The sequence below is a fragment of the Saccopteryx leptura genome, chromosome 5 (genome assembly GCF_036850995.1).
Source record: "Saccopteryx leptura isolate mSacLep1 chromosome 5, mSacLep1_pri_phased_curated, whole genome shotgun sequence".
In the NCBI taxonomy this organism is placed as follows: Eukaryota; Metazoa; Chordata; class Mammalia; order Chiroptera; family Emballonuridae; genus Saccopteryx; species Saccopteryx leptura.
Genome location: NC_089507.1, coordinates 17,967,088 through 18,222,288, shown reverse-complemented (window position 1 = coordinate 18,222,288; position 255,201 = coordinate 17,967,088). Strand labels below are relative to the sequence as shown.

The 255,201-nt window shown below is 41.4% G+C and overlaps 1 protein-coding gene, 1 long non-coding RNA gene and 1 pseudogene across 4 annotated transcripts; 1 reads left to right on the top strand and 2 right to left on the bottom strand.

Annotated features, from left to right (window-relative positions):
• Window positions 1–56,188: 56,188 nt before the first annotated feature.
• Window positions 56,189–197,420, bottom strand: TBC1D19 (TBC1 domain family member 19). Of its 3 annotated transcripts, none has more exons than XM_066385012.1 (21): window positions 197,205–197,420; window positions 179,429–179,501; window positions 178,008–178,053; window positions 176,312–176,387; window positions 158,120–158,194; window positions 156,614–156,677; window positions 155,614–155,660; window positions 152,046–152,156; window positions 144,370–144,442; window positions 135,540–135,578; window positions 133,445–133,557; window positions 121,842–121,916; window positions 118,156–118,218; window positions 94,975–95,059; window positions 93,008–93,052; window positions 74,057–74,089; window positions 71,693–71,802; window positions 69,417–69,508; window positions 63,353–63,468; window positions 57,604–57,674; window positions 56,189–56,596 (listed from the first exon to the last, which is right to left on the bottom strand). In XM_066385012.1, exons 1-21 carry the CDS (start codon window positions 197,301–197,303, stop codon window positions 56,522–56,524), a joined length of 1,581 nt encoding a protein of 526 aa, XP_066241109.1. In that variant the 5' UTR covers window positions 197,304–197,420; the 3' UTR covers window positions 56,189–56,521. The 3 variants fall into 3 exon arrangements, with proteins under 3 accessions (XP_066241109.1, XP_066241110.1, XP_066241111.1); XM_066385013.1 differs by having other exon boundaries at window positions 144,370–144,438; window positions 152,046–152,106; XM_066385014.1 differs by lacking the exon at window positions 144,370–144,442 and having other exon boundaries at window positions 152,046–152,106.
• Window positions 197,421–207,150: 9,730 nt separating this feature from the next.
• Window positions 207,151–207,864, top strand: LOC136406979 (uncharacterized). The gene is made up of 4 exons (XR_010751751.1): window positions 207,151–207,434; window positions 207,575–207,601; window positions 207,645–207,707; window positions 207,760–207,864. It is a non-coding gene; the product is annotated as an uncharacterized lncRNA (long non-coding RNA).
• A 28,776-nt stretch (window positions 207,865–236,640) lies between these two features.
• LOC136405960 (small ribosomal subunit protein eS1-like) lies at window positions 236,641–237,413 on the bottom strand (annotated as a pseudogene).
• Window positions 237,414–255,201: the final 17,788 nt, after the last annotated feature.

Below are 255,201 nucleotides of genomic sequence, written 5' to 3'. Positions count from 1 at the left end.
AGTGCCTGAGGCAGAGGCCAAGGAGCCATCCCCAGCGCCCGGGCCATCTTTGTTCCAATGGAGCCTTGGCTGCAGGAGAGGAAGAGAGAGACAGAGAGGAAGGAGGGGGGGGTGGAGAAGCAAATGGGCGCGTCTCCTATGTGCTCTGGCCAGGAATCGAACTCGGGTCCCCTGCACGCCAGGCCGCTCTACCGCTGAGCCAACCGGCCAGGGCCGAAATTATTTTTTTCCATCAGGGCCCAGGAGATGATGAAAGTGGGGAGGAGGGTTTCATGGATGGAAGCCGCCCACCTGGCCACCAGTGGTCTGCCACACGTAGAGAATGGCGACCCAACTGGCTTGTGCAGGACAGCACACTGGGGCAGAGACTCCAGCACAACCACGGTGACCCTGCCATAGCTTCCTGGCTCCCCTCCATGCTCACAGAGCACCACCCGCTGATCGAGGGCCACATCATCAGGCGGTAACGGGAGACCTCCGTTTTCAAATTTCTGATTCTTGCCATGACTATTTCACCCATTGGAGGTTCTTGGTCTAAGACCTATGTTCTAAGAGATTCCAAGGGCCCATAAACATGGCTGAGACTCCAAAGACACACCAGCTCTAACGTGCACAGGGAGCATGGCAAGACCGGAATTAACTAGGGTTTCCATAAAGAAAGACCCTCAAATTTCCCTAATGGCCAAATTGATTATTCATAAAAATATCATGACATTTGAAAATCATTTCAGGGTGGCATTTGATTTCACTTCAGAAGAACTCCCAGGTGTGCATGATGACTGCCGAAAGTCAGAGCCAATCACAAATGAACAATGTCACTCATTGCCAAATGATTCCAAAAGCAAAATTGTAATAGTCCTCTTCCAGCCAAAATCAGGGCAAAAGTGCATGTTAGTGTATTTAAATATATTGCTAAGATGAAAGGTGGAACCTTCGAGAGAAAGGTTGTCTAGGACTCAAAGTCCTTTCAAACAGTCTGGAAACTACCAAGTGTTTGTTCACATGCTTAAGGTCCCAAGGTCCTCTCTTCCCAGGCCTCCCATTAAAACCCACGTGTCCTTACACCAAATGCAGCACAGAGCTTAAGGCCTGCAGAGAGCTAGCAGAGGGATTCCTGTTCTTGCAGTAGCTGGTCGACAGATACTTATGTGCCTACCTTTTTTCCAGAAGATGTTTGGGGCCCCGAGTACAACCATAAAAACAAATAACACCGTGCACATTGGAGCTTTCTGCCTAATGGGACCAGAGACTAGCACCAAGTAAGTTCAATGTCTAATAAGTTAGGTGGTAGTGAGTGTAAAGGAGTAGCGTAAAGCTGAGAGGGCATGTTGAAGGTTGCAGTTTTAGACACAGTGGCCAGAGAAGGCCTTTTCAAGAAGGGATTATTTGAGCAAAGAACTAAGGAAGAAAGAAAGCCAGGCAGATATCTGACAGCAAAGCCTTCCAAGCGGATGGAAGGGCAAGTACAGCTGCCCAGAGGCATGACACATTTGGGGAGTTTGAGGGAGAACAAGAGGCCAGGGCGTGACCGAGGAGTCATCAAGGCCGGGACTAGTATTTGATAATGTCAGAGAGGTGACTGAGAATCAGAGTGAGTAGGGCCTCAGGAGACATCGTAATTAGTTTGGACTTTATCCTGGCTGAGAGAGGAAGCCACTGGAAGCTACAGTGTGACGTGATCTGATTCATATATTAGCAAGATGACGATGGTGGCGGCAGCGAACACAGACTGAGAGAGACTAGAGCAGAAGCAGGATGGTGTAGCCTCTGCTATGGCTAGGGCCACGTCGCTGGCTCCGGCAGTCATGCAGGTGAGAGCTGTGGGCAGCTGGACCAGCGTGCGTGGGATGGGCATGATGAGAACTGATCAGATGCTGGATCCATTTAGATTTTAAATTCTCACTCTTTTCTGTGTGGACGCGTCCTACCTCTCCCCGCTATTCCCCACTCCGTTCGGAGACAGAAAGGAAACAGAGCAAGAATGGTTTTCTAGGACTCCAGAAGGATCAACACACCTGTCAATATACCCCCCGCCCCCCTGCAAAGATTCAGCCCTAGCCACCTTGATCTCCATGCATCATGGGAGTACCCAGAACCCCAACGGGCCACTGTCCCGTGAGAGGAAACGGACACCCAAGGTGACAGCAAGCTGCTCACAAACATTAAAGGGAAAAATCCAGCTATGCTTTCCTCTGAGAGACCGGCTGGTCTTCTCCCAGCAGGTGCCTGGGGAAGGCACACCCTGAGTGTTGGGAGCCCTAGAGTCCGTCCAAATGCCACAGGCATTGTCTCCAGAAATTCAGATGATTTTCCACTGAGTGAAGCCCTGGGCTTTGTCTTGAGCCTGACATCAGCAAGGATGCTTTTTGACAGGACGGCCTTCCAGTGCCCAGCTTCCCCGGGGCCCAGGCCTCAGCTGCAGCTGCGGGCTTGTCTTGGGTCCAGTAGCTGTCAGAGGCTGTGGGTTTGTGGTAAGAGGTCTGGTATCATGGCAGAGGTTAAAAATAAAGTTTAATATGTAGTATAAAAATGGAACGTGCCTGCTTAAAAATAGTCACACAATACAGAATGTTTTCAGTGAAAAGTAAAGATTCCCCCTCTCCAGGTGAAACCTTTGGTAATAGCTTGATTTACGGAGTTCCAGATTCTAAGTGCTTGTTGGAAATGCAGACTCATGGGCCGCCTGCCAAACTACCTCCTTACTGGGAGCAGAGTGTTATATTAATATGCATTTAATTAAGATCACCAGGTTTCTCTTATGGACTCCTAAATTTGAGAAATCTGTTGTCCTTGACCTTTCTATTAACACAAAATAACATACAGTTTTACACACAGAGAGAGATTAAACACATACTTATATGTACAAAGCGATTCATACAACATAAAATTAATTCATACAGCAAAGTGAAAGTAGCTAGGCTAATTTGACTCGACAATAATTCGGTAACCTTCCATGTCGATAGTATGTACAGCAATATCTCATATTTTTAAACAATCTCTCCTATTCCCCAGGAGGGATGGACACGTTATTTGGAGCTGGTTTGGGATCCTTCTGTGGCCACTTTGTAGCTGTGTAACCTTGATCAAGTATCGAACTCTTTTATGACTCGCTTTTTTCTTTCATCTGTAAAACAAAGTTATTAACAGTCTTCCCAGGGTGGTTGTGAGGTTGGAAAGAGCTTATCTGAAGGAAAGCATGTGACAATGTGCCCAACATAGAACCAGTGGGGAAGTACCTGAGTTTCAGTCATTTCTGCTTGGCCTCCCACTCCTGGATCTAAACGTATGGGATCTAAGGTAGGCTTTCTGTGAGCCAGGCAGGGAGGGCTGTGGCTTGAAGCCGGGAGGGCTGCTCTCTGAGCACCGCTCCACAACGCAGACACTCAGACTTGTGTGCTTTCTCCGCCGAGCCGCTGTACTGACTGCCACGACACTAAGGTGACCAATCGCCCTCCTTTAGGGAGGACAGTCCTTCTTTTGTAAGTTCTGTCCTCCCTCCAAAAGTGTTCTCCTATGTGTCCTCCTTTTTGATATTGGAAGACTCATCTGTAAATGTCCGTATTCGATCGATGCAGAGTTGGTCCATTGCGTGTGATGTGACGTATTTATCTAAATGAGTACTTTTTTCTTACAATTATTATTAAAAATTAATAGGCATGTAAGCATAATTACAATATGAAATATTACAAATGTGTTTTTTTTCTCAGAGACAGACAGAGGGATAGACAGGGACACACAGACAAGAATGGAGAGATGAGAAGCATCAATCATTAATTTTTCATTGCGCGTTGCAACACCTTAGTTGTTCATTGATTGCTTTCTCATTTGTGCCTTGACCGCGGGCCTTCAGCAGACTGAGTAACCCCTTGCTCAAGCCAGAAACCTTGGGTCCAAGCTGGTGAGCTTTTGCTCAAACCAGATGAGCCCGCACTCAAGCTGGCAACCTCGGGGTCTCGAACCTGGGTCCTCTGCATCCCAGTCGAACGCTCTATCCACTGCGCCACCGCCTGGTCTACAAATGTTTTTATTATGCATTTATCATATTATAGTGCATATTATTGTTGCAATGAATAAATGTTTCTTTTATTAACGATATTGTTTTCTTCTATTTATTTTTGTCCTCCTTTTCATTGTAAAAAAGCTGGCCACCTTAACGACAAAGGAAAACACAACTGAATCTTCTCTGGAGCACATTTCTTCAAACGGTGCTGGATTATTTCTTCCTTTCAATTTATGATTTTGCTATAATTTCAGACACAGAAAAGTTGCAAGAATAGTACAAAGATTCATCCCTTGTATGCCCCCAAATGTTGACATTTATCACATTTGTTTCACACACACACATACATGCGCACACATTTTCATCCTGAACTTTGTAGTCAGTTGCAGTGCAACTGAGAGCCTTCTCTCTGTTTGATTGGGACGTTCCTGATTTTAAAATGAAAAATGCTGCATCTGGGAACTACTTTAGTCCCAAGCAAACCGGGATGACTGGTCACCTCAGTTGCAGCTGAGACGCCCATTGACCTATAAATACTTTAATATGTATGCACTAAAAACAAAGACATGACCACTGTACAATTATCAAAATCTAGAAGTGAGACCTCTGGTATACAATACTCAGACCTTCATTCAGATTTTGTCAATCTGCCCAATAATGTGTTTTGGAAAAAGAAAACCCCACAGCATGCATTGCATTCCCTTGCCTTGCTTCTTCTCTCTTCTGTAATCTAGACCGGCTCCTCGGTCCTTCTCTTGCGTCGCTGATATCTGTGAACAGCGCGGGCCGAATATTTTGTGGAATGTCTCTCAATAGGGGTTCATTTGATGTTTTCACAGGATTGGGTTCAGGTTGTTTTTTTGCAGGAATCCCACAAAAGTAAGGCACCTGGTATTGATTTATCCCAAGACCAGGTATATTATCTTTGATCTAGATTGAGGGGGTTTCTGCCAGCTTTCTCCAAGGTCAAGTTACTGTTTTCTCCTTTGCAATTAACAAGTATATGGTGGAGAGATATTTGGAGACTATGTAAATATCTTGTCTCTTACTAGACTCTCCCACTTTAGTATCCATTGATGACTCTCACTTGAATCAGTGGTTTTTAAGGTGGTTGCCAATGATTGGATTTTACTTTTGAAAATGTGCCTGACCTGTGGTGGTGCAGTGGATTAAGCATCGACCTGGAAAGCCAAGGTAGCCAGTTCAAAACCCCGGGCTTGCCTGCTCAAGGCACGTACGAGAGGCAACTACTGTGAGTTGATGCTTCTTGCTCCTTCCCCCACCCCTTTCCCTCTCTCTCTCTCTCTCTCCTCTCTCTCTAAAAGAATAATGTTCAGCAGTGAAGAATCTTCATGAGAAGAAGTGCATAGGTTTATAGAGGAGACAAGTGAGGGATAATGACAGCACAATGGAACAATTGCTCTGTAATAAAGTAAAACAAGGGGTAGAAAGCCCCGGTCACATCTAACCCAACGCCTATTTTTGTAAGTAAAGTTTGATTGGAACACAGCCATGCTTGTCCGGTAACCTACTGTTTATGACTGCTTTCAAACTACAATGTCGGAATTGAGACATTGCAAAAGAGACTATGGCCCACGAAGCCTTACATACTGACCTCCTAGTCCTTAGAAAAGTACAATAGTTTGTGATTGCTGACGGGCCCTGCTGAACTGAAATGCAGTTCTGCTTCGGTCACACACAGGGAGCATCTTATCTGTCAATCTGCTCTGTAGGCCCTGAGGGGTACAGCAAGGCAGGGGAGCGCTGCAGCAAGTCAGCGTGTTTCTGCCCTAGAACACAGCAGTGTGTCGGGCTTCCCCACTTAGGTTACTGCACACATTACAGAAGGGCCCTGCCATGTGTTGCTCAGAATAGACTAACTCTGCTTTCTACTTTTATTTTTTAAAGATGTTATTTATTGATTTGAGAGAGAGAGAGAGAGAAAGGTGGTAGGGGAGGAGCAGGTAGCATCAACTGATAGTAGTTTGTTGGGCAGATAAGTTTGTAAACTAATTTTATGCTCACTTTATTAAAGGTGGCCGCTGCCCACGGTGGGTGACTGATTATTTTCATGCTTGGGAAGGGGCTTGGTTATGCTGATGTGTGTTGGGAGAAGGGTTTCACGCTGAACAGTTTTAAAAGGAGGAGCTAGAAGGCCATTTTGGATTGAGAGACCCCGTGGTTCCAGGGGAGAGAGGCCACGTGGTTGGAGGGGAGGAGGCAGCCAAAATGGAGGCGAACAGAGGTGGGAGCCTTTGATTCTAGGAAAAAACCGGAAACAATGGGTTTTGGTGCCCATGTGTTTGTTTTTTACTTGTTGGCCCGTATGAGTCTAGAATATAGGAAAATGGCCCACCAGTTCTTGGCTCTGTTGTTTCTCTACAATCGACCCAAACTAAATGCGAGCCTAAAGCTGTACGGGCCAGGCAGCTGTGATGGTGGCCGCGGCTGCTGGCCATACATGGTTGCTTCCCATATGTGCATGTGCCTTGACCAGGCAAGCCCAGGGCTTCAAACTGGTGACCTTAGTGTTCCAGGTTTACACTTTATCCACTGTATCACCATAGGTTAGGCATAGATATGCTCCATTTTTGTATTTTTTTGTATTTTATTTTTTTGTATTTTTTCTGAAGTTGGAAACAGCGAGACAGTCAGACAGACTCCCGCATGCGCCCGACCGGGATCCACCTGGCATGCCCACCAGGGGGTGATGCTCTGCCCATCTGGGGCATCGCTCTGTTGCAACCAGAGCCATTCTAGCACCTGAGGCAGAGGCCATGGAGCCATCCTCAGCGCCCGGGCCAACTTTGCTCCAATGGAGCCTTGGCTGCAGGAGGGGAAGAGAGAGACAGAGAGGAAGGAGAGAGGGAGGGGTGGAGAAGCAGATGGGCGCTTCTCCTGTGTGCCCTGGCCGGGAATCGAACCCGGGACTCTTGCACGCCAGGCCAACGCTCTACCACTGAGCCAACCGGCCAGGGCTATTGTTGGGCAGATAAAATATATTATGCTCACTTTGTTAAAGATGATGCTGCCCACGTGAGGCCATCGCCCAGGTGATATGAATGTGTGTTGGGGATCGTTGTAGCCTGGGGCTTGGTTTTGGGATGATTAGCATGAGAGAGCAGAAGGAGGCCACGTGGAGTAGGCCAGGAGAAGCAGCCAAGATGGCGGAATGCTGAGTGAGATGCCAGTCTGTGCAGAGTTTGTATCTGGGATAAGGAAGGAGATGGGGAACTGAGGAGAATAAGGCTGGTGAGCTAGAAACCTTTGATTCTAGGAAACTCGGATAAGTCAGTGGCTTTGTGAGCACTGAATGTGAGTGGGTTTTGGAGCCCAGTGTATGTTTTTATTTGCCCGCCGGGTGCAAGCTAGGATTAAAGACTATGGCCCACCAGTTTTTGGCTCCATTGTTTCTTTACCGACTGTCCGAATCCAATGCGAACCTGCATGTGAATGGCCATGATGGTGGCTTCTGGCTTTACAGCTATTTTTTTAAAAAGTATAATTATAAACTATCCAAAAGAAGAAAAATCATACCAAGTCATAGTAATTAACCTGACCAAATCTTTGCACTTCAAAGTATTCCCCAATCCTGCAAGAATGTCCTCTTTACTCCTAGTAAATATTTGGTACCACAAAACTCCAGGGATCAGAAGAATTTGAATGACTCTCAGAATGTGTAACACAAAGCCAGACTCTGTTTTGGCACCAGATTTGGTAAAGATAAATAATACAGGTTATTGGGAGGGTAAAAGTATCAATTAGTCATTTATATGTGAAATCAGTTTTATTCCCAGAATGTGCCTTGTTCACTAAAGCTCTGGGCAGGATGAGGCTAAATCAAATGTGTTGCTCAGAGAGCTACATTTTGTGATAGGAAGAGGAAGTTCTGTTAAGTCAATTAAGAACTCAAAGGAACTTAATCTTGTCGATTGTTCTCTGTTGTGGGGAACACCCATGTATCGCTGGAATGACCAGCTCCAGGAAAAGATCAGATTTTTAGGCGCAGCCAATATGATTAAGGTTGAGAGTTAAATATCTTTCTGGTAAACTTTGGCCACACATACACACACACACACACACACACACACACACACACACACACACACATCATTCTAAATTTTTCCAAAGCCCAAGCAACCCATTCTTATTGATAATAACTATACATAGGAGAGTCCTGTTTGATATAGTGTTGCTATGAGGAGGTGAAGAGAATTTTAGTGCGTGATAAGATTTGTACTACTAAAAATGGTTACTTGTCACTCTAGGGAAATATGTGGCTTTTAAAACAAGTAAAAGCAACCTGAAACGAGATAGAATGTTGAAGATCTGAAAGAACATAGAAAGGAAACCCCAAATGATTACAGAGTGGCAGGAGATGGAAAAGAGCAAGCAGATGGATTAGCGTCAGACTAATAGCACAGAAGCTTGTGCCCCGTGCCTCACTGGAGGCGGATGACGGACGTTAGGCTCAGGCAGCGGAACAGCAGAAATGGACATCTAGGAGGGAGAGAGGGCACGCCGCGGGCTTTCCTGTTCCTATCACCCTGGGCTCAGCACAGGGCAGAGTAGACCTTGCTTCAAACAAAGTGTTTTGAACCGAATGTTTGCATCCCCCACCCCAGTCCCAAAATCATATGGTGAAACCCTAACCTCCGATGGGATGGTAGCAGGTGGTGGGGCCATTAGGAAGTACTTATGATTAGATGAGGTCATGAGGGTGGGGCTCTCATGATGGGAGTAAAGCCTTTATAAAATTTTTTAAAATTAATTTTTAGAGACAGAGAGAGAAAGAGAGAGAGAGAGAGAGAGATACATGGATTTGTTGTTCCATTTATTTGTACATTCATTGGTTGATTCTTGTATGTGCCCTGACTGGGGATTGAACCCTCAACCTTGGCATGTTGGGATGATGCTTTAAACAACTAAGCAACCGAGCTACCCAGCCGGGCCAAGAATAAAGCCTTTATAAAAAGAGGAAGAAACACAGGACCTCTCCCTGCTCTCTGCTGTGTGAGGATGCGAGGAGAAGGCAGCCATCTGCAAACAAGGGAGGAGGTTCTCACCAGATATAGGACCGACCAGAGATGTGATCTCGGATTTCCCAGGCTCCAAAATTGTGAGAAATAAATGTTTGCTGTTTAAGCCATTTAGTCTTTGATATTTCTGTTATAGTGGCCCTCACAGACTAAGACACAGAGCAAATATTCTTTTTATCAAAAAACATTGAGAGGTTAAGGATTTAGAATAATTGAATATTCTAGTTTCCTAAGGGATTTTAAATTCTTTTGCATTTCTTTAATGTTTCCTAGACATTTTCACACACATTAATGTGTTTTATTATCACAGCACACTCTGAAATAGGCATCATCAAACCCTGGATTTTCTCTTTGTAAATTCCAGGGATCAAAACCGTGAAGTGGTTTGCCCAAGGTTAGCCAATCCTCACACACAGGCCACCTAATTTAAAGTCTGCGCACCTTACAGGGCACGCAGGGACTCTGATTTGTCAACGTATTGGTCCGTGTGTGGCAGGAAACAGTGCTCACTCCAGGTGGTTCAGATGGAGGGACTCTCATTAGGGGCTGCTCACAGGTGCAGGCAGGGCACACAGAACAAATACAGAGGTGAGTGCACCCACCTGCCGCAATCAAGGGGAACAGTTACTACCTCAAGAGCTGAAGGAAGAAGTGGCTCCCAGCTCCCAGGGCTGCCCAGCAGGCCCTGGCATGGGGAGCAAGGCAGGCAGTGCCGGTGCTGGGTGCTGATGTATAGAAGAAGCACCCCAACCTCCCTCTCCACTGGCCCCAGTGGTCCAGCCAGGCCCTGCCACTGGCCATCAAGGGGGTCAGCTAGAACGAGGCCATGCACGTGTGTGGCTTCCCTGGCAAAGAGGGATCAGGAGGGCATGGGAGAGACATAAGAAATCAAGAGAATAATAGGTAGCACTCCAATCTCACAAAGTTAGAACACCCTAAAAAAACCACCTAATACTAAAATAATGTTAAACATCATTTATAGAAACTCCGGTCCATAATCCCTTATCTGAAGCCCTTTGGACAAGATGCAGTCTGTAAGTCAGAATATTTCGCATTGTAGAAAGATAATAGTGTGCATAAACTACACTGCTCACAAAAGTTAGGGGATCAGGGGACATGCAGACACTCCAGTACTTTCAGCCTTCTGTCTAGTGCCTTTTCACCAATGAAATAAAGGTTGGTTTTGCATCTCATTTGCATAATCAAACAATTTTCTTTGACTTGTTGTTTGCTTTTCTAATGTCCTTGTTTAATAGGAAAAAAATCAAATGCTTCTTTTTTTTAATCGCTTCACATTCATTCTGAAATATCCCCTGATTTTTGTGAGCAGTATATATAGTTTATATATACCAGGGTCTAGGGTGGCACCTTGTATTAAAACACATTCATATCTACAGCAAAAGGTGTGACTGTTTACTCTATGTGAGATAAATAAACATAGATCACTTCTCATAAGTTCACATTTTTTTTTCTCTAGCAAATGAATTTTGGAATTTACAATAGGGGATTATTGACCAGTAGTTCAATTTGCAGAAGGCACCCTAGGGTTCGGTGGCCTTTTCTTGTCATTATGAATGCTGCTTGTCCTTGCACAGTCTTTTTTTTGCTAGCTAGTTATTTGTATGTATTTTTCTGGATTCTGGAAAAATAGAAATTACTCTATATAGGTTTTCAAAAGAATATTAACTAAAAAATAAAAGATCATGCCTATGTAGTTTGCAGAAGTGTCTGTGTTCTGGAAATGATTCACAGGATTCAACTCTAAATAGCAAGCATTCTGGTAGTTACAATTTGGCTTTGTTCACAAAAAAGCAGAGGGACACACGACTCTTCCTGAGTGGAGGTGAGTGCTAGGTCAAGGATGTGGTCCCTGGAAGTGAAGTACAGGCACCAGGCCTCTCCTCTCTCCCCCGAGGGCCCCCCCCCCGCCCCCCTCCGGGGCTGACGCTCTCTGGATGGCCCAGGGCAGCGGAGTGAGGAATGGCTTCTCAGAATTCAGTGTGAACCTGCAGCGGTCATGTTGCTGGCAGGCATTCCGGGTGTCTACAGCTCTGAAAACCACAGTTCTCAGAAAGACTTAACAGGAAGCCTCACCCACTAACAGAGGAAGCTGAGGAAGGAAGGAAAGATGGCTGCGCTGGGGGAGGGCCAGTAGATGAAACAATAAGTGAAGTCACACGCCTTGGGGCTGTCTGTGTGGTCGGAGGAAACACCCCCTAACTATGGCTTCCTCACAGCCCCCATACTTTCCTAGGTCCCAGTACTCAGTCGGCCGGGCCTGCTCCTCGCTTCCCAGGCTGACTCAGAAATGTCCAGGCTCGGGGCTCTCACTGGAACATTCCCAGCCCTGCTCCTCATCCCCTTCATTCCGACTGCCAGCTCTCACCGTCTTTCACGACCTTCACAGCGAAGCTCACCTCTTCCACGAGGAAGCGACGCTGCTCTCTCTCAGGCTGGCAGCCCACAGAGGGCTTTACCTTTCCCCCACGGTTCTCACTGTTTCTCACTGTACCTTAGGGAATGGTCTATTCCCTTTCCAAAATTAAAAGCCTTGTTTGTTTGTTTTTTATTGCCTTCCCCCCCCCTATTAATTCATCAAGCATTTATGCAAAACCTACTCTGTGTGGATGGAGTACTAAGCTCAAAGTCTGAAGATAAATAAGATAGGCTTCTTGTCTCATGGTATTCACTCCGTCTCGCCAGAGGAAATAGGCGATCTCAGAACAGAGTGGCCCGGGAACACGTAAGACAGATGAGTCACCCAGCTGGCGCGTGTGCTTGTGGGGGGTGGCCAGGGAAGGCTGAAGCCTCAAAGTCAAGTGGGAAGTGAACGAATGAATGGTGGGAAGGATGTTCCTAGCAAAGAGAACAGCATGGCACGGGGCCAGAGGCTTGAGGATTGGAATACATTCTAAGAACTGCAAATAATTGTATGGACAAATAATTGCAAATAATTGTATGGACATCAAGCAGGAGGGTTTAGAGGAGAAAGTATTGGGGAAAGGTGAACCTGGACAGTTGTCAGCAGCCCGATCACGGTCTTATCAACCTTGTGATTGGAATTTATTTAGGTGATGGTGGCTCTAAGTGACCTGTGTGGACAAGACATTCAGCCATGTCCCAGGTCAAGATAGGATTACCTGCTATCGTAGGTTAGTGCCTACAGAAGCAGACTCCGAGGTCAAGATTCAAACGACAGCAGGCTAATTGGGAGGAGATCCCAAGAACTGTTAGGAGCCTGGGGAAGTTTGTCAGGAGGGGGAAGGCAGCCTGCCGCCGCTGCCGGGAGCTCTGACAGCAGGTCATCAAGGTGAGCATCTCGCTCAGGCGTCTGGAGGACTAGAACATGCTTCAGGGCCATTCCAGGTGAGGGAGGGGGAGGCTGGGTGTGACCGCCAGTTCCTCTCAGTCTTTGCTCAGAAGCAGTTCACAGGGCTTGAACTCCCCAGCGCTGTGGTCTGCCCTGCGTGAGGACCACGGGAGCTGGCAGCCAGAGAAGATATTCAGGAGCTTGAACAGGGACCAGCAAGTGATAAGGGATGGGGTGAGACATGGGCATCTGGTGCATTTGGTTTTTCAAATAGACTGAGAGTCAGTAACCAAACCTCTCAATTTCTGGAAGGTCCCTCTTAGCTTCAAATTTTGTCATTCAATAATGATATGACTTCAGTTAGATGTGACCTAGGGTGGTGCTGTAGACAGAATGGTTTTGTAGCCCCTCTCCAAATTCCTATGTTGAAATCCTACCCCTCAATGTGACAGTATGAGGAGGCAGGGCCTTTGGGAAGTGATTAGGTCATGGGGGTGGAACTTTCAAGAATGGAATCAGTGCCCTGTTGTTATTAGTGCCCTTTCTATGGAATTTCATGTAAAATCAATGTAGGTAGAGGAAGACCCACAGAACCAAACTTGTTGAATGCCTACTATGTAGCAGACAACTTACAACTATCACCACATTACAGGTGGAGAAACCAGGGCCCAGAGAGGCTGCGCGGCTGGCTCAAGGCTGGGCATCTAGCAGGCAGAACTGGGAATGGAGCCCTGGCCGGTTGGCTCAGTGGTAGAGCGTTGGCCTAGCGTGCGGAGGACCCGGGTTCGATTACCGGCCAGGGCACACAGGAGAAGCGCCCATTTGCTTCTCCACCCCTCCGCCGCGCCTTCCTCTCTGTCTCTCTCTTCCCCTCCCACAGCCAAGGCTCCATTGGAGCAAAGATGGCCCGGGTGCTGGGGATGGCTCTGTGGCCTCTGCCCCAGGCGCTAGAGTGGCTCTGGTCGCAACATGGCGACGCCCAGGATGGGCAGAGCATCGCCCCCTGGTGGGCAGAGCGTCGCCCCATGGTGGGCGTGCCAGGTGGATCCCGGTCGGGCGCATGCGGGAGTCTGTCTGACTGTCTCTCCCTGTTTCCAGCTTCAGAAAAATGCAAAAAAAAAAAAAAAGAAAGAAAGAACTGGGAATGGAGTCTATGTCTTGTTGACTTCACATTTCATATTCCTCTATGCTTCTACTGGATTACTGCTTTAAAAGCAATTTGATACTAAGTTCTTTTTAGAAACACAACAAACATGATAAGCACGTTCAGAGGAATCGTTTTCTGGGTCCTCCATGACAACATGATATGCTGCTTGCAAAGACATGTCCCGCAAGCTGCACTGTTAGCTGCGCTGCGAGTGGGCTCTGGAGCCAGACCCCCATCCTTGCACTCCAGCTTGTGAGGATCCCTTATTCCAGGTGTGACCCCCCTGTGCCTCAGTTTCCCCCTCAGCAAAGTAGGGTTAATAATAGTCCTTAGCACAATGGATGGTACAAACATGAAACAAACCTCGTGCGGCTTGCTGCAGAGTAAGCAGTGAGATCAGTTGTGATTACATCTGTCTTCAACCTCTGACCTGAGCGAGAGGAGGGGTTGACCTGAGAAAGCTAGGAATCCAGGACCCAGAAGAGAAACCCTTCTGGGCAAACTGATAATGTCCCCCACCGTGGACGGAAAAGAATGAACTCTCCAAGCAAGTGGCACATTGAAGGGTGGGTGGTTCTCCTCAATAATGTATTTTGGTCTGTGGTTTCTCTAAGCCATTTTTATCTTTGCCAAATGACCCCCTTGGGAAAACGAGGCAGCTCCTTATATATATAAATAGCCGAAATTCAAGAGAGGAAGTAAGAGGTTTCCCAGGAGAGGGTAGAGCAGTGGTTGTGAGGGCTCAGAGCCAGGCCCAGCACCTGGCCCGTGGTGAGCACTCAGTCAGTATTGTGGAACCAATTGATGGGTTTAATGACTTTCATCGTGGAAGACCTCCCTCCCTCCCGGACAGAGGCCCTTGTCTCGATGGCAGGTTGCAGCTCAGTGTGTGTTGGGCTGACCTGGGCTGAGGCAGGGTGGTTAAGTCCAGCTGTGTCCCCTGAGGGAACCCTGTCTGCCAACACCCCCGTGAGCTCTCTGCAATGTTGTAGGGAGGGAAAACCTTTGCCTTCTTTAATTTCTTTCTCTTTTCTTCTTTCTTTCTTCCTTTTCTTATTTTTTTTCCTTTCTTTCTCTTTCTTTTTTTGAGGGAGGGAGAGTGAGGAGCACAGGTGTGCCACTTTAGTTAGTGAGATTGCTTCTCACATGCGCCTTGACTGGGGTGCTCAGGCCAAGCCAGTGACTTCTTGCTCAAGTTAGAGACCTTAGGCTTCAAGCCAGCGAGCTTTGGGCTCAAGCCCATGACCTTAGGATCCTGTTGGTGATTGCAAGCTCAAGCTGGTGAACCTGCACTTAAGCCGATGACCTCAGGGTTTCAAACGGGGTCCTCAGTGTCCCAGGTCGACACTCTATCCACTGCACCACCACCAGTTAGGCAGCCTTTGCCTTCTCGTGGAGTTAGAGAGCAGGGCGAAGAAGGCATCCGAAGTTTTCACGCACTCGCTCTCTCCCTGTCACCCACTCACCAGTTATTGGGAATTGTACCAGTTTCCCAGGGCCGCCATAACAAAGTACCAGAAACTGGGTGGCTTCAAACAATAGAAATTTCTTGTCTCACTGTTGTCAAAGATAGGAGTCCAAAACTGAGAGGTTAGCAGGGCCACGCACTCTCTGAAGTCCCGGAGGACGATCGTTCCTTGCGTCTTCCTGGCCTCTGGCACCGGCCAGCAGTCTGTGGTGCTCTTTGGCTTGCAGTTGCATCAGTCCAACCTCTGCCTCTGTCATCACATGGCTTTCTTCCCTCTGCTTCTGTCGGTTTATTCTGTGTGTCCTTTTATAAGTCCAACCAAGCATATGTGGGTTGAGGAGCGAGGCCGCGTGATCTCAAACCTCACGCTGATTTCCTGGGTGTCCTGATCCTCAGGGTCCTTTCCTTCACTGTGTGTGTGGGTGTGGGTGTGTGTGTGTGTGTGTGGGGTTCTCTATGGACCACCTGTGGCTTGCAAACCTCTGAAAAGCAATCTTCAGCTTCATGTCCTGAGTGGAGGTTAGCATGTTTCAGCTGTCTGACCACCTCCTCTTTGAGTAAATATTTAAATCAAATTTAAATTTTTCCTCTTTAACCTTTCTAAACAAAAATAAATCTTGCCCTCTGGACTGTGTCTGCAGCTTCCCGTTTATTTAAGAGCGCCCCTGTCACACACACCTTGAGTGCGGGTGAAGAGAAGCACTGGCCATAGCAGGCGGCTGCGGTCAGGGGCGCCCCGCGGGAGGCCCCGCAGGCCGAGGCTGACCTCTTCTGCAGCTGCTCGGCCAAAGCCTGGCACATAGCTGCCTGGTCCCCAGGGGCCTTCGGAGCTGGAGTCTCCTTCAGGGAAACAGGATTGCTTCCCAGCTCTTTCTCAAACTTTAATTTATCTGAGGCCTGCCAGTCCGCCTCCACCCACCCCCACGCAGGTAAAATCCTCAAGAGGGACAGACTTCCAGATGCCAGGTGTAGGGCCAGTAGTTGCAGTCGTGGCCGTGCAGATGTAGGTTCCCGTTAGATTCGTGCAGATGGTAAAGAAACAGTGGAGCCAAAAAATGATGGGGCATCCTTTATTCAAATCTCTCACCAGCTGACGAGCAACACACACAGGGAAAACACTTTCCTTTCACTCAAGTCTCCCAAAGTCACTGACACCTTCTCCGGTTCCACAACCAGGAGAATCTTCTCCAGTTCCTCCTAGAATCAAAGGCCTGACCAGTCTCAGCGGAGCTTGCAAAGCCCCTCAGCTCTGGTTCCCCATCTGCACACCTTCTCCCTTCTGCACACACTGGCTTCTCTCTCAGCATTCTGCATTCTCTCCTCTCTCCCTACAAAAACATGGCTTCCTCCCTTGTCTTTTCAATACTTTCTGGCAGGAAAACCTCTCCTCCAGCAAACATTAGCAAGACAATGGCCCTTCCCAAGCAGGAAGGTAATTTGCAGTTTCACAGATCACATACCTGGCACTGCATAGTGCCATTTTTTAACACTAAAAGTGAGCAAACTCAAAAAATACAAATTTTACAAACTCATTTACCCAACACCAGGGTAAATGCCCACAATCTTCTTCTGTCAGCGAGCTCAAGTTGTGAACTTTTTAATAATACAGAAAAATGCAGCTGCTCACTTGGTTTCTCGTTTGTTTTGGGTTTTAGGAGGCCTTCAGAGACAAAGCAAACTGAAGGAGAAATTGACACTGCCCGTTAAATTTCATTTGAATTCATTTAAACCAATTGAATTCCGGAAGATTCCATCTTTCCTACCTCAACTCCTGCCTTCTCTTTTTTTTTATAATTGTGTGCGGTTTTTCAAGATACACGGTGAAGATATTGTTCAGAGGCCCCGCAAAATCAAAAATGCGAGAGACCTTCTCCCGCCACCTTTCCTCAACCATGCCCTCTCTCCTCGGAGCTGCCAGAACCCTCCACCTGCCCCTCGAGTTCGCCAAGAGCCAGCCAGGAACAGACTTCCTCCTTAATCTGCAGCATCTGCTCACCCACTCCCACTCCCTGTTAATCCCGTCAAATGCACTCTTTGCTGCAAATGGGCTGGAGACAACTGGGAGCGAGACCACGGCGCCGATTCACCGGGCTCCGGCCACACTCTCATTTGTTTCTTTCAGAAACACGCAATCACCATCACTCCCCACCCCCACCCCCAGCGAGGTGACGCACCCCCACCGCCAGCGAGGTGACGCTGGAAAAGTCTCTTTAGTCACAGGGCCAGTTCCAAACTCTCAGGCTGCGAAGCTGAGCCATCCTTGTTTATGTGTTTGCGTTCATCGAATTCATGCTGATGACTTAGTTATATTTATCTGGGAATGGTTCCGATGCAAGCCATGAGAAAGTCGGGAGGCTTGGGTGGTATTTATGGTTCAGCAATTGCCTTGCTGTGGGGTCCTGGCTCAGGAACTAATCCTCCTTCAGCCTGCATGTCTGCATTTTGAGAACAGGGAGAAATGGTCCCTGCAACAGCTACTTGTGAGGTACGCTGGAATCTGCTGATTCTTTATTTTATAAATCTTGTCATTTATTTTCTCCCCCCCCCCCTTTTCCTTTTTAGTTGTTCTGTAGCACCCTCAATGTATCCTTGATACCCTGGCAACCTATATAGACAACTTAGTACTTATCTGTTATGGACAGGATGATTATTGAGCCCCAAATTCATAGGTTAAAATCCTCACTCCGAATGTGACGGTATTAGGAGGTGGAATATTTGGGGGGGGGGGGTAATTAGGACTAGATAGGCGACCGATGGTAGAGTACCTCATGATGAAATTAGTTTCCTATAAGATGAAGAAGAGACATTAGAGCATCTTCCCTTGACTATGTGACAATAGAAGGTGGCCATCTACAAGCCAAGAAGAAGTCCCTCACCAAGAACCAAATCTGCTGACACTTAGATCATGGACTTGAGCCTCCAAAACTGTGAGAAAGAAATGTCTGTTGATTAAGACACCCAGTCTATGGTATTTTTTTTATAACAGCCAGAGCTAACTATGGCATCCTTCCACTATTTTTTCTCTATGTCCTTATGATCATTGATAGATATGAATGTACATGTACATCCATAAAGATACATACATAAGATGTTTACCATTGTTTTATTACTTTTTTTTTTTTCTGAAGCTGGAAATGGGGAGAGACAGTCAGACAGACTCCCGCATGCGCCCGACCAGGATCCACCCGGCACGCCCACCAGGGGCGATGCTCTGCCCACCAGGGGGCGATGCTCTGCCCCTCAGGGGCATCGCTCTGCCATGACCAGAGCCACTCTAGCGCCTGGGGCAGAGGCCAAGGAGCCATTCCCAGTGCCCGGGCCATCCTTGCTCCAATGGAGCCTTGGCTGCAGGAGGGGAAGAGAGAGACAGAGAGGAAGGAGGGGGTGGGGGTGGAGAAGCAAATGGGTGCCTCTCCTATGTGCCCTGGCCGGGAATCAAACCCGGGTCCCCTGCACGCCAGGCCGACGCTCTACCGCTGAGCCAACCGGCCAGGGCCTGTTTTATTACTTTTATATACTTCTGTATCAACATTTTTCCTCCAACACCTAATGGATTTAATCCCCTTTATTTCACCCAGTTTAGCTCCAATTTCCTCTTTTCAAGGGCTACATTTGACTTCATGGTGTAGCGGTACTACGATGTCTTTAACCATTCTCCTATAGATGATACTCACTTTGCTTCCAGTTTTGTTTACTACTGTTTATAATTCATTCCACTACTGTGTAAACATGTCCTTAGGTTTTTAAGTTTTTATTCCTAAGGGATTGATTCCTGGGAGTGGCATTATGGAGTAAAAAAAAAAAAAATGTATGTATTTTTATTGGTAACAAATGTTGTCATTGCTTCCCAAAAAGATTTCATTAATATCTATTTCTAACCAGAAATTTACTAAAGTTCTCACATTCCCCTTAGAAGTAGGCTTTGTCACTCTCATCTTTTCATCTGGTCAATGTAAATTAATGTCTCTTGTGACTATCTCGTATCTTCCTGACTGCACAGGGATTTGAGCTTCTTTTCATGTGTGTGTTGGCCGCCTGGAATTGCTTTTCTATGAACTGAACTATTACAGAAAATTCTACTTGATCATGAAGTTAGCTTTTGATTCATTGATAGGTTCTATTAGCTGATTTAAAAAAATATTTTGCATGCCAAATTGATTGGTTGATTTTCTTTTAAATACTGAATTATAGAACTTTTTATATTCTTTATGGCCTAGAATTAAGAAACATTTAATTGTTCTTTTTAAAACAATTATATTTATTGAAATAAAATTAATATAAAACATTACCTAAGTTTAAGGTATACAGTATGTTGATTTTATACATTTATATATTGCAAGATGATTGAGAGTTTACACTAATTATCTATTTTTAAAACTTAAAAATTAAACCAGGACACCATCTAGTCAGTACTAGTATCTGTTTCAATGGTGGTTTTAAAGTTAACTCTTCCTGAAATGCCAAGGTTGCAGGTTCAATCCCTGGTCAGGGCACATATGGTAAGTAATCAATGGATGTACAACGAAGTGGAACAACAAATGAATGCTTCTCTTTCTCCCTCCCCCTCTTTGTCTCTAAAATCAATCAAAAAGTCATCTTTTCCATCTCCTCTATGATAATTAATCTTTATTTAATTTTTCTAGTTATCTTATGATTAATTTTAATATTTTTTAGTGTTTAAAAAATTGTACATTTCCTTTGTTTTTAATTGTGCATCTACTTATGACTTTTAATCTCTTCTGTATATGTGGTTGTGTCTCTTCTTTTATTTATAACCTTACATGTTTTGTTCCCTTTCCTTTATCCTTAATAAAGTTCATGTAATCTGTTCATTAATCTTTCCAAGTAATTCAATTTTGAATTTATTTACCCCTTCAGCCTTTTTGTTGATTTATATTTCAGTAATGTTAGATTTTTATCTTCATTAATTTCATCTTCCTAGTTTTATTTGGTCTATTTTTTAACCTTTCAAAAACTTAGTTTCAAGTTCCAAAAAATTAACAAAATAAGCCCCCCAAAATATGAATAGCTAAGCAACAATAATTCTTGACTAAAATAGGAATTGTTTTTCCAAAGCAAATTGAAATTAGTAGTGTAAAACGGACATCAATATTTGTTGTTGTTCCTATAATATTCATCCCTCTTCTTTTTGGCACCAGAACATTAACTTCCCTGTGGGACAATCTCTTTCTCATCTTCAGCCTACAAGATCCAAGCTCCAGGCTCAAGGTGGAGGCATATGACTCAAGCCTAGCTACTCAGAAGAATTCTGCATCTTCCCGGCCACAGCCATTGGACAAGCTATGGGTACATAACCCAAGATGGGCCAATCAAATCTATTCCCAAGCTTTGCTAGAACTATTGGGAAAGACACTCTGTCCTTCTGAGAGTTCAGGTGCTATGAAGCAAGAGAGCTTGGAGGGGGTAGAGGCTGTCTTTGTTGGCAGTAGAAAAAGCCTCTCAGAGAATGAAGTCAACACAGAGGAAGGACACAGAGATAAAGAGATGGATGCTAGATGACATCATTTGAACCCTTGATCATCATGTCTGGAGCTGAGTCATCCCCTTGAACATTCTAGTTATGTGAGTAAATTCCCACTTTTGTTTAGTGTGTTTGAATTGGGCTTCTGTCACACACCATGAGAGGAATCCTGATAGATATAGACTATGTCATGGTATTTTCCACAAGAAACTGGTTCCTGCATGTCTCTTGGTAGAGTGGGGTCAAGTTGCCACTGGCAGAGTCACTCCCTACACCATGAATCTCTGGCTCTCTCAGATGTATCCCTCACTGTTCCGAACTTCCTCCTTCTTGGAAACACACCATTCAGCATGCAACTTCCAGATTACTTATTTGGTTCTCCAAGTCTTCTGGTTGTCTGTTGAACACATCTTCCCTGAAACATGCATATCCTTTGTAGTATTGACAGGGTAGTAGGACAAATATAGCATTACTTTTAATGTCAGGGTGGGGTAGTCAATTTTACTGGAAGATTTAGGGATGATAGATTACTTATCAATGAAACAGATATTCTTCAGAATAAAAGGAAAACTTGATGAGAATCTTTCAGATTTCAAAGAAATTTTATGCTTATGTCAGGTCGCTTTGTCTGGTGCCTTCTAAATTATGCTTATGAAGTAATTTTTCCCATTTTAAGGAAAACTCTCTCCTGACTCCATAGTCTCCTCCAGCTATGGCCCCTTTAATCGACTTCCCTTATAGCAAAACTCATTCAAAGAATTGTGTCTAAATTTACTGCCCCTACTTCTCTTCATCTTTGTCTCTCCTGAACACCCCCCATCAGTCTTTTGTCCCCATTTTGATCTTGTCAAGTTCCCAGTAGCTTCTGTGTTGCTAAATCCACGGGTCAGTTATCTGCCCTCAGCTTATCTGACTTTTCCAGAATTGAACAGAGTTTATAAGCTTCTTCTCCTGGAAACACTTGCCCTCCAAGACTTACATCTGCTAGGGTCTATCTCTCACAGTGGCCACTGTCTTTCAGCCTCAATTCTTCTAATTTCATAGACCATTCAGTGTGGGGCGGGGAACTCCCAGGTCTCAGTCCTCTAATGTTTGCCCTATCCACATGTTCTGATGCGGTGATCTCCTCCAGTTTCATGGCTCTATATACCTACCATCTATATGCTGACAACTGCCAAATTCATGTCTCTGATCTGGACCTTGTCCCTGAATTCCAGCTGCATACTTCTTTTTTTTTTTTTTTTAAATAATTTTATTTTTTTAATGGGGTGACATCAATAAATCAGGATACATATATTCAAAGATAATATGTCCAGGTTATCTTGTCGTTCAATTATGTTGCATACCCATCACCCAAAGTCAGATTGTCCTCTTCTTTATCCAGTCATCTATTCATGGGCTTTTTGGTTGTTTCCATGTCCTGGCCACTGTGAACAATGCTGCAATGAACATGGGGCTGCATGTGTCTTTACGTATCAATGTTTCTGAGTTTTTGGGGTATATACCCAATAGAGGGATTGCTGGGTCATAAGGTAGTTCTATTTTCAGTTTTTTGAGGAACCACCATACTTTCTTCCATAATGGTTATATTACTTTACATTCCCACCAGCAGTGTATGAGGGTTCCTGTTTCTCCACAGCCTCTCCAACATTTGCTATTACCTGTCTTGTTAATAATAGCTAATCTAACAGGTGTGAGATGGTATCTCATTGCAGTTTTGATTTGCATTTCTCTAATAACTAAAGAAGACCAGCTGCATACTTGTCACCCCCACTTGGATACCAACATGCATCTCAGACTTAAGGTGCCTAAAAAGGAAATTCCTAATCTCCTCACAACCATCCTGCTGCTCTCCCAACTCACTGAATGACAGTTCTACCTTTAATACTTTTAGGCATCATACCATGGAGTCATTATTGACTCCTCTTTCACTTTTATATCTCACTTGCAATTAAGTAGAAAACATCTTGGCTCTGTGTCCATAATTTCCACTGGTACTGCCCTGGTTTAAGTTGCCATCATCCATCATCTCTTGCTCATATTACTATCTTAGGCTCCTACGGGTCTCCTGGCTTCCATCTTTGCCCACTCTAGGTGATTCTCTACCTAGCAACTAGAGCGATCATTTCAATAAATGAGTCAGATCATGCAATTCCTCTTTTTCGAAACTTCCAATGACTTCACTTAGGGTAAAAGACAAACTCCATTGATGGTCCTCAAGTGTCCATTTGAACTAGCCACTTTTTTCGCCTTATTTATTCCAGTTCAACCATGCTGTGTTCCTTGTTGCTCTCGGCCCAAATGTCTTCCTTCTGCAATGTCCTTCCTCAGCTTCGCACAAACCTTGCTCCTTCACCTTCTGAGCTCTTGGCTTAAATGTCACTTTTCAGTGAGTCCTTCTGTGATTACCTTATTTAAAATGGCATCCTTCTGATACCACTCCTGGTACCTACAAGTTAGTCATTCCTGATGTTTTTTTCCTTATGTTTATCACCATTTAATATACCATGCTTTAACTTATTTATTCATTTAGTCTCTGTCTTCCTACACTGACTGACAGTAAGCTCTGTAAGGGCAGAAATATTTTGCCTGTTTTTCTCATTGTTGATCTCCTGGTTCATAGCAGGTGCTCAAAAATGTTATTTGAATGAAATGAATAAGTGATTAAAGAACAAATGACACCAGTTTGTTTTCCTCTATTATGATGACTTTGCTCCTGAAAAGTGGGAGGTTCTTTGCAGGAACCAGCCAAGAGCAATGCAGGGTTGGAGCAAGAAAGAGGTGACAGAGGAGGATCTGAGGCAGTTGTCCTGGGGAGAGTATGTTGAATAGATTTGGTGGTGAGCAGGGAGGCATGGGGAGGAAACTGGAAGCAGGTTGGCTAGTAGGAGGACATTTTAATAGTTAAGAAAAGAACTAGTCCTGGCCTGATAGCTTTGTTGGAGCATCATCATGATACACCAAGATTGTGGGTTCAATCCCCAGTCTGGGCACATACAAGAGTCAACCAATGAATGTGTAAATGGGTGAAACAACAAATCAATGTTTCTCTCTCTTCCTCGCTCTTTAAAATAAATTCATAAATAATTTTTTTTAATAAAGAAAAAACTAATAATGACTTTAGGGTTTAAGCCTTTGTAACTGGGAAAAAAGGAGAAATACCAAAAACTGGAGAGGGAGCTACCTCTGAGGCAGAATCAATTATGAGTTTTCTTCCTCCCTGTCTCCTCCCCTCCCTCCATCCCTCCCTTCCTTCTTTATTTCTCTTTTCCTTCTTTATTCCCCATATAAGCAAATGATTTTAATAATTGAGTAGAAAAATGAAAAAATTATTTTTGCATAAACATCATATTTGGTTGAAAAAAAATGTCTGTTACATTCATACTTATCTCTTTGAGGAAAAGGGTAGTCTTTTGTTTTTCAAGAAACATAGAAATGAACTAATAAATAACCCAACACGTTTTTATGCAGTGCCATCTTTTGCCCCTCAAATGTAAACTCTACAGTTGTATAAGAAGAATATATATTTTTAACATTATCTAGGCAATGACCTAAGGAACAAGATTCAGGCCTAAGTGAAACAACTCAGACAGAGCAAGACAAATGCTGTATGATATCACTTACATGTAGAATCTAAAACAAAGCAAAACCGCCTGAGCTGTGGTGGCACAGTGGATAAAGTGTCGACCTGGAACACTGAGGTCGCTGGCTTGAAATCTAGGGCTTGCCTGGTCAAGACACATACAAGGAGCAACTGCCATGAGTTGATTCTTCCTACTCTTTCCCTCTTTTCTCTCTCTTTCTCCTCTATTAATAAATAAAATCTTAAAAGAGAGAGAGAGACTAGAAAAAGTAATCAGATTTGTGGTTATCAGAGGTGGGTCTGGGTAGGAGAGAGAATTGGATGAAGGTGGTCAAGAAACACAAACTTCCAGGCTCTGGCTAGCTGGCTCAGTGGCAGAGCATTGGCCCAGCTTGTGGAAGTCCCAGGCTTGATTCCTGGCTAGGGCACACAGAAGAAGCACCCATCTGCTTCTCCACCCCTCCCCCTCTCTTTCCTCTCTGTCTCTCTCTTCCCTTCCTGCAGCCAAGGCTCCATTGGAGCAAAGTTGGCCCAGGCACTGAGGATGGCTCCATGGTCTCCACCTCAGGCACTAGAATGGCTCCAGTTGCAATGCCCCAGATGGTAGAGCATTGCCCCCTACTGAGCATGCCGGATGGATCCTGGTCGGGTACATACAGGAGTCTGTCTCTCTGCCTCCCCGCTTCTCACTTCAGAAAAATAAAAAAATAAAATACACACACTCACACATACACACAAACGTCCAGTTATAAGGTAAATAAGTACTAGAGATGTAGCAGACAGCATGATGAATACAGTTCACATTGCCATATGATATATCTGAAAGTTAAGAGAGTAGATCCCAAGTGTTCTTTCTCATCACAAGAAAAAAAAGCACATTTTTTTCTTCTTTTCTATCTATATGAAGTGATGAATGTTAACAAAAGTTATTTTGGCAATCATTACATAATACATGTAAGCCAAATCATTGTGCTGCATACCTTATACAGTGCTGTATTTCAATTATAGCTCAACAAAATTGGGGAGGGGGACCTTCTGTGGCTTACTACCCTTGCACTCCTTACAGATAATTTTCAGTCTCTCTCTCTCTCTCTCAATATCTATTTTATCTTTCCATAAATTTATCTATCATAATAGTGGCAATCATGTATATAGCTCATTTAGATATATGTCTTAGCAGCTTTGCGTATATTAATTCATTTCATTCTTGCAACAACCTTATGAAGTAGGCTAATTTCTGGAAGCCCATCCTAGTAATAGTTCAGTGCAGGTGCTTGGCAGGTGGCATTCCACATGGTGGCTCAGGGGCCCAGGCTCCTTCCTTTGGGTGGCTCCATCAACCCCCAGCATTCAGAGTCCTCTTAGGCATCCTCAGTAGCCAGTGGGATGAGAGAGAACGTGGATTATCACCCGGAATTTTCACAGCCAGGCCTGGAATTAGTGCACATTACTTCCCCGCACATTATATTTGCTAGAGAATTCAGTCACCCAGCGCACCCGAGAGCAAGGCAGGTTGGGCTGGGGAAAACAGCCCGTTGTGTGTGAAGAGCGGGCACACACCCATCTTTGCCAAACGTGGGTACTAGCGTGCTATTCTACACACAGGAAAACCAAGGTCTAGAGAAGGTTAAAACACTTGTCAAAAAGTTATTTCAGTAATAAGTAACGGAGTCAGGATTCAAACCCAAGCTGTCATCCTCCAGAGTATGGGTTCTTTATCACTACCGATGGAAGTTCCATGGAAGTTAGGTCATAGTGATGACGCTCATCCAAATAAATGAAAAATAAAACAAAACCAAACCCAGCGACTACTCCCAGGCCCCGTAAAAGGCTCCCGTTTTCCTGCTGGCTCTCAATCTGCCATTTCCCCTGAGGGTACGGGGAAGAGGGCCAGGACCTCAGCCACAATCTTGTTCCCACCCTACGTGTGTGACAGTCGGGAGGCTGGTCCCAGGAATCCTCCGACTGCCGACGCCTGTCACCACGAGCCTGTTGTCCTTGGCTGGGGCTGGGGGAGGGGGGTTATCTGGAAGGAGGAGAGGGGCTGGTAAGCAAACAGACTTTCAAAGTCATTCTTCTCGGTATATTTAATTTCTGCCACAGGGGCCATGTTCAGAACAGCACAGAATGTTGCCCTAGTTTCGGCTCTCTCATGGGGCCGGGGCGGCGGGAAGGCGTGGAGACTTTGCTCTCACTCTCTTCTCTGCTTCCCACTGGTGGAGGGGCTTCAGGCAAGTCACTCAGTCACGCTCTCCGGGCAAAATAAGGAGGTTTAGGTATGGCCAAGATACGTAGCAGGGTCTTAGAACCAAAAGTATCTGGTTAAATCCGCGAATCCTCTCGCCACAAAATGCACACACCCACCTCATTTATGTTCTTTTTTTTTTTTTTCATTTTTCTGAAGCTGGAAACAGGGAGAGACAGTCAGACAGACTCCCGCATGCGCCCGACCGGGATCCACCCGGCACGCCCACCAGGGGCGGTGCTCTGCCCACCAGGGGGCGATGCTCTGCCCATCCTGGGCGTCGCCATATTGCGACCAGAGCCACTCTAGCGCCTGGGGCAGAGGCCGAGGAGCCATCCCCAGCGCCCGGGCCATCTTTGCTCCAATGGAGCCTTGGCTGCGGGAGGGGAAGAGAGAGACAGAGAGGAAAGCGCGGCGGAGGGGTGGAGAAGCAAATGGGCGCTTCTCCTGTGTGCCCTGGCCGGGAATCGAACCCGGGTCCTCCGCACGCTAGGCCGACGCTCTACCGCTGAGCCAACCGGCCAGGGCCACACCCACCTCATTTGACAGCAGTCACAGACTTTCTTAAGGGTGATCCAGGGCCACCAGCCAGGATCAGCTGACTGCAGGCACCTTCTAGCTCTAACGCCTGTGCTCCCGAAAAGCAGTGGAGAATGCTGCCTTTCTCTGCTGCCTCCTATGGAAGGAAGCCTTCCAGGCACCGCTGAGACTCGGTGCCAGCCTCCGTGTGGTCTGTGCAGCCCCTCCCTGCAAGCTAAGGCCTCCGGCTGCCTGGACCACACCCCCAGATCCGCTGGCAGAGGCCCTCTGCCTGGACCGCACCCTCAGATCTGCTGGCAGAGGCCCTCTGCCTGGACCGCACCCCCAGATCCGCTGGCAGAGGCCCTCTGCCTGGACTGCACCCCCAGATCCACTGGCAGAGGCCCTCTGCCTGGACTGCACCCTCAGATCCGCTGGCAGAGGCCCTCTGCCTGGACTGCACCCTCAGATCCGCTGGCAGAGGCCCTCTGCCTGGACTGCACCCTCAGATCCGCTGGCAGAGGCCCTCTGCCTGGACTGCACCCTCAGATCCACTGGCAGAGGGCCCTCGCCACCGCGGAGCCTTCTGAAAGTGTGAGTCATGGCAGATCCGTCTTCTGATTCAGAGGTGGCTTTTATTGGGCTAAGGAGGTTTAAGCAGCCTTGTTTCCCTTTGTGCCAGCTAATCTGTAAAAGCTAATTGCTTCTGACTGTCAGGGGACAGCTTGTGTGCACAGCCGGCAGCCTTTTGGGGGCCCCCTGGGACGGGGGAGAAGCCGCTGGGGGAGTCCTGCAGCTGTCCCGGGCGCAGGAAGTCCAGCGGCTATTGTCAAAGGTAAGGGGAGCTATAAATACTATAAAAAAAAAACGAGAGCCTCCAAGGTCAAAGGAAATCCGGATGTTGTCAAGGTCGGGCTGAGGAAGAAACGGGCCCCCCAAGGGGAAACTCTGCTTCCTTCTGAACCTTGAGTATTCCCTGCTGACCTCTACGGAAAAGCCAGGACTCCAAAGTCAGGCTCCAGGTTGCCTCTGCGCCCCCACAGGCCTTGGGCTCCAGGCAGCCTCCCTTGGGCCCCCGAACGTGCCTCCAGCTTGTCTGGGGACATGACGTCACGCCGTCCTGTCGGATTGGCCCTGTCCTGCTTTCATCCCTGGCCTCCTTTCCACCTGCCTCAGTCCCCTCCTGTCTCCAGGCCAGCTGCCAGCTCCACAGTCACCTGGAAACTTCTCTAGACCGTCACTAATATAAATAAGCTCTTTACTGAGTGCCTGCCCTGTGCCCGGGGTTTCACAAGCCTTAACACATCTAATTCCTTCAACGAGCCTGCAAGGCAAGTATTACCACCGGTATTTGATAGGTGAGGAAATCAGGTTTGAAGGGGTTAAATCTCCTGAGGTCACACAGCTAGTCAAGGGACAGCACAGCAACTCTTATCGAATTGGTTTGAGAACCGCCAAGGCTTACCCTGTTTTTATGGGCAGGCTGGGAAGGTAATAGCCGTGTTCTCAGATGACCAGGAGCCAGGATGCCATGTCTTCAGGTGACCAGGGCCAGGGAAGGCCTTTCAAGACAGGTCAACAGACGGCGGGCCTCTGTTGAGAGTCTTGAGCCAGAGTTTCCTGAAACCCAAAGGAACTCCAGGATTGTAACCCTGTCCAAACCATCTGACAGGTACACGCTGCCGTCAGGGAGACGCTGCAGTGAGCCTGGAACTGCAGCCTTGAGATCATCATCACACGAAACACGGCGTTCGGTTTCCAGAGCACCCATCATCCTTTTCCCTTCCATCCTGGCTGTCCCTTTATATTACAGTGGCACCTCTGATGACTAGAATACAAATCCAAAAAGACCACTCAATAGCATCCAAAGTGGTCATTTAAAGAGCTCCTGGAGACCCTGGCCCTCCAGCACGAGGGAAAGGCAAGGGCCCATGCAGCAGTGGTCTGAACCTAACTGTGTTCCTCTCGACACGGACAGAGGAGCAGGCCAGCAGTCCCTCTGCCGTCCTCCGTCCACCGGCGCACGGACGCCTACCCGCCGACCGAATGCTGTGACTCCCCGCACCCCTGCCCCCTTCAGGCTGAGACCTCTCCCTGGTCCTGGTCGTACTTCCTGCATCATGATCATCTGTTTATCTGAACGCTTACTCCACTAGACTGTGAACTCCTTGAGAGGGGTAACAACGTGGTCACGGTCCTCATCATCACGGTGATAGTTCACGCTCTTCAGTGCTGACCGCGTGACCCGCAGGCGTGAAGGCTCCACATGCGTTATTGGAACGCAGCCCACACTGTCCTGAGGTGGGTGCTCTCAGAGACCCCTGGGGTCATCAGTGCTGACCGCGTGACCCGCAGGCGTGAAGGCTCCACATGCGTTATTGGAACCCAGCCCACACTGTCCTGAGGTGGGTGCTCTCAGAGTCCCCCCCCCCCCCCGGGCCATCTGCCTCTCCGCAGGCCCGGTCCTGACAGTCCCAGTCCTGACAAGCCTGTTCGGCAAGGCCTAGCTTATTATAAAAGCTCTTTTAAAAAGCTGTTTAGGAGAAATATTTCCCCCCCTTTAGCAAAAGAACTTGTCATCCCTGAGATAAAAACTTTTTGAACAGAATTTTTAAAGAGCTCCAGTGCAAAGTCAAAATAATGGCTAGGGGGTGTGGGGAGGTAAAGACAGGCAGACCTAGCTGTGAGCTGCCCCTAACAGGACATGACCTTGGACTAGTTCCCTCACTATTCTTCTTCTTTTTCAATATATATACTATTGATTTTAAAGAGAGGAGAGAGAGAGAAAGGGTAGGGAAGGAGCAGGAAGCATCAACCAGTAGAAGTTACTTCCTGTACACACCTTGACCAGGCAAGCCCAGGGTTTTAAACCGGCGACCTTAGCGTTCCAGGTCGATGCTTTACCCACTGCGCCACCACAGGTCGGACACTTAAACATTCTGAACCTCAGTTTTAACAAAGGTGAAATGGGGATGATAAAAACAAACTTGTCGGCCTGGCCGGTTGGCTCAGTGGTAGAGCGTCGGCCTGGTGTGCAGGAGTCTCGGGTTTGATTCCTGGCCAGGGCACACAGGAAAGGCGCCCATCTGCTTCTCCACCCCTCCCCCTCTCCTTCCTCTCTGTCTCTCTCTTCTCCTCCCGCAGCCAAGGCTCCATTGGAGCAAAGTTGGCCCGGGCGCTGAGGATGGCTCCATAACCTCTGCCTCAGGTGCTAGAATGGCTCTGGTTGCAACGGAGCAATGCCCCAGATGGGCAGAGCATCGCCCCCTGGTGGGCATGCCGGGTGGATCCCAATCAGGCGCATGTGGGAGTCTGTCTGACTGCCTCCCCGTTTCCAACTTCAGAAAAAATACAAAAAACAAAAATAAAAAAAACTTGTCCTATGGTATTAGGAAAACTAGGGAGAAGGTAGGCATAGTGTCTAGCATGGTGCATGACCCAAAGTAGGTGTTTCATGAATTGTGGCTATTATTATCATTATTTTCATGGTCAATACGCACATTTTAATATTAGAGAATAATACAAGCTAGTGTTTAGCCTGAATTTATGTCAAGGCTGTTTTTAGTTCTCTACAAATAATTAGCCAATGTTCCCTAAGGCAGAGAACTATTTCTCCCCTCATAAATTTAGAAATTGCTCAGTATTAGAAGATGAGCTTGTCACACTAGAGCTATGAGGACACTCAAAGACGTTGTTCTGGTCTCGGGTTAAGACCTTGTACATCTTCAGAAGATTCATGGGGCCCGCTTTAGAGTGGGGTCACCATGAAGACGCCCTTCTGGGTCAGGAGCTGCACAGCCACCTGAGCCTTGGCTCCACAGTGGCTGGAGGTCTTAGGAGCTGCACCTGGACGGAAGCAGAGGCAGAGAGAGCCCTTGGGAATGCCTCCTGGGTTCATCAGAAGACAAACTTTGGGAATGCTCGGAAACAATCATTTCTGTTGAGTTTTAGGTTGCATCTGGATGGTTTTCCTAGTCGTACACGAGCCTAGGCATTCGCCTGCAGCCTGCAGAGGCCAGGTGACGGTGAAGCCAGCTGCAGTCTCCGAGTCCAGGCTGGGCTCTGGGGCTGCTGCCAAGTGCCTCGGGCAGCAGAAGATCATCTGGGTCTGAGAAATAAGAGGCTTAGACAGAGGTCTTTAATCTCTCCATGGCTTCCCCATGTCAGACGACAGAGCACAAAGATGCTAGCAAAGACACAGGCTCCAAGTGAACACTTGGGGCTACAGGATCCCTGAGATTCTGGGGGATCCTTGCTGTGCTGCTGTCAGTCACCAAAGCCTTTGTCTTAGCCTGGGCAGCACAGAAGGGAGAAGGCTGGCCTCTCTAACCGCCCCCCCACCACCACCACCACTTAGGCTGAACACGTTTATTCAGGTTGCTTCCTATAGCAGGTAAGGATGATGAGGGAGTTCGTATCTTATTGAGGGTGGAAAATAGGAGAGGCGATCTGAAGCCAAAGACATTGAGTAGCTAACAATCTAAGGTCAGCACCCAGGACTCCAAGGAGGAAAGAGTGTGAGCTCTGCTCTGACGTGGCTCCCAGGTACAGAGCTTGGGAGAAGCTTCCTGGAGATGGTAACCACCGGAAGGCATGCTCCAGGCACAGTTCTGCCAGGGCAGGCGAGCCACACCTCTTAGGGGCAGTGTGAGGAGTGCCAATGTCTGTAAATTAAAAACTGTGCTGGCCCTGGCCAGTTGGCTCAGTGGTAGAGCATCAGCCTGGCGTGCAGAAGTCCCAGGTTCGATTCCTGACCAGGGCACACAGGAGAGGCGCCCATCTGCTTCTCCACCCCTCCCCCTCTCCTTCCTCTCTGTCTCTCTCTTCCCCTCCCGCAGCCGAGGCTCCACTGGAGCAAAGATGGCCCAGGCGCTGGGGATGGCTCCTTGGCCTCTGCCCCAGGCGCTGGAGTGGCTCTGGTCGCAACAGAGCAATGTCTCGGAGGGGCAGAGCATCGCCCCCTGGTGGGCAGAGCATCGCCCCCTGGTGGGCGTGCCGGGTGGATCCTGGTCGGGCACATGCGGGAGTCTGTCTGACTGTCTCTCCCCGTTTCCAGCTTCAGAAAAATACAAAAAAAAAAAAAAAAAACCAACCAAAAAAACCCCAACAACAACAACAACAAAAACTGTGCTGAGTGCTGAGTGTGTTCCTTCTGTTTAGTTTCCCCACCCCCTCCCTCCCTCCCATCTTATATCTCACCCATCCAGCTATTATTTTGACAGTGTATTGCCAATCTTTACACTTCAGTTCAAAAAGCATACCCACTTACTTTCTCGGGGATGACAAGTTCTTTTGCATTAAAGGGAAAAAATAGGATTGGCTGATGTTTCTACCAAATAGCTGTTTGAAAAATATCTCAGAATAAGATAGTCCCATGTGTTCTGGTCTCCCTGGCCCATGCAAAATGTTTTTCAGTAGGCCTTCATTCTGAAACCAGGGTATCTTTCCCGCATACACTTCCATAGAAGGTGTTTCTCTAACGCATGGCAAGTGGTCTTCAGTGATCAGCATCTAGAATTAATCACTCCTCATGCCCTTAATTAGCTCAAGCTGGAAACTATGCAGTGCGATCCTTTAATCAGAATACCAGAAGCAACCTAAGAGGGCTTCGTTTCTTATCGTAACAATGCCAGTTTTCCATAATCTGACCCTCCCTGGACATCAGTGGACCAGAACCTTTCTTCAAAGCAGTGGATATATTTTTATAACCTAGATGCACAAGATGACGACAGAGGATTATCTTCGGTCATTAAAAATGTTGAAACATGCTTTAGAACAGATGGAAAAAATGGCCCCGCTGTTTGACTCTGACTTGAGTTGTCTTTTGTTGTCACAGGTGTGGACTCCTACCGTAGGGTTACCAGTGCCTCTGGTAGTTAGGACCAATATTTAAAAGTAGATTAGATATGTGACTCACACTTTCTGCAGTCATGTTTTGCAGAAAAGTGAGAGCCATGTGTGATCATAAAAAATGCAAATATACTCACACACAAGGAAACTATCTGTATTCTCTTTTCCTGAGCAAGCTGTGTTTATTTTCAGGGAAAACTTACTGATGCATTGCTTTCAGACTCTATGCTATGTTTTATTCTTCCATGACCTTTTTTTTTTTTTTTTTTGTATTATAAGAAAAAAAACTGTTTTTAATCCACACATCCTTCTGGACTACAAATAAGTAAATACAGGGAAAACTGGCACTACCACAAGATGCCAATGTGAAAAGAAATTTGACAATAAAGCTTTTGGTCACCCTTTAAACATTGACCATTCAATGCAAAATTTAAGACAAAGTTGCAGAACTGTGCAAGTAATGAAGAGGCTGATTCCAGTTGTGATGTCTGTCTGCTGACAACTTTCAAGCCACCACCCTCACTCCTTTCTGCCCACTCTGGACAAAGCGATGGGAAAGCCCCGCAGCGGTCTCCTGGGCACCACCGAGAAGTTCAAACCTTGCAAGGCCCGTTCAGTGTGCAGGAAACCTCACCCAGCCCTCTTCTAACCACAGTAAAACCCCAACCCAGTCTCCTTCCCTTGCTCTTTCGGGACATTTATGGACCTCCTTGGAAGCCTGCCTTGCACTTCCCAGAAAGCCTCATGATATCAAAAATCAGCTTTTTAGCCCTGGCCGGTTCGGTTGGCTCAGTGGTAGAGCGTCAGCCTGGCGTGTGGGGGACCCGGGTTCGATTCCCGACCAGGGCACATGGGAGAAGCACCCATTTGCTTCTCCACCCCCCCCCCCTTCCTCTCTGTCTCTCTCTTCCCCTCCTGCAGCCAAGGCTCCATTGGAGCAAGGATGGCCCGGGCGCTGGGGATGGCTCCTTGGCCTCTGCTCCAGGCGCTGGGGTGGCTCTGGTCGCGGCAGAGTGACGCCCCGGAGGGGCAGAGCATCGCCCCCTGGTGGGCATAGCGTTGCCCCTGGTGGGCGTGCCGGGGGATCCCGGTCAGGCGCATGCGGGAGTCTGTCTGACTGTCTCTCCCCGTTTCCAGCTTCAGAAAAATACAAAAAAAAAAAAAAATCAGCTTTTTCATATCCTCTTGGTATGTGTGTGGCATCATCGGTTTTGACAACTGAACTAAATTTGGTGGGGAACATGGTGTGTGTGTAGGGGGAGTCCATCCCGCCTGTGAAGGGTGATGATAATACAGTATGATCTCATTAGAAAGTTTTTATATATGTACGCATATTAATAATTCCACCTGTGAGCAGACAACAAAACCACAAAGAAATAGACTGAAACATTACAGTGATTATCTCTGAGAAGTAGGATATGGGTGTTTAATTTCCTTTTCATATTTCTCTGAAATAAACATATACTTTTTTATATATAAGAAAAAATTCCTGATATAAATATATATTCTTTTTTATATATAAGAAAAAAGCAATAGCATGCAATAGTCCAAAGTACTCTGCCTTAAGTAAAAGAAAAGAAAAATGCTCACATTGTTTTGATTAGTTTTGTTAGCTTTACCAAATCCTGAAGTACATACACAGAACACACAAATCAAACCTCACATGATCAGTTCTTCCTCTCCCTCTTAGAAAGGAAAGGGGGGGGGGGGAAGCATAATTGCAAAAGTTAAGTTTCACTTTTTAGGAAAGTTTTAATCTTTGAAACTATTTGGATAAAAATCAGCCAGGGGAAACATATTTCTACTAAAAAACAAAAACAAGAACCCTTATCCTTAGGACTCAAAGGATCAACTGAACTCTTTGGAACCTAGAATCATTTAAGAATGTTAATTAAAAATGTATTAACAGTTAGCATCCTGTCTGTGTGTGGTCATTCCTTGTCTTGCAGATTTTCACTCTAGGGACAGTAGGTGTTGTTCTGTATATTTCCTATTAGAAAGACTGGGGCGAGGAAGGACAGAAACTATTCTATTCCAGACACCTATGACCTCCTGTGGGGGGGCGTGTTACTTCCCTCCTCTTAGAGCTGAGGAAACGGGTGTAGTGGTCACATGACTAGGATGTTGCAGAGCTGATAATGAACACCAGGCAATCTGACTTGAAAGCCCCACTTCGTAACCCATCCCAGCCCCTTACCTCTGGAGGGTCCAGATTCAGCCTGCTTTCAAGGGGTTGAACAAATGACGGTGTTTTTCACAAACCTGCACCAGAAATATCTGGAAGACTTGTTAAGATACAGATGGTTGGATCCCGCCATCAAAGATTTGGACTCGGTAGGTCTTGGATGGTGTCTGAGAATGTGCAGTTCTACACATGCCAGTTGAGGCTGAGACTGTGGCTGCTTCCTGGTGACCAGTGGGCCAGAGCAGGACCTTAACCCCGGGGCTTTCCAAGGCAGATGGGTCAAGTCCTGGGTCTTAGAGCCCTTCAGGCGCTCCTCTAATTTATGGGATGCTTACAGCTGCCGGAAGGCCTGAGTGGCCACACTGTCCCGAGGGCGGCCAGGCACCATCCCACGCAGTGGGCTCTCTCCACTTGCAGGGACTTCCCTCGGGAGTCGGAGCCGCTTCCTCCTCTGCTTTCTATTGTTAACTAGCTACTCCCCAGGTGAGGTTTCACTAGGCCAATGACTCACTTGTGGCCAGGAAATTTCTTCTTCTGTTTCAGTCCTCAAAAGCCTCCACTTGAATAGTACCCCCCAAGGGGCTGTTATTAGGCTTGGGGAAGTGAAGAGAGGAATTTCAAGTCCACTTAATCTAGTCATGGGAGACCAGGGGCTGATCCTGAGAGGCAGCATCCACCAGGCGCTGCGGGGACTTGTCTGTTATTAGCTGGGACAGGAGTCTTGGGGAGAGTGCGGAACAACCTCATCTGGGGAACGCAGTGCCCCCTCCGGCTAGCCTTCGGGGAACAATGGGGATTGCTTATGCTACCAGCTGAGAGGAGAGACCTGCTCAGATGTTGAGCTCCATTCACTCTTTGAGGTCCCAGAGCAGCTTTCTCTGACCCCTTAGTAACTGGCAGGCAATGAAAGAGCCTCGAGAATCTAGGGAGGGGAAAAAGAGGCGTTATTCCATCAGGTAAACAGGTTGTGTCCTGCTAGCTCGTTTTACGGCATGTGGTTAAATGCCTTGTCAGTGTGCCCCAGATAGAAAACACAAGTGATCCCAATGTAGACCTGAGATGTCAGGACCCGCTGCTTGGCTGCCGGTGTGGTTCTCAGTTTCCCCCTTCCCTTCCTGTAGTCCTTTCTCGCTGTCAGACCGAGAGAAGGTGAATTTGTTCTCTCTGTTGCAGAGGTTCACTCTGGCCCCCTGGAATTCTGGGTAGGAGTTTCACCAGCCGGGAAACAGGGCCAGGTGAGGCTGTGGGGGGATTCCTCAGCCTTCCGGGGTCCAGAGGGAAGCCCTTCAGCGGCCATCGCTTCACAAACAACCATCCCTACTCAGCTACAGGCCAAAGATTTGAATCAAAACTTGGGCACCAGCTGAACCCAACACAAGCCTGCCTCACATTCGGGAAGGCCCACACACCTGCTGATGACAGGGGCTTGGCTCTTGCCAAGGGAGAAAACTATGTAAATTCTAAGCTTGAGTGAGAACAGTGCGTGTTAAGTCCTGTCAAGCTACAGTTTGTCAGACCAAATCTTGCCGGTCACAGATGGAGCCAGGAGGAAAAACTAATCAAGTCCTGTCACGCTGCGTCTCTTGGGCACTCTCCCTGCAAACTGCTTCTCTTACGTTCCTCAGGGTGAGGACCTGAGCTTTTGCATTTGTGACTTTGTCTACAGCCCAAGCAAGCACACAGGGGACCGAGCCAGTGCTCCCGGTTCAGCCAGGACACCCAGACATGGGACACTAGAGACAGGGGAGAGCAGGAGAGACCAGGAAGAGGAAAGGGAGCCAGCCAGCCGGTGCAGGCACGGGCGCCCAGAGAAGTGTGCACAGTACTTGCAAAAGCTCCTGCCTCGGGCTGCGTAGAGAAGTCACGTGGGCGACCCCTCTGCCTGGGAACCCTGGGCGCATCAGCCAGGCACCGCCCAGCGGCACCGTGGAAGTAACCTGGAGGGCCCAGGACCAGCCTGCAGCGCCCCCTTGGTTCAGGCAGGCCAGGACTATGCCTTGAGGAAGATGGTTTGATTCTATACTGTTTGTACTTATTGGTATTAAAACTACCCCAGTTGTTTCATTTCACTTCAGAAACTCCTCAGACCAGCAGTATCTGTCATCTGGGAACCTGGCAGAAACACAGAGCCTCAGGCTTCAGGCCACATTCACTGAATCAACATCTGTAATTTAAGATGCTCTCTGCTGACTACTGAGAACATTAAGGACTGAACGTTCACAGTGCCTTAATCATTGGTTCCCAACTTGGCTGTACTTGTGGGAAGTTTTAAAATATATTGATGCTTGGGTTCCATCTCCAGAGATTCTGACTTAATTGATAGGGATTGTGGCCCAAGTATCAGGATTTTCTTTTTTTTAATTCAGTGAGAGGAGGGGAGACATAGAGACAGACTCCCACATGTGCCCTGACTGGGATTCACCCAGCAAGCCCACTAGGAGGGATGCTCTGCCCATCTGGAGTGTGGCTCCGTTGCCCAGCAACCGAGCTCTTCTTAGAACCTGAGGCAGAGGCCATGGAGTCATCCTCAGGGCCCTGGGCCAACTCACTCCAATAGAGCCATGGCTGCAGGAGAGGAGAGAGAAAGAGAGAGAGAGAGGAGAGAGAGAGAGAGAGAGAGAGAGAGAGAGAGAGAGAGAGAGAGAGAAAGAAATTAAAGGTGGAAGGCTGGAGAAGCAGATGGACTCTTCTATGTGCCCTGACCAGGAATTGAACCTGGGACATCCACATGCTGGGCCGACGCTCTACCACTAAGCCAACTGGCTAGGGTGGCATCAGGATTTTGAAATGATTCCAAGATGATTCTCACATGCTGTAAAATTTGCGAACCAATGCCTTAAAGTACCTTCAGATTTTCCGCCTAGACCAGTGCTTCCCAAATTTTAATGGGCACAGGAATCACAGGTGATCTTGTAACAATTCAGATTTTCATCCAGCAATCCTAAAGAAACAGAGCCTCTACAGTTCTGAGGAGCCCCCGGTGATGACAGTGCTGCTAGTCCAAGGACCTTACTTTGAGAAGCAAGATGTTAAGACATATCCTTGTGACCATTAGTAAAACAGTGAAATAAACACAGGAAAGAATCCAACTGTACAACACCCAGACCAGGCTGCAGTGTAGCGTGGGAGAGAGACTGCAGATTCCAAGTTGAGCAGACCAGCGTGCTAGTCCTCCCCCACTAGCTGTGGAAGCTGGAAGAAGCTACATAATCTTTCTGCTCGTCAGTCTTCTTAACGGAAAAATAGGGATAGGAAAGTCTGTCTACTAGAACTACATAAAGATATGTCAACCTGTAAAAGAAAACCAAAGCAAGGAAGTAAAACAAACACTGAAAACTATATTCAAGCAATACCGAGAAAGAACAAAGTTGGAGGAATCATGCTGCCTGAAATCAAACTATACTACAAGTAATCAAAAAAGCAAGGTACTATTTTTTTAAATTATTTTTATTTATTTATTTATTTTAGAGGAGAGAGAGAGAGAGATTGAGAGAGAGAGAGAGAGAGAAGGGGGGGAGCAGGAAGCTTCAACTCCCATATGTGCCTTGACTGGGCAAGCCCAGGGTTTTGAACTGGCAACCTCAGCATTCCAGGTCAACGCTTTATCCACTGCGCCAACACAGGTCACAGCAAGGTACTATTATAAAAACAGATATATAGATCAATGGAAGAGAATAGAGAGCCCAGAAATAAACTTAGGCCTTTACGGTCATTATTTGACAAAGGCAGTAAGGACATACAATGGGGTAAAGATGCTGTATTCAATAAATAGTTCTGGGAAAATGAACCTAGACCACCTTCCTATGTCATATACAGGAATAAGCTCAAAACGGTTTAAAGACTTAAATGTAAGAGTCAAAACCACAAAACTCCTTGAAGAAAACATAGGCAGTAAAATCTCTAACAGTTCTCTTGGCAATATTTTTTTCTGCTATATCTCCTTGGGCAAGGGAAACAAAAGAAAAAATAAACAAATGGGACTACATCAAACAAAAATTTTTTGCACAGCAAAGGAAACCATCAACAAAACAAAAAGACAGTCTACTAAATAGGAGAACATATTCACCAGTGATACATCTGATAAGGGGTTAATATCCAAAATTTATAAAAAACTCATACTACTCAACACCAAAAATCAAACAATCCAATTAAAAAATAGACAAATAATCTAATTAAAATGAGACTTCTACAAAGAGGACATACAGATGGCCAAATGAAAGGATGCTCAATGTCACTCATCATCAGCGAAATACAAATTAAAATTATAAGGAGATATCACCTTACACCTGTCAAATAGCTCTATCATCAATAAATTAACAAGCAAGAAATGTTGGTGAGGATGTGGAGAAAAGGGAACCCATGTGCACTGTTGGTGGGAATGCAGACTGGTGCAGCCACTGTGGAAAATAGTATGAAGTTTCCTCAAAAAATTAAAAATGAAACTGCCCCCCCCCAAAATGGAACTGCCTTATGACCCAGTGATTCCATTTCTATGGATTTATTCAAAGAAACCCCAAAATATTTGAATGAATACATGCACCTCTATGTTAATTGCATCATTATTTACAATCACCAAGATATGGAAGCAACCCAAGTGCCCATGAATAGACAAGTGGATAAAAAAGTGGTGGTATAGGCCCTGGCCAGTTAGCTCAGTCAGTTTAGAGTGCTATCTCTAAACAATAAGGTTGTGGGTTCGATGCCCTAGCCGGGCACACATGGGAAGCAGCTAATGAATGCACAACTGAGTGGAACTACAAATAAATGCTTCCTTTCCCCCTCCCCTCACTCTTCCTTCTTTCTGTCTCTCTGAAACAATAAATCAAAAAGAAACTAAGCCCTGGCCATATAGCTTGTTTGGGTGGAGCGTCATCCCAGAGCATGGAAGTTGCTGGCTCAATTCCCTGTTCAGGACACATACAGAAGCATCTCAATGGTCCTGTCTCTCTCTCCCTGCCTCTCTCAAAAAAACAAAAACAAACAAAAAAACTCCCAACTAAATAAAAAATAAAAAAAGTGGTCATACATACACATAATGGAATATTTATCCATAAAAAATAATGAAACCTTACCATTTGCAACAGCATGGATGGACCCAGTGGGTCTTATGCTAAGTGAAATAAGTCAGTCAGAGAAAGACAAATACCATATGATTTCACTTAGAGGTGGAATCTAAGGAGTGAACAAACAAAATTGAAATAGACTCATAGACACAGAGAGCGGACGGGTGGTGGCCAGAGGGAAGGGGTTTGGGGGACTGGGTGAAGGAGGTGAAGGGATTAAGAATCACAAATTTGCAGTTACAAAATAGTCACAAGTTATATAGGGCGGCATAGGGAATAGAGTTAATAAAATGGTAATAACTGTGTGGTGCCACGTGAATACTGGAAATATCAGGGGGAAAATTTTGTAAAATATATGATTGTCTAAGCACTATACTGTACACCTGAAACCAAGACAAAGTAATTGAAAGTAAACTGTAATTAAGAAATAATTAAAATTCAAAAACTATATTACAAGAGCCCCGGCCAAATAGCTTGGCTAGTTAAAGTATCATTCCAAAGTGTGGAGGTTGTCAGTTTTGATTCCCAGTTGGGCACTTATAGGAACAGATTGATGTTTCTCTCTCTCCCTCCCTCTCTCTAAAAATCAATAAAATAAACATTTAAAAAAAAACTATATTACAAGAAAATGTATATTAAAAAAAATTGAAATTACATGTTGAAAGAGCATATCCCAAACCTCAGAAGATCAACACAAAACAACTAACACCAACACATATTTTAGTTCATCACTTGGCTTTAAAGAAAAAGAAAACAATCCTTAGGAAATATAGGCCAAAACAGCAGATGACTTAAAAGGGAAAGAAAATTAGATTATCAGTTTATTTTTTTAGGCAGGAGAAAAAGAATAACATATTTAAGATGTTCAAGTCAAGGATTTTATATCCAGCCAAATTGTCTTTCAAGTAAGAAGGATGCATATAAGTTGTTATCAATGTGCAGATTTGGGGAATTATTGTTCCCAAGATTATTATTTCTTCCAGGAGCCTTTCTTCAGGAATCTACTAGAAAACAAGCATCCGATAACCAAAATGATTAGCAAGACATTAACATAAGCACTGATAGTAAATATTCAATTTAATGACTTGTACAACTAAGACTAAATAAGGGTTAAATGGAAGAGGGCATAGTATGTTTTGACTGTGTTAGGGTAATAGTTTTGTTGTTTTTTGACTGTGATGAGTGGATTTTTGGATTAATTAAATAAGTGATTATAGACATTTTATTCCATCATATCTGTGTCCTTGAGAACCATAATTATCAGTGAGGAGGAAAGGATATATAGGTGTAATTTAAAGGAGCTAAAGCGAAAACACTGTAGTCTTTATGTGAGTTGGAAATTACCTCTGAACACTTGAAAGGCCGAGTAACAATGACTAAGCTAAGTAGCAATGAATAGCCCTTGTAGCCAGATTGTGGCTTTGAAATATTATTTTTCACTGAAAGATATCAAGACTTTTTCGGGAATTGGCTAATTTCGGGTTTGGTGTAGGAAATGTATAAAATAAGCCTGAAATATTTTGTCATACCAGATAGCAAGCAAACTTTCAATGATGCCTAGAGTCATGTCAAAAGTATGTAGCAGTCTCCTGGAAGGGACTGTCACTCACCAAAGATGGATAACCTGAGCTTCAATAAAGATAAAAATTGTAATGGACTGAAACCAATAAAATATCATATTTAAACCCATGATGCTCATAATAATGTTTTAAACAGTGACTATCTTTGAAGAATAATAAGAAACCAATCCATTGCCTTGATAACTGATAACGGTGAAAAATTAAGCATTATCCTGGCTTTCCATCTTAATACACTAAAAGAGCAAAATTATATGATTATCTCAATAGATGCACAAAAGGCATTTTAGAAAACTTAACATCAATTTCTAGTAAAAATTATCAGCAAACTTGGAATAGAAGATAACTTCCTTAACCAGACAAAAGGTATCTATATAAAAAAATCTACTGTAACACCAGACTTAATGGAGAAATCGTGAATGATTTCTTCCCAAGATCAGGAACAAGAGAGATGTCCACTCTTACAACTGCCACTTAACATTTTATTGGCAGCTTAGCCAATGCAGAAAGGCCAGAAAAAGAAATGCTAGTATCCATGTTGGAAAGGAAGAAGTAAAACTACCTTTATTCACAGACATAATTTGTGTGGAAAATCCTAGGGAATCTACAAAAGGCTATGAGCACTAACAAGTGAGTTTAGCAAGGTGTAAGTATAGAAAATCAATATGCAAAAATCACTTTTGTTTCCAGAGACTGACAACAATCAGTAATTGAAATTAAACAGTAGCACTTACAATAGCATCCGAGACATAAGACTTAGAGAAAACTCTGACAAAGGATGTGGGAGACCTGTACACTGACAACAAATGCAGAGATATACTGGGACAACATTGCTGAGTGAAATTTTAAAAGGCCTAAATAAATAGAGACATATATCATGTTCATGGATTGGGAGATTAAATATTGTTAAAATATCACTTCTACCCAAACTGATCTATGGATTCAATGAAATCTTCATCAAAATCCCTGAAGTCTCTTTTTCTAGAAACTGACAAGCTGATTCTATAATTCTCTTTTTTTTTCTCTCTCTCTCTCTCTTTTTTTTTTTTTTTGTATTTTTCTGAAGCTGGAAACGGGGAGAGACAGTCAGACAGACTCCCGCATGCGCCCCATGGGGATCCACCCGGCACACCCACCAGGGGCGACGCTCTGCCCACCAGGGGGCGATGCTCTGCCCCTCCGGGGCGTCGCTCTGCTGCGACCAGAGACACTCTAGTGCCTGGGGCATAGGCCAAGGAGCCATCCCCAGCGCCTGGGCCATCTTTGCTCCAATGGAGCCTTGGCTGCGGGAGGGGAAGAGAGAGACAGAGAGGAAGGAGGGGGTGGGGGTGGAGAAGCAAATGGGTGCTTCTCCTATGTGCCCTGGCCGGAAATCGAACCCAGGTCCCCCGCACACCAGGTCGACGCTCTACCGTTGAGCCAACCGGCCAGGGCTTGATTCTATAATTCTTATGTGTCACCAGCTGAGCTGAGAGTGCTGAGCTGCTAGGTGTAGAGTAGCTGATTAAGGTAACAAACCCAAACCAAAACAATAGTCACTTACTGCATAGTGTAAGCAAGAAGCTAAACTGGCAAGCGTGCCACCTTCCTCTTCCATTTTTTCCCCATGAAACAGCGTGTTTGAAGGGTTGGTGCATCAGTCAGCACGGATGTGGGAAATTGTCTGAATGCTCTGGGAGGCCTAGACAAAAGACTCAGTATGATGAACCAGGAGGAAGTGAGGGGAGAGGTAGGAACAGAAGAGTACTGAGTACTGTTAGAGTGAAAAAAAGTGTCTTCACGTTCTCCCCACCACCCTGATAAGGTCTTGACCAAGACCGCTGAGGAAGGTCTCTGTGGGAGGCTCTGATAGAGAGAGGCTTCTGCAGGCGACTGAGACAGGAATGCAGATACACGCAAGAGCATGGCCAGCCCCGGGGCCTGAACCTGTGACTGCAGCTCCGGTAGAGGTTGCAGTGCACTGGCTGGGCCCTGAGTCTGGTGTGGAGTGGGCAGTTACCCCCCACCCCCACCCCAGGCCTGTCAGGTCCAGCCTTTGGAATCACGAATGGTCTGGTTGAGCCTGTCAAAAAAAAAAAAAAATTACACGTAGGTTTTCAGCCTGAAGCCAGACTCCTAAATGAAAAGACTGCAGAGATACCAGAATAGCCAAAACAGCTTTGAAAAAGAACAAAGATAGAGGGCTAAAGCTACCTGCCGTGAGATTTATAGGTATGAAATTGTTCATAACATTTCCTGTAATTAGAGAATCTCTCTCATTTCTGATATTGATAATTTTTTTTTTTTTTTTTTGTATTTTTCCGAAGCTGGAAACGGGGAGGCAGTCAGACAGACTCCCGCATGTGCCCGACTGGGATCCACCTGGCACGCCCACCAGGGGGCGATGCTCTGCCCCTCCGGGGCGTTGCTCTGTTGCAACCAGAGCCACTCTAGCGCCTGAGGCAGAGGCCACAGAGCCATCCCCAGGGCCCGGGCCATCTTTGCTCCAGTGGAGCCTTGGCTGCAGGAGGGGAAGAGAGAGACAGAGAGGAAGGAGAGGGGGAGGGGTGGAGAAGCAGATGAGCGCCTCTCCTGTGTGCCCTGGCTGGGAATTGAACCTGGGACTTCCGCACGCCAGGCCAACGCTCTCCACTGAGCCAACCGGCCAGGGCTGATATTGATAATTTTTATATGTTTTCCCCTGATGGGCTGGATAAAGGTTTATCATTTTTATTGATATTATCAAAACACAGGCTTTTTGTTTTATTGATTTTCTCTATTGCTTTTGTTTTCTGTTTTATTGACTTCTGCTGTGATCTTTCTTATTTTCTTTCTTCTACTTACTTTTGGGTTGACTTTCTCATATTTTTCTAGTTTTTTAATAGGAACTAAAATCATTGATTTGAGCCCTTCTCCTTTACTAAGATAGATATTTTTGTATAAATTTCCCACTAAATACTGCTTTCCCTGCATTCCAAAAATTTCAGTATGTTATGTTTTCATTTAGCTCAAATACTTTCTACTTTTCATTTGTTCTTTGATCCATGGCTTGTTTAGCAGTCTATTAGTTTCCAAATAAAGATTTTTCCAGATATCTATGTTATTGATTTCTATTATACTTCTACTGTAATCAGAGAACATAGTTTACATGTCTTGAATCTTTTTTAACTTATTGAGACTTGTTTTGTGGCCCAAATTTGTTCTAGATTTATAAAGGTTCTGTGTGCACTTGAAATGAATGTAAATTTTGCTGTTGTCGGGAGTACTGTATTAATATAATTAGAAAAAAATTGGTTAGTAATGTTGTTCTTTTATATTCTTACTGATATTTCTGTCTACTTTTTCCCTAAATAACGCTTGAAGGTTGTTGAAATTGCTGCAATTTGCGATTTGTCTATTTTCCTTTGCATTTCTCTATCAGTTTTGCTTCCTATATTTAGAAACTGTTGCGTATAAATTGTTAGGACTGCTACGTCTTCTTGATGAATTCACCTTTTATCACTATAGCAATGTTCTTGCTTTGAAATCTAAATCCAAGTTGTCTGATGTTAATATAGCCATCCAAGCTTACCTTTGATTAGTGTTCGCATGCTGTATCTTTTTTCACCCTTTTAGTCTTACCCTAATTATGTCTTCATATTAAAATGGGTCTACTATAGGAAGCACATGGCTTTCCCCCCCTGTTCTTGGGTAGAGGAAAGCTCCCTGCTGAGTAACTGAGGATGATCTTTTACAGATCCTTAGCTGTTTTCTTGGTTCCATCTCTTCAACTCAGGCTGACCACCTCGTTCTTACTGGGTTCCTCCTTCCCGCGTTGCGTCATGAAAACTTTCCGTAGGCAGTAAGCTGGGGCAAGTGTAAAGCTATACCCTTAGTGCTGGATGTCCCATGTCTTGAGAGCTATTGTCTTGTCTACTTAGTTTGGTTTCCTTAGTTGTTTCAGGTCAAGAGTAAATCTGATTTTAGTTACTCCACTGTCTTAGCCTGCTTGGGCTGCTATAACAAAATACTTAACAAAATAAACTGGGTGGCTTAAACAATAGAAGTTTATTTCTCACAGTTCTAGAAGCTGAGAAATCCAAGATCAAGGTACTAGCAAGATAAATTTATTCTGATGCCTCTTCTCTTGGCTTGTAGATGACAGCAGCTGTAGCTTCCTGTGCTCATGTGGCCTTTTCTTTGTTGCCTGTGCCTGCAGGGAGCTCTAACCTGTTCCTCTTCCAATATCCCACCTTCTGGCAATGCAAACATTCAGTCCATAACATCCATCTTGCACAGAAGCACAAGTCTCCCCAAAACTGTATTTGGCGGAAGACTAAATATGCAAGATGTCAATAGTTTGTGTTTATATAATCAACAAGCCCTAGTTAAACAGGTCATTAGGTTGTTGTACTGCAAGAATTTTCAGTCTCTACTGGACTAATGTTCAAGATAACTCTCCAAAAGGAAAATACAGTACTAAATATTTCCCAAATGTATTGATCATGAAATGCTAAAAATGGCAAAGACCATTGATGGGTCTTACTAATGCTGGACTTGCTCTTTTTGCATGACTATGTACCTATTAATTATAGACCTCTTGTGTACAAGGACAGTTTCTTTTCTTCCTGGTAGTTAAACCGTATAGTATTAGATGTTTTATATGCATTATCTTTCTTAATCTTCAGAGTAGCCAGCTCTACTGGTACTGATTAGAATTTTATAGATGAAGAAATTAAGGCTTATAAAAAAAGTAATTTTAAACGGGATTAGGTCACATAGCAAATGGTGGAGCTTGGATTTAAGTTTATGTCTAGTAGAACATAAACAAAAAATATGAGATGTTATAAAAATGTTTATTTTCAACAGTGATAACTATTTCCTCTGCTTCCAACACAAGAGTTTCAAACATACATGGTTGTCTACAAAGCACAGGTATAGGAACTATCTCCCCTTCCCTTCCAACCATCTCACATGGACCAGATGTCAGGTAGATCCTTAGGAGTCAAGTCCTGATGACAGGGGGCCCTCACACAGTGGTTGAGTATTAATATTGGTAAGAGAAGTCCAAAGGTCAGGAAAGGTATTGTTTCTATCTCTGGATCATTCTCCTGACCTTGTCCTAGGGCTAAAATCCTGGGTTGGCCTTCTGTACAGGGGAGTTCCTGTCCCTCGCTCAGTGCTCCCGTAGAACATTTCTGCACTTAGCCACCAGCCTGACAATATCCAGACCGCTGGTGGGGACCTCTCTCAGGATGCAATCTTATCAGCCGGTCCAGAGAACTCACCTTTCCTTCTTTCCATACATATACTCAGGTCTTTCCATCTTCTCCAGGCTCTCACACATGAAATACTTAATCATTCAGCCATTCTTCTCCTACACAAGGAGAGGAAGCCCATTAACAACACAAACAAAATGCCCTTCTCTGAGGGTAAGGCCGACACAGTCCTATGAAAGGGACAGAGAACAGGTAAACCTGCCTATTTCTTCTTATAGAATCTTACCACTAGTGTTCCAACCCTCTCATCCCTTCTCATTCCATTCTTCCCCCTACTGCCCCTCCGTGGGTCAGTCCATCACTGTGCATGTCATGGGTGCAAATTAAATTATATATTGGAGATAATTTTTTGCTTTCTATTTCATGAAAACTTTTCAGTAATTCCATTTATAAAGGAGGTATTCCCTTTTCATTTCTGTTTGTAATTAAATATTCTCTAAGCCATGAATAAATTGAAACAATGAATAGGCAGAAAGCCAAGAGAGGAAAACCAAATTAATTGGATGTGAAAAAGAAAATAGCTAAGTCAGCAAACTAGTGCAGTGCTAGAGCAGACACACTCTGGCTGTCTGAAGGAGTGGCTGACCTATAATTAGGCCACACCAACGTCTGACTGTCTGCGGGAGGAGCTGCCCCACCTCAGAGAGAAATGGTCAGGACCACACAAGCAGTAGAACTGATTGCTCAGGCACCTCTCTCATCCACACATCCCTGTTTATCACTCTCCATCAGAATTCCATGCTTCCCAGTCATCAATTACCTCAACTTTCTTACTTTTAATCTGACCTAATTCCATCCAGTTCTTCCCCATTCCCCTCCCTAGTAAACCATTCCATCTCTGGATTGCCGAATTTCCCATGTGAGGTCAGTAAACATCTGCATTTTTCAATTTCTTCTCTGAAGGTTCTGGTCACCTACTATCTAAACGCAGGGTATATCCTGGGGACCAGGTTTCTCTGCTGTCCTCTCAGATGGATGATTTTTTTCCCTCTTGCACCCAAAGTGCTTCAGCAGCCTCACTCCTCAACGCCAACTTTAGAGTGTCATTCCCTCCTCCCTCTTGCAAACCCCTCCTGCTCCTTGGCTCACACCATCTGGTTATACCATTCTTCCTCCTCCAAGTCACAGTCACCTACGAGTAGCTTCTGAGTCTTTCTTCCTCACTCTCAGTAAAACTAACTTTTATAAGCAACCCAGTTTTCTTCATTTTTCTTGATGCTTTCAATGTGTACGCTGATGACTCATGAAACACCATGAACTCTGTTTCTTGACTTCCTCCTATTTTCAGTGATTCTTTTCTACTTTATCTCAGTTATCCATTGTGCTTTAGATCTTGGCGTCAACAAAATGGCACCCAAACTTCAAATGCAAATATCTTATTCTGACTGTAAATATCATACTTCCAAGTTATTTGCAGAAGTATCCTTCCTTCAAAACTGCGTTTACTTTTTTGTTGTGACCTTCAATCCATCTATTCTTTGTTCATATCCATCACCAACCCCTCATTACCCTTCATTTCTCCTTTTCTTATATTCCACAACTCATTGCAAGTTTGTTCCTTGCAACCCCTAACATCTTTGCCCCGTTGATTGAGGTTTAGAGGACCAATAAACTGCATCCTTGTTCCTGCCAGAGTTCTGAGTTCTTGAGAGATTAAAAAAAAATCTAGCCAGATGAAAGGAGATGATGTCATCCTTTTTACTGATAAAGTTAATTCTAGGGAATGTGACTTGGTTTTGTAGCAAGGATGGACTTTTCAAAACTAAGTCTTGGACATATGCGCTTATCCACCCCGTCACTCCCTGTTACTTCCCATACCATGGGGTGCAGACTTTCTAAAGCTCGGGGCATCACGGAGCAGTACAAAGCATGTGTGCTGTGGGCTGCTGGACCCAAGAGAAAGATGAGAGAAAAAGCTTGGCATTACACGTGCCCTCACTGATCCCAACATCTTCAGTAATATACCCCACTCTTCTCTACAGGGGGAGGGGGTGAGGAGCATTACATCAGTGGAGTCCCCTGTACATGACAAGAAAGAGTAGGAGTTGATGATCCATTTCCCCCAATACCTCTCTTCCTCTATTATACTTGCTTATATAAAATCCCAACTTTCTGGGGTCTTTTCCATATCAACACCAGAGCAGAAGGTAGTCTTCAAAATACTTGCACATAGTTTATCTTATTTGATCATTATAAAAACCACAGAACATTGTATTATTTTCCATTAAGAACAACTGTAAACCTACTTTCCCCCCATATATATAAACATTGAATTCCCAGCACGATACCTTGCTCAGACCAACCATTTGATGTTTGCTGAATAAACATCTATGTACACTATGTATCTAAAAAATGTTTTAAGAATAGAGGTAATACAAAAACAATTGCCTAATCAACATGACAAAGGTATTGATAATACCTGAAGCCTAAGTTGAAAGAATACTTTGAAGCTATCTGGATAATCAGCAACAAGAAAACTACACAATTTATCTTGTGTATTGGTATCTCCCTATACCTCTTTCACATCTGTCTCCTTCTCACCCACTGTTTCTTTCCCTCATTTGGCCAAACTATTAAATTAATATATATTTAAAATATTTGTTGTACTCGGTGGTGGGATTCAGTTGGTTCACACCGGTTCAGCAGAATCAATAACTAATTTTTTGTTGAGTTCAGTGAACCGGTTGTTAAAATGGCACTTGTCACCAGGGTTCTCTCTGAGGTGGGTGCCACGGCAGACGCCCAATGTGGAAACCACCCATTTACATTCCTTACTCTTTTTAAACGTTCATTTGCGCAACAGCGTATTCTAAGTACCTGTGGTAATGTTCATTCTGTCCATAGGTGAAAAAAATTGCAAGCGAGGATGCCCATCAAGAAGCAATATGGAAATATCCTAAGTAACAGTTTTGTTGTTTTTTGTCAGGTATAATTTAATTTTTTTATTAATATTTTAAAATATAATATAATCTAGTTTTGTGAACTTCTTTTATTGTTCTTATTTAAATATTAAATGCATGAGATAATAAACTATCTTTCAGTATATCATTTTTTTTATACTTAAAACTGTCATTAGGGCTGAGAACTGGTTGTTTTTTATTTGAATCCCATCACTGGTTGTACTTATTAAAGAAAAAAGAAGTACATTTAATTTTAAATTAGGTGAGTTGCCAACACTTTTTTTTTTTTTTTGTATTTTTCTGAAGCTGGAAACGGGGAGAGACAGTCAGACAGACTCCCGCAAGCGCCCGACAGGGATCCACCCGGCACGCCCACCAAGGGGCGATGCTCTGCCCACCAGGGGGTGATGCTCTGCCTCTCCGGGGCATCGCTGTTGCGACCAGAGCCACTCTAGCACCTGGGGCAGAGGTCAAGGAGCCATCCCCAGCACCCGGGCCATCTTTGCTCCAATGGAGCCTGGGCTGCGGGAGGGCAAGAGAGAGACAGAGAGGAAGGAGAGGGGGAGGGGTGGAGAAGCAGATGGGTGCTTCTCCTGTGTGCCCTGGCCGGGAATCGAACCCGGGACTTCCGCACGCCAGGCCGATGCTCTACCACTGAGCCAACTGGCCAGGGCCCCAACACTTTTGTATATTCTTTTGCAGGTTCTAGTCAGTTACAGAAGAGGAAAGAAGAAATAAAGACATATAGATTTGAAAAAAAGAAGCAAAATTGTCTTTAATTATAGATGACATTGTATATGTAGAAAAGCCTAGGGAAGCTACAAAAACAGAATACTAAAAGCCATAACTTTAGCAATGTCTCAGGGTACAAGATCAATATAAAAAATCAATTGTCTTTCTACATATTAACAAATCATTAAAAGTTGAAATTCAAAGTACTATTTGTAACATAAAAATGTAAATAATTAGGGATAATTTAAACAAAATCTTGTAAGAACTGTACATGGAGAACTACAAAATATTGCTGAGTGAAATTTTAAAAAGACCTAAAGAAATGAAGAAAGATACCATGTTCATGGATTAGAAGGCTCAATATTGTTAAGGTATGAATTGTTCTTAAACTGATCCTTAGATTCAATGCTATCTCAGTAGGAATCACAGCAGCTTTTTCTCTTTAGTACAAATGAAAAATCTGATAGCAAAAATTATTTAGAAATGCAAAGAATTCAGAATAGCCAAAATACTTTGACATAGACAGAGAAAATTAGGGGACTGACACTGCTTGATTTCCAGACTTACTCTAAAGCTATAAAAATCATGACAGTATTATACTGGATCCAGGATAGACATAAACCCATGAAACAGAATAGAGAACCCAGAGATAAGCCCATATATGTGATCAATTGATTTTACACAGAGTATAAAAGGTTATAAAAGGGAAAGGGCAGGGTTTTTTTTTTAGCAAACGGTGTTGAAACAATTGTATATCTAGATGCAAAAACAAAACCCTCAACCTCTAACTTGTATCATACACAAAAGTTAATTAAAAATAAAAGGATCATAGGCCTAAAAGTAAGAGGTAAAGGATAAAATTGCTTAAAAAAAAAAAACCAGGAAAGAAATCTGTGATTTTGAGTTATGCAAAGATTTCTTAGATTGGACACACAATACGAACAAACATAAAACAAACAATGGATAAACTGAACTCAACAAAATGAAAACTTTTGCTCTTTAAAAAGCTAAGAAGATTAAGAGACTAGTCATAGTGGGGAGAAAACTTTACAAACTGTACATGTACCTAGAATAAACAATTCTTAAAACTTAAGAAGATATTGATTAAAGATGGTCAAAAGATTTGAACACTTTACAAAAGAATATATATAAATGGCAAATAAGTAGGAAAAGATGCACAGCATCATTAGCAATTAGGTAAATGCAAATTAAAACCACCTTTTAGAATGACTAACATGATAATACCAAGTGTTGGTGAGGACTTGGAGCACCTGGCGCTCTTACACACTATAGTGGGGATGTAAAGTGATAGAAAGAACTACTTCAGAGAGAGTTTGGAGATTTCTTAGAAAGTTAAACTTAGGCTTACATATGACCCAGCAATTTTACTCCTAGATATTTACCCCAAATAAATAAAGATATATGTCCACATGAAGGTTTGTATACAAATGTTTATAGTAGCTGTATACATAATACACCAAAACATGAGAACATGAATACCTATTAACAATAATACATAAACAAAGTGTGAAATGGCCATACAATAAAATAGTACTCAGTGATAAAAATACGGACTACTAATTACACAACACGGATGAATCTCAAACACAAAGGAAGCCAGAAACAAGAGTATGTATATGATTCCATTTACATGAATCTCTAGAAGAGACCCATCTATTCTTCAGGGACAGAAGCATATCGTGGATGTCTGGAGGGAACGTGTGTATGGGAGACTGACTGGGAAGGGGTATAAAGGGAATTTATTCAGGTGATGGAAACGGTCTGGTCCTTATTGTGATGGTGGTGATATAGGTACACATATTTGTCAAAACTTAGAGAACTATATTCTTAAAATGCATACGTTTTTATTCAACTTAAACTATACCTTAATAAAGTTGATATAAACAAAAAATATTGAGTGAGCTAAAGCATTTACATTTTTTTTCCCTCTCAAAATATTCTTCCTCTTGGACTTCCCAACTTCACAAACCAACTCAGTGGGTAAAATAGTTGTGTGACACTGGGCGAGTAAGCTATTATTCTGAACTAGGCAAATTTTCTAATCAGCAGAATGAATGTATTATACTATTAGATGACTTCATTCATTCATTCATTCAATAAACATTTATTAAAGCCCACTATGGGGCAAGCACTAAACCAGGTTCTGGAGGTATAAAGCTGAGAACAAAACCATTTTTGCCCTTAAGGAGTCAGCCTAGAAGAGAAAGACAAGCTACTGTATGATTATGGTACATCTTACTAGCTTTAGGGTCGGAGGAGGATTCATGAGACAAGCAGTCTCCCCTGATGATGCACCACCCGAGTTCGGTTTTGAGGTACAAGTAAGAGTTAGGTTAAAAGGGAAAAGAAGGCATTCCAAGCAGAGGGTGCTGTATGGGCACAGGGCCAAAGGAGAGAGACACACTGTGTGTTCAAAGTACTTCAGGTAGCTTAGTAGGTCTGGAACATAGAATTCATGCTTATGAGGTCAAGCTGTGTCTTGATTTAAAAAGTTTAAAAAGATTCCTCTTGTTCAAAGGATATATACAGGGGTCTTTCCAAATGATGATACCCATGACATAGTGGACCACCTAAATAGTTAAATAACTATACCTCATTTAGGATCTTTTCTGTTGCAAGAGAAACTGTGGCTCATGTGCTGAAACAGTCCAGGGGTACAGTGGTGGAATGTGACCTCGGGATCACCAAGGCTACCACCCCAGATTTCACTCTTTCCATTCCGAGGCGGTGGCAGCTCCAGACCCTCTCTTTTTCATATCCAGCTTCCCTGACAGGTTAAACCAACCTTCGTAATCAAGCTTCATTGGTCCTCACTGGTCTTAGGTTTTGCCCTGCTCCTGAGGCAATGCCTGTGGCTAGAAGGATGGCATACAGTGACTGGTTTGGCCAGGACCCAGACGTCCTGGGGGGCAGCTAGCCTCACCTGAAGTTCATGGGGGAGGGGATAGATTACCAAAGAAAAAACAGAGCCTCTGTAGAAGAAGGGAGACTAGATACCAAGAAGTTATGTTTTAAGAAAAACAGATCCCAACAATTTTCAGAACAAGTCAGGGGATACAAATGCATTTGGACATATTTCTTTTTTCATCTTCCATACTAGGATTAGTCAATGAAAACTGACTTGAGAATAAAGTGATGTGAGAATCAGAACATGTATACAAAAAACTCTCACTCAATATACTAAGCACCACATTAACAGAGGACACAGTTTTATGAGAACAAAGAGAAGGGCATAATTAATTCTAATTTACAGCTCCAGGGCGACAGCACAGCAGACATCGTTTCAGCGGGGCCCTGAAAAGGGGAGGTCCATCCGGCAGAGACAGTGACTGGACGTAGCTGGCTGAAGGTCAGCGTGCGATCTGGTGAGGCCAGAGTCCAGGATCATGGGCCAGGGTGGGAGCCCAGCAACAGAAAGACCCAGCTGTAGATCAGTTTCCTGCTTTGCTGCAGAGCCTGGACTTGATCCATCAAGCAGTGGGCAGCTGTTTAACTTTTTAAAGCATGTAAGTGATCCAAATGAATCTGTATATAGAGCTGTAGGAATAGGTAGACATTTCCCGAGATAAGAAGGAAGGAGGTAAGTATGAGGGGGGGGGGGGCGGATAAAGCTAAGTTTTGAAGTGGAAGGTTGAGAGGAAGTTCAAGGCTAATGGTCTCTCTTCCTCCTATGAAGTAGGAGGAGAGAGTACCTGCTGAGTGTAAGGGGATGTTATATACACATAGTTAAGACAAGCTGGAAGTTTCAATTAGCAAGAACACTGTATTACCAAAACATTCTGATCAAAAAAGATGGTTCAATAAACTCTTCTAAAAGGTTATACATATTACACTAGTGGGTGAACTGAAACCCAGAAGAGCCAAGTACATACATTCGTCTTAGTCTGCTTCGCCATCAGCGCCAATGCCATAGGTTGGGGAATTAGATAAGCATCCCTGGCCACTCAGCTGCCGTGAGCCCTGCAGAGCAGATGGGAGGGGGTGTCAGCATGGCAGGAGGTGGAGAGGGGAACAGGAGGGAGAAGCCGACCGCGGCAGGGCAGCGGGAGGCGGTGCGGTTAGAGAGGAGTGGGCAAGGCAGCCTGGCTGCCCTCCGTGCAGCCTGTTCAAGCAGCCAAGAGCAGCACGTGGCTGACGGGGTTTGTGACAGCAGCAAAATGTGTGGCAGCCTCCAGGTCTGGCTTTGGGATTCAGAGCCAGATCTAGTGGCTGGAGCCACCTGTTCCAAATGTAAGCATCTGCTCTGCCATGATACATTCATTTACAGAAACAGCCTCAAATCGGCAACTGAAGTCATACAGATGCTAATGGGGACGGTCTCGTATATTATCTTCTACCGCTCGACCTCAAAATGCCACACTCAAAATTAATTACCAACTTTTAGTATTTACTTGGTGCTTTGCAGTTTAAAGTGTCCCTTTCAAATATATTTTATTTGGTCTTACTCAATCCTGTAAAGTAAATAGAGCAAATACAATAATTTCCTGCTGCCTGTGCTCCCCGCCCCAGTTGTAGAGGAGAAAGTAAATTACCCTAGGGACTTACAGCTAGAACCAAAATTATCCAGTCTAGTGTCTTTGCAACTAGACCACTGCTGCTTTTAAAAAGGCTTATGAATATTCTCCTAAAGAAAGAGGTCAAAGATGGGCATATCTGTACAAATTTAACCATAATCGCCTAAAACTCTCTTCCTAACATTGTTCTCATTTTTTCAGAGTGAGGGGAGGAGGGAGGTAATCATAGGTGTGTGCATAAATATCCCTGTGAGGGGTGTGCATTTGCACACACAATGGCAAAGCATATGATCTAACTCTATCACCTGCAAAAACAATAAAATGGGGTTTATTAGGAATCAGTCACTGAATAAATTATAGTACTTAGTCCTTAGTAAGTCAACAAGTACCTGATGACTAAAAGCATATAATATTTTCAAATTATGACTTGGTTATATCAAACTCTCCCACACACAGTATTATGCAAAACCTCATGGATATATTCTATAAATAAAAGACTCATGAATGAATATGAATAAAACTTAATACAATTCTAGGCATTCAATAAGAGTATCACTATAGATTTAGAGTTTTGTTAAAATGATCAGTATCTTGAATTTGAGCCTAAAATTGGAAGACAATGGTTTTTGGATTTTTCCCCCCAGATACTATTATTCCATATTTCAGAAATGGCAGGCCTTTAGGCTGTAATATACAATAAGACCCTCATTTATAATAAAGACCAATATAAGATTGATGCCTTGCATAAATATCTTCAGTTCTAGAATGAATGTCTAGTTCCTACTGCTAGTCTCTCTCAGCTGCTTCTCCCTAGAAGTTGAAACTCATGAAACCAACCATCAGCAAAAGCAAATCAGGTTTTGGTCTTTCATTCCCCATTGAATCCTTGGTGTCCTCTCTATGCACTTGCAAAGTAGCAGCACCTGGCAACAGCCTCAACAGAGTCAAGTCTTCCAACCAAGAGATGGAAGGTTGAGAAGTCTGAACGGATCGGATCGCTCCATAATTTTTACTTTTTTTCAGAAAATAATGAATACAATGCTGTCAGATGGACACAATTGTATTCCACCTTCCCCAATGCAAAACATTAGTGGAGAAATGAAGTGGAAAAGGAGCTAGAAGATCTCTGGTGAGAGAAACATTGTTAAAAACATCAAAGTACGTTCCAATTTCTACTTAACAGCATTATCTTTTTCAAGCCTTCCCACATCCTACCCCACCCCTGGTTCTGAGTGAAGAGCAGTTTATAAGCCAAACAATACATTATCTAGAGATAAATTTAGAAACTGACATAAGAGAATTGTCCCAGAAGCTACATTACCTCTGCAAGTTTATTACAGGATCTTTAGTTCTTATTGCATATATTGTTACATGCTTGTTACATGTCAGGATTATATATATAATTGCTCAATTTAGCAGAAGATAAGTCTGTTGCTTCTCTCTTGAGAATGAGCAGCATGCAGTGCAATATTTGGTGTGCTGAGTTATTTTTTCAAAAAGTAAAAAACTACTTAGGTTTAACTGAGGAGGGAACATGATCTTTATTGGCTTATATACGAAGTTTAATTTTGGTTTTATGCAGACTTTGCATAGTTCATGATTAGTTTCTAATGAAAAACTAGATGTGTTGTCGGTGACCTTGAAGAAGATCAGGTGACAGTAGCAAACAAAAAAATTTGAAGAAGAGGCATAACTTTTAAAGTGGAAATGTCAGCAAGAACTGCCTGAAACAAAAAACAAAAATAAATATTAATATCAGTATTCTAAACAGCAAAGTGAAGCCTATGAAATAAGGTACAATAGAAACACCATTACCATGTAACTCTGGCATCAACACACATTTTAAGTTCTACAGATCTGTCCTAAACCTCTGCCATAAAGCTACAGCCTTCCTTCTCTTTTCTGAGGATCTTAATGTTAGAACATGTGCAAAATGCTAGCATGGACCTTTAGCCTTGAGCCTTCTTCAAATATACAAGGTAGCATGAGTTTATAAGAGGTCTAACATTTCAACTTGCTTCTATAAATAAACGTACATTATGAATCCTAGTTCTGTTGTAGTAGTATAAGAAGTAACTGACTTCAGGAAATCATTTTGAGATGGAACTAATGTTTATTCAGTTGCAAGATGCATAAACATCCTCTTCCCTTTAAACAAAAAATGTAGGCAGCTATTTTAAGAATGAAACTTTTCGTTTCTATGAGAGGTAACAAACAGAATAATATGGCAAGCCACAATTTAATTTATCCATGTTTCAGGTATAAATTATACCACTGAAAAGAAAACAGCTTGAAATAATTAACTCACAATTAAAAATAATGAAAAAGGCCCACATATCTTCATTATTATGATCCAAACACATGCCTTTAACGTTCCACTAGTTTTTTCTCTGTTCTATGAGCATAACATGTGGATGTGAACCCTAATAAGAAAACACAACACAAGACCCAATAGTTTCTACTGAAATCACTAAGTATACTGTTTCCCATAATGGTTATAACAGTTTTCTATAATAATCTTGTTTATGATGACCTCATAAGAAGATTATTTTCAAGTCATTAAGGAATTTTGAAGACTTAATATTACTTAGCTCAGAACTTACAGGCTTTACACAAGGTAAAACCTGAGGCTATGACTTAAGTGTGTCTTCTGCATCTGAGACGCAAGTGCCAGAGGCTAGCCACCTCTCAGGGGCTATTTTCATCCCGTCCGAGTGAACCCGATCCTTACTTCAGCTGCAGCCAGTGATGTCACCTCCATCAGGTTGACTGCTCGGAAGGCAAACACAGCCGCTGCCAGGACTGGAAAAGAATGCACACTATTTCAACTGCTGGCCTCCTCGTCAGCCCGACAGATTTACTGCTGTGCCCACAACCCCGTCCGGGAGCTGGAGCCAGCGCTGCGCACAGCTCCGGCGTGCCGCGGGGCAGGCCGAGGAGCGCAGACCTTCACCCCGGAGAGCGTGCCTGGCGGCCGAGGAACTGGACCGCATGGTTTTGGGAAGAAGGAAAATTCATTGGCCTTAAAAGAGCCATTTTATAAATTGTTTCCTTCATACTTACAACTTACATTATAACGGGTTTTCAGTGGCATGAACATCTAATGACTGGCTTATAAATTAAGGTTAATTTTGGTTCAGTTGTTTCTTACTAATGCAACAGAGAGGATTCTGAAAAGTTACACAGAGACTGGATTTTTAGATCCTATCATGTTTCATATGTAGTGAGATGGCAGCATGATAAAAATTTGCCAAATTTAATAAATTTGGCAATTAATTAAATTAAAATTAATAAAAAAATCAAGATATAGAATAAAAAAGTTAAATGAAATAAAATAATCTTTCTGCTATTGTTGTATTTGTATTTTATATTGAGCATTAAAGCTTCTTAGTGTCATAAATGGCTATGTCTATAGGGCTGCTGAACCCGACACCTGCACTAATGTTGGCTATAGGAACAAGTTGAAACTTTGAAAAAAAAACCATTATAAGACATTTTAAAGGTTAATATTATACTTTGAGTTGAAAACAACATGTGAATTTTTGTTCCCATTAAACATATGCATATGAGAAAAGAGCGATGCTGACATGCAATTCTTCCTCTTTACCTCAACTCCCGCGAGAGAAGGAGTCACTGAGCCACGGAAGGGCCCAGGTGAGAGGCGGGCAGCCCTGCCCTGAGACAGGTCTCCCTGCAGATGACTGCTCTTCTCCCTGACCCTCTCCACCTCATGACCAGTGGTGGGAATGCACTCACCACCCAACAAGCACTGAGGGTTAGGAAATGAAACCTACCAGACTATTTGGAAGTCTGGTGCCTAAGTATACCACACAGCTAAGGCAAATATATACAACTATATATACACACACATTTTACAGTGGGAATAATGATAATAGCAGTTAATTCTTATATGAACTCTATGAATTATATACTGCCTACCATAAGCCTCATTTGAGCAATGTGGAAACTGAGGCACAGTGAGTTTGCGTGACATGTTTCAAGTCACACAAGGAGAAAACAGTAGACTGACTACACCCTAGCACTGGTCCACACATCTCACCACACGTGATGACGTTACTGAGATGGAAGGCTGGTAGCAGAGATGTATTCATGACATGGAAGTCTGCGTGCTCGCCAAAGAACTGTCCTCTCTATTGCCCCTCAGAACGGTTTTCTGGGGTTGGCCTGAGGACGATGCCATGGCGGTTCTGGGTCTCAGGTAGTGCCTGAGCACAGGTCAGGACCCAGGCTCTTACCTGCCCCAGAGAGAGGCAGAGGGCACTGGTGCGGGAAGCACAAGGTGTTTGGACAGCTGGCAGAAAAAGCATTCAAATCCGCCAAAGAGAAAAATTCTGGGGAAAAAAACAGTAGTGATAAAGCAAAATTTAAAATGTTAACTCGGATGGGATTATCTCATGTAATAAATAAGGCATACAAGTGATCTGGGAAGTACTTTAAAGTCACTGAGCATCTTTGTTGACAAGAATATCAAAGAAAACCATTTCTGTGGACCAGCAGCTTCTTTACAGTTTCCTAACATCTGGAACCGTATCTGACAACGGAGACGCTTTAGAAGCTAAGGAGTGTGAGGCTGCTTCCTGACCGTGCGTAATTTCACAGAGTTGGCGAAGCCCGACAAGATGGTCCCATGTTCTGCTGCACCAGGAAGACTATTATATGGCGGGAAATCGTTTTTCCAAATGTAGATAAGAAGGGGGAAAAGAGCAGTTCACTAACTGCCCTCAGCATCCAGAATGCTCATGTGCTCATCGCCGTTATTTATCTTGCTGTCACATCACAGGAGGGCCTTTCGGGGGCTCCATTCCGCCCTGCCCGCCCAGCCCTCCACAGAGCGGGGCTGGCTGTCAAGGGGGAAAGGCCCATACTGTAGGATATTTTCACCAAAATCACATTTTGTGTGAGCTATGAGTGCTAATATTCCCTTTGGTCATTTCAACTATTCTCATTACTCCAACTTTAAGCATCTCTATCATGAATATTAAGGCGCCTTTCCTTTAAACTTTTTTCAAAAGACTAATTCACAATTAAAGCCAATAATATTTACTAAAATATTTCTAAGGATGATAGATAATAACTCACTTGAGCAAAAATAGGTGGACCCAAAAATATTCAGACCAAAACAATAATAAAATATTTGAAATAATCAAAACCAAGTTGTCCCTATCTCCATGAACTTGATCTACTGTGTGGCACATCACTTGAACCCATGGTGGAGAGCTCCCATTAGTTTAGTTCCATTTCCAGATGGTCTATAATTCTTCCTTGTAGATTTTTTAAAAGACATGCAAGGAAAGTCGATGGATACAACAGCGTGGACTGAATTTCAACGTATTCATCAGTAACTTGTTTACTAAGTAAGAAATTGAGCTCATACCATTGTGCCTGCTTAGAGCAAATGTGATATTCAGTATCCATTTATTTTTCTTTTGCTTCTTTTTGCTGAGGAGTGGTAAGTCATAGAATGAGAGAATTTAAACTGGAAGAGGCCTTGAAGGTCTTCTAACTCAACATTTCTTTCACAGTAGAAAACTCTTAACCCTTCCAATGATCATTAAAAAACCAAGTCTACTTTTTTAAAGTCCTAATTAGTAGAAAGTGCTTTCTTATACTGAACCCCTTTCTTAAACACACTCTAATATCCTTTTGAAATGATACAAAAAGCTACATACAATACTTTCACAACTTATGACATACCCTGAGGACAGTTATTTGGTAGAAAGTCTAAAATGCTGTTGCCTGAGAAAGGGTAGCAGAAAATAAGTCTATTTAGTTGGGGAAATAGAAGAGTTTGGGGAAAGGAGGGTTTATGAGAGTGAAAACGACATGGTGATAACCCTAGTATAACAGGAGTACCCTGTAGCAGGTCGTCTTACCCAGAAACGAAATGGGCTACCTGGTAAGACAGGGGTTATCCTGCACTGATGTGTTTAAACAGTGGACGAGGACGGCTGGTAAAAACACGTAAAAGAAGTTACACCTGATGACTAGCCTCCTTCTCTCTCTAGCTCACACACACCACTGTCATTCAGCCAGAAGAGATAAAGGTAGACCGTTCTTTCCTAACTCATATTTGGATGGGCTTTAAAAAACAATTATGTTAGAAGGATACTAGGAGTTGTTAAAAACATCAGTAAGTGATATCTCTGATTGCGCCAGGGGCAATATTTATCTTCATAGCATTTTATTATTACTCTAATTTAATTTTCCTTTTCTAAGTGATTTTAGAGCCCAATGATTTTAGAGCTCTCATCATTCAATAATATCTTAATATGGTACCTAGAGAGCTTTCTACAAAAAAAATGTTTTTATTCAATTGAGCATTATTTTCTTTATATCCCAGAAAGGTGTCTTTACAATGCTGTCAATATAAGGTATAAAAACAAAGGCTCACACAAGTTAAATAATTGATTCAATACTTTATTTTGCATCTTCATTAGCTATTAGAGAAATGCAAATCAAAACTACAATGAGATACCACCTCACACCTGTTAGATTAGCTATTATCAACAAGACAGGTAAAGCAAATGTTGGAGAGGCTGTGGAGAAAAAGGAACCCTCATCCACTGTTGGTGGGAATGGAAAGCAGTACAACCATTATGGAAGAAAGTATGGTGGTTCCTCAAAAAATTAAAAATAGAACTACCATATGACCCAGCAATCCCTCTACTGGGAATATACCCCAAAAACTCAAAAACACTGGTACGTAAAGACACATGCAGCAGTGTTCACGGTGGCCAAGACATGGAAACAACCAAAAAGCCCTCCAATAGATGATTGGATAAAGAAGATATGGTACAGATATACTATGGAATACTACTAAGCCATAAAAAATCATGACATACAACCATTTACAACAACATGGATGGACCTTGATAACATTATACTGAGTGAAATAAGTAAATCAGAAAAAACTAAGAACTATATGATTCCATACATAGGTGGGACATAAAAATGAAACTCAGGGGCATGGACAAGAGTGTGGTGGTTACCGAGGGTGGGGAGGGGAAAGGAGGGGGTGGGGGGAGAGGGAGGGGCACAAAGAAAACCAGATAGAAGGTGACGGAAGACTATATGACTTTGGGTGGTGGGTATGCAACATAATCAAATGTCAAAATAACCTGGAGATGTTTTCTCTGAACCTATGTACCCTGATTGATTAATGTTACCCCATTAAAATAAAATAATACTTTTTTTGAATAAATAAATTTATTCAAAACATATTTATTCAATAATTTATTCAATACAACTGAAGAAGGTTGGACCCACTATACTGCAAACTTTGCTGCTTTCCATCCATTGTTAAAAAAACATTATTTATTTGAATTTTCTGATGATCCCAATGATAAAAAACTGAGCCTACTTTGTACAAGAGAAGCAAAGTAATATAATCAATAAGAAATCTGTGCTCTGTGTTATCATACTGTTGCCTTGTGTGATATCTGCTATAAGAACTGCTTAGTTATTAAATAAGAGGGGAATCTGTGGTTCCCTGAAAAGAACATGATCTGTTTTGTTTTTTTTTTCTTAAGCTGGAAATGGGGAGAGACAGTCAGACAGACTCCCGCATGCGCCCGACCAGGACCCACCCGGCACGCCCACCAGGGGGCAACGCTCTGCCCACCAGGGGGCGATGCTCTGCCCCTCCGGGGCATCGCTCTGTCGAAACCAGAGCCACTCTAGCGCCTGGGGCAGAGGCCAAGGCGCCATCCCCAGCACCCGGGCCATCTTTGCTCCAATGGAGCCTTGGCTGCGGGAGGGGAAGAGAGAGATAGAGAGGAAGGAGAGGGGGAGGGGTGGAGAAGCAGATGGGCGCTTCTCCTGTGTGCCCTGGCCGGGAATCGAACCCGGGACCCCTGCACACCAGGCCGATGCTCTACCACTGAGCCAACTGGCCAGGGCCTGATCTGTTTTTGGTTTAAGAAAATATCTAAAAGAGGAAATTCAGCCACCAGGGCAAGAGTCAGAGACCATTAAAAAAAGGAAAAGGTTTTGAATTCAGTATAAACTGAAGTCCAGAAGAGCGAAGATTTCAAATATGTACAGAGGCTCAGTGTGAGTCTGGATTTTAGGGAGTCGAGAAGGGGCCCAGAGCAAACACTGAGATCGTCAGAGGAGGCCAGGGTACGATGGGTACCTCCACCCTGCTGCACACACCTCCCTGGTGCTGAGAGAGGGGCAGCCCTGGCTGGACTAAACGTGGGGGCAGCAAAGAAGTGGACTTAACTGGGAGCCAAAAAGAAAGAGTAGGAATAGATCATGTTGGGCAGTCACACAGAAGTATCTAGATCACAGAACCTCAGTACTTGTCTTCTAAGGCCGATAAACCTACTAAATGCTCATGAATTCGCAATGACGGGTAACCGTAGACTTAAACTGCAATTACAGATGGTGAATGTAGGGAAGGAAGAGGCTTTACTATAGAAACAGCATCTGTTTTAAAAACAAGCACTTACTCTTACCAGCAAGAATTTCCAGAGAGTTGTATCCTAGGATTCTATCCCACAAAAGCAGGAGTTGATCTGTAGCTAAGTATCCAGAGAAAGCTCGAACCATCCATTTAAATGATATGCGAAGTCTGTAAGCAAAGGAAAAAGAAGATAAATTTTAGCAGTGGTTTCTTTTTTCTTTCAAAAAGGCAATATCTTACAAGAGGTTGAAAGAGCCCAACCAGTTCTATTGCTAATTGAGTCTTATAAGTCACCTGGGAATTTATAACTCAAGGACTCTCTTAAAAGCTGCAAAAGTGCAATGGTGAGAAGCCATGAGTCCTCAAATCACTGGTCTAAAAGTATTGAGAGGAGGATTTCTATTTGCTTGGCCCTCCTTTGTGTTATGGTTCAGGCTTAGAAGACTCACTTCTCCCTTCTGTGTTTTAAGGTACCTACTCATTAGCTATAAATGAAGTGACTGTCTAGTCTTAACGGTTTCAGGCAAGCCATGATCATTAGAATTTTTCCCCCAATATACTTGAAAGACTGCATAATAGCTGTATATTTTTCCTATCCAGTAAATTATATTCCTACATTTCAGTCAAATGGCTACAAAGAATGAGTGAAAGGAGCATTTGAAGACTAAGAAAAATAGTTTTAAAGTTATAAGGGAACTTAGAAATAGATTTCTAACTTCAAGCTCTTCATTTCATTTTCTTGTTTTATTTATTTATTTATTTTAAGATTTTATTGATTTTAGAGGAGAAAGAGAGAGAAAGGCTGGGGCCGGGGTTAGGAAAGAGCATCAACTCATAGTTGCTTCTTATATGTGCCTTGACCAGGCAAGCCTGGGGTTTTGAACTGGTGACCTCAGTGCTCCAGGTCAATGCCCTATCCACTATACTACCATAGGTGAGGCCAAACCCTTCATTTAAAGACGAGGAGATTATCAGAACCCTGAAAGATCAACCAGAAAATGCAATTAAATTCCATTTTGTTCTGCCCATACCATATCAAAACCCAAAAGGTATGAGATCCCACTATTTATAAGTAGGTTATGTTATAATAACAATTTATCTCTAGAATCAGGAAATAAACTCTTTGTCTTTGATGCCTTAAGAGATAAACTAGTTCCTTACATTTCTGTACTCCCTATTAGCATCTAAACATAATTTTTCTGCCCCCGAGGTTACTAGCCAAACTCTTTGCTAGAGTTGTTATAATACGTAGGTAAATATCTGTGCTTTTTTCTCAAGGGAAGAGAAAGGGGCCCAGAAACTGCCTTCACTGGTGTCATATTAATGCTCTTAAGGTTAAAAAAGACTTCACAGTTTCAGATACTCCTAAATATGAGAGATATAACTGTTGTTCTAGTAGAACAAAATACAAAGTACAAAATAATATTGACAAATTAAGTGTTTTGGTTGATTTTAAAGTATCTTTTATGAGATGCCAAAGATACTTTTGACCACTGGCTATTTAAATTTTTAAATTCATTTGATTTTTAAGTCTAAATTCTTCAACTTCAGTTTACCGGCTCTCTTATCACATCTTTTTTTTTTTTTTTTTGTATTTTTCTGAAGCTGGAAACAGGGAGAGACAGTCAGACAGACTCCTGCATGCGCCCGACCGGGATCCACCCGGCACGCCCACCAGGGGCGACGCTCTGCCCACCAGGGGGCAATGCTCTGCCCCTCCGGGGCATCGCTCTGTTGAGACCAGAGCCACTCTAGCGCCTGGGGTAGAGGCCAAGGAGCCATCCCCAGCGCCCGGGCCATCTTTGCTCCAATGGAGCCTTGGCTGTGGGAGGGGAAGAGAGAGACAGAGAGGAAGGGGGGGGGGGGGTGGAGAAGGAAATGGGCGCTTCTCCTATGTGCCCTGGCCGGGAATCAAACCCGGGTCCCCCGCACGCCAGGCCGACGCTCTACCGCTGAGCCAAACCGGCCAGGGTTCATCACATCTTATTAGAACAACAGTACCATACATTGTGCTTTCCCCATTGTAGCACAGAATCAGTTTCTTAGAAATAGTGAGGTGTAATTCTTGTATAGAATTTACCCTTATTAATGCATAGTTCTATGAGTTTTGTTAAGAACCAAGGGAAACTTTAGAACTGAAAAATACAATGACAACAAAAACAACTCCTCACTAGATGAATACAATAGCAAATAAAAATGACTGAGGAAAGAGCCAGTGAATTTGAATATCAATCAATAGAAAGAATCTGATCTGAACCAAAGAGTGAGAAGTATTGAAAATAAAATGAACAAAGCTTCTGGAACCTGTGGCATAAGACCAAAAGTTTTAACATTCCAGTCACTACAATCCCAGAAGAAAAGAAGAATGAGTGAAAAAAAAAAAAAAAAAAAAAAAATATATATATATATATATATATATATATATATATATATATATATATATTTTGACAGATAATTGTTGACAACTTCTAAATTTGGCAAAAGACATAAGCCTACAGATTTAAGAAGCTCAGCAAAACCCAAACAAGATAAAGCCAAAGAAATCTATGCCCAGATACATCATAATCAAACTTCTGAGAGCTAAAGGCAAAGATCTTAATAGCAGCCAGAGAAAACAAAGATTAATAATATTTATTCCTAAAATGTTTGGTAGAACTTGCTAGTTAAGCCATCCAGGACTATAATTTACTTGAAGGTGGAATGTGATTAACTAAAGATGTTTATTATAAACCTCAGGGCACTCTTATGGACTGAATGTTTGTATTCCCCCACACAATAAGTTATATGTTAAAATTCTACCCCCCATTGTGATGGTATTAGAAAAAGGAGGTAATTAAGGTTAGATAAAGTTATGAGGGTAAAGTTCTCACGATTAGGATTAGTGTCTTCTTAAGAGTCACAAGAAAGCTTATCTCTCCTCTCTGCTGTCCACTCTGCAGGATACAATGAGACAGCAGTCTGCAACCTAGAACAGGGTCCTCACTGGAACTGGACCATATTATCATCCTAATCTGGACTTCCAGTCTCCAAAACTGTGTCAAGTAAAATTCTGTTGTTTATAAGCCATGAAGTTTGTGGTAATTTTTTATAGCAGCCTGAACTAAGAAAGGTACCTATGAAAAGAATGTTTTTAAAAAGGTATAAACAATAATCCAATAGTGGAAATAAATGGAATAAAAATAATTTAAAAGTAGGCAGGAAAAGAGGAAAAAAGGAATAAAGAGCACATAAAACAAATAAAATATACCTAGCAAATAGTAGATAATATCAATTAATATTACTTTAGTACAATTATATTAATTACATTAAATATAAACAGAATATGCACACCAATTAAAAGACAAACTATCACACTGAATGACCCAAATACATTTTTGACAAAAAAGCCACATGAAAAATAAAAAAATGAAAATATATTAAAAGTTAAAGAATAGAAAAGAATACATTATGCACACTGAAATCAAAAGAAAGCTGGAATGGCTATATTGGACATAATGGATTTGATACCAGGAATAAAAACATATATTGATAAAAGTATCAATTCTTCTAAAAACAGAGCTTCAAATACATGAAGTAAATGTTCACATAGCAGTAAAGAAAGAAACATACACATTCACTATTATAATTGGAGACTATCATTTCTTAATCAACAGAAAAAGTGAACAGAAAATTGTTAAGTGTGTAAAGGCTTAAACATATCAACAAACTTGACTTCAATGCCATTTATAGAACCTTCTGCCCAACCGAATGTAACCGAATATAAATTCTTGCACATGGAACAGTCACCAAGATAGATCATATTCTGGATCATATATTAAACCTCAATAAATCCAGAAGAATTAAAATCTCATAATGCATGTTGTCTAATTACAACAGAATTAAAATAGAAATCAAGAACAGAAAGATAACAGATTTTTACAAATATCTGGAAATCAAACAACATGCTCCATCTAGCCCATAGACAAAGAGAGATTTACAAGAGAAATTAAGAAACTTGAATTAAATGACAAGGAAAACAAAACATATCAAAAATTTGTTGGGCAGAGGGAAAGCAGTGCTCTGAGGGCAATTGATAACATTATTAGAAAAGAAAAAAGGTCTCAATCCATTGATTTAACTTTTACCTTGAACAAGCAGAAAGACAAGAACAAAATAAACCTAAAGCAAACATGAGGAAGGAAATAATAAATATACGAACTTATGCTATAAAATTTAAAACAGACAACAGAGAAAATCAAGAAAACCAAAAGCTTGCTCTTTCAAAAAAGAATAAAATTAATAAACCTCTAGCCAGAATAATAAAGAAAAAAGAGACAGAAGACATAAATATCAATCTCAGGAATGAGAGAAATGAAATCACTCGGAGTCTATAGATATTAAAAAGCTATTTAAGAATAATTAGGGAGTGTTATAAATAACTTTATGTCTACAAATAACTTAGATAAAATGAACAAAGTACCATAGCTCACTCAAGAAGAAATAACTTAAATAGTTCTATATCTATTAAAGAAATTAAATTCTGAATTAAAAACCTTCTAACAGTATTGGTTTTAATTTCTCATGAAAGCCTTTTAAAATTTGATTTCTAGCTTGACAATTGAATTTTCATACTTCCTCCTACATAAGAATTTACGTTTATCAAAAGTCATTGAAATAAATTTATTTTTACAAATTAACATGTTTATATGGGCTAGAAAAAAATATCAGTTTTACTTTCTAGAAATAAACTGTCTTCATCCTAGTAAAGTCTAGTTATATTCAGTATAAAATATTTCTTCCACATTCTTGTTTTACAGTCTCAATCATTAACAATATATAATATGTGGTGTCATTTTATAAATGGCAGTTCTAAGATCTAAGATGTCTGAAACTGAATGGTGCTTTATAAAATAATATATAGAGAGACAGAAAAATCTACATATTATAGGCATATATAAATCTATATATTATAGATCTGACTATTTATTTCTCTATCTATATCTATCCATTTATCTGATCAATCTTGAAACAACTCCATGAAATAGGGATTTTCTTGATTTTAAAAATGAAGAAATTATATTGATTAAAAGAAGGAAATTGAGCCTTAGATAAATTAAATAACTTTACCAGGATTATACAATTTAGTAGAGATAGAATTTGAATTTGGGTCTGTCTCTCAAAGCCACCCACTCATCCATCCATCTGCTGTGGATCCACGCATGGAAAAGAAAAATACCACACTGTTCTACTTCTCATTAACTCCTTTCTGGCCTTAGGTAGTTAAGCCTCCTTTCAAATATGCCATTCCCAACAGGGGGAAATGGTTGCACAGAACAGATAGTAACAAAACACTGGTAAATCATTTGGAAACTCTGTTGCCTTAGACATTGTTATTTAAAAGCAAAGAAGAGCCCAGGCTGCTAAGCTCAGTTGGTTACAGCATCATGGAGATACACCAAGCTTGTGGGTTTGATTCCCAGCAGGCAAGTACAAGAATCAACTAATGAATGGATAAATAAGTGGAACAACAAATCAATGTTTTTCTCTCTCTCTCTAAAATCAATCAATCAATAGCATTTCAAAGAGTATTTTAAAAAGAGAGAAGGGAACCAATAAAAGTTAAGTCCAGAGGTACCCTGCATATTCACCGATAACTCATACTGAGCAATATGTATATTGTATAGTCAAACTTTTGGAAGCAAAATCACAGCGTACAACCACTGATAGGTAACTGATTTAGTGTTGTTAACAAGACAGCAAACTAACTTTCGTAGCTTTCCCAAACTGCTATCTGATCAACTCAGCCTAAACTGACTTAGTATTATCACATTTCTCAGGTAGTATTTGTTTCCACAGACCTTTGCTTCAGTTTTGCCCAATACCTTTCATTATGAATAGAAATTAGTTCATTTTGGTGATTCTTATACCAGGCACAAAAATCCTAGCAAATAATCCTTCCAAGAATTTTTGGCACAATGCAGCTGCAATTTACTACCCGATGACTGTTTTATTGGGGAAATTGTTAGTTTAATTTCTCCGAACAATTACTGCATCTTTGCAAGTAATTTACAATGATGAAAGAGAGCCTTCTAATGTCAAACCATCTATTCTTCAATTAGGAGAGAAAAAATACTCACGGTTGAGCCCCAATTTCTCGTAGATGATAAAAGAGTTGGGGGAGATAAGTTTGAAGAAGAGTTTCAAACAGCAAACAGAGTGACACAATGCCCTGCATACAATAATAAATCACAAGAGAAATACATATTTTAGTATTTAAAAATGAACTCCCATGATAAATTATTCAAATGGAAATGAGAAAACAATTATTAACATATTTTTTCAATGTATTTTTTATACTGTTTAAGAGTCAAAAACAGGAAATACACTAATGATCTCCAACATTGTGTTTAAAGATTCATTTCATCCCTCGTTATGAATACAGAGAGTCAATGGAACCTCCTTTGTAGTACAATGGGCTCCCCACATAACTTGGTATGTAATAGTCAGAGAGTCCAAAGAAAACATCATTTTATAGAAAAGCTGCTACTTTGGAAGCCATGTCTTATCACTGAGACCCAGAAAAATTAGTTTTTTCTGGATGCAGTCCAGCTTCCAGGTATTCCTCCTGTGCCCGGCCCACACCCTTCACTGCCCCCATGTGCCCTGCCTGCCGGCAGCCTCATCCATCAAGGAAAGAATCTCCTGCCTTTTTCCTACTTTCTTTGAAATCCATCCACAGGGAAGGACTGATGGCTGACTGCTTGAAATCTGCATCAGAAAGTTAGCAAACAAGAATTTTGATTATTTTGTACAAAGATTTGTACAAAGATAATTTTTTTTTTTAACTGAAATCTACTTTTTAAAGGGCATTAGTTGTGGAGTACAGGAAGTACTGGATTTAAGCAGATGGTTTTTCAAGTGCATTTATTACTTGACAACTCTGAATAAAGTCTTTCTTGTGGCTCAGCATTCCTCGGGGTTGATTTTGGTAAGGAAGTTTTAATCCTCTTTGTGAATTTCTAAAGGAAAAGGTTGTAATGGTTCCAAATAGTTCAGTGTGGCAGCCAGCCAGAAAAGGAGATGGCCGCCTGTACTTCTTTATTCCCTGAGTAAAGAAAGGGCAGAGGACACTGGCCAGGTCAATGAGCTGGAAAAGGACACCTCAGGGTCAGTGTGGAGACAGAGGAGCGTCCAGCATCGCTCGGTCAAGCTTCAGTGCTCTGCACAGGGAAAACACCGTGTGTGTCCTGAGCAGCCAGGTAAAAATTTTTTTCCTTTAAACATAAAATGGTATAGATTATGAGTGTAAGAAATCTGACGCCAAGAATGAGGTATTAGGAAAGAGAATTATTAGTATATGTCTGATTACTCTAGATTAAACATTAATGTAAGAAAAGCACTAAATCAAGCTGTCTCACAGAGAGGGAACCCGGAAACTGGCAGCGTTTCATCTGCTCCTCTGTGACATCCTGAGCTGTCACTGGCCAGCTTCCCTCGCACTGTGAGAGAGCCACACTGGAGGCGGCGGAAGGGGGGCTAGGGAGACACAGCTCACGGGGGAACACAGGGAAGATATTTAGCTTAGCAGCAGTGACAGTCTCCTCTGCAGAAGTCTGGTGGACCCGACAGATTCCAACTGAACGTCACTTCTGGAGAGCCAGTCAAGTTACTCACAGGTACGCCAAAGCAGGCCCAAGGTGGGAAAGTATAACTGAACCAAAATACACACTGCTTTACTCGGGCTCATGGGAGGGGAAAGGATACGATAAAGATAAAGGAGCAGACAAAATAAAACAGATCAGAATGTTCAACTCCCAGTATGCTTCTCCTTGACTTTCATATTGAGGCCAAGGGAACTACCTATTGAATAAACACAAAGAAAATATTTGTGTGATAACTGATGACTAGCTAAACATGAAATTGAAAAAAAAACAACAACCCGATAAGTACTTATTTGATTTTCATAACAAAGAAGAGATAATGATGATGGTAATCATAACAGCAACAATAAAAACAGCAGCCATTCATTGGACACCTGCCATGAGCCAAGTGCTAGCACATGCTCTGTGGGCTTCTCCTCAGCACATTGTTAACCTCACTGCACAGGTGAGGGAGTCAGCGTTCGAGGAAGGGAGGCATTGTTGCCCAAGAGAATAATACAGAAATTTCTATTGTTTCTCTTTTAACATCTAAAAAAATTACTTAGATGTAATTGATACAGGACATCTCCCCTCTAATTATTACCAAAATATTTAAATATCAATTTCCTTTTCTCTTTCATTGATTCTGTAGCAAAGTATTGGTGACACCACAAATTAAAATTTGTTAATTTATAGTTTAATTGAGTAAGACCGTTTTTCATAGGAATAAAACACATTAGAGCTTGATTTGATCCACTTTTTTATGAACTTACAGAAGGATGAGAAGAGATGGAATGAAGTCTGAAGAAAAAACGCACATACATCTCACGAAATATCTGATACAGTTTGGAAGGTTCGTGGTATAGAAAACAAAGTGGTGCAACTGGAAAAAATAAAAGGTTCATTGATAACATTGCAGGACTACTACAATTTAAAAAATAAGTGCATGAACCATGAATGAGTAAGCCCATACTTTATAGTAATATTCACTCACAGATAAGTTTAAATTAGAGAAAAGTTTTTAATCGATTTGTAAAAGACATCAGTAGTATAATTTGAAAGGAACACAGTGACTACAACTGAAGTACAGGACTAACGAGAGTTCTGGGGATGGTTTATGATTATTCTAGTCTATTGGTTCTCGGTACGTGGTCACTGCTAAAGCTTTTATGGATGCTTCACATACTTTCTAAAATAGTGACAGTTTCAGACACTCTGCATCATCTATTTCCTTGGTGAAATTTCCTCTTTGGGTATATCAAACTTAGACTATTTAAATGACCAGCATTGTAACAGACAGGAGTAGCTGTATTTTGTTCAAAGATTTAAATTTTCTGAAATCATTAATCCAAATCATTCAAGTATATACCTTTTTTTTTTTTTTTTTTTTTTTTTTTTTTTTTTTTTTTTTTAGTATATACCTTTTAAACACTATTTACTTCAAAAATTCCTGCAGGTGAAATTATTAAAATAGGATAAAAGGGCTAGCATTTTTATTATGAGAGAAAAATTTTTGTTCTTAACCTTTTTTAGGTTTTCTATTTTAAGTTCCTCGCCTATTTATAAAAGATAATAATGCTGAGGGCCTTTAACTCATGGTTTCTCCAGACTGCCAGTACCCTCAGCCACATGGCGAGGCCAGCACAACGCCAAGGTCCCACAGCCTCTGCACCCCTTCCACGGGATGCTAGTTTAGAATTCTTATGTTATGTCACTCACCGTGATTATCTGATGTTGGACACTGAGGGCCTTTTCACAAAGAAAAGTATTCATTTATTGCTGACTCTTTTTTACAAAAGTAAAGCATTAATGTATTTCTGCTTAGCCTAATGGTTAGGGTTAGCAATAGTGAGGACAACCTTCACCACATTCATATGTGATGTACGAATGTTTAAAAGAGCAAGTGGTATTAAGGTGAAGCCTTCTTCCTCTGAAAATCTTTGTCAAGCTTCTTGCAGTCCTCATTCAATGACACGTGAGGCCAGAAAGCTGCTGTTTGGGAGAAAGAATTCTCCTCTACCCTAAAAAGGTTCTTTTGTCTGGTCTAATAATAAAACAAGCATGAGACAGATTAGCAGGAGAAAATGGAAGGAAATTTTCTACATACAGGAACCCCCACACATGAGAGTCAGACAGACAGGTACAAGGAAGAAGCCAGGACATTGGAGCTAAGGAGTGGGACAGAGCTCTGAGGCCTCAGAGGGGAGATGGGGAGAGGGGAGAGGGGAGAGGGGAGAGAGGAGAGGGGAGAGGGGAGAGGGGAGAGGGGGGAGGGGAGAGGGGAGAGGGGGGAGGGGGGAGGGGGGAGGGGAGAGAGGAGAGGGGGGAGGGGAGTGCCCGGGCAGTAAGAGCACGTGTTCGGTAAACACCAGGGTGCGCAAAACAGGTCTGTAGCTGTGAGTACACAAGCCAGAGTTTATTCTCGTATTGTTATTTGTTAAGTATTGTGTTATTTATTACTATTAACCTACTTTTGCCCACCTCTGTAGGGATTTTCCCTAACTTACAGAGAGCTCATAAAAATTTATTTCTGGTAATAACTCTTAATATGAGCAAGGTACCCATTCACATTCTTCAGGGGAGAGGTAGAAGTTTCTCTTGAGCCCACAGGTTTCAGCTGCCCTCAGCTCAGAATAATCCCCAGGCACAGTGGCACATTTGGGGGCAGTCAGGGCTTTGAGCCCGCACATGTGCTGTCCACGTGCCCCTGAGCGAGGATGCTGTGCGTGTCAGCAGCCTGGGAGAACTCGGAACTCAAACTCTGTTTGGTGTCCCCCTTCACATTCTTTCTGACCTATTAGTTTTACAAATGACTGATGAGAACTAAATTTCAGGAATTTATGCAACTTCATTTTATACCAATAGAACCAAATACTAATGTATATTTCTAGTTCCCGTTGGATGAGAAATGGTAAACCACGGACCCATCTACACAGTGCGTTTTAATTCTAGTTTGTCAAGCACTCACCATCTGAGCGATCAGGACTTTTTTTCACTGGGCATATAAACAAATATTAAACTCAATGTTTAAAAATCACCACAATAACCTAAGTGTATGGGTGTTGTGCTATAAAGTGTGGTCTTCATGTTTAATTTTCTAAAGTATAAGTAAAACAGTATTTTCAAACCCAACTTACCATACATTGAAAATCCATGAAAAGGTATTACACCTAAAAGAAATAAAAAAGTATTTCTTTTCAGTTAGAATGCCCACTGAACTGTTAGGTAAACTTTAGAGGATTAAAACTGAAAATAGAAAGTTACCCTGTTTTTGTTTCAAGTTTGCTCATGAATGTCAGAGAGATTTAGTGATGGTAAAGAACAAAAAGATATGCTTTTTAATACCTTCTAAAAAGCGCACTAGAGGTTTGCAATATACAATATATTCAATTAATTTTCCGGTGATGTTACAGAATTCAGCTTTGGTCTGACTTGTGCTGGCACAGGGGAAAGAAATGTTGACCTGGAAGGCTGAGGTCGCCCTGGGCTCGCCCGGTCAAGGCACCTATGGGAGTTGATGCTTTCTGCTCCTCCCCACTTCTCTGTCTCTCTCTCTCTCCCTCTCTCCTCTCTAAAATGAATAAATAAAAATGTTTTTAAAAATCTAACTCTGAATATGTATTACAAAAACAGGGCAAAAAAGAACAAGGTAGTTCACAGAACTGTTTTTTTTTCCATTTAATATATTGCGGTGACACTGGTTAACAAAATTATATAGGTTTCAGGTGCTACAGAACTAAGTTCAAGAACTAATTATAATGGTTTCAGATAGTCAATAGATTATGTCTTTTCTGAAACAAATTCATCCTGTACATTTGAATCCAGTCTGTTTAAAGATAAGTGAGCATGTCCAGGCACCTCTTGTACAGATGCATTCCTTTGTAAAAATTATATCCTAGCATGTGGTTTACAAGAAGTATTGGTAGGAATATGGTACAAATTCAGTGTAGCCTTTGGCAAGAATTATACACAGGCAGATTACACGTCCACTTCAAAGAAACACTCGGAGCCTTAACTTGGTGTGCTAAACATCTTGTCACATTATAAGTGAAAAATTAGAACTTGTACAGCTTAGGTTTGAAACAGAAGTACTGTAATACACACACCGCTACATATCTATCACTGTACCAAATCAGATTGCAAACACATTCCAGAAGAAAGCTGAGTTTACTTTTTTGAAAAACAGCATGGAAATGCTTTATTTGTTTGACATGTTCAGAGGCAGGGACTCTAGAGGTCATCTAGAGCAGTGGTCCCCAACCCCCGGGCCATGGACCGGTACCGGTCAGTGGGCCATTTGGTACCAGTCCGCAGAGAAAGAATAAATAACTTATGTTATTTACATTTTATTTATATTTAAGTCTGAACGATGTTTTATTTTTAAAAAATGACCAGATTCCCTCTGTTATATCATCTAAGACTCACTCTTGACGCTTGTCTGGGTCACATGATACATTTATCCATCCCTCCGTAAAGGCCAGTCCGTGAAAATATTTTCTGACATTAAACCGGTCTGTGGACCAAAAAAGGCTGGGGACCACTGATCTAGAGTAAATTATAATAAACTATTGTTCTGTCTCCATTTAAAACACATTCAGCGAGCCTGGGGCTCGAGACTGGCAATGGGAGCTGGTGTTTTCAGTTCCTCTTTGGAGGATGAGGAGAATCGGGCTGGAGTTGCAATCTGCAGTCTCCATGAGATGAGAGCCCAGCTGGAAGGAGCACCTACTATGGCCCTGGAGAGGCCAGAGGGGAAGATGGCAGCAGAGTAGGCGGATGCACAGATGCCCAGCTCTCACCACCAAACTGGAATACAAATCAATTTAGGAAAAATCAGCGTAAAAAACCAACTCTGGACTACAAGAACAGCTCTCAAAAACCAAGGAGCAAAGAAGCCACAACAAACCTGGTAGGGAGTGCCTGAATCTCCTCTGCTTACAGGAACGGAGGGGAGGGAGAGGCTGAGAGCCCAGAGGGGATCTCACCCAAGGAAAAGAACAGAAAATACTGCTCACAGCCACTTGCCTGATGACCAGGGAGCGAGATGTGTTGAAAAGACCAGCTTATCTCCCAAGTGGAAAGGACAGGGGGAGGGACAGACTGTGAGGGGCTAAGGAACGCAGGAAACGAACTAAAAAAGTTGACTCATCCATGCTGGAGGCAGCCATAGTTGGGGAGGGACTGAACCTTCCACAAAACAGTACTGAATTGCTTCCAGATCAGAGATCTCTGGACATCTCTCCAGCTCCAATCAGCGCAACAAGACACAGCTGGAAAACAAGAAGTGGGGAGGAGGGGCAGTAACTCAGGTCTCCATGGAGATCTGAGATACACCTCCCCCTACTGAAGCTGAGAAAACACCCTACCCCCAGAGAGATTAGTTGGCTGAAGAGGCCTTCAAAGTCTCAGGTTACACCCATCGCATTCCTGGATACACTTTCAAGGAAGCCCGCTGCTGAGATCAATAAACAAGACTATCACCTGTTAAGAAAACAAACAAATCAAGACTTCAAAGCTGCCCAAATCCGAAAGTGGATTACAAATAATAGCTGATACCAACCCAAGAAGACCTAGAAATAACACAACTGAAAACTGGAGGCAGACAACACCAAGCCTAGACTCAACCAACTCTACAAATAAAACACCCAAACACAATGAGAAGACAAAAAAGTGCAAACCAAATGAAACCACAAGAGATACCTTCAGGAGATGAACTGAGTGATATGGAAATAATCAAACTTCCAGATGCGGAGTTCAAAATAATGATTGTAAGGATGCTTAGGGATCTTAGAACAACAATGGATGGTCATTATGAACACCTAAATAAAGAAATAGCAAGTTTAAAAAAGAATCAGTCGGAGATGACAAATACAATATCAGAAATAAAGACCACAATGGAAGGAATTAAAAACAGGATGGATAGAGCTGAGGATCGAATCAGCAAGTTGGAGGACAACTGGAATGAAGGCATGAAAGCAGAGAAGAAAAAAGAAAAGAGACTCAAAAAGTCTGAGGAAACTCTTAGAGAGCTCTGTGACAACATAAAGAGAAATAACATCCGCATCATAGGGGTTCCTGAAGAAGAAGAAAAAGAACAAGGGATAGACTTTGTTCAATCATATCATAGCTGAAAACTTCCCTAAATTAATGCAGGAAAAACTCTCACAAGTTCAAGAAGCACAGAGGACTCCATTAAAGAGAAACCCAAAGAAACCTACACCAAGACACATCATAATTAAAATACCAAAGCTAAGCGATAAAGAGAAAATATTAAAAGCTGCAAGAGAAAAAAAAGCTATCACCTACAAAGGAGCCCCCATAAGGATGACATCCGACTTCTCAACAGAAACACTTGAGGCCAGAAGGGAATGGCAAGAAATATTCAAAGTAATGCAGAACAAGAACCTACAACCAAGACTACTTTATCCAGCAAGGCTATCATTTAAAGTTGAAAGAGAAATAAAAAGCTTCCCAGACAAAAAACAACTCAAGAAATTCATTACAACTAAACCAATGCTGCAGGAAATGTTAAGGGGTCTGTTGTAAACAGATCAAAGTGGTAAAAGAATATAGCAAAAAAGGAATACACCTTTAAAGAAGAAAATGGCAATAAACAACTACATATCAATAATAACCATAAATGTAAATGGATTAAATGATCCAATCAAAAGACATAGGGTAGCTGTGTGGATAAGAAAACAGGACCCGTACATATGTTGTCTACAAGAGACATACCTTAGAACAAAAGATACACATAGATTGAAGGTAAAGGATGGAAAAAAAACATTTCATGCAAATGGAAATTTAAAAAAAGCTGGGGTAGCAATACTTATATCAGACAAATTGGACTTTAAAACAAAGAATATAGTAAGAGATAAAGAAGGCCACTACATAATGATAAAGGGAGTAATCCAACAGGAAGATATAACTATTATAAATATCTATGCACCTAATATAGGAGCACCTAAATATATAAAGCAGACTTTGATGGATTTTAAGGGCAAGATCAACAGCAATACTCTAAGAGTAGGGGATTTCAATACCCCACTAACATCACTAGATAGATCCTCAAGAAAGAAAATTAACAAAGAAATAGCAGACTTATTGGACACACTAGATCAACTCGATTTAATAGATATCTTCAGAACCTTTCACCCTAAAGCAACAGAATATACATTCTTTTCAAGTGCTCATGGTACATTCTCTAGGATAGACCACATGTTAGGGCACAAAAGTGCTCTCCACAAATATAAGAAGATTGAAATCATATCAAGCACTTTCTCTGATCACAACGGCATGAAACTAGAAATGAACCACAACAGAAAAGCTCAAAAATTCTCAAACACATGGAAACTAAATAGCAGGTTGTTAAATAACAAATGGATTAAAAATGAGATCAAAGAAGAAATAAAAAAATTCCTAGAAACGAATGACAATGAGCATACAACAACTCAAAATTTATGGGACACAGCAAAAGCAGTACTGAGAGGGAAGTTCTTAGCACTACAGGCACACTTTAAGAAGCTAGAAAAAGCTCAAATAAACAACTTAACCCTGCATCTAAAAGAACTAGAAAAAGAACAGCAAGTAAAGCCCAAATGTAGTAGAAGGAAGGAAATAATAAAGATCAGAGCAGAAATAAATGATATAGAGGCTAAAGAAACAATACAGAGGATCAATGAAACTAGGAGCTGGTTTTTTGAAAAGGTAAACAAGATTGATGAACCTTTAACTAGACTCACCAAGAAAAGGAGAGAGAGGACTCAAATAAATAAAATTAGAAATGAGAGTGGAGAAATAACAACTGACACAACAGAAATACAAAATATTGTAAGAAAATACTATGAAGAACTGTATGCCCCAAAACTAGACAACCTAGATGAAATGGACAAGTTCCTTGAAACATACAATCTTCCAAAAATCAATCTGGAAGAATCAGAAAACCTAAACAGACCGATTACACCAAATGAGATAGAAACAGTTATCAAAAAACTCCCAACAAAGAAAAGTTTGGGGTCTGATGGCTTCACAATTGAATTCTACCAAATATTCAAAGAAGAACTAATTTCTATCCTTCTCAAACTATTTCAAAAAATTCAAGAGGAAGGAAGACTTCCAAGCTCCTTTTATGAGGCGAGCATAATTCTGACTCCAAAACCAGGCAAAGACAACACAAAGAAAGAAAATTATAGGCCAATATCTCTGATGAATATAGATGCTAAATGCTAAAATCCTCAACAAAATATTAGCAAACCAGATACAACAATATATGGAAAAAATCATATACCATGATCAAGTGGGATTTATTCTGGGGAGGCAAGGCTGGTACGATATTCGTAAATCAATCAATGTGATTCATCACATAAACAAAAAGAAGGAGAAAAACCATATGATAATTTCAATAGATGCAGAAAAAGCATTTGATAAAATCCAGCACCCTTTCTTGATCAAAAAAGAAAAGTGGGAATACAGGGAACATACCTCAACATGATAAAAGCCATCTATGAGAAACCCATAGCCAACATCATACTCAATGGGCAAAAATTAAAAGCAATACCCTTAAGATCAGGAACAAGGCAGGGGTGCCCCCTTTCACCACTCTTATTTAACATAGTCCTGGAAGTCCTAGCCACAGCAATCAGACAAGAAGAAGAAATAAAGGGCATTCAAGTTGGAAAAGAAGAAGTAAAACTATCATTATTTGCAGATGATATGATATTGTATATAGAAAACCGTAAAGTCTCAGTCAAAAAACTACTGGACCTGATAAATGAATTCAGCAAGGTGGCAGGATATAAAATCAATACTCAGAAATCAGAGGCATTTTTATACACCAACAATGAACAGTCAGAAAGAGAAATTAAGGAAACAATCCCCTTCACAATTACAACCAAAAAAATAAAGTACCTAAGAGTAAACTTAACCAAGGAGACTAAAGACTTGTACTCGGAAAATTACAAAGCATTGATAAAAGAAATCAAGGAAGATACAAACAAGTGGAAGCATATACCGTGCTCATGGTTAGGAAGAATAAACATCATTAAAATGTCTATATTACCCAAAGCAATCTATAAATTCAATGCAATACCAATTAAAATACCAATGACATACTTCAAAGATATAGATCACATTTTCCAAAAATTTATATGGAACCAAAAAAGAACACGAATATCCTCAGCAATCTTAAAAAAGAAGAATAAAGTGGGAGGTATCACACTTCCTGATATCAAGTTATACTACAAGGCCATTGTACTCAAAACAGCCTGGTACTGGCATAAGAACACGCATATAGATCAATGGAACAGAACAGAGAACCCAGAAATAAACCCACAGTTCTATGGACAACTGATATTTGACAAAGGAGGTAAGGAAATACAATGGAGTAAAGACAGCCTCTTTAACAAATGGTGTTGGGAAAATTGGACAACTACCTGCAAAAAAATGAAACTAAATCACCAGCTTACACCACTCACAAAAATAAACTCAAAATGGATAAAAGACTTAAATGTAAGCCTTAAAACTATAAGCATATTAGAAGAAAACATAGGCAGTAAGCTCTCTGACATTTCTGGGAGCAATATATTTGCTGATTTATCTCCACGGGGAAGTGAAATAAAAAACAGGATAAACAAATGGGACTATATCAAACTAAAAAGTTTTTGCACAGCCAAAGACAACAAGAACAGAATAAAAAGACAAACTACACAATGGGAGAACATATTTGACAGTACGTCTGATAAGGGGTTAATAACCAAAATTTATAAAGAACTTGTAAAACTTAATACCAGAAAGACAAACAATCCAATCCAAAAACGGGCGAAAGAAATGAATAGACACTTCTCCAAAGAGGACATACAGATGGCCAATAGGCATATGAAAAAATGCTCAACATCACTAATCATTAGAGAAATGCAAATTAAAACCACAATGAGATATCACCTCACAACAGTCAGAATGGCGCTCATCAACAAAACAACACAGAATAAGTGCTGGTGAGGATGTGGAGAAAAGAGAACCCTCCTGCACTGCTGGTGGGAATGCAGACTGGTGCAGCTTCTGTGGAAAACAGTATGGAGATTCCTCAAAAATTTAAAAATCGAACTGCCTTTTGACCCAGCTATCCCACTGTTAGGAATATACCCCAAGAACACCATAGCACTGTATGAAAAGAAGAAATGCACCCCCATGTTTGTGGCAGCATTGTTCACAATAGTGAAGATCTGGAAACAGCCCGAGTGTCCATCAGAGGACGAGTGGATAAAAAGGCTTTGGTACATATATACTATGGAATACTACTCAGCCATAAGAAATGATGACATCGGATCATTTACAATAACATGGATGGACCTTGATAACATTATATGCAGTGAAATAAGTAAATCAGAAAAAAACTAAGAACTATATGAACCCATACATAGATGGGACATAAAAATGAGACTCAGAGACATGAACAAGAATGTGATGGCAACAGGGGTGGGGGGTGGGAGGAGGGGGGAGGGGGCGAGGAAGGAGAGAGGGGGTGGGGGAGGGGAGGGGCACAAAGAAAACCAGATAGAAGGTGACAGAAGACAATTTGACTTTGGGGGAGGGGTATACAGCGCAATCAAATGTCAAAATAATCTGGAGATGTTTTCTCTCAACATATGTACCCTGATTTATCAATGTCATTGCATTAAATTTAATAAATTAAAAAAAAATTAAAACACATCCAGGAATAGGAGATGCTTTAATTCCCAAAGCAACCAGTTACAATTATGAACAGGCTTAACTTGGGGGGAGTTGTTTCTCATACTGTGTCCACTCTGGCTCCGTGTAAGCCTCACTTATTATTCTGAATTCCGACCACAAAGGTTGCACAGAACAAGTCTGACTTGTTTCTCAAATCTGTCAGATATATTTGAGGACACTGTTCTCTCCCTCTACCTCCATCACCACGAGGTCCCCCCCCCCCCCCATGACTTCATGAGTTTTTAAAAATTTTTTATTTTTCAACTACAGAAGACTTTATGTTTTTCTTTAGTGGTTCCTCAGATAAAGTGGTCCTCTACATCTAGCTTCCTTACTCTATTTTCACCCTGGACAAGCTACGGTTCACCACGGTCCTTAAAATGAGGGGACTGAAACCTCTAAGCATTTTTCTGCCTTTACACCACACAGCTAAAACACAGTGCAGTTGTTCGTGACCTAAGTAAAGGATTATATTTTTATCTCCATTACGTTAGTTCTTTGGTGAGCCATTCCAGTTTGAGATAATCCTGAATTCTCTTATGTTATCTAGCGTATTTCCTACTCTTCCTGGTTCCACAGTAATGAAAAATTCCTAAGTACACTATCTACATCCTCATCTGAAGCATTATAAAAATGCTGAGCAAAACAGAGCAAGGGTAGAGTGGGTTACTAGAGACCTCCCTCCACACGGATAGTAAGTCATTGATCAGCACCTTATTGTGGTAAGGTAAGAGCACAGACTGGGTGCTGGACAGACTCCAGTGGGTTAATCTAGCTCTATCACTTAAGAACTTTGTGCCTCTGGGTGATTTCTTAACTTCTTCAGTTTCAGTTTCCTCAGTTGTCAATCAGAGATAATGCTAGGACCTATATGATATGATTAAATGAGACATGGCTGTAGCTTAGCCATTAATAAATAAATAGGTTAGGCCCTTAATAAAAGTTAATTATTGATGCTGTCATTCACAAATTAGCTCATACTTCTTTGCTGTTTCTAGAAGTAATTTTATCAGAAAAGAATCTGAGGAAATCCAATATTATTCTGAGCTAGGATGCCAGGCAAACCGTCTTTAGAATTTTACAGCATCACTAGCGAAAATTCTTAGGTGCTGCTGTCCCCATCTCCCCCTAATTATCTAGAACACACCACATTCACATTGTCTGTCCTTGGCTGAACCCTGTGTTACTTATCAATTATCTCGTTCACTTGTATTTGATTAGCCACCCGGTTCTTTCAACACTTCCTACTCTTCAAGTGCTTAACACACAGAACTCATTTTCCTCCCCACAGGAGGCTGACGTCATGAGCTCCCTCACTCGTTCGTCCTTTACCCCGACCGCTCTTCCCACCTTCCGTGTGTTTTCTCCTTCCACCTGAGGGAGAGCTGCAGAGGACGCTGCTTCCTCTGTCCTCTCCAGACTCCTCGCCCGCGCTCTCACCGTTTCCCCGACTTGCACGGTGGCTTGCAGGCGACAGCCAGGTCCGTGCCTTGTTTCTGGGCAGCCTGTGAGCTAAGAGTGGCTTTTACATTTTCTAAAGGATTATTTAAAAACAAACAAACAAACAAACAAAGAAGAATATTTGACAGACACTGTTTGTGGCCTCCAAAATTTACAATCTTTATCATCTGGCCCCTTTCAGAAGAAGTTTGCCGGCCTCTGCTTAGGAATCCTGCCCCACCAAGTCTTCTCTCCTCCCCTGTGTGCGCATTACTCACAAATATTTATACATACTGATCCTAACAGCTAAAGCTCACTTTTTATTAGGGACAGTGTATGGCCAGTAGCCACGGCCACCATCACAGCAGCCTGGCTCGTGCACGTTTGCATCTGATTCAGACAGACAGTAATGAAACAATGGAGCCAAGAACTGGTGGGCCACTAGCTTTAATGGGTGGGCAAGAAATATACACAGAGGGAAAACACTTCCCTTTCCATTCACGGCTCCCAAAGCCACTGACTTATCCAAGTTTCCTAGAATCAAAGGTTTCTACGTCACCAGCCTTATTCACCTCTGTTCCCCATCTCCTTCTCTCTGCACAAACTCTGCACAAACTGGCTTCTCCTTCAGCACTCCGCCATCTTGGCTGCTTTTCCGCTCCTCTACGTGGCCTTTCTCTGCTCTCCTCCAGCATGGGCTCCTCTGCCCCATTTTATAGTGTAGAAATCCAAACCTTTAATCCAACATACAAACAAGGAAGTCTCTGATACAAAGTCACTTATCTGAGGCATAAATGGGATTCCTCATGAGAGTGCACCACCCCATATCATGCAACAGTCAAGGGTGTGGGGAAAAGCTTAGACTTAAAACTAAGCCTCAGGCTATAACGACCCAGCCTGCTTACAGCCTGTCCCCCACACCCAATGCAAACTATAAGCGAGCAAACATATATATCATATTTACAAACTTATTTAACCAACAGACAGAAACACCACAACAAAGTAAGTGAACACAGGTCAGACACCGATAAGTGCAACTAAGAGAAATAATGGAGGAAAGGGGGACAGAGAGGACGAGGCTGGGGGTGGGGGAGCCCCTACTGATCAAAGAGCCACTGAAGCCAGGAGGTATGAGTCACCAGATAAGGGGTGACCTGGAAATCCTGGGCTCCGTGTGGTGACTGACATAAAATGGGATAAATTTATGGAGATTAGCAGGTCTTGAGGGGGACAGTGGTGGCATCCGCTCCTCTCTTACTAGTGGCGGAGAGGAAAGGGGTGGATAAGTCCCACCAAAGGACTTCTATCTTCAGTCTTTCCCATTCTACTGTAACCTTTCAGCCAAGGATATTACAAATTATTATAAATATCCTCAACAATAACATAATTAAAAGTTCATTTTCTTCCCTGGACTTTTCCATCAAACAAATGTCTAATCTCTTTCTTTCCCATGAAACCAAGCTTAATTTTTTAAAAATTATCTAAATTGACTTCCTTTACTTCCTCATTATATATCCCCAACTCCTTGTAAACTGGTTTCTACACCTATTGATAGGGGGGAACTCAAGAGTTAAAATTTTAGCTTAAATAATAGTCGCTTTAGCTATAATCAATAGGCTGAATGGTTAATGCAAGTAAAAGCCTTGTTCCAGGAACTGGGATTCCTGAACGGGCCTGCATGACTTAAAGAGATCTGTCAGTGATCCACCTTTGAACCCCAGGGATCTGCAAGCAGAGCCTTGTGCTCCAAGGACTGAGTGCCTGCTGACTGTGATCCAATTAACTTTGACTATGACCTGATTACTTCTCCCTTGATAATGCAATTCCCTTTGCTCCCCTTATAAAAAGGTTGGCTCGGGATAAGAGGTTGAGATTGCTTTTTAGGGTACTAAACCCCCGTCTCCTCGAATTTCTGGCTATCTGAATAAAGCAGCCATCAAGATCAGACCCTGTCTCTACTTATTTGTCTGAGAGGGGACAGGTAGCATGGATGCTGCTACTTTCAGTGTCACTATGACCCCAACTCCTGATTGCTAAATCTGGGATCTGCTCTGTGTGTTCTGGCCCCAAAGCAACTGAAAGTTCCTTCCCAGATCTGAGCCTCAGATGCTAATGACACCTTGTGGGTCAGGCTGCCTGCCTCTCTGAAACTTCTGCTGTTCACTGTTTACTTTTGTGTGTGTGTGCATGTGCTGTGTACTTGGCTAGTTCTCTCTCTGGCCCACTCCTTAACTGTAGCTACTTTCCTAGACACTCTGTCATACTTGTTTCCTCTCTCTTTCCACCACTATCTTTTTATAAAACTGTAATTCAGATGAGGAAAGCCCAGTGTCTTGTGCCTCCTTCTGGATCCCCCATCTGGAAAGGACTCTTTACCTCCATAGTCTTCAGGGAAGAAAGCTGGGAGTCACCTTTGCTAGTGTTTTTCAACCACTGGTCTGCCCTGCTGGTTCATGGAAGAGTTAACACAGACCAGTGGGAAATTTCTGGCAGGCCTGAAATGTCTGGCAGACCAGCACCGGTCTGCAGCCTGGTGGTTGGAAACCACTGATCTTTGCTTTCTAGTTCTCCCTCATTCCTTATGCCTAAATGTGACTGTGTTTGTTCCTTTCAGGGTAAAGAATACTTACCTGTTCAGGATTTGGCCACAATCTAACATCAGCAGCTTCATTTCTCTTCCCTAATCCACAAGCAATGCGAATCGTACCAAGTTGATTGCCACCCCTCAGCCAATGGAGTCACACAGACATGAGTTTGAATTCTGTATGACTCTGGGCCAACTACCAACACTCTGAGTCTCCATTTCTATTTCTGAAAATTACAATCAATAAAACCAATTCATTGTGTTGTACTGAACACCAATGAGTCAATGTATTTAAAGCACACCATGCAGTATTTAGTACACGGCAGAAGCTTCCATAACTGTAGCTATTTTATGCTCTCAGAAGGGAGAGTACCACGTTTCAGTAGCAGCTTAAACCTAAGGAAAGCTATTTTGTGTGTGTTAGATAAGGATTCACATCAGTTTAATCAAGATTAGCCAGGGCTTAAGACCCTAAGAAAAGGTACACAGTCCACTGTGTTGAAGAAGGACAAAGTCATGATTCTGGCAAACAGCAGCAGGAGGCATGAGCAGCACTGAAGAAGCCATTAACACTCCAGGGCACACACCGCCTAGAACATGTCTTTGATCTCAGACGCTGTCATGTTCTTGGCCAGTTTTTTAAAATCCTTTTCTTTGGCTCTCATCACTTCACTTTTTCAAGGGTTGAGTTTCATCCACCTGGCCATCATCCAAGAGCATTATTTCCAGCAGTCATCCGGATGCTTGGGACACCGTCTCTTATCTGGCCCAAGAGTTCTACAAGTCTGCTATGAGTGATTATTTTAAGAGCCTAGCCTTCCCTTATCAATCTGAAGAAAGTCTAAAATATTAACTGTCTACTCCATTCAATAAGAATAACTTTATAAAGGAATGATTTAATGGGCCTTTGACAAAGCTCAGAATGGTAAACATTGTCAACTAAAATAAATCTTGAACTAGATGAGATATAAATAGTAAATATGACTCAGAAAATACCCCAAATATTAACATGCTTTGCACTTACTAAATATTTTCCCTTCATTTCCTCACTGTCTCTATTAATACTTAACATTTATAGTTGTACCATAACTGTCACAACTGACTCACTTTAACCTCACTCCAGTTGAAAGCAAATTTTTACACTCTTTCATTTGGGATTACTTAGTACAGTTTATTTAATTCGTTTGTTGAAATAATCATTACCTCTGTTTATTCTCATTCCACACGAGCCTACCACTCAGGAAGACTAGGGATTAGGACAATGGGTAAATTGTTTTCTAAGTATTTCCATTATCTTTCTAATTAGAACTTCAGAATATGACTGTGTTACTTTTTGTAGTCAAAATTTCCCCAAACATCAGAACATAATCTGTACTTAAATATCAATCTAAAAGTCATACTTTAAATACAATTTTAATTAGATTTTCAATTCATGTCTAAAGTTACACAGCACATGAACTTTAGATTATGAGATGTTTTAAATTTATTTTATATAGATGACAAAGTATATTGCTATTTATCAACTTGACATTTGCAAAGCAGACTTAAAATGACCTATTTTCATTATTTCTTCCAAGAACCTCTCCTAATCTTTATTGTAAAGAGTCACGGGACGTTATGAGATACTAGCAGTACACCACTTCCCCTTGGTTGTGATAACCGAGAGCATCTTCCGACATTGCCCAATGTGGTGAAGATAGCATTGCTTTTGGTTGAGAATCACTGCTCCAGAGTCCTAAAACTCCTCTTCTTAATGTTCACTCGCAACTGACTATCTTCTCCTGTCTTACAGGAAACGAGTGGTATCAGCAGATTGTGATGTTTGAAGTCTCAGTCAGCGATGTGTGGAAGTCCGTCTCCTCGCTTCTGTTCTTGCTGCTCTGTATTCTTCTACAGACATTCCCTTGCTCATGTCAGTGTTGACTGATCGGCGACCTTATGCCCTGTGTGATTCTAGGTGCTGGGTACATATGTTGTCATCAGAACTATCAAAGTCCTTGTTCTGCTAGAGCTTATAAGTAGAGTGAATACGAGGCACCTTTCCTGACCACCTGACCTAAAATAGCCACGCCCTCCCCCACTTCCTTACCTAAAATCCATTTCTTCCCCCTTTCCTTGTTCACTTCATCACTTCCTGAAATTCTTTTCTTTTCTTTTTTTTTTAAAGTTTCTACATTTTCAATCTTTTAACAAATAAACTGATTGATCTTAGAGAGGAAGGGAGAGAGAGAGAGACAGAAACACTGATCTGTTCCTCTATGTGCCCTGATCGGGGATTGAACCTGCCACTGTTGCGTCCGGGGATGACGCTCTAACCACCTGAGCTCTCTGGCCTGGCTGAAATTAGCTTCCTTAGCTACCTGTTTAGCTGTTTATCCTCTGTCTCCCCCACCAGAGCGCAAGCTCCACAGCAGCAGGTGCTGTTATTGTGGATCACTCCCCTTGGAGAGGGAGCCAGAGCAGGGCTGAATAAACACTTATTACATGAATAAATAAAGACAAGCTGTACACAGTAACAAAGAATAAAAACAAGGCAAGCCTATGAAATTCCTGTGAGGAATCTCCCTCGGTTCAGAAATTTTGCTCACCGGTTGTTTAATGAACCCACCAGAGAAAATCTGTCCGTGGACAAGGCCTCCAATGAGGTGAGAAGGTAACATCTGATGTCACTATGCCCATCATACCCTCCCCAGGCAAGGGACCACGGGTGGGGGTGAGTGAGCAAACCTCTGCCCAGGCGGGCGGGCGGGGACAGAGAACGTGCCAGTGAGCTGCAGACACGCCCCTCTGTGTGGCCACAGAGAAAAGCAAGGCCAGCTATCCTTGAGGTTTCAAAGCAAGCCCGACTTTGGCAGACGTTGAAAAACAGGGTGGGTAATATAAAAATGTTGTTAGTATTGCCTTGAGTTATGAAGAACAGCAGACCAGCTGGTCTTGGTCCCTTCCTGTTCTGCCACTTGAGACTCATTGCCTGGAGAAGAAAGTCCTTCTTGACTCTTATAATGTTCAAAATTCACCAGAGAGAAGAAATGATTCTGAAGAATTAAGTCTATGGACAGCTGTGGGATTACATATTAGCATTAAAGTATTTTTATTCTGGATAAAATCCTTTCTAGAACCTATATGTACATCTTTTACCTTTTCAATATGTTAACCACTTCCTTTTCTTCTAAAAGACACTATAATAAATGCAGTAATATTTTCTAAAGCAACAAGGCATGGTGATTAAGAATATCACTTCTGAAATCAAAGAGCTTGGGTTCCAAGCCTGGTGTTCCCACTAATAGTCTGGGCAAGTTAACATTCTATGCCTCAGTTTCTTTATCAATAAATAGGGATAATAGATGATATTAGTACCTGTCTCAGAAGGTTCTTTTAAAGATTAAATGAATTAATACATGTAATGTTCTTAGCACACTGCTTGGGGTATAGTACTGCTTGAAAAATGTTAGCTACAGCTACTGCAACTACTGTTGTTATTATAGCAATATTTTTTCTTGGTACCTCGTTATAAATGTCCACAATTATTCTGGTATGCTACAGCCCAGTGATACCTTTTTAAAGGCACAGTTACTGGCTTTTCAGTTACTGAACTGGCTTGCTGGAGTGCTCTAAGAGGCTTTTTATAGATTTTATATTTTCCTTTGTACAGTCTCTGATTTTTTTACTTCAACTGTTAGTCGTTTTTCCTATCTCTACCAGCTTCTTTCCATGCCTCTACTTTTACAAGGGGTGATAAGAACAGTAAATTAAATGTGTCAGACGCGTGTGACGGTAAAAGCTATGTAGTATGTCCTAAACTAAGTTGAGAAAGCTCTCCTGTGAACAGAGAGAAGGGACCTTGAGTCCACAGACATTTCTTTTGGCTCTTCAGAGGAATTTTACTTCTTGTTCACGGAAAATATAAAAAATCTGAAAATTAAGATTTTGGTGAGCCCTGGCCGGTTGGCTCAGTGGTAGAGCATCGGCCTGGCGTACAGGAGTCTAGGGTTCAATTCCCGGCCAGGGCACATAGTAGAAGCGCCCATCTGCTTCTCCACCCCTCCCTCTCTCCTTCCTCTCTGTCTCTCTCTTCCCCTCCCGCAGCCGAGGCTCCACTGGAGCAAAAGATGGCCCGGGTGCTGGGGATGGCTCTGTGGCCTCTGCCCCAGGCGCTAGAGTGGCTCTGGTTGCGACAGAGCAACGCCCCGGATGGGCAGAGCATCGCCCCCTGTTGGGCGTGCTGGGTGGATCCCAGTCGGGCACATGCGGGAGTCTGTCTGACTGCCTCCCCGTTTCCAGCTTCAGAAAAATACAATAAAAAAAAAAAAAAAAAGATTTTTGTGAGACCGATATAACAGTGGTTATACAGATGTGCAAAAATTAAAAAGCCTCTAATTAGTTCCAATAAATAACCATTGAACTTCTACCAGAGCTAGACACTGGGGGAACAAAAATGAATGAGAGAGTCCTGAACCTCAAGTGACCTGCATCTTGAGAGGAGTCCAAGCAAGCCACTGTCCAGCTAACACGGCAAGAGTCACCAAGGATCTGTACACGGGGTGCTGCGGGGGCCTAGAGAAAGGACCCTGATGAACTGGGGGACGCAGGGAAAGCTTCCTAAAGAGGGAGGTGCCCGACCTGAGACTGACAGCCAGGTCAGGAAGGCTGAATGGGCTATTCCTAGCATGTGAACAGGACAGGGAATGAGAGAGGAAGCACTATAGTTCTTTTGTGAGAGTAGGTGGGTAGGTATGTGTGTGTATAATTAAGTTTGATATTGATATGATTAAAAAAAAGTCCTTATGTGCCATGCCAAGAGGCTTGCATATTACTCATACAGAGAGGAGGAAGCTCTGGCCAGGAAGCTCAGTCAGTTAAAGCATCGTCCTGATTGACCATGGTCGCGGGCTGGGTCCCCAGTCAGGGCACACATGAGAATCCACCAATGAATTCATCAATAAGTGGAACAACAAATCAATGTTTCTCTCTCTCTTCCCCCACCCTCTCTCTCTAAAATCAATCAATAAAAAAGTTCAAAAAAATTTTTAAAAGATGAGAGGCTATTAAGAAATCTTCAAAAAAAATAGCAACTTTCCTGTTTCCCTTTTAGAGATATATCTCAGACAGCACTGTGACAGACAGAGCAAAGCTAGAAGAGACAGGAAGAAGAGGACCAATCAGGTGTCTGCAGCAATTCAAACGCAGTAGAGATAGCAAAGCCCTAACGAGGATGAGACAGCAGTTCGGGCGAGGAATTCTGCAGGTAAAACTGGACATCCCTGGTGGATCAGTAGATGAGGGGGTGGTCCAAGACTAAGAGGGGAATTCAGGACGACTGCCAGGTTTGGGGCCTTGAATTACTGGTTAGATGAGAGAACAAGTAACTGAGGGAGAAATAGTAGGGGCTTTTTGTTCTGTTTTAAATTTTAATTTAATTTAATATTTTTGCCCTGGCCCAATAGCTCAGTTGGTCAGAGCATCATCCTAAAGGGCAGAGCTTGCTGATTCAATCCCTGGTCAGGGCTCATACGGGAACAGATTGATGTTGCTGTCTCTCTCTCTTTCCCTCTCTCCCTTCCTCTATCTCTCTCTAAAATCAACACCATAAACATTTAAAAAAAACTGAATTTTTGTTTGAGAGAGAGAGAGATTGGCATCAACTTATTGTTCCACTTGGTTGTGCAGCCACTGGTTGCTTCTCAGACGTGCCCTTACCAGGGTTTAAGCCAGCGATCTGGGGATTAAGCTTGTTACCACTGGGATCGGACCTGTTACTTCAGTGCTCCAGGATGATGCTCTAATTACTGCACCATTGGCCTAGGTTTAGAATTTAATTTTGGTCCTGGCTGGTTGGCTCTGCAGTAGAACATTGGCCAGGCGTGTGGAAATCCCAGGTTTAATTCCTGGTCAGGGCATACAGGAGAAGCTACCATCTCCTTCTCCACCACTCCCCTTTCTGTCTGTCTGTCTGTCTGTCTCTCTCTTCCTCTCCCACAGACATGGCAAGTTGGCCCCAGGCACTGAGGATGGCTCCACAGCCTTACCTCAGGTGCTAAAATAGCTCAGTTGCCAAGCAACAGAGCAATAGCCCCAGATGGGCAGAACATTGCCCCGTAGAGGGCTTATTGGGTGGATCCTGGTCGGGTGCATGTGGGAGTTTGTCTCTGCCTCCTCTCCTCTCACTTAATAAAAAAAAAAATCTTGTTTTTGTTTTTCTCTTTTGAATTGTGGGAATAAGAAGATAAATTTATGAGTTCAAGGTTAGATGTGTTAAGTTTGAATTAATGATTGTTGAGGTCAGAATTAAAGATATAAATTTTAGAGTAATCAACAAATAGAGCCCAGAGAGCAGATAAAAAGCCCCAGGCAAACGTGTGGAAAGGAGAGCAGCAGGACAAGGGTGGGTGGGGCCCTGGGTGGGTGGGGCCCTGGGAACACCAGGGCTTAAGGAGGGTGTTCCCAGTGCCCCAGGGGCCCAGGAGGGTGGTGGGAGAGGACTCAGACTCCACACTGAGACTCGCACAGAGAAAACTGAGCTTTAATGGAGGTGTCAGTAAAGAAGCTAGACACACTGGTGACAGCTGCGTTTTCTGAGTGCTCACTACATGCATATCAGGCACTGTGCTGTTGTATACACTGGATCTCATTTAGCCCATTATCCCCACCATATAGACGATGAAGGGCCATAGGGCGAGCTGGAAGAACTGGGATCTGAACCCAGGTCTGATGGATTACAAAGCCCATGTTCTTAACTCTGGCCTGAAAGAACTTCTCTAGGATACAGCTTAATATTATCATAATAAGGACTACTGTCTATTGCTTTCCAAGAAGCGTAACTTTAAAATTGTGTAATAATCTCAAAGGAACATTTAATACTTAATGAGGTCATTATATATTTGATCACTTTGCATAATGAAAATAAATTATTTCAGTGACATATGTCTTCATAATCTTTTAATTTCCTAAACACTGCATTTATCAAATCGTGAGAACATAACGTGCAACACGAGGCAATCCACTCATTCCCGCACTGCTCCACTAAAGCAGGAGAAAGGTTCCTAACAGACTAGTCAGTGTTCAGAGAGGCACTAAGGGCCGGACCTAGACACCTGTCTGCTTAGCTTTCCCACAAAAGTTACTACTGGTCTCAAGGAGAACCAGAGAGGATATGCACAGTTCAGCACAAACCTACCACACACATGGAAAAGTTAATTAAAATAGGTATTCTGTAGAAGGCTTATTTTAGATAATATATTATTACCTATTTAAAGATATAGAATAAGAAAGTCATTCTTATTATAAAAGTTGCAATTTTCCTATTTCCCACTAGAGGAAGCAACAGCATTACTCTTACCATTTGGTGGATAAAAGACAGCATATTCTTCTATTCCTAGTTTTCCTATAAGAGAAAGCACAGAGGGTTTCAGTATGATTAAATAGACAAAACTTGAATAATTAACATTTCGTGAATGTACCAATAATAACTAGAATTTTAAAATGTAAAATAGTAAAATTTCCTTACATTTCATTTTATGGTATGGAATTAATTTGAAATTATGCCAGCCAATCTTTTAGCAAATCCTGCCATCAATTAAAATCAACAGTATAAACTTAAGTACAAGGTGAAAGATACAAAATAAGGGAACAAATGCTTTCACGCTTCTTAAGAAAAGCATCTATTTATAAGCCAAGGATTGTTTTATTGACTACAAACAATTCTAATCTATTCATTAAAGCAAGTCCTAAGCTTTGCAATGCCTCATTAGTTTGCATTTTTATAGAATGTGCTGAAAAGTTAAATATTAAATGTCTTTAATTATACGGTGGTAATATTTTCTGAATCCCAAAACTCTTCATATGTTTTGAGAATGAGGTTAAGTATATTTGAAATCAGACTTGTCTCAAAAAGTTGAAGTAATTCATTATATTCAAAGATTGAAAAGAGTTTTTAAACATAGCTTTTCCTCAAAACTTTCAAGGTTCTGAGTTTTTTCCCACATTCCACTGAATATCTTTAGAAAACTTTTATTTTTATATTAATAGTTTTTCTAACACCTTGAGTCTATTGAAAAGTCACATGCAATCTTGCCCTGAGCTTTAAGGTAATATTTTTAATTCAATTTAAAAAAATTAAGAATAGAATAATGAAAAACAGATGATAGATGTATAGACAGGAAGATAAATGATAGATGAGATAGATAGATAGATAGATAGATAGATAGATAGATAGATAGATAGATAGATAGATAGATAGATGATAGATAATACAGAGTACTTGCTGGGTACTCAATTCCAGTCTAGATGTCAAGAGGCAAACAGAATAAATATGAGGCCTGGTCCCTCAACCATGTGGCTTATAATTCAGACTAAAACATGAAACATTTCAGAAATGTCTGCTAAGTTTTCTGGCGTCAGTGTTAAGTGTTTTAGAGGTTTAGAGGAGAGGGGAATTGATGATGGACTGGTAGGCTTGGTGAGGTACAGGCTAGTTCTTCAAGGATCTATAATTTGGGGGGAGGAGGAGTGGAAATCCTTCCATATGTGGGGAAGTTATGGAGGCTAGAATGACTATGGGGCAATGTGGAATAACAAGAAAGCCAAGTAAACTAGGTTAAGACAGGAGCAACTGATGCACAGCCTTAAAATTCTGGCTGAGTTTCAAGGTGACTCCACTAGACAACAAATTTGTACAATCAGGTTTTTTGCAGATGATGTTAAAGAAACAAACAAACATCAAAAGGTTTCTATAAGTTCAGTTTAGAAGCATTGGAACAGAGAGAGCCCCCAAGTTGGGGAGGAGTCTGACCCCAGCACGGGTGATCCGGGCTTGTCTTTGGGTGGGCGTTGCAGCCGTCAGGCAGACAGAATTAGGAGTCACAGAAGTCTGCAAACCATAAATATTGCCTGTTGGGACAACACTCTAACCAACAGGAACATACACAATAGGTTTGACTGCTGGGTGTTCACCACGTAACAGAGAAGCTGGCAAAGGATTCCATGTGAAATTAGTTCAGTTGTCAGGTGATTGCAGGATACTGAAGTAGCGATATCTTGTAGGCAGCAAGTGATAAAGAGGAGAGGTACTAACTAGAAATTAGAGAGCTATTAGCTATTAGCTATTAGCACTATATCAAAATTTTAAGTGCTGTAGAATATCATGAGAGAAGAAATATAGAAGGTGGGGAAAAAAGCAAATTCATATGATAAACTCATAAAAAAGATATTAGAAGTCAACAGATGAGACAAAAACAGCAATAGAGCGAACAGTCTTGGTATGATAATGCCTTTAAAAATACTTCCTTTTTGTTACTAAAATTTTACCTCTTATGTATGATTTCGGTGGTGAAGCACTGTTGTAGGCAAAGTGACTCAACACAGATGTATCCCGGGAAAAACAAAGTAAAACCTGGGTATAACATTGGAGAAAACAATTAAGCACTGTTTAATTCATTGCTATTTCCTGCTTGGGAGGCATTGGGGTAAAATCTTTCAAGTTCAATACTGTGCCTCGCAATGGAAAGAGTGCCCTCTATCGGTACACCTGTGTAAGTGTAACCATGAATGCCACCTGTGATAGTCAACGTTCATCCTATGATTTCTTACTCTTAGTCACTTAAACCTTGAACAACAGCAGAAAATGCAAGTTGCTCACTACCAGTTGATTCTTTTATTGTGTTTGGTAGCTGAGAAGAGAAAATCCTGGGGAAAATGTAACAGAAGAAATGTACGAGGGGACGCTAGGGAACTACAGTGACACAGAGCAATCTGGGAAGGGCAGGAAACAAACAGCAGCTGTCAGCTGGGCACGTCGGGGCGGGAGGCACTGCAACTGGCAGCTGGGCACATCGGGGCGGGAGGCGCTGCAGCGGGAGGCACTGCAGCTGTCAGCTGGGCACGTCGGGGCGGGAGGCACTGCAGCTGGCAGCTGGGCACGTCGGGGCGGGAGAAACTGCAGCTGTCAGCTGGGCACGTCGGGGCGGGAGAAACTGCAGCTGGCAGCTGGGCACGTCGGGGCGGGAGAAACTGCAGCTGGCAGCTGGGCACGTCGGGGCGGGAGAAACTGCAGCTGTCAGCTGGGCACGTTGGGGCGGGAGAAACTGCAGCTGTCAGCGGGGCACGTCGGGGCGGGAGGCGCTGCAGCTGTCAGCGGGGCACGTCGGGGCGGGAGGCGCTGCAGCTGGCAGTGGGGCACGTCGGGGCGGGAGGCACTGCAGCTGGCAGCTGGGCACGTCGGGGCGGGAGAAACTGCAGCTGGCAGCTGGGCACGTCGGGGCAGGAGGCGCTGCAGCTGGCAGCTGGGCACGTCGGGGCGGGAGGCACGGCAGCTGTCAGCTGGGCACGTCGGGGCGGGAGGCGCTGCAGCGGGAGGCACTGCAGCTGTCAGCTGGGCACGTCGGGGCGGGAGGCACTGCAGCTGGCAGCGGGGCACGTCGGGGCGGGAGGCACTGCAGCTGGCAGCTGGGCACGTTGGGGCGGGAGGCGCTGCAGCTGTCAGCTGGGCACGTCGGGGCGGGAGGCACGGCAGCTGGCAGCTGGGCACGTCGGGGCGGGAGAAACTGCAGCTGGCAGCTGGGCACGTCGGGGCGGGAGGCACGGCAGCTGACAGCTGGGCACATCGGGGCGGGAGGCACTGCAGCTGTCAGCTTGGCACGTCAGGGCGGGAGGCGCTGCAGCTGGCAGCTGGGCGTGTCGGGGCGGGAGGCACGGAAGCTGGCAGTGGGGCACGTTGGGGCGGGAGGAGCTGCAGCTGGCAGCTGGGCAGTGGGGGCGGGAGGCACGGCAGCCACAGCAGAACAGATGGCTGCCCAATACACGTCAGAAGCTGGTCACCCAACCGGCAGGCAGAGTGTGGCAAGTCTATCTGAATCACGGATGTCCATCAGGAGGGACCGGATTGCTGACACCAGCCTGGAATTTGGGGGCCAGAGTCCAATCTCCAGGAAGGCAATCAGTGACAGGAAGTCTTGGTCTTGATATTAGAAAACCTGAGATTCAAAAGATGTTACTAAGAAAAGGAGGTGGGAATGACTGGAAAAGGCAGAAGCCCAGTTACCAGAACAGGGACACAAAGTCAGGATGTACTAGCAGCAAAGAGAGAATGAACACCGGAACTGTGGGTCCAAGACACGAGAACGGGCCGACTTTAGGAAAAATAGATAGAAACACTGCACATCAGTCAGGCCTACGGGTGCAATGTGTACCAACCACTGCCACTGATTTATCTTTACTATATTTTAAAATACTACATAAGCAATACATGTTCATGATAAAAATTAGAAATATAGATCATCAAAATAGAAAAAACACCGATAATCACACCAGTGTTAATATTTTGATGTATATCCTTTCCGATTCTTAAAAAAAAAATTTTAAATAGATTTTTAGGGGGAGAGGAAGGGAGAGAGACAAAGACAGGGAGAGAAACATCAATTTGTTGTTCCACTTATTCATGCCGTCACTGGTTGATTCTTGTATGTGCCCTGACTGGGGATTGAACCCAAAACCTCGGCCTGTTGGGACAATATTCTAACCAACTGAGCCACCTAGCCAGGGCCCCTTTTAAACTCTTCTTATATACACATATATAATTTTTTTCAAACATAAATGGGATTATTCATACTGTTCTATAATCTATTTTCTCTCAATATTATAAAATAAAATATTTCCTACCCACATTTTTAATGTGCAAATATTCCACCATATGGATAAACAATAGTTTATTTAACCTGTCTTTTTTTGTTGATCATTTAATTAGGCCCACTTTTCCTGAACTATAAACAATGTTGCAGTGAACTTCCTTTAATCTAAATATTTCTGTACACCTTTACTTAAATTCCCAAAACTGTACTAAATGTCTTGTCAAGTGATGGGCATTTTAAATCTAAACTTTTCATATCCACTGTCAAACTGCCCTCCAAGAACGGTTTCTTTTACTGAAACACGTCCAGCATCAAGATCGTACACATAGTCTCTTATTTTCATCAAAACAGGTTATCATCATCTTATAGGCATAAAAATTGCATCTTGCTTTAATCACTAATGAGGTCAAACACTCTTCCATTTGCATTTTTTTTCTTTTTCAGTTTATCATCTTAGTCCATTTTAAAATACAGTACTGGTAAACATTTTTTAAGCTACTGATTTGTTTAAATTATTTGTATTTTAATGATTCTAATCATTGGTCTAGTTATATGTTAAAAATGGCTTTGCTCAAATAATTTATTATTTTTGACACAGAGATATTTTTAAGGTTTGTATGCTCAAATCCACCAATACTTGCCTTCATTCTTACAAAATCCCTCTCCACATTTATAACACTCTCTCTCTATCCACCTAAATTATAAAAGTCATGGCGCTGCTCATCAAACATTTCTGGTTCTTCCCCTCTGGGAACATATGTCAGCTTATCTTCTCTGGCATGCAAGTCTCCATCTGAACCTACTTCTCTGGGACCCATTTTGCAACATAGTAAAAGTGTGTTTGGGGGTGGGGGGGATGGTCAAATTCTAAACACACTGTAAAGGCAGGACCAGCAGAATTTGCTAACGGATTGGATGGTGTGTATGAGAGAAAGGAATCAAGGATGAAGCCAAGTAGAAAGATGCTTGACCTGAACAAATGGAAAGATGGAGTTGCCATCAACGAGGCAGGGAAAGGCGAGTAGACTAATGTTGGCAGTGAGATCAGAGGTGTGGTTTTCAACATTCTAAGTTTGAGATATCTGGAAAACATCTAAATGGAGCTGTTGAATAGGTAGCTGGAGATACTAGTCTGGAGTACAGGAGAGAGGTTTGGACTGAAGATATAAATTTAGGAGCTAACAACACCTAGATGGTAATGAAAACCACAAGATAGGTGAGCTCGGTGAAACCACCAAGTGAGGGAGTACAACTAGAGAAGAGTCGGCCAAGAACTGAGACTGGGACACTCTATTAAAGATATTGGGGAGAAGAAGGAACCAGCTTAGGAGACTGAGGAGTAACCAAGAGAAGTGGATTTCGCATGACACTAACGAAAGGTCTTCAGTCTAAAGCCCCCTCATTAGCACCTGTCCCTTTGAGTGCTGGGAGTTGCTGGGAGATGTCATGTGTTCTAGGTAAGAAGTGGAAATTAGGTTGTAATAAGAAAGTGTTTCTATGTATGCATTTCTAGTAAACTGCCCAGTAAGAATTCAAAAATTAAAAAAAGGACTTGAATCTTTATGGTTCTAATGTTATTATTTTTTCCATTATTCTAAACAATCAGTTCTTACCTCACTTTGTATTTGTAATATTATATCTGCTTTCTTAAATAGAGCCACCCAAAATTTGCAACCCCCCAAAATGTGAAATTTGCCTCTGGTGACCAGTAAAGTAAGAGAAAAAATAGAGTGTGGAGTCTTGTAAGCCACGTGAAGTAAGGTCACAGCTGGGTCAAATGCTATGGAGAGATCAATTAAGGGGAGGACTGAGCACTGGTCACTGGATTTAGTTACCGGGAACCTTGATAACAGCAGTTTCAGCTCAAATGGTAAGACACCAGATACAATGTTCAGTACCTTAATAATATTTTTTAAAACAATGTATTTTAGAGGTCTTTTCATACCAGTATACATGAATATATGGCTGCTTCATTTTAAGGGCCATATCACATTTCATTGTAAGTATATACCATAATTTATTTTAACAGATTAGTCCCCTAAAAGTGGACATTTAAATGATTTTCAACTTTATGCTACTTCTGACAATGCCAAAATAATTAGCCTTTTACTGTGTCATTTCACACATATATGCATATTACTGTAGGACAAATACATGGAAACAGAATAGCCCAGTCAAAGGGTATATGCATGAAAATGTGATGAATATTTGGCTAGTCACATTCTTTGTTATCTTCTACCCAGCATTTTTTTTATGTTTATTGTGGAAAGGGGGATACTGAGTGAGCTCAGTCTCTTATGTTGTCTGGCTCTTTATTTTCCATTATATATTCTAAACGGTTATTGCTCATTTCAAGAGAGTAAATGATTTTAATATTTTATTTGGTAAACAGGCATTTAACAAAGTCATCTTATTAGTTCTAATGGTTTTCAGTTAATTCCCTTGACTTTTTTTTTTCTTTTTCATTTTTCTGAAGCTGGAAACAGGGAGTGACAGTCAGACAGACTCCCGCATGCGCCCGACCGGGATCCACCCGGCACGCCCACCAGGGGCGGTGCTCTGCCCCCCAGGGGGCGATGCTCTGCCCATCCTGGGCGTCGCCATATTGCGACCAGAGCCACTCTAGCGCCTGAGGCAGAGGCCACAGAGCCATGCCCAGCGCCCGGGCCATCTTTTGCTCCAATGGAGCCTTGGCTGCGGGAGGGGAAGAGAGAGACAGAGAGGAAAGCGCGGCGGAGGGGTGGAGAAGCAAATGGGCGCTTCTCCTATGTGCCCTGGCCGGGAATCGAACCCGGGTCCTCCGCACGCTAGGCCGACGCTCTACCGCTGAGCCAACCGGCCAGGGCTCCCTTGACTTTTTATATATCTATACTTGATAACATGTTTTCTGATCGCTATAACTCTAATTTCTTTGATCTGATTCATTAGTGAGAAATTCCAAAATGACTCATGTTCTTTCCTTGCTTTAGTGGGAGCATCTCTAGTATTTCAACCTTAACATTCACTTACATTAAGATAGCAAATATTGGTTTTATATAAATATTATTTATATGTCAAGAAAATATACTGCCATTCTAGTGTATAGAGTCAGTAATAAAAAAGGATGTTAGGTTGCATAATAATGTGACTATACTCAGCACTATTGAACTATACACTTAAAAATGGTTAAGTTGGGCGCATGTGGGAGTCTGACTGCCTCCCCATTTCCAACTTCAGAAAAATACAAAAAAAAAATGGTTAAGATAGTAAACTTGATAGTTTATTTTTACCACAGTTTTAAAAAATAGATGCTATTAAATATAGTCTCAAATATGTTTTTGGTATCTATTGACATAATCATATTATTTTTAAATTGAGATATAACTGACATATAATATATTAGTTTCAGGTGTATAACAATGATTTGGTACTTGTATATTATGAAATGATCGTAATCATACTATTTTTATTTTTAGACTAAAATATGATGAATATTGGTCAATAATTTAGCGCAATCATTAAGTTCTAAAATATTCTAAAATGTTATCAAATCAGTAAATAATATTAATATTAATCCCTTCTCTTGGCAAACTTCCTTAGACCACCATGGTAGTTAGAATAATACCCTCCCCCCAAATATGCACATTTTAATCTCTGGAACCTGTGGACATTGTACCTTATGTGACAAAAGGAATTTTGCAGATGTGATTGAATTGAAGATGATTAGTTCAGAAGATTATCCTGTACTATCTCGCTGGCCCAATGCAACCACAAGGATCCTTATTAATATTTGTTTATTTTAATTTTTCTAAAGCACACCATTTTCCTTCCCTTTCAGCTCATGCCACGTGGCTGTCCCGTCTGTGTGAGGCACCACTCTGTGTCATTTATTTTTATATCCTCCATCCCTCTTCCCACTTGTCTATGGCTCTGAGTAAACCACTCTAATGCATCTGGTATTTAACTTTGAGATTGAATGTATCCTTGTAAAACACTGGTATTGTTTCTGTGGCTGCATTTTTCACTTGTGTAAAATAAATCTTTTTCACACGCTTGCTTCACTCGCTGCTGGTGCACAGACACAGCCCACTGCCTTCCAGTGCTGCCGAATACTCCACTGTGTGTGTTCCCCCCGCAGGGAGGGAGTCAGGACCCCGGCGGATGTGCTGCCTCGACTCCACCTCCCACACCGCATCAGTGAAGCAATCAACATCCTCCATCGTGTTCTCTTATGGAATCATGTGAGAATTCCTTTAGCATTTACACCCAGGTGGAATTAGGTGGGCTGTAGGGGTCCTTCTCAATAAGAGAGGCAACATGGTCAGAATCAGGGAGAGAGCTGAAGACGCTATCCACCAAGTATGAAGATGGAGGATGGGGCTAGTGCCAAGGGTGCAGGTGGACTGTAGAAGCTGAAAAGGCACGAGAATGAATTCCCCCCAGAGCCTCTGGAAAGAACACGGCTCTGATAACCCCTTCATTTAGCTCAGTGAAACTTGTTCAGATTTCTGATCTTCAGAACTTTAAGAGAATATGTTTGTTTTGTTTTAAACAACTCAATTTGTGGTAATTTGTTATAGCAGCAATAATAAACTAATACAACTAATAAAGTAATACAACTAATACAGTCATAAACTAATGTAACTCCTAAAATGTGCACATATAATTAAAGTAAAATAATGCAAAAGGAAATTTTAATTACAAATATTTTTCTACTGTTGCCTGGAGAGAAAACAATTCCTAAAGAAACGTTTGTATTAACTTGCCCTTAGCAGGCTGGTAGGAACACAGTAACGTCAGGAGAAGTTCTGTGCTTAAATATATCCCCCCGCAGTCCCTGTCACCCTGGAGAGCCAGGAGCCAGGACATCTGAGACTGCTGAGGAGGGAGTATTGGTGACTGTAAGGTGATAAGGCCAGGGGAGGCATGTTAGACAGGACATCCTGGGGCCTCAGCAGAAAGCTGCCAGCTCTTAGGAGGATGACAATTTCAATCAAATGAACTAGGAAATTTAACTTTGATCGCTTACTAATTAAGTAAAATTAAACTTTATGAAGATGAGGTTATACATGGTAATGATTTACTTTACTGAGAAGAGCTATAAAAAAATGGATAGACAAGTCTAAACTACAGTTTCTATAGCAGAGTCATATCTAAATTGTCTACAGAGAGCTGCAAAAAATTTACTAGGGCCAATGGCTTTCTTTAGTCTCTTGCATATATATTTGTGGTGAGTGTTTCTGAGAGATAAAGGATTGATGTAAAAAAAAAGGCACATAGGAAAGGCTAGATACTAACTGGACAGTCACTTTAATTTACACTTATTACATAAGTTTCCATTTGTGGTGCTCTTACATTTTCATCAGAATTAATTTGGAGGACTTCAAATGAGAAATTTTGAAGGATGACTCTTTGCAACACTCGGCGTGATTCAGGTTTCCGTAGGTTACAGGGCACCATGGCTCGCAGGCTCGGAAACTGAGCAGACCTGGCCGGTGCTGGGAGCAGTGTGGGCCTGCGCTCTGTGTGGGCCTGGGCTCTGTGTGGGCCTGCGCTCTGTGTGGGCCTGCGCTCTGTGTGGGCCTGCGCTCTGTGTGGGCCTGCGCTCTGTGTGGGCCTGGGCTCTGTGTGGGCCTGCGCTCTGTGTGGGCCTGCGCTCTGTGTGGGCCTGCGCTCTGTGTGGGCCTGCGCTCTGTGTGGGCCTGGGCTCTGTGTGGGCCTGGGCTCTGTGTGGGCCTGCGCTCTGTGTGGGCCTGCGCTCTGTGTGGGCCTGCGCTCTGTGTGGGCCTGGGCTCTGTGTGGGCCTGGGCTCTGTGTGGGCCTGCGAGCAGTGTGGGCCTGCGCTCTGTGTGGGCCTGCGCTCAGTGTGGGCCTGGGCTCTGTGTGGGCCTGCGCTCTGTGTGGGCCTGGGCTCTGTGTGGGCCTGGGCTCTGTGTGGGCCTGCGCTCTGTGTGGGCCTGCGAGCAGTGTGGGCCTGCGCTCTGTGTGGGCCTGCGAGCAGTGTGGGCCTGCGCTCTGTGTGGGCCTGCGCTCTGTGTGGGCCTGCGCTCTGTGTGGGCCTGGGCTCTGTGTGGGCCTGCGAGCAGTGTGGGCCTGCGCTCTGTGTGGGCCTGCGAGCAGTGTGGGCCTGCGCTCTGTGTGGGCCTGCGAGCAGTGTGGGCCTGGGCTCTGTGTGGGCCTGGGCTCTGTGTGGGCCTGCGCTCTGTGTGGGCCTGCGCTCTGTGTGGGCCTGGGCTCTGTGTGGGCCTGCGCTCTGTGTGGGCCTGCGCTCTGTGTGGGCCTGCGCTCTGTGTGGGCCTGCGCTCTGTGTGGGCCTGGGCTCTGTGTGGGCCTGGGCTCTGTGTGGGCCTGCGAGCAGTGTGGGCCTGCGCTCTGTGTGGGCCTGCGCTCTGTGTGGGCCTGGGCTCTGTGTGGGCCTGCGAGCAGTGTGGGCCTGCGCTCTGTGTGGGCCTGCGAGCAGTGTGGGCCTGCGCTCTGTGTGGGCCTGCGAGCAGTGTGGGCCTGCGCTCTGTGTGGGCCTGCGCTCTGTGTGGGCCTGCGCTCTGTGTGGGCCTGGGCTCTGTGTGGGCCTGCGAGCAGTGTGGGCCTGCGCTCTGTGTGGGCCTGCGAGCAGTGTGGGCCTGGGCTCTGTGTGGGCCTGCGCTCTGTGTGGGCCTGGGCTCTGTGTGGGCCTGCGCTCTGTGTGGGCCTGCGCTCTGTGTGGGCCTGCGCTCTGTGTGGGCCTGGGCTCTGTGTGGGCCTGCGCTCTGTGTGGGCCTGCGCTCTGTGTGGGCCTGGGCTCTGTGTGGGCCTGCGCTCTGTGTGGGCCTGGGCTCTGTGTGGGCCTGCGAGCAGTGTGGGCCTGGGCTCTGTGTGGGCCTGCGCTCTGTGTGGGCCTGCGCTCTGTGTGGGCCTGGGCTCTGTGTGGGCCTGCGCTCTGTGTGGGCCTGCGAGCAGTGTGGGCCTGCGCTCTGTGTGGGCCTGCGCTCTGTGTGGGCCTGCGCTCTGAGCCTCGCTCTTCACCTGTAAACGGGAGCAGAGTCACCTGACAGGGTGTCTACAGCAGATCCTGGCACCCAGTAAGCTCTCCATAAATACATGAGGTAGAGCTGAGAATCTCAGTTACAACGAAATGAGAATAGTGAGAGAAAAAAAAATTCTTAAAGGCCTTTTTATCCCTGCTTTCATTGCACTCTGCGGCATGGGCTTGCATATCTTTCTTCTCATCACATTTCCTCGAGAAATAGACACTTATAAAATCTTTCCCTTTTCTTTCCCCCTGCCTTCCGACCTGCACATCCTACATGTATTTCTAATCCGAATCCTCAGGATCGCCGTGCTTGGACCCATCCAAAGCCTAAGAAGTCAGTCATTCTTGATTCTTCCATCTCCCTCAACCTGCATATTTCTCCAGTCACTGGACCCCCCGGCTCTGCCTTAATAGCTCCTTCTATCTTTCCTTCCAACAAGTATTTACTGAACAATTACTATGCGGCAGCCACTGTTCTAGGAACTAAAAATACAGCTGTGAGCAACAACATAAAAAACCCAAATCCCTATCTTCATAGTGATTATGTTTTTATGAGGGGACACAGGAAAAATAAGCAAAAGACATTGTAATACACTGTATCTCATCTGGTGTTAAGTGCTATGTAGAAAAATCTAATGAAGACCAGAGGAATAATGCACACACACATGTATGTATTGGGAGACGTTTGCTGTGATCACTTAGGGACCTGAGAGTGGTCAGGAAATGAGCTTGGGGTAATGAGATTTTTGGCAGAAGAACAGCTCCCTGGGAGCAGACGGGTAAGACTGGAGTTGAAGACTGGAGACAGAAAAGCGAGAATTGTTAGAGCCATAAGAGTAGATAAGGTCCCTAAGGGCAAGGACATAAAAAAAAATAAAAGAGGTGCAAGAATTTACCCTTGGAAACTACAATGTAGGACAGGGAGATGAGGAGAAATCAACAAAGGTGAATGTGAACGAAAAGGAAACCAGAAAGGATGAGGTCCTGGAACCCAAGGAGGATTTCAAGGAGAATCAAGGAGAATCAAGGAGAGGCCTGACTAACAGAATGACCAAATACAGTAAGATGAGAAGTGGGGACGGACCACGGGATTCAGCAATACGAAGTTACTCATGACCTCTGGTAAAGTGATTGAGGAAAAAAGTGCGGAACGAGTGTTCAAGAGAGAACAGGAGCATGGGAATTGGAAACAATATATACCGATTTTTTTTTTCCAGGGACAGAGAGAGAGTCAGAAAGAGGGATAGATTGGAACAGACAGACAGGAACAGAGAGAGATAAGAAGCATCAATCATCAGTTTTTCGTCATGACACCTTAGTTGTTCATTGATTGCTTTCTCATATGTGCCTTGACTGGGGGAGGGGGAGACTACAGCAGACTGAGTGACCCCCTGCTCAAGCCAGATGAGCTTGCGCTCAAGCTGGCGACCTTGGGGTCTCGAACCTGGGTCCTCCACATCCCAGTCCAACGCTCCATCCACTGCGCCACCGCCTGGCCAGGCTATACCGATTTTTAAAAAGAAGTTTTGCTGAATAAGAAAACAGAAATGGGCAGTAGCTGGAAAGATACAGGATTAAAAACATTTTTGTTTCATTTTATTTTACTTTTGCTTTTCAGATGAGAGGAGTAACAGCATATCGTATACTGAGACGAATAATCCAAGAGCTGGGGAAATGACAATGGAAAACCACAATTGCACTGCCTTTGAATACCAAGGGGAGATGAGCTTTAGGGTCCAAATGCAGGAATGGGCTTTATCATAAATACAAGCATGGACAGTTTACCCACAGGAACAGGGGAAACCGTGCATGTGGGTGCAGACACAGGTAGGTGGGGTACCAGTGGTGGTGGGAGAATGTGTGGATAGAGCTCTTAGTTTTTTCAGAAATAGGACTCAAAGTCATTAGCTGAGAGAGAGAAGAGGTGAAAGTTTGAAGAGAGAGAAGGTACTAAAAGTCATCTAGGAGAATGAATGGAAGATTGGACTAGGCCCTGGCAGGCTGGCTCAGTGGTAGAGTGTCGGCCTGGCATGCAGAAGTCCCAGGTTCGATTCCCGGCCAGGGCACACAGGAGAAGCGCCCATCTGCTTCTCCACCCCTCCCCCTCTCCTTCCTCTCTGTCTCTCTCTTCCCCTCCCACAGCCAATGCTCCATTGGAGCAAAGATGGCCTGGGCGCTGGGGATGGCTCCTTGGCCTCTGCCCCAGGCGCTAGAGTGGCTCTGGTCGCGACATAGTGATGCCCCAGAGGGGCAGAGCATCGCCCCCCTGGTGGGCAGAGCGTGGACCCTGGTGGGCGTGCCGGGTGGATCCCGGTCGGGCGCATGCGGGAGTCTGTCTGTTTATCCCCGTTTCCAGCTTCAGAAAAAAAAAAAAGAAAAAAAAGAAAGATTGGACTAGGAAATGAAGTAGAATTGCTGGGCAGAACTAAGACTTCTTGAGGTTAGTGGTCATGAATTTAAAGTAAAACTAGCTATTACAACTGCATGCTTGTCTCTAGCCCGTTGCAAAGGCGTGCTACAGCCACAGACTCAGTGGTGAGTTGTACTGAAGCAGGGTTAAGGTTCTGTCAAGTAACTGCTACTAGAAAGTGGGCAAAGGGCAAGGAAGTGGACGTGTGCTACATGGAAGTGATCTGATGCTAGACCATGTTACCGACCTGTCTTTCATATTTGTTCTCTTCTTTATTCACACAGACCTTGCTCTCTGTCTGCTCATTGCTAACCTGAACTGCTAGAATGCTCACTGCCATGCTAAGCTAACCTCTCTTTTTTATTTTCATGTTTGTTTTTTTTAAGTGAGAGAAAGGGAGATAGACCCAGACTGGGATCTACCTGGTAACCCCTGCCTGGGGCTGATTCTTGAATCAACCAAGCTATTTTTAGCAGTTGAAGCTGGCCAGCGGGGACCAACCGAGCTGTCCTCAGCACCCAGGGCCGCATTTGAACCAACTGAGCTACTGGCTGCAGGAGGAGATGAGGGAGACAGGAGGGAGAGGGAGGGGAAGAGAAGCAGATGGTTGCTTCTCTTGTGTGCCCTGACCAGGAGTCAAAGCTGGGATGTCCATATGCTGGGCCAATGCTCTATCCACTGAGCTAACTGGCCAGGCCTATGCTAATCTCTCTTCACCAGTCACAGCACATAGAAGTTCATGTTTGTTTTGTCTTTCCCATTCTCCTTCTAATTCCTTGCCTTTAAGAACCAGACATTTCTTATAACATTTCTATTCTGAAAGCACCACTAAACCACACTACTCCCAAAATTTATTTGCCATTTAACTGTGTTTATATGGAACATTACAAATTACAGAGCTATCAGAAACATTATCAAATTATAACTATGCATTTGCTTTCCCCCTCATTTTCCACTAAAATGTGAGCTTAATAAACATCTTCTTATGCAGCACCTTCAGTGCCCGTATCAAAACAGACACTAATTAGACTAAATGGATACATAAATAAAGGATATGTGATTGCTCTGTGTCTTTTTAAAATTCCATTCAATGGCATTAAAATACTTGTGACTATGGCATACTCTAACATGTCAGTACTACAATTAAGCATATACTACACAAGCCAAGCATATGATACAAAATTTGTCACACAACAGAAAGAGTAAATTCCCATGTCTTCTTTTAAGTGTATAGGAATTCTTCCCCATGAATATTTTATATACTTTGGATAAAAAGTTAACTTGTAGGCTATCATGATGCTTTTAAGCCCTGAATCCTGATAATGACATTCACACCACCCAATTTACTTCCATAGAATAAAGGGCATTTAAAAACTCTCACATAATATAAGACTTTCAAGCCCACTAAGTATATTTAAGAATGTCATGAAAGATAAAAACTAACTAAACTTTGGAAGGATAAAAAGTTGACTTATAACAAAACATTTTATCTATAATATTCAGTGTTTTTGCCTATAAAATGTAGGTAACTACCCCGGGTCATTCAGGAGCAATATCTGTGTGTCCTGGTCACACAGGCCCGAATTTTCCTTACAGAGGGATTGCTGAGTTTTCCTCATCTGCATATGGACACAGCAATGCCACATGGCATCTAATATTGTAGTCTCATCACAAACCCAATAAATGGGTTAGACCCAGAACATGGCCAGAAACATTAGATTCACTCTATTATCACCAACTATTTTCCCACAGAGCAGTTATGTTGCTAGGCAGCTCTGCCAAAGGAAAGTCTGTAATTACTGATAAAAAGGCTTTCTTTTGTCTTATCTCTCTCTGTCACACACACACACACACATGCACACATACACACATACATGCATGAACATATGAATGACTTTTTTTCCTCAGAGACAAATCGGAACTCAATTTCTGATAACAAAATATTGTTTTTAATGTGTATAATGATATTTTTATTACTTAAAACTTCTAATAATATAGATAAATCATTAAAAGATATGATCATGGAAAGTGTTTTCTTAGTAACTAGCCACATAAGAAAAATTTAGTTCGGTATAATTTCCAGAGACAGAGCTTAGATGTTATAATTATCCTTTTATTTATGTTAAAGGAGTAAAGATGTACATTAAAGCTTATTTAGTGTCATTTTTCAAAGAACTAAAAGCAGCAGAGGCCATGAGATCTACGGCTGAAAATAAGTTATATAAAATTTTAAATTAATACAATTTAGAGTAAAATATTGATAAAAATGAAAAATAAAATTAAAGCACACTCCTATAGTACTTACTGTCTGTGATATTAATTTAATATTCAGTGCTTTACATAAACACTTTTATGTCCATGTCTTATCTCCTTAGCCTGAATGTATGGTAATAAGCCCATAAAATGTGCTATCAATTACATAAAATATAAGGATCAATAAATATTTACTGCCCGGGCTGGGTCGCTCAGTTGGTTAGAGCATCCTCCCAATACACCAAGAATGTGTGTTCAATCCCTAGTCAGGGCACATACAAGATTCAATGAATGAATGTATAGATAAGTAGAACAACAAATCAATGTTTCTCTCTCTCTCTTTTCCTCTCTCTAAATAAATTTAATCAAACAATCAATCAATATTTACTGATGATCATTCTGCCATTTTTCAGAGACTGCACCCATTGTTTGAAAATAATTCCATTTGTTAGACTCGGTCCTTTTAAGTTTTCTAAGTTAATGTGAGGCAGGAAAAAGTGAATATACCCTCAAGGGTTAATTTTGGCACTATTTGGAGAAATTGTTACTGCTCTCATTTAAAAAATGACACCCTACTGACCCTGTTAACCAAGTGAAACAGCTTTGTCACCTGGCAAGTCTGTTTCACCACAACCGAAGAGCCTTTGTACTTGTCAGAGCCATTTCAGACCCAATGCAATCCCTATGGAATCCTCCTCTCCCCAGTCACCAAAGGAGAGAAAATTGTCAAATTTACACTTTCTGTACTCATACACCAAAGTAGAATAGTCCACACACTATAAATCATCCCATCATTGGCCTTTGGTTGATATTATAATCTATGTATTCATATGCTTAGTATCATAAAGGTTTCACGGTTCAGGATCAAAATAGAGTAGAAAGGACCAAAAAATCTTAACAAGTTAGTTACATTTTTGTTAAGTAGTAGATAATTAATTTGCTTTTGTTTCTTTTAAATTTTTAATATTGTGCCAACATGAACTAATCTGCTTCCCTTAGGAGTCAATTCATAAAAAGGATCCATCACTTCCAGAACTACTCTAACTGGAGAAACTCTAGAGCCCTGTCAATGAAAGGAAAACCTTAGTTAGCCAATGATTACGTACTAATATTAAGCTTTCAGATAAAAGAAGAAAAGTTCCTTCTCAATAATAAAAAGTAAAACCCTATCGATAAAAACATATATGATGATAAGAACTCTTTCCTCAGGATCTATAGCATGGTATACACTAGAATTAACATTGCGGACCAAAAACACGGAATTTATATGAAAGAGACAATTATAAAATAAACAAATAAGCTATAATAAGTACTATGAATTAAAAGAATGAAAAGCATGACAGAGTACTTAAAAGCACATTTTAGGTGGCTATGACCTTGCTGGTGTGTTTGTGTTGGGAGGTAGAGATAGCTCAGGAAGGGTTTATGTGAGTAAATGACACTTCAGTTGAGAGCCAAAGGAAAAAGAGGAATTTACTAGGGGCGAGCGAGAGTGAGTCCTTTACATGGAAGGAGCCGCAGCTCTGGCGGCCCTGGGGGAGAGAGGAGTAGAGTGGGCCTGAGGGGCGAAGGTCCGAGTGAGGGAATACACAGTGCCCGTGTCAGGGGGAGGGGAACAATGAGGCTGGGGGAGGGGCGGCTTACACTTCACCTGGTCAGCCCCGTGATGGATTTTGGTCTCTTTTGATTTAATCACCAAGTGACATGAATTGACTGGGAATTTTAAAAGACCATTCTGAGCAATAAGGCAAAAAAATTAAAGGCATCCAAATAGGAAATAAATAAATAAAATAAAATCTTTATTCACAGATGCTATAATCTTATATGTTGAAAATCCGAAGGACTCCACCAAAACCCTGTTCCAACTACTCAATGAATTCAGTAAAATTGCGTATATAAAATCAATATACAAAACCAGCTGTATTTTTCTACATAAACAACAAAGCACCTGGTAAATTAAACAATTCTATTCACAACAGCATTAAAAACAATAAAATACTAAGGAAGAAATTTAACCAAGTAGGTTAAAGACCTGTACACTAGAAACTACAAGACTTTAATGAAAAAAACTAAGACACAAACAAATGAAAAGATATCTTGTATTCACGAATCAGAAGAATTAAACATTGTTATAATATTACTCTAAGCCATTTATAGATCCAATGGAATCCCTATCAAAAATCAATCCTGGCCCTGGCTGGTTGGCTCAGTGGTAGAGCGTCGGCCTGGCGTGCAGGAGTCCCGGGTTCGATTCCCAGCCAGGGCACACAGGGGAAGCGCCCATCTGCTTCTCCACTCCTCCCCCTCTCCTTCCTCTCTGTCTCTCTCTTCCCCTCCCGCAGCCAGGGCTCCACTGGAGCAAAGTTGGCCCGGGGGTGCTGAGGATGGCTCTATGGCCTCTGCCTCAGGCACTAGAATGGCTCTGGTTGCAACAGAGCAACGCCCCAGATGGGCAGAGCATCGCCCCCTGGTGAGCATGCCGGGTGGATCCCTGTCGGGTGCATGTGGGAGTCTGTCTGACTGCCTCCCCATTTCCAACTTCAGAAAAATACAAAAAAAAAAAAAACAAAAACAAAAAAAAATAAAACCAATCCTAAAATTTATATAGAGCCACAACAAACCCCAAACAGCCAAAGTAATCTTGAGAAAAAAAAACAAAATGGGAGGCATCACACTTCCTTATTTTAAACTATACTACAAGGCTACAGTAATCAACATAGTATGGTACTGGCATAAAAATAAAGCAATGGGACAGAATCGACTGCACATATACGGTCAACTAATATTTGACAAAAAACTCAAGAATACTCAATGAAGAAAGAATAGTCCTAGCGTGCGGAGGACCCGGGTTCGATTCCCGGCCAGGGCACACAGGAGAAGCGCCCATTTGCTTCTCCACCCCTCCGCCGCGCTTTCCTCTCTGTCTCTCTCGTCCCCTCCCGCAGCCAAGGCTCCATTGGAGCAAAAGATGGCCCGGGCGCTGGGCATGGCTCTGTGGCCTCTGCCTCAGGCGCTACAGTGGCTCTGGTCGCAACATGGCGACGCCCAGGATGGGCAGAGCATCGCCCCCTGGTGGGCAGAGCGTCGCCCACGTGCCGGGTGGATCCCGGTCGGGCGCATGCGGGAGTCTGTCTGACTGTCTCTCCCCGTTTCCAGCTTCAGAAATGAAAAAAAAAAAAAAAAAAAAAAGAAAGAATAGTAATATTCAGTAAATGGTGTTGGGAAAACTGGTTAACTATATGCAGAAGAATAAAATTGGACCCTTGTGTTACACCACTAACAAAAATAAACTTAAAATGAATTAAAAAAAAACCCTTAAATTTAAGACCTGAAATCATAAAACTCCCAGAAGAAAACATAAAAGCTCCCTGACATTGATCTTGGCAGAAATTTCCCAGCTATGAGACCAAAAGCATAAGAAACAAAAGAAAAAGTGGGACTACATCAAATTAATAGGCGTCTATACAGCAAAATAAGCTATCAACAAAATGAAAAGGCAACCTACAGAATGACAGAAAATATTTGCAAATCACATATCTGATAAAGGGGTTAATATTTAAAATATATAAAGAGCAATGCAACTCAATAGAAAGAAACAAACAAACTGATTTAAAAATGGGCATAGCAATTGGATATACAGTTTCCCAAAGGAGATAATAAATGGCCAACATGAAAAGATAACAGAGTCAACATCATTAATCATCAGGAAACTACAAATCAAAACCACGATATGTGTTCGCCTCAAACTTGTTAAAACGGCTATCATCAAAAAGACAAGAGATAAGTATTGGCAGGGTGTGGGGAAAAAGGGAACCGTCATGCACTGTTGGTAGGGATAAAACTGATTCAGTCACTGGGAAAACAGTATGAAGGATACCCAGAAAATTAAAAACTGATCTACCATATTATCCAGCTATCCCTCTTCTGGGCATATATTCAAAGGGAGTGAAATCAGGGACTTGTAGATATGCCTGTACTTTCATGTTCGTGTTCATTGCAGCATTATTCAATGGCCAAGATATGGAAACAACCTAAGCATGTTAATGGATGAATAAAGAAGATGTGGTATATTCATGGAATATTCATGGAATATTACTCAGCCATGAGAAAAAGGGACATCTGCCATTTGCGACAACTGGAATGAACATTGAGGGCATCATGCTAAGTTAAACAAGTCAGACAGAGAAAGACAAATACTGTACGACATCACGTGTACTGTCTATGCAATCTTAAAAAACAGCCAAAATCAGGAAAACAGAAAGTAGAGTGTTGGTTACCACAGATTGCAAAGTGGGGGAAATGGAAAGATGTTGGTCAAAGGGTATAAAGTTACATGATTATGAGTTATAAGATGAACAAATTCTGTAGATAAAATGTACAGCATGATGATTATAGCTAATAACACTATTATATACTTGAGTGTTGCTAAGAGAGTAGATCTTAAATGTTCTCATTACAAAAAGAAATAGTAATTATATGACAGATCGGAGGTTTAGTTAATGCAATGGTGTTAATTACTTTATAATATACAATGTGTCCGTAAAGTCATGGTGCACTTTTGACCGGTCACAGGAAAGCAACAAAAGATGATAGAAATGTGAAATCTGCACCAAATAAAAGGAAAACTCTCCCAGTTTCATACCTATTCAGTGCAGTTCGATGTGGGCTCACGCACAGATTTTTTAGGGCTCCTTAGGTAGCTATCCCGTATAGCCTCTACATACTCGTCACTGACTGATGGCCAACCAGAACAAGGTTTCTCCACCAAACTGCCGGTTTTCTTCAACTGCCTATCCCACCGAGTAATGTTATTCCTATGTGGTGGTGCTTCGTTATAAACGTGCCGATATTCATGTTGCACTTTGGTCATGGATTCGAATTTAGCGAGCCACAGAACACACTGAACTTTCCTCTGTACCGTCCACATCTATTTTGACTTACATGGCCGTGGGCTGCTCCGCTGTATACATGGTGTTACGTCATCATCTGCGCATGCACACATGCTGCCACATCATCCTACAGAAACTGGGAAGGTTTTCCTTTTATTTGGTGCAGATTTCACATTTCTATCATCTTTTGTTGCTTTCCTGTGACCGGTCAAAAGTGCACCATGACTTTACAGACACACTGTATTAATGTATCTAATCAACATATTGTTCACCTTAAACTTAAACAATGTTATATATCAATTATATCTCAATAAAACTGGGGGAGGGGAAGAAAAAGAATCATCCTTTGACAATTATTTGCCTACACTAAAAAACAATTGTACAGAAAAAGCAAGATATACTAGATGTCTTTCCTATATATCTTGATGCTTTCCTTTATTAATTTTAGAATAAGTTGGTGCACTAGAAAATTCCAGAAGTGACAAACGAGATTTTTTAAAAAGATGTCATTAATGAACTGTGGACTTTAACATAGTTGATGTGTATGGAGCCAGTCATTACACTTTTTGATGCTCAGATTGTCCCATCTTTGTCCAGGGGAACCTGTTTCAGTTTCTATTACTATATAACAAACCACCCTAAAATATTGAATATAACTGGTTAAAATAACACACAAACCAAAAAAAAAAAGGCTACTCTGTTTTCAGTGTGAAAAATGGATTAATGGTGGCCAGCATGAGGCAAGGGAGATGAACAGAAAGGCCAATTTACATCTTGGCTATGGTGAAGAAATGTAATAAAGACCCATACATTACGCCAATAAAACTTTTCTGTCTTTGAAAGAAGACCAATAGAATTTTCCTGCATAAGAAATTATGAAAATCTCAATAGATAAAATCCAGCAATTAGTAACTCTTGAGATAAAAATTTTAAATCTGGGTTTAAAAATAAAAACAATCTGTAATCAATAATACCCATATGGAAAAATCTAACTGCTTTGCCTGTGTTAAATCACATATATAACATTTTTTTAAAAGTCCTGTAATATATATAAAGGAGTCTTTAAGACCATCTAGTCCACACTTACATTTTAATGATAAAGATATAAAGGCCAAGGGAGGTGTGGTGACTTGCCCAAGGCTGTATTTGAGGAAAGAACTACTGGAACCAGAGTTAAGTAAAGAAAAAAGATACTACTCAATATTTATTTGAGCACTTTATTATCTCACTGCCTTCTGGCCTCCATGGTTTCTGATGAGAAATCAGTTCTTAATCTTATTGAGGTCCCCTGGTAGATGACAAATCATGTGTCTTGCAACTTTGAAGATTCCTTCATTGCCTTTTTGATAGTTTCACTATGATGTATCTGGGTTTGGGTCTCTGTGTAGCCTACCTGGAGTTCACTTCTTGTGTAGATAAATATTTTTCATCAAATGTGAAGTTTTCAGCAATTACTTCTTCAAATATTTCCTGTTTCTTTTTCTCTCTCCTCTCTCTCTGCCATTCCCTTTATACATATGCTGGTGAGTGAAATGGTTTCCTACATTTCTCGGAGGCTCTGTTCACTGATCTTCATTCTTTTCTTACTGTTCTTTGAATGACATAATCTCTATTGATTTATCTTCAAGTTCACTGATTCTCTTCTGCCTGTTCAAATGTATTGTAGAGTCCCTACTGTGAATTTTTCATTTCAATTATTATATTTTCTGACCTCAGAATTTTCACTTGGTACTTAAAATAATTTTTATCTCTTTATTAATTTTTAATTTTTTTTTTTGTATCTTTTTTTCTGAAGTTGGAAATGGGGAGGCAGTCAGACTCCCGCATGCACCTGACCGGGATCCACCAGGCACGCCCACCAGGGGGTGATGTTCTGCCCATCTGGGGTGTCGCTCTGTTGCAACCAGAGCCATTCTAGCGCCTGAGGCAGAGGCCACAGAGTCATCCTCAGCACCCAGGCCAACTCTGCTCCAATGGAGCCCTGGCTGCGGGAGGGGAAGAGAGAGACAGAGAGGAAGGAGAGGGGGAGGGGTGGAGAAGCAGATAGGCACTTCTCCTGTGTGCCCTGGCCGGGAATCGAATCCGGGACTCCTGCACGCCAGGCCGACGCTCCACTACTGAGCCAACCAGCTAGGGCCATTAATCTTTAATTTATAAAACATTATCGTCATACCTTCATTTACTTCTTTAGTTTTAAATTCACCAGTTATGGTTTTACTGCTGTGGATGGTTCCATGGAGCTTTTTATGCTGCCATTTCTTTCTTTTTTTTTTTTTTTGTATTTTTCTGAAGTTGGAAACGGGGAGGCAGTCAGACAGACTCCTGCATGTGCCCGACCAGGATCCACCTGGCATGCCCACCAGAAGGCGATGCTCTGCCCATCTGGGGCGTTGCTCTGTTGCAACCAGAGCTATTCTAGCGCCTGAGGCAGAGGCCATAGAGCCAACCCCAGCACCCGGGCCAACTTTGCTCCAGTGGAGCCTCGGCTGTGGGAGGGGAAGAGAGAGACAGAGAGGAAAGAGAGGGGGAGGGGTGAAGAAGCAGATGGGCGCTTCTCCTGTGTGCCCTAGCCGGGAATCGAATCCGGGACTCCTGCATGCCAGGCCGTTTCTCTACCACTGAGCCAACCGGCCAGGGCCTATGCTGCCATTTCAAAAGTATAATTCCCAATAAATATTTCTTAACTACCTAAGTTATCAGTAAACTAATATTACTACATAAGTAAAGGATTAACTTTACCTGTATATTCAAAATTTGATTGAGTAGTAAGAATTAAGCACCAGGTTACACATTGGCTAAATGAGTAAATAAACTTAATTTTTTGTATTTTCAAACTTTCATTTATTTAAAAACATTTTTTTTAAATTTCTGAACTACTTTTTATCTCCATTTTCAGAGCATTATCTGCTTCTGGATATGAAAATGTTACGGAATAATAAAATTATTGTCTAAGACCGCCAGTGATTAATACCCCTCCCAATCCAAATCATCCAGATTGTTTCCTACAGAAACAAATCTATCAGGTTATAAAAAATACATATATTCAATGGCTTTCAATGACCTATTTCAATTAAAACTTAAATGGCTTGGTGTTTTTTACCAACTTTTAATAATTAGCTTCTTAAAAGAGAATGAGATTTTAAATTTTACTATTTTAAAAAATTTAAAAATTGCATATTTTAAGTTGTTGAAATTCTCTTAAAATGTTTCTAAAGTTATTTCAAATTTTAATTTATAGTAAGTTTTATAAATTCTTTGGACTTCAGCTTTTAAAATATATGATTAATTTTTTATATATATTAAGTAAGAGGTGGGGAGGCAGAGACAGACTCTTGCATATGCCCCAACCAGGATCCACCTGGCACACCCTCTACAGGGCGATGCTCTGTTGCTCATAGCTATTTTAGCACCTGAGGCCAGGCTATGGAGGCATCCTCAACGCCCAGGGCCAACTTCCTCTAACCATTCAAGCCATGGCTTTGGGAAGAGAAGAGCGAGGGGAGTGTGGAGAAGAAGATGGTTGCTTCTCCTGTGTGCCCTGACCAGGAATTGAACATGGTACTTCCACGTGGTGGGCCATGTGTGATTAATTAAACTTTCTTGAGAAATTCTTATATAACTCTTTTTGTTTTTTTAAACAGATGCACACACCCATTACCACTACCAAACAGAAGCCTACTAACCCAAACAGCTGGACCTATTACATCAAGCAAAAATTGGTACTAGATATTTTCTCCATGACATTCATATTGACATTCACACAAATCAAAGTACTAATATATATGTGATCTTTAAAAAAGTCATCTAGGCAATTCTACAAAAGTTACATTCTTCCTCTTTATATTTTGATTTTAGTAGATAACAAGAAGATCTAGGTAAACAATCCAAACATCCAGAGTCTCAGCATATGAAATGATCAAAGGGCAATCATGACACTTCAAACTGATTTCAAAACATTTAATTATTTATTTAATACCTTTAACAGAAAGCTATTATGTAAAATTCTTTCTTTAAACATGTTGCTATCGCTTCAATATAAATCTGACACCCAATTTAAGAATTTGTGCTTATACATCTCCTGGTTGTAGCAGATATGACCAAAAGGAAGAGTCCAAACACTCATTTGGGAATGCTTGTTCTCCCACTTAATCCCACATAAGAACAGAAGTTAACCTTATACCAAACTTAGAACATTTAATTTGAGAAAAAATAAACATGGCTTTGATTTCACGAGGATTCAGTTAACAACAGAGCTATCTCCCAAAGCATCCAAGTTAGAGAGCTTAAAACAAGAACATCATATATTTTAATTTTTCAACTTACCTGGTATAAATAATCTTCAAATACAAAATAATAATCATCATTGCTTGCTGTTAACTTCACATCCTATAATTAAAAGTGGAGACTATTGAAAAAAAACCCTAAATAAATATATCTTCAGTACTAAGACATGGTCTAGAAAGAATACTAAAATGATTTTACTACTTTACATATAATTATAAACTTCTCAATTAAATTTCATCAATGCTCTTAATTTAATTGACTAATATAGTATGTGACATACTATTTGACATCAAATTGCTGATACTTTTTTAGGTTTCATTAGTAATTCCTTAGTATTTATTTCAATTTCATCTCTTTTAACCTAATACTTAGGTATCTTAAAAGCTGGAAAAACAGATATAATCATAACATCCAGAAACAACCACAACCATCTGGCCTCGAATTACTCTTTCATTCTCATCCTCCACTGTTCAGGTCCACATGCTTGCCGTACCCTCAAAATAACAAAAATCTTCCATGCCTTTGTAATTATTCACTTGCAAGTCATCGCTTATTACCAAACAAACACACAAATAAGACAATGTTTATCATAAAAACGTCTAAAGTCTCCTCAGTAAGAAAACATACAATGTAGAAATATGAGAACTACAAAGAAATATTGAAGAAATCCCTGAAAATATTGATCAGTCTACAAAATTCAACTAAGCTGTTGAGCAAAGCCCTAAAAAGGAGAGGTTGAAATGAGTTGTGGATGAGCTGGAGGTAGTTGAATGTGTGCTAAATCTGGAAAGACTTAAAGACACAAATTAAGCAAAAAGAAAGGGGCCAGTTCTGTATCAGAAGACGATATGGGCAGAGGTAGATCTCATGCATTTTCAACAGGGATGATGTTGTCTCTAAGGGCGTGAGAATTGGTTCTTGGGTGCCAAAAATTTTACACATTACAGTGGTTTGTGGACCTCCAAAGTGTTATCTCTATCCAACAAAATCTTTTCTTTGGCATTTAATTTTTATATAGGGGGTTATAAAAAGGAAAAGGTGGGAAAACACTGGTATAGAATGTCAGATCATAGTACGTGATGGAAAACTGCAGATGATGTGGATAAAGTGCAAGTTTGTGAAAAAAAAAATACCATCCAGAGAGAACCATTTAATAATTCGGCTTAGAAGGGGCTTGATGATGTTTTATATTTAGTATTCTCTTGTTCCATTCATTCCTTTAACTATTAAAATAATTGATATTGTTTTCAGTTAAATTAAAAATGAATCTTTGCCAAAGTGAGTTGTAATGAAACTTCAAATAATATTTTAAATGCTCATTCCCTCAAGAATGACTTTAATAATGTTTGGAGTTGTTCCAACAAGATCAGCAGAGTTCAACTAACACAAACTAGGATTAATCAGAGACAGATTTCTTCCTAAAAATACTCATGTTGTGGATAGTCAGGACTGACTCTGCCAAAACTCATATTCAATTCTTCAGATACAAATTATTTACCTCATCCTCACAGCACATTTTCTTTACTGATTCAAACTGAGAATTATGGTGGCAGTAGAGAGAACTCTCATGCTAGCACTCCTTGATTTTCTGAACTTCGCTTGTGAGTTTTCTCTTATTTGAGTAGGGAAGAGGTTGAAGATCTTAAAGCCAAAAGATCTCTCACGCTGTTGCTAAAATAATTGCCTGAGCACAATCATACCCTCAAAGTTAACAGTGATTCAAATCTATGTAAAAACTGTGAGAGTCAAGACTTTTCATCAAAAGACTGTTATCTTCTTAACTCTGTTCATCTCTGATCCCTGTAGAGTACACGGTGGTTAAAAGTATGGTTCAGAAGTCACACTGCCCAAATCCAATCTTGACTTTTCTGCTTAATATGTACATTTAAATTTCTTTAATCTTTCTTTACCTCTGTTCCCTCATCTACAAAATGCTAGAAATAATAGTACTTCCTGGTTTGTTACAGCATGTGTCAATATGTGGCTGGTGAGTAAGGGAATGATGTCAGTATAAGATGGAAACTGTGTTGGTTCTTATGCAATTTCTCTTTAAAAAAGGGAAGCCAAACCAGCAGGAGTAGATTATAATCAGAAAAGGACAGGCATGATCCCTACAACTGTCCTTAAGGAAATGAAAACTGAATGTCCGCGCTGGGTGCTCCCTCCGCAGAAGGGCCCCCAGCCTAGTGCATCTCTTTGCGGCTCTACTTCCTCTCATGCCCGCGGTAGCAGCAGCCCCTGCAGCTCGGTCTACCACTGCCAGCGTCATTATTTTAGCATTTCTACTTTACTATTTTTTGTACATTTTTAATAGCTCCTTCAGGAGCAGCCTGCCTGAGCTATACAATTCATCTCCCAAGTTACCAGTTATTAGCTTTGTCAGCACTCTGGTTACAAATTGCAAAAGCTACCCCAACTCTATTTTTCTAGTAAGTTCTACTGTTTTTAATGCCTGATTTCATAGAGCGCAAGTTTTTTACCAGGAAAAAAAGCATTTATCGTTCGTTCATAGACTACATGCTGCTATCGGCTACTCTCAAGGTAGCTGTCAGGATCACAGGACAACTATGTAAAGTGTTTGGAGCACTGTACAGCACACAGTAAGCAGTCATTAAATGCTTGCATTGCCATGTTCTCCCAGACAAATCTTCAGTTCCTCAATGTATGATCTTCTCTCTCCCATTTCTGAGGCCTGAAATAATATACTCTTCTCCTCTATCTAACAAGTTCTAAATTTAAAATCCCAGTGTTTTAAATAGCGTAATTATTCATCCAGAACCAGTCGTATACGATGTCATGCTTACAGCATCTATATCTCAACTTTATACCAGATACCTAGAGACAAAAATGCAATGTATACTTGTCCTAACACCTAAGACGTGCTTACCCATATGTCTAGATACTAAAACAATTATAAGTAAAAAGTTATTTCAATAGAAGAGAATAAATAAGTAGATCCTAAAGAATGAGATAAATAAGATAAAAATATCATATTTTGATATTTCTTTCAGTTGCTTTTTTAGTTTGTGTAATAAACATGAATCTATAAGGATAAGAAATACTTATAATTCTCTTAATCAAAAATAGGCCAGGAAGGATCATGAAGACAGCTTTAAAGGGAAAGAGGATAACACTTTTTTTTTTTTTTTCATTTTTCTGAAGCTGGAAACAGGGAGAGACAGTCAGACAGACTCCCGCATGCGCCCGACCGGGATCCACCCGGCACGCCCACCAGGGGCGGTGCTCTGCCCCCCAGGGGGGCGATGCTCTGCCCATCCTGGGCGTCGCCATATTGCGACCAGAGCCACTCTAGCGCCTGAGGCAGAGGCCACAGAGCCATGCCCAGCGCCCGGGCCATCTTTGCTCCAATGGAGCCTTGGCTGCGGGAGGGGAAGAGAGAGACAGAGAGGAAAGCGCGGCGGAGGGGTGGAGAAGCAAATGGGCGCTTCTCCTATGTGCCCTGGCCGGGAATCGAACCCGGGTCCCCCGCACGCCAGGCCGACGCTCTACCGCTGAGCCAACCGGCCAGGACAGAAAGAGGATAACACTTGATGGAGACTGCAACTTTTGAAGGTCAACCTTAACTTTATAAGTATAATGATCACTGAAAATTATTTTTCAGTGTTAATATGTATTATCATACCTATTACAGGCCCTGAATGATAGAGACTCTCAAAAAAATTTTAATGATAACGAGATGAAAAACTATGAAAACATTTACTTACTTTATAAATTAGACTGTCCACCAAAAGGTCATGTTGTATCACATTGGTCTTAAGCTGCTCATAATATAAGATATCCTAGAGTTAAAAATAAAACAAAGAAATTAAAGGTCAATCAATCACATTTATAAAGTCAGCTTCAAACTTTAATAAATGATCATCATTAATAGTATTATAAACATTAAGAGGATAGTAACTTAATTTTATTCATAACCAGACATTTTCCATGTCTGGCCAATATGGGATGCTCAATAAATATATCTAATACTGTCACTTAGGATAAGATCTGGCAAATGAAGGGTATTTGATCAATATTTATTAAATTGATTAACTATAATTTAACTTTAATAACAAATACAGAATTTATTAACTAATTACAAGGTGCTAGGAACTGTTTTACACACTATATGAATTAAGTCATTTAATTTCATTCCAACAAAATAAAATAGTTTAGTGATTATTATTCTTATTTATATTTGAGAAACTGAGGCCCAGAGAAAAAAGTACCTTGCTGTTCCAGGCCTCAAAAGTAGAAAGATTTGATCTCAGGAAACCTGGCCCTGGAACCTATACAAAATCCAGAAGAACTACTCTATACTACCTTTCAATACCTCAATTATTATAAAATAAAACATTTATAATAAACATACTAAATCATCCCTGGTAGCAAAAGCAATCACATATCATATGATAAAAATGAGGTTTTTTTTATATTTGAACATGGTCCCATAATACTTTAAATCTGATTAATTCTCTACAGTGATAAGATTAGGCTAATGTTTAATCTATTAGAGAATAAGAAATAGAAGAGAGGAAAGGTAGAAAGGAGAGAAAAGGGGAGGAAAAGTAAAGGAGAGAAGAAGGGAGGGAAGGAAAAAGGGAGTAATGACTTGAGAATGTAATCCAGTTAAACATCAGGTTAGAGGTGACGTCAGAGAAATGGTGTCCTGAGGAGTGCTCCCGATACCCCTCCCTGAACCTTCAACAAATTCAACAACTAGAGACAGAAAAACAATCTCAGGAGCATCTGAAATACACATACATCAAACAAAGGTACAATTGGGTGAAAAGGTGGCTGAATATATAACCCACTCTGAAGGAAATAAGACGGAGAACGGAGTATTCCGCTTTCCTCACTGACCTGAGCAAGGGCTGCTTTCACTTGGAACTGAGAGAAAGTGAGGGCTTGGGGGAGCGGAAAAAGCTGGGCTAGGGAAGAGACATTCAAGCTGAGGAGAGAGTGTGCCCACAGCTCAGCCCACAAGGAGCTAACAGACCCCAGCAGAGGTGGGCAAGCAGTTACCTTGTTTACTCCCAGTCTCCTGATCGGCAAGCTGAGGCAGTGTGTGAGTGGGTCCACCTGGTACTTGAGGCATGGGTGCCTGTGTTTCCAGATGGAGGGGCTGGGTCAGAGACTGTCAGTAGTGGCCCTCTGTGTGGGCTGTGACCAGAGTTTTTGAATAATCCAGCTTCCCAAACAACAGCACGTGGGAAGTGCACGAAAGCCAGCTTCCCTACACCTGGACCTGTCTGGGTGCAGTGCCTTCGTCAGCCATACAGGCTAACAAAGCACACTCCTGGGGAAGAAAACTGTGAAAGTGGTGGGGGAAGGGTGCGCAGGCAGCTTGCAGACAGCCTCTGGAGAGCAGACCTGCAGAGTGCTGAGGCATACTAGACATGCCAGGAGGCTCATAAAAAGACACCTGAAAGGCAATCGGCTCCCAGCCCTGCCTGATTACACTGGCAGCTCTGGCTGGCAAAGCCTTACCCAGAGCCATGCATTGAGTGGGGATAGAGGAGGGATTTGCAGCTCTTAGAGCCTCTTGCTCTCCAGGCAGTGGCTGGGGCAACTTCACAGCTGGGTCTCAGGCTGCTGGTTCAGGAAGGAGAAATTTGGGGAGAGGCTCTGGGAAAACGAACTTTCCCATTGTCGGAGTCTGCAAATGCTAACAAGCCCCGCCTACCAATGGGACTGAGGCCTAGTTTATGTGATCACCATAGCGACACAACAGCAAATCTCTGCCTAAGAGTACCACAGGGGCAGAATCTGGGGTACAGCGCCACCAGCCAAAAAGAGAGAGAAGAAAGAAAAAGGAAGAAGATAACTTCTCAAAACCAGAAAAAATCCACAGTCTTTATAATTTTCCATTATTTTTCTTCTTCTTATTATTATTATTTTTTTTTTTTGGTATTTTTCTGAAGCTAGAAACGGGGAGAGACAGTCAGACAGACTCCTGCATGCGCCCGACCGGGATCCACCCAGCACGCCCACCAGGGGCGATGCTCTGCCCACCGGGGGGTGATGCTCTGCCCCTCCAGGGCATCGCTCTGTCATGACCAGAGCCATTCTAGCGCCTGGGGCAGAGGCCGAGGAGCCATCCCCAGCGCCCGGGCCATCTTTGCTCCAATGGAGCCTCGGCTGCGGGAGGGGAAGAGAGAGACAGAGAGGAAGGAGAGGGGGAGGGGTGGAGAAGCAGATGGGTGCTTCTCCTGTGTGCCCTGGCCGGGAATCGAACCCGGGACTTCTGCACGCCAGGCCGACGCTCTACCACTGAGCCAACCGGCCAGGGCTTTCTTATATTTTTTATCCTTTTTTTTTCCTTCCTCCTTGGTCATTTTATCCTCTTTCTGTTTTATTCTTTTCTTTTTATTTTGAACATTATTACCCATAGGTGTTATATTTTCCATTCTTTTTTATTTCTATGAGTGTTAAATTCCAAAAAACTCAATTTTTTTCTCTCTTTGTTTCTTTTCTCTTTCACTTTTTCTCTCATTCAAATCTCACCTACAAACAAATTATTTTATTCTGGATTCAAATTTTTTTTTTGTGGCATTTTGTGTGCTTTTTACTTCGCTCTTTATCTCTTTAGCATTTCCCCCAACTCCAGCTCTCCATTCTATAGTTTTTGTGCCACTTAATACCATAAAATTTTCATTTGTATTTTTTTCTTTTTTCTCTTTTTCTTTTCTCTTACACTACTTCTCTCATTCAACCATCATTTAAAAACAAATCATTTTATTCTTGATCCAAATTTTTTCCTTGTGGCATTTTTTGGATTCTTTCCTCATTTTTTGCCTCTTTGTCACTCCCCCAACCCAGGCCCTCCATTCTATGTATTTTTGTTCCACTTAGCACAATAGAATTTTCCATTTTTCACTGTATTTTTTCAAAAAATATTTATCAACTCTTATTAGTGTTATTAACAATACCACTCTCAAATGCCATTAAAGAAAAAGAAATCGAATATCATGGATACAAAAGACAGTGATGTAGCTCAGATAGATAAAGAAAAATCTATAGAAAAAAATTTCAATAGCTTAGAAACCTTGAAGTTAAATGAGAGAGAATTTAAAATTGAAGTCTTAAAAATACTCAAGGATATACAAGAAAGCACAGAAAGGCAATTTAGGGAGCTTAAAAAAGAATTCAATGAACAGAAACAATAATTCACCAAGGAAATCGAAACTATGAAAACGAATCAAACAGAGATGTAAAACTCAATTCATGAACTGAAAAATGAGGTAACAAGTTTAGCCAATAGAACAGGCCAGATAGAGGAGAGAATTAGTGACATAGAAGACAGGCAACTAGAGGTACTACAGAGAGAAGAGGAGAGAGACTCACGAATTAAAAAAAAAAAAAAGAGATAATCCTACAGGAATTGTCTGACTCCATCAGAAAGAGCAACATAAGAATAATGGGTATATCAGAAGGAGAAGAGAGAGAAAATGAAATGGAGAAAATATTCAAACAAATAATAGACGAGAACTTCCCAAGCCTGTGGAAAGAACTGAAGCCTTGAATTCAAGAAGCAAATAGACACCGAGTTATCTTAACCCCAACAAACCTACTCCAAGGCACACATAATGAAATTGGCACAAACCAATGACTAAAAAAATTCTCAAGGCAGCCAGGGAAAAGAAGAATACAACATATAAAGGAAGGCCCGTTAAATTATCAACAGATTACTCAGCAGAAACTCTACAAGCTAGAAGAGAGTGGACCTTATATTTAAAGTTCTGAAAGAGAGGAACTTCCAGCTAAGAATACTATACCCATCAAAGCTATCCTTCAAATACAAAGGAGAAATAAAAACATTCATAGATACAGAAAAGATGAGGGAATTTATCACCGGAAAACCCCAACTTCAGGAAATACTAAAGGGGGTTTTCTGATCATACACAAAGAACAAAACAAAACTACAAGTAAAAGCTCCATCAAGATTGCAATAAAAACAAGATTAATCTGTGACAAAGAAACAAAGAAGGGGAGAGAGGACAAAGATTAATAGTAGCAAAGAAGGATGGAGTGCAGAAGCACTCATGAGATAACGTATTACAAAGAACATGATATGTATGCTTTCCATTACTTAATGGTAATCACCCCTGGAAAAACCAACACAGAAGTGCATGGCTTGAAAAAAGAAGAACAGAGAAAAGAAGTATGGGTTACAACCAAACAAAAACAAATGATGAAAAAATAAAAGAAGAATCAAACAAGATACAAAACTATCAGAAAGCAATATATAAAATGGCAATAGGAAACCATCAAATGTCAATAATTTCACTAAATATGAATGGATTGAACTCACCAATAAAAAGACACAGAGTAGCAGAATGGATTAAAAAAGAAAATCCAACTATATACTGCCTACAAGAAACACATCTAAGCTACAAGGATAAAAACAAATTCAAAGTGAAAGGTTGGAAAACAATACTCTAAGCAAATAACATCCAAAAAAATAGCAGGTGTAGCAATACTCATATCTAACAATGCTGACTAAAAGACAGCAAAGGTAATCAGAGACAAAAACGGTCATTTCATAATGATAAAGGGGACATTGAATCAAGAAGACATAACACTTCTAGGCCCTGGCCGGTTCGCTCAGCGGTAGAGCGTCGGCCTGGCATGCGGGGGACCCGGGTTCGATTCCCGGCCAGGGCACATAGGAGAAGTGCCCATCTGCTTCTCCACCCCTCCCCCTCTCCTTCCTCTCTGTCTCTCTCTTCCCCTCCCGCAGCCAAGGCTCCATTGGAGCAAAGATGGCCCGGGCGCTGGGGATGGCTCCTTGGTCTCTGCCCCAGGTGCTAGAGTGGCTCTGGTTGCGGCAGAGTGACGCCCCGGAGGGGCAGAGCATCGCCCCCTGGTGGGCAGAGCGTCGTCCCTGGTGGGCGTGCCGGGTGGATCCCGGTCAGGCGCATGCGGGAGTCTGTCTGACTGTCTCTCCCCATTTCCAGCTTCAGAAAAATACAAAAAAAAAAAAAAAAAGATTAAAAAAAAAAAAAAAAAAAGAACACATAACACTTCTTAATATATATGCACCAAACCAAGGAGCACCAAAATATATAAGACAACTACTGACTGACCTAAAAACAAAAACCAACAAAAATACAATCATACTTGGAGACCTCAATACACTGCTGATGGCTCTAGATCATTCATCCAAACAGAAAATCAATAAAGAAATATTGGCCTTAAATGAAACACTAGAATAATTGGATATGATAGATATCTACAAGACATTTCATCCCACAGTGCCAGAGTATACATTTTTCTCTAGTGTACATGGAACATTCTCAAGAATTAACCATATGTTGGGCCGCAAAAATAACATCAACAAATTCAGAAAAATTGAAATTATACCAAGCATATTTTCTGATCATAAAGCCTTGAAACTAGAATTCAACCGCAGAAAAAGAGGTAAAGAAACCCACAAAAATGTATAAACTAAACAACATGCTTTTAAAAAATGAGTGGGTCAAAGAAGAAATAAGTGCAGAGATCAAAAGATACATAGAGGCAAACAGAAATAACAATATAACATATCAGAATCTCTGGGATGCAACAAAAGCAGTAATAAGAGGGAAGTTCATATCACTACAGGCCTATATGAACAAACAAAAGAGAGCCCAAGTAAACCACTTAACTTCACATCTTAAGAAACTAGAAAAAGAAGAACAAAGACAACCCAAAACCAGCAGAAGAAAGGAAATAATAAAAATTGGAGCAGAAATAAATGAAATAGATAACAGGAAAACTATAGAAAAAATTAATAAAACAAGGAGCTGGTTCTTTGAAAAAATCAACAAAATTGACAAACCCTTGGCAAGATTTACCAAAGAAAAAAGAAAAAGGACTCATAAAAACAAAATCCAAAATGAAAGAGGAGAAATCACCACAGATATCATAGATATACAAAGAATTATTGTAGAATACTATGAAAAACTATATGCCACCAAATTTAACAAGATAGAAGAAATGGATAAATTCCTAGAACAATACAATTTTCCTAGACTGAGTGATGAAGAAGCAGAAAGCCTAAACAGACCCATAAGCAGGGAGGAAATAGAAACAACTATTAAAAACCTCCCCAAAAATAAAAGTCCAGGGCCAGATGGCTATACTAGTAAATTCTATCAAACATTCAAAGACTTGGCTCCTATTCTACTCAAAGTCTACCAAAAAATTGAAGAAGAAACAATACTGCCAAACACATTTTATGAGGCCAACATAACCCTCATACCAAAACCAGGCAAGGATGGCACGAAAAAAGAAAACTACAGACCAATATCCTAATGAATACAGATGCTAAAATACTAAACAAAATACTAGCAAATCAAATACAACAACACATTAAAAAAATAATTCATCGTGATCAAGTGGGATTCATCCCAGAATCACAATGGTTCAACATACATAAAATGGTTAATGTAATACACCATATCAACAAAACAAAGAACAAAAACCATATGATCTTATCAATAGATGCAGAAAAGGCATTCGATAAAATACAACATCGTTTTATGTTTAAAACACTTAACAAAATGGATATAGAAGGAAAATATCTCACCATAATAAAGACCAACAGCTAACATCATATTAAATGGCATAAAACTGAGGACTTTTCCCTTAAAATCAGGAACAAGATAAAGTTGTTCACTCTCTCCACTCTTATTCAACGTAGTGCTGGAAGTTCTAGCCAGAGCAATCAGACAAGAGAAAGAAATAAAAGGCATTCATATTGGGAAAGAAGAAGTAAAGGTTTCACTTTTTGCAGATGATATGATCCTGAACATTGAAAACTCCAAAGACTCCACAAAAAGACTACTAGAAACAATAAACCAATACAGTAAGGTCGCAGGATACAAAATTAATATACAAAAGTCCATTGCCTTCCTATATGCCAACAATGAAACATCAGAAAACGAGCCCAAAAAAACAATCCCCTTCATGGTTACAACAAAAAGAAAATAAAATACCTAGGAACAAACATAACAAAGAATGTAAAGGACCTATATAATAAAAACTATAAAGCATTGTTAAGGGAAATCGAAAAAGACATAATGAAATTAAAAAATATTCCTTGTTCTTGGATAGGAAGAATAAATATAGGCAAAATGACTATATTACCCAAAGCGATATACAAATTTAATGCAATTCCCATCAAAATTCCAATGTCATTTTTAAAAGAAATGGAACAAAAAACCATCAGGTTTATATGGAACTATTAAAAACCCCGAATAGCCAGAGCAATCCTAAGGAAAAAGAACGAAGCTGGGGGCATTACAATACCTGACTTCGAATTATATTATAGAGCCAATCAAAACAGCATGGTAGGCCCTGGCGGGTTGGCTCAGCGGTGGAGCGTCGGCCTGGCGTGTGGGGGACCCGGGTTCGATTCCCAGCCAGGGCACATAGGAGAAGTGCCCATTTGTTTTTCCACCCCCCCTCCTTCCTCTCTGTCTCTCTTTTCCCCTCCCGCAGCCAAGGCTCCATTGGAGCAAGGATGGCCCGGGCACTGGGGATGGCTCCTTGGCCTCTGCCCCAGGCGCTGGAGTGGCTCTGCTCGCGGCAGAGCGACGCCCCGGAGGGGCAGAGCATCGCCCCCTGGTGGGCAGAGCGTCGCCCCCTGGTGGGCAGAGCGTCGCCCCTGGTGGGCGTGCCGGGTGGATCCCGGTCGGGCGCATGCGGGAGTCTGTTTGTCTCTCCCCGTTTCCAGCTTCAGAAAAAAACAAACAAAAAAAAACAAACAAAAAAAAACCCAGCATGGTATTGGCAGAAAAATAGACATGCAGACCAAAGGAACAGAATAGAAAGCCCAGAAATAAAATCACATGTATATGGTCAAATAATTTTTGATAAAGGGGCCCACAACACACAATGGAGAAAAGAAAGCTTCTTCAACAAATGGTGCTGGGAAAACTGGAAAGCCACATGCAAACAAATGAAACTCGACTACAGTTTGTCCCCTTGTACTAAAATTAATTCAAAATGGATCAAAGACCTAAATATAAGACCTGAAACAATAAAGTACATAGAAGAAGACATAGGTACTAAACTCATGGACCTTGGTTACAAAGAGCACTTTATGAATTTGACTCCTAAGGCAAGGGAAGTGAAGGCAAAGATAAATGAATGGGACTATATCAAACTAAGAAGCTTTTTCTCAGCAAGAGAAACTGACAACAAAACAAACAGCCAACTAAATGGGAAATGATATTTTCAAACAACAGCACAGATAAGGGCCTAATATCCAAAATATACAAAGAACTCATAAAACTCAACAACAAACAAGCAAACAATCCAATTAAAAAAATGGGAAGAGGACATGAACAGACACTTCTCCCAGGAAGAAATACAAATGGCCAACAGATATATGAAAAGATTCTCACTTCATTAGCTATTGGAGAAATGCAAATCAAAACTACAATAAGATACCACCTCACACCTGTTAGATTAGCTGTTATCAACAAGACAGGTAATAACAAGTGTTGGAGAGGCTGTGGAGAAAAAGGAACCCTCATCCACTGTTGGTGGGAATGTAAAGTAATACAACCGCTATGGAAGAAAGTATGGTAGTTTCTCAAAAAATTAAAAATAGAACTACCATATGACCCAGCAATCCCTCTACTGGGAGTATACCCCCAAAACTCAAAAACACTGGTACATAAAGACACATGTAGCCCCGTGTTCATTGCAGCATTGTTCACAGTGGCCAGGACATAGAAACAACCAAAAAGCCCTTCAATAGATGACTGGATAAAGAAGATGTGGTACATATACACTATGGAATACTACTCAGCCATAAGAAACGATGACATCAGATCATTTACAACAACATGGATGGACCCTGATAACATTATACTGAGTAAAATAAGTAAATCAGAAAAAACTAAGAACTATATGATTCCATACATAGGTGGGACATAAAAATGAGATTCAGGGACATGGACAAGAGTGTAATGGTTGGGGGGGAGGGAAAGGGAGGGGGTGGCGGGAGAGGAGGGGCACAAAGAAAACCAGATAGAAGGTGATGGAAGACTATATGACTTTGGGTGATGGGTATGCAACATAATCAAATGTCAAAATAACCTGGAGATATTTTCTCTGAACCTCTGTACCCTGATTGATTGTCACCCCATTAAAATTAATAAAAACAAAGAAAAAGCTAAAAACTGTATGATTTCACACATAGGTGGGATACAAAGTTGAGGCTCATGAACATAGATAAGAGTGCAGTGGTTACAGTGCGGAAGGGATAAAAGGAAGGGGAAGGGCCTGTTGGGGAAAGTGTGTAAAGAGGGACAAATATACGGTGACAGAAAATGACTTGGCTTTGGGTGATAGACATATAACATAATTGACTATTCAAATGCTGTAATGATGTTTGCCTGAAATCTATGTATACTTGTTGGTCAATGTCACCATTAAATTTAATTTTCTAAATTAAAAAAAAATAGGTTAATAGCTAGTTAAAAGAAAATGAGCCCTGAGCAAGTAGCTCAGTTGGTTAGAGTATCTCTCCAACATGCCGAGATTGTGGGTTCAATCCCCAGTCAGGACACATATAAGAATTAACCAATGGCGGTGTGAATGTGTGGAATAAAAAAATCAATGTTTCTCTTTCTCTCTCTCTCTCTCTCTCTCTCTCTCTCTCTCTCTCTCTCCCTTTTCTCTCTAAAAGTAAAAAAAAAGAAAAAAAATGAATCAAGGTAAAGATCAAGAGGGGTAGTAGTTGTATTATAGAGGGAAGGGAAATATCTCATTGCTTTAGCTGACCCATCTGCTCCTCCAAATCCATCCATTCATCTCTCAGGTACTTTAGCCCTGGTTTCTGCCCATATCCAAACACTGCTTGTTGTCGTTAGCACACACCAATCTGAATGATTCTGTCTGAAGACACTTCCTCAAACAAGTACGAGTTGTGGGACAGGGTCACTTGGGGAAAAGAAGATTATTTGTTGCATAGCTGCCTTGGCTAGGACCGTGACAGTCATGTAGTGGGTGTATGACAGACTATGATAGAATGAGTAATTAAACAGATTAAGGAAGTAAGAGCATCCAGAGACTTTTCTTTCGAAAAGTTTAACTGTAAAAGAAGAGGAGTCAAGAATAGGTGCTGATGTAATTAAGTTCACAGGATTGGTGGATGGAATTTGAATGAGTTTCTTATGATGATTTCTGTTTTCTCTAGGTAGGAGGAGGTGAGGTCTTTCCTAAGACTAAAAAGAAGAGGTTGAGAAGAGTGAAGGTCCCTCAGTGACAGATTTCAAGTAAGTTGGGAGAGCTAGAAGTTGAAACTAGGTCTATACCAGGGGTAGTCAACCTTTTTATACCTACTGCCCACTTTTGTATCTCTGTCAGTAGTAAAATTTTCTAACTGCCCACTGGTTCCACAGTAATGGTGATTTATAAAGTAGGGAAGTAACTTTACTTTATAAAATTTATAAAGCAGAGTGACAGCAAGTTAAAGCATATAATAATAATTACTTACCAAGTACTTTATGTCAGATTTTCGCTAAGTTTGGCAGAATAAATCTTTATAAAACAACTTACTATAGTTAAATCTATCTTTTTATTTATACTTTGGTTGCTCCGCTACCGCCCACCATGAAAGCTGGAACGCCCACTAGGGGGCGGTAGGGACCAGGTTGACTACCACTGGTCTATACGATTCTAAAACCCATGTTTTTAAGCACTAGGCTAGGGAACTTTTATTTTGTTCTTTATTAAAATATTTAAATGGATGACTTATATGATCCATTTTAAAAAATCCCCACTAAAAATATTTCAAAAACAATGTCTTAACATAATTTTCCTTCAATGAATCTATCACCTGTCAGTGATTTCTCTTCATAATCATTGTATTGCCTAAAATAAAATGTTCTTACACCTAAAACAGTAATATCTCACACAATCTGTCAATTTTTAGAACCATAAAAACAGTGCATATTTTATTTAGAACTATAAAAACAAGCAGCTGTAGGGACAAAGTGCCGCTTGCTTGTGCCGCGCCGTTTTTATTTCTCCGTCCCACCACACATTTCCACGCACTAAACGGGCAGACTCCCTTTCTTAACATTTTATTATTGTTCTGTTGTATGTACAAGTACACACTACCCAATTATTAATAACAGAAACTTCTGTGTTACACACAGTGATTACACTATGTTAATCTCATCTTAGAACTCAAACTACAGTAATTTTAAAAACAAAAAAGGGGTAAATATAGACTAAAAAACAAAAGTATTTCCATTTTGAATAACTGGTCTTTGGAAAACAAAGCATCAACAGTTCAAATCTGGCTCATCCTTTTTCTTCTTACCTCAGGTTGACTGGAAATATTCAAAATGAGAGCCCACAGCTCAGCTCTCAGGGCGGTGGGACTCCCTTGTCTGACATACTGTTGAGCAGCAGCACTATCTTGTTCTGCTAGAACTAGCAAAAGAGTATTAAAATCTCATTAGAAATTTCATAATTTAAGAAATAACACTGAAATCTTTAATCAAAAGTCTTTTGTCCCTGGCCAGTCGGCTCAGTGGAGAGCATCAGCCCTATGTATGGAAGTCCCAGCTTTGATTCCTGCTCAGGGCACACAGGAGAAGCGCCCATCTGCTTCTCCACCCCTCCCCCTCTTCTTTCTCTCTATCTCTCTCTCTTCCCCTCCCACAGCCAAGGCTCCATCCCTCCCCCTCTTCTTTCTCTCTATCTCTCTCTTCCCCTCCCACAGCCAAGGCTCCACTGAAGCAAAGTTGGCCTGGGCACTGAGGATGGCTCCATGGCCTCCGCCTTAGGAGCTAGAATGGCTCCTGCCACAACCAAGCAATGCCCCAGATGGGCAGAGCATCGCCCCCTGGTGGGCATGCCGGGTGGATCCCAGTCGGGTGCATGCAGAAGTCTATCTGACTGCCTCCCCGCTTCTAACTTCGGAAAAATACAAAAAAAAAAAAGTCTTTTGAGAAGCTAACATTTCATCTTTATAACTAACATATTTACATCACATTATAACAATCTCCTCTTACGCTCTGTATTTTGATGCAGCCCTATTTGCAGCCCTGTCAGTTTAAGCCTTCAGTTCCTCCACATCCTACCCTGCTGGTAGAAGTTTTTAATGTAGTTACTTTGAGATAACTTTGCTTTAACTCTAGGTCCTAGGACCTGAAACTAGTGCTGCATATATATAATAATTTTTGGGTTCCATGATCAAGTAAAGTACTATCTACAGAAACCCCAAAATTTCTTATGCATAGTCTACTGCATCATAAATGCTCTAGTATTTGGAATTAGTATAGTATTTGAAATATTTGGTTAAGAACTATAAAGGATATAAGATCTCCATCCTATTAGGTGACTTCTTAGCTATCAGCCAAAAAGAAAAGAGGGATTTTAAAAAGAAAACAAAAAAGATCTGCTAACCTTTTAAAAAGGTCAAAATTTATTCATAATCAGCCAAGTTCATAAAATCAATATATTATACTTTTGCTTTCATTTTCATTTGCTTTCTTTAGTGAAAATATCAGCTATTAAGTCTGGAAATAAAGATGCTCTTCCCGAAATACAAAACAAACAAAACAAAAATGATATTCTAGACAACTGCTGACATTTGTCTAACAGTACTGTTTTTTTTTATATTTTCTTCTTAAAAGGGAAAAAATCTTATACTAAATGAAGATGACAAAACTAAACAAAACAAGGAGGTATGAAGATTAAAAAATGAGACATTTTAAATTTGCAATGTGTTTAATAAAAACATCAAATCATACAAATAAAAATTTTAAAATAAATATGATTTTGAAAAACTATACTAGGGAGTTTAGCACATGACAATATAATGGCCATAGAAGGTTCATTCTGACACAAAGACTTATTAATACTTTGTATTTCAAAGATAAAAGTAGATTTACAAAGACAAAGAAAAAATCTTCAGAAGATGGGGATGACCTTCCCCAGAGCACGGGAGCCGCTTCCGCTGGTCGGTCTTACCATCATGAACAATCATCGGGAAGCGTGACGGTCCCCTTTTCTCCTGGTGCCTGAGCAACCATATTCCCATTAACACTAATGAGTGTATGTGGGTGCATCAAAGAGAGAACTTGCCTTTTTGATTTTAAAATTAAATTCTGCGGCTGAATGGATTATGCTAACATCCTTGAAGGATGTGTGCCTGCATTTATTTCCTTTTTAGTGAACCATCTGTGTACTTCTTATCTGACATTTATTGATGAAGCCAAAATGATGTATTTCCCCTCTTCAGAGAGACTGCCATTATAGTAGCTATCTAGTTAAATATTACTACTGTTTTAAGTGTTTAGCTTTTTAGAGATTAATTTTCAATTAGGGGGGGTCTATGATATATACACATTATTAACTGAGGACTGACTTATTTTCAGAATTTATAATAAATGTAATCAAAAGCTTACCTTTTTGCCCAATCCGTACATGTTCATTTTCAAAAAGTTCTAAAAATGATAAAAAAAAATAAAATTATTAAACATAAATATGATCAGCCACATTTAGGACAAAATGGGTATTTTAAAGCTGAACTATAGAAAACTCTAAGCATATTTATATTTATATGCATAAAATCCTTTTTTCTAAGTTAGTTAAAGTTTGTAGAAATTAAGAGTTAGAAAATATAATCAGAAGAAAAAAAAACCGACAAACTAATTTTCCTTTGTTAAAATAAAACAAAGTGTCTTCTCAAAACATAAAAATGTTTCAGTCCATTCATCTTTGATTTTTTTTCTTATCAAAAGCAAAATTTGGGCCTGACCAGGAGGTGGCACAGTGGATAGAGTTTCAAACTAGGATATATTATAGAGGACCCAGGTTTGAGACCCCGAAGTCGCCAGCTTGAGCACAGGCTCATCTGGTTTGAGCAAGGCTCACCAGCTTGAGCCCAAGGTCGCTGGCTCAAGCAAGGGGTCATTCAGTCTGCTGTAGCCCCCCCGCCCTGGTCAAGGCACGTATGAGAAAGCAATCAGTGAATTAAGGTGCTGCAACGAAGAATTGATGTTTCTCATCTCTCTCCCTTCCTGTCTGTCTGTCCCTATCTGTCCTTCTCTCTGACTGTCTTTGCCACACACACAAAAAAAATTGGGGGTGATTTCCAGAGGTCGGGGTGGAAGCAGAGGTGGATTAACATTAGTTGAGGCCCCGGGCACAGAAGAAAATATTGGGCCCCTTATATTAGAAAAAAGTGTAAAGTTGGGGTTTTGTGGGGCCCTTCAGAAGTCAGGGCCCAGGGCGCATGCCCAGTGTGCCCACTGTTAAATTCACCTCTGGGTGGAGGTGGGGGGAAAATGCGTGAAGGGAGTCAAAAGGTAAAAATTCTATAAAATATGTAAGTTAGGAGATGTAATGTGCTGCATGGTGACTGTAATTAATCTTATATTACATGTCTTAAAGTTGCTAAGAAAGTAAATCTTAAAAGTTCTTATCACAAGAAATAAGTTCTGTAACTATGTATGGTGAAGGACATTAACTTATGGTGGTGATCATTCTGCAATATATACTAATATCAAATAAGTATACCTGAAAATGATGTAATGTTGTATATCAGTTACAACTCAAAAACCCATATTGACAGCTTCATTTGCAAAGTCTTACTCCTACTCTAATTTACCATTAAAGCAATTTTTTTTAAATTTTTCTTAAGTGAGAGAGAGACAGACTCCTGCATGCGCCCTGACAGGAAATCACCTGGCAAGCCCACTATAGGGCAATAATCTGCCCATCTGTGTCATTGCTCTGTTGCTCAGCTACCGAGCTCTTCAAAGAGTCTGAGGCAGAGGCCATGGAACATTAAAGCGAATCTAATTTAAAAAGCCTTAATATTACATAGGTAAAATCCACTATACAATGCCATTTAAAAAAATTATATGAAAGAAGCAAAGATTTGTTTTTAAAGTACCAATGATAAAAAAAACTCATAAACTAGACCAAATTAAAACTTAAAAACTTCTGTTCATTAAAATACACCATTAAAAGTGAAAAGGTAAGTCACAGAGTAGGAAAATGTGTTTACAATACATATATGTGACAACGGACTTGTATCCAGAAGATACAAAGAATTGCTAGTAAGTCAATAAGAAAAAGACAATTAACTGACACAAACAGGAAAAAGACTTGAACAGGTTCTTTACAAAAGAAGATATTCAAAAGACCAAAAAATATGAAAAGGTGCTCAACCATATTAGCCACCAGAAAAATGCAATTAAAACCATATGAACCTGACCTGTGGGTGACGCAGTGGACAGTCAGTTGACCTGGAAGGCTGAGGACACTGGTTTGATACCCCAGGCCTGCTGGGTCAAGGCACATATGAGAAGCAACTATGAGTTGATGTTTCCCAATCCTCCACCCCTTCTCTCTCTCGCTCACTCTCTCTGTCTCCTCTTTCTAAAATGAAGTTGAAGAAGGAGGAGGAGGAAGAGAAGATGAAGAAGACAAAGAGAAGAAAGAAGAAAGGAAGAGGGGGTGAGGGATGGAGGAGGAGGATAGAAGGAGGAGGAGGGGGGAGGAGGAAGAAGAAGGAGAAGGAGGAGGAGGAGAAAAAAGAAAGCAAGCCCTGGCTAGGTGGCTCAGTGGACAGAGCATCATCCCAGCATGTCCAGGTTGCGGGTTTGATCCCTAGTGGAACAATGAGTTGATGTTTCTGTTTTTGTCTCTGTCTCTGTCTCTCCCCCCACCCCCAATCTTTCTAATCAATGAAAAGAAAAAAAAACATAAAATACACACTCACTACAATGGCTAAAATAAAAAAGACTGATAATTCTAAATGCAAAGAAAATGGAGCAAATGAACTCATATAAATGTAGGAGTGTAAATTAATACAACCACTTTGAAAGACTATTTTGCAACATTTACTAACATTGAATATATTGAATATATACATATACTATGACAACCAGCAATTTATTCTCAAGTATACACCCTAATGTGTATATATGTGCATCAAGAAATATATGCAAGAATATTCACAGCAGCACTACTGATAATAACCAAAGAGTGGAACATCTCAAATGATCAAGAAAAGAATGGATAAATAGTGGTATATTCAATGATTCACATAGCAATGAGAATGAATGATACATAACTGCAATACAACCAGGGGTCCCCAAACTTTTTACACAGGGGGCCAGTTCACTGTCCCTCAGACCGTTGGAGGGCCGCCACATACAGTGCTCCTCTCACTGACCACCAATGAAAGAGGTGCCCCTTCCGGAAGTGTGGCGGGGACCAGATAAATGGCCTCAGGGGGCCGCAGTTTGGGGACGCCTGGACACTGTATGATTTCATATCTATGAAGTACAAAAACAGGCAAAATTAACCTATGATGCTAGAAGCCAGGATAGTTGTTACCCATGGCAGGAGGGGTAGGGGATGGTAGAGTCTGAAAGTGTGCCTAAGGATGCAGGTAATATTTTATTTCTTGATCTCACTGGAGGTTACACACGTGTGTTCACTTGTAAAAATCCACTAATCTGTGTACTTAGGATTTGTGACCTTTCAGTATGTATGCCATACTTCTATAAGAGATACTTAAAAATTATAGCAAAACCTAAAAGAAAGGAATATAAAATCATGAGGGGGAGGACTTTTAGCTCTTCTCCCCATTCCAGAGAAAGTTAGTTTCTTTTTTTTTTTTTACAAGAATGTGCATGAGATTTATTCATATTAGCCAAAATTAGAAACAACTGAAGTGTCCATCAATGGCAGAAGGAAGAAATAAATTAAGGCACTGTCACAGAATGGAATATTAGACAGCAATGGAAAATCCTCTTGCTACATGAAACAACATGAATGATTTCACACACACTATGCTGAGCAAAAGAAACCACACACACTACACAATCATTTTGAATGCTATTTAAATGAGGCTCTAAGAACAAACCATTGCTTTCAGAAGACAGGATAGGGTTACTTTCGGGGATAGTATTGACTGGGAGGAGTCATCATAAGGGGGATTTCTGGAAATGTTTTGCACCTTGACCCGGGTGGTGGCTAAAGAGATGTATATATATTCAAAAATTAGGCCCTGGCCGGTTGGCTCAATGGTAGAGCGTCGGCCTGGCGTGCAGAGGTCCCGGGTTCGATTCCCGGCCAGGGCACACAGGAGAGGCGCCCATCTGCTTCTCCACCCCTCCCCCTCTCCTTCCTCTCTGTCTCTCTCTTCCCCTCCCGCAGCTGAGGCTCCATTGGAGCGAAGATGGCCCGGGTGCTGGGGATGGCTCCTTGGCCTCTGCCCCAGGCGCTAGAGTGGCTCTGGTCGCGGCAGAGCGACACCCCGGAGGGGCAGAGCATCGCCCCCTGGTGGGCAGAGCGTCGCCCCCTGGTGGGCGTGCCGGGTGGATCCCAGTCAGGCGCATGCGGGAGTCTGTCTGACTGTCTCTCCCCGTTTCTAGCTTCGGAAAAAATACAAAAAAAAAAAAAAATTAATTAAGCTAAATGCTTAAAATTTGTGCATTTCACTGTATAAAATTTATACCTCAAAATAAAACAAAATACCTTTCCCAAGCTCATACTCCCTTCCCTCCAGCCACATATATCTCTGTCCACTACTTCGTGGTCACAGCTGTCACAAGATTTAACTGTACTAGCTGTTTCTTTCCCTCTTTTTCTGTTGAACTTATTGGGATGACATTGGTTGGCGAAGCCATACAGGTTCTCAACTTCCTGCTCTGTCTCCCCACCACCTGAGAAAGGAGGAGCTGCCACTTAGATTTGTTAGATTCTTCAATAAAAATTAATCAACATTTTTTGTTATATAGTTTGACATTATTTAATATAATTCACAAATCACAAAAATGAATTTGTTCAATTTCTAAACATAACTTTAAATTTACTATAGTTAAAAAACAGAAGTAAACCTAAGTTCACCTAAGTCAAATGGTGATATAGTGAAGACAACGCCAAGTAAAATTAATGGTTGTAAAAGTAGAGCAATATTTATATAAATATTTATTTATATAATCAAAATATTTATATAAAAATTCTTCTTAAAGAATATTTATAATTTCAAATAAAGAGTACTGAGGGGGGCACAACGTGGTGTGTAGATGGTGTGATACTGAGTTGTACACTTGAAAGCTGTAAGTTTGACAGACCATGTAAACCCAGTAAGTTAAAAAAGAGTACTGAAAAATTCCCTTGTATTAAAGAGATACATGAAGAATAGTTCGTCTAGGCTTTAGAATTAATTAGCCAAATTAAAAATTATTTAAATGAAAGGTTGTCACAGTGACAATGAACTACCCAGGGACCAGATGCTCCAAGGGGCAGAGGGGAGGGAACAGCCCCTGTCAGCAGACGAAGGACTGAAGCCCGTCCCCAGCCTTACCCAGATATTTACTATCCAGCACAAATAACTCAAGGGAGCAGACAGCAGAAGTTCAGGGGGTGAAGTAAAGGACAAGAACATGCTGACCTCTAATCTCTGTTCTGAGAGCCAACACATTTTCTTGTTGCTGAATCTTATCCTGCTGCTTTGCTGTTTCTAGCACAAGGTCAGAGAGGCCTCGCACTCTCGTCCACTCAGGGCTTCCCCTAGGGTGCCCCTCTGCCTCTAATTGTCTACCCTAACTCTGCAAGTCTTCACAGTGTACTCCTGGAATACATAAAATTAAATTCACACCAGGATTTAGTATTTGTCATATTTCCATACAAATAACAAATAATAAACTTCTCAATATGTAGCAAGGATAGAATCTAACTCATCCAGATATAAATCATAAAAAATTCAAAACTGGTTGAAATAATCTGGGGGGGGGGTCAACACGCAATAGTTTAAAGAGTAAAACTAAAGCTACCTAATAAATAATTCTACAGATTATTAGTTTATGTGACAACTTACTTATTTAACATAAGCTATTTTCTAATTTTTATACATCATTTTTTATCCATTGAATTTTTTTCAAATTTAGAACTTGCATCATATATCTTACTGCACTTTATATGCAATAATAAAATTATTTTAAGTTCACTGATACTTTCTCTTGTACTACTTTAAAGAAAAACTTCTCTGGCTATATCATGCCTTCTCTTTTTTTACTAATCACATTTTCAATTTATGAATCTTCAGGACTGTCATAGCAAAAGTTTGATTTTAAAATTTAAATAATCACAAGTTAAAGAGAGTAAAACAGCTGAGCAAGGAAAAAACACCTTTGAAAAAACAATAATATAGGCCTGACCTAACACATGATTTTTATTTGGTCTTAAAGTTTTTCTTCCTGTTCTGGCTTTTACTGCTTAAAGCTTTCTTTGGTTCTTACATTAGAATAGTCTTCTTAACCTTTTCTAATAAATGGGATACTGTGTGCTGGAGTTCATGAACTGACATGTGACTGAGTATGTAGATCCTGGATTCCCTGGCAATGTGGTGGCCATCTGGACACCTGATTCTCTTTTGAGGAGAGAGGTCATTTTCAGGCACTTAGGAGTGGCCTGAGGGCGGTGAGATCTGGGCATAGAGGAAAAAGGAGACCTGTCCTGGCTAAGATTTTCTAGAAAGTTTATTCTGTGATGTCCAAGTTTAGCCCAGCTAAATACAAAATGGTGCTGTACTTCTATTTTCCATTTGTTAATATTTTGAGTATTAGATAATTTTTCATACAGCTGGTTTTACAAAATAGAATATATGAGAGTATCCTATTCTTTTAGGTTATTTTGGCTCTGATGTAATTATTTGAGCAGATTATACAATGACCCAGTAAAATGTTTGGGGTCTCTCAAAACATATAATCATTGTCTATCACTAAAGTATTTGAACATGTTTATTTTAAAGACTGCATGTAAAATAGCAATACTAGTTTCATTTTAATTAGCTATGATTGCTGAAACTTACCAAAGAATCATAAGTTGTCAACCAATTCTTGTCTCTTAAGTGGATGATAGTGTTTTATTACTGACAGTAGTATGTAATAAAAAGACTTCATTACAAAATTTAACCATTCGATTATGTGAAATACAGTAATTTTGCTTTCTAAGTACCATTGTGTAGTCCAAGAATAAGAAACCAAAAATATCAAAACCATCCTGACCAGGTGGTGGTACAATGAATAGAGTGGTGACCTGGGATGCTGAGGACCCAAGTTTGGAACTCCGAGGTTGCTGGCTTGAGTGTGGGCTCACCAACTTGAGCACAGGGCTACCAGCTTGAGCATGGAACCACAGACATGACTCCATGGTCGCTGTCTTGAGCCCACCCAAAGGCTACTGGCTTGAAGCCCAAGGTTGCTGGCTTGAGCAAGGGGTCACTGGCTCAGTTGGAGCCCCCTGGTCAAGGCACATACGTGGAAGCAATCCATGAACAACTAAAGTGCTGCAACTACAAGCTGATGCGTCTCATCTCTCTCCCTTCCTGTCTCTCTCGCTCTTGCTCTCTAGCTAAAAAAAAAAAAAAAAAAAAGGAGGGGGAGAAAAATGTCAGAATCAGAATTTCCTATCTGTATTTCTCAAAGAATGCTCTGAAGACCATTATGTTAATAGATTTAACTGTATTAATAGATCTTGCTTGGAAAAAAGGTTCTGTGGTAAAATGTGATTAGGAGATGCTATGATAAAAGTGTACTTAGGATACTTTTACATGTAGATACTATCTTTAAGATAGTAACATACATGTAACTGCATGTCTTAAAAAAGTATTATATATAGCACATCCTTTCCCAAACCTTATTTGACAAGCTCTTGTTTTTCACAGGGCATATGATGATGCTTCATGAAACACCCTTCAGGAAATGCTGGGCCAAATGATGATGCCTTTTTCTTTCAGAAATAACAAGATGAAAAACTGTCTATTTAGCACAACCCCATCTAATAAGATCCATTATTATGTATAGTCAGACAATAATATCAGATGGAATACACCAGCATTACAAGCATACAGAGCAACCACTGCCCTCACACATTGTTGGTGGAAGTGTAAACTGCTACTACCACTTTAAAAAATCTTTGGCAGTTACTTACTGAAGCTGAACTTACACAAACCCTAGGACCGAGAAACTGCATTCCTAGGTATATACTCAACAGATATTCACAAAAGATATATGTTAGAATGTTCAGAGCAGCCTAATTGGTAATAGCCCCAAACTTGAAACTTGCCAAATACTCATCAGCAGTAGAATGGATAAATAAATGTGTATGTTATGCTGACACAATAGATACTATAATGCAAAAAAACTCAAAAAACAAAAAACCCAAAGGTTTATAAATACACACAGCAATATGGCTGAATCTCACACACACAACAGTGAACAGAAGAAGTCAAACATCAGATTACATACTTATATGTTCATATAAAGTTCAAGAATTGGCAAAACTAATCTATGCTGACAGGAAATCAGGATAGTGGTTATCTTTGACATGGAGAGTAAAGATTGAAAGAGGTTAAGAGGGGGCCTCAATTGATTAATCCGTATGTATCCAATTAATAAAAATCCATTGACCTCATTCTCTTATGAGCTATACTTTCCCAAAAGCATTAAAAACTAGTAAAGTTTTTAAAGTGGTAATATACTTTCTAGATTGCTGAGATTAAAATGGGGTAATACACACATATAACACATAGCATATGCTCAATACTGTTTATTATTATTATTCCTAATAATAATAAATAGCCAACTTCCTTATTTTATAGAAGAAGAAACAAGAGATAGAAAGCTACTTGTCCAAGACACAGCTAGCCAGGGGCAGATGAGAGACTAGAAAAGTTTCCTGACACCTGTCTAGTATTATTTCACTACAATATAGGCCTCCCATATATTAAGTCACTTTTTACTTCCTGTTTATTATAGCTAAATATCAATCTCGCCTTTTATTTAAAAACACCTTGTATTTATGCACCAAAAAAGAAAAGTTAGGGAAATATTCTGGGTAATTAAGGTTTAAAAGATACTAATTTTAAAGCCTAAGTTTATATGAAAAATAATAAAAACAAATAGTCATGGCCAGTAACAGGAAATATAAGTGCTGTCAATGAAGATTTTACCAACAAGTGACTTACGCATGTGCAATGACTTTTCAAAACTATTTTAAAGATCTTCAAATAAGTAGACAAGATCTAGTTGCACTCTGATAATTACAACATACAGGATTCTACTCATTAATTAATAGTAACCAAGAAAAGGCAAAAAACATGCTTTGTTCTCAGTTACAAAAAGTTACTAGATTAATTTGGAAATGGCAAGATAAACCTTAACCTTATTCTCACTTATCATTAATTATATGGCTTATGGGAGAAATACTAACCAGGAGGCACTTGTGTAGAATCATCTATACCTAGTTGTCCTGTAGTTAAGCCGAGTTCTACAAATAATTCTTTCTGAAAAATAACACACAGAATTAACACACATCTCAGACTTTGCTACATGTACAAAGACCCACCTTTACCTAAACATCAGCATAAACAAAAAGTACAATATAAAATGAATCTTTGCTTTTTTCAAATATCTAAAGAAAAGGACATTATTGAACCTTTAAAAAGTAATATACTAATTCAAAATTAAGAAGAACCATAATTTTTTTTTACTACAAGTATAGCTATGTAACATTTACATTTCTTATTTTCATATGAAACCTGAATAAAAATAATAAAAGCTTTTAGGAAAAAGTAGTACATAATGGGAAAAGAACTTACAGACACAATATTTCTCCAATGGAGAGACTTTAGTAGTGTTTCTAATTTCTTCCACCTAAGAAAAATGTTTACTTTGATGTTTTATGACCAATATGAGTGACGCCAATGTTTAAAAAAATGTTTTGAAAATAGTTCTTGATTTTTTGCTATTTTAGGTAATAAGCTAATCAGTAAAGTAAGAAGTGAATTGTGCTTTGAGGAAAGCACTATCAATATGCAAATCTTTCCTGAAACACACATATACACATGCTCTATGCAACAATTATCAACGTTATCTTCTCAAGTCATTGTCTAAAACTGCCAATATAATTCTGTATCTGTGCTTTCTATGGTACTGCACTTCCCTCAGCGCTTAATCAACTAACCACTGCAAGTATCCAAAACAACTTAAATTAATTCTTAAGTAAAATTAGACTATCAAGTGCTCTGCTAAAATAAGAATAAATTAAATTTAGTCTCCAGACTTCCTCTACTTATTTAGTAATGTCTAAGGAAAGTAATCATATTTGTCTGTTATTTTTAAAATATATAACAATCCCACATTATTTGTATTATTATTCTTTCCTAATTAAATATTTCTATTAATATTTAATTCCCTCATTGTTTTGTTACTAGTCAATTGCTAAAACCAAACTTCCTTCTCCTTTAAAAAATAAAATTAGTTTTAATCCTTCCCAATTACCTATTATTATTTAAGTTAGTAATTTATTAGTGTCCCTCACAAGACAGTTATTGAGCCTAATATGCACTCACATTTCATTTTTGTATTGATACTAAATAACTACCATTATATTTCAATTTTTAACTAAACTTGATTTTCATCTATACTTTTAAAAAGCACTGCATATGTTACCAATTCTTAGATTAAAGAGGTAAAAATTTAACATTATGCTTCCATTTTCAACCACTGTCTTCCATTTATTTTAAACTCTTCCTTTGTTGAAATCATCAGAATTAATGATAATGTATTTAATTTTTAAAATATATTTTATTTTCATACTACAGAGGATGTAAATCCAACAAACACTTTAGTCAGTTTCTAAATATAATCACAATGGAGAATTATACTTATGCTAAAACATGTTAGGAGCAGAAAACACCCTGAACATCTTTTTTCTATTTCACTGTCCTGGACTATTTTTCACTCAACATCAGTAGACCCGGCTTCTAATCTCAGATTTCCTTCAACCCCCCCAGATGTTATGCCCCTTCTTTGGTATTCCAGGCTGATTCAGGCAACTCTCTATGCACATGTATTACCATTTCTCAACCTCTGTCAAATCACAGAATCACATCACATTAAAATTATCTTCTTATTGTCCATTTCCCCATTACCCTGAAGTTCTTGGAAGACAAGGGCCATCTCATACTCATCTGCACCTCCGGAATTTAGGTGACACATAGCAGGGGCTCAACAATACTAAACCACACTACGAAGCTCCAGTTCCACTTGAATTGGTAAACAGAAATTAGTCAGCAGCTTCATTTTAGGGTTCATAAATTTCAGTTTCAAGGAATTTCCTTTTAATGTGGATCAGTCTACACAACACTGTGAACTAGATAGAGTCCAGTTACAGGATCACAGACTCACCGAGTCTCACCAAGTTCAATACTCACAGACAAATCAGGGTCACAGATAAACCATGCATCCTGCAATCAGAGTCACTGTCTATCCAAGCCTTGCAATCCCAGGAAGCAGGGACAACTATCCCTAAGGACCGCAGGAAGAGAAGAACCAACCATAATCCTACTGGGTATAGCCACAACTTCCTGAAAATTAGTCACAGCTTCTGTTCTTCAGTTGCTAAGAATGAACCCGTCAGTTCCAGGTCCCTTCAGACAGACAGATGACATGATTAGTCCCACTCACACACATGATGGCCCTTTACACATATGACCAACTTTTCCTTTTCTTTACTAGCGAGCTCCTTCAAACTTGTTCGAATTGTAATGCCTCTGAGACTTCCCACCACTTCCAGAAGAACCAGCCACTTTTTCTTCCATACAGCTACAGCATTTTGTGCAAACCACTACTGATACAGGGCTTTTAACACTTCTTTTTAAAAAATTACTTTTTAAAAATTAACTTTTTGCCTGACCAGGCGGTGGCACAGTGGATAGAGCGTCAGACTGGGATGCGGAGGACTCAGGTTCCAGACCACAAGGTCGCCAGCTTGAGCGCGGGCTCATCTGGTTTGAGCAAAGCTCACCAGCTTGGACGCAAGGTCACTGGCTCGAGCAAGGGGTTACTCTGTCTGGTGTAGCCCCACGGTCAAGGCACATATGAGAAAGCAATCAATGAACAACTAAGGTGTTGCAACGAAAAACTAATGATTGATGCTTCTCATCTCTCTTCATTCCTGTCTATCTGTCCCTATCTATCCCTCTCTGACTCTCACTCTGTCTCTGTAAAAAAATAAAATAAAAGCTGCTGTTACTTGATTTAAAAAAATTAACTTTTTATCAAAGTTGTAATAGTCACAGTGAACAGTTATATACTGCTTACTGTGTTCTGCTAACTGGGTTGCTTTAAATAATAGAGGTTTATTCTCACAATTCAGAAGGCTAGAAATCCAAAATCAAGGTGTTAACAAAGCCATGCTCTCCCTGAAGGCTCTAGGGGAGAACCCGCTGCACGCCTTTCTCTTGGCTTCTGATGCCGCTAGCAATCATTGGTGTTCCTTGGCTTATAAACGGATCACTCCAGTCTCTACCTTCACTGTCATAAAACACGCTCCTTGCGCCTCTCTCTTCGGTGTCTTCTCTTCTTATAAGCACACTAGTCATACTGGATTTAGGTCCCACCCGACTCCAACAGTCATCGTCTTAACTTGATTGCATTTGCAATGAAGCCTATTTTCAAGGGAGGTCACAGTCACAGGTGCTGGAGGTTAGGACTTCAGCATACCTTCTGGGGGGAGGACACAATTCAAACCATAACATCTATTTTAATTTATTAATCTGTATAACACTCCCATGAGATATTATTATCCCTATTTTATAAATAAGAAAGCTAAAGCTCAAGGTCAAGAAAACTTGCTCAAGGTCACACAGCCAGTAAGTGGCAGAGTAAGAATTTAAACACCGGTTAATTGGCTTCAGAACCTAATCACCTATACTGTCTCTACATGAAGCAAGTAGTTTAAAAAGTTAAATCAGCTATAATGCTTTTTACAACAACAAAATTCACAATTGGCCAACTCTCCAGGGACAACCACTTTCAGCCTTATTTCTGATATGTATCTCCATATTTCAAGTAATAAGTGTATATTGCCATTTTTAATATGGCAGTTTCAGATACCTATTGATATTTTATGGTAAACAGGGATTTTAGCTCATGTATTAATACTTCTCTCCATCATTTCCATATAATTACATATCACTTCTTGATTAAACCTATACTAAGAGTTTGCATTATTAGGACTATTTAAATATTATTCACTGCTGAGCCACATAATACGCTATAATGTTTCTTTTCTTGTACTTTTTTTCATTCAGTTCACTTCACTTACAGAATTTTCTCTAATTATTTGCCTCTCCCTTCAACCTTTGTCAACTCTGAAAAGACCCTCCTCAATATAATTTGGCATGTGGTCAAACCTGTCAGGTCACCGATACTTCTGGTGGTTTTGTTGCTTGTAGGCATTCATCTTGGAACCCACCAGCCTCCTGCTCCAGTCTGGATCACTATGCTCTGGCTCTGTCGCATCAACATTGTCCTGGAACACCTCTTCCTCGTCATTCTGGACATTCTTCTTCTCTTAGGTTGAATCCCATTCCGAGTGCCCTATTTGCTCCTTTTAATTTTCTTTATTTTTATTTTACAGAGACAGTGAGTCAGAGAGAAGGACAAATAGGGACAGGATGGAGAGAGATGAGAAGCATCAATCATTAGTTTTTCGTTGCGTGTTGCAACACCTTAGTTGTTCATTGATCGCTCTCTCACATGTGCCCTGACCGCAGCCTTCAGTCGACCAAGTAACCCCTTGCTGGAGCCAGCGACCTTGGGTTCAAGCTGGCGACCTTGGGTTCAAGCTGGCGACCTCGGGGTCTCGAACCTGGATCCTCGGCATCCCAATCCGACGCTCTATCCACTGCGCCACCGCCTGGCCAGGCCTATTTGCTCCTTTTATTTATGACCTTGTTTCGGAGCACTTACACCAACAGCTCCCTGCATAAGAGTAAATATTTTAGATTACGTGCATCTGAAAGTGTCTACTCCAACTTCGTATTAGATTAACTTTTGGTTGCATACAGAATTCTAGGGTTATAATCATTTGAATTTTTAGGGGCATTATTTCAAAATCTTCTGGCTTCTAGTGGTACTGCTGAGAAGTCCACTGCCACTCTTTGGCTTCTGCCAGTTTATATGCACTCTGCTGTTCTTCTATGAAAAGGCTGCAGTCTTCTTTGTAGGCGGTCATCTTGCATTCATGGCACTGGGTCATAGGTGGGCCTTTCCTTACAGAAGATTTCTGTCTTTCAGTTCTTGGAACTTTTAATAATTCCCTTACCTCTGTTTTATCTTCCTGGGACTCCCACGGGTCAACTGTTGATTTCCTGGATTGAGTCTCTAATTTCAAAAATCTTTCCGCTCTTATTTTCTATCTCTTCATCTTTTTGCTTTTGCCCTGTCTTCTGATAGATTTCATTAGCTTTGATTTTAACTCTCCTACTGATCTTTTCTTTTTCTTTTTGCATACCATATATTTTTACTCCTAAAAGCTTTCTTTTATACCCTATTTTGTTTTCTAATAAAATTCTGTTTTTGATTCATGAGTAATATCTTTGGAGAACACTAATGGTGTTTCTAAGTCTTCTATTGGGAAGAGGTAGTTAACAAGAGGCTCTATGTGACGGTGACCTTGGGTTTATCTTCCATCACTGATGCCCTGAAAATGTACTGGGTCACACAAACACACACACAGATGTGAAGAGGAACGCCGGCTATGTTACTAAGCAATGTTATTTACTGAAAAAAAGAAATATAACCTTTGATCAGTAACTTACATCTGAAATAGAAGATTATGAGTCATCTATAAAAATCTACTGGGCAACATGCCTTAGCTACCTAGTATGGTATTCCTGGAGGGGACTTGAAAGCTCTACTCATGTGCATTACAAGAAGTGGTTCCTATTGTGCAAGAGACTTCCCTATGTTGTGCCTCTTTGACCTTGTCACTTCCAATTGTTTGTATTCCTTGTCAGGGCTATCTAGTTGGCTCCACGGTCTCCAGTGACGATCCACCTGATCATGGCATGCTGACATACTGACATGCTGTCTTCTGTCCTGTATCACTCTACAAATCTAAGTAAAGCTGATGTCAGGTTATGACCTATTGTATCCTGTGAATATGAATGTAAATTCAAACCTGAAACAATTATTAGTGTTCATTATAAGTATTTATTTCTTAAATTGGCTATTATTTCTTTATTTGTTCAGGCTGGTCACTCACATTTAGGAATGAGGTAATGAAATATTAACAGGAAACTGTCTGCAGGTTGGGAGTAGGGGGTGGCGGGCTTCACTCGGAGGCAGTGTTACAGCCAGCCAGCTATCCTTTCTGTAAGGGTTGTCCAAAGCTCTGGTAGTTCTTTTCTCTGCCATTCCAGAGTTGGTGGAGAATATGGAAGGCGAAGACTAGTTAGGGACAGGAGGTGAGGGTTTTAATCTCATCATTTGGTCAACTTTCACTGAATTCCTGTTTTCAATGCAGTGTCTCCTTCCTGAGTTAGTTCACAGCCTTTCTGATTCTGTTTAATGAACTCCTGTTTCCCTGGTCTCCCACGGGAAAAAGGAGTCAGTTGATGATGCAGGGCGGTAGGACCCTGGGGAGTCCAGCCCCTCTGATTATGGATTTTCCCACAGTCTACATTTTCAGCCCTCTGATTCACTGTGGCCGTCTATAACATGTGGTGTCTCCAATATAATTTTTAGTATTAGACTATGGATTTTATTTAAATAATTATTTTTATTTTTCCATTTGAAGGCAAAGGTGACTTAATAGAATTCACTACAGTTACTTTAGAATCCCCAAAGCATTGCTGGCAGAGGCCTGACCGGGGGCAGCTGATGCCTCTTACTTTTCAAAGTCTCATCAAAAACTTTAAGAGCAGTCTTTGGTCATTTTTAAAGACATATCCTGATCTGAAGAGTTCCTCCATCCACTCCTTAAGCCTTTCCAAAGTTCTATGTAGAAAATTATCTTGCTCCTTGTAACAGGCAGTGTTCAATCAGGAAATAGAAACTATACCAGAAATGTGAACACAGAAAAATAGAATCAGCAAATGCAGGGAGCAACTGTGACTTCTAGGCTGAAAGAAATTGAACCAAGAAGGAACGAAGAATTCAGGAAGGGGTCCTCCGCCCACAAGATTGAGGTTCGGGCCTCGGTGAAGACGGGGTGGTGGCAGCAACTCACCCGCCCGCGGCGCCGAGGATTCAGGCTGCAGCTGGCGCGGTGTGGGCTGCCCAGGCGAGGGCTACCGGGCCTGCGCGTGCCGCCCTCCGGCTCCCACCCATGGAACCAGGAGAGGAAGCTTCCTTCTCCCGCGGTGACGGCCTCGCCGTGTCCCCCAGAGCCGCCATCACAAAGCCTCACACCAGGCCAGCTGGCCAAAAGGAAATGTTTCTACGGTCCAGCTCCAGTACAACAAAGCAGAGCAGAGAAAGACAGATAGGAAGCTGGCAGAGACTCCGAGTCTCAAATTGTTTCTCTTTCACCAAACACAGTCTTGACGTTTCTGTGCTCTCTGTTTCGAGGTGATTCCTTAACTCCCGCGTCAGGAAATCCCCACCTTCCCATGACGGCTCGGTTTAAAACTGGCGGCCTCGCCCAGATGTGAGCTTCCCCAGAGCACAGACCGCTCCTCCGGCTTTCCCTCGTCTCCTCCGCTGCCTCGCCGTGTTAGGAGCTTAATAAATGTTGGTCAAAGTAAATACAGAGTACGTTCTTTAAACAGTTTTATAAAAGTCACAATTTGTCTCCATCTGTTTTATAGCCATGCATCAGGCACCTGGACAAGCTGTCTCGTAAATCCACGCTGTTTACTAAGATGAGGAGAAGCCAAGGCGTTTATAGCTCCGTGCAACAAGCTCGCCTTCCGTCCTGCTGGCAGAGCAAGTCACTCTCTATGTGACATATTTACAGTAAAGAAAGAAACTTTCATTTCGTTTATTTATTTAATGAGCACATTGTCCTATTGTTTGAATATATGCTGCACTAAAACAGTTTTTTAGTGGTTGTCGTCCAAATATATTAGTTGATTGTCGGAGGTCTCTACTTACCAATGCGGGGATGTCTTTCACTTTCAGAGGAACTTGGATTAAGCCCAAATGAGTCCTGAAACTAAGAGAATCACCACTTTCATAATTTGGGTTGCGAAGATTAATTAATACCTTCAAAAACAAATCCAACAAAATTGATTAGTTTTTTTTATAGGATGCCTACACTTATAAAATTGTCAGTGATATTCTTGGTATTTCACCACAAAAGTAAAAACTACTTGGCGCTCTGCATATACTTCACTAACATTTTAAACACTGTAAAACTGTATTGAAATGTTAAAATACCATAAACGTTTTCAATTAGGATGGGTTAATATTCCAACTGATGAGCTACAAGATAACACTAAAAAGTTAAGAATTTAGTTATAAAGGGCCCTGGCCGGTTGGCTCAGCGGTAGAGCGTCGGCCTGGCGTGCGGGGTACCCGGGTTCGATTCCTGGCCAGGGCACATAGGAGAAGCGCCCATTTGCTTCTCCACCCCCCCCCCCCTCCTTCCTCTCTGTCTCTCTCTTCCCCTCCCGCAGCCAAGGCTCCATTGGAGCAAAGATGGCCCGGGCACTGGGGATGGCTCCTTGGCCTCTGCCCCAGGGGCTGGAGTGGCTCTGGTCTCGGCAGAGTGACGCCCCTGAGGGGCAGAGCATCGCCCCCTGGTGGGCAGAGCGTCGCCCCTGGTGGGCGTGCCGGGTGGATCCCGGTCGGGCGCATGCGGGAGTCTGTCTGACTGTCTCTCCCGGTTTCCAGCTTCAGAAAAAAAAAAAAAAAAAAAGAATTTAGTTATAAAGAAAAGATTTTTGATGGTAAGAAAAAATAAAAATTGTTTGATTATAATAATTTCCCAGGGAAAATTTTAGAACCAACTCTAACCCTTTTAAAAACAAATTTCGAGAATGTTTTTAGAAAGTGAAGTAATATTGAAGGGTATCACTTCTAAATCAAACCCAATGGAAAAACAAAAGAAATTTTCATAAGCCAAGCTAATAAAACAATTTATATACTTTTCAAAATTAAGGAGATAGAAAGGTAATATAAATTTGCATATCCTTTCATCTAAGAATCTTATTTCTATAAATAAAGTTATAGAAATAATTAAAGATGTTTGCAAAACTAGTGCATAAAAATGTTAATGAAGTGCTGGTTATAATGGAAAAATGTATAACAACTTAAACATCCCATTAGAGGAAATTACTTAAATCAATTATGGTTGACCCATAAAATAAAATACAGTGGTGGGATTCAAATAATTTAACAACCGGTTCTCTTCCCTAATGACCATTTTTAAGTATAAAAAAGAGATATTCTAAAAGGTAGTTTATTATTTTATCCATTTAATACTTAAATAAGAACAATAAAAGAGGTACACAAAACTAGATTATAAGTTTTAAAATATTAATGAAAAATATTAAATAATACTTGACAAAAAACAATAAAATTGTTATTTAAGATATTTCCATATTGCTTCTTGATTGGCATCCTCACTTGTATTTTTCTCACCTCTGGACGGAATGAACATTACTAAGGGCACTGAGAAAACGCTGTTGCGCAGATGAACATTAAAAAAGAGTAAGGGATGTAAATTGTGATTTCCACATTGGGCGGCTGCCTAGGCGTCCACCTTAGAGAGAACTCTGATGACAAGTGCCATTTTAACAACCGGTTCACCAAATTCAACAAAGAATTATGTATTGGTTCTGCTGAACTGGTGCAAACTGGCTGAATCCTACCACTGGTCATAAATAATAACTTAAAAATGTTCACATTATAGTTGTAAAAATTATAATTGTACTGCTTACCGTTTTATGATGGTATTATGAGTACTTTTGTTTAAAATTTTCTTCTTATTGTATGTTTTCCTATTTTTCTATGAATTAACACTTATTTGGGGGAAATAATAACAATAACATTTTAAAAATATTTTAAAATTGAAACTCTTGAGGAAATAAACCAATAATCCAGTGAAGGAGATTATGATGACAGAAACACTATCACACCTGAGGAAGGCATTAATAAACTGATAACTAATGCCTGATAAAATGGAATGTGTTATAAAGTTAAAAGTTTCCTAAAATGGTGGACACTGAATTGAAACTGAAAATATCAATGTTTTTTTTAAATAAAAGATGTAACAATCAACAGTGTTAAATACAGACTAATATAAAATAGCACAATTTTAGCCTAATTACACAAATAATGGATCATACTACATGAGAAACTCAAAAACACAAACTAGCAAAGAAAAAGAATCTATAAATAGATGGGTAATAGGAAAGAGAATATTAGGAACTATAACTAAGGAAATAATTATAGAAATGCTCTCGAATTAAAGAAGAATCTCAGATGAATAATAAATGGATCAAAAAAACAAAAAACAAAACCCAGATCAACTGGGCAACATCTCCTAGAAAACAGATTGTGTGATTATTAAGGAGAAACATATATAGTTAAAGATAACCATATTAAAATTACACAAAATTTCAGCCCTTAGTGCTAGAAAAGAAGAGGGTTTGGAAGAAACCTTTAATAAACTAAGAGAAATAATGCTATCACTATAAAGGCAGTTTCTGACCAACTTAACCTCTCTTTAAAGTTAAAAGGAGACTCTACAATTTCAGAAGAACTGAAAAAATTTCTAACAATGTTTAATGCTGGCAAACATATCAGAGACAACAAGTTCAGAAAAGAAATAAAAATAAAATGTAAAAGGGCCAGTCATTCATGAATTCACTCAACAACTATTTATTGAGCAAGTAAATACTAAGGATTCTTCTACCTGTTGGAGCTAGAACAGTTAAAGATAGGACTAACTTGCAACAACTGATCTATGCCTGTCTCCAGGGGAAGACCTAGAAGCCCGGTCAAGATGGGATAGAAAGTCCCAACCAGTCATTTATAACGCGTATGTAATGTCCCTGTGTTTACATTGTTTATTGCCCAGACCACTAGAATGAGGGAAAAAATGGGAAAAGATTACCAGAGCACCTATATGTGCCAGACAGCAGCAGATTGCATGATTTAGAGTCACTATCTTTTTAAAAAAAAAAATCTTCCTAATTGATTTACTTGTCTCTAATCCAGGGGTCGGGAACCTTTTAGGCTGAGAGAGTCAAGAACGCCACATATTTTAAAATGTAATTCCATCAGAGCCATACAAAGACCTGTGTACATTACACATTATCCAATAAAAATTTGGTGTTGTCCTAGAGGACAGCTGTGATTGGCTCCAGCCACCCGCAACCATGAACATGAGCAGTAGGAAATGAATGGATTGTATTACATGAGAATGTTTTATATTTTTTATTAAAGATTTGTCTGCGAGCCAGATGCAGCCATCAAAAGAGCCACATCTGGCTCGTGAGCCATAGATTCCCGACCCCTGCTCTAATCTTTCCATATTTCAATATATTTTCCAAGAGCAATTTCCAAACACAAATCTGATCACATCATACCACTGCTTCATTGGTTCAGGGGCTGTTTACATGGTGACTCCTCTGCCTGGAGATATTATTATATAATCATTTCTTTCACATTTTTTCCTCATTAATATAAAAATATTTAACCAGTTAGAACCTACCTCAAGAAAATCCTTAGGTGCATAAACTGGTCTGAAAAGGCTTAAATCTAGAATTAAGAAGATAGAGTAAAACAAAATTTTGGTTAACATATTATATGAATATTCATTAATAATAAAATGTTAGCTAAATCTTTCATACATTGCTGTGCAGCTACATTAATTCAGACATTTGTAGAGTATTGGTTATTTTTCATACATTGTGTTAAGTACTGGAAACACAGAAATAAAAAGACAACCTTCCTCTTGATAGCCTAGATGACATATTCTGAAAGAAATTAAGAGTCTCCTTTTCATAAATTTGTAACAAATTATCACTGAATTGAAAAAATGTCAATATAATATAAAAGTTCTCTATGAGACTTCTCAATGTATGTAGAATACAAACATGCATTCTTAATGAATCCCTGCAGCTGTACTGAACCGCTCTCCCTTTTGAACATCTGGAACACTTTACATCCTGTGCTACAGCACTTACTCGCCAGCCCCCACGCTTGCTTTGAAGGATGCGTAGTAAGCAATTATGTACATGTCTATCTATACAATCATATAGTTGTCACTCATTAAATGTTTATAAAATTGATGGACTCAGTTTTAAACATCAAATTATCCAAAAATAAGTTCTTAAAAACATTTTAGAAGTCTTAAAACTTTTCACCACTTAACCTATATTTCTCAATGGAATTAAAGCTTGCATAATATTTACCTTAACTATGAGTCTAAGAAATCTAAGAATGATTTAATTTACTCTTTTATAAAAAACATTTTCAAATGCTGCTTTTAAAATAAAGGGTAATTGATTTACATGCTCTCAAAATAATGGAGAACACTGACCAAAGTTAGGAATTTTCAAACTGCAAGGCAAACAAAACAGATGTAGTATATTAGTGAGGAGAGAAAGTTTCTGTCTGTTCAAAAGAACTGTTATTACTGTTATTTTTGATACACAATTAAGAAGGCATTTTCTTCCACTACCACATTTTGAAAAAAGTTCTTCACATACCTGGTTCATCAGTTCCCATTTCATTCCATTTACTGAGAAGCTCTTTCTGTTCTCCAAGTGGCCTCTAAAAAAGGTAATTTAAAAATTGGTTTCATTTTGTGAAGTTTAGCAGCTGAAAAATAAGAATCAATAATTTATCTAAAGGTTTAAATAAGCAACTATAACATAAGGAAAAACAATTTCATTACACTAAACTTTTTTTTGGAATTACACTTAAATTATTATTATTTAACTATGATATCTAGTTTCAATGGCTCAGCAAATGAGTCTCAGGAAAGAAGGTAAGTAATCTGTACTGGACAGTACATTTCACACACAAAATATGGCTACTCAGCTGCGTACTACACCTCTTTCCCCATCCAGCAATCTCAGAAATGCAACGCAAAGGGTACTGGCCAAGAGAGTACGACTGAGTCAGTAGCACCATCTCTATGGAAGAGAGTATATTACACAATACTCCATATTTAGACAGTTTTCAGTATAAATTTATCCTTTCTTAACACCATCCTTCTGGTGGCTTTAGTGAGTTGTCCTTGGATATTATCCAAAGCACATCCACTATATTCTGTTCAACAGCAGGCAATAAACAGCTGGTAGGAAGAATAGAGTGAAGAGAAGCTTGTCTCTCCTACTTGTGAGCAGCTAACAATCCAGAACATTCCTCAGGTGGCTTTTCTCTCTTTCTTCATCTCTCCCCACTCAAGGCCCAGACTGACAGATTAATGTTAAGTTTTAGATCTAAGTAAATCTAATACTATTCAAGCTAAATAGGTCTGCAGAGGAATAACAAACCATTCTCTTCATTCCCTATGTTAGTACTGAAAGATGGCACCACACTGGCTATTACAGATGACAGTATGCCTGAACTCCATCTCTATTTAAAACATATGGCAATTGTGCCAATTAGCCAAAAAGTAGGGAGATTAAAGGTAATTAAAATCTTTAAAGTGCACTTATATACACTGCTCACAAAAATTAGGGGATCAGGGAACGTGCAGACGCTCCAGTACTTTCAGCCTTTTGTAGAGTGCATTTTCATCAATGAAATAAGTTAGTTTTGCATCTCATTTGCATAATTGAACAACTTCATTTGACTTGTCGTTTGCTTTTCTGATGTTCTTGTTCAATAAAAAAAAATCAAATGCTTCTTTTTTTTATCGCTTCATATTTATTTTGAAATATCCCTTAATTTCTGTGAGCAGTATATTTGGCACTATATAGCCAAATCTCTAAATAATGTATACTGTAGATTCTATACTTTATTTGTATTTATTCTCAAGTTATAGGTCTATTACAAAAAGCATTTCAGCACACATAACATAAATCTATATAGAATACACCCACATAAGCAGACTTTTACAGATCTTTATTTCAAAACAAACTGGTGTACTAGTAAAAAAAAAAAAAAAAAAAAAAAAACTAAACCAGATAAATCTGCCTACATTATAACTTAATGATACTTTCCAGTGCCTGATTTACAATAAAATATTTAAATATTAAAAGTACCTTTCGTGCCAATGGGATACTCAGTTCAGTGCACATGCTATTTAAACTCTTCAAAATTCTCTTTTCCCAACTTCCCTGAAACATAAAGAACAATCTATATTGTTCCTGGTTAACAATGCTGAAACTAATATTGAAAAAATACCTGCCATAAAAATTAAAGATATTACGGGTTACACAGAAATGGTGAGGTTCGTTGAAATTGGTTTTCTTCGTATATTAGTTCAGTCAACAAATACTGATTACTGCCTACTATGAGCCACATACTATCCCTAGTGCTGTGAATTATGGCAGAAATAACAGAAAGTCTCAGTTGTCACAGAACTGACACTCTAGCGGAGGATGGAATAAGGGCCGATAAAAAAAATAAGACATATGGTAATAACCATTATAAGAAAAAATAGTTAATGGAAAGATAAATTAAGCATTTGGTAAATGATTAATACTCAGGAATAATATTAATGACCTAGTAAAAAATAAAATTTTACAGATATTATGTTGTCATTTTTCCAAACATGACTTTGCACCCCTAAATACTTGAGCATGAATATGCTAAGAATAAGAACCTTCTTCGACATAACCATAATACCACTATCACACCTAAAAAACTTCAGTCAGATGGTTAGAGAAGTCATTTCCATCAGTATCAGAAACAGAAACAGAATTGAATTTCCTGACAATGAGCGGAAATCCAAGATGAAGAAGGAGGTTGCTTTCAGGCTGGGTCATACTTTAGGTCCCTCAAGAACTTTAATGTCAGTGAAGTAGTATTCATTCATTCCTTTGTTTCGTTAGGTTCCCTCAAGAACTTGAACGTCAGTGAAGTAGCATTCATTCATTCCTTTGTTTCGTTAGGTCCCCTCAAGAACTTGAACGTCAGTGAAGTAGTATTCATTCATTCCTTTGTTTCGTTAGGTTCCCTCAAGAACTTGAACGTCAGTGAAGTAGTATTCATTCATTCCTTTGTTTCCTTGCGACTCACCGACTAACACATATTGAACGCTTTCTCTGTGCCATGCACAAAACCAGGACCAGTGGGTAAATGTTATAAAGAGCCTATGAGCATTTAATATAAGAAAGAAACTTCCTAACAAGATGACTTAACCAAATGGCTTACATCAGGGACACTGGGAGTTCAGTTTCTAGAAGTAGTTGAGCAAAAGGAAGTCAACTCCCAGGGCTGCCTGAATAAACCTGAAGGTCCACGTTAGCTCCGGTTTTAGAGATGCTTAATTCTTCTCAGGTTCTATTTGTAGAAGTGACAAAATAAGCCCTAGTCTCAAAAATAAATGCTCAAAAAGAATCATAGTTATTTGAAATAAAAATTTCAAAACACAGCACCAAAAAAGTATAGAGTAGCAAATAAGTTCTTGAGAAATGACAGAACACTAATACAAAATAAAAAGAAAGTAATGTTTTCCACCCAAAAGACTTACAAAATAAATAGAGCTTTAAAATGTTATTTAAAAGGAATAAATGGCCTTTTACATTTAAAATGTTGTTTAAATAGGAAGACATTACCTTTTACCCAAACTCATATCCTCACCAAATGAAATTATTGTTGCCTTCAAATCAGTTTCCTTAATAATTGGAATGTATGATATTAACTCAAAGAATTTTAAGAGTTTTAAAAATAAGGTAATTGCTAAGCCATGAGAGACAAAGAATTTATGAAAGAATCACAATTGTATAGACATTTTAAATGGGCATTACGTATCACCTCGCTACATTTTTATAACAATAGAAGTAAATAAGTCTTTAAAAACTGTATAATAAATGTATATAGCATGTAAAAAAAACTATAAAATTAAAAAATCATTTTCTTTACCCTTACAAAAAAATAAAGTAAAACAAAAATAATCAAAATCTAGTTACCTAATGGAAACAGATTTTAGTAATTCTTCTTTGATAATTTAGAAAATAGAATATGTGAATAGAATAATAAATAAGCATCCACAAATTTCCATCAGCCAAAAATAACCACTGTTAACATTTTGTTCTCTTCTTTCATTTTTTCTATGCACATATATTTATATAATTGGATATATGTGTGTATACATATACACACTCATGTACATAAGTAAAGTGAAATTATATTGTTATTTATTTTGCTTTTTCCATTTAAGATATATTGTATGCACTTTGCTATTGCATAACATTTCTTCAAAAATGATATTTTTAATGCTTGTATAACATTCCCTTTGGGAGCTGCCATGTTATACTTAAGCCCTATCGCTATTCATTTAGATTCTTTTATTTTTTTATCTTATTTTTATTAATTTTAATGCAGTGATATTGATAAATCAGGGTACATATGTTCTGAGAAAACATCTCTAGATTATTTTGACCTTTGATTATGCTGCATACCCCTCACTCAAAGTCAAATCGTCCTCCATCACCTTCTATCTGGTTTTCTTTGTGCCCCTACCCTCCCCCCACTCCCTCCCTCTCCTTCCTCGCCCCCTTCCCACCCCTCCAACCCACTCTCTGTTACCATCACATTCTTGTCCATATCTCTGAGCCTCATTTTTATGTCCCATCTATGCATGGGTTCATATAGTTCTTAGTTTTTTCTGATTTACTTATTTCGCTCCATATAATGTTATCAAGGTCCATCCATATTATTGTAAATGATCCGATGTTATCATTTCTTATGGCTGAGTAGTATTCCACAGTATAGATGTACCAAAGCTTTTTTTTTTTTTTTTTTCTGAAGCTGGAAACGGGGAGAGACAGTCAGACAGACTCCCGCATGCGCCCGACCGGGATCCACCTGGCACGCCCATCAGGGGCGTCGCTCTGCCGCAACCAGAGCCACTCTAGTGCCTGGGGCAGAGGCCAAGGAGCCATCCCCAGCGCCCGGGCCATCTTTGCTCCAATGGAGCCTTGGCTGCGGGAGGGGAAGAGAGAGACAGAGAGGAAAGAGGGGTTGGGGGTGGAGAAGCAAATGGGCGCTTCTCCTATGTGCCCTGGCCGGGAATCGAACCCGGGTCCCCCGCACGCCAGGCCGACGCTCTACCGCTGAGCCAACCGGCCAGGGCCGATGTACCAAAGCTTTTTAATCCACTCGTCCTCTGACGGACACTTGGGCTGTTTCCAGATCTTCGCTATTGTGAACAATGGGGGTGCATTTCTCCTTCTGGAACCGTTCTATGGTGTTCTTGGGGTATATTCCTAAAAGTGGGATGCCTGGGTCAAAAGGCAGTTCGATTTTCAATTTTTTGAGGAATCTCCATACTGTTTTCCACAGAGGCTGCACCAGTCTGCATTCCCACCAGCAGTGCAGGAGGGTTCTCTTTTCTCCACATCCTCGCCAGCACTTATTCTGTGTTGTTTTGTTGATAAGCACCATTCTGACCAGTGTGAGGTGATATCTCATTGTGGTTTTAATTTGCATATTTTTAATGATTAGTGATGTTGAGCATTTTTTCATATGCCTATTGGCCATCTGTATGTCCTCTTTGGAGAAGTGTCTATTCATTTCTTTTGCCCATTTTTTGATTGGATTGTCTTTCTGGTGTAGAGATTTACAAGTTCTTTATAAATTTTGGTTATTAACCCCTTATCAGACATACTGTCAAATATGTTCTCCCATTGTGTAGTTTGTCTTTTTACTCTGTTCTTATTGTCTTTAGCTGTGCAAAGCTTTTTAGTTTGATATAGTCCCATTTGTTTATCCTGTCTTTTATTTCCCTTGCTCGTGGAGATAAATCAGCAAATATATTGCACTGAGAGATGTCAGAGAGCTTACTGCCTATGTTTTCTTCTAAGATGCTTATGGTTTCATGCCTTACATTTAAGTCTTTTATCCATTTTGAGTTTATTTTTGTGAATGGTGTAAGTTGATGGTCTAGTTTCATTTTTTTGCAGGTTGATTCTTTTAATTTTTTTACTCTTATTATGAACATAAATTTTTCTGATTCTTTCCTTAGATAAGTTTTTAGATATGTAATTATACTAAGAAAAGGGGTGTATGTAAATATATATATATATTTTTTTTAGGAGGAAACATTTTCTATTTTTTGTTTATTTAATTCATTCATCATCTCAGGTACCGCCCACTGAGCATCTGCCATGGGCTGGACACTGTGCCAGATGCTGGAGACACAGCTGTGAAAAGAGAGACACTGACCCTGTGTTCAGAGACTACAGACTCTAAGCAATCATATAAACAATCCAAGTATTGTGGTAGGAAGTACAGGGTGCTGCCCAGGTGGCAGACTGAAGGCTCCGGAAAAGTACCTGAGAATCTGAGATCTGGGGGTCAGAGAACCTTCTTAAAGGAACTAGTATCTAAGTGGATACTTGAAGAATGACATACGTTAGCCAGAGATACACGGAGTGTAGGGGGAGACAGTTTCAGGTGGAACTGACAGCATAAGCGATGGTTCTCCTGCTGGAACAACTGAAAGAGGTCAAGTATTAGACAGAGAGAATGTATATGTGTGTGGACTTGGGGAGAGGAGTGGCACGATGGGGAGGGACAGTGTGAGAGGCCAGAGAGGAGACTTGAGCCATAAAAAGGGGCAAGACTATTTACAGTCTCACAAGCTAAAGGGTTAAAATTGTACCCTAAAATTCTTGGAAGTTTTAAGAGATCAAATGACAATACAGAAGGCAGAAAGATCAGTTAGGAAGGGAATGAGAACTGAAATCATCTAACACTAACAAATTTCTCATTTTTGCTTAGGTTGCTGGATTGATTGATGGAGAACAGAGTAAATTCAACCACATAGCACATCTTGAGTTAGCCTGAGGATTTCTGGACTGGGTAGAGAAACAGGCTGAATACCATCTGCAGCCAGAGTTCCAGGTTCAAAGCTCAACTCTTCCACTTACTAGTTTTGTGAAGTTGGACAAAACATCCTAAGAGTAACTCACCCACTAAGCTTGTCATGAATATTAAGGGAGTGACATTTGTAAAGCACTAGAATGGAACCTGCACATACTAAGAGCTCTGTGCGCTTATTAGTATTACTTCACACCAAAACTCATGAACTTATATTCATCATGCTGTCTCTCAGTTCCTGCAAACACTGCTTTCTCTGAGAAGTGTAGCAAAGTAGTTGCCAAGATATTTTACACGGAAATAAGGTTTCCTGGTCACATAAGTTTGAACAACACTAGACTAAATAAAAGTAAATAGTTTCCTTACTGCAGAACTTCCCTGAGCCTTCAACAAGTCAGAATAGATTGTAAGCAACAAAATTAAAAGTTTTGGATTAAAAAATAAAGTATAAAATAAATACCTATGAGTGTATACTGATATAAATAAGTGACTGACTAAACAAATATATGGGGGGAGGGAGAGACACAACACTTTCATGAAGAAAAATTCCAAATTTGTTGAAATTCCTTACTCAAGGAAGTGAGCATAACTATGCCTCCATAAGTGTGGACTGTACATAGTAACTTCCTTCCAAAGAGGACAGTATACAAAGGGTGGGGAGGCAGTGACTTTACAGTAGAGAAACCTCACAAATACTGCCTCTGCCAGGTGATCAAGGTCAACACCCGCAGTGATACATCATGTTGACAGCATGTACCCTGATATGATGTGATGATATAAATGACACCTGACATCTGTGGTCTTCCTCCAAAACATCCTACAACCCCAGACTAGTCATGAGAGAAACATCTGACAAATTCCAACAGAGGGACATTCTACAAAATACGTGACCAGTACTTCTCAAAGTCATCCAAAACTAAGAGTGTGGTGGTTACGGGGGGGAGGGGAATAGGAGAAGGAAAGGGGGAGGGGAAGGGGCACAAAGAAAACAAGATAGAAGGTGACAGAGGACAATCTGACTTTGGGTGATGGGTATGCAACATAATTGAACGACAAGATAACCTGGACTTGTTATCTTTGAATATATGTATCCTGATTTATTGATGTCACCCCATTAAAAAAATAAAATTATTATAAAAAAAAAAAAGTCATCCAAAACAAGGAAAGTCTGACAAACTGTCATAGCTGAGAGGAGCCTAAGTAGACATAACAACCAAATACAATGTGGTGTCCCAGATTGGACCCTGGAACAGAAAAAGGACTTTACGTTTAAAACGAAGGAATTCTGAAACGAATGTAGCTTACAAATGTAAAATGTTAATAACAAGGGAAAGTGGTATGGGCTCTATGGAAACTCAATTTTTCTGTATATCTAAAACTCTTGTGAAAAATAAAATCTGGGCCCTGGCTGGTAGCTCAGTGGATAGAGCATCGGTCCAGTGTATGGATGTCCTGGGTTTGATTCCCAGTCAGGGCACACAGGAGAAACCACCATCTGCTTCTCCCCCCTCTCTTTCCTCCTTCTCTCCCTCTTCCCATCCTGCAGCCAGTAGCTTGATTGGTTCAAGCAAGCCCCCAGGTGCTGATAGAGTACAACAACCTCAGGCACTAAAAATAGCTGGGTACTCAAGCACTGGCCCCAGGTGGGGTTGCCGGGTGGATCACAGTTGGGGCACATGCAGGAGTCTGCCTCACTATCTCCCCTCCTCTCACCTAAAAACAAACAAACAAATAGATAAATAAAATCTGTTAAAAATAATGAAATAGACTATGATCACCAAGAGGAGGGGGCAGTGTGTGCCTCAATTCCCAGATTGATTTGTCCATGGAACCCTTTCCATGGAGCATCTCTTAGGGCTGGTACTTAGTAGGAAATACTCAAGGAAATGCTGATGCAGTAAAAGAAGTCTCTTTTTCTCATCAGCCCAGAAAATTAAACGCCAATTCAGCTTGCCAAAAACTGCCAAGAGCTGATTTGCCTCTCCACTCTGGAGACACAAGCGAAAGCTAAGTGAAGTGAAAATGACTCTTAAAATTTTAATAGGGAAAAAATTTCCAGGGTACAGTTCCAAAATATTTTCTGCCCACACATTTTACTGAATAAAATGGGAAGGAACCACTAACTGAAAAATTTTAAGTTCTTTTTGATTCAAAAGAGCAACCTGATCAGGAACCACCTGTCCCCAGCTCCTTCCCAATGCAATTTGTGGTAAGGGCCGTGAAAGAACTGTGTGCTACAGAGTCTGAGGGAGAGATACTTTTCAAAGATGGTAATAACAGCATCAGACAAGAGACATCATCTGACCTGATCCTCACAAAATAAGTAGGATTTTCATAATGCAAATCAGGCAGAAAGGGCTTTCCGTGATAAAACAAAAGAAGGAAAGTGTTGAAGATGCAAGAGGGAAAGGCAAAATGACTCACTTGGATCGGCACAGAGGACAGTTATGAGGTCGCAGAGGCGGATAAGGTGAAAGGGGAAGCTGGGGACAAACAGTAAAATTGTTAAACATTGGGCTCTGGAGGACAAACTTAATTTGTTAGGCAATTGAGAGTCACTAAAGGTAGTGAGAAAGTAATGAGATACATTATACGAGTTCATCTTCTTGTATTTAAAGTTAATTGTACTGAGATATTTAAGGCATAGGGAGAAAGACTTACTGAAAGTCAGGAGGCTAAGAACAAGGCAAGGATGTTAATTAACATCTGAAACAAAGCAAGCACTCAATAAGAGAGAGTCCTTATCATCATGGTCATTGTGATCACTATGGTAATGGCCTGATAATGAAAAAAAGTAGAAGGCTCTAAGACTATGGGAAGAAATAATTCATAGAACTTAGTGACTATTTGGATGTGGAAAACTGAGATCAAAGATATTTCATGTCTAAATCACTATAATAATGATGGAAATCAATCAATAGAAATGGGGATGTCAGGAAGAGATACTCATATTAGAAATAACATCATAAACTCGATTTGAGACATGCTGAGTTTGATCTAACAGAAATAATGTACAACAGAGAGCTGATCATAGAGGACTGGAGCCAGGACAGATGTAGCAGCGAAGAGGGAAGCAGTGAGAGCTTGCATGACATGACCTAAATATGCTTAATAAAATAAGTGGCAAAGATGGGCAGAGCATCGCCCCCTGGTGGGCATGCCGGATGGATCCTGGTCGGGTGCATGCGGGAGTCTGTCTGACTGCCTCCCCGTTTCCAGCTTCAGAAAAATGCAAAAAATTAAAATAAAAATAAAAAAAATAAAATAAAATAAATGGCAAATGCTAAAATGAGTGAGATAGAAGTAGAATCTTAGGCTATACAAGCATGAAAAAACTTTGGGAAAAACTAATGGAATAACAGCTAATAAATAATGAATTATAAAAGGATTGACAGGCAGCAGAATGAATCCACTGAAAGATGAATAAATGGATTCAGTCAAAATTAATAGTAAACATAAAACTTGAGTGATTTTCCTTCTAAGTATTTGACAGTTTGGGAGAAGAGAAAGGGTAGATGGTAGAGGTAGCCTTAGGCTAGGACTGGAGTGGTAGACAGACTGGAAGTCTAATGGGGCAAGAGATTAGAAGATGCAGGGGAGAACATGATGGATGTTAGCTTTGCAACCTAGATTTGGGAGCTTTCATGCAAAGAAGAGAGAACTGCCCTGTAAGACAGGAGCTGAGGAACTAGATGACTCAAGAACTAATATAAGACCCACCACACTAATGGTAGAAGAGGTATTTAATGTGACCATGGTTAAAGAATCAATTGTTTCAACAAATATTTATTGACAGGGTCGTGTGAAGTAGGCACGTGCTAAAAAGGTTAGGAAAAAGAAAACACAGTCCTTGCTCTTAAAGAGTGAATAATTTCGTGCACATTGGCAAACTTTCTGTAACAGAGCAAACAATAAATATTTTAGACTTTGCAGGTCATAACGTCTCTACTGCAACTCAACTCGAACATTGTAGTGCAAAAGCACCCATAGACAAAGCGTAAATAGATGAGCAAGACTATTTTCCAAATACTAACATTTTATTAATTCATATAATTTTCATGGGTCACAAGATATTATTCTTTTAGTGAGAGAGACAGAGAGAGGAACAGACATATGGGAAGAAGAGACATGAGAAGTATCAATTCTTCACTGTGGCACCTTAGTTGTTTATTGGTTGCTTTCTCATATGTGCCTTAACGGGTGGGCTACAGCAGAGCCAGTGACCCCTGGCTCAAGCCAGCGACCTTGGGCTCAAGCCAGCAACCTCTGGGTTCAAGCCAGCACCATGGGGTCACGTCTATGATCCCACACTCAAGCTAACAATCCTGCGCTCAAGCTGGTGAGCCCATGCCTTGGGGTTTCAAACCTGGGTCCTCTGCATACCAGTCTGATGCTCTATCCACTGTGCCACCGCCTGGTCAGGCAATATTATTCTTCTTTTGATTTTTCAACCGGTTGAAAATGTTGAAAAAATATTCCTAGCTTGCAGCCATACAAAAACAGGTGGCAGAGCAGATTTGGCCCATGGGCTGCAGTGAGTTGACCCCTGATTTAGTGGGTAAGTCTGGAAAGAGAGAAGTCCCGAAAAGTGACGTCACGGAAATGGCGCCGTGAGCAGCGCGTCCGACAGATCTCCCCAAAATCACAACAAATTTATCAACTAGAAACAGGAAAATTTATCTTCGGAGCAAACTGAAAGCAAAAGGACTGTTATCACTCGAATCTGAGAGACGAGGGTGTGGAGGAAGCTACCGCAGGGACGTTCATTCAAGCCGCGAGAAAGTGCGCCTGTGGTAAGTCATCCCGCACTCGGAAGCCGCCGCCGGCCGCCGCGAGCAGCGCCCGGGTCGGTTGCAGGGCGAGCGGCAAGCAGCCGCTGGCGCGCTCCCGGTCTGGTTGCAGACCGAGCATTGCAGACCTAGCACCGCTAACGTTCCCAGCGGCCCGCGCACGGGGAGCGGGAGAGGCCCCAGGGCGGTATTCCCTACTTGGGAGATTCTCTCCGCGGGCGGGGCACCTCACCCAGCCATTCAAGCTAACAATCAAGCGTTGGGGGAGGGGCGCGCGCAGGCAGCCTGAAATACCTTCGGGAGCACAGCTGCGACCCAATTACTAAAATTAACTTAACCCGTGAAATCTGCGCACCCTCGGTTCTAATTGATAAGATCTCTCTCAGTTCACCGACCCAAGACAAGAGGCGTGATATTTTTTGGTGCCTCTCGCTAAAGGGGCGGGGGCAACTTCTGATTGATAGAGCCTCCATATTCAGGGATAAACACTAACAAGAAGGACTTGGCAGATAATAAGATCTATACCACACTAGTCGCAAGCAGAGACTAGTGCCTCTTCTTACCGGCCAAAACAGGCTACAAAGAGTGGAAAGCCTGGGTTGAGAGGTCCAACGGAATGCTAGGTGCTGAACAATCACCTTGACAACAATTGACTCCCACCCCCGCCTGATTACACTGGAGGCCCTGACTGTCAGAGCCCTTCCCAGAGCCGTGCACTGAGTGGGGATAGAGTGGGGATTTCCCAGCTCTTTGAGTCTCTTACTCCCCAGGCAGAAGCAGTGGCAGCCTTGTGGCTGGATCGCCAGGCTGCTGGTTCGGGAGGGGGGGACTGGGAGAGAGAATCCACGAAGGCGAACTCTCTCGTCGTTAGACCTTGCAGACGCTGGCAGGCCTTGACTACCAACAAGACTAAAGCCAATTGTGTGACATTGCCATAGAACCCCATCAACTGCAAGTCCCTGCCTGGGTGTGGCGCAGGGGCAGGGCCTGGGGTGCAGAGTCACCGACCGGGAAGAGGGAGACAGGAGAAGGAGGAAGAGGAGGTTGACATCTCAAAATCAGGAAAAATCCACAGACTTTGCAGCTTGTTCCACTGTTTGTTGGTTTTTTTTTGTTTGTTTTTTTTTTTTTTGTTGTTGTTGTTGTTTGTTCCTTCTATCTTATTGCCTTTATTTCCTCCACCTCAGTCCTTCTATTCTCTGCCCATCTTATGCTTCCCTTTTCTTGAACTACACTACCCATAAGTGTTACATTTTATTTCTCTTCTTCATCCTCACCCTCCTTTGGGGTTATACTCCAGGACACTTAATTCTCACTCTCTCCTCTTTTGTTTTTTTTTGCCTTATTTTGTCTTTTTCTCTTCCTTTTTTATTTCTTCCTTCGTTTTTCTCTTTTTCTTATTTTTTCCTTTCTATTCGTTTTTTCTTTTCTCGTTTTACTTTCCTCCCATTTAATCCTCAATCACGAACAAATTAGTTAATTTGGGACTCAAGGTTTTTTTTGGCTTTGTTTTTCTTTTTTGGTTTTGTTTTTGTTTTTTTCTGGTTGGTTTGTTTTTGTGGCATTTTGGGTCCTCCCAACCCAAGGTCTCCATTGTATTTGGTCTTTGCTCCACTTAATACAACGTATTTTTACTTATTATTTTTATTTTTTCTTGATTATTCCTTTTTTTGTCCTTTTTTCTGGTTCCCTCTTGTCCCTCTCATTATATCTCTTGGTTGACTGTCACCCGCAGGCAGATCAACTTATGCTTGTCTAAGATTTTCTTCCTTTTTTTATTTTATTTTTTTTATTTATTTATTTTTTTTTTGCCCCCTTGAACTCTTCACCGCAAACCAGGCCTTCCATTATAGGCACGATATTTCCCTGAGGAGGGGAGAGGAGGGAAGGAGAACAAAGAAAAAAAAAAGGGGGGAAATAATAAATTATTACTGCTTTTTTTTGTGGGGTGTTTTACCCTTTGTGTTTTTTTTTGTTTGTTTTGTTTTTTTGTTTTTTACTTTTTACTCTTTATTAATTCTAATTAGTGCTATCAACAAGACCACCCTCAGATGCCAATAAGAAAGAGGAAATCGAATATTATGGATACAAAAGAAAGAGAGGTAACACAAATAGATGTGGAAAAATCTATGGAGAAAAGACTTAACATATTGGAAGCCTTGGAGCTAAATGACAGAGAATTTAAAATAGAAATCTTAAAAATACTCAGAGATATACAAGAAAACACGGAAAGGCAATATAGGGAGATCAGAAAACAACTCAATGAACACAAAGAATATATTACCAAGGAAATTGAAACTATAAAAACAAATCAAACAGAAATGAAAAACTCAATTCACGAGCTGAAAAACGAGGTTACAAGCTTAGCTAGCAGAACAACCCAGATTGAAGATAGGATTAGTGAAATAGAAGACAAACAACTTGAGGCACAACAGAGAGAAGAAGAAAGAGACTCAAAAATAATAAAAAACGAGAAAGCCCTACAGGAATTATCTGACTCCATCAGAAAGAATAACATAAGAATAATAGGTATATCAGAGGGAGAAGAGAAAGAAAATGGAATGGAGAATATACTCAAACAAATAATAGACGAGAACTTCCCAAGCCTGTGGAAAGAACTAAAGCCTCAAATTCAAGAAGCAAACAGAACACCGAGTTTTCTTAACCCCAACAAACCCACTCCAAGGCACATCATAATAAAGATGACACAAACCAATGACAAAGAAAAAATTCTCAAGGCAGCCAGGGAAAAGAAGAGTACAACATATAAAGGAAGGCCTATTAGATTATCATCAGATTTCTCAGCAGAAACTCTACAAGCTAGAAGAGAGTGGACCCCAATATTTAAAGCCCTGAAAGAGAGGAACTTTCAGCCAAGAATACTATACCCATCAAAGCTATCCTTCAAGTATGAAGGAGATATAAAAACATTCACAAATACAGAAAAGATGAGAGAATTTATCACCAGAAAGCCCCCACTCCAGGAAATACTAAAGGGGGTTTTCCAACCAGATTCAAAGAACAAAAGAAAACAACACCACAAGTAACAGCTCCACCAAGAACACAATAAAACCAAACTTAAACTGTGACAACAAAGGGGAAAAAAAAGGGGGGGAGAGAATGGAGATTAACAGTAGCAAAGGACGATGAAGTGCAGAAATACTTATAAGATAGGGTACTACAATGAATATGGTAGGTACCCTTTTCATTACTTAATGGTAACCACCCTAGAAAAAACCACCACAAAAACACATGACTTAAAAAAGGTAGCAACAGACGAAAGAAGTATGGAACACAAACAAACAGAAACAAATGATAGAAAAACAAAAGAGAAGAATCAAACTAGATACAAAACTAACAGAAAGCAATTTATAAAATGGCAGTAGGGAACCCACAAGTGTCAATAATTACACTAAATGTAAATGGATTAAACTTACCAATAAAAAGACACAGAGTAGCAGAATGGATTAAAAAAGAAAATCCAACTATATGCTGCCTACAAGAAACACATCTAAGCAACAAGGATAAAAACAAATTCAAAGTGAAAGGCTGGAAAACAATACTCCAAGCAAACAACACCCAAAAAAAAGCAGGTGTAGCAATACTCATATCTGATAATGCTGACTACAAGACAGAAAAAGTACTCAGAGACAAAAATGGTCACTTCATAATGATTAAGGGGACACTGAATCAAGAAGACATAACAATCCTTAATATATATGCACCAAACCAAGGAGCACCAAAATATATAAGACAGCTACTTATTGACCTTAAAACAAAAACTAACAAAAATACAATTATACTTGGAGACCTCAATACTCCGCTGACGGCTCTAGATCGGTCATCCAAACAGAGAATCAATAAAGATATAGTGGCCTTGAACGAAATACTAGAACACCTGGATATGATAGACATCTACAGGACACTTCATCCCAAAGCGACAGAGTATACATTTTTCTCTAGTGTACATGGAACATTCTCAAGAATTGACCATATGTTGGGCCACAAAGACAATATCAGCAAATTTAAAAAAATTGAAATTGTACCAAGCATATTTTCTGATCATAAAGCCTTGAAACTAGAATTCAACTGCAAAAAAGAGGGGGAAAAACCCACAAAAATGTGGAAACTAAACAACATACTTCTAAAAAATGAATGGGTCAAAGAAGAAATAAGCGCAGAGATCAAAAGATACATACAGACAAATGAAAATGAAAATACGACATATCAGAATCTCTGGGATGCAGCAAAAGCAGTAATAAGAGGAAAGTTCATATCACTTCAGGCCTATATGAACAAACAAGAGAGAGCCGAAGTAAACCACTTAACTTCACACCTTAAGGAACTAGAAAAAGAAGAACAAAGACAACCCAAAACCAGCCGAAGAAAGGAGATAATAAAAATCAGAGCAGAAATAAATGAAATAGAGAACAGAAAAACTATAGAAAAAATCAATAAAACAAGGAGCTGGTTCTTTGAAAAGGTCAACAAAATTGACAAACCCTTGGCAAGACTCACCAAGGAAAAAAGGCACAGGACTCAAATAAATAAAATCCAAAATGAAAGAGGAGAGATCACCACAGACATCATAGATATACAAAGAATTATTGTAGAATACTATGAAAAATTATATGCCACCAAATACAACAATCTAGAAGAAATGGATAAATTCCTAGAACAATACAACCTTCCTAGACTGAGTCATGAAGAAGCAGAAAGCCTAAACAGACCAATCAGCAGGGAGGAAATAGAAAAAACTATTAAAAACCTCCCCAAAAATAAAAGTCCAGGCCCAGACGGTTATACTAGTGAATTCTATCAAACATTCAAAGAAGACTTGGTTCCTATTCTACTCAAAGTCTTCCAAAAAATTGAAGAAGAAGCAATACTTCCAAACACATTTTATGAGGCCAACATAACCCTCATACCAAAACCTGGCAAGGATGGCACAAAGAAAGAAAACTACAGACCAATATCTCTAATGAATACAGATGCTAAAATTCTAAACAAAATACTGGCAAACCGAATACAACAACATATTAAAAAAATAATACATCATGATCAAGTGGGATTCATCCCAGAATCTCAAGGATGGTTCAACATACGCAAAACGGTTAACGTAATACACCATATCAACAAAACAAAGAACAAAAACCACATGATCTTATCAATAGATGCAGAAAAGGCTTTTGATAAAATACAACACAATTTTATGTTTAAGACTCTCAACAAAATGGGTATAGAAGGAAAATATCTCAACATGATAAAGGCCATATATGATAAACCATCAGCTAACATCATATTAAATGGCACTAAACTGAAGGCTTTCCCCCTTAAATCAGGAACAAGACAGGGTTGTCCACTCTCTCCACTCTTATTTAACGTGGTGCTAGAAGTTCTGGCCAGAGCAATCAGACAAGACAAAGAAATAAAAGGCATCCATATTGGAAAAGAAGAAGTAAAGGTATCACTTTTTGCTGATGATATGATCCTATACATCGAAAACCCGAAGGACTCCACAAAAAGATTATTAGAAACAATAAACCAATACAGTAAGGTCGCAGGATACAAAATTAACATACAGAAGTCCATAGCCTTTCTCTATGCCAACAATGAAATATTAGAAAACGAACTCAAAAAAATAATCCCCTTCACGATTGCAACAAAAAAATAAAATACCTAGGAATAAACATAACAAAGAATGTAAAGGACCTATATAATGAAAATTACAAAGCATTGTTAAGGGAAATTGAAAAAGATACAATGAGATGGAAAAATATTCCTTGTTCTTGGATAGGAAGAATAAATATAATCAAAATGGCCATATTACCCAAAGCAATATACAAATTTAATGCAATTCCCATCAAAATTCCTATGAGATTTTTCAAAGAAATGGAACAAAAAATCATCAGATTTATATGGAACTATAAAAAACCCCGAATAGCCAAAACAATCCTAAGGAAAAAGAATGAAGCTGGGGGCATTACAATACCTGACTTTAAACTATATTATAGGGCCACAATAATCAAAACAGCATGGTATTGGCAGAAAAATAGACACTCAGACCAATGGAACAGAATAGAAAGCCCAGAAATAAAACCACATATATATGGTCAAATAATCTTTGATAAAGGGGCCAACAACACACAATGGAGAAAAGAAAGCCTCTTCAACAAATGGTGTTGGGAAAACTGGAAAGCCACATGCAAAAGAATGAAACTCGACTACAGCCTGTCCCCGTGTACTAAAATTAATTCAAAATGGATCAAAGACCTAAATATAAGACCTGAAACAATAAAGTACATAGAAGAAGACATAGGTACTATACTCATGGACCTGGGTTTTAAAGAACATTTTATGAACTTGACTCCAATGGCAAGAGAAGTGAAGGCAAAGATAAATGAATGGGACTACATCAGAATAAAAAGTTTTTGCTCAGCAAGAGAAACTGATATAAAAATAAACAGACAGCCAACTAAATGGGAAATGATATTTTCAAACAACAGCTCAGATAAGGGCCTAATTTCCAAAATTTACAAAGAACTCATAAAACTCAACAACAAACAAACAAACAATCCAATAAAAAAATGGGAAGAAGACATGAATAGACACTTCTCCCAGGAAGAGATACAAATGGCCAACAGATATATGAAAAAATGCTCAGCTTCATTAGTTATTAGGGAAATGCAAATCAAAACTACAATGAGATACCACCTCACCCCTGTTAGATTAGCTATGATCAACAAGACGGGTAATAGCAAATGTTGGAGAGGCTGTGGAGAAAAAGGAACCCTCATTCACTGTTGGTGGGACTGTAAAGTAGTACAACCATTATGGAGGAAAGTATGGTGGTTCCTCAAAAAACTGAAAATAGAACTACCTTATGACCCAGCAATCCCTCTACTGGGTATATACCCCAAAACCTCAGAAACATTGATACGTGAAGACACATGTAGCCCCATGTTCATTGCAGCACTGTTCACAGTGGCCAAGACATGGAAACAACCAAAAAGCCCTTCAATAGAAGACTGGATAAAGAAGATGTGGCACATATACACTATGGAATACTACTCAGCCATAAGAAACGATGACATCAGATCATTTACAGCAAAATGGTGGGATCTTGATAACATTATAAGGAGTGAAATAAGTAAATCAGAAAAAAACAAGAACTACATGATTCCATACATTGGTGGAACATAAAAATGAGACTAAGAGACATGGACAAGAGTGTGGTGGTTACCAGGGGTGGGGGGAGGGAGGACAGGGGGAGAGTTAGGGGGAGGGGGAGGGGCACAGAGAACTAGATAGAGGGTGGCGAAGGACAATCTGACTTTGGGCGAGGGGTATGCAACATAATTTAATGACAAAATAACCTAGTCATGTTTTCTTTGAATATATGTACCCTGATTTATTAATGTCATCCCATTACCATTAATAAAAATTTATTTAAAAAAAAAAAAAAAAAAGAGAGAAGTCCCATACACACGCACAACACACACACTTAGCATTTGTGTGAATTCTCAGCACAGACCTATTATTTACCTCTCTCATCTTTCCAGTCACAATAGGAAACCAAGTTTTGTGTTTATTTCCTCCACCTAATATGCTAAAACTAATACTTTCTCTAATCCTTTTGGAAATTTTCAAATTTCACCAAAATATATTTAGATCTAACCTTTTTATTTTTATCTTTACAACAAAAGATCAAACAATTCTTTCACCCGTGGATCATTTATGAAAATAAAACTTGAAAGACCCAAGCTGCCGAGCGCCCACTCTGCGGAACGTGCTGCTTCAGAGCAGCGGGACCTTCCCAGGAGCCGCAGAACCACCGGGGCTGCTGAGGCTGGAGGGCGGGGCCGCGGGAACTCTTCGGTGTACATTTGAAATTTTCCATAATAATTTCCGAGACTACGATGGAGAACAAAGAGCGACTGTGGATGTCCATTCAATATGGCGGCAGCGGCAGTCACAGGGCCCTACCAGCACCGGAGGCAGGTGGACCTGGCCAAGCACAGGCCAGGGATGGGTGAGGGACACATGAGAGGAGTTCTTTTCTTTTTTAACAACTTCCTCCTAGTCTTTCTGTTTAAGTTATTTTATTTTATTCTTTTAACGTGATTTTTGGTTGTTTTCAGCCCATTTTTTAGAAAGCAGTTTCATCTGAGTTCTGAAACAAAACACAATCAGTACGTAACAGCACACTATGAGAACACATGTATATCACATGCACCATCGGCAATGCCGGCTTCCAGGGCCTGAGGTTTAAGGGACGAGTGTGTCAGTTCACTCCCCGTTCGCTCCTTTAGTATCACAGAGCATGAGCAACAACTGCTGCGTAACACTTCTGTCACATTTTAACTTTCAGAGCAGTACGGAACATGATATATTTTTTTCTAATCAAGGTTTTCAGGGTTATTTTAAATAGGTGGGATCCTTGGTTACGGAAAGTGACAAGGAAGAGTATGCAAATACTATTCACATCATTTTATTGGTTCTCACCCAGTTTCTCATATAATAAATAATATATTCTCCTGACATCAATAGGGACCTTGCACCTGGCATGAATAACTTGGCACGGAAAAACAAAATTAAAAGTGAACAGCAGCCAACCTGTGCCTTCCTCATGTACACCAGGGGCTCTTTCAGATGCTCCGGAGGTGCGGCAGGGTGACTGGGTAACGGAAACCTGGGGACAGAAGAGGCAGCTAAGTACCATGCATTGCTCTTGATAATTAACTAATTCTCTCGGTTAGAAATGACTTACCTTTGTAGCCCATGTTATAAGTGAAATAGAATACTGATTAGCAGTTATGGACCGCAAACATTTCTAGAATAGAAAAAAAGCAACCTATTCTATGTAATTTAAAGACAGCCTCACTTCCTGATTATTTCTAGCTAATTGTTTTCCCACTAAAATCTACATTCCATGTACCTAAATAAATTACCTTTCACAAAGGAAAAATAATGATCATCTCTAGATGCTTCAGTTTTTCTTATGTGCACATGCGAGATAGTTTTTAAAACTATATATTTCATGGTGCTCAATATATTATTTGTAAAGGGACATGTGGTTTAAAATTAAATACCACTCCAAAATCCTTCCATTTTAATAGGAATTCTTTCTAAATGTAACAAAACTCAGAAATCTGGGACTGAAACCCGAGTGCACTCACTGAAGAGCCGAGGGCTGTCGGCTAGGAACACGGCAGGGGACCTGTGCATCACTCCCGACTCCTTCCTCTCCTTGTCCCCTAGGTCCCCAGGACACTTCTCAGCTTTCTCCGCCCCGCTGACACTGTTGCCCGCAACCAGCGGCTTTTGTCTACTTTCAAGCATCAGCTTCTCAACCAGTGTCCCTTATTTCCGCACGATTTTCAACCTATTTGCCAATTTGCCAGGCATGTTAGCCAGGAGCAATGTCTTCCTTATTCACCAGCGACTGTGATCCATTGTCTAGCAGAATGCCTGGCACATACCAGATAATAAGTACATTGTTGAATGAATACAATGAAAATATGATCATGTCACTACGCTGCACAAAATTCTAAACTGACACCCAAATGCTATTAGGATCCAGTCTACAAAGCCGTGAGTGTGAAGCTCATCCCTGCCATGTATCTAACAGCATCCTCCCCGCCCCCTTCCCCTGCACCATCCGGCCATTCAACTTCTGTCCCTCCGCTCTGCCACACTTCCGCCTGCCAGTCTCTGAGTCCACTGTTCCCTTCTGCCAGACGCACTTCCTTTCTCGGCCACCCTGCATTCCCGTGTCTAGCGCAGTGCTGGAGCATCAATAAATAACTGATGAATAATAAAATAGTTAATAAATCTATAAAAGCTAATGTTCTAGATCTATATATTTTTTATAATGACAAATAGTTCTATTTACCTTAACTGATGCTGAGGGCAAGTTTTTTGTTTATTATACCCATTTTGAAAAAAAAAGTTAATTATGTTTAGAATGGTTGTTTATAAAGAGAAAAAGGGTAATATCCAAAATGGCAACAATAAGAAGAATGTTGGTAAACTTCAGTTTTCTGAAATACTACCTTATAAAACACATCTTATTCCTTAATTATACTGAATGAATGAATTTTTAATACAAAATTTTGGTGATATAAAAACAACTATTCATTATTATTTCTCTGGCAAAACTAATCTGTAAAAAAATTAAGTAACTTTAAATATATAAGTACTAATGCAAAATAATAATATAATGAATATATATAGCAATACTGTATTCAATATTTACAAAGTCAATATAGCTAAACATAACAATATTTCAACATTAGTAGGAAAAACTCACACACTCAGTTCACTATAAACAGCATTCTGAAGTTTCTTCTGCCAACCTGTTTAAAAAAATAAAAAATAAAAAATATAAATACATTAGTTTCAAAAGTAAATATACATTATAATTTAAATCTATCTAAAACAGTAACTTTAGATTCATTTGTGAAAAAATCAACTGCCAATTACTGTGTAAAGCACTATTAAGACTTAGTTCCTAAGCATTCACTAGAGCCCTTGCCAAACACTGAGTAGTCAAGTTGTCAACATTAGATTACTTTTTTAATAAAACTATTACACTAATTTTTCAGGATAGGAGGAAAGTTTCCTTCTTCTACCATTAAGTTGCTCAACAAATGCTGAAATCTTTAGCTATAGTACTACCAATGCTATGAAGAATGTCCTAACAGAAGGACAAGGAATAGCCGGGCACCTGACAAACAGATCACAGGAATCAGCCACAAGAACTAGTCAGTACACTCCTGCACACCGGAAGCAGATTATTTTAAGGTACTACTAGTCAGACCAGTTATGTTGGCTACTACCTACTTGAACTTTTCTGGGTAAGTAAACCACTTACTATTCTGTTTCCATGTGCAAAGATTAGAATAGGGAACCTCTCTTCTTGCTCTAAAAAGAAGTAACATTTTCCTTTGTTCGTTGCAAGGGTAGAAAAGACGAGGGAAAAGAAGTGTAAAAGAAAAAAGCCACACACAAAAAAGTAAAAGACAAGTTCCTTAACTAGGGAGATTTTTCATATAACCCGGAAGAATTTTAACCAGAAAGGTAAACAGTATTGAAAACTAACTGGGCCCTGGCCGGTTGGCTCAGCGGTAGAGCGTCGGCCTAGCGTGCGGAGGACCCGGGTTCGATTCCCGGCCAGGGCACACAGGAGAAGCGCCCATTTGCTTCTCCACCCCTCCCCCTCCTTCCTCTCTGTCTCTCTCTTCCCCTCCCGCAGCCAAGGCTCCATTGGAGCAGGGATGGCCCAGGCGCTGGGGATGGCTCTGTGGCCTCTGCCTCAGGCGCTAGAGTGGCTCTGGTCGCAACATGGCGACGCCCAGGATGGGCAGAGCATCGCCCCCTGGTGGGTAGAGCTTCGCCCCTGGTGGGCGTGCTGGGTGGATCCCGGTCAGGCGCATGCGGGAGTCTGTCTGACTGTCTCTTCCTGTTTCCAGCTTCAGAAAAATGGAAAAAAAAAAAAGAAAGAAAGAAAACTAACTGATATAAAGCATTCATTCCCCCAGTGCCCTGAATTTTGATAGCATTTTAGTGAAATGTCTGAAAGTTCTAATTCTGCCCCAAAAGAAACCTACCCAGCTACTGTTTCACAATTTTGAGTGAGCAATTAGATGGCTGGGGATAAAATATTCTCTTCAAATAAAGTATTTCCTTATTGTTTTAAAAAAATTTTGAGAAAAAAAGCAACTTACAGACCTGATGTTTTAAAGAATCTCTTAATATCTTCTTTTAGTGATTCAAGTTTAATCTCAGGTCTCTGTAGACTGGCCTAATTACAGAATGAGGAAAAAGACTGAGGTAAGTCACACGGGTTGATATTTAATGAGAATGAAAATTCTGAAAAGGAGTGTCCAAATGTGCACACTATTCAAAAACTCCCCTTCAAGGTCAGAGCACCTTAGAATTAATTGGACAAGTTCACAAGACAGACTACTTTTATACCTACTCTTAAAATAGAGGATCTGTAATAGTACACTATAGTCTACTCAAAATAAAAAAATTATAGCTTATGAATATTTAACATCATCTAGGGTTTTAATCTTTATGAATACTTAACATCTATTTTTCTAGTAAAAACAATACTCAGATTTCCTAAGTCCATTCCCTTAATATTCTACCCAATATATACAGCATCTGCACCTAATGACCAAAAACCCAGTCACATCCATAAAAAAAATTTTTGATTGTCTTCTTCTTTGGATTGCTGCTTAATCTGAACCTGCATTTGTTGTGCATATTTATAAAAATTATATAAAACTACTATTTCACAAGTGCTTATTAGTGTCTCTTTCATCTTCAAGAGCAAGCTTTTTATTCTACTGATTTTTCATACTATAATTTTTACCCAAAATAGTAATTTCTCCAACTTATAATGGCTTCAATTACTTTCAGTGTGTCAATCTTTCATCACTTACCTCTCTCTATTAAATTTGAGAGCCTATTTCTTAAGAAGGCATTTCTACTAGAGTATCTTAGAAACATTTTAATCCCACAAAATAAAAATATTGATCATATCTTCCACTTACTACTTCCATTTTGCTCTTTCTCTTTTAGTTTTTAATTCTCATTCATGCATTTACTATCCACCAGATGTTCCAAGTCAGAAACTTCACTTATTCTCAGTTCTACTTTTAACTCTTCTAGGATTCAACCCATTTCTGGGGAGATGGCATTGGTGGCAGTAAATTTTATTATTTTTTTAATCTCCCTTATTTCTACATGAAAATAGACCAATCAACTAGCAAAACCACAATTACCCTTTTTTTTTTTTTACCAGGGTGGAGTTTACAAGGTCATTTATCTTATAACAAACAATTCATTAGATCATAGATTTGTTTTGTGTATTACAACTACCAGCCACCCCCATTTTCACACTCCCTTATTCTACTTCTTCTTTCTTAGTTACTACTTTCTGATTTACTGTATGGTTAATTTACTTACTAAGTTTATTGGTAGACTGTCTGTTGTGCTACCCTAGAAGTGATGAGCTCCACTGGGGCAGACATCTTTGTCTATTTGTTCGCTACCGAATCCTAAGTGCCTAGAGTAGTTACTTTCACAAGTAGGTGCTCAATAAAAGCTTATTAAATAAATGAACTAATTTCTCCCTTTTCGGTCCATTCTCCAGCGTTTTCTTCCTAAAGTGTAAGTCTCTCCAGGCTGTGCTCTACCGCATACACAGGAAGGCTACACTTTTCAACAGAGTGGGCACACGTGGCCTTCCATGTATACCAGCTTATCTCTCCCAATCCATCTGCTGCTCCTCCACCAAGCTAACACCATCCTCTTTCCCTGTATCTCCTCCTTATGCACACCCTGCCCCTTGGTCACAGTGAACTACACTCACTGATTCCCCATCTGTCAAATACATTAGGGTTTTGTTCGTGTTGTTTCCTCAGATGCCAATGCTCCCTCACCCCCTTAGCAAATGCCCAAGCGCTGCCAAGACACCCCTTGAGTATTAGCTGTGTTCCCCACTCCCCACACCCTCACCTGCATAAATAAGTGCGCTCTATTCCTGTTAGAGCACTTACCAGACTCACTGTCATTTTAGTCAACTATTTATCTGACTGTTAGGTGAAAAGGCAGAGACCATGTCTTCTTCATTTCTGCATCCCAAGTACCAACTTGGCATTAATTGTTTCTTGTCAGAATTATATTGACCAAATCATGTTACAAACTTCTTAAAAAATTTCTCCCCAAATTATTTTTAATTAAAGAGACTGCTTTCCAGTCTGTTATTCCTAGGATTTTAAAAGCTGTAATACCCTGCTCATTATTCAAAATGGCAAAGGAAATAGGTTTTCTTTCATTGAGCTTGTCATTAAAAATGACTCAGAGGTAGCAAAATTTAAAGAACTTCAAGGGAGAAATTGGTTATTGCTTCTACACATTTTCCATACTTCAGAGTTGTTATACTTCCTAGATAGACTTTTTTTATATCAAAGACAAACCATACAACTAATCATCTCAGCTAATTATAAAAATCTAGAGAAATCTTAAAATCAAGAACAGGACAGTGACAGGAGGACAGGGACAGCAGTTCCAAAACACATTTTAGCAGCATAACCCTTTTTTCAAACGAAATCTGAGTCCTAGTAGGAACCCTTCTATACAAAACACACTTAAAATGATATTTCTAGACAAGGAGAACAATGAGTCCCTTCTCAGTGAGTAAGGTATGATTAACATAAAAAAGATACAGCTTTATTCTGATATAGCCTCAGTATACAATTTCTGCATTTTATTTTGGTTGCTCAATATAAAGAAAAATTCTGTGTCACAGAGGTAAGTGTTCTTTAATTGCATTTATGGGGGTGACGCTGGTTACTAAAATTCCATAGGTTTCCAGTGTACCGTTCCATTATACATCATCTGTACACTGTACCATGTGTTCACAACCCCAAGTCAGGTCTCCTTCCTTCCCCGTTTAACCCCCCTTTCCCTCTTCTGCCTCCCACACTCCCCCTGTAACCACCACACTGTTGTGTCTAGGAACCCAGCCTTCCCGTCACTCTCAGAACTGCTGTGGGAAATCTAAAGAGAAGTGGTCGGGGCCCTGGCCGGTTGGCTCAGTGGTAGAGCGTCGGCCTGGCGTGCAGGAGTCCCGGGTTCGATTCTCGGCCAGGGCACACAGGAGAAGCACCCATCTGCTTCTCCACCTCTGCCCCTCTCCTTCCTCTCTGTCTCTCTCTTCCCCTCCCGCAGCCAAGGCTCCATTGGAGCAAAGTTTGCCCGGGCGCTGAGGATGGTCTGTGGCCTCTGCCTCAGGCGCTAGAATGGCTCTGGTTGCAACAGAGCAATGCCCCAAGATGGGCAGAGCATCGCCCCCTGGTGGGCATAGCGGGTGGATCCCGGTGGGGCGCATGTGGGAGTCTGTCTGACTGCCTCCCTGTTTCCAACCTCAGAAAAATACAAAAAAAAAAAAAAAAAAAGTAAAAGAGAAGTGGCCAGAAATTTGTATTCTGAAGACAAATCCACTAAACTTATTTATCATAAATACAAAAACCAGACAGAGTGCTTCTGATATTTGTAACTGCTAAAACTCTGCATACCACGCGTTACCACCACATGACGCGTAGCTGGCTCACTGGTCCCTCATCTGAGCAGCACGCCGTGATGGGAGTCCATGCTGAGCAGACGTACCTGCACTCTGTGTGGCCAACGACAGCGCCGCATACCCCTGCAGTGACATCCTCACCTGTACAAAGTTCCATGAAGAGATGTGCACAAGCCCAGACATGGTCAAAGACCAGTGCAGAATTACATCTTTCCTCATCAATGACACATTTCTAAGTGTTCCAAACATACCATGAAGTATGGAAGCCCTGGCTGGGTAGCTCAGTCAGTCAGAGCGTTGACCCGATACACCAAGGTTGTGGGTTGGATCCCCAGTCAGGACACATACGAGACTCAATCAGTGAATGCATAAATAAGTGGAAGAGCAAATCAATGTTTGTCTCTCTCTCTCTCTCTCTCTCTCAAATCAATACATTAAAAAAATTATTTAAAGCTATATGGCAGAAGCAGGGTTCCCCCCCCCAAGATTTAGCCAGAAATAAATTAATCAGGAAGCACTGAATACTTCACTATAACAATGCATTTGAAAGAATGTGTTTCTTAATATAATTTTAAATCAAGTATTTTTAAATGAATAGAACATTTTCAGGGTCCCTGATTTAACAAAGCACAGTTTAAAAATTGGGACTAAATAAGCGTGGGATTTCTCATTGGAAGACCTGGAATCCTCTCTCAGCCAAGTCATTTAACCCCACTGTATCTTAATTTTTTTCCTTTATACGGTAACTAATAACTGAACAAGGTTATTTTGAGACTCAAATAGAAAATTTTTCAAAGCTATTTTTAGGCTGATAAATCCAATGAAAGTTAAAGTTATATTATAAAATATAAGACATACACAGATGGCAATAGACATGTGTAAAAAACAGGCAGGGAAGGAGTGAATGGAAGTAGAGGTCTTTAAAATATCTACAACAAAAGTTAAACCTTATTCTGAACAAACTGCCTCTAGCTTACTATAAGAGCTGGCAAAGAACAGGATCAGAAATATAATCTACCGAGAGCATGCAATATATTCCTCGTCACGGCCCGGTATACAGCCATCCTTCACCAGGTTATTTATGTTGACATTTCTGACCTCCTCCACCACATGCCTTTTTCACACACAGGACCATCTTCACCCCTGCCCACTCTGACACACATGTAAACATACACACACACCCCCCCCAATCTTTTCAATTTCTTTCCACCTTCACCAGAACAGTCTTAATCTAAAGCACGGCCAAAGCATTGGCATTCTTAAATCTCTAAATTTAGCAATAAAAGGAGGCTAGAGTAGCAAAGTGGCTAAAGTCACAGGTGGGTCAACGAAGCTGAGCGGATACTGAGGCTAAATACTCCATGAAGCACAAACCAGGGGATACGGAGGTCTACAAGGAAGGGTCCAAAGGGGTCCTTTAATTCCCTCTAAAGATGCCCCATCCTCTCCACTTCTTACTAAGCCACTATCCTAATCTTGGGCTTTATTTTTATGTGTCTAAAGAATCACAGAATTGCAGGGTTAGAAGGCCCTATGGGGTTCTTGTAAGTCAACTATTTACTGACTGCCTCTCCAAGTGGTTTTCTAGCTCTAACTTAGACGCTCTAAACTACCTTTCCAGCTTACAAACTCACCCAGTGATTTTCAACCTTTGCTTCTCAGCACTCATAAACTAATTACTAAAGAAAAAGGGGCCCTGATCTCTTCTCTCTTAGTAACTAATTTATTTGTACCATGAGATGAAAATGGTTGTATTTAGTCAGGGGCACTGACCTTAGTAATTAGTGTGTGTTTGTGCCATGGAAAAAAAAGGTTGAAAATTAGATAATTCCATCTTTGAACTATTCTGTAAGAAAGTTCTTTATTATGAGCTAAAATTGACTTCCCTTAAAATTGGTCACCATCACCCAGCCCCGCCCCAAGGTCACAGAAATAAGCCTGATTCCTTTCCCGTGAGCCACCTACAAATATCAGTGATAGCTATTATGTCTTTCCTAAAAGCTTCTCTTCTCAAGGTCTCACATACTTCCAGGTTCTCCAAGTTCTCTTCATCTGACTGATTCCTCTTACCGCTCTGGCCACTCCTCTCTGAGCAAAGTCAGGTCCGACCTGTCCTCTACTGAAGTCACTTCCTCACTGATCTCTCCACTTCACTCATTCCACTACCACCGAGGCTCAAACTTTTAAGTCTCAGGATCCTCTTTAACATTATGAAGAATCTAAGAGTGCTTTTGTTTATGTGGACTTACATCCATTGATATCTACAGCAACAGAAACGAACCCTTTGAGTAATACAAACGTTCGTGTATGTCCTCGTGCCTCCTGACCATCCAGAGTACAACTGTACAAAGTTTTTATTTTAAAAATGTGTAAGGCAACATTAAAAAAAAAGGCAAAGCTATGTTCTTCTTGTTTCCATAAAGTGGTTATCAAACAAACATAATTTTAAGTTAATAAAACTGGAACTGGAACTAATTGCATTTTTTGAAAGAAAACAAAAACAAAACCCACTCCCAGGGGTCAGCGAGCATGAAAAAAACACTTCACTACTTAAAGGGTTAAAACAGAAAAATGAAATGTTTGCTTATTTGGCAGTTCCTCAAAAAAAATTGAATTACCATATGCTTCAGCAATCCAAAAGAACTGAAAGCAGGGCTTGACTAGCTATTTGTACACTCAAGTTCACAGTAGCACTCTTCACAACAGCTAAAATATGGAAGTACCCGAATGTCCGCATTAATGAGTAGATAAACAAAACCAGTATGTACATACAACAGAATACTCGTCATCCTTTAAAAAGGATGAAAATTCTGACACATCTAAAATATTGATTAACCCGAGGACAAAGTAAGTAGAATAAGCCAGTCAAAGAAAAACAAATATAGCAGGTTATTGAAAAATATCAATTCTTTATAACATTGATGAGATGCCACAGGAACTTAACTCTTGGTTATGTCAATTAGCCTAAAACTGGTTTCATTATATGTCATTTCACTTAAAGTCACAGAACCTAATCCATGAGGTCAAGCAAGGATTTATACCATACAATTTCGCTTATAATAGAATACTTAAAATAGTCAAATTCATAGAGACAGAAAGGTGATTGTCAGGGCCTGTGGGGATGGGGAAAACAAAAGTTATTTAATGGGCACAGACTTTCAGCCTGGGATGATGAAAAATTCCTGGAGATGGATGGTGGTAAAAATTGCAAAATGATGTGAATATACTTTATGCCACTGAATTGTACACTAAATAAATGGTTAAAATAGAAAATCTTATGTATATCTTACCACAATAAAAATTATTTATCTCTTTAAAAATAATAACATAAACTGACCAGGCAGTGGTGCAATGGATACAGTGTTGGACTGGGATGTAGAGGACCCAGGTTCGAGTCCTAAGGTCCCCAGTTTGAGCACAGGCTCATCAGCTTGAGCGCAGGGTCGCTGGATTGAGCGTGGGATCATAGATATGACCCCATGGTTGCTGGCTTGAAGCCCAAGGTCGCTGGCTTGAGCCCAAGGTTGCTGGCTTGAGCAAGAGGTCACTCACTCTGCTGGAGTCCCTGGTCGGGGTGCATATAAGAAAGCAATCAATGAACAACTAAGATGCCACAACGAAGAACTGATGCTTCTCATCTCTCTCCCTTCCTGCCTGTCTGTTCTTATCTGTCCCTCTCTCTGTCTTTAGCTCTCTCACTAAAAAATAAATAAATAAATAAATAAACCCATCCATTATTTATCAAGATAAATATTTTTACTTAAAATAACTGTATTTTCAGATACAAAACTTAATGAGATAAAGAGGCACTGTCTTACATTTTTGCAAATCTGATGTTTGCTTAATAAAATGTAGCTGGATTCGTCAATCTGCTGTAATACTCCATTTGTGGTACGATGCTGTTTTGATTATGTGAAAAAAATCAGTGTCACACATATGTAAGTGGAAAAGGGAAAGGTATTGTAATATCCTTGTCTAATAATGCTGATATTCTACTTTAACATACGACAAAATTTGACAAGTGTAGTTTCCTAAAGATTAATTGTATTGTTGAATCTGAATATCAATACATTTTTAATATTTTATTACATAAACATGTATTGACCTATCTTACACTCTGAATCAATTTTTTTATCTATACATGGTCTTGCAACATTAAGCATTGATTATTTCAAATATATAATATTAAGAGATGCAGTGTAGACATTTCATTAAAAAGATCATAAAGTAATATTCTTTAACATCACCATCAATATCAAAAAGTCATTAAGTATTGGAAGCCATCAAATTCATAATGGTGGACACAGTGTTACAGAATCTAATTTTGATTTCAGGGTTGAATTTTATCATTGGCAACACATAATCGTTTTCCTTGAAGTGAGACTCATTTTGCTTGTTAGATAAACACCTACCAAATACCTAAGTTTACAATAGTTTATCAATCACTATCTTAAGTATAAATGGTGTTTCTTTCATTTTTTTTTTTTTGTATTTTTCTGAAGCCGGAAACAGGGAGGCAGTCAGACAGACTCCCGCATGTGCCCAACTGAGATCCACTCAGCATGCACACCAGGGGGCGATGCTCTGCCCCTCTGGGGCGTCGCTCTGCCATAATCAGAGCCATTTTAGCACCTGAGGCAGAGGCCACAGAGCCATCCTCAGCGCCCGGGCCAACTTTGCTCCAATGGAGCCTTGGCTGCGGGAGGGGAAGAGAGAGACAGAGAGGAAGGAGAGGGGGAGGGGTGGAGAAGCAGATGGGCGCTTCTCCTGTGTGCCCTGGCCAGGAATCGAACCTGGGATTCCTGCACGCCAGGCCGACACTCTACCACTGAGCCAACGGGCCAGGGCTAAATGGTGTTTCATTAAAAAAAAAAAAAAAAGCAGTTCCACTTGTAACTCAATCAATTAATTGCAGGAATGCTTTTCTTTTGATCATCATCTTATTTCAATATACAGCAGAAATGCTTAATGCATATATTCCATTTCCTCAAACAGAATATTAAAAAGATGTTTTCAAGAAATTAGATTTAATATAATTAATAACTTTGCTGTTTCATCAAGGAAACTCGAGTAAAACTGGCTCTTTGTCACTGTAAATGACAATACAGTGACGACTAGTACAGTTTGGAACCAGTTCTCGGATTTCCACTAAGACACCAGCAGTTAAACCCACTACCATTGCTTTTTACCATCAGCACAAATGTCAGCACAATGAAATTTTCTTTTCCTTATATTATACATTATTTATTTTTATGGTTTCATATAAAATAGTTTTAACCTGAAAGGGTATTATAGACCAGCAGAGATCCACAGATCATACTTTGAAAATCACTGCACTACACTACAGGCTTCTTGAGGACAAGTATCTGTCATCTCTGTACTCCAAGACCCGGCACAATAGCTCTCACATGGTAAGTACTTCGTAAACAAGTTTCCAATGAATGCATCTGCACTACAGATTTCTGAGAGCTACACCTGCAAACCCCATGGGGAACACAAAACAAGTAAGACCTTGCCCTTGCTCTCTGGAATTCTTAGTCTGAAAAAGAAAACAGCCAATAAAAAAAAACAACTAATTCTACTATAAGAAAGGAAATGTCACAATAGATGTATCGTCCATATAGAAAGGAACAATTAATTCTAATTGAGGAAACTGGGAAAAGGGAGCAAAGGAGGACAGGCTGAGTGGACAGACTGCGCATGCTCCTGCGCACTGCGAGCTGGTGCAAGGCGGAAGTTCCAACAGAATGTGGGAAGGAGAACGGGAGAGTGAGGCGGGGCCCCTCTCCGCCATCCTGTCTGTCCTGACCACCAGTGTCAGATGCGTGTTCCTAAAAACCACCTTCATGTCTTCACTCTTCTCAAAATACCTGTGACCCCACTCGCTGCCTGTAGATTAAAGGCAAGTTCATCCTGGCATTCATAACCCTCTAAACATCTACTCCCACCCAGCCTAGATCATTTCTCCCTTGATGTCCTACAATAGAAACCTTCTGCTCAGCCTTATCGCCGTTCCTACATTGGGAATTCACTCCGCTCTCCCACCTTGGGTACCACTCAGGGCTTCTCCATCCCCTGTCGTTTCCTGTCAGTATGTTTATACCTTAGTACAGGATATGACTCCTCATTTGTATTCTTCTTTCAATACTTAACTGAACACTTCTTATGTTCCAGTTGTTGGATATAAGGAGAAAAACAAGACCTCATTGTCCTCCCTCACTCTTGAGGAACGCACCATGTATTGAGAATCTAATGAACAAAATAAACTAACAAGACAGAAACAGACTCATAGATACAGAGAGCAGACTGACAGCTGCCAGAGGGTGGGGGTGGGAGGCTGGCTGAGAAAGGTGAAGGGATTAAGCAAAGAAAACAAACTCACAGACACAGACAACACTAGGATGATTACAGAGGGAAGGGAGAAGGGGGGTATCCGAGGGTGGAGCGGGATAAACTGTGGTGGAAGGAGACTTGACGTGGTGGTGAACACACAGCGCAGTGTACAGATGATGTGTTGTAGAACTGTACATCTGAAACCGATATAATTTTCTTAACCAATGTTACCCCAATAAATTCAATTTTTTTAAAAAGTTTAATGTATTGTGGAACATAAAACACTAAAAGAGAAGTGTGATTTTAAAAAGGATATGATGCCCTTTCCCACATCAATCCCTATTCTTTTATTATTAACATAATTGTTTTAGACTTTGTCTGACTATTTTCTGTCAAAAGTCCATCGCCACCACAGAAGAGAGGCTCCTTAAAACATGTTGAGCTGGGTGTCCCCTTTCTTCCTGATACTTTTGGTTCTTTCTAAAACTGTAGACGAGATCTGTTTCTGTTATCCTAGTCGTCCTGGTAGACAAGCATTGTAGCCAAGGATGAGTTTTAGTTTCAAACTGGAAAAGCTGGCTCTGAGCAAGCTGACCATGCCTTACACTCAATCTGTGTTGTATAACCGGAGCCTTGCTCTGGTTTCTCTCGTCTGAACATGGATCCCTCTCTGGCTTCCTTCTGATGACGTCCCTGGGCTGACCCACTTCTGTCAGCACTGGCTGTCGTATCCGCCTTGTTTCACATCTTCACACGTTAGCCTCTTTTCATAACATTCCTTATGCCCCGAACAGTCTTCAGTTCACATTCACTAATCAATCTTTTCCCTCTTGTTCAACTTCGCCTTACCTAATTCCAGAATCTTACACAACCTTCTCTAAGTAACTCAGTGCTGAAATAAACCATGAAGAGATATATGTACTTATACAAAGCAAACCCCCAGTTTAGTAGGTATCTTATCCCTCAAGTACATAAATTTTATGAAGACAACACATTCCTTATTTTGAAACCCTGTACACTATAACCCGGTTCTTCACTATCTTGCTTTCCAGGATTAAAGGGCATAACAATACCAAGGTAGACATGGGTAAGGATAATACCACTCCCTGGTTCACACCACACTCGAGTCCCTGAATTATTCATTTAGTTATCAACTGCAGTACCCAGTAAGGAGCTTTCCCTAGTGCCAAATCCCACCCCAGAGAGAGAGAGAGAGAGAGAGAGAGAGAGAGAGAATAATAAGCTCTAATCATGGCACAGATGTTTAAATACCAATATATGTTTAATGTATCCAGGCCTTCCACAAAATATATTTAAAATCCATTTAGTTAAGGCCATTTAATTTTCCGAAAATAAATAAAAATGAAAGTCAGTTTCTTCTCTCCTTTCCATAAACTTTTTTTTTTAATTTCATTTGTTGTTGTTGTTGTTTTTTGTTCTGTTTTGCTTTTTCGAGAGAGGAGAGAGAACTTCTCTCCTTTTTATAATCTCTAAATTCTCTATACATGGTACATATTTCTGGTAATGATGAATACAAAAACAGACTTGAGATACAATCACCTATGTTTTTGGTAAAGAGCCACTAGCAATGAGAGGCTCTGGGGTTTCAGATCTCGGACAATATCCTATCATTTATGATATTTATTCTCTCCCCAAAGCCTATCTTCTTTCAGGCTCCTTCCTCTCACAATTCTATTATTTATAATAACAATCTGAGCAACAAGACTTATTAAATACTTAATGGAATGGAAATAACATTTGAGGTTTTACACAACATCCATTTTAAATACAAATAATGCATGATACAAAGTAATAATGCTGATCTGGTGCTAGGCATTAATTTGGATTTAGGCAATTGTTCTAGTGTCTAGGATGAGTGAACCAATGCAATTTTAAATGCAGGTTGACTTCATAACAAAGTAACTCAGGAAATTCAGAAATAAAAAGTAGCCCCTTTCTTGAAACACAAAATTTCATGTTATCACACTAATATCTTAAATAATTAAACTTCAGTATATAAAGGGATACATAAAATTGACTCAGTGTTTAATCATTACAAGAAGCACTAGTAGGGGAAAAGTTTAAAATCATTAATATTGGCTTAGAAATGTTCTGTGTGATTTTATTGTTCTAGCACCCTGAGTATACTCACACAAAGTGGAGGCAGTTCAGAGAATGCTGGTGCAGAAACATGACTTCTAGATTAAAATTTAAAGGCCTGGAACAAATAAATAGCCAACTGATTTATAATCAAAGTTGATTGTGAAGTTGCCTTTTAAGAGTTAGCTGATTTCTATTGAATGTCTGAGCTAATAGATACAAACTAAGGCAAAGTTGTTATCATATATTTTTTCTAAGTCCAAGATTGAATTACTTTAAAAATACCTAAAATTATGTTTTTATGAGTCTATAATATTGTAGGTCTGTTATTTTATTGTCTCAAGAACCAGTCAAACTCATGTTTTGAGTATCCCACGTAACCATCTCCTTACCCTGCTTTATCTTTCTATTTTCTTGCTCTACTTTTTTTTTACATCAAGGCAATTAACTGTCAGATGTTATACATACAGATACATAACCTTTACAGATTCTTTATTTGAAATTCCAAAACCTAAAATGCTTTGGAAAACAAAGTTTTCGTTTAAATGAGTTAGTGGCAAAATTTGTCCTGACTTGAACTGATTTGGTGGCAAAATCTGATCTGACCTGAGTGACACAAGACTATTTATAGTCGTTATTTATCACACTGAGTGTGAAAACTCACACATTTAAATAAATATAAATATTAATTTGTAGAATTACTGGGTGCCACAAAACCATGGTAAGACTATTAAATAACATACATACAGAATATGCATAAATAACTGTCCTAAAATTTGAAAAAAATCTAAATTCTAAATCATATCTGGCCCCAGTTTTTGGATAATGGATTGTGGTACATTTGTTGCAATTAGCAAACCAATATTGATACATTATTACTAAAATCCTTACTTTACATAGGGCTTCCCTTTTTGCTTGTATAGTTCTATGGGTTTTGACAAATGTATAACTGTCTTGTCCATTATTCCATTGTGTTACAGAATAGCTTCACTGCCCTGTAAATCTTTGGGGCCCCCACTCATTCATTCCTCTCTTCTCTCCTAAGCACCTGGCTACCAATGATTTTTTTTTACTGTCACTACAGTTTTGCCTTTAAGAATGTCATATAGTTGGAATCATACAGTATGCAGCTTTTCCAAACTGGTTCCCATCACTTAGTAATGTACATTAAGAAAAAAAACAAAACAAAACAATCTCCTAACAATCTTGCAACAAATAGAAAAAAAAAAGGAGGGAACACTTGCCTATTCATTTTATCAGAGCAGCATAACCTTGATATAAAACTTGTCAAAAACATCACAGAGAAGGAAAATTACAGACTAATCTTTTCTGTGGACATAGATGCACTTCTTAAACTCTTATTAGCTCTGCTAATACATAGGATGTAGAAAGCCAATTCAAGAAATGTCACCTCACCCTAACAAATGAGAAAAAGTGGTATAATCTACAAAATCATTACTGTTGAACCCATCAAAAAAACTGGAGGTGTAAAATAATCCAGTAACCTAAGTTCCAAAGAATAATAAACTCCTCTAAGGACAGAGGGAACTCCAACTACATCACCCTTGACAGAGCGCAGGAGAAAAGGAAGCTACCATACAAGGGAGAAAAAAGAATTTAGCTAAAATTTAGCTGCTACAGGTTAGATGTGGGCTAGCTTAACTGTTACAGGTTAGATGTGGGCTAGCATGTCCATTTAGAATAAATGAGAGCTCGAAACACAAAGGGATTCACACTCCCTCGAATGCTCTTTCCTGGGTCTCCTCCAGGTGCCCACACAAAGACTGGGGGCAGAGCGGGAACTGCAGAGAGCCCCGTTCTGTGGCACAGGTGTGCCAGAGGGGATATGCTGCCACTGCAGAACAGCATAAAACCATGCCACCTTGCTCAAACGCCTCTCTTGTGTGAAGAGAAGGCCTTAAATCTCTAGGGGACGATTCAGACACCAAACCATTCTGAAGACAAAGCAAAAATTCACTGCTTCTGGGGGCAGGATGCAAAAACCATTTTCCTCATGGAGAGGTAAGATAATTCTTGGGTATTGGATCCAACATCAGTATGAAGCAGAGGTAAGCTAGCACTAGCTTAGGGGGCAGGGATCTCTCTTTCACCCCTTATTTGCCACATACAGGTAGACTTTGGTTGCAAAGGGAGAAGAGGAAGGAGCACTGGAATAGATGTACCCCCCTACGCCCACGGACTGAGACAGGACCAGGAGAGCAAGAACACCTGTACCCACCCTGAGCTCAGGACTGAGTAATAACAGAGTGCTGCTGAGGAAGGGGTCAGAGCATGGGCGGAGACGAGACTGCCCTCTGTGGCTCCCACACAGGGACAGACGGAGTGGAAACCCTGAGAAAACCCCTCCAGGACCCCTAGACTCTTTCTAAGCACAGACTTACAGCGGACCACCAAATCCAAAGCCTGTGATACACTGAACCTAGTAACAGTCAGAACAAAACTCCTGACTTTCTTGACTGAAGCCTCCACACTCAGTAAATTCCAGGCCCCAATGACTTTATTAAGAATTCTACCAGACATTTAAAAAGGAAATAATATTAAATCTACACAAATTCTTCCAGGAAATAGGGGAGAAGGGAACACTTCCCAACTCAATTCATGAGATCAGTATTACCTGATATCAAAAGTAGACAAAGATAAAATAAACACAAACCAATATTTTTTATGAAAGTACTCACAACAGTATTTTCAACAGAATATTAGAAAATTGAATCAAGATATGTATAAAAACAATAATGTAACCAAGTGGAAATTATTTCAGGAAAGCAAAATCAATCAGTATTATGCACCATATTAACATATTAAAAAGAAAAATCACATTAAGAATCTCTATAGATACAAGAAAAACATTTAACAAAATTCAACATGCATTCATAATAAAACTCTCCAAAAAAAAAAAAGGAATAGAAAAGTGCTTCTTTAACCTAATAAAAAGTATCTATACTGGTGGTATTCAACCTTTTTACACTTGGGGACAAGTGAAAATAGGAGAATTACTTTGTGGACCGCTAAGGCAGAAATCACCCAGAGCATAAGAAAATTCGACTAAGATCACTGGGTCTATAGCGTTAATACAGCATCTGGGTAGTTAACTCTTTTGCAGACCAGCACAGAATTTCTGGCACATCAGTCCACAGACTGTGGTTGAAAAACACTCAACAATGTACTGGAAGTACTAGCCAGTGTAAGAAGGCAAGAAAAAGAATTAAAAACATACATACTGGAAAGGAAGTAAAACTGTCTTTGTTTACATATGAAATATGCACTTGGAAAAACCTAAGCAATGTATAAAAAAGGTACTATAACTAATAAGTAAGCTTAGTAAGGTCACAGAATACATGACAAATAGACAAATATCTATTGTATTTCTTCATACTAACAAGAAACAATTGGAAACTGGAATGAGAAAAAAAATCAGCATTTATAATAACATCAAAAACATAACAAACTTAGAGGAAATCTTAAACTATGTTCAAGATTTTTTGTAAAACACTGTCAATAGAAAACAAAGATATAAACAGTGATAAAGTATATTCATGGGGCAGAAAATTAAATATTTTTAAGAGATCAATTATCCCCAATTTATCTACAGATTGAACAGAATCCCAGTCCAAATCCCAGCAAGTTTTTTATAGTAATTTACAAGGTGATTGTAAAATTTATATGGCAAAGTAAAGAACCTATAATAACCAAAATAATTTTGAAAAAGAGGAACAAAGTTGGAGGACTAATTACTGGATTTCAAGACTTATTATAAAGTTACAAAAATCTAAAATGTGGTATTTATTAGTATAGTGATAGACAGATCAACGAAACAGAACAGAGAGCCAGAAATAGTTGTGTGTGTGTGTGTAGACTAAATCAATTTTCAACAAATGTGCCCAGGAAATTAGCAAACAGGCACCAGACACAGATGTGGTTTTGAACATTCACATGAAAAAAAAGAAAAAAGCTTTACATTGTAACATGTACAAAATTAACTGAAAATGGATCAAAGATCTAAATGTAAAAACTTAAACTATAGGCCCTGGCCGGTTGGCTCAGTGGTAGAGCGTCGGCCTGGTGTGCAGGAGTCCCAGGTTCGATTCCCAGCCGGGGCACACAGGAGAGACGCCCATCTGCTTCTCCACCCCTCCCCCCTCTCCTTCCTCTCTGTCTCTCTCTTCCACTCCCGCAGCCAAGGCTCCATTGGAGCAAAGATGGCCCGGGCGCTGAGGATGGCTCTGTGGCCTCTGCCTCAGGCGCTAGAACAGCTCTGGATGCAACAGAGCGATGCCCCAGAGGGCATGCCGGGTGGATCCCGGTCAGGCGCATGCGGGAGTCTGTCTGACTGCCTGCCCGTTTCCAGCTTCAGAAAAATGCAAAAAAAAAACAAAAAACAAAAAACAAAAACCCCAAAAAACAACAAACTTAAACTATAAAACTTCTAGAACAAAACAAGAAAAGATTCTTAGGTAGCATACAAAAAGCATAAATTACAAAAGAAGAAATTGATAAAAATGTTCATCATCAAAATTACAATGTTTTACTACTTAAAAGACCCAGCTAAGAAAATGAAAAGTTAAGTCACAGACTGGGAGAAAATATTTGCAAGATGAATAATCTGATAGAGGACTAGTGTCCTCTATATAAAAAATCCTTACAATTCAACAACAAGAGAAGAAACACAATTTTTAAAAATGCGCAAAGGATTTGAACAGACTACTTCACCAAAGAAGATACAAACATGATAAGATACTCGGTACCATTAGTCACCAGGGAAAAGAAATTGAAGTCACAATGGGATATCATTACTCTCCTACCAGAACACTGTAATTAATAAATAAAAAATCAATTAATAAAAAACCGACATCAAGTAGTAGCAGGGATGCAGAACAACTGAAACTCTCATAATTGCTGGTGGAAATGCAAAATGCTACAGACACTTTGGAAAGGTGTGACATGTTCTTATAGAATTAGACATACACTTATTGTACAACTCAGCAATTCTACTCTTAGGTATTTATTCCAGAGGAAAGAAAAAAAAATATTCAAACAAAAACCTATACCAAAATGTATATATGACCTTTACTCATAATCTCCATACTCGGAAACAACGCATAACTTTATAACCGAAAATGCCCAGCCACCAATGATAAACAAATTGTTGTCTATCCAAACAATGAAATATTATTCAGCAATAAAAAGGAACAGAATTCATGTGAAAACTAGACTTATTGGGGTGACGACTTCATAAAGCATATAAATATCTAATCACTATGTTGTACCTAAAACTAATATAACATTGTATGCCAACTGTCATTGAAAAAAAAAATTTTAATTAAAAAAGAAACAACTATTGAAATACCAATGGCATGAATAAATCTCAAAAGCGTTATTCTAAATAACAAACTAGACACAAAAATTTACATGTTGTATAATTCTATTTACATGACATTCACGCAAACAGACACAATAAGGCAAGGACCACTTCACCAATATCTGCATCAAAGAACCTAGCACATTAGAAAAGATTCGGTAGATGCAGGGTGGACGGATAGAGGGCGAGCTATTGCAGGGAGGGCAGAGTGCAAGGTGACAGACGGATGCTAAAGCAAAAAGGCAGCTGGGGGTGCAAACCCATCTACAGCACAGAAAAAGTGAGGGAAGACGTGGTCCAAACTACCGCCCCTGATTCCAACAGTTTCAATAATTAGACCCTGTAAAGACTATAAATATGAATCAATAGCTTTAGCGTTTCTCTGTCCTCAAGAAAGGCGCGGTGCGCCCCACCCTTCTTTAAAAATCTATGACCCACGCGCCAGGCTGAGCGAGTGGACCTGCAAGAGAGGGTTTCCGGGCAGGAGCGGGGCTGGGGCGACCAGAGGCGGGCTCTAGCCTGGCCAGCGGGATGCCCCGGGAGCCGAGGGCACCGCCGCAGCCCCGCCCGCCCCACCCCTCCCCGCCGGCCTCACTTACCCAGGCCTGCCGTTCCAGCTGAGCGTACAAATTGGAGCCCTTGAGTTTCTGGACTATCTGAGCAATAACGAGAGACAGATCCGACTCCTCCTGCAACATCTCCCCTGCCCTAGCCCGCCAAGCGGCGGGGACAGGCCGCCGGCGCGGGAGAATGGGCTGCCGGGCTCCACTTTAGGCTAGTGACACTTCTCCGGGACCTTATTATGCTAGGACTCCTTCAGCGGGCGTTACCAGGCAACTGCCGGGCCGTGTGTCCGTTCCTCTCTGGTCCCCCCCGCGCCTGATGGTCCCAGCACCTGCGTTCCGAGGGCAGAAAACGACCTGAGAGAGGGTAGATTTTCATTGCACTGTTGCCGCTTAGCCTGTGGTTGAAAGGCAAGCAGAGGTGCTCTTTCCTGCAGAACCACAGCGCCTCCGATGCATGAGGGGGGATTCAGAGAGTTGTTCATTTGTGTGTTTTATTATAAAGCATCCTTCCTCTTCCACCTTTCAATCTCTGCAGAAACGGGGCTGTGCACACAATGACACGGCAAACGATTTGCAAGAATCATCTGGCACTAGCTGTGTGAACTTGGGCGAGATATTTAAATTTCAGAACTCAGTTTCTGCCTCTGTGTACACCCAGTTCACCAGATGTTGTGATGGTTAGCTGAGGTAACAATGGTAGAGGCGCCAGCACTGTACTTAGCACTCCATTTTATTTGCATTTCTCCTTCTCCTATTCCCTGTAAATTTATGCCAGGAATAAACAGACAAGGTCTTCTTGTCCATCTTAACCAGGAGGCATTTACTGGTAAGTTTTCTAGGGAGCAGTGGCAATTCAAGGATGAAGAAGACATTGTCCCAGTCTTCAAGGAATGTACCATCTAGATTCTTCTTCTATGTATTCATTTAGTCAATCACTTATTCAGAATTCACTCAGCTTTCAATTTATTGAGCATTCACAGGAAACTGTGTGAGCACAAAGGTAAATAAAACAGCTCTTGCCTTCAAAGAAGCATCAGGCTTTGGTCGGTTGGCTCAGTGGTAGAGCATCAGCCCCACGTGTGGAAGTCTCGGCTGGGGGTACACAGGAAGAGCGCCCATCTGCTTTTCCACCCGTCCCCCTCTTCTTTCTCTCTATCTCTCCTGCAGCCAAGGCTCCATTGGAGCAAAGTTGGCCCTGGCACTGAGGATGGCTCCATGGCCTCTGCCTCAGGTGCTAGAATGGCTCCAGTTGCAGCAGAGCAACGCCCCAGATGGGCCCAGCATCACCCCTGGTGGGCATGCCTGGTGGATCCCAGTCTGGCACATGCAGGAATCTGTCTGACGGCCTCCCCACTTCTAACTTCGGAAAAATACAAAAACAAACAAACAAAAAAGAAGCATCAAAGATTTTTAGGAGAACATGAAGTAACTAATTGAATAACATTCCCAAAGGCTACTAGAAAAAGGCCTGTGGACTAATACACACACTGGAATAAACTTGCCAAAACAATCAAGATTTTATTTCATGTTTTATGCATATACTTTAAGCAAAGCAAAGGTAGAAATCCAAGATAACAGACCAAACTTGCTGCAAACATTCTAGTCTGACTACCTTAAACTTGAAAGTGCTTGGGAATCACAAAGGATTTTCTAATTCAATACACCTCTAGTAGGCTAATCTGCATTTCTGGAATCTTACATTATGACCCTGTTGGTCTAATGGCGACATTCTGAATAGCCAAGGACTAGAGCGGGTACACAGTGGAAATTCAAAGGGACTGGATTTCTAGCATCAACGCACAACAGCCTGACATTCGTAACACTGCTGTTCAGCATAGTGTAATGGTGGATACAGGTTCCAAATAATCTATTTGTCCAGGCTTATTTATTAAAGCAATTTTGGAAAGAGGCAAGCAGGAAAAAAAGAAACAAAGTACTTCAAAGCAATTAATGACAGACCCTACAAAACATGTAGTTTCTCTACAAAACATTCTCCCACAACCCAGAATTTCTCAAACTTGCAGATGAGTAAATCTCCTCAACTCTTAATCTTCTCTTCATCTTAGCACCCCACCATTCATGACTCTCCCAGCAAAAATCTCACTTTAAACAAACAAAGAAACAAAAAGGAAAGAGAGAGAGAAAAGAAGAAGAAGAAAAGGACGGAAGGAAGGAAGGAAGAAAGGAAGGAAGGAAGGAAGGAAGGAAGGAAGGAAGGAAGGAAGGAAGGAAGGAAGGAAGGAAGGAAGGAAGGAAGGAAAAAAGGAAGGAAGGAAGGAAGGAGAGAAGGGATAAAGAGAGAGAAAGGAAAGAAAGAAAGGAAAGGAAAGAAAAAGAAAGAAAGAAAGAAAGAAAGAAAGAAGAAAGAACTATGGAGACAGTTCTTTTGAGATTGAAATGGGTGAGGTGATTAATAACTGGAAAGATATGAAGCCTTATGTTGAGATGGTAAAAAACCACAGAGGGAAAAGAAGATGACACTGTGGAGCAGAAGGAGAGGCATGATGCCTAGAGTAAGAGAACAGCCTAAAGCCCTTTCTGCTATGTACCCTTGGGACTTCATGAGTCCCTTCCCCGGAGAAGAGTTTCAGCTTTCTTATCCGTAACAAGATGCTAAAATACCCACCTGAGGGAATATTATGAGGAACAAATGTACCTAGCATTAAAACATCAATAAATATGAATGCATTAAATGTTAAAATTGAGGAAATAAAACTAATGCTCTGTACTATTGACAAGGGAATGAATGCAAAGTAACTAAATAAATGTAGTGCCCAGCACAATTCTTTGCTCAGATAGAGGCTTTTAAAGAGAGAGCAATTTGCAGTTTTAAAGCAACAACCTAGCAGTTTGGGTTTGATTCTGAAGACATTCACAAGCAAAAAATATTAATTCCAACATTAAAAAAATGTTTCTCACATAGATAGAAGCAGGTGTGTTGGAGTATAATACAATTCTAAAATGCCCTCTGTTCTCTTTTTTTAATTCAATTTAGCAAAATTTCTAATTCAATTTAGCAAAAAAGATGCTCCCATGTATAAGATGCACCTTAATTTTGGGGCCCAAAATTTGAAAAAAAAATGTATTACATAAAGTTATTGAACTCAAGTTTTATTCATCATAAAATTCAGACAACTCCTCATCACCGTCAAACTCCCATCCATTAGCTTGTCCTCATCTGTGTCTGATGACAAATCACTGTCTTCAACAACAAGCTCAAAAACACGTGAAAAAAAGTTGGAAATGTAAGTAAAAAAATCTACAACCGCTGTATAAGACGCACCCAGTTTTTAGACCCCAAATTTTCAGAGGGGGGTGTGAATCTTATACATGAGGAAGTACGGTAACTGCTCTGTGCCAGAGATGGAAGAAACACAAAGAAGAGTGACAAAAGGATCTTCTCTCAAGGAATTCTCAACCTCAAATGGATGATGAAACCAGCACACAGAGCTGTAATGGTGGAGAGGTCCCCTAGCCTCCCATCCACGTATCTAGAAGTTATATTACTTTGATGTCATTGTTGCATAAGAAGCAGGAGGTGTAGATTCTCTTCTCTGTCGCACAAGGAGGATCTTTGACTTGGAAATCCTTACTCTACCCAGAGTGGGTGGAGATTAGGGAAACATTCTATTTCTGACATTTTGGAATAGATCATGACTCAGCCTAACAGATGTGTAGAAAAAAAGGCCCAAGCTCATCTGAGGAGTTAAAACTATATAAACAGAAACAAAAGTAAAATAGGGACAGAGAGAAGTCTTCTCAAAATTCCCTCAAACCCAGAGCACAGGCACTTCTGGGCTAACACGTGTAAGGCTCTGGGCCCAATCCTGCCTTTCTCAGACAGGCTCTGCTTTGATCTATTTACATATAACCTGTCAGATATCACTGGGGGCAAGGAGCTGTGGGGATGCATTTGAAAAACACTGACCAGTGGTCTCGCATGAGCAATGATATAGACAACATCAAAAACACCATGCCAGCCTGGCACAAAAATGAGATAGACTTCAGGGTACACTGGAACATGCTCTTACCGTATTCACACGAGTGTGGTTTGCATAACCTCTATGACCTACAATGAAAAGGGTTTTCGGCTATTGGTTTAGAAAGAGACACTTTTAGCAGGCAGTGTCTGTGTGCTCTCAGGAATTTACCTGGAATAAATAAATATTATGGGTGTGGTATCATGAATGTCACAGGCCTCATTGTCTTTGCAGACAAATGATACCAGTTCATAGTGATACCAGTTACCAAGGGGATAGTCAGCCCCTTCCTCTCCACCCCCATGCTGGAACAGGGCCTCAGGCTCCTTTTCAGTCTCCTCTCATTACTTCCGGGAGTCCTCAGGAAGTAGCACATATATGGTTAAGAAAAAGTCTGTTTGTGACCTGCTCTGCCTGATTCAGCGATTTCTGATGCCCTGAAGCCAATGCCCAAGGTGCTGTTTCTTGGTGCTCCCCAAAACTGTAAAACACCAGAGGCGCTCAAACACCGAGGCTCACAAAAGCCCTCTTGTAAAAGCTCCTTCTGCTTGCTGCTTCTCTTTAGAAAAGTGGTTGTACCTTGTTTCTGATACCCAGACTCAATATCAGACTGTGCCTTCCCTCACTTCTCCATCCTTCACGCCTCTGGTCCCAGGCGATGGTCTGTGAATAGGGAGAACTGGGCGACTGGTTCCATGAGCAAGCTCAGGGTCTATGTGGACTCATGGAAAACATAAAACTCACAGTAGGAAATCCAAGCAACAGTGGTTTAAGTCATAGCATATTTATTATTACCAATAAGTCTGGAGCCCTGTCCCGAGGTTGGCTCAGTAACTCTACAACGTTTTTCTTTCTTTTCCGTTCTGCCATCTTTTCCACGTTCGTTTTCACCCTCCGGTTGACTGCCTCAATCTCAAGATGGCTGCAATTCCAAATATCACTTTCTCTTTCCATTGCCTACAACGGCAGGAATGAAGAACAAAATAAAAGAGTTCTCAGTGACTGCACATGTCTCTTTTTTTGAGAAAAGACTGTTTTCCCAAGAAGACTCACCCATACATATTACTGCCTCGAGCCATGTCACATGACCACTTCTAGCTGAAGGAGAGGCAGACAAGAAATGAACTGGTATTCTATCCTCAAACCTAGAAGATAAAGGAGAAGAAGAGTTTGTGGGTTCTCCAGAGGGACAGAAACAACAAGTGAGATAGAGATGTAGATACAGATACAGACAGATATAGATATGTAGGTATAGGTAGAGTTATTTTAAGAAATTGACTCACATGACTGTGGAAACTGGAAAATCTGAAATCTCTAGGACAGGTCAGCAGGCTGGAAATTCAGGTAAGAGTTGGCAGTGCAGACTGAAGTCCAAAATCCACACGGCAACAAGCTTAGAACTCGGGCAGGGTTAGCTTTCAGCCTTGGAGCAGAATTCTTTCTTCTCCAGGAAACCTCAATTTTTGCTCTTCCGTTCTTTGACTGATTGGATGAGGCCCACCCACATTATGGAGGGCAATCTGCTGTACTTAAAGTCAACTGTAGCTGATGCTAACCAACTCCATCGTTCACATCGACATATACATTAGTGTTTGAAAACAAATGGGCACTAAGTCTAACCAGGTTAACATATAAAATTAACCATCACAAAAGGTATATCTTAACATAGTCTTAGTCACGCCTCTCTCCACAAAGTCCCATTCTACTTTGACCCCTCTTTGACTCCTTAACATTCTGACTTCCTCTACGGCACTTCAATTCTGATTTTCTGTTTTACGGGGCTCTTTGTCCCCTTACACTGCTGCATTGTTCTTCTATTACTTGTCCCTGCTAAATGGGCCTTGACTCTTGGGACTGAACTCTTTTTTTTTTTTTTTTAAGTGAGAGGTGGGGAAGCAGAGAGGCAGAGACAGACTTCTGCATGCACCAGGACCAGGATGGGATCCATCCATCTACCAGGCAATGCTCTGCCTATCTGGGCTGCTGCTCCATTGCTCAGCAACTAAGCTATTTTAGTGCCTGAGGTGAGGCCATGGAGCAATCCTCAGTACCTGAGGACAAATTGCTTGAACCATTTGAGCCACAGCTGGAGGGGAAGAGACAGAGTGAGATGGGGGTATGGAGAAGCAGATGGTCCTTTCTCCTGTGTGCCTTGACTGGGAATCAAACCCAGGACTTCTACTCACCAGCTGATGCTCTTGAGCTGGGTGCAGAGCCTCTTCCAGGTTGCCACTAGTCAGGCATTTAGGTCCAGTGTGCTGGGTCCCAAACAAGGTATGATATTTTCTCAGATTCCCAAAACAAAACAGAGTTTAGTCAAAAAACTAAATATGCAATACATGTCAAATAGCACTTTTGTTAAGGGAAAGGGAAGGGCGAAGAGTCAAACTACTGCTTCTGTGGGGAAGGGAGGTGAGGGTGGCTGTGATTTACACGTGTGTGTGTGTGTGTGAGTGTGTGTGTGTGTGTGTGTGTGTGTGTGTGTGATATGATACTTACTATCAAAACACACTGGAAACACTTAAAAAGAGTATCATTGATGCCTGATCTGTGGCGGCGCAGTGGATAAAGCATTCATCAACCTGGAGTGCTGAGGTCACTGATTTGAAGGTCCAGGTTTGCCTGGTCAAGGCACATAGAAAAAGCAACTACACGCTGATGTTTTCCACTCCTCCACCCACCCTTTCTCTCTAAAATCATAAATAAAATCTTTCTTTTTTTAAAAAAAAAAAGATTATCATTGTCATATTACATCAGATTAATAAATATCTCCATCTCAACTGACTTGTTCGTTGCAACAACTTTACTGAAAAATACAAATAAAAGGGAAAGAAAATATGGGTGATTAAAAAACATATTTTAAGGTTTTCAAGATACGAGTAAAGGTGTAAAATTTTTTTTAATAAATTTCAAGAATTACTCTTTATGTTCCTGCAACATGGACTGTCAGAATGAGAACAAACCTGGGAAGTCAAAAAATTTATTTCCTTTTGACAGGAGTAAAATGTGCTCTTTCCAAGAGTAAAATTAAGAGAACTGGTTCAAGTCATATAGCAAGATGGAGGCAGATCTCCAAGTTCATACCCACATTTTCTGAGGATTTATCCCATGTGTTCCCATAATTCCAGAGTTGGTGAGCATGGTTTGTTGTTATCATTGTCTATTTTCCTTTCTTTTCCTTTTCTTTTTTTCTTTCTTTTAGCTCAGACAGGCAGAGATTCAACATGGAGGGGAAAAACGTTATCTCATTTAACCCTTGTAACACCTAATAAGGTAGGGGTTGCTTTCTTTACATTTTCCACTGTGTTACTTAGCAAACGCTATACAACTTGCAAATACTGTAGAACTAGGGTTTGAACTTGGCTTCTTTTGCATCATATGTCCTCTCTGGCACAAATGAAGGCGATTTTTTGCCTCAAAAGTGTTCAGGTCCCACTTTTGCCTTACAAACCCAACTAGGGATGAAAGTGATAACTCCAGTTTTCAGAAATCCTCTCTCTTCATAATGATAATTTTAAATTTGAGAATTTCTATTGACTAAACAGGTTTAAAAGGATAATATGGGAGTGTTTCCTTTTATTCATTTCTGCACATCTTTCTAAGAAGTTCCTCTGGACAACTAATATCTTCCTCTACATTATTAATTTCTAGACATTGGACAAATAATAAAATTTTATTAAGTCTCAGAGATACAATCTTGAAAATGTAAGAAACATGATTAGTAAGAAAAAAGGAATGTGGGATTCTGCAGCTATGTAATACTATTTTGGTTTATTCTTCTTGAAAACCTATGTTTTCGCTAATAAATGGATGAACCTACAGGTCATCTTTGCTATTCTTCACTTCAAAGATAATAAAATTCAGGGAATTATTACTTTTGTATCTGAGAGCAATTACTCCTCTAGCTATTTCTTGATTTAAATAGGTTTTATTAGACTTTGAAGTATGTTGGCATTTACCCAAGAGTCTGTTGTTTCACTCAAAAGATTTTTGTTAGCCCAATATTTTTCTTTAGTAACTAAATCACCTAATCAGAGATACTGAAATATTGTTAAGTTTAAAAAGAATTATTTGGAGAAATTTTATTTAAATTTAAATGAGATTCCTCTTTACATTCTATAAGAAGAGGATCATCTAAGCAGAAGTGTATAGTAGTCATGAGCTTGGGGCTTATGATCTGAGCCCATTGGTGCTTGGGGTTAGATACTAGCATCTACCATATACTAGCTGTGTGATCTTGGGTACTTTTCTAATGCTTTTGATGCTTCAGTTTTCTCATCTATAAAATAAGGATAATACTGCTTCCTATTATATAAGGTTATTATGAGAATTAAATGAGTCACTGAGTGCCTGACCAGGCAGTGGCGCAGTGGATAGAGCGTCGGACTGGGATGCGGAAGACCCAGGTTCGAGACCCCGAGGTCACCAGCCTGAGTGCAGGCTCATTTGGTTTGAGCAGAGCTCACCAGCTTGGACCCAAGGTCGCTGGCTCCAGCAAGGGGTTACTCAGTCTGCTGAAGGCCCGTGGTCAAGGCACATATGAGAAAGCAATCAATGAACAACTAAGGTGTTGCAATGAAAAACTGATGATTGATGCTTCTCATCTCTCTCTGTTCCTGTCTATCCCTCTCTCTGTTTCTGTTAAAAAAAAAAAAAAAGAGTTTTAAATGAGTCACTGAGTATCAAGTACTTAGAAGCATGGCCAGTCCCTAGTAAGCCTTAGGGAATGTTTAAACCAGAGCTTCCCAAACTTTGGTGGGTATTAGAATTTCCTAAGGAACCTGATAGAAATACAAAAATTAGGGCTCTATTCTACCCCAATGAGCTTGGGCCTTCATCTTTTTTATTAACCTCCCAGGTGATTCTGGTGTACATCAAAGATTAAGAACCAATGGTTTCAAAAACATTGGTTTATCTTTTACACATGCCAACCGTGTGTTCAGTACCAAAGACACAGAGAAGAATGCATTTGTCAGGGTTCAGTCACGAGAAAAGAAAACGCTCCAGCATTCTTAAGCAGAAACAGATTTGATACAGACCATTAGACACGTATGAAATAGTAGGAGAGCCTCGAGGAGCAAGTTTTAGACCAGGGCTCCAGAAAAAACACTCAGGAGAACACTGCCAAGGTGGCCCACCGAGGGGACAGCTACCTCCGCCACAATCTGGGGAGGGGGGGTCAGATCACCTTCAGGAACTGTTGAGTTTGAGGACATGATGCTTTAGCTGCCATCCAGTGATCAGTGGGCTTCCTCACCGTCACAGCTGTCTCCCAACACCCTCGAAACTAGGGGCTCCATCCTAGAATGCGGCTGCCGAACACCCCAAAATCTTCATGGATGTTCGTCTCAACAACACCCACAGTGGCCCGAAGATGGCCCCTGCCTCACACCTCCTTTCCTAGTCTCCCAGGAAGGCATCTAATTGGGGATACATTCACACCTGAAACTAAAAGAGAACACTTGGAGCCCTCCGGCCTCCACAGTACAGGAAGACACCCTGGAGGGAGCAGGAGTGCCCACCCACCACTCCCACGTGGGTGACCGCATGAGCTGGCTAGGGCTCCATAATAACATAATAACACACACAGACTGGGCGACGTCAACGACAGAAACCTGGTCCTCACAGTTCTGGAGGCAGGAAGTCCAAGGTCAAGCTGTTGTCAGGTTTGGTTTCTCCTGAGCCCTCTTTCCTTTGTCTTTCAAGGAGATGGCTGCTTCCGGCTGTGTCTTCCCTTGTCCCTTCATCTGTGGACGTGTCCATCCCTGGGGGCCCTTCCTAAGGACTCAAGTCCTGTTAGATGAGGGCCTTACTCTTGTGACTTTAATTGTGTTGACATTTTTAGAGGCCCTGCCTCCAAACACAGTTACAGGAGAAGTTAGGGTTTCAACACAGCGATGGGAGCGGAGCACACAATTTAACCCATAGCAAGGAGTAAAACAGACCTCTACCCTAGAAAAAATTGTTCTGGGAGAAATTGTAAATACAGTAGTGTTAGATTCAAGGAGTACTGACATGCTGGGGCTGCCAAGAGTGTACAAGGTCCCTGTGACACTGAGAACAAAGAGTTCAGCAACATCCTGCATTGAGTCAGAGACCCTTATCAGAAGTTTATGTTTGAAATTCTCCACTGAGTAATACCCCCCCCCCCCGTAACTGCGCACGACCTCCCTAGCCAATGACTAACAGCCACATCAGCTTCTGTATGATGCTTGCTCATCCTAGACAGCCACCCTATAAAAAGGAGCCATTTTAGAAGCTCAGAGCTGCAGTCCCTGCGCAGGTTTGGGGGACTGCAGTCCCTGCGCAGTTTGTTGGCTGCGCAGGTTTGGGGAGCTGCAGTCCCTGTGCAGGTTTGGGGGGCTGCAGTCCCTGCGCAGTTTGTTGGCTGCGCAGGTTTGGGGAGCTGCAGTCCCTGTGCAGGTTTGGGGAGCTGCAGTCCCTGCGCAGGTTTGGGGGGCTGCAGTCCCTGCGCAGTTTGTTGGCTGCGCAGGTTTGGTTGGCTGCAGTGCTCCAGTCTCTTCGGAGGCGTGGGTTGCCTGCAGTCCCTGTGCAGGTTTGGGGGGCTGCAGTGTTCCCCTGTGTGGGTTACCTGCATCCCTGTGCAGGTTTGGGGGGGCTGCAGTGCTCCCTTGCATGGGTTGCCTGCAGTCCCTGTGCAGGTCTGCAATAAAACTTATAAAATTCACTTTGTGTCTGCTGCGGCCTATCTCGCCAGGATGTATCAAGTAGCAGGTGCTAAGTCACAGAACAGAAGTAGGTAGAGATTTTGGTGAAAATACAGCACAGGACAGAATGTAGGTGTCTTTGACAATGAGTTATACGTGTCTATAGAGCTGATAAATGAAATCCTTACCCTCGTTCCTCCTTTCCATTCCAGACGGAGGGCGCTAGTGTGAACTCAAGTGCCCAGCAGTGAGGAAAGGAGACGTACAGAATGTTGCCGGGAGGAGGCTGCTGACGCTCCGCATAAACCTCCGTCCTTTGAGTTCAGGAGAACCTGGTGGCTGCAGGAAGAGACAGACAGAAGCGTTGCTCATTAGCACCGTATTTATTGATTAAAAATACATCATAAAGGTGACAATTCTGAACATTCGCTAAGAAGCAGATACAGTGCTAAGATCTTTTGTTCGTTTCCTTTAAGCCTCACCTCAGAATGATCTCCGCTTTTCAGGATTTGAATCTAAGCTGTCCCCAATGACTAGCCTCTTATTTTTGGTGCCAGGCAGATCCAGACCGTCTGCTTTTCGGACCCATCTCGGATTCCCCACCCCACCCCCCACCCCCAGGATCACTGCAGGAAGCCTCCCAACCCTGCTGCTCAAACCTCCTACCCAATAGCTTAACTTCCTTTGCCGAATTTAGTTCTGCTTTTTAATCTTTTTGCTTCCCTTAGAATTTTTACCTGTAAAATAATTTAAATTAAGTCATAACAACCATGAATCATTTAATCTGATTTTTTTTTTTTTTTTTTTTTTTTTTGTATTTTTCTGAAGCTAGAAACTGGGAGAGACAGACAGACTCCTGCATGCGCCCGACCGGGATCCACCCGGCACACCCACCAGGGGGCGACGCTCTGCCCCTCCGGGGCGTCACTCTGCGGCGACCAGAGCCACTCTAGCACCTGGGGCAGAGGCCAAGGAGCCATCCCCAGCACCCGGGCCATCTTTGCTCCAATGGAGCCTCGGCTGCAGGAGGGGAAGAGAGAGACAGAGAGGAAGGAGAGGGGGAGAGGTGGAGAAGAAAATGGGCGCTTCTCCTGTGTGCCCTGGCCTGGAATCGAACCCGGGACCTCTACACACCAGGCTGACGCTCTACCACTGAGCCAACCAGCCAGGGCCTTAATCTGATTTGTTTTTAATTACCTGGCTCCGTGTGTTTTATTCAGCCTGGTGTTTCAGTTATTCCTAACTTGTTTTAATTTCCCTGATTGTTTTCTAGGTCTTTCTCTTTTTCGCATGACAACTTGGAACTTAGCTTTTGTTACAAAGAAAACAAAGAGATCAAATAAAGACCATATGCCTTAGGCTTTCGGATATTCATTTAACAAATATTTATTTGGTGTCTTCCAAGTGCCAGGCTCCATCCCTGGCACTGAGACCCAGCAGGGAACCCAAACTCACAGTGCTTACACCCCACAGAGAAAATGCACTGCCTGGCAAAGACAAAGCCAAATTCTTTTTTTTTTAAAGGACAAATTTAAATATTCATCATTGGTTTAAAGCAGGGGTCCCCAAACTAATTTAATATTCATCATTGGTTTAAAGCAGGGGTCCCCCTGAGGCCATTTATCCGGCCCCCACCGCACTTCCAGAAGGGGCACTTCTTTCATTGGTGGTCAGTGAGAGGAGCATAGTTCCCATTGAAATACTGGTCAGTTTGTTGATTTAAATTTACTCGTTCTTTATTTTAAATATTGTATTTGTTCCTGTTTTGGTTTTTTACTTTAAAATAAGATATGTGCAATGTGCTCAGGGATTTGTTCATATTTTTTTTATAGTCTGGCCCTCCAACGGTCTGAGGGACAGTGAACTGGCCCCCTGTGTAAAAAGTTTGGGGACCCCTGGTTTAAAGAAAACAAAACATTGTGATGGGTGGAGGTGTCTGACATGTAGATTGGGAGGCCAGTGGGAAAGGGGGCATCACTACCATTTGACAAGGCTGACCCAAGTCAGTGACCTATTTAGTCACTGACATCAAACTATGCTCATTATCCAAATAATTAATATAAACTTAAAGATAGTTATTGCTCATGTGAACAAAGGAAATCAAAGGAAACAAAGCCCAGGCTGCTAGCGGTTAGAAATTTGGTAGCTCTGAGCAGTGAAGCTTCTGCAGACCGGTGACTAGAGGGGGGTGGGAGCACCCCTTTGTCATTCAGTGCAATCTCCTGCTTGGGTGTGGTTTTCATCCCCATTTTCTGGGCACCAGAAATTTCTTTGCTGAACTCTTAGACAGATAAGTGTGAACCCTTGAAGCTGCAAGTTACATGTAGATGGTCTTACCTGTAAGTAATCAGTAGAACTCAGGGTTTAGCCTTCCAGAGACCCTGCCATTATATTGAAACTTTTCAAATCATTGTCTTAATGAGCACTTGTGTTTAAAATACACCGCATTATGCGGACAGTACTCTGGCTTCTGATTACAAGTTGCAGCTGGATTGCTTCAGTTCTTTCTCTTATGTGATATTTTCCTTCCAACTGATTTTTGATTATATGACTTGTGCTGTTACATATCCAACTATGCCATATTCATTCATTAAACTAGGAACCATCAAAATCTGTGCCTCACATTTTTTCATTATATTCCAGGTAGAAACAAATTGTTTCTTTTTTTTTTTTTTTTTCTTTTACTTCTTTATTCTTTTCTTTTTAAGTTGGAAACAGGGAGGCAGTCAGACAGACTCCTGCATGCGCCTGACTGGGATCCACCTGGCATGCCCACCAGGGGGCGATGCTCTGCCCATGCCCATCTGGGGCAATGCTCTGTTGCAACCAGAGCAATTCTAGCGCCTGAGGCAGAGGCCACAGAGCCATCCTCAGCACCCGGGCCAACTTTGCTCCAGTGGAGCCTTGGCTGCAGGAGAGGAAGAGAGAGACAGAGAGGAAGGAGAGGGGGAGGGGTGGAGAAACAGATGGGTGCTTCTCCTGTGTGCTCTGGCCAGGAATCGAACCCGGGACTCCTGCACACCAGGCCGACGCTCTATCACTGAGCCAACCGGCCAGGGCCGACAAATTGTTTCTTGATGGGAAGGAAGGTTGGAATTAGATGGTGTCCATGACTGTAAATCTGGATGATAAAACATTTAAGCAGTGATAGATACTTGCAAAGAGCTATGTTTGTCATTATGTAACCAAACTGCCTAGACAATGGACTATTTGGTTGTGTTTTTGGGGGGGGTTTCCCCCAATGCTCCTTCAGATGATTCAGTGTCCGTGCAGCCAAGGAATTGTAAATGCTCAATTTTCACGGCAGATTACAATGTACCAGCATGAGTCAGCAGACTTTTCTCAGAAATTTACAGCGTCTCCAAGGACCAGTCAGTTTTCGTAGGAATTCTTTGACGTGAATCTTAAAGGTGACCTTTGCTCTTTTAGATGAGCCTCTGAATTTTAAACACAAAACAGGAGACAGTTAATAACATAAAACAAACAGCCAATTCAGATTCTACTGGCTTTATCACTCAGATAAGTGATTTCCTTCCTTGTGAGGCCAAGCAAAACAAAAGGATGTTGAATGGAAAAATCAAACTCTTGGAGACAAACAGATCAACTGGGAACATTTCTAGTGATCTCATAAAGCCTGGGAAAAGCATAACCTCTTCTGCTCCAGAACTGGACTTACAAAGGCATGCCAGCTAACATTCTCTAGGTTTGAAGTGTATGGGATAAGGGTCCCTCTGGAGCCACCCGAGTTTCTGGGCTTTAATAATGGGTGGCATGGGGTACGATGGACAGAGACTGAACACAGACTGTCTCTGTCCATCACACCACAGGGAACCCAGGCTCTGTTTCTGGTTTTGCTACAAATTAGATGTGAGGCTCTTTGGGTCTCAGTATCTCATCTAAAAATATGATCTCTAAAAATTTTGATTTCATCAAAATTCAATGATGCTGTAAAGCTACCAAGAAGTGCAGCAGCTCAACAATGCTGTATTTTAAGAGAGGACACCTTGGGCGAGGTTGATGAAAGAACCCAGTATTAAAGAGAATGTGTTGGGTTTTGTAGTATACTTCTATTTAATTTCATGAGTATACACAGAATTATAAAAGATTAATGCAGGCAATAATGATTAATGATTCATCAAGGGTAATGATTATAGTAGATCCAGACCACACACCTATAGGCAGTAAAATGCTGACATCTCCCGCTGCTCAGATGTAGTTCGGTTGGACTTATGGAATAACAACAGCATCAGCAGCAACAACTACAAAGCCGACATAATGTACCAGGCCTTTGTCTAAAGCAGGGGTCTCAAACTCGCGGCCGTGCGGCCCGCCCACCAATTTTGTGCGGCCCGAAGACTAATCAAACTTCGTGGATTAATCTGTGGGCCAGTCTGCGGGCCGCACAAAATTGGTGGGCGGGTCGCATGCGGCCCGCAGGCCGCGAGTTTGAGACCCCTGATCCTAAAGAATAGTACATCTTAAGAGACTTTCTTGATCAACTTGTTGTTTAGTCCTCACATTATTAGCTTTCTTAATTATGAAAGCATTTTGGACATCTAAATGATAACTAAACTACAGAACAACCATCATTCAGAACTGCCTAAAATCTAGCTGACCAGAAGTCTTACAGTTAAGAATATAAAGAAGAAGCCACACAGAGACTGGTAGGAGGGGCAGAAATGTGGAAGGGGCTGGTCCCACACCCACGTGTGGTGGATAAAAATTGGGAAAGATATCTCAACTGCAGAGAGGCCCCGAGAAGCGAGGGGTCCCAGCCCCCAACCAGGCTCCCCAGCATAGGGTTCCAGTGCCAGGAAGAGAAGTCTCCAAAACTTCTGGCTGTACAAACCAGCAGGGACTGTGATTAAGTGAGACCGGAGGGCTGCTGGAGTCCCAGACAGCTCTTCTCAAAGGGCCCATGTACAAACTTACTTGGCCGCTCTCCCTCTAAGCTCCAGCTCTGGGAAAGCAGCTCAAAAGACACCAGGGACATACGGAGAGGAACTGAATTATCTGGCATCAGAGCAAGAGCTGGATGTGCAGCTTTCTCCCAGATGAAAGTGCTGTCAGAGGCCACTGTTCCTTTCCTGAGCCCTTCCCCCACAGAGCCGGCAGGCAAACGCAATCGCCGGGTCTCCATCAGCCTGGCGCACACTCTTCACCTGCCCTGGTGATTCCCTGAGGCCCCACTCCACCCAATTTTTGAGCCCACTCAAGCTGTTCCTAGTGGCTTTTCCATAGGAATGGCCTGTCTTGGCTCATGCTGCCAACTTTTCTAAACTGTCTCAAACAGTTCGCATCTGGCCTTAAAGTGCCCCATGCCCCTCACTAAGTGGCCCCAATATTAGTAGCAGCCAGCCTTGGTTCACAGGTTGGGTCTCCCGGGCACCTCCAAGTCCAGCACAACTACCAGCCTTCTGTAGATCATTTTGTAGCTCATGCTAGGTGGCCCCAGGCAGTGGCATACCTTGGTCTGCACCTTCTGTGAGGTCCCAAAGCCAGTATACTTGGTGGACAGCTTCAGATCATGTGGAAGCATCGCTCAACCACCTGCACAAGTGACCCACTCAAGGGGAAGACTCAGGAGGTACTCGAGTCCCGCTGAAGTAAGTCCTGCTCCATGAGGTGGGCCCCTGCACAGCTGACCCTCCACAGTGGTCATAGCCAGCCCTTGCAGCCGATCAGCATCAGGGTAAGTCTCTCCCATTGATGTGCCAACAGCAATTATGGCTTAATACAACAGGAGGGTGTACACAGTCCACAGGTGGGGCACACCTGGAATGCTGAGGTTGGGTGATTGGGGAGGCCGTGCAACTGGACCCTGTAAGACACCTACTACATTAGGCCACTGTGGCAACACCAGGATATATAGCAGCTCTACCTAATACACAGAAACAAACACATGGAGGCGGACAAAATGAGGAGACAAAAAAATAAAAAATAAAAAACAGGTCCCAAATTAAAGAACAGAACAAAACTACAGAAAAGGAACTAAACAAAATGGAGAAAAACAATCTACTAGATGCAGATTTCAAAATACTGGTTATAAAGATGCTCAGTCAATTTAGGGGAACAGTAGATGAGCTTAGTGAGAACTTCAACCACATAAAAAAAAGGGCATAAAAAGCATCAAAAAAGAGCCAGTCAGAAATGAAGACTACAGTGACTAAAACGAAGAGTAAAGTACAGGGAATCAACAGTAGAGTAGATGGAGCAGAGAATCAAATCAGCAATTTGGAAGATAAGGAAGCAAAAAAAAAAAACAAAAACCCAAAACATCTAACAGAACAGCAAAAAGAAAGGAGATTAAAAAAAAATGAGGGTAGTGTAAGGAGACTCTAGGAAATTTAAGCATACTAATATTTGCATCATAGGGGTGCCAGAAATAAGAGAGAGAGAGAGAAATTGAAAACCTATTTAAAATAGTAATAACAGAAAATTTCCCTAACCTTGTTAAGGAAATAGACATACAAGTCCAGGAAGCACAGAGACTCCCAAAGAAGATGAACTCAAAGAGGCCCACACCAGGATGCATCATAATTGAAATATCAAAGATTAAAGGCAAAGAGAAATACCTAATTCAGTAAGAGAAAAGCAATTAATTACCTACAAGGGAGCTCTCATAAGAATATTAGCTGATTTCACACCAGAAACTTTGCAGGCCTGAAGGGATTGGCAAGAACTATTCCAAATGATGAAAAACTATTATTTAGAATCAAAGAACATATAAAGAGATTCCCAGACAAGAAAAAGCTAAAGGTGTTCATCACCATCAAACCAGTATTACCTAAAATGTTAAAAGGGTCTTCTTAAAAAAGTAAAAAAAATAAAAATATGAAAAACAAAATGACAATAAATACATATCACTCAACAACTGAATTTAAAAACAAAATAAATTAAAAAGCAGAACAGAAACAGACTCATAGATACAGATGACATTTTGACAGTTGCAAGATGGGCAGTGGTTTGGGGGGATGAAATAAAAAGGTGAAAGGAGTAAGAAGTACAAACTAGTAGTTACAGAACAGTCATGGGGATGTAAAGTGCAGCACAGGGAATACAGTCATTAACAGTCTAATAACTATGTATGTATGCTGTCAGATGGGTATGAGATTTATCAAAGTGATCATTTAGTAAGGTATATAATGTGTAATCAATTAGGCTGCACACATAAAACTAATATAACACTATATGTCAACTGTAATTAAAAAATAAATATTGATTTCAAAAAGTTTTGTTGAAAGAAAAAAAGAGTTTTTGAATCATTTTGACCTGCGGCTTTAATTAATCAGAATGCTTTAGAATTTCTTATTCTTAATTTTCTTATCTGTAAAATAAGGGGGTTGGCCAAAATAACTCTTTTACTTATTTATTTAAAAATTTTTTTTTCTTAAGTGAGAAGTGGGAAGGCAGAGAGGCAGACTCCCACATGCATCCTGACCGGGATCTATCTGGCAAGCACTCTATGGGGCAATGCTCTGCCCATCTGGGGCTGTTGCTCTGTTGATCGACAACAGAGCTATTTTAGTGCCTGAGGTGAGACCATGGAGCCATCCTCAGCACCCAGGGCCAACTTGCTCTAACCGAGCCTTGGCTGCAGGAGGGGAAGAGAGAGATAGAGAGAAGAGAGAGGGGAGGGATGGAGAAGCAGATGGTCGCTTCTCCTGTGTGCGCTGACTGGAAATCGAATCTGGGACATCCACATGCTGGATGGACACTATTTCTGAGCCAATTGGCTAGGGCCCAAAATAGCCCTTAAGAATTTCCCAATTTCTAAAATTCTGAGTCTCTATTTTTGGACAGTTTCAAAGTCTGGACTTTAATTCATAAGATTCAACTAATCTAAGAAATGTGCCCTGGCCAGTTGGCTCAGTGGTAGAGCGTTGGCCTGGAATGCAGGAGTCCCAGGTTTGATTCCTGACCAGGGCACACAGGAGAAGCGCCCATCTGCTTCTCCACCTCTCCCCCTCTCCTTCCTCTCTGTCTCTCTCTTCCCCTCCCGCAGCCAAGGCTCCATTGGAGCAAAGTTGGCCCTGGCACTGGGGATGGCTCCATGACCTCTGCCTCAGGCGCTAGAATGGCTCTGGTTGCAACAGAGTGGAGCCTAAGATGGGCAGAGCATCACCCCCTGGTGGGCATGCCAGGTGGATCCCGGTCGGGCACATGCGGGAGTCCATCTGACTGCCTCCCCATTTCCAACTTCAGAAAAATTTAAAAAAATAAAAGAGAGAGAGAGAGAGAGAAATGTATGCTCAGCTATGCAAGACTCAGAGAGAATACCTTACCATAAAGCAAAATGGCTTTTTATATAGTTTCATTTCAGGAATATCAAAAAGGACACTTCAAATCTTATATCCTCCCTTCCCCCAGACAACCTCTCCTGCTGCCTGGCCTGTAGAATTACAGATTCATGTGTTTAACTTCAGACCTTATCTTCTGGTAAAATACAAATGCCTCTAGAAAGGTCACACGTTAAACATTGTTAGTCATTTTACCTTTGTTGGAATGAAAAAATTTTTTCCCAGTCTGACTCCGTCTGGTTCCATAAAAGATTTGAAGCTGCTTACTGGGAATAAGCTGAGATCAGATTTGGCGAAAGTCCAAGGGGACTAGGACAGAAGACAAGAAGGAGGGTGCCACCAAATAGAAAAGCTTTATGCAAATTGCAAAGTACTATAAAAATATTAGAAGGTGTTATTAATAACAGGGAGAGACTGGCTGGATAAAGATAAACTTTGTTCATTTCCCAGCCTGCTATTTCAACAGGTCAATTTAGTCTTCCTATGAACCTTAATGTTCCTTTTCTAATTCTTTGGACACTTTGCTTGAAAAAGAAAATTATTCATAATTTGTTCTTTACCTTGCTCATGTTGCTTTCCTATTTCCTGAGTGGCACGAAATTCTCTTAGCCACTGCACTGTCTGGGACCACTATTTGCAGTCTCATGATCTTCCCTATTTCTTGGAAATACAAAGATCCTGTCTCCGTTGTTGCATAAATAGGTATCTATTAAGCTCAGGAAGGGAAAGCATGACTTTAATTTGAAATGACTCTCTCCACTTTGCCAGAGCTGACCATAGCAAAATTAATAGGTCTGCTAGAAACAACAAAAGCCATAGCCCGTTTTCAAAGACACAAATTTTAGCCAAACTCAAAAATCAAGAAATTTCTAAATCATATGGTATAGATGAGGTCACAAAGATAACATAACCTTGAGAAAGAAAGAAGAAGAAACTTTGAAACCCTGAGATTTAAACTGACACTATGTCAACTTACTAGAAGATGCTAGTGTAGAAAGATTTCCTGCTATATAAGAGAAGCAGGAAAAGAGGAGCAGGCCTCTGGGGGTAGCCTTTCGGACCCTGCTGGTAGAACCTACTCTTGAACGAACAAAATATTCTATTAAGAATCTATTCTAGCCTTATGTACCTATTGGCCTGAATTTGTATTCTCCAAAACAAGATTGTAGGATCCATATCAGAAGTTCTATTTATATGCATTTATCTTATAAAGATAAAATTAAACTTGAGTGTTATTTGGTGTAAGGACTGCCCACACTTAGTCCATGTGTTCACGGGTCATGTTGCACACGCAGCATGGGAGGTGTCCTCGGTGAAAGGTTTCATGACGGGCCGGCCACAGTTGTCTCACATGTTTCCCTTTCCCAGGTTGGATCACATGGACTTGAGCAGCGGGAAATGAATGCAAAGACTGTGTGCTCATGTTTTAATTATTTCATAAGTGGATCAATAACAACAACAACAGGAAGATACCTGCAGAGAAAGCATCGGCCATACTATATTGTGTTAATAAAGGACGCACTCACAAAATGGCAAAGCTGTAGTTTGCGACTCTTGGTACAAGCCCTTTGTCAACCACATGACAATTAAAAAAATTATACGACTAGAAGTTGGCCATATTTCTTGAAAAAAGAATATATTTTTATATTATATATATATATATGTTACGTATATATTGAATATTTTTTATTTAGTGGGACAGGCAGGAAGGGAGAGAGATGAGAAGCATCAACTTGTAGTTGCAGCACCTTAGTTGCTCATTGATTGCTTTCTCATATGTGCCTTGACTAGGGAACCCCAGCCAAGCCAGTGACCTTTTGCTCAAGCCAGCGACCTTGGACTTCAAGCCAGAAACCTTTCAGCTCAATCCAGTGACCATGGGGTCATATCTATGATTCTACACTCAAGCTGGCAACCCCACGCTCAAGCTGGTGAGCCCATGTTCAAGCCAGATGAGCTCGCACTCAAGCTGGCGACCTCAGGGCTCAAACCTGGGCCTTCAGTGTCCTGGGTCAATGCTCTATCCACTGTGCCACCACCTGGTCAGGATCCTCGAAAATATTAATAAATCTATTTGAAATATAGAATTACACCCACTTTTGTTTGTGATTGCCCTTACTTTAAAATGTGCCTTGTAGTTCAGGTATTAGTTATTGATAGTCTGGAGGCATTAGACTTTTCAAAACCCTTAAAATCAAGCAGGCAAAGATTCTGGGATGATGGCAGAATAGGAAGTATAAGGAATCCAGCTACCCACTCGGACAACAAACACAATGGCAGAATCTGTCCGATTAGCTACTTTGGAACTCTGGAGTCTATTGAAGGCTTGCAACTTTCAGGGCATGGTAAATTTTGGTCAGTTTCAGCTCTCAGCTCAGCAGCAGCTACTCATCACCCACTCTGGTGGCAGGGGGCTGGGCACATGTTCCTGGAGCCATTTGCATGCCACGTGTGGGAGCCAAAGTGGGGAATACAAACCATGCAATACTAGGGTTCTGTATTCTGATTCTGATCAGGACGCATATGAGAATCAACCAATGCATGCATGGATAAGTGGAACAACAAATCAATGTTCTCTCTCTCTCTCTTCCTCCTCTTCTTCCTCTCTCTCTCTCTCTCTCTCTAAAAAATCAATCAACAAATAAAAATTTAAGGGGATGCGAAATGACCGTGAAACTTTTGGGAACCTGTGCTGGGCTGAATTATTGGTCTCAGTTATTTATTCTCCCAATATACAATTACACTTCAATACCCTTAACGTGGAGTCATGGTGAGCAGAATGTTCTTTCTCCTCTTGATTTTGGATTTAGCGTGTGACTCATTTTGGACAAAGGGTTGTTAGAGGCTGTCGCATGAGCGAAGGTTAACACATACTGGCCTGTCCCTGAGAAAAAGATGCCCTGCTTACTGCTGCTGGTCAGCCTGGGCTCTGAAATAAGACTCCTGGAGCAGCTCAGAGCCATGTCCATTAACCCGCAGCCAAAAGCAGAGTCACCTCAGACCTGGAGCAAGAAAAAACGCTTCTGCCAGAGGCCACTGAGGTCCTCTGCTGCTGTCACCCAGCATCTTGACAGCAGCAGTAGGTACACCACAGACAAAGTGGTTATCTCAAGGCAAATTGTTGTGAAACTTAAAGATAATACTTTCTCTTTTTCAGTGATTTTAGATAAAGACAGAGAGAGAAGGGCGGGGAGCAAGAAGCATCAACTTCTAGAAGTTGCCTCTCGTAGATGCCTCAACTGGGTAAGCCCAAGGTTTCGAACCCCTGACCTCAGCATTCTAGGTTGATGCTTTATTCACTGCACCACCACAGGTCAGGCTCTTTCTTTCTCTCTCTCTTTTTCTTTTTTTTCCAACAACAACAACAAAAATGTATATCTTACCAATCTGCTGACCTTTTCTGTGATGTCAAGTGAATGTCACTAGAATGTTACCTTGAAACAAGTAAATATATTTAATCTGTCACTTCCAGGTAAAGGTGATTTTTAATGATGAGTAAAGGGTCACAGCCTTTTTCTATATATTTATGCTATGGAGGAATCATTTTAGAGACTAGAGTCGGGAGTTTTCCACAATTATTTCAGGTTGCTGCTCCAAAGAATTTGTTGCCTGTAAAAGCAGCCATATCTGCACACTTGAAAACTGTAGAAACTTTTCTCCTGCTTAAAAATCCTCTACTGAGCTTAAAATCAGTGTATTTTGGCCCTGGCCGGTTGGCTCAGTGGTAGAGCATTGGCTTGGTGTGCAGGAGTCCCAGGTTCGATTCCCAGCCAGGGCACACAGGAGAAGCGACCATCTGCTTCTCCACCCCTCCCCCTCTCCTTCCTCTCTTTCTCTTCCCCTCCCGCAGCTGAGGCTCCGTTGGAGCAAAGTTGGCCCGGGCATTGAGGATGGCTCCATGGCCTCTGCCTCAGGCATTAGAATGGCTCTGGTCACAACAGAGCAATGCCCCAAATGGGCAGAGCATCACCCCCTGGTGGGCATGTCGAGTGGATCCCAGTTGGGCGCATGCGGGAGTCTGTCTGAGTGCCTCCCCATTTCCAACTTCAGAGAAAAAAAATCAGTGTATTTTACTGTTGGAAGGGTATCACTCATAAAAAATAATTCTTTTCCTAAACAAAAAAATTTTAATGGGTTTGAAACCCATTTGTTAATAGAGAGATAGAATGCCTTACAATTAGTGTATAAGAAGAAATGATTGACATCACAGAAGACAGAAATTTCCTAGTGGAATTTCATGTACAACCCTTGTATAACTGATGGGTGGGAATGAAAAATGAGTACCATGGTTTGGTAAGCGAAGCAAATGATACATTAGTTCAGTCCAATCTACATGTCTTTTTGAAGTATCTTTTCCAGTTATGACGAACACAAAAACAATTATCAAAAAAAGCTGAAATTAGAAGCAGACCTTTGAATTGCCAGAATAGAAAATGTTAAATCAAGATTTTTCAAAAATAGTGAAGCATATTCAACTTTGCTGTTACTAAAAATATTATATCTGTTAATAATATATATTAATGGATATACATAATATTTTGAGTAAAAAAGACTTATGTGTCATAAATAATTAAAACTATTTTGTTATGGACCGTAAATGGTAAAAAGTCATTGTAGATTCAAGGCTTAGCAAAAGGCTAAGTTCTCCTCCCACCACCTCCGTATTGGCTATGATGCTGAGTATTTGTGTCTGCTTCACTTACTTCCTTAAGTTGCTGGAAACAATTTACATGCCGGTCCTCTCACTCTTTGTTCAGATGCTGGTTGATTTCACTTATGCATGGTAGGGGGATTCCTGTTTATGCCTAGGGAGAGTTCCTGTTTTAGCCTCAGGATGTGTAACTTTGTATCAAAGACTAACTCGATTTGCATACGGCTATATAACAAAGCAAACTGGGGCTATGAGGCACTGGGATATTGCCATCAGCATTTTGAAGAGTCCTCCCGATCCCATCCTTTTTCTTAATAAGTCTGTTTTCTTAATTCTGCACTGTTTTCACTCAAAACCCAGAATGACGAGCCATTCTGGTCCATGGCAAGTGGCGCCCGAACAAAAGACTTGAGTACAAGAAAACTACACTGAAGGCAGGTGACAGAACTCCCCAAGTGAAGTGTGCAAAGTGAGTAAAGAAAGTTTTTGGGGAAAGTACAATCGGGAGTAAAATATATATATTATGGGACAGTTAGAGTAAAAAATAAGGGGCTTTTTCATAGAAATGTTTCTGTATGAGGACAAATTGTCTGAAGAGTATCAGTGTGAGCTGGAAACAGAGGGATGTGAATACGAGGACAACTTGGAGTCTGAGGATGACTCGGGGATAAAAAATCCGCGGCTATGGCTGCCTTAGCCGCGGGACCTCCGCTGCCCTCGGCTCCTTCCTACATTCAACCCTCTGCTCCTCCGTTCCCTTATCGGGCTGATTCCGGAGTCTATAGCTCAAAATCTGGGAAATGCCCTCTCCAACAATCAATAGACCAGGCTTGATATATAGGGGAAACAATAAATGACTTTACCCGTTTTCCTGTTGTAGAAAGACAGGATGATACAGGAGACTAGTGCGAGAACATGAACCTGTACCTTTTAGAACTCTGAAAGAGCTTAAACTTGCTTGTGTTCAGTATGGGCTAACTGCCCCTTTTTCACTTGGTTTATCAGATACTATTAGTGCAAAGGCTCTTCCTCCAAATGACTGAAAGGCCATTGCTCATGCTTGTCTCTTTGGGGGTGATTATTTGCTGTGGAAGTCAGACTTTCATGACAAGGCCGTTGAGGTAAGGGAGAGATCTCAGCATCGTCAACCGATCTGAGCCGTCGGTTACAGCAACTATAGAATTTGAGAATGGATAGGAGACTCAGGTATTAGGAAAGTTACAGCTTTTCCTGTTATGGTCTGATTTTCTTTAATGTTTTAACTATAATCTTCTGAACTATCATTTTGTTTCTTTCTTATTCTTTGCCTGGAAATTAGGCAGGGGACCTGTGTTGGATCTGACTATAGAAAATATCCCAGCAGCTGCCGAGAGCAAATTTTCTTGGGAAGATTTTGTTTAGTCCCATCCTTCAGTCCCTCTGTCAGAAAATGCCCTGACTTATATCAGGCAGGCATCTTTCTAATCTGGTTGTGCTCTGAAATCCCGGGTTTCTCTCTGGTTTGTCTGGTTCGTCTTAATTCTTGTTTCTGTTTAGTCTTTGTTTAATGTTGTCTAAATGTGTCTGTTTTTAAGGCCTAAAATTAAGTTTTTTGGGGTTTTGGTTTTTTTTTGCATGCAAAAGTTGGAAATGCTGGCTCTAATATTCAGAAAAAATAAAATGATTTTAGACCTTGTAAGGAGCGCTCATTTAAATTTAAATAGAATAGAATGTAGATCCTTAAGACTTACTGATCAGGTTAGTGCATTGTGACATGTATTCAGAGTTAGGAGCCAAATAGCAATTCAAGTATTAGGATTAATCAAAGTTATATGTTATACTTGTGTTTTTTTGTGTGTACATTGTCTTGTTTATGTGTAAGGTTATACTCAGGTAGGCAAAACAAAGGAATTGAGAAAAATTAAGGAGGGCCCTAATAAGTCATTTCAAGAATTTGTCTCAAGCTGCTTCAGGCAGTTAGAAGAATAGTATAAGGATGCTAATTCTGCTTCTCAGGCCACATCCTGTAAAAGGGGCTCCAAGGAAATTGGTGATTTGGCTCCTCTGGTTTTGCCGATTGGATTCCAAAGGTAGGTCAGGAACGCCCTGAAATGGAACTAACAATACAAGGGTGTAAATTTAAAGGACGTTTAGACACTGGAGCTGATGTATCTGTTATTGCTAAGCTACATTGGCCTCCTTCCTGGCCCACTCATGCAGCAGCCACAGAATTACAAGGTATAGGGCAGAGTAAATCCCCTCAACAAAGTTCTAGTTTTTTACAATGGGAAGATAAAGAAGGTCATTCTGGACTTTTTCAGCCTTATGTGCTCCCTAGATTGCAGGTTAATTTGTGGGGTAGAAATGTTTTGAAAAATATGGGAGCGTTGCTTGTCAGTCCTAATAATTTAGTCAATACTCAAGTGCTTAATAGGAATTTTTGCCCACTAAGGGACTAGGAAAAGAACAGCAGGGAATTCTCACCCCCATAGAAGTGGCACCCAATACCAGAAGGTGTGAATTAGTATATCAAAATTTAGCATACGGGCTTTGGTATCTCCTGCTACCCCAATAATCCTTTATGGGTAGACCAATGGCCCCTTTCTCAGGAGAAACTTAGGGCAGCTGCTCAATTGGTACAAGAGTAATTATAGCTTGGGCACATTGAACCATCTAATAGCCCATGGAATACGCCTATATTTGTCATTAAAAAAAAAGAAATCAGGAAACTGGAGGCTATTACAAGATTTGAGAGCAATAAATAAGACTATGGAAATTATGAGTCTTCTCCAGCAAGGACTTCCTTCTCCTACTGCCATTCCATGGGATTTTCACCTTGTGATTATTGACTTGAAGGATTGCTTTTTTACTATTTCTTTAAGCCCTCATAATTGCAAATGTTTTGCATTCAGTGTTCCTTCACTTAATTTCCAGGCTCCAATGGAGCAATACCAGTGGAGAGTTTTGCCTCAAGGTATGGCTATCAGTCCTACCTTATGCCAAAAATATGTTTCTCAAGCTATCTCTCCAGTATGAAGGCAGCACCCTAAGATGTACATAATTCATTATGTGGATAATATTCTTATTACTCATTCAGATAAAGACACTGTGTTGACCATTTTGCAACAACTAGAATATTCTTTGAAAGAATCAGAACTTTATATAGCTCCTGAAAAGGTATAGCAATCTTTACCTTTCTCTTATTTAGGACAAATTATTGAGGGACAACAAATTTGTCCACAGAAATTAGAAATCAGGACAGATCATTTGCAAACTTTAAATGATTTCCAGAAATTATTAGGAGATATTAATTGGTTTAGAGCTTCTTTGAAATTAACTACTGGAGGACTGAAGCCACTTTTTTAAATTCTTCGAGGCTCAGCTGAACCAGCTTCTCCTCGGCCACTTACAGCTGCGGGACAGCAAGCTTTAAAGCTTGTAGAGAAGGCCTTGCAACAAGCACAACTAAAACGCATAAATCCTGAAGAATCAGTTGCCTTACTAATTTGTCCCTCGAGTTACACTCCAACGGGACTATTGTGGCAAGCTTCAGGTTCTATTGAATGGATCCATTTGGCTGTTACTCCTAAGAAAGTTTTACCTCTGTATTTTAATCTTGTCGCCTCCTTGATTATCAAGGGGCATAGGCCAGTGGTCCCCAAACTTTTTTGGGCTACGGACTGGTTTAATGTCAGAAAATATTTTCACGGACTGGCCTTTAGGGTGGGATGGATAAATGCACAAAATAAAATTATGCGACCAGCGTAAAAACTGTGGTATTTTTAAATATAATTGTCAAACTTACCAGACAAGCATCAAGAGTAAGTCTTAGACGGATGTATCAGAGGGAATCTGGTCATTTTTTAAAAATAAAACATCGTTCAGACTTAAATATAAATAAAACGGAAATAATGTAAGTTATTTATTCTTTCTCTGCGGACCAGTACCACATGGCCCACGGACTGGTACTGGTCCGCAGCCCGGGGGTTGGGAACCACTGGCACAGGTGACTCTTACAGCTTATAGGTTTTGAGCCTCAAATTATTATTGTTCCTTTTTCAAAGGATCAACAACAATGGCTCTGGGAAACTTCCACTAATTGGCAAACTGCTTTTGAAATTTTACAGGCCAAATTGATTCTCACTACCTAGCTAATAAAATAGTTCAATTTTCATTAATTACAACATTTGTATTTCCTAAAACAATTGTTAACGAGCTCAATCCTGAAGCACCTACAGTCTTTACTAATGGGTCCAGCTCAGGAATAGCAGGTTTAATAATTGATGGATAAATTTTTACTGAAATAGTCGCTTTAAAATCAGCTCAAAGACTAGAATTACATGCCATTATCATGGCTTTTCAGCATTTTCCATGTTTTCCCTTAAGTCTGTATACAGACAGCAAATATCTACTTATGGTTGTTTCCACTATAGAGACTGCTGTCTTAGGGACAACTACTGACAAGGAACTATTGCAGCAATTTCTCCTTCAAAGACTTGTACATCAACATAGATCTCCATGTTTTATAGGACATATTCGAGCTCACTCCATGCTCCCTGGAGCTTTAGCACACAGGGAATGCCCTTGTTGATCAAACTACACATAAGAAAATTATTGGAGCAACTATGACAAATAAAGCAGTTTAGTCTCATACTATTCATCACTAGAATGCTGCAGCCCTGCGTAAACAGTTTCAACTTTCTCAGGAAGCAGCACAGCAGATTGTTAAATCCTGTCCAAGTTGTCCTATACTATAATCTGTCCCTTCATTTGGAGTTAATCTTCGAAGACCCCTACCAGGACAACTTTGGCAAATGGATGTTACTCATATACCTTCATTTGGCAAACAGTCCTTTGTCCATGTTATAGTGCAGGGGTCCCCAAACTACGGCCCGCGGGCCGCATGCGGCCCCCTGAGGCCATTTATCCGGCCCCTGCCACACTTCCGGAAGGGGCACCTCTTTCATTGGTGGTCAATGAGAGGAGCATAGTTCCCATTGAAATACTGGTCAGTTTGTTGATTTAAATTTACTTGTTCTTTATTTTAAATATTGTATTTGTTCCCATTTTGTTTTTTTACTTTAAAATAAGATATGTGCAGTGTGCATAGGGATTTGTTCATAGTTTTTTTTATAGTCCGGCCCTCCAACGGTCTGAGGGATAGTGAACTGGCCCCCTGTGTAAAAAGTTTGGGGACCCCTGTTATAGTGGATATTTATTCTGGATTTATAGTAGCCTCTGCTGAACAGGAGAGGCTGATAAATGTGTTATAGCTCATTGTTTGTCTATTATTGGACTTCCTAAACTGATTAAAACTGAAAATACTCCTACATATGTAGAAAAAGCATTTACTATATTTTGTCAAACCTTTCAAATTACGGGTATTTCTTACAATCTTTAAAGTCAAGGTATTAAAGTGTACTCAGCAAATATTTAAGGTCAATTTTAAAAAATATAAAAGGAAGAGTCATATCCTGGAACTCCTGCAAATCTACCTTATCTTTAAAAATTTCTTTCGAATGCTGATGAATAGGAGATGCCAAATCTTTTTTCTCCTGCAAACTTCTTCCCTATTTTATTTGATAAAGCTAATAACACTGTTTTGTCTTTTTCCAAATAGCTCCAGATATACGGAAAAGGTTTATATGGGCAGATGGGGATCCCCGAACCCCTCAGCGAGATCTTCTGAGCATGGCTTTTAAGGCCTATAATGATCAAGAGGCAGAAAAAGCCCAAAAGAGATCAGGTGAAATACCAGCTCTTGGCATATGCCCTTAAAGGCTCCAACGCCCCGAAGGGGCCTCATAGGACTCCATCTGGGCCCTACTTCAATAGTGGAGAGGAAGGTCATTGAGCTAAAGCCTGCCAGACTTCTCAGCCCCCACCAGGACATGCCTTTGCTGTGGGAAAAAGGGACACTGGAAGGTAGGCTTCCCCCTCGCTCCTCTAAGGCAGGGTTCAGTCTCTTCCAGCCCTGCTCCAGCCACCTGTGACCTAACCTTGCCCAGCCTGCTGGGACTTGCCACTGAAGGCTAAAGTGCCCAGGGCCGTCGGTCCCATCTCACGTGGACAAGCCTAGGGTATTTCTTCCAAGTAGCAGGTAAACTGATTTCATTTCTTATGAACATAAGGGCCATTTAATATGTCTTGCCTGAATATTCGGGTTTTTATTCATCCCCTCAAAGATCTCTGTTGTGGGTGTTGATAGTCCTATTTTCTGCTGCTTTGTTTAATATATAGTGTTTATTTATTCCTCCTGCTTCAATGCCCCATTCATATTTTAGGCTGGAACCTACTTCTAATTTAGAGCTCTCTTTCTCCTTTTTGCTAACTTTTGTTATGAATTTACCTCTGCCACCCAGCATAGTGTATCCCAGGGTTCTCTTCACCACGCCACGGTTGCAGAGCTCCAGGGAAAAGCACCCTGGTCTCATCTCTCCAGGCTGAGGAGAACAGAAGCTCTATCTCCACACATGCTGAAGATGGCTTTTCCAGTCTACCTGAATCATTACCAGCTAGAAGCAACAGTCATTGGGACTTGGACGTGAGCTGCCAAGTATAGAAATATATGACAACAATTCCAGTGCCATGTGGACTTTTTTCCTGGACTCCTGCTCCTTGTGATAGCTCCTAATGGACTGAACTGGGGTTGGGTTGCATTTGCAGGGATTTGGAATGGTGTTGTGCCAACTTGGACTTGGTGAACATGTTAAGGACATTACTCTTTTGTAGATTCTTGTTATATTGGCTAAGAATTTGCTTAAAGGCTTTAATCACTGTAATGCATTGGAACGTTTGTTTAGGTATCTGTTAGCATTGGCTATACTAATTTTGTGTTTGTTCTGTATTTTTTTCAGTCTGCCTCCAAATTAGAATCAGGGAAACTAGGAAATCAGATGAGTACAAATCTCAGCACACAAATTAAAAATAAAAAAGAAGAGAGGGATATATTGTGGGCTGTAAATGGCAAAAAGCCTTTGTAGATTTGAGGCTTAGCAAAAGGCTAAGTTATCCCCCCTTCACCTCTATATTGGCTATGATGCTGAGTATTTGCTCCCACTTCACTTGCTTTCTTAAGTTGCTGGAAGCAATTTACATGCCCTTCCTCTTACTCTTTGTTTGTTCAGATGTTGGTTGATTTCACTTATGCATGGTAGGGGGATTCCTGTTTATGCCTTGGGAGAGTTCCTGTTTTAGCCTCAGATGTGTAACTTTGTATCAAGGACTGCCTTGGTTTGCATACGGCTATATAACAAAGCAAACTGAGACTACAAAGCACTCAGATATTGCCATCAGCATTTTGAAGAGTCTTCCTGATCCTGTCCTTTTTTCTTAATAAGTCTGTTTTCTTAATTCCACACATTCTCACTCAAAACCCAGAATTAGGAGTTGCACTGGTCCGTGGCACTATTTTAAGATATTTTATGTCATTTCAAAATATCTATTTTGTACATTTTATAATAATAATGACACACATAAGCAATTTATAAGTAATTAAACATACTCGAATTTAATGTAAGCCATCAAGAATATTTTACCAATAGGCACGGCACAATCAGAATATCCAACATCACTCACCTAAAAAAATGCCTATTTCTCTTATATCTGTGGCCTCAAACCTATGCCCTTCTGCTCCAACTTTGTTAGTTCGCCGTAGTGCCTCTTTCTTTCTACTCAAGCGCGCATGCCTCCATCCTGTCTTGAACTAAAACACATAAGAATTTCCTCATTTGATCCTTTAAACTTTTCTATCAAGGTTCTTTTTTTTCTCCTTTAAGTGAGAAGAGGGGAGACAGTGAGACAAACTCTCGTGTGCCCCAACTGGGATCCACCCTGCAACCCCCATCTAAGGTCAAATTTACTGAGCTATCCTGAACACCTAGGGTTGACATTTGAACCAATAGAGCCACTGGCTGTGGGAGGGAAAGGGAGAGGCAAGGGGGAGAGGGAGTGGGAGAGAAGCAGATGGTCACTTCTCCTGTGTGCTCTAACTGGGAATCTGACCTGGGATGTTCATATGCTGGGCCAATGCTCTATCCACTGAGCCAACCAGCCAGGGCTACCTGAGGTTCTATTTCTCTTCTTTTTATTGCCAAATTTCTGGACTACGTGGTCATCAGTGGTGCCGATGTCACTTGAACAGTCACACCCCCATCGCTTCTCTGGTCCTCACCACTGCATCCCCAGCATGCACATGCATGCACAGAGCCTGGCCACAGGACCCTACACATATAAACCATGCTTCTGAAACTGGTGGTTCTGAGGCTCCCACAGATCTTAACTTCAATTCCAGAAGTCTTTGGTCCTTGACTCCCTTGTCTCCAATTACATTTATTGCCCTTCCATGTTACTTTTAAAAGCTACATTCAAATAAAATATTTTGCCCTCATTCTGCATTATTGCAGGAAAGCCGGTGTCCTACCAGACACAGCTTAAGATGACTGCTTGAGAGACGCCTGCCGCCTCCCTCAGGATGGTGAGCAGGCTGCTCTGTCAGGTACCTTTTGCCACTCCAGCCCAAGTATGGACACAGCCTTTTCCTCATTCTCCATGGCCCTGCCAACACAAGTTGACTGTGAGGAATTATCCCATCATGTAGAAAAGTTAAGTATGATATCAGTCAGATGCCACAAATCCTAGTGTTCACTGATTGTGTTCTTAGATGGGGGCAGCAGAAACAGGACTGAGGGGACTTCCATTATTGGCAGCTACCATCTTAGCCCTAGGCCTCCCGTCGCAGAGGTTCCACTCCTGGATCAGGTCAAAGACCCCGCCCCTCTTGTTCTGTCTCTCCCAACCCGCCATCTCTAGCACTGCGCAGAGAAAGCTAAATTTCCAAAAGGCATGTGTTTTCTGGCCCCAATGAAATCCATTCTTTTACCTCATTATATAAAATAGTTTAGTTTGGGGGTTCTCAATCCTGGCTGCACATTAGAGTCACCTGGGGGGGGGGGAACTCCAGTGATTGGACTGCACCTGCGGAGATTCTGATCCGGGTGTTCTGAACTGGAGCCAGGGTACCGTAATGTGTTTACAGCTCCCCATGAGGATCAAGGTGCAGCCAGAGTGAAGAAGTCCCAGCTGCCCTGCTTCCGGGTTTGGCTTCTCACTGTCAGTATAAGAGTTTGCATCCTTTTTTATATAGCTAAAGACTTAATCACTCTTTTCTCCCACCACAAGTGAATCCCGACAAATGACCTTGAACAAAATAAATAACAAGCAGAAACTTTGAACTTATTCATTTCCCTTAAAAGCTGCAAAGACCACTGCCCTCAACCCCCAGAACAAGGCTAAGTGTTCTGGCTTTTTCTAAGCACCTAGAGCCTTTCTTTCTTTCTTTCTTTCTTTCTTTCTTTCTTTCTTTCTTTCTTTCTTTCTTTCTTTCTTTCCTTTCTTTCTTTCTTTATATTTTATTTATTTATTTGAGAGAGAGAGAAGAGGGAGGAGCAGGAAGCATCAACTCCCATATCTGCCTTGACCAGGCAAACCCAGGGTTTTGAACCAGCAACCTCAGCATTCCAGGTGGACACTTTATCCACTGCACCACCACAGGTCAGGGAGCTTTTCTAAACCCTTAGGGAGACCAATTCCAATTGGATCAGGAGCAATTGTGGTTGTAAATTGAGTCTCATCTCTCTCTTGTAGAACAAACCTAGGGGGCTCTGACTCTTGAAAACATGTTTCTCCTTTCCTGATTCACCACAGGAACCCCTGCCGTGCCTCCGTTTGCACTGAAACTTAATCCTATCTTGGCTAGAGTGAAGCTTGATAAACCAAACCTCACTCTGGGCTCCTCTCTGTTGTTCGGTTCAGCATCCTTCTCGTCTTCCTCTGACTGAGTTTAATCTAGGCCCTCCCCACGGCTCAGTTCTTGGCCTCAGCTTTGCTTTCTCTTCACACTTCCTCAAATAGGTCATTCATGACGGTATCTTCAGCAATCACATCCATCCTCAATTCAAAGTATTGACAGGGCTGACATGATGGAGGACACCAAATGAACAAGGTGGGACAAGCAAATGTACGTATAATGCAAGCTGCCTGGCAGGAAGGGATGGAGCTCTATTAAAGGGATGCGCCTAGTTTTAGAGATTAGGGCAGCTGATGTTTGAGCTGGGATTGGAGGGCTGAGAAGGTCAAATCAGTGTGTTCAATACCCTTGGGTCTTCCCATTTGGGAACTCCTTAAAGAGACAGTGGGTGTTAAACTTTTGCTGTACTCGACCTTCAGGGTCAAGCTTCAGCCCAGTAAATATCTATTGATGTAGATTTATTCCAATTAGCAAAACATTTGAGGTGACGGCTGTTTTTGCTCATTCAGCATATCTCCTCCACGTTGAGTGTAAAGCCAGTAGCCATGGCCACCATCACAGCCTCCTGGCCCATGCAGGTTAGCATTTGATTCAAACAGTAATGAAACAACGGAGCCAAGAACTGGTGGGCCATTAGCTTTAATCCTAGCTCGCACCCAGCGGGCAAGAAATACACACAGTGGGAAAACATTTCCCTTTCCATTCAGGACTCCCAAAGCCACTAATTTATCCGAGTTTTCCTAGGATCAAAGGTTTGTACCTCACCAGCCTTATTCACCTCTGTTCCCCATCTTTTTCTCTCTGCACAAACTGGCTTCTCCTTAAGCACTCCGCCATCTTGGCTGCTTTTCCTCTCCCCCATGTGGCCTTTCTCTGCTCTCCTCCAGCATGGGCTCCTCTGTCCCATTTTATAGTGTAGAAGTCAAAACCTTCAATCCAATATATAATACAAACAAGGAAGTCTCTGATACGAAGTCAGTTATCTGAGGCATAATGGGATTCCTCATGAGAGTGCACCACCCCACATCATGCAAGTCAAGGGTGTGGGAAAAGCCTAGTCTTAAAACTAATCCTTAGACTATAACAACCCTGCCTGCTTACAGCCTGTCCCCCACACCCAATGCAAACTATAAGCGAGCAACCATATATATCATATTTACAAGCTTATTTGACCAACATAGAGGAACAGATCTCCTCCAAGCTAGTGATTCCTCTTTCCTACCCCCCTCCCAGTCCTTCAGCCATTCATCTGTGGAAGACCATAGTGTCCTTGTTCCTCTGGCCATGAAAAAGGGTTCAAGGGTGAGAAGGTGACCAAGGTAGGGCAAACATAGGCTGATGTGGGATTTTTCCAGTTGGAGTTTGTTGGGCAAATGAGTTTGCAAAATTTGTATTTTTTTAGTTTGTTCACTTTTAGTGTTAAAAAATGGCGCTGGGCAGTGCCAAGTATGTGATCTGTGAAATTGCAAATTACCTTCCTGTTTGGGAGGGGCCATTGCCTTGCTAATGTTTGCTGGAGGAGAGGTTTTCTCACCAGAAAGTATTGAAAAGAGAAGGGGGGAAGCCATGTTTTTGCAGAGTTTGTGCCGAGAGAAGGCAGAAGATATGCTGTTGGTCAAATAAGTTTGTAAATATGATGTATTTGTTTGCTCACTTATAGTTTGCATTGGGTGTGGGGGACAGGCTGTAAGTAGGCTGGGTCGTTATAGCCTAAGGCTTAGTTTTAAGACTAGGCTTTTCCCCACACCCTTGACTATTGCATGATGTAGGGTGGTGCACTCTCATGAGGAATCCCATTATGCCTCAGATAACTGACTTCGTATCAGAGATTTCCTTGTTTGTATATTGGATTAAAGGTTTTGATTTCTACACTATAAAATGGGGCAGAGGAGCCCATGCTGGAGGAGAGCAGAGAAAGGCCACGTGGAGGAGAGGAGAAGCAGCCAAGATGGCAGAGTGCTGAAGGAGAAGCCAGTTTGTGCAGAGTTTGTGCAGAGAGAAGGAAATGGGGAACAGAGGTGAATAAGGTTGGTGAGGTAGAAACCTTTGATTCTAGGAAACTCGGATAAGTCAGTGGCTTTGGGAGCCCTGAATGGGAAGAGAAGTGTTTTCCCACTGTGTGTATTTCTTCCCCGCCGGATGCAAGCTAGGATTAAAGCTAATAGCCCACCAGTTCTTGGCTCCGTTGTTTCATTACTGTCTGTCTGAATCAAATGCGAACCTGCACAGGCCAGGCAGCTGTGATGGTGGCCATGGATACTGGCTTTACATATGCAGATGTGGAACCAGAGGTGAGGGGCTTTTGTGAGCTCCACTGAGACTGGTGAGGCCTTCAATTCTAAGAAAAACCAGAGGAGATTCTCCTGGTTGTGGAACCGGAGAATATGTCAGTGGCTTCGGGAGCCCTGAGTGTTTGCTCGTCAGCTGGTGCGAGTCTTGAATAAAGGAATGGCCCGCCGTTTTTTGGCACCATTGTTTCCTTACCGCCTGTCTGAATCCAATGGGAACCTGCACTTGCATGGCCACGGCGACAGCTGTGACTACCGGCTACACAGAGTTGAAGGAACAGGGAGATAAAGAAAATAAAACTAGGGCTGCTGGTGGCCCTCTTCCTTGCCACATGAAGAAGGGGTTCTGTCTTGGGAGAGACAGAACGAGAGGGGCGGGGTCTTGATCTGATCCCGGAGTGGGACCTCTGCGATGGGGGCTGGCCTAGGGCTAAGGTGGTAGCTGCCATTAATGGAAGTCCCCTTCTCTTTAACAGGTGAGAATAAACAGAGACCAGAAAATATGACAAATAGATGATGTAGGATTCGGGAGCATTGGGGTCCAGTTCCAATCCCAAGCGTCCGTACAGCTGCCATGATTTCTGCAGGATTAGCTTTAGGTTTGTGAACAACCCAGTATAGGATTCACAATTAACTTCAGTCATTTTGAGTTAAAATTCTGCCTCTTACAGCCAACAGAATCCTGCCTAATCCATGCCTGCTTAATGCCAATTCACAAAGATTTCAGGGTGTCTACCTGGTCTTTAATTAAAATAAACATTTGTGGCTATTGGTTATTACAAGTAAAATCAACAAAACATATGGCACTGGACCTATACATAGACATGACAAAGAAATGCAAGCCACTGTTAAGATACAATCAACAGGGCAAGCATTCAGCAAAGAACTACAATACAGTGTGACAAGAGCAATGACAAAACATACACAGGGGACAGTAATTCTGCTCCTACATTGCAATTCTAGTTTCATCATTTAAAACTTATGGAGAACTAATATTTAAATGGCAGTCTTCCGACTACCCAAAATGTGCAGGTGACCAATTTATTTAAAAACACAATGTAGTTTTTAAAATCTTACAGTTACCCTTTCCTATTCTAGTGTATGCCCATCCATAAGTTTAAATCAAGTAGCCAATCAGCATGCTTTTTCTAAGTTGCAAAGGAAGAAATCATTTTAGAACAGGGAGGTTTAGGAAATATTGTTTTAACCCTACCTCTTCCGTTACCACGAATAGATTGGCTTTTATGCTTTCTTCACACATTTCTATTTCTTTAAACCATTTGCCGTGGCTCCTTCTCAAGTTGTCAAATTCTGTCTAAAATAGGGAGAATAAATTTGGACCGAAAGCTCTAATTTAAAGACAAAGCAAGCTTCCTTGGTTGTTTGTGACTTCCCTGGGCATAGATTCTGTGGCAGGTTGGGAGTGCCTCTTACAACCTATGGCCCCGGGGCAAGCTGTAAACATCTGTGAACCTCAGTGTGCTTATTTTTAAATGGAGGTGATAATGTTAACGGTCTTATAGGAGTCGATAGTGCCTGTCTCTTAAAAAGCGTCCAGCGAACGCTAGCTGCTCTCTCTGTAGTGTTAGGTCCAGCGCGAGTTGCACTAAGATGCTGATCCTTCATCTGTCCTGTGTAGTCAAGTCTTTCGCAACCTGAGTCTCTGCCGTTCGTTTTCCCAAAACATTACCTCACTTGTTCTTTTTGAAGTTTGTTCTTGATGGATCATCTTCTCTTCGGTAAAGGTGACTTTGGATTACATTTATTTTCCCTAATGTGTTAATGACAAGGCTCAGTGGAGTCATCAACAAGCAACATAAATAAGCCTTAAAATGTTTTCATTCACATAATAAGAACTAAATCATTTTGACCTCCATCTCTGAGGGTACTAATCAGCGTGAGTCTCCAGGGTGACTTTCAGCCACCTGTCAGTCTACTTGTATCACATCTTCCTTGATTTAATGAGGAAAATCATTATCATCATCAGATTTTCATTAACTGCCTGAAGCAGTGCTAAGGGGAGACAGACAGACAGACAGAGAGGAACACCAGAAAGACCGGAACTTACTTAAAGAAAGAGAAACATCCAGTATACACACACTTCAGTAGGGCATGTGGTCGCTAGAAACAAAACAAAAGATAACATATTTAACTGCCTTTTAGGGGTGGGAGCCCAGTTAGGGTATATTAGCTCTAAGACATGACTCCATGCCAGATCCTATTCTAGGAACTTGGGATCCATGACTGACTTGGGGTCTATGAAATTCTTTACCTTCATGGATTTATAACCTGGTTAAAGTGACAGATAAAAATAAATATAGGAATACATATATTACATTAGGTGGTCATTGCTAATTATGAACAAATAAAACCAGGTGATAGGGTAGAGAAGAATGGATATGGAAGGTGGAGGAAGTGTACTATTTTAAAAATAATGGTCAAGCTAACCTTTTTAAAATCAAGTGATATTTAAATAGAGATATTAATGGAGTGAGATGTCTAGCCATGTAGGTATCTGTGGGAATACTTTTCAGGCAGAGGGACACAAGTGCAAAGGCCCTAAGGCAGGTGTGGCTTGGCATACAGTAAGAAGGACAGTGTGGCCAGAACATGGTGGCAGAAGAGGGTGAAGGAAGGAGGAGGAGATAAAGTCAGAGATGGAGGGCTAGGGGTGTGGGTGCCTGGACCATGTAGGGTCTTGTAGGACATAGAATGACTTTGGGGCTTGTTCTCAGTGAGCCAGAGGCTGACAGAGGGTAATGGCAGCAGAAGGTTTTGGCGGTGCTACAGTTGAGAGACAATGGCGGCTTAGACTACATGGGTACTGGTGAATGTGGAGAGAAATGGTCAGACTATGGTTTATTTCAGCAGTAGAACTAATAAGACTTACGGATGGGTTAGAAACGGAGGACAGGAGAACACAAGGAACCAAGGGCTTCGGCCTGAGCAGCTAGTACTCAGCTAGGACAGTGAGCTAACACGTGCTGAGGTGAGCAAGGAGCAAGTTTGAGATCAGGGGTGGGTTGGCAAATCAAAAGTTTGGTTCCGTCAGGTCAAGCAAGGCCAAGATCAGAGTAAAGCAAGTGTCCTTGCCTTGGGTAGAAAATTTAAAGGGCACCAAAAAACCCCAGTAATTGAGTTATTTTAATATAATATATTTTAAATCAAAATTATTGCAAAAAAATGATGTTGAAGAAAATATCAGAATTTTAAATAGAGGTAGGGTCCTGTTGTTTCTTTGTTCTATGACCCTGTACTATGCAAGAGGAGCGATCATTTGTATCGGTCTGAGGGTCCTGATGAAACCCCTCATCCCCATTCATGAGAGTTGAAAATGGCATTGGAATAGACTAGGCCACACGGGCTTTATATATAGACATTTTTTTTTATTAGGTGAAAGGCAGGGAGGCAGAGACAGATTCCTGCATGCGCCCCAACCAGGATCCACCCGGCAAGTTCCTACCAAGCGATGCTCTGCCTGGCTGGGCCGCAGCTTTGTTGCTTGGCAACCAAGCTATTTTAGCACCTGATGCTGATGCCATCAAGTCATCCTCAGAGTTCGGGGCCAATTTTGCTTGAACCATTTGAGCCATGGTTGCAGGAGGGGAAGAGAGAGAGAGAGAGAGAGAGAGAGAGAGAAAGAGAGAGAGATGGGGGGTAGAGAAGCAGATGGTTGCTTCTTTTGTGTGGCCTCACCGGGAATTGAATACAGGACTTCCACACACAGGGCCAATGCTCTTTTTTCCCGCCCTCAAAAATAGGACTTTTTCTTTGTCACCATAAAATGTCTGAATTTTAAACAGATTCTTGGACTGGGGGTCCACAGCCATCAGCTCGTTCAGCTTTAGCACCTGTTTCATCTCCAGCAGCTTTTCCAAGCCTGCTGCTTCAACCGTGAAGGTCATGAGTTTTCCCAGTTCAAACCTGGCTTCTTCAACATTTTGAATATCCTAAAGAAGACATCACGGACCTGATAAATAGATCGGCAAGCCTTTTCTACACCTTTTCCAGTGCTATCTGGAATCAGTGGACTGACCACTTCTTTCAAGTCATTTGTCTGCGCCTCTCGGGTAAGGATCTCCATTATCCTCTCCCAGATTTGGTGCACCTGTGAACGCTGAGCCTAAGAGTCTTCCGAATCTGACTGCTGCATTTTTTTAGTAAAACCAACACAAAATAGACGAAGCAAACCACCATCCCTTTTTGACATCAACACGAGCTTCTGTCACGGTCTGCCGTTCCTTGGCCGTGGAGCACGTTCTGTCATGGGTGGGAGCCGTGCCACAGAAATTAGGCAGTTATTTTCTGTGAACATCCTCAGTAATTGGATTAAAATTTCTAAATGCACCATTATTATTCTGCAGATCAGCTAGGCTCACTTCAAAAACATGACCCTTGAGACCATCAGACGTGATTTTGGTTTGTTGGATTCTCGTGACTCATGGTTTTCTGATATTTCTTATACTGAACATAGCTGGCACATCACACCGATACTTCTTAGCAAATGGATCCACCACTTTCTTCCTGGCTCCCTTTCTGCTGCCTTTTGTAAGGCGTCTGTTGTTGCTCACTACCGTGGTTCTGCTCAGAGATCCAAAAGGCATTTTCTTTAATGTGGAACTTTTATTACCTTTTCCCAACTTGGTTCAGAATACTGGAATATATATATATTAGTGAGAGGAGGGGAGGCAGAGACAGACTCCCTCATATGCCCCAACCAGCATTCACCCGGCAAGCCCACTGGGGGGCAATGCTCTGCCCATCTAGGGCCATTGCTCTGTTGCAACTGGAACCATTTTTTAGCACCTGAGGTGGAGGCCATGAAGCCATCCTCAGCGCCCAAGGTTAACTTGCCCCAATTGAGCTATGGTTGCAGGAGGAGAGAAGAGAGGGAGAGCGAAGCAAGAGAGGGAGGGGTGGAGAAGCAGATGGGCGCTTCCCCTGTGCCCTGACCGGGAATTGAACCCAGAATATCCACACACCAGGCTGACACTGGACCACTGAGCCAACTGGCCAGGGCCACTGGAGTATTTTTTTTTTTTTTTTGTATTTTTCTGAAGCTGGAAACGGGGAGAGACAGTCAGACAGACTCCCGCATGCGCCCAACCAGGATCCACCCGGCACGCCCACCAGGGGCGATGCTCTGCCCCTCCGGGGCGTCGCTCTGCCGCGACCAGAGCCACTCTAGCGCCTGGGGCAGAGGCCAAGGAGCCATCCCCAGCGCCCGGGCCATCTTTGCTCCAATGGAACCTCGGCTGCGGGAGGGGAAGAGAGAGACAGAGAGGAAGGAGGGGGGGGTGGAGAAGCAAATGGACGCTCCTCCTATGTGCCCTGGCCAGGAATCAAACCCGGGTCCCCCGCACGCCAGGCCAACGCTCTACCGCTGAGCCAACCGGCCAGGGCCCACTGGAGTATATTTTGATAAGCATACATAGGGGCTCATACGCTTGCTCTTGCCTTGGGCTCCCATACACTCAGCATGGCACTGTATCCACATGGAAACACTGAATGTGGGCATAGATCCTGGAGGACAGGAGAGAAGCAGGAGCAGCAGATATAAATGGAGGGTGTGGGCACGTAGATGTGGTATTTACAACTACAGGACTGGTTGAGGTCAGATAGAGGAAAAGCAAGAAGACAGAGGAGGGAAGAGGTCTGATGGGTACACCCTGAGGAGAGACACAAGATGAGGAGAGACCAGAAAACATGGCTGAAATGGAGCAGCCAGACGAGAACTCAAGGGAGTGATGTCACAGGGCTCAGGCAACGAGAGCATTTTAAGAAGGAGGGAGTATAAAACTACAGAGATACTATATTTTCATCTATAAGATGGGTCAAGATTTCTTTTAAGTGTTAATAAGCTTGTAGTGGGTTGGATGGTGGCTCCCAAAGAGACACGTACATGTCCTAATCCCCGGAAACGGCGAATGTTACATAGTTTGTGGAAAGGATCTGTGCTGATATAATTCGGTGGAGGGTCTTGAGATGAGGAGACCATCCTGAATTATCCAGGTGGGCCCTCAATCCAATGACAACTGTCCTTCTAAGAGTGAGATAGTGGGACATTACACAGTCAGAAGAGGACGAGGCCATGTGAAGACAGGCAGAGACCGGAGTGGTGCTGCCACAGCCAAGGAAGCCAGTGGACGCCGGGAGTCAGCAGAAGCTGCGAGAGACGAGGAAAGACTCTCCTTAGAACCTCTGAGAGCACAGCCCTGCCGACACCTGGATTTTAGACTTCTGGCCCCCAGAACTAGGAGAGAACACATTGCTATCATGTTGTTGTAGGCTGCCAAGTTTGTGGTAGTTTGTTACAGCAGCTTCAGAAAACTAATTTAAAACTTGAGAATTGAGGGTGTGGGGAAACCGATTCCCTCACATATTAATGATGGGTGATAAATTGGAGGGAAACTTTTATGGAGGCCAACTGATAATACTTATCAAAATTCCAAACACATCATCTGAACCAGCAGTTCCCATTTCAGATATTTATTGTACAACTGTACTCACAGGTGTATAAAATTATGTGTGTGCAAGGTTATTTATTGAAGCAATGCTCGTAGTAATAAACTGGAAACAAGCTATATGTGTTGACCTATGTGTTAAATGAGCTTGATTCTATAGGGCACAATAAAAACATCACTTTATTTATTTTCTCTCATTGTGGAGCTGGTTCTTTTGTACCCCCTGGATGAAACTGCAAGCTATTCTTGTAATTTTTTCCCCTATCACTTAAGAAAATAAAAACCACCCAGCCTTTGGTGACTTAAATTTTAAAAATTGGTCCTATTGTATTAGCTTCAATATCCAGCCCAGGATAATACTAAAATTGTTATATTTTTCACCTATTTAAGGATGTCCCCTCCATACAACCACAGTGGGAAGTTTGCCCTGGGGGGAGGGGTTGGGCTGGCGGCCTCCTCTTTTTCTCTTCTGGCCCCTCTCCCCTCTGCCCTACACTGAGTCAGCCTCTGACTTCTCCAGGGTTCGGAGGTAGGGTTGGGGGACAAGAAAGAGAGGTTAGAGTCAGAAAAACCCTTAGTTGTTTGTCACAGGTACAGTCTGACAATGGTAGCCTTAGGTGTCAATGTAACTATTCAGATTTACACTAACTCTAATAACAAACCATCCCAAATTAAAGTGACTTAACCGGGATATTTACCTCTCACCCATGATATAGGCAACATAAAACAGCATTTGAACTTTGTTGGGAGGCGGAAATCTGATCCACAAGTCATTCAAAGACTCCCTTCTTCCAGTCTGTGGTTTCTCCATTTTATTTTTATTTTATTTTATTTATTCATTATTTTAAGTGAGACAGACTCCTGCTTGCACCCCGACCTGGATACACCAGGCAACTCCTGTCTGGGGCCAATGCTTGAATCAACTGAGCTATCCTCAGCGCCTGAGGCTGACACTTGAACCAATTGAGCCATTGGTTGTGGGAGTGGAAAAGAGAGAGAAGGGGGAGAGGAAGGGGTGAGAAAAGCAGGTGGTTGCTTCTTTTGTGTGCCCTGAGTGGGAATCGAACCCAGGATATCCATACACTGGGCCAATGCTCTATCTGCTGAGCCAGCCAGTATCAACTGACATAAAGTTTTTGGCAACTCTATAGAATGTTACTACAAATAATAAAAAATAACTATAAATAATAGCAATGATAATAATATAATAAAAAATGAAGAGCCACCTTCTTCATTTTCTAGGCCTCATTGTGCTGTTATTGGTGGTGGGGATGGGGGGGGGGGCAGAGAATCCCTGGAATGCCATTTAGTTGGCAAGGTGTCTATCATACCACTCCTGCCCACACTCCATTGGCTGTCACTCAGTCACATGATCCCACTAACTGCGAGGGCAGCTGGGCAGCTCTGTGTGCCTGGAAGTTGTAATGCATAGCATGGTAGAATTCTCTTGTGGGATGCTTTCATGGGTTCCCCAGAGACGCCCCAGGAGATGGCAGCTTCCTTGATGTGGAGGACCTCTTCTCTCATTGGCTACTTATAATTCTTTCTAAGCTTAGGGATAAATGGCTATTTCTTTCCTCCTTGGGGCCACATTACCTACCCAGAAAAGATTCTCTTGGATGAAGTCCAACAGAACTCCAAGCTGAAGCCTTCTAGTCTGTCACCAGTTGGTCCCACAGGAAGCATCCGTGCTCCGCATCAGTGAACTGCAGTTTGCTCCCACTTAGTCACCTAAGGCTGCATTGCCTGGCCACCTGCCTGCAGAATTTTTCAGAAGTGGGTCAAATCCCAGTGCTCCTTCGACTCCAGGGGACAGGAGACAACCTCTCTTGTAACCTGCAGAATCTGGCAGTGCTGTCTTCCTGCCCTCATCAAAGGAAGACAGAGCACACAGCACCTGCAACTCTCGCCTCAAGAACCTCTCCCGATCACTCATCTGAGGGTCACTGTGTGGGTTTTTAAAAAACGTCTTTTGCAAATCCTGCATAGATGGTCTAGCATCTCACTCTGGAAAAGTGGAAGTCCTTGACCTATTGTTTTGCTCATGGTATTTTGCCATGTAAAAGCTCTCTGTTGTTGTTTGTCTGTTTAATGTCGTCAAATTTGTCATTCTTTTGACCCTGGGTCAAAAAATACCAGACACACACACACACACAAAACCCAGAAACATCCTTATCCTACTTCTGGTCTTCGAAGCTGATTTTTCCTACAGTTTTCCCGTTATTAACTGAGCTACTGTGGGAAAATGACATTACAGGCTCAATCCTTGGTTTCTTTACCAGTAAAATGGAGTAATAATATGCAGTACGCAGAGTCGTGGAGGTCAAATGTAGTGCTATCTGTGAAAGCATCTAGCTCTGTGCTCAGACAGACTAACTGTTCAATGAGAAAGACCTGCCTTCATTTTATTTCAGAACGGAGATGTGTAAGCGGTTTCTAAACTGTAAACAAACAAACAAATGTGTTAGATTTATGTTTGTAATTAACAAACGGCTCTGAAGGGGGCCCTTAACAGGAGGGTGATTCGCTAGAAATCTAACCCGAGCATTGCCTTTGGTGCTCCTCCGGGTTAGGTGCGGAGGATCTCTCTTCTTTGGAGGCAGCATGCCGCTTACTTAAGGTAAACTTTAGAGTTGACTTCATTTCAGCACTGCTAAGTTGCAAGAGCTACCTACTGTTCCCAGGGGGGTATCTTTCCTGAAATTAAGAAACCCTGGGAAGACCGATGATTATGCTCTGAAATAAAACAAAACAAAACAAAACAAAAGATCCAGCCGGCAATAGGCAATCGGGTTCCTGTTTGGAGAACACTGTAGCCCTGACGCAACCAGGGCGCGCGGGCAAGTTTGCATACTCGAGGACAGTGACGTGGTCCCGATGTGTTAAGTCAACCCCTGGCACATGCACCTACTGCAACAAAACCACAAGCCAAGCCTGAAGGGTTACTGTAACCGGCTGGTGTCTGCTCTCACAGGTTGCTGTATAAAGCATCTATTTTTCCTGGGAAACTGGACGTGTTTCAAAAAGGGGTAGCTCAGATACTTTCAGGAGTCAGAGATGAGAGTATCAGCCATTTCAGATTTCAGGGGCTTTGATCAAGCTCCTATCGTGCATCGGGGTGTGTCCAGGGGCCCAGTGAGTTCGAAAGTAGTTGAGACATGAGGCAAAGGAGGTTAGCAAGCAGGTGTGCTTGCTCTTCTGATATGTATAAATATTTGTCTCTTTAAATTGGGGAGGAAGTCAACACACATTCCCAGCGGAGGTCGTATTAGGCAATGCTCTGCCCTTTACTTCAGCTCTCAAACTATTAACAAGTATTCTCTTTGCAGTTTACTTAGTGCCATGTTTTCTGCATTTCTGTGCCTTTTGTTGGTGATTTCTCTGTTTAAAACAGTCGCCATGTGTAATGGTGAAATGCTGTCTAGTGTTCCTAACTGCAGGAGGGCTGTGCTGTGCCCTGTAGAGAAGATACAGGTTAGATCAGCTTCGTTCAGGCATAAGTTATAGTGCTGTTGGCCGTGAGTTCAGTGTCAATGAATCAACAATATGCTAACTAAGTTGTCTGTAAACAGAAACACACATGAAATAGGGTAGGCATTGAAGGATTGATAAATATGTGACCAGAGGCTTGCAGGTACCTAACCTTATATTATATTTTCCCCTAGGAGCAACTGCTCAGTATCAACTGACATAAAGTTCTTGGCAACTCTATAGAACATTACTTCAAATAATAAGAAATACCTGTAATAACAGCAATGATAATAATATACTAATGTGGTCATTTTGTTATTTTTAATGATATAAAAATATGATCACTACTACTATTAAGACATAATAATTGGCAATGGAACATTCTGGTCCCAATGTCTCTTGATAACAGAAATTAAAGCTCATCCCTGGGTAAGATCTGCAGTAACACCTGAGGGTATAGTAGTGATGTAGGTATTGCCGGAGGTGACCAGGTGTCCATTTTGTCACTGTTGCCTTAGTTAGCCCCTTCTCAGATGCAAGTGATCTGGTAAGCTTTTATTTCAGACTTTCCAAATGTCTGTTGCAGGATACAGTCAACCTGCTTTGATGGAGGTCAGTGAAATGTAATTTTTTTCACAGTTGGTGGGGTTGCCAACTAGGAAGTGTTAAGAAGATGAAAGGGTTGGGAAAATTAGCTGTAGGAGAAGAGACGAACGAAACTGGTGTTCTTTTCCTCAAGGAAAGAGGAAGAAACATCATAATAAGTGGAGAGACCATCATTAAAGGCTAGGAGTCAGTATTCTTTCTGTCAACTAAGGACAGATGGGTTGGGCTGGGAGCACAGCCAAGTTTGTTAATAAAGTTGAGACTCCTTGGGGAATCTATAAATCCCAAGTAAATAATGATTTCTGACCTACTTTTTGTCTCTTTGAAATGGCTTTCTTTTTTCTACTGACAATATTTTTTTAATCGGAAAAGTTCAATAAAAAAAAATGAAACTTGCTGAAATCCCATCAACAAGAGATGGCCACTATTAATTTTTTAAAGACTTTTTAAGGGCCATTGTAGGCTCTCAACAAAATTAAGAGGGCCCTATAGAGATGGCCCATATACTTTCTGCCCCCAACACATGCATAGCCTCCCCCATTACCACCATCACCCACCAGAGTGAGACATTTGTTACCAAAAATGAGCCTATGCTGAGACATCATTATCACCTGAAGACCACAATTTAACCCAGGTTTCACTCTTGACGTTGTACATTCTATGGGTTTGGACAAATGTATAATGACATAGATCTATCATTGTAATATCATACACAATATTTTCACTGCCCTAAAAATCCTCTATACTCTGCCTACTCATTCCCCGACCCCAAACCAACTTCTGGCAACCACTGCTCGTTTACTCTCCATAGTTTTGCCTTTTCCAGAGTGTCATAAAGTTGAAATCATACAATATGTGACCTTTCAAATTAGCTCTCCATTCATTTATAATATGTATTTAAGTATCCTCCATGTCTTTTCATGACTTGATAGCACATTTCCTTTAAGAACTGAGTAATATTTCATTGTTTGGATGGAGCACAATTTATTCATTCACCTACTGAATGACATCTTGGTTGGTTTCAGGTTTTGGCAATTAATGCATATAGGTTTTTGTGTGGACACAAGTTTTCAAGTCTTTTGGTTAAATACCAAGGAGCATGACTGCTTGATTGAATGGTAAGAGAATGTTTAGTGTTGTAAGAAAACCCCAAACTACAGTGTGTCCGTAAAGTCATGGTGCACTTTTGACCGGTCACAGGAAAGCAACAAAAGATGATAGAAATGTGAAATCTGCACCAAATAAAAGGAAAACCCTCTCAGTTTCTGTAGGATGATGTGGCGGCATGTGCGCATGCACAGATGATGACATAACACTGTGTATACAGTGGAGCAGCCCATGGCCATGCCAGTCGAGATGTGGACGGTACAGAGGAAAGTTCAGTGTGTTCTGTGGCTCGCTAAATTCGAATCTGTGACCAAAGTGCAACGTGAATATCGGCGCATTTATAATGAAGCGTCACCACATAGGAATAACATTACTCGGTGAGATAAGCAGTTGAAGGAAACCAGCAGTTTGGTGGAGAAACCCCGTTCTGGTAGGCCATCAGTCAGTGACGAGTCTGTAGAGGCTATATGGGACAGCTACCTAAGGAGCCCTAAAAAATCTGTGCAAGAGCCCACATCGAACTGCACTGAATAGGTATGAAACTAGGAGAGTTTTCCTTTTATTTGGTGCAGATTTCACATTTCTGTTGTCTTTTGTTGCTTTCCTGTGACCAGTCAAAAGTGCACCATGACTTTACGGACACGCTGTACTTGGCATATAAATGTCAGAATGAGTTTTTCTGACTTTACCTGTTTCTTGCAATGAAATGGGTATGCTGGTAGGTTTATGGCCGTGGGGATGCCAAGGGTAGGAAGCACTTGCTAGAAACAGACCCTAATTTTTATACTGGCAACTCCCCTCTTTTGCTTTATCCTAGATCACAAAGTTCAAAATATTAAGCTCATGTTGATCAGATAGCCCTTCTTTATCTCTTCCTCATCGGTGGGATATCGTTCCTCCCTTCCCACCCCCTGGAGAGGGCCAGAGTGGGGGGTTGCCCCTACACCTGCACCACTCTCTGCCTCAGACCACGAGCATCACACGCATCAGCACATCTCTGTGCCAGGACCCTACGTTACTCCTCTTCTTGATCATCATCTGAGTGACACATTTTAAATCTGACGGGAAATCAAAAAGCGATGTGTTTTATGTTGCCAGTAAAGAGCAATCATCAGACCCCAGCTAGCCATGAGAGCCAAGTCCAAGCATTCTCAGTGGCGGTAATGAAAAGGAATAAAAAGAATTCCTTGTAACTGCCCCGCGCCGGCCTCTCCTTCGGCAATAAACCATGCAGCAATAACCTTGTAAACAGAGCTGGGAACTGGAGGGGAAAACCTACATTGTGACCCAAGTCATTCCTCTTTCTAATTAAAAGACTCTCATAAGTCTAGACATGGATTAACTTAAATTCCTCTAAAAGACAGAGAGTAATTTGGACAATAAAAGTAATTAAACTTTCCAAATATGTAAGAACAATTTTTAAGAGACTGGGAAAAACAAAAGCCTCTTCCTTAGAAAATATACTATAAATAAGCCTTTGGAGTGGCATAGATCAGGTTTGTAGGCAATTCTGAGAGGAGTGAAATAGTTTCATTTGAACTCAAATGGTGTGATCTCTGAAGACCTTCCAATGGATATTCTATTCAGTGGACTTTGGCCTTATGCCTGTGCGTATTTTAAAGGGGACAAACACCACCGTGGGGTTGATCAGTCCAATTGTTCATGGTTTCCTTGATGTAAGAAGGATTGGATTTTTAAGCAGTTGAACCCATCGATCTGCTCCTTTGTGATTTCTTCCTTTGCTTTTATGCTCAGAAAGTCCATCCTTCCCCCAAGATCAGTTCAATATTCACTTTTATCTTCTTCCAGTCCTTTTTACAGTTAACTCCTTAATCCCTAGAATTTATTTTACAGTATTGCAGTAAACACTTATTATTATTTTTGGCTGACCAGCAACTTGGACACATCTTTCATGTATACATGTGTGGGCGGGAGAGGGGTGTGGAGAAGGGAGCAGGGAGGCTCCCACATATAAATTTGTACTTTACCCATGATAGGAGCTAGAAACTCAATGTCCCAGTGCCCCCGAAGTGGGGCACGGGCATGTAGTTAAGGATCCACCAATCTGCAGAGATTTTCAGTTTAGAAATGAGTGTGGGGTAGAGCAGGGGTCTCCAGAGGGCCATTCCGGGAAGGGTGTGGCAAAGGCCCCCAGATCTCAGAGGCGGTGATGGCAGACATCTGGTGAGACCAGCTTTTTCCAGGCAATAGCTGTGAGGTCTGGAGAGGTACTCGGGAGGGGAGCAACAGGGACCCCAGTAGAGTTGGCCTGTGCCGGAATTTGGGTTCTTCCTGGCTGCACAGTCTCAGGCCTCATTTCTGGACTTCTTAAGAGCATCTCAGGGTCACTTAGTAGCCTTTAATAATTTAATAATTTCACTTTCTGCTTAAACCAGCTAAAGAGGGTTCTGCTTTCTGCAACCAAGAATACTGACACGGTTGGCTCAGGGTAGAGCATCAGCCTAGCATGTGGAAGTCCCGTGTTTGATTCTTGGCCAGGGCACACAGGAGAAGCAACCATCTGCTTCTCCACCCTTCCCCCTCTCCTTTCTCTCTATCTCTCTCTTCCCCTCCTGCAGCCAAGGCTCCATTGGAGCAAAGTTGGCTCAGGTACTGAGGTTGGCTCCATGGCCTCCGCCTCAGGCATTAGAATGGCTCCAGTTGCAATGGAGCAATGCCCCAGATGGGCAGAGCATTGCCCCCTAGGGGGCATGCCAGGTGGGTCCTGGTGGGCCGCATGCAGAAGTCTGTCTTTCTGCCTCCCTGCTTCTCATTTCAGAAAAATACAAAAAAGAAAAAAAAGAAAAAAGAATACTGACAAATTCAAGCAGGCAGTGAGTTAAGAACAGAACTTAACCTTCTTCAAACAGATAATCAATTGCTCCTATATAAATTGTCAAATATAATAATGACCTATCTTTACACCAGCTAGGTTGAAATGACATCTGCTATAGATTGAATATTTGTGATTCCCTGAGACTCATATGTTAAAATCCTAGTCCCCAATGTTTAGGAGATGGGCCCTTTGGGAGGTGGTTAGGGCATGCGGGTGAAGCCGTCATGAATAGGATTAGTGAGTTTATAGAAGAAACCTCAGAGACTTCCCTCGCCCCTTTCACCAGCTGGGAGAGGATGGCTGTGTAAGAACCAGCAAGTGGACCCTCCAGAGGCATCGAATCTACCAGCTCCTTGATCGTGGACTTCCCAGCCTCCAGAACTGTGAGAAATACATTTCTAATGTTTATCAGCCAGCCACCCAGTTTCTGGTATTCTGTTATAGAAACTCGAACAGACTAAGATACCATCTCACTTTCCTAAATACACTGGGGTTTGGCTTCTGTACTTGACTGATCAACTGTCAGTTAAATTGTCTGGAAAAGGAAGCAAAGCAGACGACCACAGACCTTGCTCTGGACCGTGACAGCGACTCTCTGCTCTCTGATTCCTCCTCCAGACAACTGTGCTCTTGCCTAGACTACTATTCATATCATTTAAAGTAATGCGATTTTTACATTCTGAGTCACCACTCTAATTTTTCTCCTTCAGCAAAGCCAACTGTGGAGCCGTCTGACCCTCCCCACACTTGTGCCAAGCAAGCCTACTAATGGCAATTAGAGAATTGTGTTACTTAGCTGTTTGGGACTAGCAAATAAAAATTTGGGTGACAAACAGAATTTTTCCACGTCGTTGCGTAACTAGAACAGGTGATGAAGAAAGCGAGCTCAGGAAAGACCTAGTAACTTGCCGTTGTCACACAGCTAGTAGGTGGCATACCGGGATTTGAACCTAGGCGGTCTGATTTCAGAGCCCGTGCTTTTACCGACACAGTACATATAATGAGTAACTTAAAACAAAGCTATTCTGCAATGCTGAGATGTTCCACAAGTATATTGTTGCCCAAACAGAACAGCAAATCCAGAATGTAAAGACAGATTTAGAAAATCATGATAAAGGTTGTATTTTAAAATCAGAAGAAAAAGGATGAACTGCTATTCAAGAGAGTAGATTGGTAGAATTGGTGACCAATTTATTAAATTAAAATTAAGTTCCTCCTTTATACCATCTAAGTTAAAAATAAGCTAAAAAGTGATACGTATATGTTGGAGAAAAATCAGTTATTGATTTAGTAGATTTTCCTAGTGATAAAATGAAACCAAGAAGACCATTATATTAGGAAAAACTGACAAACTTGACTACATAAAAAAAAGGGGGAAATTTTCTATTTGGTAAACTAGGGTGAAATGTGTTAACATAGATCAAAACACAAAGACCTTTTACAGAATGAATAAGAAAAACAACTCAATAGAAATATGGCCAAATGATTTATAGTATCAAGTAAATTCACTGAAGATATATTAATGGGTAGTAAATACTTAACAGGAGCAAATGTCTGCTAATATTGAAAAAAGTAGATTTAAAATAGTGACAAGATTTCATTTTCTATCTGTTGCCTGGCAAAAATATAAAATATTGATTTCTTCTGGTGTTAGCAAGCATGGTAAGACACAGAAACTTCCTTTTACTTTGATGGCAGTGTAAACTAATAAAGACTTCTGGGAGCTTTATTGGACAATATCTATAAAAAAATATACATGTGTTTAATCAATGATCCATAACTTCCACTTTTAGAAATTGAACTTTCAGAAATACTTGTGCTACTGTGTAAAGATATGTGTAAGTGGATGTTTATTGCTTGAATGTCTATAATCGCAGAAAATAGATAAAATGTAAGTGCTCATCAACTGGAGAATGTTTAAATACATTATGGTATAAATAGACTATGAAATTGGCCCAGTGTGGAAGTCCCAGGTTCGATTTCCTGCCAGGGCACACAGGAAAAGCGCCCATCTGCTTTTCCACCCCTCCCCCTCTAGCTTCTCTCTCACTCTCTATCTCTCTCTTCTCCTCCCTTCCTGCAACCATGATTCAATTGGAGTGAGTTGGCCCTGGCTCTGAGGATGGCTCCATGGCCTCCCCACCCAGGCTCTAGAAAATGGCTCCAGTAGCAACAGAGCAACGCCCCAGATGGGCAGAGCATCGCCCCTTAGTGGGCATGCCGGGTGGATCCCAGTCCCGGGCACACGCGGGAGTCTGTCTGACTGCCTCCCTTCCTTTCACAGAGGAAAAAATAATAATAAACTATAAAGTATTATGAAGCTTTTGGAAAGGATAAAATGAACTGTATGTGTTGATCTGAAAAGTGCCCATGGTACAGTAAGTAAAAATAAAACCTGTTGCGGAACAATACAAATAGTCCCTATTGGTGCCTGAACAGGGTGGAGACAGAGAAGGGGGCTGGGGGGTTCGGTTGTCTGCAACCGAGAACACTGACTAATGCAAGTATGCTGGGAGGTAAAACAGAACTTAACCTTTTTCAAATACATAATCGATTGCTTCACATTTTGTACATATATGTACTTTTAATTTTTTTTTTTTTTCAAAGAATGCCTGAAACGCATAAGAATGATCTGGAACGACTCAAGTATAATTTATTCACAGTAATTGTTTCGGTGAATTGGACTGGGAGGGAGGGTGTGTGGAGGGTGGGAGTATGTTTTTCATTTTATGTTCTTTTTTACAGGAAGTATATGAATTTTGTAATAAAAGTCAGAGAAAAAACAAAACAAAATGGAAAAACTAGTGTCACTACGGTCGGCAGCTTTTACTGTTTTCTCTTTCATCTCTCTCTGCAGAAACAGAAAGAATGGTCGACATTATTTGGAAGCTGAACATAGTCCAATCAACAAAGCTTGATGACATTTATTCTGAGGTACTCAGGAAAAGGGAAGTTATTACTGCAAATCCATTAACCATCATTACTTCTTAGTTCTTCAGAAAGAGAAAGGAAGCTCTCAAAAAGTGAGAAAAACATCACCCTTTTACTCAAAATGAAAAAAAAAAAGGATGATCTTAAGTGTACAGGCTGGACATTTTTAACTCTGTTTTTGTCACTGTGAAGATGTTAGAGTAGGTCCTTTGATAAGTAGAAAGGCAGCTGCTGAGATAAAGTTCTGAGGGGTGGGGGCAGGGATGACATCGTAATAAAGTGGCCCTTAGTCTCTCAGTCACACTCAGATGGGTGGGACTCTGGCCCTTGGAAGAGGTCTCTGAGCACGGCAAATACACCTGTCATGGACTCAGGCGATCTGGGTGACATCCCCCGTGCCACAGAAGCCTAGCTCACCTGCCTGAGTTAGAAGGGGCGTGAGTATCTTTTCTCTCTCAACCAAGACGCCCCCCTGGACCCCGGTTATAAAGAAACTGACCGTCTTCAGCTCTTCATCCTTCTGTGTCACCTCCATTTTCAGTACTTTCTTTTCTCCTGGGCTTCCCCCTCCCCTCAAGCTTTATATCCAGTAGAAAGAAGGCTCTTCTTCAAGTCACTGTCAGGATGAGCTTGGGTCAGCTCTGAGGAGGTGACTCACCAGTTTTTCTGTTTTTGTTTTTGTTTTGTTTTTTGTATTTTTCTGAAGTTGGAAATGGGGAGGCAGTCAGACAGACTCCTGCATGTGCCCGACTGGGATCCACCCGGCATGCCCACCAGGGGGTGATGCTGTGTCCATCTGGGATGTCACTCTGCTGCAACCAGAGCCATTCTAGCACCTGAGGCAGAGGCTAGGGAGCTATCCTCAGCGCCTGGGCCAACTTTGCTCCAATGGAGCCTTGGCTGTGGGAGGGAAAGAGAGAGACAGAGAGGAAGGAGAGGGGGAGGGGTGGAGAAGCAGATGGGTGCTTCTCCTGTGTGCCCTGGCCAGGAATCGAACCCGGGACTCCTGCACACCAGGCCAATGCTCTACCACTGAGCCAACCGGCCAGGGCTGACTCACCAGTTTTCAATGTTATTCTCATGGCCAGTTGTAGAACCATGGGGTGGCTCAGCTTCCTAAGGACCTCATACCCTGAGATGGGAAAGTTGACTCCAATAAAAACTGGGATGGTATTAGAAAAGGAGGAATGGATGCTGTGTGAACAGTAAATATCCTACCATCACATTGGACAGAGCACCAAAAATACCAGAGTCTCAGTTTCCTCATCTGTACAATGGGTGTAAAATACTCATCTCACGAAACTATTGAAAAGATTAAAGTAATGTAAACCAAAGCACTTGTACTTTAGAGAGCACAATTCAAATATAGGGCATGAATACCACTAATGTCCTTGAGTAACAGAAGGAAAAAACTAAATGAGCAAAGAAAAAAAGGTAGAGAGATGAATTCATTAAAAGGTGTGTCACTCACAAGAGAAAAGAAGATGGCAGCAGAGAAAATTAACCTAGGCCACGGCCTTAAAAATAAAGGAGTAACCTGGAAATTTGCAGAAGGATGATTCCTGACATTGGCAAAGGAAATTCTGGAACTGGGAGCAAGGAGAGTCTGAGCGTCTGGAGGATGAAGGGGAATGTGCAGTCTTGGCCGCCAGGGCCTGGGAGCGGCAGTAACAAGCAGCAGTGGGAACTGAAAAGGCGCTCCAGACAGACGTTAGCGTTCTCCTGTAGACAAGAAAATACTGGGCTCTCCTCTCAAAATGTAAATACAGGCTCGCCCGGCCTACCTCCGTTCCCCGGCTCCCTGGACGGCCTTGGGTCGGCACTACACACATTTGGAAAGATAAAGGCATTAAGGTTTGTTTTATGAAAAGCAAACATTTGTCCAACATTTAACTTCGTAAGGGCTGCGTGGGCAGGGTCATTAGATAATGCTTATTTTTCTGGAGGGAATAGGCCTTTTCGCTCCAGTGGGAGCATGGTGCCTCCGTGGAATAGCAGCTTTGCAGGCCAACATCTGGTTTAAATCTCACCTCTGCCAAAACCTTGTTAAGAGCTTCCAAAACTTCTGCGCTCCGTTTTCCTTGTTGTAGAATGGGGCTAATACAGATACCGGCTAGATCCATCTGATGTAAGGATTCAAAGCATTAACACGTGAAAACCCTGAAAGTGCAGAGAACGAACATGAGCCGAAGTGATTATTATCATAACTAGCCAACCTATCAATTAAGGGGACTGCTCATCTCTGCAGGTGCGAAACCAGGATTGCAAGGAAATCAAAAACTTCCTTTTGGCTACATGACCTCCTCATCGGACGTGGCCCCTGAGATGAAGAAAAGGAAGATAAGAAAGCCACTTGTTCAGGTCTTTAGGTGCAGGACTTCATCATTCCTGTTTATTGCTTCATTCCCACCACATGGGATAGTGACAGGTACATATTAGGTGCTCAGGATATTGTGCGTCAAACAATTCCACATGAACTTATTTATTTATTCCTGGTATTAAAAGGTAGATGCTGGCCCTGGTCAGTAGGCTTAGTGGTGAAGCATCACCCAGTATGTGGATGTCCTGGGTTTGATTCCTGGTCAGGGCACACAGGAGAAGTGACCATCTGCTTCTCCACCCCTCCCCCTCCCCCTTTCTCTTTCCCTTCACCTCCTGCAGCCATGGCTCAATAGGTTTGAGCCCATGGTCCCAGGAGTTGAGGTTGGCTCCATGGAGCCTCCACTTCAGGTGCTAAAAATAGCTCAGTTATGAGGATGACCCCAGATGGGCAGAGCGTCAGTCCTAGACGGGGGTTGCTGGGTGGATCCTGCTTGGGGTATATGCAGGAGTCTGTCTCTCTATCTCCCCTCCTCTCACATGAAAAAGAAGGGAAGAAAAGGGTAGATGTTACTCACCATTTTACACATAACCCAGATAAAACAAGACTACCTTGAAGGAAGCACAAACCTAGCCTGCTGGTGATGAAAGCAACGTAAATGTGAAGGCTATCCTGGGATGGGAGTGAATGGGGAAACATTGATGGTAGAGAGGAAACCACATTGCACAAGCACTGCAGACCCTCCTTCCAGAACTGACACTCCACCTACCCAGGAGCTGCCCATCTCCCATCTTCCCTCCACAACAAACTCTCTCAGCCCTCTCTCTTCTCCACATTTCTTTAAGTGAGAGGAGGGGAGGCAGAGACCGACTCCACATGCACCCCGACTGGGATCCACCCGGCAAGTCCACTAGGGGGCGATGCTCTGTGCAGCTGGGGCCCTTGCTCCATTGCAGCCAGCGTCTCTTCTCCACTTTTCAATCTCTTCTCCCTGTGGTCATCCAATATCATTTTCCTTCCCTCACCCCCTCCCGTGGATGAAAAAGGGGCTACCTGCTGACCCCGACAAGCTCAGGGAAGCCCTGCAGGATGGCCTTGCAGACTCAGAGACCGAAAGTAACCACACAGGAGGGTCTGAAATGAAAACTTTCGAACTAAAAGCAGTTCATGGTGGGCAGTCTTGTCCTATAGAGGCATTTCTCTACAACAAGGGTCGATGCTTTCCTTACGGGCCTGTCTGTTATCTGTTGTCTTTTGTATCTACAATAACATACCTGCTAACAAGCCTTTGAAACGTAAGGTCATCTTCTTTTCCTGCCCCCTCAGGGCTGGCATCCCACCAGAGCAAGAACCCAAACTCCCTCCTCATTTTATTATTGTGTTAAATAACTGTTAAGTATCTAATTCCTGCCTATGTAAAGGAGTATGGTATGTACATTATTACTTTTCATCCAATCCCAGGGATTTCCTCCACTTTGCTTTCTCCTGCCTCCCTAATCTATCACCAGTTCATTTCAACCCCTTATGTCTTCCGCTTTGCTTCTGATGTAGAAAATAAGTGGTGAAACCGCTTTCTGAAGCATTTTCTCAATCCGTTGAGACTTTGCTTCACCGCAGTTGTCAACAGTTTGGCTCAAATAAACTCATAAAAATTTCTTACGGGTTTGGAAGTTCTTATGTTGAAACCGCCCCCAATATTTTTATTTATACACTATATTAAATTAGTATCAAGTGAAACAATAACATAATCCCAAATTCCTGTGTTCATTGTGAACTCAATCTCAGTTATGCACAGTCTTCCCAGAGGACAGCGCCCCTCCCTTCCGAAGTGCCTTGGCCAGTCTTGGTCCTTTGCATGGTTTCTGACACCCAAGGACACATTTTTCTTCCAGTCCACAAATCCTCATCTTGACCCTTGCCCTGATTTTTTCTCCCCAGGGTCCATTCTCCTCACCACCGTGACTCCACTGCCTGTTCTAAAAGGCCAGGTCGTCCTTGCCACCTTCTCCCCCGGCTTCCTGTTGGCCCCTCATCAGGGACCAGTGGCCCCTGGCTGGGTACCAGAGCCACAGTCAGCTGGAAACTTTTAATTTCAGAGCAATTTGATTTTCAGTGTCTCCTCAGACCATTTAGAATAGACTCATAGCTTTCTCCCTTAAAAAGGAACTCATTTATGATTCCTATCATACACATTATTAAAAGACAAGTCCTTACAAGTAACCGGAATACGCTTCCCTTCTAACACAACAGTTGGCTCTGTGCTTTTTGCAGCAGAAGCTGAGGCCTATTTTTAACCACGGGCTCAACTAATTTCAACTCCAAGACAAAAATCCTCAAGATCCCTGTTGGGCAGATAAAATATAAATATATTATGCTCACTTTGTTAAAGATGGTGCTGCCCACGTGGAAGCCCGTCACCCAGGTGATTGCTTGGGATGGGCGTGATTGTATTAATGTGTGTTGGGGGAGAGCTTTCGCACCAAAAGGTTTTAAAAGGAAGAGAGATCACGTTGTTCCGGGAGAAGAGAGATTACATTCTAGGAGGAGCCCATGCTGTAGAAGAGCAGAGTAAGGCCACGTGGAGGAGAGGAGAGGCAGCCAAGATGGAGGAATGCTGAAGA

Bases quoted from the DNA above. Each gene is read 5' to 3' on its own strand.
- TBC1D19 (XM_066385012.1), bottom strand. From the start codon at position 197,303: ATGTTGCAGGAGGAGTCGGATCTGTCTCTCGTTATTGCTCAGATAGTC. The intron at 156,678-158,119 runs GTACTTTTAATA...TACCTTTTTTAG, and splicing joins GTATCCCATTGGCACGAAAG to AGGCCACTTGGAGAACAGAA. The intron at 74,090-93,007 runs GTAAGAGTAATG...TATTTCTTTTAG, and splicing joins TGTCTTTTATCCACCAAATG to GTGTAATACCTTTTCATGGA.